The 225,402-nt window shown below is 52.4% G+C and overlaps 7 protein-coding genes across 25 annotated transcripts; 5 read left to right on the plus strand and 2 right to left on the minus strand.

The window, feature by feature from the left end:
* The first annotated feature begins 5,537 nt into the window (after window positions 1-5,537).
* Window positions 5,538-33,870, plus strand: CARD14 (caspase recruitment domain family member 14). 8 transcript variants are annotated; one of them, XM_053567855.1, is made up of 23 exons: window positions 5,538-5,636; window positions 11,136-11,254; window positions 12,017-12,243; window positions 13,243-13,380; window positions 14,203-14,528; window positions 16,328-16,495; window positions 17,291-17,410; window positions 17,870-17,995; window positions 18,416-18,568; window positions 19,710-19,826; window positions 20,149-20,259; window positions 21,450-21,586; window positions 21,769-21,863; window positions 23,195-23,258; window positions 23,439-23,640; window positions 25,338-25,464; window positions 25,701-25,941; window positions 27,341-27,404; window positions 28,014-28,128; window positions 28,944-29,114; window positions 31,111-31,232; window positions 32,066-32,181; window positions 32,688-33,870. In XM_053567855.1, exons 3-23 carry the CDS (start codon window positions 12,033-12,035, stop codon window positions 32,893-32,895), a joined length of 3,132 nt encoding a protein of 1,043 aa, XP_053423830.1. In that variant the 5' UTR covers window positions 5,538-5,636; window positions 11,136-11,254; window positions 12,017-12,032; the 3' UTR covers window positions 32,896-33,870. The 8 variants fall into 8 exon arrangements, with proteins under 8 accessions (XP_053423830.1, XP_053423831.1, XP_053423835.1 ...); XM_053567856.1 differs by having other exon boundaries at window positions 5,621-5,636; window positions 11,133-11,254; XM_053567860.1 differs by lacking the exon at window positions 5,538-5,636 and having other exon boundaries at window positions 10,825-11,254; window positions 23,442-23,640.
* SGSH (N-sulfoglucosamine sulfohydrolase) lies at window positions 33,827-41,719 on the minus strand. Of its 5 annotated transcripts, none has more exons than XM_053567866.1 (8): window positions 41,584-41,719; window positions 39,489-39,649; window positions 38,708-38,813; window positions 38,362-38,512; window positions 37,921-38,077; window positions 37,538-37,619; window positions 36,296-36,499; window positions 33,827-35,292 (listed from the first exon to the last, which is right to left on the minus strand). In XM_053567866.1, the coding sequence occupies exons 1-8, from the start codon at window positions 41,669-41,671 to the stop codon at window positions 34,733-34,735; spliced, it is 1,509 nt and encodes a 502-aa protein (XP_053423841.1). In that variant the 5' UTR covers window positions 41,672-41,719; the 3' UTR covers window positions 33,827-34,732. The 5 variants fall into 5 exon arrangements, with proteins under 5 accessions (XP_053423841.1, XP_053423843.1, XP_053423844.1 ...); XM_053567871.1 differs by having other exon boundaries at window positions 35,150-35,520; XM_053567870.1 differs by having other exon boundaries at window positions 35,150-35,613.
* A 29-nt stretch (window positions 41,720-41,748) lies between these two features.
* SLC26A11 (solute carrier family 26 member 11) lies at window positions 41,749-61,968 on the plus strand. 3 transcript variants are annotated; one of them, XM_053567863.1, is made up of 17 exons: window positions 41,749-41,972; window positions 42,839-43,085; window positions 43,835-44,027; window positions 44,376-44,461; window positions 47,182-47,261; window positions 48,269-48,411; window positions 49,986-50,161; window positions 50,592-50,664; window positions 53,198-53,248; window positions 54,312-54,372; window positions 55,140-55,195; window positions 55,430-55,570; window positions 56,739-56,866; window positions 57,129-57,228; window positions 57,575-57,708; window positions 60,115-60,187; window positions 61,115-61,968. In XM_053567863.1, the coding sequence occupies exons 1-17, from the start codon at window positions 41,749-41,751 to the stop codon at window positions 61,204-61,206; spliced, it is 2,058 nt and encodes a 685-aa protein (XP_053423838.1). In that variant the 3' UTR covers window positions 61,207-61,968. The 3 variants fall into 3 exon arrangements, with proteins under 3 accessions (XP_053423838.1, XP_053423839.1, XP_053423840.1); XM_053567864.1 differs by having other exon boundaries at window positions 41,749-41,849; XM_053567865.1 differs by having other exon boundaries at window positions 41,764-41,853.
* Window positions 61,969-65,737: 3,769 nt separating this feature from the next.
* On the plus strand, window positions 65,738-186,504 carry RNF213 (ring finger protein 213). Of its 6 annotated transcripts, none has more exons than XM_053570645.1 (69): window positions 65,738-65,868; window positions 67,988-68,094; window positions 83,233-83,390; window positions 90,051-90,194; window positions 95,020-95,565; window positions 95,821-95,940; window positions 96,497-96,672; window positions 97,134-97,292; window positions 97,591-97,802; window positions 99,317-99,600; window positions 100,180-100,439; window positions 101,534-101,731; window positions 106,386-106,608; window positions 107,086-107,141; window positions 108,162-108,315; window positions 110,992-111,153; window positions 112,966-113,055; window positions 113,676-113,798; window positions 117,168-117,348; window positions 121,196-121,369; window positions 122,037-122,186; window positions 125,483-126,069; window positions 126,836-127,001; window positions 128,440-128,657; window positions 129,933-130,073; window positions 130,177-130,341; window positions 132,699-133,854; window positions 134,835-135,028; window positions 135,492-135,656; window positions 137,114-140,722; window positions 142,027-142,163; window positions 142,521-142,616; window positions 143,483-143,601; window positions 144,328-144,447; window positions 144,905-145,050; window positions 145,385-145,532; window positions 145,788-145,926; window positions 148,037-148,228; window positions 149,251-149,396; window positions 150,432-150,586; window positions 152,275-152,487; window positions 152,800-152,981; window positions 153,523-153,643; window positions 157,280-157,380; window positions 157,491-157,673; window positions 158,398-158,567; window positions 158,660-158,759; window positions 162,514-162,625; window positions 163,701-163,914; window positions 164,141-164,331; window positions 166,991-167,113; window positions 168,142-168,252; window positions 168,674-168,913; window positions 169,249-169,330; window positions 170,085-170,119; window positions 171,346-171,440; window positions 172,849-173,008; window positions 173,701-173,881; window positions 175,678-175,769; window positions 176,320-176,571; window positions 177,563-177,695; window positions 178,199-178,282; window positions 178,638-178,818; window positions 179,252-179,453; window positions 180,535-180,612; window positions 181,134-181,328; window positions 181,805-181,894; window positions 181,995-182,173; window positions 183,799-186,504. In XM_053570645.1, exons 2-69 carry the CDS (start codon window positions 67,989-67,991, stop codon window positions 183,950-183,952), a joined length of 15,729 nt encoding a protein of 5,242 aa, XP_053426620.1. In that variant the 5' UTR covers window positions 65,738-65,868; window position 67,988; the 3' UTR covers window positions 183,953-186,504. The 6 variants fall into 6 exon arrangements, with proteins under 6 accessions (XP_053426620.1, XP_053426619.1, XP_053426621.1 ...); XM_053570644.1 differs by having other exon boundaries at window positions 65,738-65,857; window positions 67,949-68,094; XM_053570646.1 differs by having other exon boundaries at window positions 65,738-65,857; window positions 67,949-68,094; window positions 135,492-135,647.
* Window positions 75,038-75,390, minus strand: LOC128570980 (cysteine-rich PDZ-binding protein-like). Its single transcript, XM_053570654.1, has 2 exons — window positions 75,279-75,390; window positions 75,038-75,213 (listed from the first exon to the last, which is right to left on the minus strand). Exons 1-2 carry the CDS (start codon window positions 75,388-75,390, stop codon window positions 75,038-75,040), a joined length of 288 nt encoding a protein of 95 aa, XP_053426629.1.
* LOC128570979 (uncharacterized) lies at window positions 101,741-105,250 on the plus strand. Its single transcript, XM_053570653.1, has 2 exons — window positions 101,741-101,902; window positions 103,781-105,250. The coding sequence occupies exon 2, from the start codon at window positions 104,040-104,042 to the stop codon at window positions 104,850-104,852; it is 813 nt and encodes a 270-aa protein (XP_053426628.1). The 5' UTR covers window positions 101,741-101,902; window positions 103,781-104,039; the 3' UTR covers window positions 104,853-105,250.
* Window positions 186,505-188,932: 2,428 nt separating the features above from the next.
* On the plus strand, window positions 188,933-203,660 carry ENDOV (endonuclease V). Its single transcript, XM_053570651.1, is given in 10 exon segments — window positions 188,933-189,000; window positions 189,265-189,436; window positions 195,511-195,645; window positions 195,860-195,899; window positions 196,787-196,899; window positions 198,049-198,117; window positions 198,449-198,577; window positions 202,053-202,126; window positions 203,062-203,109; window positions 203,111-203,660. Coding segments are annotated over 10 exon segments (1,008 nt in total). The 5' UTR covers window positions 188,933-188,944; the 3' UTR covers window positions 203,283-203,660.
* The last annotated feature ends 21,742 nt before the right edge of the window (window positions 203,661-225,402 follow it).

A 225,402-nucleotide genomic window follows, 5' to 3' on the forward strand; every position in this document is an offset into this window, starting at 1 on the left:
AAGCGATCCTCCTGCCTCCGCCTCCTGTAGCTGGGGCTACAGGCACCCACCACAATACTTAGCTAATTTTTCTATTTTCCGTAGAGATGGATGGGCTCTTGCTCTTGCTCAGACTGGTTGAAGCGATCTGCTCGCCTTGGCCTCTGTAGTGCTAGTGTTACAGGCAAGACCCATGGGGTCTGCCTAAATCCTGTTTGAAAACTCAGAGCGGGAAGGCAGTGCAATAGGTGGTAGGAGACGCGAGTTTTTATTACGTAGGAGGGGCTTGCACAAGAGTAAGAACTCTCCACAGAAGGGTTTTCCCTGTTAAAGTGTAGCACCTGCCTTTACAAGGTCTGTAACACCAGGTGACTCACAGTGTCAAGGTGATTCCATTCTGTTTTGTTGAGGGTAGGCAGTTAGGGTCTGTTGCGTGTTGAGAACATGCCTTAGTTATGAACTCTGTTAAAATAATCGCCCTGTGTAGCTTTGTTGTGCTGCACATAGTATCTACTGAAAAAGCAAGAATTAGCAACCCACCTCAGCTGTCTGTACACACTGCTTAAACTTTCAGATTAATGTTTCAGTTCTTACCAGAAACCTCCGTTACCATTCCAGGTAAAGGGTGCAGGCATACATCTGGTCTTATCACTGTTACTGATGGAAAATTAAAGTCCAGTCTGGGAGGTTCAGGTCTGTACAGCAAGGGCAAGAAACAGGTCCAGCTCTGAGCTCCCTCAGCAGTGGCCCCACTGTCCAGAAAAAGGTTTCTTGGCTTGGTGCCTGTATCTCAGCAGCTAGGGTGCCAGCCACATACACGGGAGCTGGCGGGTTCGAATCCAGCCCGGGCCTGCCAGACAACGACAAGTACAACCAATAAATTGTCAGGCCTTGTGGCAGGTATCTGTAGTCCCAGCTATTTGGGAGGCTGAAGCAAGAGAATCACTTAAGCCCAAGAGTTTGAGGTTGCTGTGAGCTATGATGCCACTGCACTCTACCCAGGGCCACATGGTGAGACTTTTATCTCAAAAAAGAAAAAAAGAGAAGAGGCTTCTCAGTCTGGAAGGTGTTCAGGCGTGTCAAGCTCTCAGTGTGCTTGCTATCCCGGCTCCTCACTCCCCACACTTTTTATTTTAGGGAGGAGGTCTCCCTAACCCACGATAGGTGTCCTTGCTTGCTGTGTGGGTATCCAGGGCAACAGGGAAGGGACACAGGACATGGTCCCAGCCAGTCAGGAGCATTATGAGCTCTGGCAGCTGTTGTGGGATGGCCAGTGGCATAAGAACAGCGCGGAAGTTGCCACCTTACAGAACCTAACCTGTCCCTTTTACCCACATTGGCTCCTGGAAATGGAGAAAGTTGGCGTGGCTTGCCTTTTCCAGGAGTGGAGGAGGTTCGGGGGCAGTACTGCCCAGTTGCGCTGGGTTCACCTGAGTCATTTGCAGGAGTTGACCTGGAGAGAAGTAACCTGTATCTGATCAGAGGGGCTGAGACCTCCTGCCAGAGACCTCGGCCACCACCTGTTATTTACCCCGTTCCCTCTTAGGCACAGCCTCTCCAAACCCACTTAGCTAGGACAGGGCCCCTTACTAAACTGCCTGACCCATCTCACTGCAGTCCCATTCCAGGCCCCCACACTGGCCGGCATTCAGAGGAGGACAAGGACAAAATGTAAATATATAGGGTAATTGAAGGTTTTAATAATTGCTGTGATGAAAATATAATAAGGTAAAGTGGAAGAGTTAATGGGTTGCTGATTTACCTGGATGTCTGGAGGAAGGTGCAGCCTGAGCTAAGGTGAGAGGCATTGGCTACAGTGGTCCATAGGAGTGGAGTGTTCCAAGAGGGGACAGTGAGATGGGCATGAGGTCAGCACGATTGAGGGGTGGGGTGGGAGGAGAGGTGAGCCGGGGACAGATCACACAGGGTCTTGGAGGGTGAAATGGAGTTTACATGTACATTGGTTGCCATGGGAACCACTTGGGGTGGTCTATGGTGGGGACATGGCTTTTGATAATTGGTTAGAAACATGGGCTGGCTGCAGCCAGGGTGGAGGAGGGGCAGGGGTGGTAGAAACACTGGCAGGAGGGCTTAGGAGTGAGGCCAACAGGGCTGATGGAGAGAAGGAGGATCAACTCCTGGGTTTCTGGGATGCGCATTTGGTAGCACATTCACAACTGGGGAAGCCCTGGGACTTGAGTCAAAATCAGTACGCCTGTAGTCCTGGCTACTTGGAAGGTTGAGCCCAGGATCTGTGATTGGCCACTGCACTCCAGCCTGAGCCAGAGAGCAAGACGGTGTCTCTGGAAAAAAAATCAACAAGCCCAACCAGGAAACACTCGTGCACCCACGCTCACAGTAGCATTACCCACCAGAGCCCAGTGGCCATCAACAGACAAAGGAATAAACAAATGTGTCCACTCAGTGGGATAAACAGGAACAAGGCACCAACCCACAGTACAGCATGGAGGAACCTCGAAGGCATCCTGCTTAGTGAAAGAAGGTGGGCAAAAAGGCCACACACCATACAGCGCCATCCATGTGAAACGCAGGGGACGGCCGGGCTCACAGAGACGGACAGCAGGTGGGGGCCGCACAGCGCCATCCATGTGAAATGCACAGGACGGCTGGGTTCACAGACGGGACAGCAGGTGGGGGCCGCACACCCCACAGCGCCATCCATGTGAAACGCACGGGACGGGTGGGCTCACAGAGACTGGCAGCAGGTGGGGGCCACACAGCACCATCCATGTAAAACACACGGGACGGCCAGGTTCACAGAGAAGGGACAGCAGGTAGGGGCTGCACACCACACAGCACCATCCATGTGAAACGCACAGGACCGCCGGGTTTACAGAGAAGGGACAGCAGGTGGGGGCCGCACAGCACCATCCACGTGGAACGGCTGGGTTCACGGAGGTGGACAGCAGGTGGGGGCTGCCCGGAGATGGGTAGGGTAGAGGGACTGCTTAGTGGGAGTGTGGTTCCTTGCTGGGGTGATAACCAGGCATGCTGACTTGGCTCTGTGGTCCCAGCTACTTGGGAGGCAAAGGCAGGAGGTTCCCTTGAGCCCCAGAGGTCAAGGCTGCTGTGAGCTGTTAAGACTCCACTGCACTCTACCCGGGGTCACAGAGCAAGACCTTGTCTCTAAAAAGAGAAATAAGTTTGGAACGAGATAGAGATGGTAGAAGTCACATAACAAAGTAAAATTAATAAATGAGACTGACTCGATCGCTATTTTAAAAATCATTATTTTTAAATGTATGAAAATGTGTCAAACTGTTTATAAAACCAGTGTATTGTGCCCCATGATCGCATTAATGTACACAGCTGATTTAATATTAATTAAAAAATCATTATTTTTACATTGTGTGACTTTTACCTCAATTTTTAAAAAGAAAAAAAAATCAATAATTGTGACTTCACTGGGTTAAATTTGAGGTGTCTGGACAGCCGAGCAGAGCTGTCTGTAGGCAGCTGTGAAAAGTGACAGGAATGGCTGGTTTTACCTGTTTCTGTGGAAACGGCCGCTTCCCACCTTTCCTTCCCCGCCCCGCCTTGCACTGTGTTGCTGGCTCAGTCCAAGTCCAGGAGCACCACAGGCCTGCCCAGAGGCGGCTCAGAAGTTGAGAGTCTGTTGGGAACATATCAGCATATCAGCGACATCCTGGGAACTCCCAGCCTTTAGGTGTGGAGTGAAGGCACCTCCCAAGTGCCATGCCTGAGTCTGGCTGGCATCTGCTGGTGACAGGAGTCGAGCGGAGGGTCCCTTCTTCATCCTACGCTCTTGGGCTCCAGGTTCTCTCTGGGGTTTGGTTTTTGTTCTTATAGGGCCAGGATTAGGATTTCAAGGCAAAACCAGAAACCTCCTAATCCCTACGTTTCACGGACATACATGTATGAAGGACCTGGGAGTGTGGACTCAGCTCTACTCCTAAGTGACACAGAGCAGCTGTCAGTGGGGTCCATGGGGACAGAGATGGCTTTGCCTTCAGCATGGAATCACTGAAGGACAGGGGCTTTCTTCAGCTGTTTCTAGAGCTCTCGATTTCTGTTCTCAACAGCAGAGACCCAGGCAGCGCCCCTAGCTCAGTGAGTAGGGTGCTGGCCACATACACCCAGGGTAGTGGGTTCAAACCCGGCCTGGGCCAGCTAGATAATGACAACTGCAACAATAACAACAAAAAATAGCCAGGGTTGTGGCAGGCACCTGTAGTCCCAGCTACTTGGGAGGCTGAGGCAAGAGAATCGCTTAAGCCCAAGAGTTTGAGGTTGCTGTGAGCTGTGACACCTTGGCACTACTGAGGGCGACATAATAAGACTGTCTCAAAAAAAAAAAAAAAAGCAGAGACCCAATAAGGCCCCTTTCCACCTCCAGGCACTCTGGGGGCTCCCTTTTCTCTCGTTGACAGCACCTCTCTGTGTTTCTATAACTATCGAAAACTTTCTATGCGCCCAACATGGCGGCTCGTACTTTCCCAGCACAAGGCGGGTTCCAGGATTAGCCCCACTGAGACCTGAGAAAGCCGGGCAGTGGGCAGCTGGGACCCTACTCGGGACCTGTGTCTGCCACCAGCAGCTGGGTTCTTATTGTGTGGTGGCCACGCCCTCATATGTCTCCCTCACCAGGAGAGGTGGGTGGAATTGAAAATCAGCCACCAACTCCCGTGTGACCTTGTAAATGACCTTCATCTGTCTGTGATACTCCTTATGGCACGGGCGGTAGGGACAATGTCCCTTCTCTCCTGGTCTGTGTCTGCATCCAAGGGAAGTGGGCACCCAGCCAGTGTTTATTTACGCTCAGGCAGTATTTATGGACCGTCACCTCCCTGAGGTGGGGACCGCAGAGAACAGGAAGGACAAGAACTCTGGTCCTCAGGAGATTACAGGCTTAGTGGGGAGGCAGGCAAGAGCCCCACCTGGAAGGAACACGCACCATGTCGGGGTGGGACGTCCAGTGGGGACAGTGAGCCAGGGCAGGGGTCAGAGGCTCAGGTTGGAGCTCTGTGGATTCACACAGGATGATCTGAAGAGGCCTCTCTGGGAAGGTGGCCTTGAGAGGAGGCCCGAGCAGGGGAGGGAAGGAGTGCTCCCCGCGGCAGGATCAGCTGGAGCAAGGCCCTGAGCCTTCCCTCTGCCTGCCCCAGGTGCTCGGGGCCTGGGAGGAGGGTAGCAGGGCCCACTGCAGGAGTCCACGCAGATGGCAAGGAGTGGCCAGATTCCAGATCTGTCGCAACATGGGAGGACCAGGACTTCCATCAAAATTCAAATAATAATTACAAAATGTTGATTTTAGCTCCATGGTGTTACTCAGACACTTCCCGTAATCAGTCATGAGGACCAAGAAGGGCCCCAGAATTTATCGTTATACCTTTCCAAGGGTAGGAATGATGATGAACTGAGCTGACTGTCCACGGAGGAGCGAGGATCCTCCCCTACCTGAAAGCCTCCCCTCAGTCGCCACCCTCTGTGGGTTGGCCAGAGCATGGACACTCCTAAGGCTCTCACTGGCCTCAGGGACGACTGGTGCGTCACTGTGCGTGGAAGCCTCATATAAGCCACTGCTTCTGTGGGCCGTGCCCGTCAAACCTGCTCCTCCACTGCTGCTCAGCCCAAGACTGTGACACACAGATCCTCACTTCTCTGGGACCAGGAAGGTGAGTGTGTGTGTGGCTGCCCGAGGGAGCAGGTCAGCAGACGGGAGGGCAAGTAGGTCAGGAGGGGCTGAGAGCTATCCTGGGGGTGGGGGGTGTCCCCCATTAGGGGTGAGGGTGGCTGGTTTGTGGGCTGAAGAGCAGAAAGCTGAGTGCCCTATTGCTTGGTCAAGCTACTGGATCATTCTCCGGCTGCTGAGTACCACCTGAGAGCCGCCTGCCCGAGCAGTGGAAGGAACCTGCCCCCTCATTGTTGCCCTGGGCTGAGAGGGAGGGCACAGGGGGTTCTCAGTTCAGGTATTGAGTGAGCCGGACCCACACCTGCTCTTGTGCTGAGGGCGCAGCCAGGTGTCTATGGCACTATGGCCGGGATTGGAGCTGCACCCCCCTCCCCCACCAGGTGGCCACCTGCCTTGTCCCCTCATCTGTGGCCTCAATTTCCCTGCCCTTGCCCTGACTCGTGCCTTCCTGTGCTTGGCGTCTTGCCCTCAGAGCGGGTGCATGTGTACGTGTGTGTGTGTGTGTGTGTGTGTTCGTACATGTGGGTACATGTGTGTACAGGTGCATGTCCCCCCGTGTTTAATTGCCACTTGGGGATGTAGTGTAAGCTGCTTTGCTGCTGGCAGAATGGACTAAAGTGGCTTCTACTTGGCTACACCCCCTTATGTCCTAACCCAGGTGGCCCCAGGCCTCCCAGAAGCCTGTCGGTGGGGTCTAGTGGGCCCTGGAGTAGCTCTCTGTAGCTGCCCTGGAGAGGCAGCTTCTAGCCTAAGCTGGCCCGGCTCCCTGGGACACTTTGAGGGGGGCATGGAGCATAACAGAGGTGTTGCTATCATGGCCCCCACGGGAGTCCTGTGCTGCTGCGGAGGCTGTGCCCAGAGTTCCAGCTGCTGCCTGGCCCTGAGGCCTCTTGGAGCCTCAATAAGATGAAATACCAGACAGCGCACCAGCATGACTCTGCTGACAGCAGAGATCGAAACTCTGTGCCTTACTCTGTAGCATTGGGGTCTTTGGCTCTTTGGTGCCAACTTATTCACAGGGTCAAAGAAACGTCTCTGAGGCACAGTGTAGGGACACCCGTATTTCCCATCTGCCTTTGAAGCTCCAGGCCCAGGCCAGCACCTGTGTGGAGCAGAGGTTTCAGAGAGATTCAGGAGAACACAAGGGTTTCACAAAGGTGCTCCACTGTCTTTCAGTAGGTGGAAAGTTAAGAAATCCTGCCATGGCCAGGCCTGGTGGCTCACACCTGTAATCCTAGTGTTCTGGGAGGCCAAGGCAAGTGTATTATTTGAGCTCAGGAGTTTGAGACCAGCCTAAGCAAAAGCAAGACCCTCTCCCTACTAAAAATAGAAAAACTAGCTGAGCGTTGCAATGGACGTCTATACTCCCAGCTACTCAGGAGGCTAAGACAAGAGGATTGCTTGAGCCCAAGAGTTTGAAGTTGCTGTGAGCTGTGACACTACAGCACTCTACCCAGGGTGACAGAGTGAGACTCTGTCTCAAAAAAAAAAAAAAAAGAAAGAAAGAAAGAAAGAAAAGGAAAGGAAAGAAAAGAAATCCTGCCCCGAGAGTAGGGAACCATTATCTTCCCGACCAATGCAATAGTAGTCCACCCAAATCTCCCTCCCCACTTCCTGTGGCTACTCCAGAACACTCCCCACTTCAGCCAGCACCGTCACCCCTGGTTGGCCCTCCCCGACGCACCAGCCCTGGGAGGAGCTCAGGAGAGAGGCCTCTGTTGGCATCTCTGGGGCTGCAAGAGCCAGGTCTTTGGGTGCCTATGGCTTCCATCCCCGAGATGATTTATCCCTAAACCGAGTCAGTTTGTAGAGAGAAAGGGCGACTGAGGGCCATCACACAGGGATGAGAGGCACGAGCCAGAGCCATCCGCAGGCATCTCATCCATGGGGAACACTTCTAGGATGTGGCCCATTTCCTTCCGTTTGATCAACTGGATTAACTTTATTTTCTGAAGTAATGACTTTATAGGTTTTATTGAAACCATACAGTCTCATTCTATCAAGTCTAAGCAATGCCGAAAAAGAAGAAAGCAAGTTTTCTTAAAAACTACCACCACAGGGCAGCACCTGTGTCTCAGTCGGTAAGGCACCAGCCCCATATACCGAGGGTGACGGGTTCAAACCCGGCCCCGGCCAAACTGCAACCAGAAAATAGCCGGGCGTTGTGGCGGGCGCCTGTAGTCCCAGCTACTCGGGAGGCTGAGGCAAGAGAATCGCTTAAGCCCAGGAGTTGGAGGTTGCTGTGAGCTGTGTGAGGCCACGGCACTCTACCGAGGGCCATAAAGTGAGACTCTGTCTCTACAAAAAAAAAAAAAAACTACCACCACAGGGCAGTGCCTGTGGCTCAGTCAGTAAGGCACCGGCCCCATATACCGAGGGTGGTGGGTTCAAACCCGGCCCCGGCCAAACTGCAACAAAAAAATAGCCGGGCGTTGTGGCGGGCACCTGTAGTTCTAGCTACTCAAGAAGCTGAGGCAAGAGAATTGCCTAAGGCTAGGAGTTGGAGGTTGCTGTGAGCTGTGATGCCACAGCACTCTATCAAGGGCGACAAAATGAGACTCTGTCTCTAAAAAAAAAAAAAAAAAAAACTGGGGCGGCGCCTGTGGCTCAGTCGGTAAGGCGCCAGCCCCATATACCGAGGGCAACGGGTTCAAACCCGGCCTCGGCTGAACTGCAACTGAAAAATAGCCAGGCGTTGTGGCGGGCTCCTGTAGTCCCAGCTACTCGGGAGGCTGAGGCAAGAGAATCGCTTAAGCCCAGGAGTTGGAGGTTGCTGTGAGCTGTGTGATGCCACGGCACTCTACCGAGGGCCATAAAGTGAGACTCTGTCTCTACAAAAAAAAAAAAAAAAAAACTACCGCCACAGATAATCAGCATGTGAACGGCATTCCATTCCGGAGCCTCATTCTCTCCTGGCTCTCTCCTCTTTCACCTTCCTCTCTCTGGCTCGCACACGCACCCACCCACAGAATGACAGCTGGGTGGGACAGACAAATGGACAACTTGGATGGATGGATAGACATGCAGCTTGAGGGGCAACGTTTCATAAAGACAGGGTCATATTCTACATGACTTAATGTAAAATTTTAATCTGAGCTGTAAGAACTATCACTTCCATAATCAAACACCCAATGTTAAAAATGAAACGACTGTCAATCCCCATGAAGATTAAGATAAGAAACTATGAAACAGTGGGATGGTGCCCAGCATTCAGGGTGGGATGACACCTTTTCTCCCACCCCCACCCTCACCTGCCTCCCTGGTTTCCATTGCTCACGTTATTTCTTACTTAGTCAAGGTAGAGAATCTCCAAATTCCCACTAGGAATGGAGCATAACAGATGCATAAGGTCATCCTGCAGGGCCGAGGGCAGCAGGGCCTGGGCCTGTCCTGAAACAGAGCTCAGGGCTCCCCCTGGACAGGCCCCACTGTTGGAAGCTGTGGGGGGTCTGGGGTGTTTTCTTTGGCTTCCCCAGATCCTGCCCAGAGTGGTTTCTCTTCAGATGCCCAGACAGGAGGACCCTCCATCCGCCTTACCTCCGCTTGCCCCTTGGCCCCACTGTATGTGTGTCAGGCCTTGTCTGCCAATTTTCAGAGTTTGTGACAGAAAGTTGCTCTCCTCGTTTTGTGACTACAGCTTAATTGTTTTCATTTTGAAAAAGTAATTTGGGGTTCATTTTTCCAAGAAGTGGGGGAGAGGGATTGTGTGAGTCTGTGGCCTTGGCTCCTTTGCCATCTACACCGATATCACAGGCTGGAGTTGACCCAGAGCCTCTGTGCTTGCCATGATGGGGGTGGCTGCACTTGTGTGGTCATCTTTGAGGGTGCTATGGGATCCCCAGATGCCTCCGCACGAGTCAGAGGCATTCCTGGGGTGCCACAGAGGTCAGCTGAGATGAGCAGGGATTCTGGAACGAGGAGCTGCAGGGACACACCCGGACACACACTCCTGCATGGGGAGCCCAGCCTGGGGTGGGGGCGCTGGACAGTCAGGGGCCTGACTGAGGTGGAGACCCAGCCCACACTATAAGAGAAAGGCAAGGAAAAGGAGGCTGGTGCCCCATGCATTGTGCACAGCCACAGGGGAAGGCAGGTCACCATAGGGACCTCCTCACTCCCTCCTTCTCCCTCCTAGCACAGATGGGACGGAGGGGGAGGCAGCAGCTGTGAGAGCCTCTTTTACTGAACACCTTTGTGGAGATGTAATTCACCTGCATATCATTTTCCTCCTAAGGCAGCTTTGTGTATTCCCACATGTGCAAACATCACCAGTCAACTTTGGGACATTCCATCACCTCTGAAGGAACCATCCTGCACCCCTCAGCTACCACCCTCCAGCTGTGGGGGTCTGGGGACCCCTCGGCTATGCAGAGTCCAGCGGGGGTTGTGGGTGTACACCTGTGCCCAAGGCCCTGAGCTTGGTTTCTTGTTCTGCCCCTGCTGACTTGAAATTCCGAATACTTTTTCTGAAACAAATGCATGATATTTCCATTTTGCCCTGAGCTCCATAGATTCCATAGCTGATCCTGACACAGGGTAGAGGTTCCGGGAGCTCGGGAGCCTTCTGTTGATGTGTGCTGCCGACACACATCCCTGGAGCTGGGCGGGCACTCCAGGACTTGGGCCAGTTTCCACTCCCCTTGTACTAGTTTCCTGTGGCTGTCACAATAAGTTACCTCCAACTGGGTGCTCAATACAACAGAAGTTTATTGACTCACAGTTCTGGAGGTGTCAGCCACACACCCCACGGGAGGGGGGTCAGCTTCATGCCTCCCTCTGAGTTTCTGGTGTCGCCACCAGCGCTCAGCCTTCCTCGGCTTGTGGCCGTGTCACCCCCGTCTCTGCCTCTGTCATCTCATGTTCACCCTGCACATCTATGTCTCGCCTCTTCTGATAAAGACACCGGTCACTGGACTGGGGCCCACCCTGATGACCTCAACTTGGTGACATCACCACAAGCCCCAGCCCCAGATAAGGCCATCAGTCACCTGTTCCCCAGAAGAAACAGCAATGGGATGTGACACCACAGCAGAACTGCCACTCTGGGGCTGCTTTCCCCTCTCCCCATCCCCCCCCCACCAGCCCTTTGCCCAACCATGTCCCTTTCGAGAAGGTCGTTTCTCTGGGTGGAGGTTAGAGGAAGAGTATCAGTGGGGTCTGGCCCCGTGCTGAGCCCCACATGGGATTGTGGACATTCTGAGTGACTGTTCTGCCTGCCAACTCTCTTTGCTGTTCTGGTTCACACTAGTTCAGTTCTTCCTCCAAGTACTAAAGAAGTTTCTATAGTTTCCGAGAAAACAGCAGGGCTCAAAGGTCTGTGGAGTCATTTCCTGGATCAGAGTCTGTCTTCTTCTTTTCTACCTTGCATTTGTCTTTGGCAACCAAACTCTGCGTTTTGGAGCAAGTTGCATGGCTAGAAATAGCTGTCAGGTCATCTTGGCACCAGTGAGGCTTCAGTTTTGTCCACCCCCCGCCCCAGCAGCCTGCAGGAGGAGCTGGCACCACACCTGCCCCAGACTTTGGAGACTGTCCCAGCAGAGGAGCCAGCGGGTCCCACCCTGCCGCAGGGAGCTCCTACAAAAAACGAATCTGAGCCTCTCAGTGAGTACTCAGGGAGCCCAGGCCCCCTGGCTGGATGGTGGGGCCGGCCTTGAGGACGGACTTTCCAATCATTATTTTAGATAAGTGTTAATTTGCTCTCAACATTTCTAAGCATCTTTAGTGTATAGACCTTTTTTTTTTTTTTGTGGTTTTTGGCCGGGGCTGGGTTTGAACCGGCCACCTCTGGCATATGGGACCGGCGCCCTACTCCTTGAGCCACAGGGGCCGCCCGTGTATAGACCTTTTTAAGAGGACCCCAACTCCAGCCGGCCTAGCCTGCCATTCCAAGTAAAAGAATCAGATCACGGGATTTCGTAGGTCTGACAGAAACGCCCCCAGCTGTGCCCAAGAGATTCACGAGGTGGTGGCTTCAGCGCTATGCGATGGAGAAAGATTAGACATGAGCTGATGTTCTTCCACAGAGGCGCTGATACGCCCCTGTGCTTTACTCATGTAACCGAGTTTAGTACACGGTTGCAAAAGGAGCATGTGTGATCTTGCTGCATGTGTCAGTATGACAGACCTCTAAGACATGCAGAAGGCCACGCCCCACGCAGAGCCTTGCTGTTTGCTCTGATGGGGAGAATCCATCTGGCATTGATCCAAGAATGGGTGTTCCCCCGTCCTCCACCCCACTGGCCACAGGACACCAGGTCCAGGCAGGACGTGGAGAGAGGACAGTGCATGCGGGGGTGTGTGTGGAAAGTGCTCCCTGGCTCCAGCAGCTGTGTCATTGATCCCACCCCTTTGCCTCGCATGCAGGGTTCCCAGCAACGTCATGACAGAACTAGGCCGCAGGGACTCCACGCTGATGGCGCTGGACGAGGAGACACTGTGGGAGATGATGGAGGGCCACCGCTGCAAGATTGTGCGCAGCGTGTGCCCCAGCCGTCTCACGCCCTACCTGCGCCAGGCAAGGGTGCTGGGCCAGCTGGACGAGGAGGAGGTGCTGCACAGTGCCCAGCTCACCAACAGCGCCATGAGAGTCGGTGAGCGCGGCTGCCCGGGCCCCGGCTCCTGGCCTCCTGCGTGAGGGTAGGGAGCCCAGGGTGTCAGGGAGCAGCACCATGACCGAAACGTGTCCTCTCACAGTTCTGGGGTCTGAGAGTTTGCAATCCAGGTGTCTGCAGGGCCCTGCCCCCTCATGGCTCCAGCGAGAATCCTTCCACCTTGCAGCTTCTGGGGGCCCAGGGCTCGGGCAGCATTGCTCCCACCGCTGCCTGCCTTCACCTGGGTCTCTTCTGGTCTTCTGCCTCTTATACAAGCGCTTGTCACCTGGATATTTAGGATCATCTCTCTTTTCTCAAGATCTTTCACTTAACTACATCTGAAAGGATCCTTTCTCCAAAGGTGCCATTGACAGGTTCTGGGTGGACTTATCTTTTTAGAGAGGTGGGGCCATTCAAACCACCACAGATATCTTTGGAATCAGTTATGATGGTCTGACTAGCTGTGTTTATTCATTCAAAAATGGGGATGCTAATGGGTTTACCATATAAGGTTGTTAGGAGAATTAAATGAGTTACTTTTTATAAAACAATCACTGCAAGACCTGGGCCACAGAAAGCAGGTGACAGGTATCAGCTGTTAACACTGCGTCTGTGCACATCGGCCCTACAAACCTCAAATCTGGGACAGGTTTCATCCCAGCTGAGAGTGATGGGATCTGGGCCCTGGGATTGGAAGGGCTCTGGATGCGTCCCTGGGGCCCGGGACGCTGCTGTTTGTCCACACACAGGTCTGAGAGCATTGCAGCGGGGCGGTGCCTCTGCTCCCGTCCTGCACGCCCAGGCCTCGGCAGAGCACTGGGTCCTGGTCCCAGGCTTGCCCTTCTCATTCTGGCTGGGGCCACAAGACTTAAGGGAACCTACGTGAGCAGTGAGGGGTCATCCAACCCCGTAGATCCCAGATACTGCTTCACCTCCCTCCCTAGATGTGCCAGGGGGTGAGGACAGCTTGGCAACTAGAAGAGGATTCTCTGTCCCCAGGGCACTTGCTGGATCTGCTGAAGACCCGAGGGAAGAACGGGGCCATTGCCTTCCTGGAGAGCCTGAAGTTCCACAACCCCGACGTCTACACCCTCATCACCGGGCTCCAGCCTGGCGTGGACTCCAGCACCTTCAGTGGTAAGAGCTCTGCCTTCAACTAAGAGTCGGCCTTGGCTCCTGGTATCCCCCAGCAGGACGTGCTCCCTGCAGGCTGAGGTCCCTATCCCTGGGTCCCCCGTACTCTGTGAAGAGACCCCCACACATGTTGGGGGTGAGGTAAGGAGCCTCTCAGCCTTGGGCCCTGAAAGGTCTGTCCCTCTTACCCAGCTCCAAGTGGAGACTCCTGGGGTGCAGATTCCACATCTGGGACTTGCCAGGGCAACCCCGCGCCAGCTCTTGGGAGGGGACAGAGAGGCCCGCAGAGGGTGGAGGGACACAAAGCCTTCTGTGTGTTTGCTGTGTGTCTGAGTGAAGGCTTATTCACGCTTACTCCTGCTGGGTGGGAGACAAGGCCATTCCATTAACTGAGTGATTTGGGGCTTTGCTGAAGGAGCTGTTGAAAGTTTAGCTATTCAAAGGAGGAAGACTCACATAACTGAAAGCTGGATAATAAACAATTTTTTTCTGTTTGGCTGAACAGTACATATTTACATTGTTTAGAGTTCTGTTAGGCAAATTCTTATGTTTTTCTTGTGATGACATTAAAGTGAGTTAGCTGTGAGCACATCTTAGCTGACAAGGGTCGGTGTATCTCAACAGCAGGCTCTCAGGGGGAGGCCAGAGCTGCTGATTCTTGTGCCAGAATCTTGAGTCCTGCTGTCTATTTAACCAAAATGCCAAGTCTGGTTGAGGCCCAGAAGCCTTTAGGGAGATCACAGATTAGGGCTGGGGCCCTGCCTGGGAGTCGGAGTGAAGGATGTGAAGACCCCGCAGGCCTCAGCCCCCACACCCTTGCCACAGGCCTCATGGAGACATCCAAGCTGACTGAGTGCCTGGCTGGGGCCATCGGCAGCCTGCAGGAGGAGCTGAGCCAGGAGAAGGGGCAGAAGGAGGCGCTGCTTCAGCGGTGCCAGCTGTTGCAGGAGCGTCTGGACCAGGCGGAGGCCCGTGCCCAGGGCCTGCCCCAGCTGGAGGCTGACCACAGTCGCATGAAGCGGGAGGTCAGCGCGCACTTCCACGAGGTGCTGCGGCTGAAGGATGAGATGCTCACGCTCTCATTGCACTACAGCAACGCACTGCAGGAGAAGGAGCTGGCCACCACGCGCTGCCGCAGCCTGCAGGAGGAGGTAGGCCACACATCTGCCCTGGGGCCTTTGCACTAGCTGGTCCTGTTCGGTCCACTAGAGCTCCCTGCCCCTCTTCCTTGTCCAGCCCCAGAGCCCTGGCTGAGGCACCCCCGAAGCCCATCCTCTGCGTAGCAGGTGGGACTGGCCTGTAACCACCGTGGGCTGGCTGGCCTGCCTGTGAACTGCCTGCCTCCCCAACATCTGGGGCAGGTCTGGCTGTTCTAGGCTCTGTCTTATAGACCTGCCTGCGGCCCACGCCCAGCTCTGGCAGTGACGTGGGACAGTCCATCACTGCCATCTTCCTTTGTCCTGCTCTTCAGGACAGGTGGGGAGAACAGGAGGTTTATCAGGCTCCACCTCTGACACCCTAACAATGTCTTCTACTCATTCTTTGGTTGTAGATAATGACTTTTTATTGATTTGTAAGTGTTCTTTTATAAAGAAATTTTTTTTTTTTTTTTAGACAGAGTCTCACTTTATCACCCTTGATAGAGTACTATGACATCACAGCTCACAGCAACCTCCAACTCCTGGGTTTTAGGCGATTCTCTTGCCTCAGCCTCCCCAGTAGCTGGGACTATAGGCACCTGCCACAACGCCTGGCTATTTTTTTTGTTGCAGTTTGGCCGGGGCTGGGTTTGAACCCACCACTATCGGTATATGGGGCCGGCACCCTGCTCACTGAGCCACAGGCGCTGCCCTTAAATAAATATTTTTATTATTTTATGTTTTGTTATTGTTGTTGCAGTTTTTGGCTGGGGCTGGGTTTGAACCCACCACCTCCGGTATATGAGGCTGGCGCCCTACTCCTTGAGCCACAAGCACCACCCTGTAAATGTTCTTTTATTTTGAGACAGAGTCTCACTATGTTGCCCTCGAAAAAGTGCTGTGGCATCACAGCTCACAGCAACCTCATTCTTGGGCTCAAGCAATTCTCCTGCCTCAGCCTCCCAAGTAGCTGGGACTACAGGCGCCTGCCACAATGCCCAGCTACTTTTTAGAGATGGGGTCTTGCTCTTGATTGGGCTGGTCTTGAACCCATGATCTCAGGCAATCCACCCACCTCAGCCTCCCAGAGTGCTAGGATTACAGGCGTGAGCCACCGCGCCTGGCCTGAACAAAGTTTAAAATCTCAGGGCAGGGGGCTGTGCCTGTGGCTCAGTCGGTAAGGCGCCGGCCCCATATACCGAGGGTGGTGGGTTCAAACCCGGCCCCGGCCAAACTGCAACCAAAAAATAGCTGGGCGTTGTGGCGGGCGCCTGTAGTCCCAGCCACTCGGGAGGCTGAGGCAAGAGAATCGCTTAAGCCCAGGAGCTGGAGGTTGCTGTGAGCTGTGTGAGGCTACGGCACTCTACTGAGGGCCATAAAGTGAGACTCTGTCTCTACAAAAAAAAAAAAAAAAAAAAAATCTCAGGGCAGGAAGCCTGGACTCCGTGAGTCCAGAGAGCACGGCTGTTAAGAGGCAGGCTGAGGGCGGCGCCTGTGGCTCAGTGAGTAGGGCGCCGGCCCCATATGCCCAGGGTGGCGGGTTCAAACCCAGCCCCGGCCAAACTGCAACCAAAAAATAGCCGGGTGTTGTGGCGGGCGCCTGTAGTCCCAGCTGCTCGGAAGGCTGAGGCAAGAGAATCGCGTAAGCCCAAGAGTTAGAGGTTGCTGTGAGCCGTGTGACGCCACGGCACTCTACCCGAGGGCGGTACAGTGAGACTCTGTCTCTACCAAAAAAAAAAAAAAAAAGAGGCAGGCTGAGAACCCGGTGGCTTCCCATCTGGAACAGACGCATCCCTGCTTTCTCCTGTCAGCTGTATCTGATGAAGCAGGAGTTGCAGCGAGCAGACATGGTTTCTTCCTGTGAGCTGGAATTTGAAGAGAGGTCTCTGAAGATGGCGAGTGACCTGGTGCCTGGGGACGAGGAGCTAAGCCGGCTGAAGGAGGAAAATGAGAAGCTCCGCTCGCTGACCTTCAGCCTGGTGGGTCCCTTCCCCGGGCACTTGGCGGGCCTGTCCCCAGCATCAGCCGGTGGGTGGGGGGTGTGGCTGGTGGTCTGTGAAGGTGAGGCCGAGGACAGAGAAGTGACCCATTTCCACCATTTCCTGTCTGCTTCCTTCCCTATCCCCAGCCCCCAGCCTTGGTAGAATTAACAGCTGGGAGTGTGCATTAGAAGGTCCCCTTCCCCTCTGTTGATTTGCAAGGTCATTTTGCTTTGGAGTGGACTGGGATTAAGTCACAGGGCATTAGCTTTAAGGACCAGAGAAACCTTTCTGCCCTCCTGCCCTGGTGGCTGGAGGGTGGGGCGCTACTGGGAGCAGAGGAGTAGCCCCGTCCAAGCCCTGGGATGGTGCAAACCCTCTGCTTCCCCTCTTCAGCACCTTTACATAAATAAGCTCCCCTTACAGAGGCGTTCTGGCAGAAAACACCCACTGGGCACCAGCCCCTCGCGGCTGGGTAGGGATCAGGGGAGAGGTGACCCATGTGTTGGTTTTGCCCTCTCTGGGAGATCTGTTGAAGGGGGATGCTGAAATGGCTCGAGGAGGACTTGTTATCCTAAGGGGCTTTCGGCTTCCTTTACTTTCTGTCTCCTTGGCTGTAATGAGAACCAAAATGCATCTTTTCCCATTTACCACCACTGGTTTCTCCGGGCTGTTTTCCCTGCCTCCTGTGCCGTGCTGAGGCCACATCTGTCCACACGCCCAGCCTCCAGGTCTCCTGCTGCCCCAGCGTGGCGGGGGGAGGCATCATCCCTGAGCAGACCCCCTTTTCCCCAGGCGGAGAAGGACATCCTGGAGCAGCACCTGGACGAGGCCCTGGAGAGCAGGCAGGAGCTGGTGGACCGCATCCACTCCCTGCGGGTGCGGGCTGTGGCCGCGGAGAGGCAGCGCAAGCAGGTGGCTTGATGGCCCCTTCCTCCTCGAGAGCCCTCGCAGCTTGTCTTGGGAGCAGGGGCTACATTTGTGAGGAACACTATTCTCTAATCCACAATGAGCTTAAATAACTTTGTTGATTATTTGCTGATTTATGCCAGACCAGAGGTCATGGTCAGCAGACAGGTCACCCCAGTGAGAGCCAGGGATTCAGTCAAGGAGAAAAGGGGCAGAAAGGAGATGGTAGAAGGGAAGAGGGGGAGTACTGGTATACACAACCGTGTGTGCAGCACACGGACACACACTGACAGTTAATCCCAATGTCATCAGCATAGCCACTCTCTGCCTGTGCCTTGAAATCTCCCGCTCAAGAGACAGGCCTGATGGCACCCTCCTTCACCCCCGAGAACCGCCTCCTTCCATCCCCCTGCTCCCTCATGCCCCGGGGCCCAGACCCTCTGACAGAACTCTCCCTCTGTCCAGTACTGGGAAGAGAAGGAGCAGACCATGCTGCAGTTCCAGAAGACCCAGATGGACTGCCAGCTCTATAAGGACAAGACAAGTGCTCTGCAGAGCCAGGTGTCCGAGCTGCAAAAGGAGCGAGACCAGGTGACCGGGAGAGGACGGTGGCGGGAGGGAGCCTCAGGGAGAGGAGACGAGTCCATTGCAGAGTTATAGCCGGGAAGTCCTGCCACCCACTGTCTCACAGCAGCCTGTCCTCAGTGGCAGCTGGGGCCAGATTTCAGGGCCTCATTCCTGGGTCCACACGAGGCTTCTTAACTCCCTTACCCCAGTCGTCCACCGACACACTGTCATCTTCCCTGCTCTTGATCCTGGCAACAGTTCCTGAAACTGAGAAAGTTTGTGCCCCAAGACCAGGTCCTATTGAAACTGCCAATGTGGACATGGACTGGCACGTCTGGTCTCAGCGTGTTGGGTGAACTCAGACAGGAAACAGCCCGCCCCTTCTCTAGCTGAGCCCCTGCTGCACTGGCAGGGTCCTTAGCCCTGTCCTGGCCTGGCCTGCAGGCCTATTCTGCCAGGGACAGTGCCCAGAGGGAGATTTCCCAGAGCCTGAGCGAGAAAGACGCCCTGCGCAGGAAGGTGTTTGAGCTGACGGACCAGGTCTATGAGCTGCGCACACAGCTCCGCCAGCTGCAGGCGCAGCAGCCTCCAGACGGGGTGAGTGGTTCCTGCAGCTCCGAGGGGAGGCAGAGCGGTGGGAGTGAGGGGGAGGACCCGCATAGGGCCACTGAAGAGCCATTCAGACTTGCCTGGGCCTGACTGGGGCCCTCACACTGGCTCCCATGAGTGGACGGTGCCGGGAAGTCTTAAAGACTCACAACTGGACAAGCAGAGTCTGCTTCTGAGTCCTCGGTAACAATATTGCCTAGACCAGAGGTTCTCAACCTGTGGGTTGCAATCCCTTTGGGGGTCAAACGACCCTTTCACAGGGGTTGCCTAAGACTATCGGAAAACACATATTTCCCATGGTCTTAGGAACTGAGACACAGCTCCTCTATCCGAAAATAATGTTATGGTTGGGGGTCACCACAATGTGAGGAACTGTATTAAAGAGTTGCAGCGTTAGGAAGGTTGAGAACCACTGGCCTGGACGAAATCACCCGTGTCCTGGAAGGGGGAGCATAGGAGAAGGTTCTGAAACCTGTCAAGTGTGGCCATCAGTGGAGAAAGCTGTGAATGAAACTGTCCCTGGGCAGCCGTTTGCTGGTGTATGTGATGCATTCCTGAAACATTCAAAAGTCAGACGTCCTCGAGGTGGACAGTAGATGCACGTGTGAGAGGGGGAGTCACGTTCTCAAAGAGCCAAAATTATCAGGAAACTTCTACTAATGGGCTGGCAGCCCGCCCAGCCTGGGTGGGAGGTCCCGTCGGAACCTCCTGCCCTAGGCAGGGTCCACCCAGGCCTCCTGGCACAACCCGTTGCCCACTGCAGCTGAGGGAAGACACGTGTGCAGGGAGGGACAGGCGCAGGAAGGCAAGCTGTGCTCCCTCTGAGCATGGGTGCCGCACGACCTCTGTTTCCTTCTTCACGTGTTCTGTTCCCGTCTGATTGTCCATGCGGAGGGTGCGTGCATCTTATATGTTAGCTCCAGAGCTGGGGACCCACATGTGCTCTCGAGGGGGTGGTGCCCTGTGGTCTCCTGGGTCCTCACCCAGAGGACAAGGTCTTAATGGCTTTACCTGGAAGCTGAGGAGAGAAAATCTCCCTGGGGGAGGGGGGAGGGGTGGCCATGAGTTGGAAGAAACCCACAGGTATCCACTGGGAGCCTGAACTAACCCCGGCTGGCATCTCTGGCAGCCCAAGCAGGAAGCTGGGGCCAGGGAGCCCTGTCCGAGGGGGAAGCAGCGGCTGGTGCGCATGCGAGCCATCTGCCCACGGGATGACAGTGACAGCAGCCTCCTCAGCTCCACAGAGGTAAGACTGCCGCCCCCCACCACCCTCAACTCAGGGGTCAAACCAGGTCATCCCCTATCAGGCCCAAAGCCAGAGGTCGGAGGTTGCTTCAACTGTGAGACTTCAAAGCAGTGGGAATCGATTCTCATGTTTTGGAAACAGAAACCCAGTGTCAAGGTGCTCCTTCTGAAGGCTTTTGGGGCACCCCTTCTGCCTCTTCCAGCTCCTGTGGGCCCTGGGAATCCTTGGCGCTCCTGAGCTTGTGCAACCCCCCACCCACGTGCTTACCTCTGCCTTCACGCGGTGCTCTCTCATGTTCCTATCCAGATTTCCTTCCTCTTAGGACACCGGGCATGTGGGACATAGCGCCATCTTAACCCACTCCGACTTCATCTTAGCTCGTGATGTCTGCAAATCTCCTATTTCCAAACAAGGCCGTGTTCACAGGTTTCAGGTGGACGTGAATATTCAGGGGATGCGATTCAAGCTGGCGCAGGTGGTTTCCAAGGTGCAGGACTCACTGTTCCCAGGCAGGCCTGGGTCTTCCTTTCCCAATTCTCATATCCCAGCAGTGGGCCTCCCCATCCCCCCATCTCACAGAGTGGCAGGTTCCAGCTCACTGCCCACCATCCTCTCAGAGAATCAAGGGAAGCCAGGCGTCTCCCCCCAGGGCACTAAACACACACAAGCAGGGGACAGTGTCACTTTCAGTGCCAGGACTCCATGGGCCAGAGCCAGCCACACCCTAACCTGAACCGGGTCGTGCTTCTGCCCTGTTTGAAGCCCCTCAGAGCCCCACAGCCCCCCGGACAAGGCCAGCCCAGTCTCCCTGTGGCAGTGTCGTGGGAGGGCAGGAAAAGGATCCAGGGTGCTCAGAACTGGTCTTGCAGTTCTCCTTGGCAGCGTGGGCTCCCCATTAACACACCAAAAGCTCTCCTCCCCTGGCCTGTTCCCGGGGCTTGGTAACCTGGCCACCCCTGCTTCCCTGCTTTTTGCCTGCAGCTGCTCTCTGGCTCTGTCTGGGACGTGCCTCACCCCCACGCTTACCTCTGCCTGGCTCCTCAGTCTGTGCCGCTTCCTCCAGGAAGCCCACCTGGCCTCCCACACCCTGGTGGTGGTAAGGAGAGCTGACCTATGTTTCACCATCTACTTGCCATTGGTGCCCCAGCCCAAGGATGCTGCCTTGCTCAAGTGTATACCCCAATCTCAAAGGGCCTGGCACGTGGTAGGCACTCAAGGAATACTTACTAAGAGAAGGGAGGGGTCTGATTCAGACCTGCGCTCCACTGCTGGTGCCCCGTCCTGCATGTCACACTGGCCAGAATGTGCCCAGAGTGGAGCTTCCCCTGCCCAGAGGAGCAGGCTCCTCCCTCACCAGCCAGTTGCAGCCTCCGGGGCCTCAGTTGCTTTATGTGTAAAAGGGCAGTAATACGGCTCTCAGGTTTACTGTGAGAATTGGCCACAGAGACGTGGAAAGCAGCAAACAGAGGGCCTCATGCCTGGCAGGCGATGTGACCATGGCAGGTGCCCTTCTTCCCACCTGGGCTGTGGCTCACTCTCTTTGCACAGTGGACAGCAGGGAGGGCCTCAGGGCTGTCCCTGAGCATGCCCTGCCAACCTCCACCCACTCTCCTCTGGTCTCAGCTCTGGTCGGACCTGAGTGCTACATCCAGCCGCGAGCTGGTGGACAGCTTCCGCTCCAGTAGCCCGGTGCCCCCCAGCCAGCAGTCCCTATACAAGCGGGTGGCTGAAGACTTCCGGGAAGACCTCTGGTCTTTAAGGTAGGGCAGGCTCAGTGCTGGGGTCCTTCCTGAGAACTTACCAGGGACACCAACCTGGACCTTGGGCCATCTAGGCATTGGATGTGGCAATTCCAGTCTCCTAGGCCCCAGAGCCAGGCAGGTGCAGGGGCCCTTGGATGGGTAGGGTGCGGTCTGAGCTGCAGGCTGCTTGTACTTTGCAGCAGCTGCCCAGAAATCCTGGAGGTGGACCGGGGAGCCCCACCAGGAGCTAAGGTGGGCGATGCAGACCTGGATTATGAGATCCTGGACAGAGCCGGTGAGCACACCCCACCCAACCTTCACAGTGATCCACCTGCCCTGGGGCAGAGCAGGGTGCTGAGATGGCCCAGTCTCTCTCCAGAGGACCAGTGGATAAGACACAAACTTGACCCTGCCCTGGGCCTTGACCTTGGCCTCTGGGAAAATCCAGGCAGCTGAAGCCAAAGCCCAGCTTGCTGTGTTTACTGGTACCTTTTTGTTTGGAGCCGAGGGGGTCATATTTGCAGCCCCTCATGTGGGGGGTTAGACCTCCCAGAGGAACCAGAGGCAGCAGGCGGAGGTGCTGGGTGACGGCCCCTCGTGTTTGTGAAGGCATAGCCCTCGCTCCTGCCCAAGTCCACGGCCTCCTTACCTTTCCTTCCTTCATACACCTTGCTCCCTCCTGGGCCTGCACACGGGAAGTGCTCAGCTCCCTGTTTGGAAATCACCCTGCAACCAGTAGGCAGTGGGAGTCCCCATGCTGCCCTGCACGGCATTCCCTGGTGCTTATGCCATCTCGAGACCCTGGCACACTCAGACACATCTCACAAGCTAAGAGGTCCAGCCAGCATATCCAAATGGGATGTGAGCCCATGAACAGGAAGAGCTTCTTCCTCTGTTCTTTTTCTGTTAGGATTCTACGAAATGCCCCAGTTTCCTATGTTTTCATGGAATTAACCTCAAACATACCTGGAGAGTATCATTAATTTCATCTGGCTTTGGCCATCCTCACAATGTACTTTTGCCTGTGAGCCTGGCATGGGCTGCCAGCGGCAGGGACTGTCCATCTCCCTGGCTTTGGTTCTCGAGGGCAGTTCTTGGGTGAGAGGCACAGCCAGGGACCTTGGGAGCTGTTCCCTGGCTCAGGGGTCCACAGGCTGCATCTGAAAATGAGAATCAGGAGACCCCAGGGAGCCTCTGGTCCTAGGACCACCAGCTCAGAGGCCCGCCACTGCCATCTGGGCAGCAAGAGGCAGCTACTGGCGGGTGCTGGTAGTACTGCTATCCAGAAACGCAGGCCATGCTCACACCAGGGTTGATTTTCCAAGTGAAGCCAGAAATCCAGATTATAGGTGAAATCTCTCTATCTTTAAAAATGCCAGCAACTCATTCAGGTATCACATGATGATGGGCAGAGGTCAGTCTCTCCCCATTGCAGCCCCTCACCAGTCACTCTGATTTTAGGGAAGATGAGGGCAGAGTTCCAAACATGGCAGGGTGGGGGAGGAAGTTCAGCTTCAGCAAAGGGGGTAGAATCAGGCAGGAGGTGTCCCAGGCTGGGGGCAGCAGGGCCTGAGGTTCCAGAGGGTTGTCAGTCAGCGGTGGACGTCACTCTCTGCTTTCTCCCAGACTTTCCCCAGTTGGAAAGCAGCCTGCAGTCATTCTCCTCTGGAAGCCTAGATGTCTCCACAAGGTGAGGGGTAGTAGGGGAGCCTCCGAGGCTGATTGTGGGACCAGACCAGGAGGTGGCCGGGCAGAGTGACTGTGTTGGGAGGTGGCAGGCTTTCCAAGTGGAGGGTGCCATGGAGTGGGGAGGAGGTTTCAGAGGGCTGGGGCCAAATGAGCATGTAAGAGCTGCATCTCACTGCTGCAGCAGCAGCAGCAGCATCCCAGTGCGGCGGAGGCCAGCCCGCAGGATCCTGAGCCAGGTCACGGTGCTGGCCTTCCAGGGCAATGCGCTGCTGGAGCAGATAAGTGTCATTGGTGGGAACCACACCGGCATCTTCATCCACCGGGTCACCCCAGGGTCTGTGGCGGACGAAATGGCCTTGCGCCCAGGCACCCAGATCGTTATGGTGAGCGAGTGGGCCCCTGCTAGCTCCCCTGGGGCTCCTCGGGGGTCAGCAGCAGGGTGGGCAGGTGACTCAGGCAGCCTTCAGATCACACAGCTTGATGAAGAGCTGCTTTGGGCCTAGCCCAGGCTCTGACTCCTAATTTATAGAAGACTGTCACGTTAGGGGAACCCCAGCCACCTCCCCAAGCCCAGTGTTCTGGAGCTGCGGGAGCTTGGGAGCTGGTGGGATGGCAGAGCGGAGGACAAGCTAACCCCAGCAGGTCCCACACAAGGCGGCCTGACAGGGCTATGTCCTGTGGGGGCTTTTTATTTCTTTACCATGATAATCTTATTGTCAGTTTAAAGTAGGGTGATAAAATATACACATGATATAAAATTTATTATTGTAACCTGAGAGCATTTTCTAAAACTTTTTGTAGTAGTAGCCGGGCGTTGTGGCAGGCGCCTGTAGTCCCAGCTACTCGGGAGGCTGAGGCAAGAGAATTGCTTAAGCCCAGGAGTTGGAGGTTGCTGTGAGCTGTGTGAGGCCACGGCACTCTACCAAGGGCCATAAAGTGAGACTCTGTCTCTACAAAAAAAAAAAAAAAAACTTTTTGTAGTAAAAACACAAAATGTGGAGAAGATAAATGTACATTAATGTACATCCAACTATAAGTGAATATGTGGGCAGAATTACTAAACATCCAGCTTGTTAACAATACTGCTAGGCCAGGCAGCAGGCATCCTCCTCGGGAGGCTGAGGTGGGAGGAGCACTGAGCCCAGGAGTTCAAGGCTGCTGTGCTCTGTGCTCTGTGATGGCGCCTGTGAGGAGCCACTGCACTGCAGCCTGTGCCACAGAGCAAGACCTCATCTCTAAAAACAGAAAGAGGAAAGCGTGTTCATAATACAAAGAAAAATAACCCAAGAAATGTGCAAGACAGGCTTTACCATAGGGACTGGGGACAGGGTGTGGGGTGTTAGAGGGAGTGCAGAGATGGTGAGGGAGGGTGGGCTGAGCTCTTGGGCAGGAGAGTCTGGTGAGCCCAGCTGGCCTCGTCTTAGAAGAAGCTGTCTACTCGCTGGATTCTCCTAGGTCTCGAACGATGGGTGTGTTGAGTTCCCAATGTCGTCTCCTTTACTCTCCACTCCAGACCGTCCTCTCAGGCTTCCCATTACCTACCCACATGGCAGCCAGAGCAACTGTTCCGGAGACAGTACCAATACCCTCAGGGGGCCAATTTTATTCTAATGGCATTCAGATACATTTTAACTTTCTTTGTCATTGTCCTATATTCTACTAAATTAAGAATACTGGGAAGGAACATGTGGGCAGCAGGGGCTCTATAGGGTGGCCTTCACAGCTGCACTGGGGAGATGAAGACCAGGGATGCTGCTTGGCGCCCTCCCGGGCCCAGGACAGCTCCCAAACACAGAGCCATCTGGCCCCACATGGTAATGGTCCCAAGGCCGAGAAATACTGTGCTAGAATGCTCTAGAACGTTCTAGAATGGAACAGGGGAAGAGTTGGCAGTTGGCTCTCAGGCTGGGAATGTGGGTGGCATGCATCCTTGGAAGCTGGGAGTTGCTGTATTCCTTCCCCCCCCCCACACCCCCGCCACTGCTGCTGCCACAGCTCTGATGGTGGAAGGGACCACCCCAGGCATTCCTGCATTCAGAGTCCTGGCTGAAGAAGGCTGACCAGTGGGCTTTGCCCTCAGGTTGATTACGAGGCCAAGGAGCCCCTGTTCAAGGCCGTCCTGGAGGACACCACCCTGGAGCAGGCCATGGGAATTTTGCAGAGGGTGAACGGCTTCTGCTGCCTGTCTGTGAAGCTCAATGTGGAAGGTACGGACACAGAGCCTATCCCATGCTCTGTCCTTCGGGTTCCCCAGGGCTCACCCAGTACCTCAGCCAGGCTGCACCCAAGGCCCTGGGGCCTTCTGGGGCACCTGGGAACCTGCCACCCACTGATTCCAGTGGCCTCTGAGACTGGGGGAGAGTCTCCCATCTTTGTGTTCTAGAATCTTCCTTGGCTGTGCTCATAGCCCTGGCTCCTCTGTGCTCATGTCCCCTTTTATCAGGTTACAAGAAGCTGGTCCAGGACCTGGAAGCCAAAGTGGTTACCTCAGGGGACTCATTCTACGTCCGGGTGAACCTGGCCCTGGAGAGGAGGGCAGAGGGGGAGCTGCAGGCGCAGTGCAACGAAGTCCTGCATGTCACTGACACCATGTTCCAGGGCCGCAGCTGCTGGCACGCCCACCGCGTGAGCCCCTACAGCCTGAGGGACACCGCAGTGCACGGCACCATCCCCAACTACTCAGGGTGAGCAGAGGGCAAGGCCCGTGGGGTGACACCACCTGGCCTGGCTTGGCAGGGAGGACCCTCTCTGCCCACCAGGAAGCAGTGCCTTTCCCTGGGTTCCCTCCCTGGCAGCAGCGCCGCCTGCCCAGGAATAAGGGTGGGGTGATTAGACCCGAGGTGGGTTCCCCAAGACCACTGCTGAGGATGAGTTTCTCTCTGAGAGGCGCTCTGGCTCTTGAACATGTTGGACCTCAGGTTTCTGCAGAGCGTTCTAGATCAGGGCTTCTTGGGCTGAGCCCTACCAACAGATGGGGCCGGATCATCCTTTAGGGCGCAGGTATCCTGGGTGTCTCCCCAACAGAGGCCAGGAGCACTCTCAGCCCATCTCCACATATCACCAAGTGTCCCTTGGAGTTGGGTGGCCCATCGTGCTGGTTTGGTTCAGGCACACAAAGCCCCTATCGGGAACACCCCTTGGGCTAGACAAACTGGACTGGCTGGCCACACTCCCTGGGGAGCAGCAGCATCCCTCTTCCCCTTAGAAATCCATTACTCTAGGGCGGCACCTGTGGCTCAGTGAGTAGGGCGCCAGCCCCATATGCCGAGGGTGGCGAGTTCAAACCCAGCCCTGGCCAAACTGCAACAAAAAAATAGCCGGGCGTTGTGGTGGGCGTCTGTAGTCCCAGCTTCTCGGGAGGCTGAGGCAAGAGAATCGCGGAAGCCCAAGAGTTAGAGGTTGCTGTGAGCCGTGTGACGCCACGGCACTCTACCCGAGGGCGGTACAGTGAGACTCTGTCTCTACAAAAAAAAAAAGAAATCCATTACTCTAGACCAACCTGTGGGAGGTGAGTGCTGTAAAGCAGCCCCTCCCACTTTCAGTGTAAGTCCCAGCCCCGGGATCAGCTCTAACGGGTCCAAGGAGAGACCCTGTGGTCACTGTGAGTGGCAGTGTTTTTTTTTTTTTTTTTGTAGAGACAGAGTCTCACTGTACTGCCCTTGGGTAGAGTGCCGTGGCCTCACATGGCTCACAGCAACCTCTAACTCTTGGGCTTACGCGATTCTCTTGCCTCAGCCTCCCAAGCAGCTGGGACTACAGGTGCCCACCACAACGCCCGGCTATTTTTTTGTTGCAGTTTGGCCGGGGCTGGGTCCAAACCCGCCACCCTCGGCATATGGGGCCGGCACCCTACTTACTGAGCCACAGGTGCCGCCCATGAGTGGCAGTTTTGCAGCAGCTCTTACCCTGGCTGCTTGTTAGTACCCTGGGTCCTACCCCAGGACAAAGAAACCAGCATCCATGGGTGGGCTGAGGCTCTGGGGCCCTTTGGAGCCCTGGGGGGTGTCATGGCCTGGAGCAGGGTGTCTGCAGCATGTGTAGGGGCAGCTCCAACAACTGGTCGGGCCCCTCCTGCTTGTGCAGAGCCCAGCAGCGGCTCATCGCCCTCATCCAGGACATGACCCAGCAGTGCTCTGTTGCCCGCAAGGTAAGGTCCCCCACTGGGGTGGGCAGGAAAAGGGGCAGGTGCTGGGGGTGGGTATGGAGCATGTAGGCTGCTGATCTGAAGTGTGTGGCCCACCCATCTCCCCTGGAGGCTCCTCTAAGCCTTCCCCGGGGTCTGCACCCCTTCACCCAGCCTGTGGGCTCTTAGGTGTCCTGCTCCTGGAATCAGCTACCTCTTTGCACTTGCGCCCAGGTCACCTTTGCATCTTACCTCCCCAAATTCTCATTCCTCTGGCTGGGGCCCCTTTGTGCTCTCCAGACACAGAATACTCTGCAGGTTGCTGAGCATCCACTTGTCTCTGAGCAACCTGCCAGGACAATCCTCCCTGGATCACGGCACAGCGAGGCTCGGGGGACCCATCTCTTCCTTCTGCCTTTTGCAGCCTGGCCCCCACTGCAGAACCCTGCTTGGGAGCTGTCTGCCTGAGGACCTCTCCTGCCTCCCACCCTGGCATGGACCTGGGCCCAAGCCTGGGCCCCTGGCTGTTCCGAGAGCCCCATCTGATGGTTCAGGGACCACACTGGACATGGTTATGGGGTGGGGTGCCAGGCCCCAGACCCTTCAACTCCTCCTTGCCCCTCCTGTCCCTAGCAGTCTTCCGGGGGACCACAGAAGCTGGTCCGCATCGTCAGCATGGACAAAGCCAAGGCCAGCCCTCTGTGCTCATCCTTTGATGGAGGCCAGTCAGACCCCAGCAGGGTGGACGGTGAGGCTGGATGAGCGGGCACACAGCTGGCTGGCTCCACACAGCGAGGGCTTTGGGAGCAGCTGCTGGTTGGTCAGCTTAGTCAGGGGCTACAGCTCATTCTGGCCAGGATCTGTTTTTAAGAACCATGACTGGTGTCTGTGTGTCCTTCTGGAGAGCACATGGCACACATCTCTAATGTCCTGCCAACAGATGCTCAGATTCCTGTAATCTGCCCTGTAGAATAGTCCAGAAGCCACTGGATGGTTGTATCGACAGTGGTCTTTTGGGAATAGTAACATCTGGAGAACTATCCAAATGCCCAACGTTGTATAAATCAGTGGATCCCTGGTGTGGCTGCTAGGCCATGGTGGAGGGGCAGCAGCACATCCCCTGGCAGGTGACACTGCATGATGAGGGTGATTGGAGGTGAAGGCAAAGTGAGGCAAATAGTCCGCAGTTTTTCTGCTTCTTGAGTTCTCTAACTGTGCGAGATGGCTCTTAAAAATGACCCAGAATGGGGGGTACACTGTGCCCAGGGGGAACTGGCTGAGGAGGAGGCTGGAGGAGGAAGAAACTTGGTTTCTTTCATCCTCCCTGGATGGGGGACCCAACAAGAAGAGGGGCTAAATCCCAGCCTGCAAAGCTATTTCATCCGCAGGTGCAAAGGCACCACTCGGCCACCAGCAGCAGGACACACAGCCGTGTCCCGGCTGGGCATGTGCGGCATGGGCCCGCAGCAGCAAGCAGAGCATACGGGGCCCCTTCTGAGGGCAGGATGGACAACTGGGCAGCTGCGGCTGGGCCCAGCCACTCATGGCACCTGTCCTTCACAGACATTGCCACGTGCTTCTGGGCCGAGAGCTGCTTCACCCTGGTGCCCTACAGCCTCGTGCACCCCCACAGGCCCTCGCAGCCACGGCCCGTTCTCTTCGTGCCCAGGGTGCTTGGGAAGATCCTGAGTGAGAAGCTGTGCCTCCTCCAAGGGTTTAAGAAGTGCCCGGCAGGTATGCTGGCCTCTGGGAGCCCATCTGACTACCAGGCCTGGGGAGGCCACAGCAGAGCCCAGGAGAGTCGGGGAGGCTGCTATAGGGGTTTCCTAGGAATCCCTTAACCAAGCACCTCAAAGGGGGGGGTCAAAACAACAGAGTTGTCTGCTCCCAGTGCTGGAGGGCAGGAGCCTGAGCTCTCAGGGCTCTCAGGGCTCTCAGGGCAGGCTTCGGGGAGGGCCCTGCTCTCCTCCTCCCACTCCTGGTGGCTATTCAAGTCCCAGGTGATTCTCTGGGCTCAGCCTCCACTGTTGTGGCCTCTTCCCTTCTGTGTGTCCCTCTGTACCTTCCTACAAGGACACCAGCCATTGCATTTAGTGCCCACCCCAACACAGTATGACCTCCCTCAACTAATGACACCTACAAGGACTGTATTTCCAAACAAGGCCCCACTCTGAGGTTCAGGATGTGGATTGGGAGGGGGAAGGGACACTAAACTGGGGGACACTGTTCTACACACACAGTTCCTATTGGCAAACAGGCTCCAACCTAATGGGGTGCTATAGCTGAAAGGCTAATGGCCGCTCAGTGGAGATTCCTGGGGTCCCAGGGAGGCAGGCCGAGTGGCCCGCTCAGCAGACAAGGCAGCTCCCTGCTGGCTGAGTGGTTCTGGATTACAACTGGGGGTGACTAGGCCCGTCCTACCCTCTCAAAGTTCACAGAGGAGACAGGGAAGCAGGTGCAGTCCACGAGGTTCCTCTAGGAAGCACCTACTGCATACCGGGGTCTAGGTGGGAGCCAGAGGTGCCAAGTGGCCTCCAAGGGAGGCCTTGGTTAAGGGATTCCCCCCTTAACCAAGGGATTGGTTCCCCCCTTCTGCTGCTGTGGGGACAGACTTGTCCTGGCATAGGAGTGGGCACCAGCCCTGGGGGACCCTGCAAGGAAGGATGGATTCCTTGTTGTGGGGGAGGCTGTGAACAGAGTGAGGCGGGGGCTGAACAGCATGGGCTCATGCAGTGGGATGGGCCCAGGCCATGCCGGGCAGGACTGTCCAAGGCAGCAGCCAGACGTGCGATTTTACATAATGTGCAAGGCAGATCAATTAGGTTCTTACAGTGAAGAGCACACACATTGGGCTTGATGTTCGGACCCCCGTTGTGAAAGCAGAATGGAAGATGGATCAGAGGAGGACCCGGGCAGGGGGCGCTGGGAGGCTGCCGGTCACTGAGTCCGTCAGGCAGAGTAGCAATGGGAGGACAGCACAAACCTGCTGTGAGTGGGGAGGACGTATGGTCCTGCCTATGGGGCCTGCTGGTCAGGACCTGGAGAAGCTATTCAGGAAGAAAGATGGAATCTGAGGGGCTGTGACAGGCTTGTTTAGAGGATGCTCTCAGCTCCAGGACTGCCACGGGTCTGCTGTGGGGGTGTCTGGAGCATTAAGGGGTGTTGAGTGCTCCAAGGTGTGACAACTGACAATGGCTCCAGACAACAATGACAAACAACAATGCCAAACAACAATGACAACTCCAACCAAAAAAAAGAAAATAGTGGGGCGTTGTGGCGGGCGCCTATAGTCCCAGCTACTTGGGAGGCTGAGACAAGAGAATTGCTTAAGCCCAAAAAAGAGTTTGACGTTGCTGTGAGCTGTGACACTACAGCACTCTACTGAGGGCCACATAGTGAGACTCTGTCTCATAAAAAAAAAGTGATGACAGAATCATGAAGTTTCTAGTGTAAGATGCTGGTTGTGTAAGCTTGGGGAAGTGATGGAGAGGGGTTTGTTTCTGCACCCCCATCGTCTATGTACCTCACCCCTCCCTCCCCCATCCACACTGATGTTGACTGAGCGCCTGCCATGTCTGGGTAGGTCAGGATGGACATGCAGGATGCAGACCTCCAGGTGGGAAGAGCAGGGGCGGGTCTATAAAGAAGATGCCCCAGGAAGAGCCTCTCCCGTGGGTGGGGGCTCAGCCTGGAGCTCTCAGCACCCCCCCCCATCTGATGTCGCCTCCAGAGTATTTGAGCCAGGAGGAATATGATGCCTGGAGCCAGAGAGGGGACATCGTCCAGGAGGGGGAGGTATCCAGTGGCCGCTGCTGGGTGACCCGCCGAGCCATAGAGTCCCTCCTGGCAAAGGTGAAGGGTGGGGCCTGGGGACGGCCAGACCCCCGTGCAGAGGAGGGTGACGGGAGGGGTGGGAAAACTGACCTGAGACCTGAGGGACATGGCCCAACCTCCAGCCCGGAACCCCAGCCCCGTGCTAGTGGGGACAGTGGGGTCTTGGGCAAGTCTTCGAACTCCTTACGCCTAAGCTCCCTCAACTCATGAATGAGTGAGATGGAGATGGCACACTCCCTGTGTGTGTTTTGTTTTTGTTTTTGTTTTTTTTGAGACGGAGTCTCACTATGTGGCCCTTGGTAGAGTGCCATGGTGTCACAGCTCACAGCAGCCTCAAACTCTTGGGCTGGAGCGATTCTCTTGCCTCGGCCTTCCAAGTAGCTGGGACTACAGGCCCCCGCCACAACACCCAAGCTGTTTTTTGTTGCAGTTGTCAGGCTGGGTTCAAACCCACCAGCCTCGGTATATGTGGCCAGCGCCCTACCCGCTGAGCTGCGGGTGCCGCCACACTCCCTGTGTTTGAAGGCCCAAATAAAGGTGGCTCACTGTGCCTGGGGAATCCCTCGGCCCTGCCACCCCACCCCCCACCCTGAGTCCTTCCCCTCCCACCCTCACAGGTTGGGGAGCTACTCCCCATGCCAGCAGCCAGGGGTCTCTGTTCTCCAGAGAAATTTGATGGATAAGAGCTCCGCACCCCAATACAGAGGGCAGCAAACTGCCCTCCCCACCTCCTCTAGAATCGTCCTGCCTGGTCCTCCCCTCAGCTGCCCCCAGGACCCTTGAGACCCACATGGGGCTCCTCTCACTTTCTTTGAGGCTCCTGACCTGACTCATTTCTCCCTCTCCCCAAGAACACCCACGGCCTTCTGGACGTCCGGCTGGACAGTGTCTGTGCCCTGCAGAGGATGGAGATTTTCCCCATCGTTGTCCATGTCTCTGTCAATGAGAAGGCAGCAAAGAAACTGAAGTAGGTGTTGGCTGGGGCCGGTGGGGGAGCACAGACCTGGGCATCTCAAGCCCATGGTGCTGCCTCTGAGCCCCCTGCAGGCTTCCTGGAGCTGGGAATGCTGACAGGGCAGTTTCCAGGCAACTTCAGGACAAATCCAGCTGCCCTTGCCCTGGGGATCAGGCTGTAGACAGCCATGAGGGAGACCCTGCAGCCTGGCTCCGCTCTACGGAGGCCATGCACTCACTGGGGCTCATACAGCTGATGTGGTCCATCCATGTGGGTCAGGAGCAAAACTGTTGGAAGCCATCACTTGGTTTAGGGCTAGGTTTAGACCCCTTCGAGCTCTGAGAACTAAGGCTGTATTTTAGACGAGCTGGCCCCATCATATGGAATGTCTCTCAGGGCCCACCCAGGTTGTGTCTCTACAAGGTCCCCTCCAAGTGGGGCCACCTGTGTCCTGGAGCATTTAGGCAGGGGCAGTGTCATTGCTTCCCTGAGCCTGCCCCCTTCTCCTGCCCTGGCAGGAAGGGCCTGCAGCGGCTTGGCGTCACGGAAGAGCAGCTCCTGGAGGCAGCTAGACAGGAGGAGGCTGAGCTAGACAGAGTGCCCTGTCTGTATATCAGCCTGGCCCCTGACGGCTGGAGTGACCTGGACAGCCTGCTTGGCTGTGTCCGCCTGGCCATCGCAGATGAGCAGAAGAAGGTGGTGTGGACGGAGCAGATACCCCGCTGACACTCAGTGTCCCCTCCCGGGCCTGTGGGGTCCTTTGCATGGCTGTTAACGTGGTCCTGTTCTCTGAGCTCAGGGCCTGGTGGGCACAGCTGTGGGGTGCTCAGCACACAAGGCCAGCTCTTGCCTCTCTGGACAGGGTCTAGCCTCAAACGCTCACCACCTGCAGGCTATAAATGGTGAAGTCGTTCCTGGTGTGCTCACCTTTCGGCAGAAACTATCTCCCCCATTTCCCCAAGACTTGGCATAGTCTGAACCCAGAACTCTGAGATTCCTACAGGGAGTGGGGTTTTCCCACACTTCCCAGAATGGGAAGCCCCAGACCTTTCCAGAAAACCCCCTGTCTGCAGATTACCCAGTCTGAACACGGGGAGGCTGAGCCTTGACCTTGCATTTCACCATGTAAAGGCATCACCCCACACCTACCAAAGCAGCAGGTTGGAGCCCTGTTGCCTGCCAAGGCTGCTGCTGCCCTGCCCAGAGCAGAGCCTGAGGACCCTATGTGTCAGCCCCCCTGCCTGGCTTTTTTTAGCTTCCGAAGGCTGAAGGAAGCCTCAGTGACTCTAGTTTACAGAGACCAGCATGTTTACCTATTATTAAGCTTCTGGGTGATGGAAACAGTATTTTCAGTGGGTCAGTGCCAGGCGGGGTCGTGGGTGTGAAGGCCTAGGACTCTTCCTGAGCCTGGGAGCTGCCTCCCTGCAACCTGGCATCATGCCCAGTCTCTTCCCAGGCCAAGCATCTTCCCTCCATCTCCAGGGCTTGGGAGCCCTGCAGGCACAGCTTGGATGGGCACCCCTAGGTCCCCCTGCATCCTGGCCTTGCCTCCTACCCCTGGGACTGTCCCAGACTGAATGTCATTTTGACAACAGGGTCCTGGAATCAGGGCATTGTTCTAGAATTCAGGTTGGTATTACCATAAAGGATTCAGAAAATGAACTTCTACATATTTTACTAAAATAAAAACCTTTTGTAATACTCTGGCCTGCGGCTTTCTTCCCACCTCCAGCATTCAATGGAGGAGGAAGGAGTGAGGGGAGCCTCCCACTGAGGACCTGAGTCCCTTCCTGCCAAGCTTCTGCCCCCGTGGAGGGTGGAGGCCCGGTAGGTACAGCCCCTTGTCCATGCAACGCTGTTGTCATCCAAGGAGAATAACCCAAGCTAGAGGGATGGGGGCATCTGTGTACCTTCATCTCTGGACAATCTGAAAAGAATGAGCTTTGCCCAGAAAGACCACAGGAGCAGACTCAGCACTCAGGGAGCTCCCGCCATCAGAAGACTTCCTGGGGCTGGTAGCTGACTTTGGGGCAAACCAAAGGAGGCAGTAACAAGCCCCAGGGTTGCTCAGAGGCTTCCTCCAGCCCACAGCTTAGTAACAGACACATGCCACATTGTCACACTGAGCGTGCTTTGGACCCACTGCCACCCATGGCCTTGTGGCACAGAAGCCCCCACCTCTCCACAGGTGAAGGGCTCAGAAATACCTGTTGGTTCCATAGACTGAAGAGGGTCTCTAGTCCTTCCAGCTTCAGGTCCTCAAACCAACCTGGCAAACAGCCTCCCTCATCATGGGCTTAGGACCCTGCCCTGTCCCCAAAGCCCCCCTAGAATTGCTATGCTGGGGTACGGTTCAGACATGAGGACGGTGGTGTCCTCTACTATGGTGGCAGCACCGCTGGAGAGTAGAGCCTGGGACACACACCTGGCCTTCCTTCCAGGCAGAGGCATCTTGGAAGGGCTGGGAATCATTGCCCTGGGGTGGTCCCTTCCACCACCAGTCAAGAATGCTTGTGGGAATGTTTCTGGGATGGGAAAGGAGGAAAGGTGGCTCCAGAGACTGTCACAGCTCATTGTGGAGGGGCTGGCATTGGGGAGAGAGCTTCTCCTCCAGGACGCCATCAGGGGCACACACCCAAGGGTCGTGGGTCTCCCACTGCCACTTGGCCAGCTGGGCCTGCAGCATTTCAAGAACCTGAGAGAAGCGTGGGTCACTGGCCAGGTTCTGGGTCTCATGGGGGTCCCGGCTCTGGTCGTAGAGCTCCCAGCGTGCCCGGTAGTAGTAGTGGTGAAGGTCCTTGTACCAGCCCGTGGGCTGCCCAGCCGCGGTGCGGTTCAGGATGTCCTGGAAGGTCGGGGAGACGTAGAAGTCCTGGTCGATGGGGAAAGGCATCCGGAAGCTGAGGTTGTGCACAAGGCGGAAGCTGCGGTGCTGTATGGAGCGCATGGGGTAGGACATGGTGACCTCGTGGAGGCTCTGGCTGCCGAAGACTGTGGTCCAAGGCGGCTCTGTCTCCAGTGCTGGCAGGAGGGACCGGCCAGTGAGCCGGACGATCTCAGAGCCAAAGATGGTGTAGCTGGGGTAGGAGATGGAGAGCCAGTCCAGGATGGTGGGCGTGAGGTCTGCAGAGCAAGTGGCATCTCAGTGCAGCAGCCCCAGGCCCAGGAGCCGCCTTTAGAAGGGCCAAGACCCTGAGCCGCTCTGGGAAGCTGGTGGCTCCCTCGTGCACTCAGCACCCCAGTGGGGGTGCTCCCTCTGTACCTCTCTCTGTCACTGCATCTCCCTGGGACCTGGTGCCTTTAATGGTCTTGTAAGAGGCCCTTGGTGATATTTAGGACCCTTCTAAAACCCTGTGGAGAAGAAAGGAAGTCTCCCATGTAGGGAGGGCTCGGCTATTCCTGCTCTGTGGTGTGGCCACAGCACTCCTGTCTGCTGGTTGGGTCCTAAAAGAGAAATGTGAGCCCTGAGCTGTAGGGACCCGAGTGTGCTGCTGCCCTGAGCCCACCTGGAGGCTCTGCTGGGCAGTGGGCAGGCACGGTGTCGTCTGCCCTGGGCCGAGGGGCTCACCCCAGGCCCCTCACAGTTATCCTGCACCTACAGTTTTGTCTGCATGTCTATAATGTGGGACTGGACATCCCCAAGGCTTCATGGATGTGAGCAGGGTCCCGAGGGGCTCCAATTCCCAGGTGAGATAGGAACAGTAGTTCTGAGAGGCTCCCTGAGCCCATGGTATCCCTGCCACCTGGGAACTAGGCAGACATGTAAATTCTTGAGATCCCAGCCCAGGTCCAGCAACCCAGACACTCTGGTGTTGCCCGTGGGCACTAACAGGTATTCCTGGGGACTCTGCTGTCCACCTGTGGTCTACTGGGAAAGCCAATGGCTTAGACAGCAACCCCAAGACCCAGGCTGGAATTCCCCACTTGGTGCTGACAGCCGTGTGTGCAACCCCAGGCAGCTCATTTCACCTCACACTTTCTACCTGTAGCATGGGAGTGCCTGTCCCTTCCTCACTCAGGTGGCATGAGAACCACATTAGGTAATGGGTGCAGAGCAATGTCTGGTGCAGTGGCACCATCAAAGGTTCATTCCTCACCCTTCTCCTGCACGAGGCAGACAGCGTACCTAGGAGGCTCACGTAGGCCTCGCTGACCTGGCCCCAGCGTTTTGGGTGCTCCGGGGATGACACTAGCAAGGGTTCAGCGGTGCCTGGCCAGTACAGGTTGGTCCTGCCGCTGGGGAACGGGATCCCATTATCAGACGTGAAGATCACCAGGGTGTCATTCAGGACACCTGCTCCGCGCAGCTCCTGGAGCACCAGGCCAACCCCTGCGGGCAGGGTGGGGAGCAGGGCTCAGTGCAGAGATAGCGTGGGGACACGGGACATGAGCAGACTTGCCACTTCATCACGTGGCCACTGGACCTTAAAACACACCTGCAGGGGTGGCGCCTTTGGCTCAAGGAGTAGGGCGCCAGTCCCATATGCCGGAGGTGGCGGGTTCAAACCCAGCCCCGGCCAAAAACCACAAAAAAAAAAAAAAAAAAAAACACACCTGCGGCCCCTCCCACCAGTCAGGCCCCCTGCCCAGCACTCTGCCCAGCCCCCTGCCCTCAGCAGACTACTCATGGGCCTCCAGGGACTTTCCTTGGCACTTCTGGGTCACCTCCATGAGGTGCTACCTGCCCTATACTGGTTTCTGTGTTTTCTGGAATTTCATGTCTGCCCAGAGGAGCAAAGAGAAACAGACTCGGGCCAAAAGACAGGATTTCCTCAGGGACAGAGGAGACACAGACAAGAGAGGAGACATGTGAGAAGGAGGCTGCGTGCAGGTTCCGGCGGAGATGGGCATGGAGCTGGCCCGCCATAAGCCGAGGGACACATGTGTGGTCACAGCCCCCAGCAGACACTAGACATTCGGAGGAACAGCTCTCCCAACACCTGGATTTCAGACTTCTGGCCTCCAGAATGTCAGAATGTATAATTTTAAGTCACCCAGTTTATTATCTTTTGTCACAGCAGCCAAAAAAAACTAATCCCTTCACCCCAAGTTCTCTATCTGCATAATCTAGGAGACTCCAAAACCCCAAATCTGATCCAGATCCCACTGCTGAAAGAGCATTTGGAGTGTTTGCCCAACCTCGGGGGCATCCAAAGGACCCGGCCCAGGAACAGTTCCACATTAGGACGGGGCTGCCTGAGTCCAGCCCCCACCCAGCTCCTTCTCAGAACTTGGAGCCCTACACAGGACCTTGACATTGCGATCCTGATCACACTCTGCTGCTGGTGGGACTCCCCTGGACCGAGCTGTGGCCCATGATGGGGGATGGAAGCCTTGGTACACCCCACCACCCAGCCTGGGAGCTCACCTTGGTCCATCCGGCCAATGGTGGTATACTGAGCCACCAGGTCAGCTCGGGCTGCTGGGGTGTCAGGGACGAAGTAAGGCACCTGGGGGGCAGAGGCAAGCTTGGCACAGGTAGAAAGGGGAGGGGTGGAGGTGCCAGCCTGCCCTCCAAGGCCTGAACCTTCCTCCTGGGAGTGGTCAGCCCAGAGCTGCTCCCGTCACTGCATCAGTGCACACACCTAGGTGACTCAAACACTCAGTGACCCCGACCCAACTCAGCCTGAGGGTCTCTCCTTACACACTAATGTCCCATCCCCTGGGGTGAGAACTGCAAGCCCTCAGGAGGAGGGGTGCCTGGACTTAGGGCTTGGGGGGCACCTTCAAATGTGGCAAGGGCCCTCCTACCAGCACGTCCTGGGGGCTGTAGGTCTGGGGGGTCCAGTCTGGGATGCGTCCCATGCCGCTCTCCCCATTGCCAAACTTCTCACAGAAGACCCCATACTGGGGCTGGGAGTGCCCGCAGCGGTGGGGGTCGTGGAAGGCGACGTAGAGGAAGAAGGGCCTGCATGTGGGGAAGGGGCTTCGTGTCGCGGCCGGGACTTTGACTCTACACCTTGGGGAGCCCCAGCTCTAGGCAGGGACACCCCTTCTGGCTTTGCCCACTCCCTTATATCTGAAAATTTCCCTATGATTCTCACTACCCATCCCCCATAACCTTTCTCTCCGAGTATCTGGAACCTTCTCTTATCTCCCTGTCTGAGGACACCAAGAATTCCAACTGGATACTGGGACATGAGCCTCAGGCAAACCTCAGAGCAATCCGGCCAGCCGTGTGAGCTGACCCACCTGTCGTCCTGAGTTTGTAGGAACTTCCGGACCAGCAGCTTAATCCGAGTGATGTTCCGCCCCACCTGGAGGACGGGGCTGTTCTCCTCCGTGTAGGCGAAGTCAAATGGGTATACTGCCTGCGGGCCCACGTGCTTCTTTCCAATGATGCCTAGGGTGGGGAGATTCTGGTGCAGAGCCCCCGGCCTTCCATCCCCTCTGTTCCCTCTTCTGCTCCCCTAAGCATTCTGCGGGGGCAGTCCAAGCCTTGGCTCGCCAGGACCCACAGCCCACCCAGGAAGCCCAGGCCCTATCCTCAGACGAGCACCCTACACCCTGCACCCTGCCCGAGCTCACAGCACCTCACCTGTGCGCACGCCGGCCTGACTGAGCAGCTGCGGCAGGCTCTGCACCGCGTCGAAGGAGTTGAAGTGGTGTTGGCCTTGGTGCAGCCCATACATCCCATTCTGGTGCTGCGGGCACAGTGTGTGAGGCCTGATGACCAGGCTCTCCCACAGCCCGGCCCATGGGGTGCCAGCCCTCCTGGCCCCTAACTCAGCCTTCTCACAGCCAGCACCACAGAGACTTTCCCCACCTCCACTCCTTGTTCAAAGGCCCTCAGGTCCCCTGTGAAAAGAGGACGCTGGCAGGAAAGAAAAGTATCCAGGGTAATGAATGCCCACGCTCAGTCGGCTGTGACATTCCCCTTTCTGTGTGTCTGCACTTTGTACCTTTTCCATCATGATCATATATTAAAAAAAGAAAAGAATAGAAATAGACCTCTTTTTATCACCCAGTTACTTACTATCGATCATAATAGAAAATCACTGCATGTGTTAAAACCTAAGACTCCCTAGAAAGACCCAAAGTGAGAAGGCCCCTCTGCACAGCCCCGCAGTGGCTCGCAGTCCCTAGACGAAACCTCCAGAGGTGTCTGCTAATGTGCACACGTTCCCCACCCCTGTGCCTTCTCTCTTGGTGTGGGCCTCTGCAGTGGGGACTCACCGACAGCACGCTTGTGTACAGTAGGGTAAGGCTGTCAGCTAAGGAATCAACAGTAAGTGCCCTCATTCACCACGGTCACAGCAGTGTGGTTCACAGCAGCCATAAAGTGAAAGCCACCCCTCCTCCTTCCCCCTGCCACCTACCTGGGGCAGGCCTGTGAGTAGGCTGGCACGGCTGGGAGAGCAGCTGCTGACGGAGGTGAAGGCATTGCGGAAGATGAGGCTGTGACGGGCCAAGGCATCCAGGTGAGGGGTGGAGATGGCGCTGTTGTTGTATGCACCACTCTCAAAGCCTCCATCATCCGCTGGGGAGGGTGGGAGACAGAGAGGTCAGGAGGGACAGTAGGTGGGAGTGAAGGGACCTGGCACTGTGTGGCAAAGGCTTGGACCAGTGATGGCAAGAGGGCAAGATAGCAGGTGGGCACGGTACCCAGGAAGCATGGTTCCCGTACCCAGCAGGCCCGACAGTCAGGCACGACACCCCAACAGCGGACCTCCAGGAGGCCTGCTACCCAGGTGGGCGGGCTACCTGATTGAGCACGTCAGCATGCTGGGGCTGAGGGCAGAGACACAGTGCACTGCTGGGCAATCCTGGGCTCTCCAGAAACGGCCAAGGCAGAGGCCAGGAGAGGCAGACCCAGGGCACATCTGAGGATCTATGAGTGCACACCCCTCCACCACGGCTCACTGATGTTCAGTGCCTGTCCCCAAAGGCCCAGTGACCCTGAAGATTGCCCAGGTCAACCTTTGGACCCTACATGAAGCAACCAGAGAGGTAAAGTGCAGCACTGGGGGCCACACAGCTGGGCAGTGGGGAGCAGAGACAGACTCAAGCTCCCACATCCACAGCAAGCTTCTTCCTTCTGTGGAGCAGGGAACCCCAAAGGTACCCCAGAAGAAGCTGGTAGGAACCCCCAGGGCAACTCCTTTGCTAGCTCCCTCAGAGATAGTGTGGTCCTTGTGCAGAGTGGATGCCAACCTCCAGTTAAGGCACCATTCTCCACTGGGTGTGAGCCAATGGCCAGACAGGTGGAGGGTAGGGATTGCTGAGCCTGCAGGCCAGGCGGAAAGCTGCCCTTCTCCAAACCCATTCAGTGTCTGTGCATGTGGTTATGGACTGAACTGTGTTCTTCCAAAATTCTTATGTTGGAGTTCCAACCTCAATGCAACTGGACCTGTCCATAGAGTCTTTATTTAAGGTTTAATGAGGGCAGGGGGGCCCCTAATCTAATAGGACTGTGGCCTTACAGGAGAAATAAAAGGGCGCTCCTCCCCCATATGAGAAAGCAGTGGGCAGGTAGCTCCTGCAGGCAGGAAGAGGACCTCATCACAGCTGGACCATGCTGCCCGCAGCTTGACCTCACGCCTCAGCCTCTGGAATCGTGAGAAATAAACATCTGCTGTTTAAGCTGCGGGGTCTGTGGTATTAATACTTCGTTGCAACAGCCTGAGCTAAGATAAGACCTAACCTGGGGCTGGGGGAGCCCAAAGAATCCAGCATCAACCCTGGTCCTGCAGGACCTGGACCCAGGCACAAAGTGGCCCTGGGAGGTGAGAAGAGATAGGATTTTGTTACAATTAGCTGATCTGGGCCCAGAGACCACAAAGTTAATCAGAAAGAGAGGGCCTGGCAGGGAGCCAGACCTCAAAAGGGGAAAGAATCTGAGGCCTCGTGGTTTGGCCTTGTCACTTGTCATGGACAGGGCTCTGCCACCCAAACCGGAAGTCTTGTGAACAGCGTGATGCTGGAGGAACTTGGGGTTTCTGAGAGGGTGTCGGGGGGCCTTGGGGGGCTGTGATAAGAGGGATGAGAGGGCTGAACCACAGGCTCTGTGGTCCAGGAGACAAGGGTGTTGGTGGAGAGAGCCAGGAGGGCACCCTGGCTGTGTCTCTGGGGACTTGGGCAGCGGCTCCTCACCTGGTATCCCCTCTGGGGTCTGTGGCCCCCTAAGCTCTGCAAAGTTGCCCAGTATGCTGAGCTGGGGCTCACTCGGTTAGCTCTGGAGGCTCTGGATTCGGGTAGGGGTCAGGAATGAGGGTGCCGACCCCTCCAGACCTGCCGCACTCCCAGGAGACAGCCATGAAAAGTCTGAGGCAGTAGAGAGAGCACAGGCAGCGAATGGCGGTGGGGCTGCACAGGGCGGCGCAGGGCGCAATGCTGGAGAGAGGGCGCGCAGCTGCTTCCGGGGACGACAGTAGCTGGCCGCGGGACAGCGGTGCCCGGGGTGGCTGCACTCACCGAGGATCAGAAGCACATTCCGGGGCCGCGCCCGGCAGAGCCCCAGGACAAGCAGCAGCGCGCAGCAGGTGGGCCCGGGGTGGCGCATGGCGGCGACTGGGGAGACGGAGTCGGGTCCCCTCGGGCTCTGGCTCCTCTCTGCCTCCGGCCCCGACCCGCGGTCACATGTTCGCTAGGCCACGCCCCACGTCCTGCCCCGCCCCGCCCGGCAGATTCCTGTGGACTTGGCTGCCGCGACTTCGGGAGACCCCGAGCTGCGGCGCTCGGTGGGTGAGTCCGCGGTCCGCGGGGGCAGCGAGCCGGGCCCGGGAGCCGGGGGTTGCCGGGACATGCCAAGGCCTCCGAGATCGCCAGGGTCGGCCGACGCCGGGACAGCGTGGGACCCAAGGGTGCGGGCGCTTGGCGCGGGGACCCGGGCGGGGACGTGGCGGGAGTCCCAGCGGCTCTCCGCTTTGCTCGGAGCCGGCGGGCCGCTGACCGTCAGCCGGCGCGGGGTCGCCGCCGGGGACACCGGCGTCGGGGCGAGCGTGTGGGGGGTGGGGAGGTGGATTTTGTCGCGAGCAGCGCAGCGGGGGCAGGGGGGAGAAGGAGGCGTGGGCGGGCTGTGCGCGCAGGGTCGCTGGAACCCTAGAGGATGTTGCGCACCTTGGATTGGAGGCGCCTCTGACGGTCCCTTAGAACAGACTTGGGCTGAGAATGCCACAGGTGGGGACCGAGTAAGGAGTAAAGGCTTGGCCTCAGGAGGGGACTCTCCCAGCTGTGCAGTCCGCCGTAGTGGGTGGAGCCGGCCGTGCTGCGTACTTGGGAAGCCTGGAGCCCCCAAGGACCTCCCGTCCCCCCACCCCGCCGGCAGCCCTGCGGACCCTGCCTCTCTCTGCGCTGTGCCTTTTAAGTTCCCCGGGAGGAGACGGAAAAGGAAACAGATTCTCCAGGGACGAAAGTCTGAGTCGTCTTCAGATGTCTGACAGAGAAACCATTCATTAAACACTGCCGGCGGATTGATGGTGGGGAGAGAAGGGACCCAGGATTAGAGCAGGGGTCCAGGGACGTGAATGGTGAGGCCGGGGGTCCAGCCCCTCTGCACAGGTCGCTGGCTTTCTTTTCCAGACCATCATGGACACTTGGGGTCTAATCCATCCGACCCAGACCCCCTCGAGATGGGAGAAGATGGAGCCCCCATCCAAATGCCCCAGTGTTCCTGGGTCCTCTGCAGCCCAGACCCTGACGGCTCCTCTCTGTCCCTCTCACCTCCCAGCCCCAGCCTCGGAATGCCCTCCTTGGTGAAGGCTCTGGGTCAGCCCGGGTCCTCCAGCCCCAGCATGGCTCCCAACACCTACTGCTGCTCCCTTGCTGCCGTGCAGAGGAGGCTGCCCGTTCTGGCTTGGCTGCCCAACTACTCCCTGCAGTGGCTGAAGATGGACTTCATCGCTGGGCTCTCTGTTGGGCTCACAGTCATTCCCCAGGCACTGGCCTATGCTGAAGTGGCTGGACTCCTGCCCCAGGTGAGGTGTCTGACCCTGCTGCCAGCCACGCCTCCTCCCCCGATGCCTGACCCCATTCTTGGTTTTGCACAGAAACCAAGTGCAAATGCACCTTCAGCCTTCCAGGTTCCCAGCCCCAGACGGGCCGGGAGACCTTTGGTTTACAGACTGTAGTAACACGTGACTGTGGGCATACACACACTTCTCTGCCTGGATGTCACAAACAGGCACCAAGCCAGTTCTGGGTTGTCCATTTAGGACCAGTGAGATGACTCATGGTGGCATTAAGAACACTTCCTCACATTCACAGGCTCAGCATACAGGCCTCTGTGCTCCTGGCAGGCAGCGCCAGCCCCCCACGCCCTCTCTGGCCCTCAGCACCCCAGGGCCCCAGTTGGGTGCTGCTAAACCCTAATCACTGCAGGTCCTCCACTAGAATAACAGAGGGTGGTGTTACTCCCCTCCTGTGTGTGCCAGCGTGCCCAGGGCACGGTCGACACCCGTGGATCTCCATGCTTGAACGCACACAGGAGGGATGTGTGTGGACAGGGCTCAGGCATCCCTGGTGCTCACCACCGTCTCTCCCCGCTATCTCTCCCGGGTGCTCACCACCGTCTCTCCCCGCCGTCTCTCCCGGGTGCTCACCACCGTCTCTCCCCGCCGTCTCTCCTGGGTGCTCACCACCGTCTCCCCGCCGTCTCTCCCGGGTGCTCACCACCGTCTCTCCCCGCCGTCTCTCCCGGGTGCTCACCACCGTCTCTCTCCAACAGTATGGCCTGTACTCTGCCTTCATGGGATGCTTTGTGTATCTCTTCTTGGGCACCTCCCGGGATGTGACGCTGGGCCCCACAGCCATCATGTCCCTCCTGGTCTCCTTCTACACCTTCCACAAGCCTGCCTATGCTGTGCTGCTGGCCTTCCTGTCCGGCTGTATCCAGCTGGCCATGGGATTCCTGCATTTGGGTAAGACTCTGCCTTCCTGCCACAGGCAGAAGGGATTCCAGCTCTGCTCTTCCTGGGGTCTTGAGGCATCCACCTCCTGGGGATGCCCTTAGCCTCAGCATTTCCTTGCTCTGCACGTGTGGAGGAAGGTAAGGCCCTTGGCTTCCAGCCCTACCCTGTTCTTAGAGGCTGGGACACCTGCCCAGGGCCTTAGACCCTAGCCCCCTTTTTGTGGTCTCCAAAAATAGCCCAAACAGGTGTGCTACTTACCAGTCTTTAGCTGTCTGATACCACCCAGCCACATCTACCCTTGTCCTCTGGGACTGGGTAGAGCTGGAACGAGCTCACTATTCCCTCTTGGCTGGCCAGGGTTCCTGCTGGACTTCATCTCCTTCCCGGTCATTAAAGGCTTCACCTCTGCTGCTGCTGTCACCATTGGCTTTGGACAGATCAAGGTAGGCTCAGCATCCGCTCGGGGCAGGACCAAGGCCAGTCCCCATGCTCACAGCCAGTAGGTGTCTTGCTGTTTGAGGCTTCATATTCTCTGTGGGTCAGGAAGCATGCAGCATTCTCATGGGTCCCCCATCAATAAAATGACCCTCTTGGGGAGATGCTAAGTGACAGTCCCTGTTTACAGCAGTGACATGGGGAACTGGCCGCTGTGCGCACCACTCCTGCCTGGTGTTTGTGCCCATGTGCCTGGCTGGCTTTACGGGCTGTGTGCGCCCTTGCAGGCCTCACCTGTCACAGCGTGCTGCTCGAGTTTCAGCAGGCACGCTATTGCCCCACACTGATCTAGCCAGATCATTTTGTTTTTATATTTTTCTCCAACATCTGATTAATAAAATATTTTTGTCTATATTATTTATTTATTTACTTTGAGACAGAGTCTTACTTTATTGCCCTGGGTAGAGTGCTGTGATGTCATAGCTCACAGCAATCTCAAACTCTTGGGCTGCTCAAGTGATCCTCTTGCCTCAGCCTCCCGAGTAGCTGGGACTATAGGTGCCCATCACAACACCCAGCTAATTTTAGAGACTGGGTCTTACTCTGGCTCAGGCTGGTCTTGAACTCATGCTCAGGCAATCCACCTGCCTTGCCCTCCCAGAGAGCTAGGATTATAGGCGTGAGCCACCAAGCCCAGCCCAATATAATATTTTTTAAATGTCAGACTTTTTATGTTTCTATAAGAAACAAAGTACATCTGTAAGAAGTGCTAAAATCAACAGTCACTAGCTGAGGATATAATTTGTTCCCTTTTTTTTTTTTTTTTTGGTTTTTGGCCAGGGCTGGGTTTGAACCCGCCACCTCTGGCATATGGGACCGGCGCCCTACCACTTGAGCCACAGGCACCACCCAATTTGTTCCCTTTTTACTGGGCCGTAAGTCCCTGGAGGGCAGGGGCTGTTACGCTGCTGCCCATGCTGCCGGGTGCTGTGCGAGGTGCACCCTAGGTGAGTGCCCTGCAGGGTGGAACAGAGAGAAAAACTGCCCTCTTCCTGTGAGCAGGGCACTTGGTGAAACGCTCTCTGTGTTTAATTCTCACTGTACCGCTGGAAGGACGGTTTATCATTACCTTCATTTTAGAGAAGCAGTAACTTAGGTGTGGGTGAATGCGATTGTATATTATATACACATCTGCCAGGGTAAGCTTAGAAGATACTGTCTCAGGGGATAGTCCCTCCTTTATTCTGGAAACAGTCTTCCTTTTTACAGTCTAGAATGTTCTTTTTTGTGTGTGTTTTTTTTGGCCAGGGCTGGGTTTGAACCCGCCACCTCCGGCATATGGGACCGGTGCCCTACTCCTTGAGCCACAGGCGCCGCCCCAGTCTAGAATGTTCTTTTAGGCTGGGTATGGTTGCTCACACCTGTGATCTCAGCACTCTGGGAGGCTGAGGTGGGAAGGATGCCTTGAGTTTAGGAGTTCAAGACCAGCCTGAGCAAGAGCGAGACCCTGTCTCTACTAAAAATAGAAAAACTAGCCAGGCACGGTGGCTCATGCCTATAATTCTCCTCTCTGGGAGGCCACAGCGGGTGGATTGCCTGAGCTCACAGGTTGGAGACCAGCCTGAGCCAGAGCAAGACCTCATCTCTAAAAATAGCTGGGTGTTTTGGTGGGTGTCTATAGTCCCAGCTACTTGGGAGGCTAAGGCAAGAGAATCACATGAGCCCAAGAGTTTGAGATTGCTATGAGCTATGAAACCACGGGCACTCTAGTGAGGGTGACAATGTGAAACTCTGTCTCAAAAAGAAAAAAAAAAGAATATTAAAATAAAATAAAAATAGAAAAACCAGCTGGGTGTGGTGGTAGGCACCTATGGTCCCAGCTACTCAGGAGGCTGAGGCAAGAGGATCACTTGAGCCCAGGAGTTTGAGGTTGAGGTTGCTTTGAGCTAGACTGACACCATCACACTCTAGCTAAAGAAAAGAAGAATGTTCTTTCATAGGGTCCTAGTGAGAGTAGAGGGTACCTTCTTTAATCATTCATATTTGGCAATGTAGTTCTCCCCCAATTCCAACTAACCTCCCTGTAGCCCCTGTGTGTCACCCTGGGAATCTGGGTCTCCACTTCCCCTTGACGCTTCCTACCTGAGAGACAAAGACTAAAGCATGATTAAGAGCCCCCTTCCCACCCACTGGACCCCTGCTTGGCCCGGGATTCCTAGCCTGGTACCTGGAAGCCCTTGGGAACCTGACTGCTGAGAACCCAGGCAGGGGATGGGGTCAGGTGGGTGGTTGGTTGATGGACACAGCCTTGAGCCAATGGCAGCAAGAGTCTGTGTGGCGGGGGTGGGCCGCTGAGTGAGGGAGTCCCTGGAGGCAGGGCTGGGAGGGTGGTGGGTCCAGGTGCCTGGTCCCCAGACCCCAGGCCTCGCAGCTTAGAGCTGTAGAATGGGTCTCGCAGCTGTTTTTTGCAAGACATGAATGTAACTTGGAGAAATATGTCATTGACCCAGAGGTTGTGAAGAGCCTACTTGTTGGTCCACCACCCTGGGGGGCTTGGGAGTGGGCAGGTGGTACCCTGAGAGCCCGGAGCTGTGCCCCAGAAAGGACCTAGGGGTTGGGGATCTTGCCTCCACCCAGGCCCCCACAGGAGGCAGAGAGCGAGGGGAGTGGGTGGCACAGAGCCTTGGTTCAGGGGACCGTGATCTAATCCGCATCTCTGTTTGGACAGAACCTCCTGGGACTGCAGAACATTCCCAGGCAGTTTTTCCTGCAGGTATATCACACCTTCCTCAGCATTGGAGAGACCAGGTACTGGCAGCTTTCATTTCTCCCCCATCTAAGGAAGCTCTTCCTTCTAGACCCCTGTCCAAGCTCCCACCTGTTCCCACCCAGGTGGCATTTTATTCCTTCTGGGCCCTACTGCTCCCCAGGTTCCCCAGAGCAGCAGCCGCGCCTGGGAGCTGGTTAGAAGTGCAGACTCTCAGGCCAGCTCCTGACCGGCTGGGTCAGAGTCAGTTTTTTAACAAAAAACCCACAGCTGGAGCCTGGGGACCCTGAGCCCAGCAGCGCAGCTGTCTCCACAGAGCTTTCCTGGGCGGCAGGAAGGAGAGGAGAAAAATCAGCCTGGTCTCTCAGGGATTGTAATTTATTCAGGAAGAGAACACAGGGCACAGGAACAGTGATGCAGACAGAGCACAGGTGGAGCAGAGAAGAGAGAGGAGGAGATGGTTTGGGGGGCTGCCTGGTGCTGAGGGGGGCTGTCTGGGGGCGCTGCCTGGTGCTGAGGCCTGGAGGGAGTCATGGACCATCGTCTCCCTCCCTCTGATCAGCTGCTGAGGTTTTTGGTGGCAGAAGGCAGCCTCATGGGTCCAATGGAAGTGGAGTCTGACCAGTCAGAGCAACACTGACTGTCAGAGGTAAAAGGGACCTTAGCGATGACACAGCCCGGCGCCTTCCAGGACAGACAACTGCAGTGGGCCAACTGCTCGGGCTGGTCCCTGTTCCCTGCGGTCACTCACTGACTAGATCCTAGCCCACAGACGTGAGTCCCAGAGGGATAAGAGACTGCAAAAACAAAAGGTTGGCCCTGCCTCCACTATGACCAGGCCTCTCCACTCCCAGTCCTGCACAGGCCCATGTGCTTGCTGAATTCTGGGTGAAGTTTTGAGGTGGAACAGTAGATTGCTTAGGAGAAAGCAGAAAAGACAATTAAGAGAGAAAGCTTTCCAGCAGAAGCCACAGCGGAGGCCGGAAGGCTCCTGTCAGTGTGAGTGTGGGCAGGGCTGAGCTGTGACTGGCCATCTGTATCTCTGCAGGGTAGGCGATGCTGTGCTGGGGCTGGTCTGCATGGTGCTGCTGCTGGTGCTGAAGCTGATGCGGGACCATGTGCCTCCCGTCTACCTCGACATGCCCCCTGGTGTGCGGCTCAGCCACGGTCTGGTTTGGGTTGCGACGACAGGTGAGGGGCCCTGCAGACATCATGGGCACCCTGGGCTGCACCCTCCGTGTGGGCATCCAGGGAGCCCTGAGTCTCATGTCAGTGGTTTGGGCATGACTTGTACGTCGGCACGTTTAAAATGTGGTAGGCAGTTCTAATCCACAGCTACAGTGGAAATGTCTGGCTTTGAGTCCCAGCTTAGTCTGGTGTTTGGTGTTTTTTTTTTTCCAGCAAGAGGACAGTTTATTGGTGGAACGATTGATTGATAAAACAAAAGAGGGGAAATAGAACCTCCAGCAGCAGACGGGGGAATCCAAGTGGGAAGCCCCTCTGGCGTTTAGTCTTTACCAGAGTTCCTTGCTACAGTCCCTGTCACTGTAAAGTGGAAAATGTAAAGATGCTGTTCATTGCGACACTCGGAGGGTGGCTTGGGACTGACAGCCTGGGCACCCTCTAGGGTCCTGGTGCAAATACAGAATCTCAGGCTCCACCCTGACCTCCAGGCCAGAAACTGCATTTTAATTTAACATGGTCCTCAGGAGGATTGTGGCATGTGAAAGTCTGGGACATGCTGCCTTGAGATCCTGTCAGAGGAGACGGGAGAGGCTCAGGAGAGACCCCAAAGTTCATCATCCTCATGTGTCACAAAGACAGGAGACCTCACACCACCCAGGATCATCACCCAGGGTCACGTGGGAAAGACAGCCAGGTGGGCAGAAGTCAGAGCAGGGGGTAGAAGATTTAAGTTACAGCCTTTATTGGGTCCTTTGCCTTGGGAACGGCAGCATCTCTCCAGCCAGAAAAGCTTACGATTTCAAAACATCACCATCTTCCCACTTGGATTCCCCCCTCTGCTGCTGCAGGTTCTATTCCTGTAACCCTAGCACCAGGGGAGGCCAAGGTGAGTGGATTGTCTGAGCTCAGGAGTTCGAGACCAGACTGAGCAAGAGTGAGACCACAGCTCTAAAAATAGCGGGGTGTTGTGGGGGGTGCCTGTAGTCCCAGCTACTCTGGAGGCTGAGGCAAGAGGATTACTCAAACCCAAGAGTTTGAGGTTGCTGCGAGCTACGATGCCATGGCACTTCACTGAGGGTGACCAAGTAAGACTGTCCCCCCCAAAAAAAACCCCTCCAGAACTTCTCGAGGTCACATAGCCTGGAGGAGGGTGAAGGAAGCATCTCCCCTCAATGGTCTCCTGTGTCCATCACACCTCATGTCTGGCACCTTAAACTCTGTTGTTTGGTCACCTTGTCCATTTTTAGTAATTTTATGTAGGGGGGAGGGGATGGGGTGTTAATCTGGGTTAGTTCTCTGTCTGGCCTCAAAGTGGAAGCACCGGGGCATCTGATGCAGAGTGTCTCTGCTGCTGTGCAGTTGTCCACGCAGTCACCTGGAGGGCGTGCGGGAGGAGGCGTGCCCACCAGCCCATGTCTTGCCACTCTGCTGTCCCTCTGTCCTGCACGCTGCACAGAGCCGCCTGCCACACAGTCCCTTGTACTGTGCTGTTTCAGGGTGCAGGGTGAGGGATTGTGGCTGGGGTGGGGTGTGTCTGCCCCAGGGAGCAGGGTTTCACCGCATCCTCTTTCCTGTCCCAGCTCGCAACGCCCTGGTGGTCTTCTTCGCAGCTCTGGTCGCCTACTCCTTCGAGGTGACTGGATACCAGCCTTTTATGCTAACTGGGGAGACGGCAGAAGGGCTCCCTCCAGTCCGGGCCCCTCCATTCTCAGTGACCACCACCAACGGGACAGTCTCCTTCACCGAGATGGTGCAGGTAGGCAGAGACGGGAGCCAGGACAGCGCAGCTGGCGCTCAGTGGCCCCCAGGCCTGGTGACGCATCCGTGATGTGTCTGTGTAGCGTCGGAGGGTCTGCGCTCACTTAGGGCTGCCCAGAGCTCCACTAATGGGGCAATCCCAGATTGGACTCAGCCTCAAGTGACATCCCGTTTGTTTTTCTGCCTCAAGCCCAGGGGTGTTTCTTTTATTTTGGACACTGGCTGAGAATACGTCTGCCATGTTGCTCTTAGCACCTTGCTCCTTTTATGACAAGGAGGTGGCCCTTGGCTGTGAGCTCAGGACTGCAGGAGGTGCACTTGCTCTGGTAGACGTGGAGAAGGGGGGTCCCGCCCTGGCGGGTCACTGTCTGGTCAGACCTGTCCTCTCCCAGTTAGGTAGGCCGCTCACCGTCCCTTTCTCCTCTTAGGACATGGGGGCAGGGCTGGCTGTGGTGCCTCTGATGGGCCTGCTGGAGAGCATCGCGGTGGCCAAGGCCTTTGGTAAGATGCCCGCCACCCCGTACCTGGAGGTCTCATTCTGAGCCTCACCTGCCCGGCTCGGCTTTCCTGCTTTCTTGTTTGCTTCTATCTGCTCTAATTTTAGAAAGATGAATTTCTATCCAAGTAACACGTGCTCATACGTATGTACACACATGCACACACACATGAATCCATGCAGTGAAGATGGCTTTACAATGAAAGCTTCACACAGGGTGTGCTGGTGAGTGTTAGCGGCCTGCGCTCTGTGGAGGAAGCCCTGCTTCCACGGTGGCCAGTTAAAAGCTGAGTGTGAGTGTCGGGGCCTGGCGCTGGGAAGGGATAGGTATTAAGCTACTGCCATGTGGCTCCTCGTCTGTAGATGCATTGGGTGTGAATAACGTCACCAGCAATGGTCAAACGTTGTCACATAAATTAGGGAGGGATGAGATTTAAGTATTGTGTTTTTTTCCTAATTAATTTGTTTAAGTAAAAGTTTTAATTTAGGCCAGGTGTAGTGGCTCACACCAATGATCTTAGCCCTCTGGGAGGTCAAGGTGAGAGGATCCCTTGAGCTCAGGAGTTCAAGAACAGCTGGAGCAAGAGCGAGAGCTCTGTCTCTACTAAAAATAGAACAGTTAGCTGGGTGTAATGGTGGCTGCCTGGCTACTTGGGGGGCTGAGGCAGGAGGATCACTTGAACCCAGGAGTCTGAGGTTGCTGTGAGCTAGGCTGATGTTACTTCCGTCTACCCAGGGTGACAGAATGAGACTTGTCTCAGAAAAAAGAAAAGGGCAAGTTTTAATTTAATTGGTAATAATGGCTGGGCTTGGGCAGTGCCTGTGGCTCAGTGAGTGGGGTGCCGGCCCCATATACCGAGGGTGGCGGGTTCGGACCTGGCCCCGGCCAAACTGCAACCAAAAAATAGCCAGGCCTTGTGGCAGACGCCTTTGGTCCCAGCTGCTCAGGAGACTGAGGCAAGAGAATCGCTAAAGCCCACGAGTTTGAGGTTGCTGTGAGCTGTGACTCCTGTGAGTCACAGGTGCCTACCACAATGCCTGGCTATTTTTGTTGTTGTTGCAGTTGTCATTGTTTAGCAGGCCTGGGTCAGCCTGGGTGCATGTGGTCAGCGCCCTACCCACTGAGTATGGGCACCACCAAGAGGGTTTTCTTTTTCATAATTCTGGCAATTGCTCAAAATCATACCACAGTTTGTTCCATATATAGCTTGTGTCTTCTTTGCTCAGTTTTTGCTTTTCTGAGTATGTATTTCTGTTGCAAGAAGAAAATGTAGGTGTTTCTCTGTTTCCATATCTTACAGCTTTTACTCGTCTGTTACTTAGAAAACATTCTGTCCTTTTCTTTTCTGTTTTTCTTTTTAGAGACAGGGTCTTGATGTGTTGCCTAGGCTAGACTTGAACTCCTGGGGTCAAAGGATCCTCCTGCCCCAGCCTCCTCAGTAGTGGGAACAAAACATTCCATTTCTTCTGAAGTTGCCTGGCGTCCAGGTCTGATTTGTGAACCTGGTCATTCTCTTAAACCACGGCCTGCTGCTTGTTTTGTGTGGCCGTTGATCTCAGAACGACTCACGTTTTTCAATGGTTGGAAAAAGTCAAAAGAATAATAACAACTTGGGACACCTGAATGGCATGCGTAATTCAAACCTCAGTGTTCACAAAAGTTATTGGAACATGGCCAACTTTAGGAGCTCATTACCTGTGGCTGCTCTTGTGCTGCGTGTCCACAACAGCCACTGTGGGCCTGCAAAGCCTACAATATTGACAGTCTTCCAGGTTCATGCTCCTGTAGCTTCTCCCGAAATCTCTGTCTGCACCTTTCAGAGACGGACACGTCTGTCCTTTCTAGTCACTGCAGGTTGTAATCAGAGAGGTTTCTAGTTTTAAACATTTTTCTCTTATTGTAAAAGAAATAACTATAATTTGTTATAGAAGAAGTTGCAAGTGCAGAGATGAATAAAGAAGGGACAGGGCAGGCTGAGTGTGGTGGCTCATGCCTGTAATGCCAGGCTCTGGGAGGCGGAGGCGAGTGGATCCCTTGAGCTCAGAAGTTCAAGACCAGCCTGAGCAAGAGGGAGACCCCATCCCCACTAAAAATAGAAAAACTAGCTGGGCCCTGTGGCGGGCGCCTGTAGTCCCAGCTACTCAGGAGGCTGAGGCAGGAGGATCCTCGAGCCCAGGAGTTTGAGGTTGCTGTGAGCTGTGACAATGCCATAGCACTGCAGCCTGGTGACAGAGTGAGACCCTGTCTAAAAAAAGGGGGGGGGGCAGATCATCACAAGAAAAAGAAAAAAGAAGGGACAGATCACTGGTAATCTCTTTTACTTACCCAGTTCCCTGCTGTTAACAGGTTCATGTGCCTCTTTCCAGCTTTTGTGAGCCCCACACACACAGTGGTGTACACATGCGTGTGTGTGCGTCTTTGTACCTGTATCTGCAAACCTTCATGCTGTGTATGAAAGCACCTGTTTCTCCCTTCACGCACACTTCCCACGGATACTGATACTACTTAACAGTGTCTTTGCCATTTGTTCTCTTTAGCGTCTGAGAATAATTACCGCATCGACGCCAACCAGGAGCTGCTAGCCATTGGTAAGATGCCAGCCATGAGCCCCGGGGGTATAGGCGGAAAGCCTGTATGAAAAAACCTTTAAACAAGATTCATTCTGAGAGAGCAAGTTACCAGTCTTTTGTGAGTAGGAAAAAGAAAGACCTGGATAGAACTCCTTAAGTGAGTCAGGACTTGGTCACGTAGAAGTGATTAAAAGACCTGGTCATGGAGGCAGCCCTGCTAACCGGTTCCTGTATATATCAGTCATTTCTAGACCATCCTTAAGATGGATGACTGCCCCAGATGGTCTGTTAAAAGGCCAAGCATTCATCAGCTTCTTTCCCCCTGGAGTTTTGTTTTGTGGTTTAGTTTTAATTAAAAAATATAAGAATAATTTTAGACAAAAGTAGTAGAATGTTTTTCAGTTAATCAGTAGACATGTAGGCATCAGCCCATGTTAGGCCTGGTTATGAGGTGGGTAGGAGGATGAAGTCATATGATTATTGATTAATAGTGTGTATGTGCAGTGCTGCCTACGTAAGCAGTATTGGAATAAAGAAAAAATGCTGCATGCCAAGAGAGAACTGCAGTCTTTCCTTCTTTCAGTATTTCATTGCAAGTTTCATTCTTTGCGACGCTCCCAATGGTCAATTCACACAACACGGGGGTCTGGGCCTCTGTATCTTGCTGAGTTGTGCAGAGTGTGGCAATGATCATGGTAGACTGCCGGGGACAGAGGTCCCATTGGGGCCCTTTGGGAATGTGGGCGTGGACTCATTCCCAGAGTTCCATGTGGTTTGGTTTAATCTCTGGAAACAGGAAGCCGCCAGGGGGTGTCCATTCTGTCCATGACCGAGCAAGCGCTGTGTACCGGGCCCTGTACCAAGGAACACCTGGAAAGTTCCTTCTCAGGGTGGGGGCTTGTGGGGCTGGAGCTCATGGCCAGGCAAAGTCACAGCTTAGTTTCTTTTTTCCCTGAAAGAGTGAACCCCAAGTTTGGGCCCCCATGCAAGGCCTGCACCTCTGGGCCCGCCCCCCGTGTCCCTTTTCCTTCTATTCTGTGCTCCTTTTGCACCTGACAAACCCCGTCTGCTTCCTTTCCAGGCCTCACCAACGTGCTGGGCTCCCTGGTCTCATCCTACCCCGTCACAGGCAGCTTTGGACGGTGAGTGGCTGCGCCCTCATCTGTGCCTTGGGCAGGGCCACAACGCACCCACTTTCACCGAGCTGGGCTCTTTGCCCATGTTCAGTTCCTTTTTGCTCCTACCCTGGTTGGGGATCTTCCTGTCCTCCTGACAGCATCGTCCCTTTGTCCACTGTTGACTGGGGGGGCTGCTGTCCTCCCGAGGCTGCCAGCTTCTGTGGCCCCATAGCCAGCACTGCAGTCCAGGCATGACATGGCGTTCCCAGCTCTCAGTGCTGGTACCTACACAGGAAGAAGGGTCGCTGTGCGCTGAAGAGGGGTCCAGACCCAGGGCCCTCCTGAGTCAGGATGGCAGGGTGGGGGTGACCTATGTCTTAAAGGAGAAGAACAGGTGTTACCCCCCCACCCTGTCCAGATGGGGGACGAAGACAAAGCAAGTGGAAACCGCAAAGGGCTTGTACTTTCTGATTTGTGTTCTCCTTAGAGTCAATACAAAATGATATATATTGCCCCCAAACAAAACAGGATGGCCCCAATGGGACCTCTGCCCCTGGTGGTCTATCATGATCATCTCCACACCGCACAACTCAGCGAGATGCAGAGGCCCAGGCCCCTGGGGCCCATGGCTAGCATCTTACTGATGGCGCAGTTGTCTGTGACTGTGCCCTGAGTCACCTGGCCGCCCACCCCAGACTTCAGACTCCTGCTTCCCAGATCTTGGCCGCATTGATAGAGGCCTCCCTTTCCCCGCCCGGCCCCCAGTCATTCAGTCTCTCATTGTCTTTCAGGACGGCAGTGAATGCCCAGTCTGGGGTGTGCACCCCAGCAGGGGGGCTGGTGACAGGTGAGCTCCCACTTCTCCCCTGTCCCCACACTGTGAGAGGGGCCAACAGCTAGAGACTGCCATGCTTAGGGTGCTGCTGAGTCTGCTTTGGCTTGCAGGCCATGTCCCCTGGGGCTGCATCAGGACTGGGGGCTGTGCCGTTCATGCCCCCCAGCCTGCGATGCTCCTCTGAGCAGGAGGCTGCTTGCTGAGCAGGATCCGGCCTGCAGGTCACTTGGTGCCCTGTGCCCACAGGAGCACTGGTGCTGCTGTCACTGGCCTACCTGACCTCCCAGTTTCACTACATCCCCAAAGCCGCTCTGGCTGCGGTCATCATCATGGCGGTGGCCCCGCTGTTTGACACCAAGATCTTCAGGACGCTCTGGCGCGTTAAGAGTATGTACTGGCGGTGCCTGTGGCTCAAAGGAGTAGGGCGCCGGCCCCATATGCCGGAGGTGGCGGGTTCAAACCCAGCCCCGGCCAAAAACTGCAAAAAAAAAAAAAAAGTATGTATGTCCTGCCCTTGTGTGGAGCGGCTGTGAACTCAGGAGTGCCCTTGGTGCTCTAGCAGGGGCCGGAGCTGGGAAATTGGTATCCCTAGGGATGGCAGGTCAGGAGGTGGCCCCAGGGCTGGGGGTTTGGGGCTGCTGGGACCGGCTGGGCTCCTCCCTGAAGGGCTGCTGTGCTGCTCTGGCCTGCAGAGTCTGGCATACCAGCGACCTTGCTTCAGTGCGGGGTGTCCTCTCCTGCCCCCACCCCATCTGCCTCTGGCTAGCCCAGATGGGAGGGGCCTCCCAGAGGGCCTGCAGGGTCCAGCATGATTTTGCCCCACTGGTCACAGTGCCCCAGGGCTTCCCAAACCAGCAGTCCCTTTAATGTAACAAATTTGCAGTGTCTTACATTTATATGGAAAGGGCTTGTGTAGCTTACCAGGCGTTTTTTGGTCAGCCCCAGCCAGTTGCCAGGTGGGAAGACCTATCTTGCTGCCAGCCTCTTGCTTGCTGGTCCTCGGCACATTACCGCACCTGCTTTGTAGAACAGCTGTGGGACACTAAGGTGCCCTCATGGAGTTGGCACGTGCCACCCATGGAAACTGAGGTTCAGGGTATGTGGGGATGTCTGAGTCACCTGTGTCGGTTGGACTCCACCCAGGGCTGACCCCCAAGCTGACCACTTTGCCCCAAGACACCTCTCTTTGGGTCCCTAAGGTTCACATGACTACACTCCACTTCTCAGCCAGCTCTGTGCCCAGTCTCTCCTTCTCAGTCCCGTCAAGTCCCCTGCTGACCCCGGAGGGTGGTGCCTGGGATCCCGGCGCGGCAGGTATTAACTGTGGCTCAGCAAGGCAGGAAGAGGAATTTCTCCTCTGACTGGACATGAATTTGAGCTGCCGTCCCCTTCCCTGCTGCATGGCCTCAGTGCCAGCTGCAGTCCTTGAATCCCCAGAACCAATTCCCTAGGGGGCCGCTTCAGCTCCATCAGTGGGTCTCATCAGCGTGGGAGAGCTCGAGGGCTGGTTGGCAGGGCTGAGTGGGGGTCTTGCCTCAGACAGACCCTCCCCCAGGGCTTGACCTGCTGCCCCTGTGCGTGACATTCCTGCTGTGCTTCTGGGAGGTGCAGTACGGCATCCTGGCCGGGGTGCTGGTGTCCTTGTTCCTGCTTCTGCGCGCCGTGGCCAGGCCCGGGACCCAGGTACCAGCCCACCCGCCTGGGGCTGGGGGAGTGATTGTGGTCGTGGGTGCTGCTGGCAGGCAGGCACACCCTCTGGTACAAACCACAGAGCTCGCCACTGTGTCTCCAGGCCGGGGTGGGGGGGAGAGGGCTCCCACCAGCTCCTTACTCTCCATCCCCTCCAGTGCACTGGGTCTGGATCCGGGCTTCCTGCCTGGGATGGGTCATGTTTGGGAGAGGCTACCGTGTTGGACCTGCATCTGGCAGTTGCTTGTTCCCCTAGGTGTCTGAGGGGCCAGTTATTGTCCTGCAGCCAGCCAGCAGCCTTCACTTCCCTGCTGTTGAGTCTCTGCGGGAGGCCATCCTGAGCCAGGCCCTGGAAGGTACCTGGGGTTTGCCCAAGCTCCCTGCCCTGCCCTCTGCACCCGGCCAGGAGGACTCGAGCAACTGAGGGCATCTCCTGAGGTCACCTGGCCTGGCACCTGTTCTGTGCTCTGCTGCAGGCGGGCCAGCAGTTCCCTACACGTTGCTCCTTCATTGCCCCTGAGGTCTTGTTTTTATTCCTTCTGGGGTGCCAATGGGGAGCCCAGGGGCCTCTGGTCCTGGGAAGGAAGCAGCTGTTGACCCAAACAGCTGTTGTCTGGGCAGCACTTGCTGGCCTCGCTCTGCCCCTGGCCTATGCATTGGCTGCTTTTGCCCTGTGTGACTGGCTCGGGTCTGTCTCTGCAGTGTCCCCCCCACGCTGCGTGGTCCTGGAGTGCACCCATGTCTGCAGCATCGACTACACTGTGGTGCTGGGGCTCAGCGATCTCCTGCAGGATTTCCACAAGCAGGGTGCCAGCCTGGTCTTTGCCGGCCTACAGGTAAGCCAGCCTGGGGCTGCCTCTAGGGTCAGTGGTCACTGTGTGGCAGCCTTTGCAGCAGCCCACAGTCTGATGTTTCCCAAGCATGGACGGTCCAGCCCATTGGCTGACTCTGGCTCCGCCTCCAATCTGCTCAGGACCCGTCCCATTCCTCCTGCCTTCCTGCCCTGTCAAGTGGGGAGTGGCGGCCTCCCTGCCCCCGAGGGGTTAGATTGTGTGGCCTCATTTCCCTGGTGGTGGATGCCAATCCACACCCTCTGCCATGCCGTACTCCGTGCTGGGGACGAGTGATGATGAGAGTGGGTCTCTGTTTTTGTTTTTTTTTTCTGCAGTTTTTGGCTGGGGCTAGGTTTCAACCCACCACCTTTGGCATATGGGGCCAGCGCCCTACCCCTTTGAGCCACAGGCGCTGCCCTAGAGAGTGGGTCTCTGTTTAGGAAGCAAAAATACATGTGCGTGTAGGATTGTGTGCAGACACGTGTGGTCCAGGCTTCAGAGGCCAAGATAGGTGCTATACAGGCTGTCCAGTCCAGGGCAGCAGGTGACAGTATGAGATGGGGTGTGTAAATCAGTTCTTTAGCTCTCAACAGCCTGGGGCTTGTGCTGTTGGACTGTGACACTTTCCTCACATGTTACCGTGAGACACAGCTGAACCTCATCGCGGAGTGTCCTGGCAGTGCAGGGCTGATGTCGTGCAGGAGGGGCCAGGGTTAGCAGTGGAGGAGCTGCTACTTGTCATTGTGGTTGAGTGTTCTCCCTTCCACATCCTGCATGGTGGCCTGTGGGGGTGTTGCTGGAATCTGGGGTGCAGAGCAATGTCACAGAGGCTAAGGCCTGCTGAAGGAATTGTATGGAATAAGGGAGGCTGTAAGTCCTCTTAGGCATGTAGCAAAAAATCTTTATTTTAACACAGCTTACATAGCCAGTACCACACGTATACACTATTAATCAATAATCTTACGACATAGACATCATCCATCTAAAATCTGGAGACTTGATTCTCGTGATCATCATCTGACCACCTGTGACCAGGCCATCATCGGCCCAGCGTCCACCTGTCTATTGATCAACTAACAAAACGCTCCATTAACATTGTCTTTTACCATAATTACATCTGAGATTAAGTTTAAGCCACAAAGCAAACTCTGGGAGAATAAGCTGCTTGAATGCTGGACCTTTAAGAGACCATCTGGAGGGGTTATTCATTCTCTTGGAGTGGTGGAGATTCCTGAGATATACGGAAGACTTGCCTGCAAACCCTGCCCCCAGGACCAAGCCTTTGTTCACCAGTCTTACCTTCTGCATGATCACGCCTAAGGTCAAAACGGAGTTCTATCCCGGTCTCTCCTTCCCCAAAAGACTTCAAACCTGTTCTCACAGAATGAATCTGTTTAAAGGCACACACAGGCTTTTCTCCTATGTGGGGGACATAGGCATGTCCCCCAGGGTGGCAGAGGAGATGTTTGCAAACTAGCCATGTGTGAAACGGGACATCAGGCAAACCCACCAACGCCAGGGTCAGCACAGCCAGCCTTGTCAGGGTTTATTCACTCAAACCAGCCTGCGAGGTTGACACTGTCCTGGTCCCCCAGTCCAGAGTTAGTCAGTGAGGCCCATAGAGGCTGAGTTGACCTGCCGTGAGTCCCACAGGGAGGAGGCAGGCCAGGCCTCCGCCTCAGGGCGTCTGGCTCCAGGGCTCTGCCTCCAGCTATCCGCACAGTGCTTGGGTCTTCATGGTCTTTGGAGACAATTCATTTAAAAATGCTCCTCTGGGGCGGTGCCTGTGGCTCAGTCGGTAAGGCGCTGGCCCCATATACCAAGGGTGACAGGTTCAAACCTGGCCCCAGCCAAACTGCAACCAAAAAAAAAAAATAGCTGGGCGTTGTGGCGGGCGCCTGTAGTCCCAGCTACTCGGGAGGCTGAGGCAAGAGAATCCCTTAAGCCCAGGAGTTGGAGGTTGCTGTGAGCTGTGTGAGGCCACGGCACTCTATCAAGGGCCATAAAGTGAGACTCTGTCTCTACAAAAAAAAAAAAAAAATGCTCCTCTGGACTCAGCAGAGCACAGTGGTTACGGCACTGGCCACATGCATTGAGGGTGCCAGGTTCAAACCCGGCCCAGGCCTGCTAAACAACAATGACAACTGCAACAACAACAAAAAATAACCGGGCATCCCAGCTACTCGGGAGGCTAAGGCAAGAGAATTGCTTAAGCCCAAGAGTTGGAGGTTGCTGTGAGCCGTGATGCCACGGCACTCTACCCAAGGCGACAGCGTCCCCTGGGTGAGATGCTTCTCAGTTTTTACTGTGTGGGGAAGTGCTGCGGGGGCATGTCCACCCAGGTTGCCTGCCTGCCTCGGTGTCACAGAGGAATGTCCCTGCCCTGGGTTGATGTCTGTCTTTCCCCAGGTCCCTGTTCTTCGTGTCCTGCTGTCTGCTGACCTGCAGGGGTTCCAGTACTTCTCCACCGTGGAGGAAGCAGGTAGGTGCAGTTGGAGGGAGGCTGACCCACCCTTCAGGTCAGGCCAGAGCAGGGCTGGCAGAAGAGGCAAGGGGGACTCTCGGTCTTGGAGGTCCTTTCCTCCTTTGGGGACATGTTTTTTAGGGAGTGTGAAGTTTAAATACGTTAAGCAGAGAGGTTTGTAAATGTGCAGTTTTGAGTTCTGACAGCTGGATGCGCCTGTGTATCCACCAGTCTGGACCAATCAAGATAGAACACTTCTGAGCCAGGCACAGTGACTCACACCTGTAATCTCAGCCCTCTGGGAGGCCAAAGCAGGTGGACTGCTTGAGCTCAGGAGTTGTAGACCAGCCTGAGCTAGAGCGAGAATAGAAAAATAGCCCAGCATCATGGTGGCGCTTGTAGTCCCAGCTACTCAGGAAGCTGAGGCAAGAGGATCACTTGAGCCCAAGAGTTTGAGTTTGCTGTGAGCTAGGCTGACACCACTGTACTCTAGCCTGGGCAACAGAGTTAGACTCTGTCTCAAAAAAAAAAAAAAATTCCATCATTCTAGAAAATTCCCCATGCCCTTTCTCCACAGGGCGCCACCATTCTGATTTCTGTCACCATAGGAGGGTTAGTCATAAACATTCCTCTGCATCTGGCTTAGGCTGTGAGGTTCACGCACACTATTGCAAGAGGCAGCTCAGATGCCATGCTGGGTGGGTCTGGACAGGGGCTGGGGCCTCGGCCTTAGAATGGATGCCCCTGTCATTGACAAGGGACTAATGGTCACACAGGCAATAGTGACAGGCTTAGAGAGATGGACGGGAGACTTTTGCAGTTAGGGTTGCCGGCCTGAGTCTCAGTGTCTTCCTGTGTACCAGGGGGCTGGGATGTCAACCCCTCTCCCTGAACAGACCACCCTTGCCTTTCTAGTGCTGGAACAACTTGTTGTATTCTCTGCAGAGAAATACCTGAGGCAGGAGCCGGGGACACAGCCCTACAACATCAGCGAAGACTCTCTTCCGGAACACAAGGTCGCCCTGCTGAAGGCTTAAGGGAGCCACCCATAGGCGTCCAGTGTTTGAAGGATGTCCCGGAAGGTTCTCCCACTGTGATTTGCTGCCGGATGCCAGATGCTGCCTGACAGACACACTGGCCTGGTGGGGTTGACGAACACCTGAGCAAGTGACCCTGGGGGAGGGGAAGGAGGCCTGTGTGGAGATGCCCAGGTGGGCCTCATCGAATTCCCTCCTGCTGTTCCCTGGCAGGAACCCTTTGGGAAGAGTGGTTTGGAGAGAGCCTTTTAGAGTGACAGACCACATGAGAAAGGAAGGAGCAGGGGTTTCCAGCCTGGGCCAGGAGTGGGATCCTCCGGCCCGCAGCACCTGCCTGATCTTGGTCTTGAGTTCCACCTTCAAGCCAGGTTGGGGGGTTGAGGAGGTGCAGGCATTTGGGAGATGGGTCTGCTCTCAATGGCAGTATTTGTGCTATTTTTGGAGAGAAAGCCAAGGTGTGCCAAATGAAGTCTATTTAAAAATGATTTTGTGATTTTTAAATGAAAAAGTTAATAGCTTTGGTGATTTTGTAAATATCATAAATGAACTGTAAAAAACATAGGAAACCATTCCCTGCCAGTCCAGTCTGGCCATCTCTTCAGCGCCACGAGGGTGTGTATTTGTCAGTGTGTGGATATGTTTACAGCTTCACGTAAACGGGATTGTTTCATACATGGTGCTCTGTACCCCATTTTTCATGGTGTTGTTTTCTGTGAAGTATTTATTGTGATGATAAATAGTGTCCGGGTGCAGGACTCTTAATGTCTGCGTGGTACTTGTTCTGCATATGTCCGTCATCCGTGAGCCTCTGTTCCCTGTGTGCAAGGATTATGGACAGGCCTGCGCCCCCCTAGATGCTGAAGGTGAAGCCCCAGCTGCACTGTGACCCTGTCCAGAGGCACGGCCTTGACGAGGGAATGGGGTTAAATGAGGTCACAGGGTGGGGCCTTGAGCCCATTAGAGGCCATAGCAGAGAGCTCTGTCCCTCCAAGGCCAGGCCCTGAGAGGGCCTGGTGAGAGCAAGTCCATGGCTGGCCAGGAGAGGCCTCCCCAGATCCTACAGTGGCCAGCACTGTGGTCTTGGACTTCCGGCCCCCAGAACTGTAAGAAAATTAATTTCTGTTTTTTAAGCCCCCAGCCTGGATATTTTGTTACAGCAACCTGAAACTGTGTGTGGGTGTCTTTATTTTACTTGCTCACCCTTGGGGACAAATCCAAGGCCTGAGGCTGCCTGGGAGGTGTGCTGTCCCTGGACTTGCTTTGGGAAGAACTTGCCATGCAGAGCCGCAGACTGATGGCCCCGCCTCAGGGCCCCGGGCCTCCAGTGTTCCTCTTGGGCAGTCCTAGCCAATATCCGAGCACAGCCGGGGGACTGGGCCCATTAGTCCAGCTGGGCTGGGGCTCCGCCTAGCAGGTGTTGCCTGCTCTGGGCTCTTCATCTGGGCGCTTCCTTATCAGAGGACTCCAGGTCCCTATCTTCAGCCTTCTGACTGCTGTCATCCAGGGCCCTGGCCGACCAGCTGGACTGCTCACTCCTGCCCCTGAGCCATGTATTTTCTGGCTTCCAGCAGCTTCTCTTTCTACACAAAGTGAACCTGTCCCAAAGCTCTGCTGGTGGGGACCCCCTACCCAAGGCTACAAAGGGCAGTGGCTTCTTTTTAGCTTGTACATTCCAGGAGCGCCATTCCTGAGCCGAGAGATGGTCCATTCACAGAACCAGGTGGAGGAAATAGACATACTGTGGTGGGTACTCGGCACCATCCGTTCATTTAAGTCACATCCTCACTCAGCAGTTAGCGTTCTGGATCTGCTCAGGCCAACACACTCGAGGCAGCCCCCAGGGAAATGGATGCAAGGATGTTTGTGGCTGCCTTGTTAGTAAACTGCAAGTCTCTCAACTTGAGCGTGTCTCAGCTGCAGGATAGAAAGACACCGTGGAATGTCACACGGCAGTGAAAGGGACGAGGTCTCCAGCTCCTGAGCTCAGGTGATCCTCCTGCCTAGGCCTCCCAGAGTGCTGGGATTACAGGCGTGAGCCTCCCGGCCAGCCTCTCATCTGACTTTCTAAGGCTGGATTTAAACGTCTTTTTTTGTCCTCATTATTCCTATAAGGAGTGGACAAGGACAAAGAGAAGAGAATTGAAAGGACAATATCCACGAGGGGCATTACGATGGCCTTGCAAATCCAAAAGACACCTTCCTTTGTGGGGTCTGGTCTCACCCTGGGAGGATTCTGATTCTTAAAAGATGTGTTGTGTTTTGCAATTAAAGACGGCCCAGCAGGCAGTTGGTCAGGTCAGGAAGCGGACCTGGGCCTGTGACTCGCTGGGGGAGGTGCATCTGGTAGAGCCAGTGTCTCTACACCCTGCCAGGCAGTGGTGCCTGGTGGCCTAGCACACTCTGCTGGTCCCAGCCTGTGAGGTGTGACCTTGCTGGCCTTTCACAGTCCATCCTGTCACTTTGGGACAGGCTGGGGTTCTGATGCTCAGGCTGGTAGGGCACATGTCATGCCTCCCCTCCCAGACCACACAGCGCCCACACTGGGCTGCCACTGCCCCTCAGGACATACCTAGGAGTGGCCACGTGCTGCCGATCTGGAACGGCATTGCAGTCATGGCCAGCACTCTGCTGGTGTCCCCTGAGATCCCACAAGCAGCATGGGTGGGTGGCGTGGGGCAGAGCCATCTTCTCACTTCCCCTGATATTCTTGTAAGGGGTTTCCAGCATGGGCTGCTGGGGACCTGGTGGGTTGCAGGCTGGGGCGCTGTCTCTCTAGGTTCTGATGACACTCCCTCCCACCAGAATCAGGAGGGCAGCTTGTGGCCACCCTCTGACAAATTGGCTTTGTGCCTGTGTCCAGCCAGGCCGGCCTGCTGCCTCCTTCAAGAGAAACTGTCTCTTGTGGAGCCTCTGCTACATCACCACAAGGGGGAGGCCACAGTGGTGGCCCCGGGTGAACTGGACAGTGGGGACAGCTGGTTAAGGTGGGCTTTGTGGTGAAGGAGCTAAGTGCCCCAAGTGAAAACACATGTAGTGAGAATAAGATGGAGTCATTCAGGCTGGGGCTGAGCCCACACACTGGGTCCTCCCTGACCTTCACCTCATGTCTCCCATCCTTGCTGTTCTATAAATTCAGCTTTAACCTAAAAGTATGTCTCTTTAGTAGTTCAGGGGAATTGATTTAGGAGACCAACCTTAGAATTGGAATGTTGTTTTGGGTCCTGGGTTACGCTGATTATTGTTTATTAGGGACCATGGGTTATGCTGGTTATTGTTTAAGATAAAGATTAACATGATTTTTGCTCTGAACTTTCACGTATAAAACTGATTTGGGAAATGGAAGAACTGAATAGTCTTGGAGAGACTACTCTCTGTTCTCCAGGATCACCCACCTTCTGACAAAGTTTGGTGGACCGTGGATGTAATTTTCCTTGCTCAGTAACCTGGCCCTGACGGATAAGACTTCAGAGTAACCAGATGTCCCTGATGCAAGCCCAGGAACATCTGGGGCTTGGAGGCATGCCATCAAGTGACTCTTTTCTTAAGGAAAAGGTCAGGGAACGGTCAGGGAGAATTGTTTCCGGTTAACGTGTATTTGGGTTATGTGCGTTGGGGAAGCAGACTACCAGCCATGAGAAATGTTACTAGTTGACAAAGAATTGTAACACTTTCTAATAAAACCCTGCAGAAGCAGAGGAGAGCCTCTATCCTTGCAGCTTGTACTGATCACTGATCATCCGTGATCATTTCCTCAGAGAAACAGCAACAGCGGACCTATCCTTGTCTCTGCATATTGGCTGACAGTGACAGGCAGCTGGACCCTTTTGGTCGGTACACACGCACTGCCTGGAGCTCAGACAGCTGACCAGCCCTTTAAGGGGTGAGGGTGCTGCAGGAGGGGCACCCCAAGGAGGGCAGAGCTGGGGGTGCGTGGCCCAGAAGGAAGGACGGTGTAAGTGGAGCCGGTTAGAGAAAGCAGTGCGGGTCCCAGTGGTGTGCTGTTGTGACCTGGGAGGGCGGAGGAAGGCAGGGTCCGCTGGGATGGTGCATACTGCACCAAGGCATCGGCCCCATGGTAATAATTAACTCTCCGAGGGCCCTGGGAAGTGGCATTCTGAGATTCACAGATAAACTGAGGCTCAGAGGAGACCTGGTGCTCGCGGGCCACCACCTCTCCATGGTCAGGGTCTGGGCGCTTGGTTGGGGGTGGGGAGCGTGGGGCGTGGCGGTCAGTTGGCACAGGCTCCGCGCAATGGGCTGGTGATCTCCGCTGCACTACGAGTGGCCTGGAGCTCGGGTGACCCGCCTGAGTCCGCGGGTTCTCGTGGCCCTGGACACCGCCCAAGGTGCTGGGCGCCCGCGAGACCCAGTGCGACCCCCGCTGGCCAGAACTGTGGCCCTGGCCGCCACCTGCGGCGGGAGCAGGGCGAGGACGCGCCTCCCAGGGGCGGGCAGGGGCGGGGTCCGCTGGGGGGCGCCACCGGGCTGGGGTCCCACCACGCCTGCGCGAGTGCGGCGGCGCGGGCGGAGGCAGGCCGGGCCCTCGCGATCCCGGGGAATCTAAAGGCGCGAGCGCAGCTGCAGGTGCGGGAGAGAAGAGGACCGGATCCCGGGCGCGGCCCCGGGATTGCTGCCAGCAGGGTGTGGCCCGGTGGGTTCGGGGTGCCGGGGTGCAGTGGGAGCGCGGGGTCCCGCAGGGCAGGGGTGCAGGGCGGGGTGCCCGCTAGTGCATGCGTGTGGCCCCGCGGGCAGGTCGGCGGGGTGCCAGTCCTGGGGAGCAGATTCCCGCCGGCCGGGTGTCCGGCGCGCCGCCTGCGTCCAGATGAGTGGCCGCCGGCTCCCGCCCCTTCCCGCCACTTCCTGCAGACTCCAAGTTTCGGTTTCGCCAGCGGTGCCGGGTCCCGCCCCGAGGCTTTCCCGGGACCCTAGGGCCAGCCCCGGAGGGCTGGGCGCGCCCGACTCCCCTAGCTCGGGGCGGAGGAGCCCCCGGAGTGCGCGGCGAACCCGGCAAGTGTTGGGGGCGGGCGCAGACGGTGGATCCGCATCCTTCGCTTCAGTGATTGCAGCAGCTGAAAAGCGTAGTTACAAAAAGATACCATGAGTTCATTTGGTAGCTACTTTTACCAGGGAGGCACCGCCGCCCGGGTACAACACCAACCGGCCCCAGCCTGGCTCTGCCGGGGCGAGGGTCTCCAGGCCTGGGTGCACGCCCCTCCCCCTCCCGGAGGGCGGCTGGGAAGGTCAGGGCCGCAGGGGAACGTGCCAGTTCAGTGGCCTCCCCCGCCCCCACTTTGTTTTCTTTGGTGGGAGTTGGGGGATGGGCTCTGAATCTGTGCTGGGAGAAAAGAGCCGGAAATGGGAGAGCCGATGAAAGTGTTGGGTGCTCGCCCAGGCCGGGAGCTATTCGGTGCTTTAGGAAGGGGTTCCCGAGCCTGCTGTGGGTTTTCTCGTCTGTGGCGAAGCGTAGCACTGGAAACACTCTGGGTGGAAAGAGGCCCGGGCGCTGGGGAGTCATCGAAGGTGTTTTAGTGAGGGAGTGGCCAGCCTCAGTGGTGGTTGCTCCAGGGTTATGTGTAGGGGGCGGGGTGGCCAGGGCCTGGCTGTGGCAAATGGAGGGGAGTTTTAAACTTTCTTTCTACTCTGAAGGAGAGAAAAATCGACAGTAGACAGATTAACGGGCAAACAATTATATGCTTTTGGGAGCCTCACAAAATACCTGTGTGAGGAAGGGCCAGCTGGTGAAGTTGGAAGGGAGGTGCCTGAGTAATAGGGTGTTTTGTTATGCAGATGGGCCTCAGGTAATCTCTCCCTGCCTTTCCGGATCCTTGTAGCCCCAGGCAATCTCTGTGCCCATCTCCTGTCTCTGCTCGAGGAGTGATTAGCCCTTCCCCAGGTCCCTCTCTGGGCTAGCAAGGGGCTCAGAGAAAGCCTCTGCTTGCACCCACTGTTTACTAATGTTCCTTTACAGCCACAGTAGTCTGTCTCCTACATAGCTGAAGCCAGGGAACCCCACACATCTGATCCCTCATCACCACCCTCCCAGTCCCTGTCCTGTCTGGCCACTGCTTGAGCCCAGTTTCTGGTCTGAAGCCAGCAGAAAAGGGTGGTGGGTGGGTGAGGGTGCCCTTGGAACTCTTCCTACAGAGTCAGGTCAGGTGTCAGGTGGCCACCAGCTGTCCGCACCCCCAGCCTGGATGCAGTAAGTGCCCACCCTGAGTGCTGGCCCGGGTCTGGGTTAGCTGGGACCCTCATCTGGGTTTGATGCCACCCACCAAAGAGGCTGTCCTGAGGGCAGAGGGTCCGGTGAGCCCTGGCCCCCTGAGCCCTGAGTGTTTCTGTAGTGCTGCAAGGCTCTGATGAGGAGGCTGAGCACCTTGGCTCGGGCACGCAGTGGCTGCCCCTAGTCTTACCTGCTCTGAGCCTCCCCACCCCTACCGCCCCTTGAGTTCTCTGGGGCTGGGATGCCAGGACCCAAGGACATCTTAGACTCACTGAGGGATGGAGAAGACAGGTTGCAGGGGCTCAGAGCTCTGGGGGTGGGGGGGAGCGGGGCTGCAGGTGGGGGTGCAGGTGAGGAAGGCTGCAGTGACTGGGCATGCCTGCCCGGGAAGGCTGGGTTTCGATCCACTGGGACCTTCTGGGCTGCTATAATTTCCTTTCTCAGAAAATGAAACTAAAGCAGGGCCAGGTCATGTGACAGCCAGCAATGTACATAAGGGCTGCCTCTGACTCCCGCTTTCAGACCTGCAGGGTCAGACACCAGGAGCAGCCTCTGTGGGAGCATGGAATGCCCTTCATGCCAGCACGTCTCCAAGGAGGAAGACGCCAAGTTCTGCAGTCAGTGTGGATGGAGACTGCTTCCTCCTGCCACTCCTGCCCCCACAGCAGGTGAGGAGGTGCTGGGGACCAAGTGGGGCAGTGGGGACCCCCGGAGGTGGACAGCCAGCCCTGTCCCACCACCTTTTCAGGAAACAGGAATCTGTGGTCAGCCCGCAGTCCCCCTCAGAGCCCTCTGCTGCAGACCTCCATTGACAAGCACTTTCAGGGAAGAGTTGTTTACTGGTTCTGTTGGGGCCCTTGGCTGGAGGTGACTATCACTTTTTTAAACTTTCGGTTTCGTTTCCTAGAGAGAACTCAGGGTGCTGCTTCTCCTTGGGAACTGAAGTGTGGGCTGGGGTGTTTGGAGGGTTTCAGAGGATGCCACAGGGAAGTTGGAGGTGCTGTGGGAGGAGGGAGGACTCTGCCTGGACTTGTTTGTGAGGGACAGTGGGGAGTTCCCACAACCTGATCAGTCCCCTTCCTGGCCCTGGAAGGCTGAGGGAGCAGAAAGAGTGGATCGTGATGTCTGGTGCCTTCCCCGCTGACCTCACTGGGACCATCCTCAGCTTCATTGGCTTCAGACTGGTTTCCCTCCCTCTGGGCTGCTGACCCCACCCCCTTGCACATGTGCACTGGCAACTCCCATGTTAACCCTTTCATTCCAAGCCTCTGCCCTGAATGCTGGCCACTCTGGCCTGTCCACTGGGTGTCTGACAGCCTTTCAGCCTTCCCATGTCCAAGGCCTCCAGCCCCCAGCTCATCCTTCCAGCTGTCCCCGCCTGAGCCCCAACTCTGACCTCAGGCCCTCTCTTTCCTTCACATCCTACATCCTCTGTCCTCTCCAGGTGCCTGCCTGCCTCTGACAGCACAGCAGAGTCAATTCATGAGCCCCCTCCCAGCACCCTCCACCCTTACCAATTTAACTCAGAGTACAAGCCAGAGTCCTTACTGGGGCTCACGAGGTCCTCCGAGACCACTGCCCCCCTTCCTGCTGGCTGCAGAGCCCACACAGCTGCCTCTTCCCTCTCTCAGTCTTTGCCCCACCCTCACCTCCTCTGGTGGGGTCCGCTGTGACTGCCCCACTGAATACTTCCACCAGCCCCTCCCCCAGATGCCAAGCTGCACCTCACCTGGCTGTTCCCATGTCAGTGGGGAGACTTTGCTCTTTGTCCCTGTGCAGTGCCTGGCACACAGCAGCTGCTCCAGACTTATTTGCTGGATGCATCCAAGAAAGTTCCTGGGAAGACCATGTGTGTTTCCTAAATATTGGGCTGTGCCATGCGGACCTGTACGGCCTACATGCGTCAGTTCCAGAACCTCTGCTTGCCCATGCAGACGCCCAGCGTTGCCCTGTGTTAGGGGCTGGGCCTCGGCTGCCAGTCCTTCCACGATCTTGTCCTGTGCATCTGTACAAAGTGCTCGTCTTACAGATGCTGTCACTGAGCTAAGGAGGTGGGACCGGGCTGCTGCTTTCTATTGCTGATTTTTGTTTTTTGGGGTTTTTTTTTGTGGTTTTTTGGCTGGGGCTGGGTTTGAACCTGCCACCTCTGGCATATGGGACCGGCGCCTACTCCTTGAGCCACAGGCGCCGCCCTGTGTTTTTTTTTTTTTTTTTTGTAGAGACAGAGTCTCACTTTATGGCCCTCGGTAGAGTGCCGTGGCCTCACACAGCTCACAGCAACCTCCAACTCCTGGGCTTAAGCGATTCTCTTGCCTCAGCCTCCCGAGCAGCTGGGACTACAGGCGCCCGCCACAACGCCCAGCTATTTTTTTTTTTTTTTTGGTTGCAGTTTGGCCGGGGCCGGGTTTGAACCCACCACCCTCGGCATATGGGGCCGGCACCTTACCGACTGAGCCACAGGCGCTGCCCGCTGATTTGTGTTTTTTTTTTTTTTTTTTGAATTTTTGGCCGGGGCTGGGCTCGAACCCGCCACCTCCGGCATATGGGACCGGCGCCCTACCCGTTGAGCCACAGGCGCTGCCCCGCTGATTTGTGTTTTATGTATTTTCTTTTGTTGCTGACTCTTTGGGGAGGAACTTGGGCTGAATATCAAATTCCAGAGTCTCGTCTTTTCTTTTGGAATACCTGGGACTCAATGGGTGGCAGAGCTGTGGGCACACGCGTATCCAGGTGGCTTCTGCTGTTATCAATCCCTCACTGTTGAGTTACTGAGTCATAAGGTGGCTGAGCTTCTGGTGTCCAGCAGGGACTTCCCACCCCTGGTCACTGGAACACCTCTCTGGGCAGAGGGCCTTGGGATCTTTGGATTCGCAGATATTAAAATAACAAAACCAACCTGCTGTAGCCAGGTGTGGTGCCCACCTGGGGTCGTAACTACTCCAGAGGCTGAGGCAAAAGGATCCCTCGAGCTCAGGAGTTTGAGGTCACAGTGAGCTGTGATGGTGCCACTACACTCCAGCCTGGATGACAGAGTGAGACCCTGTCCCAAAAATGAATAAATACATAAATAAATAACAGAAACAAAGCCTACTCTGCTAACCTAAGATGTGGCCAGCACTGTACGAGGAGCTTGTTAGGGTAAGAAAGGTTTCTCTAACAACCTTCAGGATAGAAGCACAAATCCAGTTGTGCTTGTACCTGTAATGGGAGGCCAAGGCCTATGGATTGCTTGAGCTCACGAGTTTGAGACCGGGCTGAGCAAAAGTGAGAGCCCGTCTCTACTAAAAATAGAAAAAAACTGAGGCAAGAGTTGGAGGTTGCTGTGAACTATGATGCCACGGCACTCTACCCAGGGCGACAGCTTGAGACTGACTCTAAAAATAAAGAAAGAAGCACAAAGTTTATTTTATTCCTTCTCTGAAGAAAGGGAGTGCCCAGCATCAGAAATAAGAGAGGTGCTTGGGCGGCGCCTGTGGCTCAGTCAGTAAGGCGCCGGCCCCATATACCGAGGGTGGCGGATTCAAACCCGGCCCCGGCCAAACTGCAACCAAAAAATAGCCGGGCGTTGTGGCGGGCGCCTGTAGTCCCAGCTACTCGGGAGGCTGAGGCAAGAGAATCGCTTAAGCCCAGGAGTTGGAGGTTGCTGTGAGCCGTGTGAGGCCACGGCACTCTACCGAGGGCCATAAAGTGAGACTCTGTCTCTACAAAAAATAAAAAAAAAATAAGAGAGGTGCTTGCCCTGAGACCAAACTGCTCTGACGCCATTAGGGCAGGCAGGGGGTGAAGCGTGTGTTTCAGCCCAGTTATCAGGCTGATAATGGGAGTTGGGGTTTTCTTTGTTCTTAGCCATAGGGTAGGCAGAGACATCTGACATCTCTCCTTAAGGAAGCGGGGGAAGCTGCCCCCTTTGCTGCCTGCTCGGGCTGTTTAAATACACCCCGAAACCTTCATAGGCAGTGCTGGTCCAGTCTGTCAGATGTCCACCCGTTTGTCCCCTCCCTTCCCAAGACTGCTTTTCTCTTTGGAATGTGAATTGACCAGCTCTGGTGAAGGTTAATGAAGATTTACACCTTTTGTCTGCTCAGCTTCTTTTAATTGCTGTAGGAGAGAGACTCGTGTTACTATAGTTAGAGGCAGGGTTTATGCTACTCTATCTGGTTGCCAGTTAGAAATTTATTTTTCTTATTAGCCCCTTAGCAAGACCGTTCTTCCAGAGCTGCCATAAACTCCTATTTCACAGATGGCTTTTCATGAAGCACAGAGAGGTTATATAACTTGCCCACGGGCACACAGCAGGATAGGAACCCTCCAGAGCCCCTGGAAGGAGCCACAGCTGAGGTCTCATTGGCCTCAGCATGAAGGTGGGTGGGTGCTGGCGTGGGCTACTGCCCACCTGGGCTCAGCCTGGAGCAGCTCTAGTCCCCCCCTGCCCCAGGCTACTGTTGGGGAGAGGAAGGATGCCTGGGATCAGAGTTAACTACTGTTCTGCTGGACCTGACTGGCGGCCAATAAGGGCAGTGAGAGAGAGACAGGCCTGAGGCTTCATTTGGTATCTGGGAAACAGGCAACCTCATTTACCTCCTCTTGGAGGGTGTCCCTGGAAGGCCTCTTCCCTTTGCCCCCGCCCCCCTTTGATTTCGGTGACAGGGCCAGGAGGGCAACGGACATATTTGCCAACAGAAAGGGAAAAAGAGTTGATCTGTCTGAGGATGTGGGTGTGTGGCATTTTTACAGAATGCCATTAAATCTTCTCATACTTGAGCCAGAGCCAGGGCTGCCTTCCTGGGGGTGCCCATCTGGAGGGTCGGGACAGCAGCAGCTGTGGCCTTCCTCACGCCTGGCTGTGACACTGTACAGGAACCGGACCTGAAGCCAAGATGTCAGGGACCCTGCTAGGGTGGCTGAGGAGGCAGATGCTCCTCCTCTCAGCCACTTGCAGGTCCCCCCGCCCCCCCTGTGGCCCTGGGCTCAGGCACCCAGACTCTGGCTGTGGTGCTGCAGGAGAGGGTGCAGTCGGGATCTGAGCAGGGCTGCTGTGCTGTCTGCCCCGAGGCTCCTGGACGCCTCGGTTGGGGAGAGTCATCTCAGGTGTCAGTGGTCCTGGATTAAGGGATACCTGGAGAATTGGTAAAACTTGGAGCTTGGCTCCATCTGTGAGCGTGTTTCTGAGTGGACTGGGTGGGGAAGAGCCTGGGTCAGTGTGGGCAGGCACCATTCTGGAGAAAAGGAAGGAGGCAGGGAAAAGAGGATTAACCTGTCCTCCCCTGGAGCTGGGCACACTCTTCCTCTCCTGCCCCTAGCATCAGAACTCTAGGCCTCTAGCTTTCAGATTTCTAAGATGTGCACCAGAGGCTCCGGGGTTCTCAGGCCTTCAACCTCAAACTGAGAGTTGTGCAGTCAGCTTCCCTGGTTCTGAGGATGTCGGACCAGGAGTGAGCTGTGCTGCCAGCATCCCAGGGTCTCCAGCCTGCAGAGAGGTCTGACCTGGGACTTCTCAGCCACTACAGTTGTGTGGGCCAGTTCCCCTAATAAATCCCCTCCCACGTGTCTGTACACATACGTTGTTGGTTCTCTCTCTTAGTTTGCTTAACTCGTTTGGAGGTTTCTGGAATTGGTTCTGTAATCTGATTAGATGTAAAAATGCTAAGGACTCACTGCTAATAGTACAGAAAGCACTGAGAGTCCACGGTGTGAACTGTTTGCTTTTTAATGAGACAGGGTTTTGCTCTGTTGCTCAGGCTGCAGGACAGTGCCATCATCATAGCTCATGTAGCCTTGAACCTCAAACTCCTTGGCCCACGTGATCCTCCTTCCTCGGCCTCTGAGTAGCTGGGACTACAGGTGTGTACCACCACGCCTGCCTAATTTTTAATGTTTTTGTAGAGACAGGGTCTTGCTCTATTGCCCAGGCTCAAGCAATTCTTCCACCTTGCTCCCTAAATACTGGGATTACAGATGTGAACCAACATACCTGGTCAATTTTTTTTCCACATCAGTGGGAAACCTGATTGGTATTTTGAACCTGGAGATTGGTTGGGTGTATTGTCTATTTTTATGGTTTCTTGTCTTTCCATTTGTAGTATGCTCTTCCCTTTTTTTCTTTTTTTACTGCTCTCAGAGATATGATTTATATTTTACATATTCTTGTAAGTTTTCTGAATATGAACAAATAACAATGTACACTAGAGAAAACTATTTTTAAAACCTTATAAATAAGTTCAATAGTTAAAATTATAATTTTCAGAGTAAAGACGAATCAAAATGCCACATCTATACCATGCATACTATCACACTGTCCATTCTACATGGTTTATAGCGATAGGTATTTATACACACCACAACTGGAAATTCATTCTTTTGGTCTCCCATAGGCTGCAGGTTCTTTTTTTTTTTGTAGAGACAGAGTTTCATTTTATTGCCCTCAGTAGAATTCCGTGGCATCACACAGCTCACAGCAACCTCCAACTCATGGGCTTAGGCGATTCTCTTGACTCAGCCTCCTGAGTAGCTGGGACTACAGGCGCCCGCCACAATGCCTGGCTATTTTGTTTTGTTATTGCAGTTTTGGCCGGGGCTGGGTTTGAACCTGCCACCCTCGGCATATGGGGCCGGCGCCCTGCTCACTGAGCCACAGGCGCCGCCCTAGGCTGCAGGTTCTAAAAGTACAAATCCTAAACCTCTGAAGGCAGCATAAAAAAAATTCCCTTGGAATCCTGAAGTAGTCCTTTAGCAGTCTATATTATATACATATATAAAAAAAGAGTCAAGATATTTGTTTGTTCTATTTATTTCTTTTTGGAAGACAAGGGAGGAAGTAAAAAAAAGTTTGGTTTTGCTTCAAAGAGCTTTTCTTAAAGAGTGATGATTCATTTTCATTATACATCAATATGGACAGACATTGTTCTTTTGGTTTTCATGACAATTAAATTCAAGATAATATATGTACTATACATGCATGTTTTTCTGAAATTCAGTGTATTCATTTGTGCTCTTGTTCATATATGGGAAGAACTGGCACTTTGGCTTCAAGAACAAATTTTAAAAATCACAAATCCAACTTGTCTCTGATTTGGTTCTGGGCCAAATTAATGAGCCATTGAGGAATAATGGCTTCAAACCTTTAATCATCCTGTGAAACTGCAATTAATTAAGAGTCCACTGATTCTAAGAACTATGCCACCAATAACAAAAGGAAAGAAAAATTCCAAGTCTGCATGCCAAGTTTGGAGCAAAATATCTGTAATCTTCTCACTTTTGTATTATTTATAAATAGGGGAGAGGGGATAAGAATTACATGAATAATGTTAAATAAAAATGCATACAGAATTGGGAAATGTTTTTCATTAAATTTGTCACTTATTCTAGTTCAATAAAATGCTTGTAAAGAAAATAACCACTTAAGGCAGAAGACTAGTTACCCTGCTGCTGTTCTGAACTTCTTGAGAGCAAAAGAATGAATACCAATCATTCTGGTTTAAACTTAATTATTTGTCTAAAAACATGTTATTCTGAAAGTTGAACATCTATGTTATGCCTTGAAAGTTCAAAGCAGAAAGTAAAGTCACATAGAAAGCCAGAACCTTCCATCAGTATGTTTAGATAGATGTTTGCTTAGTTTTTAGTATCTAAAACCTTTTTTCCACACATGGAGCAGATACCCTTTTTGTAGGCAGAGCCCTGGCAGTAATGAGAACCTGGTTGGTGTACAGAACTTTTACAGATTCTGCAAGTGGAGAACTTATTCTTTCCATAAGGATCAAATCTTGCTTTTTTCGAAGTAAGGCTTTATTTTCATTCAGTTTTCTTTTTTTTTTTTCTCAGATGTATTTATAATTTTTTGAAAAACTCTAGCTCTGTTCATTCAGTTTTCTTCCACCACTTTCTGTGGTATTTCTAGCTCCATCCTTCCATGTATCTGGAGTGATAACAGTACCAAGTTTCTTTTCACATTTTTCGCACAGCATTCTTCCGCCGTCGCTCCTCTACCAGCCTCTTCCCTTTCTTTCAATAACGTGTTATAGTTTTATTTATTTATTTATTTATTTTTTATTTTTTTATTAAATCATAGCTGTGTACATTGATATGATCATGGAGCATCATTCACCGTTTACCAAGTTTACCAAGTTTCACATATACCCTTGTAAGATGCACCGCTGGTGTAATCCCACCAATCCCCTTTCCTCTACCCCCCTCGCCCCCGTGTTATAGTTTTCCTTGTAGAAGTCTTTCATCTTAAATTTATTCCCAAGAATTTTATTTTTTTAGCTATTGCCTTCTTGATTTTTTTTTTTAGTTAGTTCATTGTTTATGTATAGATACGCTACTGACTTTTGTATATCAATTTTATATCATGCAGCTTTACCGAATTTGTTTATCAGTTCTGAATCTTTAGGATTTCCTATGTATAAGGTCATGTTTTCTGCAAACAGGGAAAATTCAACTTGTAATTTGGATGCTTTTTATTTCCTTCTATTGCCTAATTACTCTGACTAGGGTATCTAATGCTATGTTGATTAAAAGTGGTGAGAGGGGGCATCCTTCTCTTGTTCCCATTTTTAGGGGAAACATTTTCAGCTTTTCCATGTTCAATAAGATGTTAGAGGCCGGGTGTGGTGGCTCACGCCTGTAATCCCAGCACTCTGGGAGGCCGAGGTGGGTGGATTGCCTGAGCTTACTGGTTTGAGACCAGCCTGAGCAAGAGCAAGACGCTGTCTCTAAAAGTAGCCAGGTGTTGTGGTGGACGCCTGCAGTCCCAGTTACTCAGGAGGCTGAGGCAAAAGGATCCCTTGAGCCCAAGAGTTTGAGGTTGCTGTGAGCTACGATGCCACAGCACTCTACTGAAGATGGCAAAGTGAGATTCTGTCTCAAATAAATAAATAAAGAGAGGGATGTTAGTTGTAGGTTTGTATAGAGCCTTTACTGTGTTGAAGTACTTCTGTAGCTAATAGGAGTTTTTTATCATGAAGGGATGTTGAATTTTATCAAAGGCTTTTTTGCATCTGTTGAGATTGTCATTTGTCCTTTGTCCTTCATTCTATTGATGAGATGTATGGTGTTCATTGATTTGTGGATGTTGAACCACCCTTGCATTCCTAGAATAAATCCCACTTGATCATGCCGTGTTATCATTTTGCCATGTTGGGTTTGGTTCCCTGGTATTTTGTTAAAGATTTTTGTATCTATATTCATCAGGGATATTGGCCTATAGTTTTTCTTTCTGTGTCCACAGCTAGTTTTGCTGGCCTTGTAGAATGAGTTAAGATGAATTCCTTCTACTTCAATTTTTTTTTAATTGTTCAAGGAGAATTTATCTTAATTCTTTAAAGGTCTGGCTAACTGGCTAACCCATCCACTCCTGGGTCTTTCTTTGTTGGAAGACTTTTCATTACTGATTCAATCTCATTACTAGTTATTGGTGTATAGAAGGCTTTCTTTCTTTTTTTCTTTTTTTTAAATTTTATTTATTTATGTATTTATTTATTTATTTATTTTTATTGAGACAGAGTCTCACATTGTGGCCCTGGGTAGAGTGCTGTGATGTCATAGCTCACAGCAACCTACAACTCTTGGCCTCAAGCAATTCTCTTACCTCAGCCTCCCAAGGAGCTGGGACCACAGGTGCCCACCAATCTACCTGCCTTGGCCTCCCAGAGTACTAGGATTGTAGGTATGAGCCACTGTGCCTGGCCTTTATTTAAAATTGTTTTTGAGACTTGTTTTGTGTGCTACCATTGCCGCGGACCACCCAGTCGGTGGGCTTCAGTCCGAGGGAGAGCAGGGAGAAGGAGCGAGGAAGGTTGAGAGGTCGGCGCAGGAATGACAGTCTGACACACCACGGGTTGGAGTATGCAGCTGTAACTTTACTGTGAAAGCATGCAAGTACTTATACAGTTTTTCTTACAGGCAGGGGGCGTCATACACAAGAGTTATTTTGAGTTAGTGGGAGAGTTACAATCATTTACTTAGATGTACAGATCTTTCCTTTATGTTTGCAGTTTTTCATGCTTAGGTAAGCTCTGATTGTTCGAGACATTTTCAACAACAATTCAATTGCTTTGCCTTTTGTTGATAACAGTCAAAAGCATGTCTAAACTAAACAGTACAAAGTTTAACTCACTATAAAAGAGCTGGTCTCAGCATGGTTGTGAAGTTGTTTGCTTCTTCCTCTTTCCAGAGATAACAAGGTTTGCGTTTTCTTGCTAACTGCTCAAGACAAAGGGAAGGCTGGCATAATTTCTTACTTTTCTGTTTATCCTGCTTTCCCTGCCTTTGCGTGATTGTTCTATTTTGATTTGTATATGATCATTGTCTATTCTAGTTATAAATGATTCTTCTTGTAATAAAACATCTATACATTGTCTAAAATCATTGGTATTTACTACTGTGAAGGTATTTATTACTTAAACGTCTTAGTGCCTGACTTATAGGCGGCACTGAGTCTAGCAGGCTCGTGCCTTATCTCATCCTGCAGTGCAATGGGTCCAGCCCTGAGAAAGCACATTGTGATTAGTATCAGAACACACAGACCTATGCTAAAGAAAAACAAAGTAATAAATTTTAAAGACTGCCAGGGTCGTTCAAGCTCCTGCGGGTGACTTGGCACGCAGAGCACCGTTTCTGATGCTGTTTGTGCAGGGGTCGCTGGGGGCGAAGCTCCGTGGAGCACAAGCCTCCTTACCGACGCTCTAAACGCGGTCAGCGCCGCCTCGCTTCGGCGGTAATGCCGAGGGCGCGGCATACCATATAGTCAGTCCTGGAGAAAATTTCATGTGCTGATTTTCAAAAAGAATGTGTATTCTATAGCTGTTGGGTGAAGTGTTCTAAAATGTCTGTTAGGTCCAGCTGGTCTATGGTAAAATTCAAATCTGATTTTTTTTTTAACCTAATGCTGAGAGTGGGGTGTTGAAGCCCCCAATTGTTATTATACTTAAGTCTCTCTCTCTTCCTCTAGATCTAATAATATTTGCTTTATATATCCAGGTGCTCCGGTGTTAGGTGTTATGTATTTATAATTGTGAAGTTATTTTGCTGAATTGATCTCTTTATTATTATGTAATGTCCTTATTTCTTTTTACAGTTTTTAACTTGACGTCTCTTTTGCTGATATGTGTCTGTGTGTGTGTGTGTGTGTGTGTGTGTGTGTGTGTAGAGAGAGAGAGAGAGAAAACACATAAGCGTGTGCTGCGTCCACTCACTTTTGGTTTCCATTTGCATGGAATATCTTTTTTTTTTTTTTTTAGAGACAGAGTCTCACTTTATCTCCCTTGGTATACTGCTGTGGCGTCACAGCTCACAGCAACCTCCAGCTCTCGGGCTTAGGCGATTCTCTTGCCTCAGCCTCCGGAGTAGCTGGGACCACAGCTAGTTTATGTCTTTTAAATGGGGGAGGTTCATACATTTATTATTAAACAGGTTATGGTTGATAGGTGAGGACTGTCATTTTATTGTTTTTCTTTGTTTTTGTGGAGTTTTGTATATTTTTGACTTCCCCTCTTTATTATTTATTTTTAAGGTTGGCTGGTTTTTTGTAGAGGTAAGGCTTGATCTCTTTCTCATTTTCCTTTGTGTATTGACTCTAATAGTGTGTCTTATAGATGTGCATGTTTTCATGATGGTGGTTATCATCTTTTTACTTCCAAATGTGGCTCCCTTGAGAATTTCTTGTAAGCCTGGTCTAATGGTGATACATTCCCCTCGTCGTTGGTGGTCTGTGAAAGACTTTGTCTCTCCTTCATCTGTGGAGGACAGCTTTGCAGGGTGTAATGTTCTCGGGGGCAGTTTTCTTTCTCCTTCATCTGTGGAGGACAGCTTTGCAGGGTGTAATGTTCTCGGGGGCAGTTTTCTTTCTCCTTCATCTGTGGAGGACAGCTTTGCAGGGTGTAATGTTCTCTGGTGGCAGTTTTCTTTCTTTCAGTACCTGTGCCATCCTGCTCTTTCCTGGCCTGTACGATTTCTGCCAAAAAATATGTTGTAAGTCTAATGGAGAGTCCTTTATGTGTAACTTGACATTTTTCTCTTGCTGCTTTTAAAATTCTTGCTTTGTCTTTAGCTTTGACAATTGGACTACAGTGTGCCTTGGACAGGACGTCTGGGCTGAATCATTTGGAGTAGCGTGACCTTAATAATTGTGTCTCCCAAGACTTGGGAAGCTTTCTACTAATATTTCATTAAATATGTTTTCCTTACCTTTTCCCTTTTGGGGAGGGTGGGGGATCACATTTTTTGGGAGGGCCTATTCCCTTTTCTCCTCCTTCTGGAACACCCATAATACAAATATTTTTCCTCTGAATGGTGTTCCATAAATTGTGTAAGATAAGGTGTTCAACCTTTTTGTTTTTAATCTGCCACACGCTGGAAAAATGAGAGTTGTCTTGGGCGACACATTAAATACAGGAGCCTTAAGGAAAGCTGATTAACAACAACAAAAAGATCTGCGCATATTGTGATATCGGGCAGCACAGGTAAGCAAAACATGTCCTCACAAAAGGATAGACACCTCTACTGTAGGGTTTATTCTTCTCTTCCTCACCCCTTCCCCTCCTCTTCTCCTCCTCTGACTATATTATTTCAAAAGATGGTCAAGTTTGGAAATTCCTCTGCTCCATCTAGTCTATTGCTTTCAACAATAGACTTGATTGTAATATTTACATTTTTTGTTTGGCTCATTGAATTATTTACTTCTAGGATTTGTTTCGTTCTTTCTTTCTTAATTTTTCTGTAGAAACAGTCTCACTGTATCGCCCTCGGGTAGAGTGCCGTGGCGTCACATGGCTCACAGCAACCTCTTACTCTTGGGCTTACGCGATTCTCTTGCCTCAGCCTCCCGAGCAGCTGGGACTACAGGCGCCCGCCACAACGCCCGGCTATTTTTTTGTTGCAGTTTGGCCGGGGCTGGGTTTGAACCCGCCACCCTCGGCATATGGGGCCGGCGCCCTACTCACTGAGCCACAGGCACTGCCCTGTTTGGTTCTTTTAAATGATATCTGTCTCTGTTAAATTTTTCATTCAAATCATGAATTGTTTTCCTGATCTAATGGAATGATCTACCTGTGTTCTTTTGTATCTCACTGAATTTCCTATTGTTTTGAATTCTTTCGAATTTCATAGATGTCCTTATAATAGGGGTCTGTTATTGGAGAGTTACTGTTTTCCTTTGGAGGTGACATGTTCCTTTTCGGGGCTAGTGTGTCCCTGCAATGATTAGCTGATTACATATCTGATGGAAAGTCACCTTTTCTAATTTTTTGGAGTAAGTTTTATAGGGAACGTCCACTCACATGAGTGAGTCTTAGGGTGCTCATTATGTTGCCCTTGGCCCCAGATGGAGACACTGTGTAGTTTCCTCAGCTGTAATTCATCCTCGTGGTGTTCTGAGTTTCTCACTGACCTAGGATGAGAGAGTTTGTGGCAGTGGTGGTGAGGCTTTGCTGGACGTGGGCTTGCTGGGCTATCTGTCAGGTCATGCACACATGCCAGTGGCCACAGACCTGCACATTACAGAAGGACATAGAGGACCATGAAGTCCCCTCACCCTGGCCAGAACAACACTGTGAGCTGGTGTATCCTCTAAGATGTTTCTTCCACGTGGTCCTGGACATGTGCACACGCATGTGCCTCTCTGGGCCCACAGGGTCTTTGCTGGCTGAGGTTTCTAGTTGAGCCTGGGCCTAAGCAGCACTGTTCTCTCTGCCCCATGGCAGGGTTTGACTTGGCAGCCGCCAGGCTGGGCACCTCGATTGTCCTACTATTTTGCCATTAGCACTGGCGAGCTGCACAGAGCTCCTGTCCTGGGGAGCCAGTCTGTCTGGAAGATAAACTCTGGGCAGCTGGCTGCAGGCCCCAGGTTGGCACGTTTACAATGGAAATCTTTCTCCAAATCTCTTGTACAAAGCTTTCCTGGCTGTTCTTGCTGACAGTGACTCCGAGGTTTTGTTTCTACACACATGCTCTTCAGGGTTGGGAGTTACTGATCTTGTTAATCGATGCCAGTTGCTGGGTGGAAGTGGCATCTCATGAGCTCCATTCTGAGTTCCTTGATTAGTAGGGAAGCCACGCATCTTTTTGGAAGTTAGGATGCTATTTGTATATCTTTTTCTTTGAAGCACCTGTTTTTCTTTAGGGAAGTTCATTTTGTGTGGTCTTGTTACTGATACTCATGGTTGTTGGGGCTGTTTATATTGGAATAACTTGTAACCCAGCCTCCTTGTGCTTGCCTAGCATGATGGGGGAGCACGCTGGGCCTTCTCAGCCCAATCCAGGCTGGCGGGGGTTCAGCTTACTCAGGGTCGTGCTCCGTTTCCTGGTGCTGACAGCCTTGTCCTTCTTCACTGCCAGCTTTTTCCCAGTCTAGAGGGAGAAGGGGACAGTAGTCGGTGAGGGGATATGTCAGGAATTCTGTAGGCTGGTCCTGGACCCATCTGTGCTTCTTGCCGATTGCCACATCCCTGAGCCTGTCACTGGGGCCAGGGGAAACATGGTTCTGACTGGATTAGGCTAATCAGGGCTGACCCCCAGCTAGGGTTGTGTTGGGAGGCTGCAAGCTCTGGATCCCTGTTGAAAAGAAATATCCAATGCCCAGAGGAGTGGCCCTGGGTTATGTGTTAAAGGTTTCCCAGCTTTTATATTTTGTTTGTAATGTTTGTTTGTGTGTATGTGTGTGTATCTAAGTAGAAATTTAGAGGATTGAAATTTATCAATTCTGAGTTCTGTGAATGAACTTCTTTAATTCCTGAGGGCTCATATGTCTAGGTGCTAGGGCCTCAAGGGGAACAAGGGTGTCATGGCCCCTTCCTTGTAGAACTTACAGAGGAGGAGAAGGATGGTGATCAAACTGGGCCCTGGAAGAGGGAACAGAGCAGGTGCCCAGGGCAGGGGGCAGCGGAATAGAGACCCTTTTCCTAGGGCCTTGGGAAAGGGTCTGTGCAGGTGAGCCAAGAGAAGGTTCTACATGGAAAGCCAGACTTGAGATGGCCCCGCCTGGACTGTGTTTCGGAGCGGTAGGTCACTGAGACCCAAGTCTGGAAACAGGGTGCCCTCGAAGGGCGTCTTCATCCACTTTGTGCTGCTGTAAGATGACACCTGACGCTGGCTGATGTGTGGAGAGGAGGTTGATGTGCTCCTGCTTCTGTGTCCCGAGCAGTTCGAAGGCCAGGCCCTGGCTTCTGTGCGGCATCAGGGCCAGAGGGGAAGTGGACACGTGTAAACCGGGGAACCTTGAGGGGCGTCCCAGCTTCTAACTCCCCTCTTAGGCCCTACCTCCCCAACACTGGGGATCAGATTTCAACGTGGATTTAGTGGGGCAGAGACACTCTCCAAACCATTGCAAGGCGGGGCGCGCAATCAGGTGCTCCGTGTGTTGGGTGATGGTCCTGAACAGGCGTGATTCTGGAGGCAGACCACTGGGCAGATGGTGTCTGGACAAGAGAAGTGTCAGGAGACTCCTGGGGTGCCGTTGAGAGAGGTGCCCACCCTAGAGGAAACAGGAAGAGCTCTTCTGGTAGGAGAGGAAAGCATGATAGCCTTCCTTGTAGAGCTGTGCAGTCTGAGGTGCCACTGACACCCCAGGGAAGTGTCCGGGCCGATATGCTGATGTGGGCGTCGGGCGGGAGGGACTGACATTCGGCCTGCCTGTCATTTCTGTCTGATCCTCCCCCTGTGTGGGAGGCTGGGCTGCCCAGCTCTGTCCTGCACACCTGAAGACACCGTGCCTTGGAGCGAGGCCGGCTCAGCCTGACGCGTGGGGACTGTTTCCTTCCTGATGCTTACTGGCTCCTCCTGAAATCTGATCCTTTTGTCTGCCTTTATAGATTCTGAGAACAATGCTTTGGTGGTGGCCCAAGAGGGAGGCCTGGAGTGTGGGGAAGAGCTGAAGGAGGAAGGGAGCTTGTGCTGTGCCCCAGAGTCAACTGATTGGCAAGACAACCCAGACGAGCCCTGTTCTGATGGCCCCTGGACCGTCCAGAAGGTGGGTATGCTGCTCTGCTTCGTGTCCCCTGCCCTCGCTCTGTGCAGAGAGCTTCCTGGTGCAGTTTCTTCAGGGGCTGAGCAAGACTGGCTCTGAGTCTCCCTCACTGGCCCCTGTGTACCCACAGTGTCCTCTCTGGGACAGCCTTGCTGCTCAGCTGTCCCCTGAATGTCACTATAGTGCAGCCTGCCTCCCAGAAGATGAGTCTGTGGGTCCCAGATCCTCTGGGGTCTCCACCTCCCTTTTCCTTGCACCGGACACAATACCTGTGTGTTTTCCAGAAGCTGGATATGGGTGGGGGCCCTGAGCGTTGGCCACTCATGTGTCCCACTGGTCTCTGTGTCTCTTAGCGACAAGGGTGCAAGCCTGAGGTGCCTTGAAGCTTTGGATGTAGGGCAGGCACTCGGAAAATGTGTTGGCCGCTGGGATGCCCTTCCTGGAAGGCTGAGGGGCACAGCCCTCTGTGTCTCCCCTGGCCTCTAGCAGCCCTGTGAACATGTTAGACACCCAGAGGATGCCTCCTTAGTGAGGAAGGAACTACTTGGAGCACTTAAGGAAGCTTTCGAGGGGAGTGTCCTTGTCCTGCTCTGGAGAAAGATGAGAAGACAAGGGCCCCTGTGCCCAGGCTTAGCCCTGTGGAGACCCAGGTGGCTATGTCCAGCTGCCGGGTTTCCTGCTGGGTACTGAAAAGTGGAAGTTTTCTTTCTTTTCTTTACTTTCTCTCTGGGTTGGGGTTGGCTTTCTATCTGTTGTTCCTTGTAGGTGGTGCCCCATGGTTGGGCTGGGGTAGGAGGTGATGTCGTGGGCAGTGCTCTGAGGTGTGTGACCTCCTTGTATGTCCATCTTCTAGCTAGTTTCCTTTCCCTTGTAAGAGGTGACAAAACTTGGAACCCTAGGCTGCGTGTGGAAGCTCAGACGTTGGCGTAAGGAAAAGCAGTTGTAGGTTCTCTGTCCAGGGCTTCTTGGACAGAGAGGGCTAACGAGTCTTGAGTTTTTACTTTTTCTTCTCTTTGTGTTTTTTAGAATGATCAGCAAGTGGTATCAAGTTTTTGTGTTTTTTTAGAGACAAAGTCTTGTTTTATCACCCTCGGTAGAGTGCTATGGCGTCACAGCTCACAGCAACCTCCAACTCCTGGGTTTAGGCAATTCTCTTGCCTCAGCCTCTCAAGTAGCTGGGACTACAGGCACCTGCCCCAAGGCCCAGCTATTTTCTTGTTGCAGTTTGGCCGAGGCTGGGTTTGAACCCACCACCGTTGTTATATGGGGCCAGCACCCTACTCACTGAGCCACAGGTGCCGCCTAGCATCAAGTTTTATGGTAAAATCATTTGCTATCCTTAAAAAAGAGATCTTATCGGGAGGCTGAGGCAAGAGAATCGCTTAAGCCCAGGAGTTGGAGGTTGCTGTGAGCTGTGTGAGGCCACGGCACTCTACCGAGGGCCATAGAGTGAGACTCTGTCTCGTAGGGCACCGGTCCCATGTGCTGGAGGTGGTGGGTTCAAACCCAGCCCTGGCCAAAACCCACAAAATAAATAAATAAATAAATAAATAAATAAACTCTAAAAAAAAAAAGAGAGATCTTATTAAAATCGTTAAGAAACAGTTTAAAAAGTAACAAAACAGACAACTACAATCCACAGTAAGCAACAACATCAAACCCTGATTAGAGAGAAGAATCTGGTTTCCATGGTTACCATATTATCATATTCAAAATGTCTAGTTTTAGACAAAAAAATTATGAAACTTGCAAAGACATAAAAAATTATAGTACATCCATAGTAAAAAAAGAAATTAATAGAAAGTGTTGCTGAGGAAGCACAGACATTGGGCTTAGCAGAGAGGGACTTAAAACAGCAATCTTAAATATGCCTAAAGAGCCAAAGGAGAGCAGGAAACTGATGTCTTAACAAATAGAGCGTACCCACAGCCCTTTATTTATTTAGACCTAGATTTTATGGAAAAGAACCCCAAACAGTAGAACAAATAGAAATTCTGGAACTGAAAAGTCTAATAATTGAAGTGAAAAGAGGACTCAGTGGCAGAATCAGGCAATAAAAAAGAAAGAATATGTGAACTTGAAGATAGAGCAATTGGATTATCCTGAGGAGCAGAGAGAAAAAATAATAAAGGATAAATGAAAAAGCCTAATAGGCCTGTGAGATGCCATCACAGCAGCATATGTACCAGCATATGCATAATATGCATAATGGTAGCCCCAGAAGTAGAGGAAAGAGGGAGGAAAACAGAATCTTTGAAGAAATAATGGGGCGGTGCCTGTGGCTCAAAGGAGTAGGGCGCTGGCTCCCATATACTGGAGGTGATGAGTTCAAACCTGGCCCCGGCCAAAAACTGCAAAAAGAAAAAAAAAAGGCCAAAAACTATACAAATTTGTGAAAAATATTGGCATTCAAGAAGCTCCACAATAACTACAACAACAACAAAAAAGCTCAACAAACTCCAAATTTGATAAACATAGATAAATTCCAAGATATACTGTAATCAAACTGTCAAAAGCCATAGACAGAGAATCTTGAAAGTAGAAGGAGAAACATTTCTGTTCATGTTCAAGGGATCCTTAATCAGAGTCACAACCAGTTTCTTGTTACAAACTACCAAGTGCAAAAGACGGTGGAGTGACCTGATCAAAGTGCTGAAAGGAAAAACAACTGTCAATAAGAATTTTATCTCTAGCAAAACTATCCTTAAAACATAAAGGAAAAATCTGGTTTGGCATGGTGGCTCACCTGTAGTCCTCACACTCTGGGAGGCTGAGTCAGGAGGATCACTTGAGCTCAGGAGTTTGAGACCAGCCTGAGCAAGAGCAAGACCCCATCTCTACAAAAAGTAGAAAAGTTAGCTGGACGTGGTGGCATGTGCTTATAGTCCCAGCGACTGGGGAGGCTGAGCCGGGAGGGTCACCTGAGCCCAGGAGTTTGGGGTTGTAGTGAGCTGTGATGACATCACTGCACTTTAGCCTAGGTGACAGAGCAAGACCCCATCTCAAAAGAAAAGGAAAAATTAAGATATTTCTAAATACACAACAATTAAACAATTTGTTACGAGTAGACCTATCCTACAAAAAGTGCTAAAAGTGTTCTTCAGGCTGAAATGAAAGGACATAGTGACTTGGAGCCGAAAGGAAATAAAGAACTCCAGTAATTCAAAATAGGTTGTTGTAAGTTTAAGATAGTAAGTGTATCCCTAGGGTAACCACTAAGAAAATGAAAATAGTATACTATAAAGTAATCAGCAAAAGGCAGTAGTTGAGGAATAGATCAAAAAAGATAGTACACATAGAAAGCAAATAGCAAAATGTCAGAAATAGGTCCTTCCTTTTAAGTACAGTTATCCCTCTGTATCCTAGAGGGATGTGTTCCAGGACCCCTCAAGGATAGCGAAATCCAAGGATGTTCAAGTCCCATATATAAAATGGCACAGTATTTATAGATAATCTAAATGTACCTTCCTGTATACTTTAAATTATCCCTGGATTATTTATACTACCTAATACTATGTAAATGCCATATTTATAATGGTTATACTGTATTTTTTATTTCTATTATTTTCTCATTTTTTATTGTGGGTTTTTTTTTCAAATATTTTCAATCTGTAGTTGGATGAGTCTGTGGATGAGGAACCTGTGGGTAGAGAGAGCTGACTGTAATTACTTTAAATGTAAATAGATTAAACTCTAAAGGCAGACAGTGGCAGAATGGATTTTAAAAAATAATGCAACTATATGCTGTCTACAAGAAACTTGGTTTTGATCCAAAGGCACAAATAGGTTAAAAGTGAAAGGATGGAAAAATATATTCCATGCAAAGAGGAACCATAAGAGAGCAGGGGTGTCTTTACTAATGTCAGACAAATATACTATAAGATAAAAATAGCCATAAGAGACAAAGAAGACCCAGATATTGATGAAAGGGCCAATTCTTTAAGAAGGTATATTAATTATAGATAGATACACGCCCAACAAATAAAGGGCCCCCAAATAAAGAAAGATTGACAGAATTGAAGGGGAGAAATAAGCCGTTCCATAATAATAGTTGGTGACTTCGATACCATGCTTTCCATAATAGTACAAGTACTTCTGCATAGAACAAGCAGACAGAAAATCAATAAGAAAAGAGAAGACCTGGTGGCGCCTGGGGCTCAAAGGAGTAGGGTGCCGGCCCCATATACTGGAGGTGGCAGGTTCAATCCCAGCCCCAGCTAAAAAAAAAGAGAAGACTTGACTAAGTGTCTACGCCCAGTAGACCTAAGAGACGCATATAGAATATCCCACCTAACAATAGCAAAATACCATGTACAGAGTCTTTTCAAGCACACATGGGATATTCTTCAGTATAGACGGTATAGTAGACCACAAAAGGAGACTCAATACACTTAAAAAGAGCAAAAGGTATCTTTTGTGGCCACAATGGAATGAAATTAGAAATTAATAAAGGAAATCATAAAATTCATAAATATATGGAAATTAATTCTCTTAGACAACCAGTGGTCAAAAATGAAATTACCAAGACAGTTTGAGTACTTTGATGCAAAGTACTCAGTGAAAGTGAAAACACAACATTGAAAGCTTATAGCTGGCTGGGCACAGTGACGCACACCAGCTACTCAGGAGGCTGAGGCAGGAGGATCTCTTGAGCCCAGGAGTTTGAAGCTGCAGTGAGCTATGATGAGTATACTGGGCAAAGGAGCAAGACCCTGCCTTTAAAAAAAGAAAAATAACTTACATATGAATGTCCATAGCAGCATTATTCATAATAGCCAAAAGGTAGAAACAACCCAGATGTCCAGGAGCTGGTATCCATCAGCTGTAAAAGGGAGTGTGGTGCTGACATGTGCCACAACCTAGAGGGACCTCACACATGACACTTAGGGAAAGAAGTCAGACTCACATGGCCCCTGTAGGATTCTGTTTATATAAAATATCCACAGACACATCCATGGAGAGAGAGCAGAGTAATGGTTTTCAGGGACTGGGAGGAGGGGAGTAGGGAGTCACCACTTGGTGGGGATGGGTTTCCTTTCAGGGTGATGAAAATGACAACTGGCGAGGTGGTGGCTGCAAATGCCGTGAATGTGCTGAGTGCTGCTGAGTTCACTGTGAGATTGTTTAGTGCGAAATGATTTTCACCTCCATATAAGATGACTTCGTATAGTACTATTGTTATAGAAGGGAATTTTGAAAAATGCCTAAATATGTACATATTCATGAGGAGGGAGGAGCAAGATGGTGGCCTAGTAACAGCTTCCTTGCAACTGGGCACGGTGAGACTGGGGAGAGAAGACTGCAGGCATCTCTGGCGGGTGGGATCTGCCCAGAAACATCCCTTTGGGGACACAGGGAGTCAGCGAGAGACTTCTGGACCCCATGAGGAGGACAGAAGCAGTGGAGAACTGGCCAGTGGTTGCGTGTGTTCGTTCCGTCTAATTCTGCCGGCAGCTCTAAGTACAGCAGCAGTGAATTGCAAACTGGAAAGGCCTTCCCTGTGAGCTGTTTTATTTTTTTGGACTTGGGGACTCAGTTGAACTACCTTGGGAGAACTTAGGCGAGAGTGCGGAGGACTTGAAGTGTTGTCTAGGGCCCCGGACTGAGCCACTGAGCCAGATGGAGCTAATTAGTGTTTGGCTATGCCACATGGAATCATTGTCAGAGAACTGCCCCGGCAAGCTCTACCCTCAGGGTCACAGAGCAAGGATCGTGCCGGAGACCTTGAGTGAGTAATCTAGTGACTGAGCAGCCTAAAGGCAGGGTCTGAGACGCCTGACAGCCCTGGCCCTCAGGGGCATAGCGTGATGCCCACTCTGTGGGCACACTGGGTAAGCGGTCAGCCACTTCAGGAGTGATCTCAGGGACAAGTGCTTTCCTGGGAAAGCTTCTGCTTAGCCAAGGTTAGCAGTTTAAAGTGCCTTTTAAGCAGGCTGAGGAGAGATTTAGGCTCTCCACCCTGCGGGGTTTGCAAAATCAGCAGAGGCCTCCAGTCTCCATCTCACACAGCCGTATCAGCATTGTGATTAACATTTCATACCCCAGAAGATCACCTCTTGCCCAGACAGTGTTGAACAAGATATATATACACACACATACTGCTTTGTTTTTGGTTTTCTCTTTTTGTTTTCTTTTTTTTTTAATTCCAACTTTTTCCCTCTAGATTGTCCTTTTTTTTCTTTCTTTTCTTTCTTCATTTTTCTAGTTTAAATATAATTTCCCATAGTTGCCTTCTTTAACAATTAGAACTTCATTTTTGCTAGTGTTTCTACCTCTATTATTTGGGTTTTCCTCCAATTTTATCCCGTGAAGTTTTCTGTTCGCTCGTTTTAGTTTGATTTATGGCATTTTTGTCTTTCCTCTCTACTTGGTGGAGGTGGGGTACTGTTGTCTAAACAGGCTAGCAAAGAGCCAGGGAACCACCCACCCCGGCACCCCCAGAGGTTGGAGGTTTTTAAGGTTGGGACAAAGTACCCTACTGTACACTTACATTGCTCCTGTCTCCCTCTTTCTGTGCCTCTCTTCTTTTTGTCAATATTCCCTTTTACTCACCCCCTCTCCTGTGGCTGCCCTGCCTGGGCCTCATTGCGAGGAGGCGGCCCTTCTCACTGGAGCCAGGTGCGGGGTAACCCTGCCCTGTCTGAGGGGGTTGTGTCTCAACAGGGAGTTGCATCAGAGGTTTTTGTAGATGCCATAGACCACTCGTCTGATGAGCTGGAAGCTGGTAATTACGTTCCCAGCAAAAGAAGAAAGGAGGATGCAGCCCCGTGTGAAGTCACTGAGGCACCTTCTACAGACTCTGAGCAGGTAGTTTGCACAAATAGCTGCACGGAATGCCTCCCCCAGGGTCTGCATGCCAGTCCAGCCCCTGCATGCGCCAGTCCCTGGTCCCGGCCAGTTGGAGGCTTCTGGGAACAAGCCATCCTCTGCCCCGCTAGATGCTCTGCTGATGTTATCTTTGAGCTTTATGGTGTGTGTCTGCCCTGACCATCCCTTCACCCATCACATCATTTCTTGTGAAACTCTCTCCATGGACATCTGGCTAAACTCTCCTGAGCAAAGCTCCACGGGTAACACAAGTTCTCTTCCTGGCAAAGTGTAAGAGGCTGGGGCTGTGGGCAGCAGGGCCAGCCCAGGCAGGTGGCCTCACACAGCGCTCAGCACGCCTGGGCTGTCATGGAAGACGTGCTCAGTTTGGCCTCTGGTTTCTGGTTCTGACTTTTTCTGTAGCATTTCCAAGAATCACAAGGTTCTTTGACCATATCAAGTGACACTCACTAGTACTTGCAGTGAAAGTGCTTTTGCCTGTGAGGGAAGCAAGGAAGCCTCTTACTGAAGAGAGATGTGTGAAGTCTATCCCCTTCCCCCTTCCAGAGGGTGCTCGCTTTTCTCCATTTGCTCACAGGCACCTGCCCCCTGAGGCTGATACTGGGAGGGGGTGGAGGAGGCTTGGGCTCATGACTGTCGCACTTGGTCAGACAGGAAACATGATGGGGCAGAGGGCTTGTTCACGATGGCCACGGGAATATAGGAACCCCTTGCCTGATCAAGGCCCGGGGCTGCAAGGACAGGCAGGAAGGCAGACCCAGCCGTGCAGAGGGACCTTTCCTGAGGGGAGGCAGGAGGTCTCTGCTACCAGGACGTCTGCTCCCAGTCAGCGGTAGAGTTAGCATAGCTCAAACGGGTTTTGGTTTTGGTTTTGGCTTTTTGGAAGCTGACCAAAAGACATGTTAAAGTCTACCTGAACTATAAATTATGAGAAAGAAGAAAAATGTCTGGGAGGGTCATAGCCAGGAGACATTCTGATGGGGTCACTGGCACTTCCTCAGGGAATAGCAGGGGACATCAGGCAGGAGTGAGCACAGGTGACAATGCTTGTGTGTGGGGACAGGAGTGCCCTAAAGCTCCTGCATGTGACAGTGATGGGTTGTGTGTGTGGTATCTGACCACAGGCTCACCGTGTGGGGAAAATCAGATCCCCCAAAGAGACTGACACTTGAAAACACAGGGGCCCTGGTTCCAGAGCCCCAGGATACCAGAGTCTGTGCACATACAGGTCCCTGGCGTGGGCTGGTGCTATCTGCACACACCCTACACACATCCTCCTGTGTGCTTTAAATCATCTCTAGGTTACTTATAATGCCTAATTCAATGTAAATGCTCTGTGAAAAGTTGTTATACTGTATTTTTAAAAAGTCTTATTTTTATTGCTTTTTACCCAAGTGTTTTCCATCTGTGGTTGGTTGGCTCTGTGGATATGGAGGGCTGAGGGCACGCCAGATTGGTTATGTATTTTAATGTGAAACAGCAGCCTAAAAGTTCTAGAAAATATACATGCATATTCATAAAATTATGTGAACATTCTAAATATCACCCCCCAAAAAGTTACAAATGTTACTATTGCCTTATAAATATTCAGAGATTCTGGGTCAAAGACTGTGAAGGTACAAGCTGGAAGGGGCAGTGGGGGGCACTTGTAGCACGTGGGGGTCGTGACTCTGCTGATTCCTACAGAAACAAGGAAATAAGGCTGCAGTGCCACAGACGGGCTCACCAGAGGGGACGTAGAAGGCAGTGTGCGGAAGAGACGGCAGCAGTGTGGGCATGCGATTCACTCAGCACCCGTCACATAAGTGCACCTGCCGACTGCCCAGGAGGCTCGGCTCTATCTCAGCCAGGTTTCGTGTGTGATTCTAAGAAGAGGTTGGGGCTGGGGCTGTTAGAACATTGGTTACCTTGACTTTCACCTTGTCTAAGAAGGAAACAACCTAGCTTGAGGCTTGATTATATTTGCCACTGGGAATCTGTGGGTTGCAAATGAGTGCAGACCCAGCTCAGACTAGTTGATACTGAAAAGGGAATAGTGTTCAGGTGCCTGGAACAGGTGGGCACAGAGAGGCTTGGTCCAGCTTCTGGACAGCATCTCTCCCTCTGACCTCGGCTGACTCCTTAGCTTCTCCAGCCACTCCCACATGTCCCGTGATGGCATCTTCAGCTGTCCCCTACCTCTGTGCTATTCAGGGAATGTCTCCTCTATGGTTTCTCAGAAGACAGAGGAAGCTTCCCCTCAAATCTTACTGGCTGCCATCCCATCCCCAGCCCAACACTGGCCATGGTGATGGAAGGCAGTGGTGACACAAGCCCACGGGCTGTCCCTGCAGCTGGAGTAGAGCCGACTCTTCTCACCACATAGCTGGGAACAGGAGATTTGGGGACCGCTTTCCAGGGTGGGCCCAAGACCTGCCGTGTGTGGTGACAGTGAGTGCTACATGTGCTGGTCGACTTTCTGAGGCTCTTGACATGCTTTGTTCCCTCTGGCCACCCTCATGATGGCCCTGTGATGTAGGGACACCTGTTATCTCTGTTATACGGGTGGCTCAGGATCCACCATTGCCACCCAGGTAGTGTGGTGTGTTGTGAGCTGGGCCAGGGACTTAGGTGCGTTCTCCCACCCCGGACCCCTGCCGCTGTGCTGCCGTCTCCTGGGGCAAGAGGCTGCTGGCAGGGCAGGGACCCTGCGAGAGCCTCTCCGAGGCTCAGCTGTCTTAGGGTCTTCTCAGCTGAGTGAGGCCGCCTGGTGCCCTCAGTGGAGGTTTGGTCTAACTCTGTCTGTTTACAGACAGTTTTGGGCTTCTCTCCTCTTAGCTGTCTTCGTCGTAGCTGACCAGCCTGTAATTCAGAGGCTGACGCTTGTCCCAACTACACTGTTTTCGGGTGGCGACCTCAGCCCAGACTCCTCCAGTTGCTTTCCCGAGGGAGTGGCTGGTACTGGTGAAGGCCCTGCCGGCTTGGGCTGCCTGAGGGCTCAGCCTCACACATGAGAGGCCTGGAGCTCCAAGGCCCCACATTTGCCAGGAGACCAGTCCAGACCAGGTGCTGGGGCGCCCGCATGCTAGAAGGAGTGCTGGTCAGGTGTGGGGGATGATGTTCCTGGTCTGCGCAGCCTTTGTTATCAGCACACGTCCCAGATCCGCCACTCCCTGGGGCACTGGGAGTTCCAGAGGACTGGGTGGTCAGCTCCCACACTGTGGCCCACTCACCCTTGCCCTTGGTGCCTGGTGTCACCCCACCAGCTCTGAGGACCCAGCCCTGTCTGTGTGGCTGGCCTGTCCCCAGTTCTGACTCCTGGACCGCCTTGGCTCAGCGATGTCCCCTCCCCTTCAGCACCACACACTGGGCCCAGTGCCACTTGTGTTGTCTGCTGACCTTGGCCTCCTGCCCGTCCGTTCCACTCTCTTAACTGCCCTGCCTGGACCCCTGCAGCAGCCGCATCCCACGCTAACCAGCCTTGAGTCCCAGCCTGAGCTCCCACACCCATCAATGGCCCTCAGCTTCGCCGCACCCATCCGGCCCTGGGTCAGGCCTGTCCCATTGGGTTCTGCTGCCACCAGATGCTGCAGGGACTGGGGCTGCTGCCTGTCTGGGGTCAGAGCCATCAGAGCCACCTGCCCCATCACATCCCTGACACTGAGCCCTGCCCGTGCGCCCCCGCCCCCTTCTGTCCCCTTGTTTGACTGCTGTCCTGGTGTCCTCAGCAGTGTTTTCAAACTTGAACTTCCCTCACTTTTAGCCCATTTTGGAATCTGCCCATGTTGGTGGATGAGTCTCCCTGTCTGCACCACAATACGCAAAACGTGCCAGCTGAGGGGTGATATCTACTCCCAGGGACAGGACAGGGGCTCTCAGAGGTGTGGTGGGTTGGTGGCCTTGGGTGTGGGGGCAGGGACGAAGGCCGTGGGTACATGGGGCTGGGGGAGTTACGGGGGCAGTGAGTGCATTTCCTCTGATAACAGAGACGTGGGATCCCTGGGCCTGGGCAGGAAAGGGCAGCGTGTTGCCCCAGCTCGTCTTGCCCTCGGGCCAGCTCAGCCCTGTGCAGCCCTGTGCCCTGCCTCCTCCGGTCCATGGGGTGCTGGCCATCAGCCCAGGGGCTCCTAGGGGGCAGTGACGGGCCCCTGAGTCGCATCTGTCCTCGTCCCCCCACCAGCTGCCGCAGAGGACGTATTGGTCTCTGGCTTCATGTCCACGTGGTTCCAGACAACTTAACCCCAGCGTAGGGTGGACACGGGTCACACCCCAGTGCCTGTCTCCCACAGCCAGGTTTCAGGGGCCTTATAAGTCACCTGTGCACGTAACCATAAGATCTGCATGTGCCCCAGAGCAGTGTCCCTGGGGGCGAGGCCGAGCACCAGTCCTCCTTGGGGCCTGGGGTCCCGCACACTCCTCTCACAAGTTCCACTCCTGATTCTTGAGGGGAGGAGGCTTGCTGCGTGCACCCAGGGCGGGGAGGAGCCCCTCGGCCCTTGTTTGCTGTGCAGCCTCCCCTCTGCCTGCTTCAGCTCGTATATGCTGTGTGCTCACCACACGGCAACATGTCCTTCTGTGCAGGTGCCGAGCTCTGCTCTGGTGGGGCCGTGTGCCCCGCAGAGTGTGGGCACTGGTCTCCCAGTTCTATCCTCTTCATTTCTTAATGTCATTCTTTCTCATGAAGAAATTGCAGATATGATACATGTGAGGTGACTTGGTGGAGCTAAGTTTGATGTACTTGAGAAACTGAGGAGAAAATTGGAGGAAGCCTTGGCTGGAGAGCAGTAATCCAAGAAGTGAAATGTGTGTCTTTCTTTCTGTGTAGAGCAAAAAGAAGAGGAGGAGGAACAGGAAAAAGAGAAACGCTGGGAGCGCTTCCCCAGAGCTGGACTCCCTGTCCCTCTCTCCTTCCATCCTCCAGAGTCTGAATTCGCTTTCAAATCCTGAGTCCCAGGACACAGTCCTACCCCAAAGCCAACTTCAGCAGGGTGGGACCGGCCAGCCCAGCCAGCCCCTGGGCACAGGCGAGGCTCCGCTGGAGGTTGATAGCCCCTTCTTGCCGGTGCACGGGGAAATTGGTAACAGCACCCTGCGGGATCAGTCTGCTGGAGGACCAGGAGCAGGGTCAGGAGGCTCGGCTCAGGGCGGCCCCCCAGCCCATGTCCAGGTGGAAGGCAAGGACCAGGACTCTGCCATCCCCTCTGGGGCACCCCAGGAAGGGGCTGGTCCCACCACTTCGGCTTGTGAAGGCCACCCTGGGGCTAAAGATGCTGCCCCCGAGCTTCTGTTCCCTGAGTCAGAAGGGGACAGCTCTGAGCCCAAGATGGAACCGCAGACCGCCAGGCAGCAGGCAGAGACCCCAGCCTCTGGGGTGAGTAGTCGGGGAGTGGTGGCACCTCACGCCCTCGACAGCTGTGCTGTTTTGTGCAGCTTCAATGTGGCTTCCCCATCTGGGGGGGTCCTCGGGGACTTGCTCCCAGGGTGGGGCTTTGGGGCCTGCACCAGGCACTGACCCGCCCTGTCCTTTGGCTTATGATACACGCAGACCCATCAGCTGTGAGTTTAAGTCTCTCTGGCCCATCTAGTCACCTTGGCTCTGATGCTTTGGGGTCTTCACTCCTTTTAGGCAATTAAAGCTACAGCTGGGCTGGATGATTTGGTTAAAGGGTCCAGGAAGGAAATGAAAGATAAGACTTCGAAATCAGAGCCGCTAACAGCCACTCCTGCCTCCAGAAGACACGGCCAGGTGAGCTGTCCTTCTTCCTCCCACTGCACCTGTAGTCCCTCCTGCCCAGCGAGTATGTGTCAGGTGTGAGGGGCGCAGCATGAAGCAGGTGAAGCCCCAGCTGCATGGGGCTCACAGTCTGGAGAAGAGAAAGACCAAAACCCCAGGCAGGCAGTGAGAGATGGTACGAGCGGAGGGGTGTGGGGCAGGGACGGGGTGGCACCGGAGATGGTCCTGGTAGCCAGCGAGGCTGGGCAAGGCCCCCCCAAGAAAGGCATGAGGGTTGAGCCACAGAGATGTCTGGGACATGTTCAAGGAAAGGCCCTGGGGTGGGCTATGGTGGCCTGTTCCAGGGCAGCAAGGAAGCTGCACCCCCACCACCACCAAAGGAGTGAGCAGTGGGGAGACTGTGGATGAGGCTGGAGACAGGCAGCCTCGGTGGCTGCGATCAGTGGCACTGGAAGGTCCTGAGCAGGGAAGGGATGTGGCCACTCTGCCGCTGTGAGAAGCATCAGCTGTTGGGTGGGGCCATTGTGGAAGCTGCCTTAAAAGGCCAGGGCTTGCTTATCTTCTCCAGGAAGTAGAAACCAAGGACAAGACTGTCGTTACTGGTGAGAAAGCTGGTGAGAAGGAGAGAGGGCAAGGGGATGACCCGAAGAAGTCAGATGGGAACAACAGAAGCTATGCGGCCGCTGTGAAAAAGGAGAAGGAGCAAAGGAACCGGACAGCTGGCGCCCAGGAAGAGAAGGCGAGGTGCAGTGTTGCCCAGCGGGGAGCTGGGAGGCTGAGGGCAGGTGCTGGCAAGCCCAGGCTGCCCGTTGGGGCCTTCAGCTGTGGGAGAGAGAGAACTGCCCGGGAGGGGGTGGGGGAGGAGGGTTACCTGTCCACCTCCTGTTTCCTCGGATTCCTCGGAGTCCCAGGAGTCCCAGTGCTGCAGGGAGCCCGGGAGAGGCTGTCGCCACCCAGACTCCTGCAGGTTCCCTTGTGCTGTCTCTAGCACTTCAGAAATGGGGTGGGATTGGCCACTTTCTTCTTCCTCCATTTTAGAGGGACAGAGAGAGGACCCACGGGGTAGGCAGTAGGAGATGTGGACCTGATTCCAGGGTGTGTTCACCCACCAAAACAAAACAAAACGAGGCTCCTCTGGGCGCCCACGTGTGCACTCGGATGGGCAGAGTTTGCTATAATCACACTTCCTTTCTGGCTGTCCCCAGCCTGCCAAGCCCTGGAGAGGACGTCATGGTGTACTTCCACGCCATCCTCTCCCCGCACTTCACCTTCAACCCCGACCGCCACAAGTTATTCATCAAGGGCGGGAAGGAGTTCGGGCAGCCGGAGTGGAACAGGGTCGTCTGTGAGCTGCACTGTACCAGGTGTGTCCCCAGGAAGTGTCCAGGCTGTGGCCTGTAGTGAAACAATGACTTTTGTCATGTACGTTGATGATATTCTTAGACTTTTGCAGGATGCCTGTTTCAGTCAAACCTCCCTGGCCACTCCTTTCTGTGCTGTATTTTGTCACAGCCCTGTTTTCCTGGCTTGTGTCTGGAAACCACGTCCTGTCCTAGAAGTGTCCTCTTGGCCGCGTGGATGTGCTTCTCTGGGTCTGCACTCGAGGCTGACATTCCCAGTGTAGGATTTTTGTATAACTGGCTGTACTCTGTTTATTCGCAGAGACTTAGGTGACTATGGCTGTCTTGTGGAAGGCAGTGCTGTCCTTTCCAAGCAGTACCTGGACAGACCCATCCCTTACAAGTACGTCTTCTATAATGCTGAGAAGGGCGACAAGGCCGCCTCACAGTACGAGTTCATCTACAAGCGTCCGCAGAAGGCCGACCACGTCAACCGCTGCCTGTGCATCAAGGCCTCGCTCCTGGGCTACGGAGGTGAGTGTGGTGGCTGGGTCTGCGGGGGACAGACTTCACCTCATCCTGCATGTTCTCTCTGCTCCCCAGTGTCCAGTGACACCTTGACTTTGGAGTCAGTTAAAGACAAGTTGGCCTCTCTATTCAGCTCCCCATGATTTATCCACTCACTTGCAGGAGGAAACTGGAAGGGAGAGGGGAAAAAATGAAGCCAGAGGGAGGGCTGGACTGGGGCACAACAGTAGGGGGCCGGCGAGCAAGGTCACCAGACATTTGGGGCAGACACCTCCTGGGGCCTGGTGCCCTGTGCACCTCTTGTTCAACCGCTCATCTGCTGACCCCTGTCGGCGGGGAGCCCTGAGCTATGGCCTCTGCCCTCCTCACACCTCTCTTGGGTGCTCCACCTGCAAACTCTGGATGTTTTGGTTGACCTGGACGCTAGCTTTGCCTCCAGCTTGGGATGTTGGGTGCTGCCCCAGGCCACCTGCACAGTGGCCTGGAGATAGAAGGAAGTAAGCTGTAGAGACCTATCCTCTCCCTCATTGCCCGGTGTCCAGTGCCCAGTGTCTTGAGAACGGCTGTTTTGTTTTGTCTATTTGTTTAGTTGTTTTAGGAAGACCCAGAGAAGTGTAGATTTAGTCCCTTTGATTCTGCCTTGGACAAAGACAGACGTCCTGATAACTTTTTATAGAACGTTGTTTTTTCTTTCTTTTGCAAATATAATTTTTAATAGCTAGATCTCATACTCTGAGAAATTAAGAGAATAGGCATTAATCCAATAATCCCGTAAATAAATATGGAATTTCTGCCGTGATAAATTCAGGAGAAGCTTGCCTGGCAGGGGTGACTGAGTCCAGAGCTAAACAGTCTCAGTCTTACAGGGTGGGGCGGGGCTGAGGGGTTGGGCCTGCCAGGAAAACAGCAGTGGGTGCAGGGTGGCGCAGGCCCCGGGAGGCTCTGTGGACACTTGACTTTCCAACTGACTTTCTCTTGTCTCTGTGTGACCATGTGGCGTCTGGTCACCTTGCTGACCTCTTTTGCTTATTAATGACTTTATAGAAAGTTGGCCTCACTGGGTATTGTAGGGACTATATGCATACTCTTCGCACCTAATCCTAAATTCAGCCGTGAATTCAGCCCTTGCCCTATGGGGGGTACTGTGTCCAGGACTGTCCTTTATGGGGTGTGTGTCCCTGTTTCTAGGACAGAGCAAAGCAGCTTGCATACCAGCTAAGGAGCTGGGACAGTGCCCGCTGCGAGCAGGTGGCGGTTTCATGTAGCATGTGTGAGCCCTGTTTGTGTTCAGGCCCTCCTTCACCACGTATGCGGCACCACAGAGCTGGGGTCTCCTGTCGGGGGTGGGGGTCAGCGGGGCCCTGTGCTCTGGCATCGGTCCCCAGTTCTTCGGTTTTCCTTCCCTTTCTTCCTCAGTGGTGCATCTGCTCCGTGTTTCTGCTGGTCACGGTCAGCCTTGTAGGCCCGCGTCGAGACCTTGATGACCATAGGTGTGATACTGTTCTTTCTGTCCCTGTCAGACTGGCATCAGTACGATGACATAATTTGTATGCGGCCTCCTGGGAGAATGCAGAAATTGATGGACTATATAACAGACGGGACTAAGAAGCAGCTGGTGCAGGGGAGGCAGATTGCAGCAGCCGTCATGCTGGACAGCATCTTCAGCATCCTGCAGGCCTGGGACGCCGTCAACCTGAGCAGCTTCTTCACCCAGCTGCAACAGTTCTTCTTTGTCGTGCAGAAGCCCATGATTTACGAAGGACACGCACAGCCCTGGAGCTCTCTGCCCTACGGGGAACAGGAGGTACCAGGCTTCCTGTGTGTTGCCAGCGGCCCCACCCTCTGCATAGGCCGTGCCCCTTGACTGCTGGTGTCTGGATGGGCCTGTGACCCCTGGGCCTGGGTGGGGCAGGCCACCCTGTCTGTCCCTTTCCTCCTGGCGCTGGCTGCCCCCCCACCCGTGTTCCTTCCTCCCGTGTTCCTCCCTCTCCTGACTGCACATCTGAGCCCTTAGCATCACTCCTGAGTCATCCCTGGCCTCAGGGCCTAGTGGACAGAGAGTGGAGCACTTTCACCTATGCTGTCGTGTGACCCAGGAGGTCTTGAGGCCCTGGAGCCCCTTTGGAGGTGACAGTTGAACCCTCTTCAGTATCACGTGTCCCCCTGGCAGTACCCCCTCGGCGGGGTCTCTACACTGCGAGGCTTACAGTGGTGCAGCAGGGAGGAAGGGGCGCCCAGCTGTCCACAGAGCCCACCCTGCCCCTCGGGGGTCCCCAGCCAGCTGCTGTGCCACAAATGGCCGGCGACACTGATGGGTGGCCCTAGACCCCTCCAGCAGACTCAGCCCCCAGCTTCATGCATCTTCCTTTTCTCCTGGGACCAGGCGAAGATCGACCTGTGGGCATACTTGAGAAAGCAAATGGAGCCATTTCTGTGCAAAAACAGTGGGGACTCTCTGCCTAGAGACCAGCCAGTGAGGAGCAAGCTCAGAATGGGCCTCATCGTGCTTTTCTCAGTGGAAAAGTTCAGCCTCCCCTTGTCAGAGAGTGATCAGACCCTGCTGTGTTACTTGCTTGTCCCGGAGGCCAGTTCACCAGGCGACCTTCACGCTGACCTAAGCCAGATCCTGGGGACGTCTCAGAGGTACTGTCAGTTCTTTTGTCAAAAGATTTAATGGCAATTTATAGTGATTTTATCTGATTACAAAAATAAGTGCTTGACCTAGAATGGCTGGTTACCAGGAAGAAATAAAAGCACCCGTATCTTCACCACTGTGTCCTCCAGCCTTCTTGGTGGCACATACAGCATTTTTTTTTTTTTTTGTAGAGACAAGGTGTCACTTTATGGCCCTCGGTAGAGTGCCGTGGCCTCACACAGCTCACAGCAACCTCCAACTCCTGGGCTTAAGCGATTCTCTTGCCTCAGCCTCCCGAGTAGCTGGGACCACAGGCGCCCGCCACAACGCCCGGCTATTTTTTGGTGCAGTTTGGCCAGGGCGGGGCTTGAACCCGTCACCCTCGGTATATGGGGCCGGCGCCTTACCAACTGAGCCACAGGTGCCGCCCACACATATAGCATTTTTAATTTTATTATAATCTACATTCTGTTGAGTACCCTGCTTTGTAAGAGCAGTGCGGGCACTCTCCCACAGCAGTGACCAGGCGATGGCCTTGGGCTTGCTAGGGAGACCTGCTTAGCCCCTTCTGAGCTCTGATGGTCACAGGGTCTGTCTGTGGCTGTGTTGATTTGAAATAGAGTGACATCAGGTAGATTATTACTAAGACATCTGACTCTTGGTTTCTAGACTACAGACATCCAGCTCAACGCCACTCATTTTGAAAGAGGAGGAGTGGTGGCAAGGTACTGCCCAGTGGCTGCAAGGCAGTGGGGAGTGTCTGTATTTTGTGGCTTTAGGAAATGCACACATGTTGTCTAGGGCTCACTCCGTGTGTTTAGAGAGTCACCCCACCTGGTGACCCCAGGAAGTTTGCCGTGTGTTTAAATTTGCCACTCCAGGTGGCCTGGATTCAGATGCCAGCTCTGCTGTGCAGGACGGTAGGGTCGTGACTCCCCCTGTAACTCGGCTCCTTGGCCTTCCGGCCTCCGTTGGGAGCTTGAGTGAGGGCCCACGGAGGGCCAGACGCACTGGGGGCGGGGCCAAGGGAAGCCACTTCTCCTTGGGGCCATCAGACCTGCCAGGCGGCCCCAGCTCACTGTGGGGCCCTCGTTCCCCTCAGGTGGCGTGAGTACCTGGTGAACCTGTGCCGCAGGCACATCGACAGTCAGGAGTACCACTGGCTGGGTGTCCTGCCTGTTCTGCACTACTGTGTGCAGCCGTCCCCAAAGGGAAAGGACTCCAGCACTCAGCCTGAGGACACCTGGGCAGCCCTTGAAGGAATCTCCTTCTCGCAGTTTCGGGAGAAGACAAAGGACAGGTAAGTTGCTGCACCGCACTTGCGCACACCAGTCTGGCAGTGGGGGCCGCGCCGTACTGCCAGAGCCGGTGGGCAGTCCTGCTTCTAATGACAGACGTGATGTAAGTGTCTGTTAGTATCGTAAAACCTGACAGCTACACAGAAGAAGGGAGATGACCTGCAACCCCGGAGGTGGTCATGGTGCTCACACTGTGGCCTGCAGGTATTCTGGACTCGTCCAAACCTGGACATGTGGGTGTTTTATATGCTGCAAGGAACAAGAACGAGTGATTGCTACCGATCCCATTTTACAACCTGCTTACTCCACCCAACAGTTTCTGTGAACTTTTATGCCACTAAACATGCCCCTGCCTGTTACGGGAACCCCTGCCTGGTGCTCCGTCCAGAGGACACTCCGGCTCTTATTACTGGGCATCTGGATTGTTTCTGTGACTCTGTTCTGAAAGCATCCTTATATTCTCCCTGTTCAATATTCCTTCAAGAATTTATCTTGAAGGAATATTGAACAGGGTATAACTTCAGGTATAACTTCTAGGTCAGAGGCTTTGAATAAATTCTTGAATTTATCTTGAAGGAATATTGAACAGGGTATAACTTCAGGTATAACTTCTAGGTCAGAGGCTTTGAAATAGTAAGCAATTCACACCTTTGCCTAATGCCAGTTTATGGGAGAACAGTGGCCACATACAGGATCCACATACAGGCCAAAGTGAGGACCTCACCCTTTATCATAAGGAAACGTTATTGGAAAAAGTCTTTGGGCTTGGCGCCTGTGGCTCAGGTGGCTAAGGCGCCAGCCACATACACCAGAGCTGGCGGATTCGAATCCAGCCTAGCCTGCCAAACAACAATGATGGGTACAACCAAAAAATAGCCCGGCATTGTGGCGGGCGCCTGTGGTCCCAGCTACTTGGGAGGCGGAGGCGAGAAAGCCCAGGAGTTGGCGGTTGCTGTGAGCTGTGATGCCACGGCACTCTACCCAGGGTGACAGCTTGAGGCTCTGTCTCAAAAAAAAAGAAGGAAAAGCTCTTTGGGGAAACTCAGTCTTTGTGGGGTGGAAGGCAGGTGTCAGATGTATATTTAAGCATATAATTTAGTTACTCTTTAAAAACTCAATATAAATCATTATAAAATTACATTATATTTAATAATATATTCATTCAGTTAATTTTTTCTTACTCTGGCATTTTACCAATTTCAAACTCCTTGCCAGTAGAGGTGTTTCCAAAGAATGATAGTTTATTCAGCAACATTGAAAATGAGCCCTTTTTTCAGGGCTGGAGCTTGAGGTTACTCCCTCTACTTGAGAGATGACTTGGGGAACAAGCCCTGAACTAGCTAGAGATACAATATAAATCGATCCTCTGGGAGCTGTGTGTCTCATTAAAAACCAGTGACATTCTTCATATGGTAGGAAAAAATATCCTAAAATTGGTATGGACCTACAAAAGATACTAACAAAGTCCTTAGCAAAAGTGACCAGGTGGGACTTACACTGTACGGCCGGTGGTATTGGCTCATGCCCACTGTGCTCTCCCTTGGGGTGGCAGCTGCAAGAGACGAGACCGTGTCTGCTGCTGTCCCCAGCAGGCTCACTCAGCTTCCACTCACACAAAAGCAAGCTGAGAGAACTTCATCAGTTCTTTTTTTTTTTTTTTTTGTAGAGACAGAGTCTCACTTTATGGCCCTCGGTAGAGTGCCGTGGCCTCACACAGCTCACAGCAACCTCCAACTCCTGGGCTTAGGCGATTCTCTTGCCTCAGCCTCCTGAGTAGCTGGGACTACAGGCGCCCGCCACAACGCCCGGCTATTTTTTTGGTTGCAGTTTGGCCGGGGCCGGATTTGAACCCACCATCCTCGGCATATGGGGCTGGCGCCTTACCGACTGAGCCACAGGCGCTGCCCAATCAGTTCTTTAAAAAAAAATTAATGTAAAAGGGAACCTGAACTGTGGTGACACAGCTGGGGCAGCCCTCCGCTTGGTAGCAGTGGCAGGGACAATCCTCCACATGGTGGCAGTGGCAGGCACAGCCCTCCGCATAGTGGCAGGGGCAGGGACAATCCTCCACGTGGTGGCAGGGGCAGGGACAATCCTCCACGTGATGGCAGGGGCAGGGACAGTCCTCCACGTGGTGGCAGGGGCAGGGACAGTCCTCCGCGTGGTGGCAGGGGCAGGGACAGTCCTCCGCGTGGTGGCAGGGGCAGGGACAGTCCTCCACGTGGTGGCAGGGGCAGGGACAATCCTCCGCGTGGTAGCAGTGCAGGGATAATCCTCCACGTGGTGGCAGGGGCAGGGACAATCCTCCACATGGTGGCAGTGGCAGGGACAATCCTCCATGTGGTGGCAGTGGCAGGCACAGCCCTCCACATAGTGGCAGGGGCAGGGACAATCCTCCACGTGGTGGCAGGGGCAGGGACAATCCTCCACGTGGTGGCAGTGACAGGGACAATCCTCCATGTGGTGGCAGTGGCAGGCACAGCCCTCTGCATAGTGGCAGGGGCAGGGACAATCCTCTACGTGGTGGCAGGGGCAGGGACAGTCCTCCACGTGGTGGCAGGGGCAGGGACAGTCCTCCACGTGGTGGCAGGGGCAGGGACCGTCCTCCACGTGGAGGCAGGGGCAGGGACAATCCTCCACATGGTGGCAGTGGCGGGAGCAGCCCTCCACGTGGTGGCAGGGGCAGGGACAATCCTCCACGTGGTGGCAGTGGCAGGGACAATCCTCCACGTGGTGGCAGTGACAGGGACAATCCTCTGTGTGGTGGCAGTGGCAGGGACAATCCTCCACGTGGTGGCAGTGGCAGGCACAGCCCTCCGCATGGTGGCAGGGGCAGGGACAATCCTCCGCGTGGTGGCAGGGGCAGGGACAGTCCTCCACGTGGTGGCAGGGGCAGGGACAGTCCTCCACGTGGTGGCAGGGGCAGGGACCGTCCTCCACGTGGAGGCAGGGGCAGGGACAATCCTCCACATGGTGGCAGTGGCGGGAGCAGCCCTCCACGTGGTGGCAGGGGCAGGGACAATCCTCCACGTGGTGGCAGGGGCAGGGACAATCCTCTGCGTGGTGGCAGGGGCAGGGAGGCTGACTCAGCTGACATTCTGTGTGCCTGGTCTACTGGCCTGAGGTTGTTCTGAAGGGACTGAGAGGAGATGTTGGAGGTTTGGTTCCCCACCAGCCACCCAGCACAAACCAGGGGTCTGAGGACCTTTGCACTGTCCCAAGATCTGAGTGGGACGGACTTTGGAAGGGCATGTAGCATTCAATCATATGTGTGACAGAAACTGGTAAGCAGGAAGCTGTGTACTCAGAGACATGTGTGCTTGTCATTTGAAGACACGTGGTGCCACCCAGCTGCCCAAGGCATAGCCCTGTGGAAGCTGCCAGCGTCTTAGTGGGTTTGATGCTCCTCCCATAAGAACTGCGTGAAGCCTTCTCACCAGTGGCAGCCCTACAAGGATCCCTAGGAAGACACAGAGTTTCTTTCTTTCTTCTCTTTTCTTTCTTTTTTTTTTTTGAGACAGAATCTCACTATGTCACCCTCGGTAGAATGCTGTGGTGTCACAGCTCACAGCAACCTCCAACTCTTGGGCTTAAGAGATCCTCTGGCCTCAACCTGTCAAGTAGCTGGGATTACAGGCGCCACAATGCCTGGCTATTTTTTTTGAGATGGAGTCTCGCTCTTGCTCAGGCTGGTCTTGAACCTGTGAGCTAAGGCAATCTGCCCACCTCTGCCTCCCAGAGTGCTAGGATTACGGTCGTGAGCCACCGTGCCCCGCCTTGTTCTTGTTTTTTGAGACAGAGTCTCACTTTGATGCTCTCAGTAGGGTGCCATGATGTCATAGCTCACAGCAACCTCAAATTCTTGGGCTCATGAGATCCTCCTGCCTCAGCCTCCCGAGTAGCTAGGACTACAGGTGCCCGCCACAATGCCCAGCTAGTTTTCTTCTTTTTAGTAGAGATGGGGTCTCACTTTTGCTCAGGCAGGTCTTAACTCCTGAGCTCAAGCTATCCACCTGCCTTGGCCTCCCAGAGTGTTGGAATCACAGACGTGACCCACCGCGTCCAGCCCACTAAACTCACTTATATCGTTTTATCCTGGAAACTCATCAATGATTCATCAAAAGGCCTAATTCTTTTTTCTTTTTTCTTAAGTTTTTTTTCTTCTTTCTCAATATTTATTTATTTATTTAATTAGTATTATTATTTTTTTTTTTTGCAGTTTTTGGCTGGGGCTGGGTTTGAACCTGCTACCTCCAGCATATGGGGCCAGCACCCTACTCCTTGAGCCACAGGTGCCACCATAAAAGGCCTAATTCTTGGTGAACTCAATTTTTATTGTGTAATATGTGCATGACATACGTTTTGCCACGTTGACCCCTTCTCAGTGTGCTGTGGTGGCGCTGGGTGCATCCCGTGTTGGGCAGCCATCACTGGCTTATTCCCTCACTGTGATGTCATGAGGCTCGTTTGTCCTGGTGAGTTCTCCGCGCTTGGCCTACTTCTCGTTTGGTTCACTACTCATTTTTGTTTCCCCTGAGGCATTTACATCGTTTTTGAAGTCTAGACTTTTTAGAGCGTTTGGCACTGTCTTCATTTGCCTTGACTCTGCTTCACTGATCTCATCAAGCCCCATCTCTGTCGGCGTCCCCCACACAGGCATATAGCGCTTCAGTACATGGAAGGGAAGAAGCACCTGCTGGGTGTGGACGAGCACCTCTTCCGGTCATGGTTCAGCCTGCTCCCCCTGAGAAACCTGGCTTCCTACATGGAGACCTTCACTGAATACCTGAGTCTCGTTCCAGCTCACATCCTGGACTGTTTTCTGGGGACTTCCTATAGGCTACGAGGGCTTCGGGAAATCTCGCAACAAAACCTGGAGGTGTGTCATCTGGAACAGACTTGGCAGAAGCAGATTGAAAATGAAACATCAAAGGCTGTGATTTTCCTTTTCTGAAAAGTAGTCAGGGTGAAGCATCAAGAAACAACAGAATTGGGGGAGATCCTTACTGGTCAGCAGTGAACGTTGATTTCCTTTAGTTGATGGTTCCAGTAAATGCAGAGCAAGAACTTGGCCTTGTGTTTTTATACTAATGAGGACGGGGTCAGAGGTGATTGTGAGTGTGATAAACTCACTGTCTTTCCTTTCACATTTTTTGGCTGGAGAAATGGTAGAATTTTAAATTTTGAGTTTTATTTGAGAAAAATACAAATTAGTATGTGAGCACTTTAAAATTTGGAGACAAAAAGAATTTGTATTTTATTTATGTTGGTTTTTGTCCCAGTTGCTTGACACCGGCAACGACAGTAGTGTTGTGATGAATCTTGTTTCCTATTTCTGTTTCCTTCCCCACCCTAGGACGTGGAGAACATCTTACAAGTGCTGCTGCACCTGCTGGACTGTTACCACTCCAGGTGAGTGCGGGAGCAGAGCACCCCCTTCCCTCAGGGGTCTGGGGCTTCCCCAGACTGGCTTTCAGAACAGGAAGGCAGTAAGTCGGTATACGGCCCACTTCTCTTTTTGAGTTATTAATGTAGTCATCTGATTTTTTTTTTTTAATGGGATATAATAGATATTAGCTGCTAAGATTTTGGTTTATTTGCTTCTCAATGAATGTCATCACACTGCATGCCCATGTTTGTGTGCTGTGTTTAACATTTAGTCTTCAGGGGTTTTTTTGCAGAATATGCAAAGCTTAAAGTAAAAATCACAGGTAGCTTTACATTATTATCGGAGCTCGTTTGCCTCTGCGAATGTGCGTGTCCTCTGACACCCGGAGGCGGAGTAGACAGATGCAGAACAACAGAGCGGATAGGTGCGTGATGGGTGTCTGGTCCTCAGGGCACGGCCAGCACCCCTCACCTGGATTCCCGGGCGTTCAGGAGGGAGGTGGGAGTGCCACATCTTCAGAGATGTCAGGCACCTGCGGCTCCAGGGCCCCTGACCCTGCATCCCAGACTCACCAGCAAGTGCTTTCTCAGGCTGGCCAACCCGCCTCTGATCCACCCGCCTCCCCCAGCTCCATCCCCGTCAGGTGGGAAGCAGGATGCCTAGTCCCCGGATCCCCAGAGTCGGGAGGAATGCCACACACACTGCCCGCTCTTCTGCCGTGTCTTTTTCTTTCTCCCCCCGTTTTCTCTCTGAATATTTTAAAATTTTTATGTAGGTTTTAATGTTTCGTAATATATATCCCTCGCTTATTTTCAAATAAGGGAATGAACTTAGAAATACCTTAGCTTGCTCATGTTAGAGGCAAAACAAAAAGACGTAGTTTCCGTTTCGTCTTAGTTGCAGGCTAACGACTGATGGAGGTTTTCCAGAGGTTAATCCTCCTGTGGCTGTTTTAAAGGGAAGGGACTGGTATCAGTGCTGGGCCCTGTCTTCTCATTTCTCCTAAATCTCTTCAGTGGCTTCTCTTAACTTTTCTCGGGTAGGATCCCCGAGGAGGCCTTGCTGCAGTCCTACCCGGCCGTGTGCCTCAGACTCCACGCAGCCGTCTGCAGCCTCGCAAAGGACCCGAAGCTCTACGCGCTGCCTGCCTTGTCGGCCAAGGTCGTCTGCAGAGTTCTGACACTTCAGCCTCTGATGGTAAGTGGGATTGGTACACATTGTATCGTACCCAGCACAGGTATGGAATTTCAAGCAGCCTCAATTTACAGAGAAGAGAGACTTAGTTGTAGGAAGGCTGGAAGGAAAGCCATTGGCTGGTTTAGCTGCCCCACGCGTCTCAGGTACATGCTTGATGCAGGCTGGGTTCCGTGTGCTGAGGGAACCTCGGATCTGCACTCCTGCCTCTTTGGGCACTCGTGAGAGGGAGAGAAGGAGGGAGTTAATGTGCAGCCCTCAGATGGCTGTGCAGAGGGGCGACCTGGGTTCAGGGAAGGGGCTGGGTTCAGGGAAGGCCTCGCTCACAATCCCCCTGTTCACAGTGAAGTGTGGGGGTCACATTCCTCCCAACACATATGTGCAGCGTGGCCTTGCCCTCTGAGGCCTCTTTACGCTATGACTTGGCTACCGTAGCTGGGTGTGCAAGGCATTGCTGTCCCCGGGCTGCAGGAGGGTCCAGCTGCTCTGTACCCCCCCGCCCCCAAGGACCCCTCTCTGATCTCCACTGCCAGAGGTCACGTTCTGTGCCTGCCGTGCCGCACACGAGTCCTGCCTCAAATCTGTCTCTGTATCAGTAGCTCCTCCTTTCTCGTCTGAGCAGCGTTGGTCCCCTCAGGTCGTAAGTGTCATTGTGAAAGTGATGTAGGATTTCAGATTTAGACTGACCATTTGTTTCTCCATCTCACTGCAAGTCAGAACTGTGACTTTAGTGACAGAAAACAAATCTATGTTTTGGCCATTCCTTTCAGTTTTTCTACTTAATTTTATTTTATTTTTTATAAGATAATCAAGGAAATTATTGTCAGAAGGAATAAAGGAATTATTATTTAATTAATAGACCATAAAAGTATTAATCAGAGGGTGCAATTACATAGAATGAATCTTTAAAGTTTTTCTGCTTTAAAATACCACCCTTTAATAATAAATATTACTAGGAAGACAATCAGTTTCTCCTGGAATAGGTTCTACTTAAACCATCACAGGCAGGTACCAACTTCCAAATACACTGTATCTGAGACACTTGTTAGTTATTTACAGCATAGTTTCTGCAGAAATATGTATCTTTTTTTTTTTTTTTAGAGACAGAGTCTCACTATGTCGCCCTCGGTAGAGTGCTGTGGCATCACAGCTCACAGCAACCTCAAACTCCTGGGCTCAAGTGATTCTCTTATCTCAGCTTCCCAAGTAGCTGGGACTACAGGCGCTTGCCACAACCCCCGGCTAGTTTTTCTATTTTTTGTAGAGATGGGGGTCTCATTCCTGCTCATGTTGGTCTTGAACTCCTGAGCTCAGGCGATCCACCTGCCTCGTCCTCCTAGGTGCTGGGATTACAGGCCTGAGCTCCTGCACAGTGTGGAGGAAGCACCTTCAGTGCAGTTCAGGATCTGAGATTAGTCTGCTCCACACTGCAGTCACCATGCTCCAACTGTACCATAAAAACAAAGAAAAACCTTTGCAATCCTAAAATTAAACAAAGCAAAAATAATATGACACGTGTTCAGACACTTTCTGAGGCTGCCGTCAGGGCCCTGGTGCTGCTGGTGCACTTGATGAAAACAGTGTGCACCCACAGCCTCTGGGCTCCTCGCCCTCACCGCTGTGGCCCTCCTGCCCCAGCCCTGTGCTGGGTGCAGTGGACACAGGATGGGAGGTAGGTGGGGCTGGGGCCGTGGTTTGACTTAGTTCTCTGCAAGGGTGAGGCCTGAGGGACAGGCACCATGCTGAGACTTTCGGATTGTTCTAGAAGGTGTGGTGCCATTTGAGGACTGTTCTGTCTTCAGTTGAGATCCATCCGTGTGTCCTGCATGCTTGTCCCTGTGCTCTGGGCAGTGGCCATGTGGGAGGGACACACACACACAGGCCTGGCCAGAAGCCCACCTCTCAAAAGCACTTTAAGCATCGCCCCTGCCCCACCCTTCCCTCTGCCCCTTGAGAATCCTCCTGTATTTTCCCGTCCTGCCTGCATTTGCTGTGGTCAGCGCTCACATGCGTCTCAGTGCCTGCCTAGAGACGGATCGTGTCTCCCACTCTCAGTCAGCTCCTTGTAGCTGGAGCCGCATCTCCTTGGCCTCCGCCAGAGCGTCCAGGGTCCACCGGCAGGTCCGGTTACTGGGTTCTATTTCCATAAGCAGCACACTAATAGCTTGCGGGCTCCTCCCAGGACTGGGGGCCTGGCGCCTGAGTTGTAGTTGTTTATGGTAAATGTGCTTCTGGTGTGGAAAGGGGGAGGGAGGAAGGAAATGAGGGTGGAGGGAGGCATCATTAGAGCCTGGGCCCCAGGGAAGAGGGCTGCCGCGTGGGGGGTGCAAAGCCAGGCAGCAACAGGAGGGGACTTCGGTTTGTGTCACTGAGCAGCCTGTGCTGAGGGTGTGACCCTCCCCACTCTGCCTCCTCAGGTTGAAGCCTGTTGCCGGGCAGAGTCTGCCTGGGCTCTCATTTTTCTCCTGTATCACCCACATTCAGGGTGAGCCCTCAAAGTACTGGGGAGATGAAAGTGCTTTTGAAAGGTGGCTCTGACGAGCCCTGCACGGCCCTGCCCCGTGGCGACACCCTGAGTGCCCACTGTGAATGCTGGAGGAGATGTGCAGGTGCGGGGCTCCGAGAAACCTCCGAGTGGCAACGCAGAGGCGACTCAGCTCCCTCTCTTGTGTTTGACAGGACACAGGACTGGGAAACGAAACTGGGAAGAATTCAGTCAAAATCGTCTTCCAGGAGACTCTTAATGCCACTAGAACTTGGCTTCAAGAAACTTTTAAAAAGAACATTTTCCAGAGTACATATTATTCATCTGTCTCATTCACTTATTCCGAGGAAATTGAGGTAAGTTTTGCTGAAGGCTTTGAGTAGGAATGTGATGTGACCGTGAGTGGTCATGACCTTGTTGTCATGAGAGTCTGGCTGCAGGCTGGCAGCCAGGGGCCTGCTGTCAGCCTTTCCTGTGCCTTGGTCCCTAGTGTGTAGAATGGGGACACTCCTGTGCACCTGGCAGGTGCTCCTTGGGTGGACGAGGGGTATCAGGTGCAGATGCCGCCACACTGCTGCCTGGTGCCCTGGGGGGAGGCAGGACGATGGCCTGTGCCAGGAGAGAGATACTAAGGCAGTTGTGTGCAGGGAGGGTGCATCTTTGTAGGGAGGTCATGGGTTAGGCTTATAACACCAGAAATGAAAGAGGAAGATAAAAGGATGAGCCATTTGAGGTGACATTGGGCAAAGCCATGTCTGAATATGAGGAAAGAAGAAAGCAAGGCTGTGCTGTGATGAGCGGCCCCTGTAGGTCACTGTGTGTGACCAGTGGCTCCTGCAGGTCACTGCGTGTGACCCCAGCTCTTGTAGATCACTGTGAGTGTGATAAGCGGCTCCATACTCTTGGCCTCTCACAGCACCCTCCTGGGGCCTTGACCAGCACCTGTGGCTCTCAGTTCACTCCCAGCCTTTCTCTGTCTCCCGGTGAGATCCAGGCCTTTCATCAGTGCTGATTGTCTCTCAAGATAGAAAGTTGGAAATTTTAACTCGGACTTTCTGTGAGATGAAGTCCTGCTCTGTCGTGGGCTGGATGTTGTGATCGTAGCTCACTGCAGCCTCGAACTCCTGCAGTTACAATGGTTAAAATGAAAAAAATTAAAACGTAATTAAACACCTACTGAGGTCGATGCTGTTGTTATCTCAAGTGTTGTACAGGGGGAGCCTGAGTTTGGGGAGATGCGGGCGCCCCGCTGTTGGAAGCCCAGGTTCTTTCTCCCTGACCGCACGACTGGGTCTCACGGCCTGCAAGGCTCCCTGAGGCACCAACATCCCCAGTTAATAGGAGCAGCAGCGTGGAGGTGCAGAGAACTGGCTGGCCTTGCACTATAAAATGTACATTTTCATAAGGTTCAAACTCATCCTGTTCCTGCCAAAAATATTTTAGCCTGAATCAAATCTTGGAAAAGTTATGAGACGCATCAGGTTGAGAGACAGAAATAGCTGGTCTGAACTTTTCAAAATTGTCAACATCATAAAAGAAGAAAGGCCAGGGGATTCTTCTGGAAAAGAGAGGTGATAACTAAGTGCAGCACGTGTCTGCCAGGTGGACCCAGTCGGGACACAGGAGGACCCTGGAGGAACGTGGTGGGGACACCTGGAGCATCCTCTCCCTGCCAGTCGTCCTCCCCAGGCTAACTGCCCTGAGTATGGTGCTTGTCCCACAGCAGGGGGCAGATGGCTGCAGTGAAGTGCTGTGGTGTCTGCAGCTGACCCTCGGTGGTTTGGCAGAGATCACGCTCGTTTATGAGAAGAACTGGGTGGTGGTGGGGAGCAGCTGTGTTCAACGTTAACTTGGGGCTGTAGTTGACAGGACATAGGTGTCATTGAGCTATTCTTGCAAACTTTTCATAAGTTTAAAGTTTTCAAAAATAAAACATCGGAAAGAAATGCTTTTCGGAGTAAAAAGCAGTTCTGCAGTGGGAAGGGCGGGTGTGGCAGGCCCAGCTGAGCTGCCAGGACTCGCCACCAGTGCAGCTCACCGGTGGCAAAGATGGGGCCCAGGTGTCCCTGTCGTCCTCCCTCTGTCGTCGGTGGTCTTTTTCTCCTTACAGGTTCACACTGTGGCATTCAGTTGTCACAGTGGTTGTGACTTGTGTATGGGTTTTCCAGGTCTGGAGGCAGCTGGTGGAGATAAACTTCCCTGTGGAGTATGGCTGGAAGGAGTCCTTGCTGGGAGACTTGGAAGGGCGGCTCAAACAGGTACCAAAAGTTGGGGGACACTGTTTTCAGGGAGTGAAGGAAAGGTGGATTCCACCACCCATTGTGGGCATCTGAGCCCTCCTGTGTGGGCTTCAGAACGAGCCCGCATTTCTGTTTGTGACCCCAGAGGACATTCCCAAGTTCTACTGTGATATCGCAGAGAAGAACAGGACTTTCCACCATGGGACCCCCGGGCACATGTGGGATCAAGCCCGGCCACATACAGTGGCTCTGAGGATTGTGGCTGACAGCAGCCTCCCAAAGACAGAGAAGTGGGTTGAGGCCTGAATGAAGACCTGCAACCCTAGGAAAATTAGTTTTTCATGAAAGTTTTGCCTATAACTGTTAAGTGGATTTTTTAGGAAAATAAAAGCCTGGAAAGTGGCTTCTTTCTCCAAGTGGACCTGTTTCTGTGAGCTGCTGTGCCAGGTCCTTTTTCTGCAGAGATGGAACAGAGGCTCTGAATTTTAGCCTTGCCAGTCCAGTGGTGTGGGTGGGGAGGACATGCGTAGTGCGGGGCACAGAGGTTAAAATCGTGGGAAAATGGTAAAATGGCAGGGCACTCACCTGCAGAGTCCCAGAGCCCGGCACCTGCAACTTTTCCCCTTCCACTTCTGCAGGAGCGGCCCTTCTCCCAGATCTCTGCCTATTGCAGCTCGCGCTGGGATGCCGGAGGCCTGGAGGACAGCGTGACCAAGTGCTTCGAGAAGTGTGTCATTGAAGCCGTGAGCTCAGCGTGTCAGGTGACCACCTTCTCCTACTTGGGAACCCTGTTGGGGTCCACAGCTATGCTCTGTCATTGGTCAGACTCTGAGAATGGAAGTGGGCATCCCCTCCCCCGAGTGGGGTAATTGTGTTGAAACCAGGGCTCTCTACTGGCTCCCCCAAATGCCAGCTTCCTGCTGCTGAGCCTGGTGCAGTCACAGCCAAGTCTGCGGCCTCCTCCAAGGCCCGTTGTGGTCACGGCTCCAGACGCTGACAAAACATTCACAGGAGGAAAATGGGTGGCGCTGAAAAGATTCTATCAATTTATTTAGTTTTTCTCTGCAGTGTGGGAAGAGATTCTTTCTACTGCCTGGAAGAAGCCGTCTCCTACCCAGTATTCCCTGTGGGTCTCGGCTTCCTTACTCGAGTCTCCTAACTGGACACCTGCAGCCCTAGCCAGGCACCAGCCTCAGTGCAGTGGGAGAGCTCATGGAGAGGTTATGGAGAGGTCATTCTCTTCCAGGGACCAAAGAGTTCTATTTTTTTTAAGTGACTAACAATTTTCCTTTTTTGTTAAGCACTTATTGAGATATTGTTCATAGACTATAAAGTTCACATATTGAAAGTTGTAATTCAACTAGTTCTGGTACATATTCACAGATATGTACAGCTATCCCACAGTCAATTGTAGAACATTTTTTTTTTTTTTTGTAGAGACAGAGTCTCACTTTATGGCCCTCGGTAGAGGGCCGTGGCCTCACACAGCTCACAGCAACCTCCAACCCCTGGGCTTAAGCGATTCTCCTGCCTCAGCCTCCCGAGCAGCTGGGACTACAGGCGCCCGCCACAACGCCCGGCTATTTTTTGGTTGCAGTTTGGCCGGGGCCGGGTTTGAACCCGCCACCCTCGGTATATGGGGCCGGCACCTTACCGACTGAGCCACAGGCGCCGCCCCAATTGTAGAACATTTTATCACTGCAGAAAGAAGCCCCGAACCCTTTAGCTATCATCCTGGACCCTCCCGCGCCAGCCCTGGGCAGCCACTAAGCTACTTTCTGTCTCTTTAGCTTTCTCTGTTTGGGACCATCGCAGCACGGAGTCACACAGTGTGTGCCTTTGTACGCGGCTCAGTTAACTGAGTGTGATGTCTTACGAATCCACCCACACTATGGCAGGTGGCAGGGCAGGTCCAGTGCTCCTTGGCTAAAATACTTGGGACCAGAAGACTTCGGGACTACAGATGTTTATTAATTTTGAAATGTTTGCATATTCACAATGAGATATTTTGGGGATGGGCAAATTTTACACATGAAACAAATTTCATGTTAAATGCTTATGTGTGGAACTTTCTACTTGCGGCATCATGTCAGTGCTCCAAAATTTGGGATTTTGGGGCATTTTGGAATTTGGATTTCCAGATTAGGGATACTTAACCTGTTCTTCCTTTCTGTTTGTGGCTCAGTGCTGTCCGGTTGTCTGGCTGTGTCACACTGTTTATCTGCTTGTCCACTGAGGGACAGCTGGGTCATTTCTTCTTTTGGCGAGCATAACTGTGCCACTGGAACATTAGTAGACCAGTTTATACGTGGACACGTTTCCATCTGTTGGGTGTATCCTGAGGAGTGGAATTGCTGTTCTGTGTTTTTTTGTTTTTTGGGTTTTTTTGAGGCCTCATCTACTAATAGAGATAGTTTTGCCCCTTCCATTCCCACCTTAATGCCTTTTTCATTCTCTGGCCTAACTGTCCTGGCTAGACCTCCAGTACAATGTTGAAAAGAAGTGGCAGAGGTGGGCATGCTTGTCTTGTTCATGACCCCTTAGGGGAAGCTTTCGCTCCTTCGCCACCGTATGTGGTGTTAGCTGTGGGTTTTTCATGGGTGCTTCTTATCAGGTTGAGGAAGTTCTTTTTTATTTCCAGTTTGTTGAGTGTATTTTATCATAAAGGGGAGTTGAATTTTGTCAGATACTTTTTCTGTGTCTATTGATCATAGATTTTATTCTATTGATATTAACTGATATTTGATGTTAAGTCAACTTCTCTGGAATAAATTCTTCTTGGTTATAATGTATCCTTTTTTATGTATTTCTGAATGAGATTTTATTTTATCTTTTTAAAATGTCAGGAAGTAACTATTATACATTAGCCCTGTGTTTCTGGCTAATCAATGAAATTTTTGGCAGAACTTTAGACCTAAAGAAGAAAAATTTTTCTTTCTTGGTAGAGAATCAGAAAGAGTTATAATGTATGTGTTGTTTGTGGGCAGTTCTTTAAAAGAGTTACAGTTTAAGAACATAAAATATATGATGTTTTATAGAGCCAAGCAGAGGGGCTCATGCCTGTAATCCCAGCACTCTGGGAGGCCGAGGTGGGTGGATCACCTGAGTTTAGGAGTTCGAGCAAGAGGGAGACCCCATCTCTACTAAAAATCAGCCGTCGAAAGTGGGGCCAAAGTCAGAACCCCACCTCCGATCTTCTTTGTTCTTTTGGGGGAGATATTTCATTGAGCTTCTGCAAAAGCCCAGCCACCTCCATTCATGAATTAAACATGTGTTTTTGTTTATATATTCTTTCATGACTATAAATTTATCCATAGCTGTAAAAAAATAAAAATAGAAAAACTGGTAGTTGTGTGAGCCTGTAATCTCAACTACTTGGGAGACTGAGACAGGAGGATCACTTGAGTCCAAGAGTTTGAGGTTGCTGTGAGCTGGGACACCACGGCACGCTACCGAGGGTGACAGAGAAAGACTGTGTCTCAACAAAAACCAACATATATGGCTCGGTGCCTGTAGCACAGTGGTTACGGCGTGGTGGGTTCAAAACCAGCCCGGGCCAGCTAAACAACAATGACAACTGCAACAAAAAGTAGCCGGGTGTTGTGGCAGGTACCTGTAGTCCCAGCTACTCGGGAGGCTGAGGCAAGAGAATTGCTTAAGCTCAAGAGTTTGAGGTTGCTGTGAGCTGTGATGCCACGGCACTCTACCGAGGGCGACATAGTGAGACTCTGTCTCAAAACAAAACAAAACAAAACAAAAACCCAATATATGTGTATATATAAGATGTAGTAAAGGTTTATTCATTTGTGGTGTTTTTTAATAACATGACAGTCCCAGAAAATTTAGAAACTGGCCAGAAGTGTTGACAGAGTGGAGAATGTGACTGTGTGACCGTGGACTCATTGGTGCTGGTTGTTCAGGGAGACAACACCAGGGGAAATGAGAATCTCTAAGAAACTTTAAGTATCTTACTGTTTTGCCTTTTTTTTTTTTTTTTTTTTTTTTGAGGCCTCATGAAACTAGTTACAGTAGTGTTCTGAAATGCTATTGGGTGGGTGACTTATTTTTGTTACTTAAAAACAAACCAATAAAAAACTTCTATTTTCCCTCTTTTATTAATTTCCTTATAGTCTCAGACCAGCATCCTCGAGCGAATCTCTCATCGTGATTTGCGGAAATTTGGCACCCTTGTGTCTGCGGTGATCAGTAAGTCCTGGCCGAGAAATGATGGGGAGGCTGTGGATGACTTGGACGACATTTTAAAGCACCTGCTCACTGGGCCAGATGTGAAGCATCTTTTCAAACTGTATGGTATGTGTGGTGGGGGTAAGGGGTGGGAGAACATAAGCTCAGAGAAATTGGTGTCCTCTTGACTTTGGGGAGCGGCAGTGGGGTGGAATATTTGAGAGGAAACTCAACTGGGCTGGATTGGTGTTTGATGAAGGAGGCAGATTGGACAGAGAGGTCCAGGGAGGCTCAGGTGTCTTGCATCGTAAATGCCCTGTAATAACTAGGACTAAAAGCCACTGCTCACTGAGTGCCTACTGTACATACCAACTGCCGTGCTGACACTGGGCCCTTGAAACAGTCTTTTCTTTTTTTTTTTTTTTGGCCGGGGCTGGGTTTGAACCCGCCACCTCTGGCATATGGGACCGGTGCCCCACTCCTTGAGCCACAGGCGCCACCCAAATGTATGTTTACTTTTTTTTTTTTCCGTAGAGACAGAGTCTTACTTTATGGCCCTCGGTAGAGTGCTGTGGCCTCACACAGCTCACAGCAACCTCCAACTCCTGGGCTTAAGCAATTCTCTTGCCTCAGCCTCCCGAGTAGCTGGGACTACAGGCGCCCACCACAACGCCCGGCTATTTTTTGGTTGCAGTTTGGCCAGGGCTGGGTTTCAACCTGCCACCCTCGGTATATGGGGCCGGTGCCTTACTGACTGAGCCACAGGCGCCACCCGAAACAGTCTTTTCTAAGTGGCCTTGTTAAGGCCTCCAGTTTCTAGAGGAGGAAACAGCTGTCGAATGCAATGTTGGTCCGCGAGGTCTCAAGGATTAAGTGTTAAGGACTTAAAATCCAGACCCAGGTGTGTTTTGCTCTCAAACCACTCCTTGTTGTGTGGAGATCAGTGAAGAATGTCCAGCCCCACACTGACCTAACAGACAGTGAAGGGCTGTGCTGCCTGATCCTCCCACCCGCCCCACGCCCCAAGTATTTTGTGATCAAAGAGAGAGAGAGACATACTGGTCTAAAAATGTTACATTCAGTTCTGTAAGACTGTAGACAGATCTTTTAGTGGGAAAGCATTGCATTTGGAACTAAAACTCCCAGGTTTAGATAACTGTGTGTCTCAGTTTCACCAGATAACTGGGACAGCCAAAAAAGAAAAAAATTGCTGAGCACCTTATGTGTCTGGGTAGTTGTGGGTAAAAGGAGTTCACTGATGGGGACTGTGGCCTGTGTTAAGTCAGCACTCCTCACCTGAAAAGATTATTTCTGTGGTTTTTAAATTAATAAACTTTCGTAGAGCAGTTTTAGGGTTAAAGAAAAATCAAACAAAGTACAGAGTTCTCCTACCCCAGCTCCCACAGGCAGTGCCCTGTTTTTAACAGGCTGCGTTGGCTTGGTGCACTTTTCAGCACTGACGCACCTCTGCTGACACGTTATGATTAACTTGAAGTCCGAGGTTCACATTAATGTTCACTCTTGGTGTTGTGCGTTCTGTGGGTTTGGACACACGTGCCCTGATGTGTCTGTCATTGCAGCACCACGCAGAGCCGTGTCCCTGCCCTGCAAATCCCCTGTGGCCTGCCACCCTACTCCCTCCCCTGGGCCCCCCCCACTCCCTCCCGCTTCACTCCTTCCCCTGTGGCCCCATGGCCCCACTCCCTACCCTGTGGCCCCACCCACCCACTCCCTCCCCTGTGCACCTGCCCCCTTGACTCCCTCCCCTGTGGCCCCGCCCCCAACTCCCTCCCCTGGGCCCCGCCCCTCCAACGCCCTCCCATGAGCCCCGCCCCCGACTCCCTCCCCTGTGGCCCCGCCCCCAACTCCCTCCCCTGAGCCCCGCCCCCAACTCGCTCCTGCTTTACTCCCTCCTCTGTGGCCCCACCTCTCCACTTCCTCCCCCGTGGCCCCGCCCCCTTGACGCCTTCCCCATGTAGCCCCGCCCCCCCCACTTCTGGGCCCCGCCCCTCAACTCCCTCCTGGCCCCCCCGCTGCCCACTGCCCAACTTTCTCCCCTGTAGTCTTTTACAGAATGCCCTGTAGTGGAATCTATGTAAGTGGCCTTTCCAGCTGCATTTAGGGGTCCTTCATGTCTTTGCATGGCTTGGTAGGTCTTTTTTTCGGGGGTGGGGTGGGGTGACAGAGCCTCACTCTATGCCCTGGCTGGAATACAGTGGTGAGATCATAACTCCTCATAACCTTGAACTCCTAGGCTCAAGCACTTTTCCTGCCTCAGCCTCCCTAGTAGCTGGGACTGCAGGTGCAAGCCAGCATGCCTGGCTAATTTTTAAAAGTGTATTTTGTAGAGATGGGGTCTTGCTATGTTGCAGTAAGTTTGAGAACAGGCTGGTCTTAAACTCCTGGCCTCAAGTGATCCTCCTGCCTCAGCCTCCTGAGAAGCTAGGATGATAAGCATGCGCCATCATGCTCGGCTATTTTTTAAATTTGTGGAGATGGGATTTCATCACTGGTCTCAAACTCCTGGCCCCAAGTGACCCTCTCTCCTTGGTCTCTGAAAGCACTGTGATCATAGGCGTGAGCCCCCCTGAGCAGTAACATCCCATTGTCTGGATGGGCAAGAGTTGGCTTATCCACTCGCCTACTGAAGGATGTCTTGGTTACTTCTAAATTTTTGCAATTGTTAATAAGAGTAAAGCTTTACTGTTATTAACAATTGCAAAAATTTAGAAGTAACCAAGACATCTTTGGTGTGTGTGTGTATATACATATATATGTGTGTGTGTATACACACATATTTTTTGTTTGTTTTCAAGACAGTCTCACTCTGTCACCCTGGGTAGAGTGCCATGGTGTCAAGGCTCACAGCAACTTCAAACTCTCAGGCCGAAATGACCCTCTTGCCTCAGCCTCCCGAGTAGCTGGGAGTATAGGTGCCTGCCACAACACTCAGCTAGTTTTTGTGTTATTTTTAGTAGCAAAGGGGTCTCATGTTTGCTCAGGCTGGTCTCAAACCCGTAAGCTCAAGCAGTCTACCTGCCTCGGCCTCCCAGAGTGCTGGAATGGCAGGCATGAGCCACCGTGCTTGGCCTATATTTGTTTTTACTGGTAGAGATGTGCTTAGTAACTTCTCCTAATACTGTATGACTCTAATTACAGAAATCTTCTAGTGTTTAAATGAAGCATGTTTAAAAATTCTGCCCTCTCAATTGATCCCCAAATTCACATCCCAAGTTCTGTGAGACAGCTAAGACACGCAGAGTGTGATGTTGCCACACTGGTGTCTGTGTGCTGTACAAGTGGCCCCGTGAGCCCGTCTTGTTGTTCATTCTCTGCTGAGAGTGACTGCACCCGTTCTGCTGCTGTGAATCTGCTCAAAACGGGGGATTTTAAAGATTATGTGCAGTTTAAGAAATATATTCAGGGGAGGCGCCTGTGGCTCAGTCAGTAAGGTGCCGGCCCCATATACCGAGGGTGGCGGGTTCAAACCCGGCCCCGGCTGAACTGCCACCAAAAAATAGCCGGGCGTTGTGGCAGGCACCTGTAGTCCCAGCTACTTGGGAGGATGAGGCAAGAGAATCGCTTAAGCCCAGGAGTCGGAGGTTGCTGTGAGCTGTATGATGCCATGGCACTCTACCGAGGGCCATAAAGTGAAACTCTGTCTCTACAAAAAAAAAAAAAAGAAATATATTCAGTATACTGAAGGGGGCAGTTTTAAAAACCTAAGAGAGGTGGTTCTTCTGGCTGGTTCTGACCACTGGGGGAGTCATTTTTATAAACAAGAAGTCATCCAGGAGATGAGTTTGGGTGGGCACAGAGCCAAGGTGGTGGTGGGCACATCTGGACGTGCTGACCGACTCTGGCTTGTTTTTATAGACATTGGGGCAAAACGAGGTTCATGGGAATTCCCACGTTAGCAACAGTGGGGCGAGAGGTGGGAAGTCCACTCTTGTAACTGTTCATAATCCACCAGGATCTGATGAGAAGATATTAGCGAACATGACAGAGGATGGCAAGAAGCTGATGGCCACTGCTGACTCTGTGTTCACAAAAGTTGCTGGCGACCTCGTCAGTGGGGCGGTTTTAGTTGGACAACTGGAGCTGATTATGAAGCACGAGAAACAGTTTCTGGACATCTGGCAACTAAGTAAGTGTCAGTTTGAGGTGCGCATTTGCGGCTGCTGAGGAATTGCAAAGACCAGAGTTGTTTGTGTCTATGTGTGCGCTTTTGTAAAGACGGGATCTTCTTAGCATTTGTAATGAGTGGCTCTTGCCAGTAAGCTGATAGGGATTGGTTTATAAATCTTAGGGAAATCATGAGAAAGTGATAAAATAATGGAAAACCAAGAGCTCCTGCTCTGCTTTTCTTCTGTGCCGCTGAACAGGTGACTTAGCATCCAGTGGTCATATGAGAACAGCCTACATCCTCACAGCAGTGAAGGTGGAGCATGTTCAAAGGCGGGAGAAGACACAGGCTGCCACGGAAAATGGCGTTTATTTGATCTGTTAGGTCACTTTCTTTTTTTTTTTTTTTTTTTGTAGAGACAGAGTCTCACTGTACCGCCCTCGGGTAGAGTGCCGTGGCGTCACACGGCTCACAGCAACCTCTAACTCTTGGGCTTACGCGATTCTCTTGCCTCAGCCTTCCAAGCAGCTGGGACTACAGGCGCCCGCCACAACGCCCGGCTGTTTTTTGGTTGCAGTTTGGCCGGGGCTGGGTTTGAACCCACCACCCTCGGCATATGGGACCAGCGCCCTACTCACTGAGCCACAGGTGCTGCCCTGTTGGGTCACTTTCTTGTGTTGTTTTCCAGAGGAAAAAAGTCTTTCACCCCAGGAGAAAAAATGCAACATGAAGAAAGTTCTGGATTGGAGAAAGAGCGAACTACTTTTCCTGCAGAGAGAGAGAGGATACGTTGATAGCCTCCTGAAGTTGTTTGAGAACGTGAAGCATCTGGTACAAGGTGGTATCAATGCTTAAGAACTGGCACAAACGGGGTGGCATCCGTAGCTCAGTGGGTAGGGTGCCGGCCACGTAACATCGAGGCTGGTGGGTTCGAGCCCAGCCCAGGCCAGCTAGACAGCAATGATAACTACAAAAAAAAAAAAAAAATTCTGGGCGTTGTGGAGGGTGCCTGTAGTCCCAGCTATTGGGAGACTGAGACAAGAGAATCACTTAAGCTCAAGAGTTTGAGGTTGCTGTGAGCTGTGACACCTCAGCACTCTACTGAGGGCGACATAGTGAGATTCTGTCTCAAAAAAAAGAAAAAAGAAAGAACTGGCATAAACAAAGCGGGCTACGGGTGAGAGGAAAACAGTAAAAATGGGCCATGGCAGCAGAGCTGTATTTTGCAGGGAAGGCTTTTTTTTGCTTTTGTGACAGAGTATTGATCTGTTGCCCTGGGTAGGGTGCCGTGGTGTCACAGCTTATAGCAACTTAAAACTCTTGGGCTCAAGAGATCCTCCTGCCTCAGTCTCCCCAGTAGCTAGAACTTCAGGTACCTGCTACAACACCCAGCTAGTTTTTTTATTTTTAGTAGAGATGGGGTCTGCTCTTGCTCAAGCTGGTTTATAACTCCTCAGCTCAAGGGATCCTCCTGCTTCAGCCTCCCAGAGAGCTAGGATCATAGGCATGAGCCACTGTACCCTGCGTGGACAGAAGGCTTCTTAAAAAAATTTTTAACAAAGCTGTATGTATAAGAGAGTAATTTTCACCTGTTTCAGAGTCATCTTTTTGGTGTTTTCTGCCATGTCTGTAAATAACGTGTAAATGTCTCCCAGATTTTCTGGTGTCAGCATTAATCATTGTCATGAAAGATGAGGGCTTAGATCTGTGCTCCGTACACAGAACCTTCCCGTCACCCATGACTCCCTGTTATGTTATAATTTGAGGTGGCTTGAGACTCAGGGTATAAATCATCCTGATTGCGTAAATACACTGTTCACGGGAGAGCCAGGAAATAGACCAGGGTCCCTTTGCATTTCTTACACAATCTGTTTTCTATAGAATTACATTTCTTGTCATTTGCTTTGTCTTCATTGTATTTATTTCTAATTCAACCCCACACTCTACCAACTGCCTGCATTTCCTCTCGAGACAATCGCTTAGGACTTCGAGAAACAGTTTCTCAAAACTGGACTTGATGCGGCCCCCAGGTCTTCTCCCGCCTGCTGGGGACTGCCTCTGCCTCTCCCGGGTCGGCATCCCGTCACATCTCCCTTGCTTGCTGCTTGTCCCTGCCGTGTTTTGTAGGGCATATCTTCTGCCACTTTCCTGCGCCCTTGCGTGCCTCCTCAGGTCTGCCCTCATGCTAGACCAGCCATTTGTGTGTGGAATGTCATCTTCCCTCTGGAAGCTCTGGGGATGTCTCTGTTCCCAGTCACCCAGACTTCCCGGTGCGCCCTGGCTTCATCTGTGGTGTTGGGAGTTAGTAGACAGGTCTTTCTAATCTAGACATCGAAGTCCTGGGAAATCTGAGCTCTGAGAAATTATCTGAAATTATTTAATTATTTTTTTCTCTTGGCCATGGGACCTCGTAGAAGGGTCGTCTGACTTTTATGAATTTTCTCTCCTATTTTCCATCTCTGTTTTTTGCTTTGCTAAGAGAATTCCTTAGAACTTGGTCTTCCAAACTGTTAAATTTTTAATTTCAGCCTTCATGTATACAGAGGGTGCCAAAAAATATAAACATATTTTACCAAAGGATAAAAACTGCATTAAAATGGTAATATTCAGGTGGCGCCTGTAGCTCAAGCGGCTAAGGAGCCAGCCATATACACTAGAGCTGGCGGTTTTGAATCCAGCCTGGGCCTGCCAAACAATGACAACTACAACCAAAAAAAGGCCAGGCGTTGTGGCAGGCGCTTGTAGTCCCAGCTACTTGGGAGGCTGAGGCAAGAGAATTGCTTAGGCCCAGGAGTTGGAGGTTGCTGTGAGCTGTGATGCCTTGGCACTCTACCCAGGGTGATACCTTGAGGCTCTGTCTCAAAAAAAAAAAAAAAGAAAAAATTGTAATATTCAATATATACAGACAACCAAAGATGCGTACAAGTCTCATTTGCTTACTTGTAATTGCATAAGTCAAACGTGACTTGAGCATTATAAATATAATACCGCATGTTTCCTTTCTTACGGTCGTATACATTTTTTTGTTCCCTTTGTACATTTATTTATATTTTTTATTTTTTTAGTTTTTTTGGCTGGGGCCGGGTTTGAACCCACCACCTCCGGTATGTGGCACCAGCGCCCTACTCCTTTGAGCCACAGGCACTGCCCCACCCTCTGTGTATTTAATTTAAAGGGACCCTTTTTCTCTGTGTGACCTTTCCGGCGTCACCAGCCCTGTCCATGGCTGCAGTGGCCCAGCTCTCTGACACGCTCATGCTTCTCCAGAGGCCGTGCATACTTCTGTTTCTTCCACGTGGCTTTCATCTGTTGCTTTGTTTGACTTTCTTCCTATGTCTGGAAATTCTTGTTAGTTTTAATTAACGGAGAGCCCTAATAAATGGGCTTAGAGCTCTGCGGGTCTGAGCTGGGTTCTGGGTGGGGAGCTGCCCTGTGAGCCTGTGTAGCTGGGTGTGTCTTGGGGCCTCCTCTCTTGGGCTGATCAGATGTCCATTCTCTGCCTGGAGCATAAAGGTCAGGTGCCAGGCTTCTGGGAGCCAAGAGGGAGAAGCACAGGCCCAAGCTCTGCATCCCGAGTGTTCAGTGGGGCCGCATGCCGGGATGGAGGAGGGGCCGCCTACCTACTGCGTCACGGCGGGGTGGACATGGCCAACCGTGCGCAGTCCTCCTAGTTTCCAATGACCTGTGCGACCAGCATCTGTGCCTGTGGGGAGCCTGCTGACTCTCAGCCTTCCCCACTGTGGTTTGAGCACTCTGTGTTCTCAGGACCAATGTCGCTTACTGTTGGTACAGCTCGTTTTCAAATTCCCACATTTTGTTGCTGGTCTCTCCTTTTCTGCTCCTCTTCTCATCCTTGTTGGCTTTTGACTTTTTAAAAACCATTGCTGTTCTGTCATTGGAGTGAGATGCAGCGACGCATGTTTCCAAACCGTCGTCTCTACCCAGAGGTAGGACGCTTTCTTTGTTAGGAAGATCGATGACCGAGCCTGAGGAAAGGGCAACCTTTGAATCCTCACTGAGCTGTGTTCACTGGGGCTTCCTTAGACAACTGAGCAGAGTAAATACTGGGAAAGTAAAATAAAAGGTTGTCATCACAGAGCTTTGACTTCTACTGTGTTCTTACTCTTTCTCAAGTGGATGTTGGAGAGATAGCACAGAGACACGCAGAGGACCTCAGCAGCAAGAGATTAAATGAAGCCCTGACAGTGACACCACCCACCACCTCACCCCTGCAAGGCACAACACATTACCATTTGAGCCCCCAAATCCAAGAAATGGCTAAAAACATAGACTTGCTGAAAGACAGCCACACCTTCCAGATCTTCTGGGAAGAAGCTGCAAAGCTGCTGAGTAAGCCTGAAGAAGAATCAGAAGGGCAACTGCTGCAGCTTGAAGAGACTTACGATTATCTGTATCATCCTTGTTACGAGAAGTTTACTCAGTTTTATCGGGATCTGAAATCAGGAGAGGTCACCTTTGCAGAAATTGATGTTATCTTCAAGGACTTCGTGAATAAATACAGCGCACTGCTTACAGAGCTCAAGACCATGTGTTTTGTGCACAGCCAGGTCCAAAGGGATTGGATCCTGGAGCGAGTCGAGCAGATCAAGGAATACCATAACCTGCACCAGGCTGTCCACTCAGCCAAGGTCATCTTGAAGGTCAAAGAGGTTCTGGGACTGACCGGTGACTTCAGTGTCCTTCACACTTTATTACACTTTGTGAGTTATTTGCTGGGGACTCTGGGGTGGGGGTGGGGGTGGGGGTGGGCCCCTCCCCCTCCCACAGCCTCCTGGAGAGGTGCCGGCTTCTGGCTCTAAATGCTGCAGGGGGTGACTAGCAGCTCCCTCCAGGGTTCCTGCTCGTGTTGTGCTTAAGGCCTAAAGGTGCTACAGGATTCACTTTCACCTTCACACTCACTCGCTCAGGTCAGTGTGAAGATCAAGAATTCAGGAAGGGGCAGCAATCCTTTTTTAGTACAGTCCTCTTTAGGTTACTCTGCTGGCTAGCCAGTCGTATCTCCTAGTGCTGCCGAGAAGCAGTGAATGACAAGTTGTTTCTGTCAGAGTTAAGCAGTGAGTCAGTCTTTTGCTTTCTGTTTTTAGGTGAGCGTTTATAAGGTATGTATGCCTCTGTGAGAGTACAGACCAGTATGACAGTGATTAAAGGTTAGCACGAAAGTTTGGAATCAGACACACACTCAAATCCCAGCAGTGTGTCTCTGAGCCAATGACCACCGTGGGCCTATTTCTTTGTTGATGAAGCAGAAAGGATAACAGGCAGCGGGTAGGGTACTGTGAGGAATGGGTCTTAACATTCGCGTTGAGTGTCAGCGGTGTCAGGTACAGAGAAACAGGTGAACCCCTGCGGCAGCCACAGGTCCAGGACCCCGGGGAGGGATGGGCTGTCGGATCAATGGTGCTGGTGCTCACAGACTCTGGGTTTGCACGCAACGACTCCAGTCCACACTAGAGCTTTGCCTTGCAGACTGAGAACTTCAATGACTTTCGCCATGAGAAACTGGTCCTGATCAGCCAGCAGTTTATCCAAGCCAAGAAGTGGCTGCAGGGCATCAGCCCGGAGCGGTGCCGATGTCTGGAGGCACTGACCTTGAGGAAGGAGTTCATCAGCTGGGTGCAGGAAGCGCTGGAAGGTAGACTCCAGGGGTCCTGCAGGGGGTTTCCAGGTGGTTCTCTGTGTGGTGTCCCTAGACTTTGGGAAGTGCACCCCCTTGGTCACATGTGTGTTCTTCAGGTAGAGAGTCACTGTGGCTTGCTGATGCTGGTCAAGTCATTTTCTTAAAAATCTGTGCCCTTCAGCTTTTCCTTTGGGTTGAACAAAGAGAGCTCTTGCCCATGGAGAGACTGTGTCCCATCATCTGCATTAATGCTGTATATTTACAGCAGCCTTCCTAGTTCTGTAGCTTAGGAGCCTTTGACAGTGTTCAGAGGAGGGAAGGAGAGGGAGGAAAGACGGGCAGGTGGACGCTGGTGTCAGGTTGGCGCGGGGGGGAGTCAGAGTCTGTTCTGGCTCTTTGTCATTTTCTTTGTATTGAGACAGGGTCTCAGTCTGTGGCCCAGGTTGGAGGAGAGTGGGCTACTCATAACTCATTGTAGCCTACAGTGCCTGGCTCATGCCACCTTCCTGCCTCAGCCTCCCCAGTGCTGGGATTAGAGGTGTGAGCCACCCACACCTGGCCTCTTTGGTCTGGTTTGATCAGTTTGATGCACCTCCTTTGATTAATAATTAGCTCAAGAATTATCTTTTTTTTTTTTCTGAGACAGAGTCTTACTATGTCTTCCTCAGTAGAGTGCTGTGGCATCATAGCTCACAGCAACCTTGATCTCCTGGGCTTAAGCAATTCTCTCGCCTCAGCTTCCCAAGGAGCTGGGACTATAGGTGCCTGCCACAACGCCCAGCTATTTTTTTGTGCAGTTGTCGTTGTTTAGCTGGCCCGGGTCAGGTTCAAACCCGCCAGCCTTGGTGCATGTGGCTGGCACCGTAACCACTGTGCTACGGGTGCCGAGTCTAGTTCAGTTTTTTTTTTTTTCTCTTAGTTTTTTATAGTTAATTGTCAACATATTATTTATCAGCTGAGCCTCAGTTTCTTTTGTTTAGATGGTAATGTGTGGATTGAAGGAGATGAGGTCCGCAGAAGCCCAGCGCAGGGCCTGGGACACCGCTCTTCAGGAAAGGTTGGGTAGTGGTCGCTGGTGTGTGGATATGCTGTGAAAGACTAAGTGCCCTAGATCCCTTTTATTTATTTATTTATTTATTTATTTATTTATTTATTTATGTTTTGAGCTAGGGTCCTGCTCTGTTACCTGGGCTGGAGTGCAATGGCATCATCATAGCTCATTACAGCCTTGAACTCCCCAGCCTCAAGCAACCCTCCCCCCAGCCTCCTGAGTAGCCAGGACTACAGGCCTGCCACCATACACCTAGATTCTTATTGAAAGCAGAAAGCAAATAAAACCTTAAAACTTCATTGAACATCTATTTATAGCATCACTAAAGATTCCTGTCCAGGACGGAGCCTTGTGCCCTCATGGAAAGGCCCCGTGCTGCCCTCTCCTCTCCTCTCCTCCCAGGCATCACGGAGCTGAAGGTGTTTGTGGACCTGGCCTCCATCTCGGCGGGCGAAAATGACATCGATGTGGACCGGGTGGCCTGCTTCCACGACGCCGTGCAGGGCTATGCCCCCCTGCTGTATAAGCTGGACTCGAAAGCAGGTTTCCTTGTGTTTATGGAACATCTGGAAGACCTGTGGAAGGCTCTGGACAGTGACCAGCACCTGCCTACTAAACTGGTAAGTCTTCTGGCTGCAAAGCAGGTAAATGAAGCGCTGCGTTAGCCGCAGTAGGAAAAGCAGGTGGGGCACACCAGTACAGCATAGACTTGTACACACCCCTGAAAGTAATGTGAGAAAAGTTTTTCAGGGCCAGGTGCCGTAGCTCGCGCCTGTAATCCCAGCATTGTGGAAGGCCAAGGCAGGCGGATCACTTGAGCTGACGCGGTCCAGACCAGCCTGAGCTAGAGCCAGAGAGATCCTGTCTCTAAAAATAGCTGGGCGTTGTGGAGGGCACCTATAGTTCCAGCTCCTCCAGAGGCTGAGCCCAGGGGTTGGAGGTTGCTGTGAGCTGTGATGCCACGGCACTCTACTGAGGGCAACAAAGTGAGACTCTGTCTCAAAATAAATAAATAAATAGAAAGTTTTTCTTTATAAATGGAAATTCGTTATCCATCCTATTGTCCGAAAATGGGATACAAAATTACATTATAGGCAAGAATAAACTATGGTACAAACAATGGAAAAATACTAAAAGAAAATATGCAAAAATGATGCCTATATTTTTCTCTGAATGGTAATAATTATCTCAAATTTTATTCTGTCACTTTTGAGTATTTTCCAGAATTAATACAGATTATTTTTTATGAGAAAAAAATGAACAGTTAAGTTTAAATAAAATTCCTGTACCAGGGTCAGAGTTGACTGTGTCCAGGTGCCCAGGGCGCTCAGGATAGCTGGCCCCTCCACTGGAGGGGGGAGGATGTGACAGAGGCACGAGGAGATGGAGCTGTCCTCGTCCTCCCGCCAGAAGCCCACACTGCCAAACGTCCCTGGTGCAATTTTTCCTTACTTATTCTGATTACACTCAGGGACCCCAAAAGCACTAACACTCAGTACTCCCCGGCCCTGTGACAGCCACTGTCCCTCCTGGCAGGGCTCCTAGAGTGGACAGCTAGGCTAGACCTGTGGCTGCTAACCCTCATCCATGTGTCCAGAAATGCAGGCCATGTGCTCTGTGCAGGCCAGTCAGGGTGCCAGGCACAGGTACAAAGGTGGCTGCAGCTTTGCACAGAAACAATAGCCTTGAGTGGCAGGGGTCCTGAGAAGCACAATCAGGAGCACACTGGGCAAGCTGACCCAGCCAGGGGGGCTGGTGGGCGGCTGCATTCTGCATCCTGGGGAGGGGTGAAAGGAGCCTGCTCTGTGGAGCAGAAGAGGGAGGAGGCCGGAGGAGGAAGAGGAAGAAAGGGGTCGGTGGGACCCTGGCCTGTACCTCTCCTTCTGTCCCGATAGCTCGATTCTGCCAGGAACTTGGAGTGGCTGAAAACAGTGAAGGAAAGTCACGGGTCTGTAGAACTCTCGTCGCTATCCTTGGCCACCGCCATCAACAGCAAAGGCATCTATGAGATCAAGGCCCCCAAAGGAGGCCAGAAGGTGAGCAACCCCAGTCCCAGGCACAGCTCTGGGTGACACAGGCTCTGTAAGTTCAGGGGTTTCTGCCACAGAGTGGCCACCTCTAACCTGTGGCCTTTCGCAGGTTTCCCCTGACACAGTTCTATGCCTGATCCTCCCAGAGGATCACGGTGGCCGTGAGGAGCTACGGAACTACTCTTCAGAAGAGCTGAAGGAGCTTTTAAACAAACTGATGTTGATGTCTGGCAAGAAGGATCATAGCAACGCTGAAGTGGAGAGGTTTTCCGAGGTGAGGACACATTTGCAGAGGCGCTGAGCTGCTGTGGCCATCTCATTGTTTGGGCTGGGCACTGTCATGGCTGGGTTCCTTAAGAACGCAGAAAGGGTATGAGCTGGGATCTGAGAGATGAGAATGGCTCTGCTTTTAGGCCCATGGAGAGTGGAGTTCATGAGTTGGCACAGTGTCCGTGATCCTAGTTCATTGCCCCAGGGACAAGTCTGAAGCAGGCAGGCCCTGGGGTTGGTTCCTCCTTAGTATCCACAGAATAAACTGTCCCAAGCTGGCAGGTGGCACCACACTGACGAGATCACCCAGTAGATAGTTCTTAGAAACTAATCAGCAAGAATGCAGACACACATGGTCTAGGTGGACAGCCTCCATCAGAACAGCAGACACTCAAGGTCAAGGTGGACAGCCTCTATCAGAACAGCAGACACTCAAGGTCTAGGTGGACAGCCTCCATCAGAGCAGCAGACACACATGGTCTAGGTGGACAGCCTCCATCAGAACAGCAGACACTCAAGGTCAAGGTGGACAGCCTCTATCAGAACAGCAGACACTCAAGGTCTAGGTGGACAGCCTCCATCAGAGCAGCAGACACGCATGGTCTAGGTGGACAGCCTCCATCAGAACAGCAGACACGCATGGTCTAGGTGGACAGCCTCCATCAGAACAGCAAACACTCAAGGCCTAGGTGGACAGCCTCCATCAGAACAGCAGACACGCATGGTCTAGGTGGACACCCTCCATCAGAACAGCAGACACGCATGGTCTAGGTGGACAGCCTCCATCAGAACAGCAAACACTCAAGGCCAAGGTGGACAGCCTCTATCAGAACAGCAAACACGCATGGTCTAGGTGGACACCCTCCATCAGAACAGCAGACACGCATGGTCTAGGTGGACAGCCTCCTTCAGAACAGCAAACACTCAAGGCCAAGGCGGACAGCCTCCATCAGAACAGCAGACACGCATGGTCTAGGTGGACAGCCTCCATCAGAACAACAGACACACATGGTCTGGTTGGACAGCCTCCATCAGAGCAGAAGACACTCAAGGCCTAGGTGGACAGCCTCCATCAGAGCAGAAGACACTCAAGGCCTAGGTGGACAGCCTCCATCAGAACAGCAGACACTCAAGGCCAAGGTGGACAGCCTCCATCAGAACAGCAGACACTCAAGGTCTAGGTGGACACCCTCCATCAGAACAGCAGACACTCAAGGTCTAGGTGGACAGCCTCCATCAGAACAGCAGATAGTCATGGTCTAGATGGACACCCTCCATCAGAACAGCAGACACTCAAGGTCTAGGTGGACACCCTCCATCAGAACAGCAGACACTCAAGGTCTAGGTGGACAGCCTCCATCAGAACAGCAGATAGTCATGGTCTAGGTGGACACCCTCCATCAGAACAGCAGACACTCAAGGTCTAGGTGGACAGCCTCCATCAGAACAGCAGACATGCATGGTCTAGGTGGACACCCTCCATCAGAACAGCAGACACTCAAGGTCTAGGTGGACAGCCTCCATCAGAACAGCAGATAGTCATGGTCTAGGTGGACACCCTCCATCAGAACAGCAGACACTCAAGGTCTGGGTGAACAGCCTCCATCAGAACAGCAGATAGTCATGGTCTAGGTGGACACCCTCCATCAGAACCGCAGACACTCAAGGTCTAGGTGGACAGCCTCCATCAGAACAGCAGACACTCTTGGTCTAGGGTGGACAACCTCCATCAGAACAGCAGACACGCATTGTCTAGGTGGACACCCTCCATCAGAACAGCAGACACTCAAGGTCAAGGTGGACAGCCTCCATCAGAACAGCAGACACGCATGGTCTAGGTGGACAGCCTCCATCAGAACAGCAGACATGCATGGTCTAGGTGGACAGCCTCCATCAGAACAGCAGACATGCATGGTCTAGGTGGACAGCCTCCATCAGAACAGCAGACACTCAAGGTCTGGGTGAACAGCCTCCATCAGAACAGCAGACACTCAAGGTCTAGGTGGACAGCCTCCGTCAGAGCAGAAGACACTCAAGGTCTAGGTGGACAGCCTCCATCAGAGCAGAAGACACTCAAGGTCTAGGTGGACAACCTCCATCAGAACAGCAGACACCAACAGGGGAACATGATGTGTGTAATAGTTTTATCTCAATTTTTTTTATGGGTTCGTTCTTAAAAGTTCATTTGTACTTTCCAAATGATAACCTTCAGCCTTACATTCTAAAGAGTGCCCCTCTGATTAGGCTGATGACACAGGTCAGGAAGGATGGCTATCCGTGTGCTTGGTCTCACAGTGAGCCAGCGTGTTACCCCTGTGCACAGAGCCTTGCACTGGGGGCCTCACGTTTCTGTTCCCCCAGGTGTTCTGCAGTGTGCAGAGACTGGTCCAGGCCTTCCTCAACCTCTACTCTGCGGGGAACATGCTGTTCAGGACCTGGACCGCCGAGGTCTACTGCTCTCCCAGGAACGGCATTTCCATCCGGATAGACTTTGACCTGGAGCTGGTGCTCCCCCTTTTGGGCAATGGGGATGTCGCTGAGCTGCTGGAAGGCATCTGCAGGGAGATGGAGTACTTTCTGGGCCATTGGCAGAGATTTGTGGCCCAGAAGCGTGAGGAGCACTTCTACCTCAATTTCTATACTGCGGAGCAGCTGGTTTACCTGAGCGCCGAGCTCAAGAAGCAGACCCCCAGCGAAGCTGCCCTGATGATGCTGTCCTTCATCAAAGGCCACTGCACCCCAGAGGATGTCATCAGGGCCTCTGTGCGGCGTGATGCTAAGGCCACTGGACAGCATGTAGTGAAAGTGCTCGCAGAGTTAGCGCAGAGCTTCTTGCCTAAGGCCAGCCTGGTGTCCGAGCTGAGGGTCATCATGGAACAGTCGACAGAGTGGCTGAGTGCCTTCCTACCCGACTGCCTGGACCTGGAGGCCCTGGGCCACTGTCTAGCTCGCCTGGCAAGCATGGGTGGGCCCCCCGTGGAGCGGTGCCTCCCACGAGGCTTACAGGCTGGCCGGCCCAACCTCGTTGTCTGCGGCCACTCGGAGGTGCTGCGGGCTGCCCTGGCCATCTACATGCAGGCCCCAGCCCAGCCCCTCCCCACCTATGAGGAGGTACTGCTCTGTGGCCCGGAGACCACCCTTGAGGAGGTGGAGCTGCTCCTGCGCCGCTGCCTCAGCCCAGACTCCCCGGGGCACAAGGTCTACAGCCTGCTGTTCGCAGACCAGCTGGGCTATGAAGCGGCCTGCCAGGTGGAGGTGCTCCTGCAGAGCCTGTGCACGCAGCGCCACCGGGAGGACTACCAGCTGGTAATGGTATGCGACTGTGAGCGTGAGCACTGCTACCTGCCCTCAGCCTTCAGCCAGCACAAGGTCCTCGTCACCCCCCAGGAACCCCTTGAAGCCATCCGGGCCTACCTGGCATGTCACTACCGGGTCCCAAAACAGTACCTGTCGGCAGCAACTGTGTTCAGGAACCACATGTGTGTTGGGATCGTGACCTCCAAGAGAGCTGGCGTTGGTAATGAGAGTGTGGGGGTCCCATCTCCCTGGGGCTGCCTGATGACCCTGCCCTCCCTGTCAGTGCACAACTCAGAGGAAGCCCCTCTGCAGGTGGGAAGCACCTCTCTGGGAGGGCCTGACTCCTCTGTACCAAAATGGGACACCCTTTCTCACCTGGTTTCTTGAACCGGGCAGGTCCTGATATCCCCTGCACTCTTCCTCCTCTAAGAAAACATCTCTGCTGTCTGCTTTTTTCCCCGTAGTCCCCACTGGCCTCCCTGGCCTTGATGCTGATGGTGAGAGCTGTGGAGGTGTGATGCTCTGCCTCGAGAGGGGCTGAGGCTCTAGGCTGCCCCCAGTGACCAGCATGCTCCCCTTGACAGGAAGCAGCGCACTAGTTCCTGTCCTGCTAACGCACTGTCGTACACATTCTGCTGGGACACAAGTGCTCTTCCCGCCTCCTCCATGAGGCTTGTCTTTGCTGTCCCTTCTTACAGTCGTGCCTAGCAATAGTCCTGTCAACAATGCACCCCTATGTGACGGTGGTCTGCTAAGGTTACAATGCCATATTTTTGCTGTACCTTTTCTGTATATAGATACACAGACACTTGCCACTGTGTTACAGGGGCCTTCGGCTTTCAGGACAATCCCAGGGGTGTGGCCAGGAGCGGCAGGCTGGACCTGCTTACACCGAGGCTTGTGTACGCACGTGCTGTGATGTTCACACAACTACTAACCCACCTGGTGACAGGTTCCTCAGGACATAGCCCCATCATTAAGTGATGTGGGACTGCTCAGAATACTGTCAGTAGCAGGGAAGTGGAAAGATGATGAGCAGTTAACCACTAGGAAATTTGATGATTCAAAAGTGTATTCTTTAATCTGATGTTGCCTCAGTTTTGAATTTTGCACAGGAGAGGTAACTTCTAATAAATCTTTCCGGATTCTCTGGCTCTGGCTATAGCCTTAGGATCTAATTTCTATCTTTGAATGTTGCAGGAAAGTCTCTCTATGTGAAGAGATTGCATAGCAGACTGAAGATAGCGTTAAATAGCACGAAAGTGCCTCTGAAAACTATACGACTGATCGACCCTCACGTGGATGACAGCCAAGTCCTGGGCTCCCTCTTGCCATTCCTGGCCACACGATATCAAAAGAAACCCATAATATTCCACGTGGATGTGACCTCTTCAGTAAGTGCCCTTGAGTTTTGGCTGCTTGGCTGCATCAGTGCAGACATAATTCCCGCACTCCAACGTCTCTCCTTTCTTCTTCCTCCACGTACAGTCCTGTATCTCTTATCAAAAGGGTATGTTCTGAGAAGTGTGTCCTTGGGCAGTTTCATGGCTGTGTGAACATCATGTGCCCAGAAGGTCCAGCCTACTGCACACTGGGCTGTGTGGCCCGGACTGGCTACAAACTGCACAGCGTGTGACTGTACTGACCACTGTGGGAAACGGTGTGTCTAATCACATTTAAATGCAGACAAGCCCAGTAGCAAGATAGTGTTGTGGTCTCTGGGGCCGTTTGGCCCGCTCACTGAAACACTGCAGCACATGCCTGTGTTAACGATCAGTATAAGAAACAGAAAAGGCTCCATAGGACTGGAAAGATTCATCACTGCGTATTTACAAACCTATGTGATTCTGTCCTCAGGTGCAGACTGGAATTTCGGAGTTTCTTTTCAAACTCCTCATTTTACAGTACTTAATGGATATAAATGGGAAAATATGGCTTCGGAATCCGTGCCATTTATATATCATTGAAATCCTGGAAGAGAACTCAGTACGGCCAAGGAGGTCTTCAGCACCGGTCTGTATGGTGGGCATCTGCCCTGGTTTGTGTGCTGGGGTATCTGCCCTGGTCTGTGTGCTGGGGTATCTGCCCTGGTCTGTGTGCTGGGGTATCTGCCCTGGTCTGTGTGCTGGGGTATCTGCCCTGGTCTGTGTGCTGGGGGTCTGTGTGCTGGGGCGTCTGCAGTGGTCTGTGCGCTGGGGTATCTGCCCTGGTCTGTGTGCTGGGGCGTCTGCACTGGTCTGTGTGCTGGGGTATCTGCCCTGGTCTGTGTGCTGGGGCGTCTGCACTGGTCGTTGTGCTGGGGTATCTGCCCTGGTCTGTGTGCTGGGGTATCTGCCCTGGTCTGTGTGCTGGGGTATCTGCCCTGGTCTGTGTGCTGGGGGTCTGTGTGCTGGGGCGTCTGCACTGGTCTGTGTGCTGGGGTATCTGCCCTGGTCTGTGTGCTGGGGCATCTGCCCTGGTCTGTGTGCTGGGGCGTCTGCCCTGGTCTGCATGTTGGGGTGTCTGCACTGGTCTGCATGTTGGGGCGTCTGCACTGATGTGAGAGGCTCTTCAGTTCCTTCACATCTCACTGGAGTGGAAAGATGTGCTTTAGCGATTCCATACTTCTTAGTGAAGTAGCTGGGTGCAATGTTAGTAAAGAATGTAATCTTTAAACTTATTTTTAGATAATGTTTGGAGTAAAAATACTTTTCTGGCTGAGCACAGTGGCTCATGCCTATAATCCTACCACTTTGGGAGGCCAAGGTGGGAAGATTCTTGAAACCAGGAGTTTATGACCAGTCTGAATAAGAGCAAGGCCCTGTCTCTACAAAAAATACAAAAGTAAGCCACGTGTGGTGGCACATGCCTGCAGTCCCAAGTACTCAGGAGGCTGAGCCAAGAGGATCACTTGAGCCCAGGAGTTTGAGGTTACAGTGAGCTATAATGATGCCACTACACTCTAGCCCAGGGGACAGAGCAGGACCCTGTCTCCAAAGAAAACTGATACCCTTCTATTAATTAGCAGTATCTTAAATTTGTCTGTTCAATCCAGGCTTAATACCAGATGTCCAGTTTAAATCCCAGCTGTGCTCTGAATTTATTAAACTCATTTGCTGAAAGAAGGCATTTTTCTTATTACCAGTCAAGAGGGGAATGAGACTTTTGTCATAAATTTCTTAGCAAAAGCGAGTTTTATGCTCATCTGCACATGTATGCATCTTTGTTTGATGGAGAGGTGTAGTTTCAGGACACTGGGTTAGAAAATGCCCTCATTAGAGTACAGCTCCCACCATGTGGCCTCCACAACACCTTCATGTGCAAAAAATAACCTGTGTTTAAAATTAAAAAAAGAAAAGGCGCCTGTGGAAAGCTACATATTTTTAGGTAATTTTTTTTATAAAGGCTCAGCCAGCAAATAGCACAGAGAGGACTAAAACACACAGAGCATTTGTTAGGAATTTAGTTATAACCATTTTATCCATGTCTCTCGTTTCCAGGGTACACGTGCCCCCCAGTTCAGTTTTCTTGACATCTTCCCAAAAGTCACCTGCAGGCCTCCCAAAGAAGTGATAGACATGGAGCTGACGCCGAAAAGGAGCTACACGGGGCCTGGGATGGACCACGCAGAATTCTACAGTGAAACCTTCCAAAGACCTTACCAGTATTTAAGACGATTCCATCAAAACCAAAACCTAGACATGTTTCAGTACCAGGAAGGCTCCATTGAAGGCACCCCGGAGGAATGCCTTCAACATTTCCTGATTTACTGCGGGGTGATAGACCCGTCCTGGTCAGAGCTTCGGAACTTTGCTCGGTTCTTGAATTATCAGCTCAGAGACTGTGAGGCCTCTCCCTTCTGCAATCCCAATGTTATTGGAGATACCCTGAGGGGCTTCAAGAACTTTGTGGTGACTTTCATGATCTTTATGGCAAGAGATTTTGCCACCCCAACACTTGACACCTGTGACCAGAGCCCAGGGAAGCACACAGTCACCATGGATGGGGTTAAGGAAGAAGATTTAGCCCCTTTCTCTCTCCGAAAGAGGTGGGAGTCAGAGCCCCACCCATACGTCTTCTTCAATGGTGACCACACATCCATGACATTCATAGGTTTCCACCTGCAGCCCAAGAGAAACGGCAGTGTTGATGCTGTCAGTCACCTGGATGGGAAGGTGATCAAGAGAAACATCATGACTGTGGACCTGTACAAGGGGCTCCTGCTTCAGAGGGTGCCCTTCAATGTCGACTTTGACAAACTGCCCAGGCATGAGAAGCTTGAAAGGCTGTGCCTGGCCTTAGGGATCCAGTGGCCCATGGACCCTGATGAAACATACGAGCTTACAACAGACAACATGCTTAAGATCCTCGCCATTGAAATGCGGTTCCGGTGTGGGATCCCAGTTATCATCATGGGGGAAACCGGCTGTGGGAAAACCAGGCTCATTAAATTCCTCAGTGACCTGCGTCGCGGGGGGAATCCTGCGGGAACTCTGAGGTTGGTCAAAGTCCACGGGGGAACCACTGCAGACATGATCTACTCCAAGGTCAGGGAGGCTGAGCACATCGCCTTCATCAATAAGTCCAAACACAGGCTGGACACCATTTTGTTCTTTGATGAAGCCAATACAACAGAAGCCATAAGCTGTATCAAAGAAGTCCTGTGTGATCGCATGGTGGACGGCCAGCCCCTGGCTAAGAACTCTGGCTTGCACGTCATAGCCGCCTGCAACCCCTACCGGAAGCACTCAGAGGAGGCGATCCGTCGTTTGGAGTCTGCTGGTCTGGGCTACCGGGTCCGGGCAGAGGAGACGGCAGACAGGCTGGGCTCTATCCCCCTGAGGCAGCTAGTGTATCGCGTCCACGCTCTGCCCCCGAGCCTGATTCCTCTGGTGTGGGACTTTGGACAGCTGAGTGACACTGCTGAGAAGCTCTACATCCAGCAGATCGTCCACAGACTGGTCGACTCTGTCCACCTAGACCCAGAAGAGACTTGTGTGATCACAGAAGTGCTTTCTGCCTCTCAGGGTTTCATGAGGAAAAGGAAAAATGAGTGTAGCTTTGTCAGCCTCAGGGACGTGGAGCGCTGTGTGAAAGTTTTCAAATGGTTTTACGACCACAGTGAGATGCTTTTATTAAAACTGAATCCCTTGGTCTGCGAGTCCAACGCCAGCACAAGTCACGTTGAGAGAGACCCAGTCCTCTGGTCCCTGGTGCTGGCCATTGGCGTGTGTTATCACGCCTCTTTAGAAAAGAAAGACTCGTATCGCAAAGCCATTTGCAGGTGCCTTCCAGAACCCTATAATGACAGTAAGATTATTCTGGATGAAATAACTCGAACACAGGATCTTTTTCTGAATGATGTACCTCTGAGGACAACCATCGCCAAGAACTTGGCTCTGAAGGAGAATGTCTTCATGATGGTTATCTGCATTGAGCTTAAGATTCCTCTCTTTCTGGTGGGGAAGCCTGGCAGTTCCAAATCTCTTGCCAAGACCATTGTGGCAGACGCCATGCAAGGCCAGGCTGCTCACTCTGATCTCTTCCGGAACCTGAAGCAGGTCCATCTGGTGTCGTTCCAGTGCAGCCCACATTCCACTCCCCAAGGCATCATCGGCACCTTCAAGCAGTGTGCCCGCTTTCAACAGGGGCGGGACCTGCAGCAGTACGTCTCTGTGGTGGTGCTAGATGAGGTTGGACTGGCGGAAGACTCACCTAAAATGCCCCTCAAGGCTCTGCACCCACTGCTGGAAGATGGGTGCATTGAAGACGATCCTGCCCCTCACAAAAAAGTTGGCTTTGTGGGCATTTCCAACTGGGCTCTTGACCCTGCCAAGATGAACCGGGGTATCTTTGTGTCACGCGGCAGTCCCAGCCAAAAGGAGCTCATAGAGAGCGCCAAGGGGATCTGCTCTTCAGACGGCCTTGTTCAAGACAGAATCCGAGGGTACTTTGCTTCCTTTGCCAGAGCCTATGAGACGGTGTGTAAGAGCCAAGACAGGGAGTTCTTTGGACTTCGTGACTACTACAGCCTCATCAAAATGGTCTTCACCACGGCAAAGGCTTCTAATAGAAAGCCTTCCCCACACGACATCGCACGGGCTGTTCTGTGCAACTTCAGTGGCAAAGACGACATCCCTGCTTTGGAGATTTTTACAGCCTGCCTGCCCGAGGCGAAGTGCTCAGAAGAAGTCAGCACCATGCAGTTGATCAAACAGAACATTTACGGGGCTCCGCAGAGGGTGCCAGGCAGAGAGCTGGAAGATGCTGAGTCCCGCTACTTACTCGTGCTGACCAAGAACTACGTGGCCCTGCAGATCCTGCAGCAGACGCTCTTCAGTGCGGACCAGCAGCCAGAGATTATTTTTGGTTCCAGTTTTCCCAAGGACCAAGAGTACACCCAGATCTGCAGAAATATCAACCGAGTGAAAATCTGCATGGAAACAGGCAAGATGGTGGTGCTGCTCAACCTGCAGAACCTCTACGAGAGCCTCTACGACGCGCTCAACCAGTACTACGTCTACCTCGGGGGCCAGAAGTACGTGGACCTCGGTCTGGGGACCCATCGTGTTAAATGTCGGGTTCACCCAGACTTCCGCTTGATAGTCATTGAAGAGAAAGACGTTGTGTACAGACACTTCCCCATCCCCCTCATCAACCGGCTGGAGAAGCACTATCTGGACCTCAACACAGTGCTGGAGAAGTGGCAGAAGAGCATCGTGGAAGAGCTCCAGAAGTGGGTGGAGAAGTTCATCCACGTGAATGAAGAGCCGTTCTTAGCCAGACACAAGTACAGCCCTTCTGACGTCTTCATCGGCTACCACTCTGACACCTGTGCCTCTGTGGTGCTGCAGGTCACGGATCGGCAGGGCCCCAGGGATCTGACTGAGGAGCTTTACCAGAAGGTGTCCGAGGAGGCCAAGTTGACCCTGCTGGACTGTGCCACTCCTGATGCCGTGGTCCGGCTAAGCACCTCTTCAATGGGCTTGTTCGCAGCACAGTCACTGTCACAGGAATACTACCATGCACAACAGCATGACTCCTTTGCAGATTTCCTCCAGGCTCACCTTGGCAAGATAGATCTGGAGCGCCATGCCACCTTCGCAGAGGTGACTGTTGTTCTATAATTTCACCCTATCCTATTTGACCCGAGGTCTGAATCCCTAGTGTCAGGATTCAAGATTCTTTTTATATCCCTGCATAGGGGTCATAAGTGGGTAGGATGAGACTTTCAGTTCTTGCCTACATTAAGTGCAAGGAGGACCGAGTATTTATGTGAGTTCAGTATGACCAAGTTCCGAGTGTCTTCTGTGCAGTGCCCGTGCTGATGGCAGCACCATAGACATGTGCAGCGCTCACGTCAGCAGAGGAAGCTGCTCTGAGCACTGAGTTCAGGCCCCAGTTCTTGTCCACCTGCTACGTGGGGACAGTGCCCCATCTGTGCAGGAGACCAAGTAGACCACTGGCAGAGTTTAGAGTTCAGGGCTAGAGTGCCAAGACACGCAGATGAGGTACAGTCTGACAGAACTCATGGAGAGCCTTGCTGGTGGCACCTCAGAATTTTGTCTTCACTGTGCAGAGGGGAGTGATGGAGGAGTGTGTGCTTAGTTATGTCCCTCCTGAGTGATGGAGAGAGTCTGATTAAAAAAAAAAGACTATTGTTGGAAGGACAGTCCAATAGGGAGGCTGCTGGAACAGCACAGAAGACAGGAGCAGATGGAACTGAGAAATAAGATGCAAATTGGCAGAGCTGACGACACCCCACAGAGGGGCATTGAGGGATGACTCCCTGGATCCCTCCTTAGATGGCTGGAGGTTGGCCTCACTGTGATAGAGTCCAGAAATGAGCAACAAATTTTGGGCAGCCAATGGCAAACTCTATGTGAGATAGGTTTTGATGTTTGTCATGCAGTTGGATGTGGGAATCTGAAGTTCAGTGGTAGGGCCAGGCTTGGTTATGGTGGTTGTGAGCTGAGACAGCAGCACCATTCTTAAGGAACCCTTGGGTGTGCACTGTGGGTTGTGAGCCGTGGTAGAGGAGAATTGCTAACAGCTGGGGAAGGAGGCACCAACTGCTAACTGCCTATGGAAGCAGGAAGCTAGATTTAAGAGCCTAAAAGATCATGAGAATCTCAAGAAGGGACCGAAACAGGAAGAGACACTGGCATCTAGGCAGGAGACTAATTCACCTTTGGGACAGAGCGAAACGTTCTCTCTGATCCTTTTTGATACCGTAGGCTCCACCTGCCTCAGCACTGCCTTGTTTCTGAAAACTGAGGGTCTAGGCTCTTTTCTCCAGCTGCCACTCTTGAGCCTGTTGAAGACAGTGGCTCAGTGGCTAGACACTCTTGAGTTTCTAGGATCTAAACCTGCCTGAATTCAGGCAAATAATTTGCGTTTCCTACCTCTGTAGGTCACCACTTTCTCTAGACTGCTGACAAGTCACGACTGTCAAACTTTAGAATCAGAGGTGGCAGGCAGGGCTCAGAAACCCACCATCCTGTGGCTGCAGCAGTTTGACACCGAGTACTCCTTCCTCAGAGAAGTCCGGTAAGGGGCCCCGCCTTCCCTCCCCGCAAGCCCCGGCCGAGTGTGTCATCTGTGGGGCTCTAACACCAGCTTCATTCTTGAGCCTTGGGGACATGTGGCTATGGAGAGGGTTGTTGTCAGATCCCCCTCATCACCTGTGCTCTGCTGCCAGCCCCTGTCATGATGTCCTCTCTGAAACTGGTCCTCATTGTATCTCAGCAGCTGTTGGGTTTTTAAAACTTTCTCTACTAACTTGTCTATTCACCTGATAGAAGGAAATCCCACCTGAATGGGATTATATTTCCTATTATTTTGGAGAATTCTGTTATCCACTTGTGAGGACAGAGAACTCACTTGAACAATTTCCTTTTCTTTCAGAAACTGCTTAACTAGTACAGCCAGATGTAAAATCCTCATTATTCAGGCAGATTTTGAAGATGGAGGCCACAGTGCTCAGCTCATTGCTTCGGCTAGGTACGGTTTTAGTATTTTTCTCAGAAAACTACACAGGAAACCCAAAGTTCATTCAGGAGCTCCTAAGGAATTTCTTCCCTGAAAACAGTATAGTATCATAATAAATATAGAAATAAAAATGAGAAAAATTCTTTCTCCTCCTCATTCCCTCATGTGGACTAGAGAAACTAAGGAGAGACAAAAAGAAAAAGGCTAAAAATACAAAAATAGGAAACGTGAAAAATGTGAGAAGTGTAAATAACAGAACATTAATAGGATTTAAGCGCACACTAGCAGCAATGCTATAGTAGTTGTTAATTTTGAACTATACATTTCTAAATTATTGCCAGTTCAAGGGAAGTAACAGCATGTAAATGCTTTCATTCATTGTCACTGGACATTTTTATAGTGTTCATAAGAGGAAATCTGATAGTTTTAGAATTGACTGTTTCTGGGCCCTGCTGAAGCATGGGCTGCATGCTTCATTTCACGGCTGTGTCCCAGTGAGAGACTGGCCTGGGCCCAGGGCCGTCTGAGGAGAGTCGAGTTATGCATAGAACTCTTGGAAACTTGTGGAAGCTTGGCTAGCCTCACCCAACGCTGCATCAGGCAAACCACTGGGGGCAGGCGGCACGGTTTCAGGATAAGAAAGCAGGCATTTCAAAGCAGAGGGACACAGCAACAGGGAAAAAAATGCTAAGAAAGGACTTTCCATCCTCCCAGAAGAGAAGAAATCACACCCGTGGGGGTGTGAGATTTATTTAAAGCCAGTCAAGTGGGAGGCTGTGAGACTGAACCCAGCCGCCCCGAGGACAGACACCCTCAGCAGGTGCACACCTCCACTTTATTTATTTGCTGTTCTGTTTTGATTTTTGTTTTTAAAACAGGTATTCTGCTGTAAATGAAATCAACAAAATAGAAGGAAATGGGGGCTGTGTCTTAGTCTATTTTATCACAAAACTGTCCCGGATGGGAAACGGAGCATCCTATGTGGGATTCCATGGAGGTAGGACCAGAATAGTAATGAATATATTTATGTAAATAATGTTAGAGTCCTTTCTCATTTGGTTCTGTGTTGGACACATCTGAAAGGAGAATATTAATGTGAATTTCAGTAGTAGTCTTTTCAGATGCAGTTGGGTTTCTCCCCACTATTACTGTACAAAACACTAATCTTGGGACTTGATGCTACAACACTCAGCATTTCCTTTAGTTACTTGTAGATAAACCCTTGATTAGTCCTGCCGCTATCCCCCTTATCATTTTATGGATAATGCAGTGGAGACATTCGGACTAACCCATCACGAATGCATCCGTACTCTATGCCTGTTTCAGGGGGTGGGAGATGGTACCTTCTTCTGAGAGGTGATTAACAACTATTTATTGTATAGAAAATTGGTATTCCTGAAGTAGGAAAATAAGCTTAGTCTAATAAACTCATAGATAATGAAAGGTAGGCCTCACCCCCATTGACTATTGTCAACCCCACATCTATGAATTCATTTGTGAAAGAATCACAGACCTTATCCATATATCCTTTCCATGTCTGTTACTTCAGATCTTAAAATTGATTTTATGCTAAAGCTGCTGAGATTTTACAAATGGGTCAGGTGATTTCTGTATAAATACGATCCCTTCAAGGGTCTGGGTCAGCATTAGTGTGATGCAGTCAGGATGTGCAGGGAGAGGCCAGAGAGGACATAGACAGTGCGAGCGGCTTTGCTCTTCACAGGCCTGTGGCAGTCTGTGCACATTGACGACCTCCGGAGATCCACTGTCATGGTTTCAGATGTGACCAAGCTGCAGAGTGTCACCATCAGCCAGCTGTTCAAGCCAGGGGACGAGCCTAAGCGTGAGTCACAAGGTGGCACAAGAGAGGGTCCTGCAGGTGCCATGATGCGGGCAGGCCGGGCCTCTGCTTCCCTCACCACAGCAGGAGCTCAGGGCACGACTATAGAATGGGCTGGGGCCCCTTCTTAGAGCACAGGGCCACGCAGACGGTAACGCTTTCACGTGCGGAAGTGGACCTGTGAGCAGGGCAGGCCTGAAAGTGAGCGCCTCCAGGAGGCGTCAGCTCCATCTGCCTTGGTTCCAGGCCGGAAGGGAGGGTTGCCAGTAGGGGACTGTGCTGAGTGGGTCGATTTGGTGCTGAACTTCATGACAAATATCCTCTCGTCTGGGGACCCACCACAGAGCAGAGGGCTGGGAAGCCTGGACAGTTGGAGCCCAGCGCAGACCCTAGCCAGTGCTGCCAGCGCTCCCCATCCCACCTTCCGAGTGGTGGCCTGACCGTGTTTGCTCGATTGCAGTGGTGATAGGATGCGGGGCAGGAGACGCCCCAGAGGAGGCGATGGAAACAGAGCCCAGCAAACTGGGGGAAGTGGCTGAGGTAGACATGGAGACAGAAAGTTCCCAGGAGATACAGGATGAAACCTCTGAGATGGGAGGCAGTGAGGTAAGTTCTAGTTTCTTGGGTCTTCATATGCTACAGGGCAACACTTTAGAGCTGCATCTTTACACTTCTCCACTAGAGTGGGAGGAGTTGGTGCCACTCTATGGGCTGGGCTAGCATCTCTCCTCCCCAACACAAGTGGCATCTGGGGGTTAGCAGGCCATCGGCACCAGCAGTGGGGAGGTCGGCAGCATAGTCCTTGTCCATGAAGACCATTCCGTGCTTCTTGTGTGCTGCATGGACACCCCTGTGGGTTTCGGGATGCTAGTTTGGGTAGCTTGGCTTTTACCGACCATGGAAGTGTAGGAATAGAAGACGTGGCTGTCTGCATGGACAGGTGCAGATCCTGGACACCACAAGCCTGCTGAGGAGCTGCGTGCAGAGTGCCGTGGGGATGCTCAGGGATCGCAGTGAGAGCTGCAGGCGCAACATGAGGAGAGTGGAGGTTCTTCTCAGCCTCCTAGATGAAGGCGACGCGCGCTGCGGTAGGATTCCTCCCACCCTTGTCCTGCTGTGCCCATGTGGGCTCTTCCCAAAGAACGTGAGTCACTCCACTGAACGTGGAGGGGGTGCCCAGGACACCCTTTCAGATTTCTGTGGCTCAACAGAAGCAGCCATGGACGCAGCAGAAATCTAAAAGCATCCTTTGAATTTCACTCCCGAATCGGCCTGGCTGGAGGCAGGGGTGCCCTCCATTCCTGCGGGCGTGCTGAATGTGTGTCTCCTCTGCCTTTTTACAGCATCTTTCCTGCAGGTATCCAAGATGCGCCTCCATGATCTTTTGAAGAAGCAGGAAGAGAACCACCCGCACAGTCTGATGGGCTGGGTCGTGAGGGAAGCTTCCAATCAGGATGCCCTGCAGGAGGCGGGCACTTTCAGGTACTGGGGTGAGCGAGAGCAGGAGCGGTTTGCACTCAGTGGCAGCAATGTCCTTGTAACCTCTGAGCAATCCAAAGCTGTGATTTTTTCCCCCCAAGGAGCATGAAATGAATCAGGGTGGCAGCTATGTGTGGGTTTTGTTGGACTCGCCTCTACTTTTAAAATTTTTCATAGTAAAAAAACTTGAAAAAAATAAGACATTGTTCTTACAGGAGGTAAACATATTGTAAACCATAGGAAGGGATGCTGCTTTAGGTTATTATATTTAAAAGGTGAAATGTAGGGAAGGAACAGGATTCTCTAAGTACTGCTGCTCCAAGTAATTACAAAAGTTGGACCCAAGAGTATCATTACTGCCTGTGGTCCTTGACCCTTTGCCCAGGACTAACCCTTGATGACCTCTGAGGCCAGTGTTGTCCAGGAAGGACCCCAGAGGGAGGGATCCTCTACCCTGAGGAGCCTGGCAGTGTTGTAGACTGGTGACTTTATCTGGTTCTTGTTTCCCCATCTCTAAAAGAACATTGAATTCATCCCTAAGTCCCTTCTGCCTTCCACACCTATAGCTTATATCACTGCAGGCCTGGTGGAGGGAAGAGTGGGAAGGAGCCAAGTTACCAGGACAGGGTGTCCTTCCTGTGCACGGCTGCAGGAGCTCCTGTCTCTCTCTCCAGTTACCCTTCCTTTCTTCCCTTCCTTCGGGCACTCCTCGTGGGTTCCATTCCTGCTTCCCAAGATTGGCACGTCTGGGCTCCCTGTGGGCCACCTCAGTGTGCCAGTGTGCAGCGATGCCAGGCTGCTTCTCCCTGCTATGCTGGTGACCACAGCACTGAGGACAGGCTCTGTTCCTTCCAGGGGGTTGGAACTGCACCTGCTCATTCACATCCCATCTCAGAGCTGCTTTTTGGGACCAGCCTGGCTCTCCATTGCTGTGTTCTCTGGACTTTAGTCTTTTGCCCCTTTGGGATTAAGCATTCCAAATCATCGGCCCCTATTCTCCATCCCCCAGTCCTGAACTTTCCAGCACAGCCGAATGAAGCTCGGCAGCCCCCATGGTGGCCTTTCACCTTTCACCTTTGCAGTCTCTGTGCTTAGCAAACATCTGAACACAGCAGTGTCTTTATTAAGGGGCCTCCTTGATCACTGGTATGCTTAGTTTTCTCACTAGACATTTAACAATTCTCTCCCGGTTCTTTTTATTCTTTTCAAAACAGAGCCTCCATTTTTCTTTCCAATATTATAATTACCTAGTAGTTCTTATTCTTTGCCGCAAGAATTTTGAAATGAAGTGTAGAGTTTTATTTTTTTCTTTGAGACAGGGTCTCATTCTGTGCCCTGGGTAAAGTGCCAATGCATCATAACTCATAACAACCTCAAACTCCTGGGTTCAAGGGATCCTCTTGCCTTAGCCTCCCAAGTAGCTGGGACTGCAGGTGCCCATCACCACACCTGGCTAGTTTTTCTATTTTTAGTAGAGACGGTGTCTCGCTCTTGCTCAGGCTGGTCTCGAACTCCTGAGATCAAGTAATCCACCCACCTCGGCCTCCCAGAGTGTTAGGATTATAGGTGTGAGCCACTGCACCCAGTCTAAAATGTGTAAACATATAACAACAATGGCTCAGCGCCTGTGGCTCAAGCAGCTAAGGGGCCAGCCACATACATCTGAGCTGGTGGGTTCGAATCCAGCCTGGGCCCGCCAAACAACAATGACGGCTGCAACCAGAAAAAAAATAGCCGGGCATTGTGGCAGGCGCCTGTAGTCCCAGCTACTTGGGAGGCGGAGGCAGGAGACTAGCTTGTGCCCAGGAGTTGGAGGTTGCTGTGAGCTGTGACACCACAGCACTCTACCCAGGGTGACAGCTTGAGGCTCTGTCTCAAAAAAAAAAAAAAAAAAAATATATATATATATATATAACAACAACAAAAAAATAATGTACTTAATTCAACTAATTATCTATCTATATAAAATACCCAGATCTAGCATGCAACAAAAACTAAATTCTAGGTAAACATACTTTGTTGTTTAACTTGATCTGGAACAAACTTTTTCAAAATGAGTTGGTCATTTTCTTCATCTGTACCAGGATGGGGTCCCCTCTCTCCTGTGCTGCAGGCAAACACTTTGGAAGCGAGTGCAGGGTGCTGTCACCCCTCTGCTGGCGAGTATGATATCCTTCATCGACAGAGATGGAAACCTCGAACTACTGGCCAGGCCGGATTCTCCGTCCTGGACAAGAGATCTTTGGATGTTTATTTTCAGAGACATTAAGTTTCTAAACATTCCTCTTGTGACTAATAACGCAAGGTGAATAGAAGATGTTCTTTTTATGGGAAAGGGGGAAAACTGTACTACAGCAACAGTTAATACACCCCAGTATTAGGCAAAATACTTCTATTGCCTTTAGAATAACGTTTACGTTGGCTCTTTTTTTTTTTTTATTTACCTATTTATTTATTTATGGACGTCCGAGTTATTTCTACCTTTTGGCTATTAAGAATAATGCTTCTATAAACATTGGTGTATAAGTATCTAAGTTCCTGCTTTCATTTCCCTTTGGTATTCATGTATAAGTAAAAGCAGAATTGTTGGGTCATATAGTTGTTGAATGTCCACCTTTTTGAGAAGCTGCCCAAGCGTTTTCCACAGCAGCAGCTATGCTGGCTCTTTTTGCAGCCTAGAGAATTGTGGCATTACAAAAGGAAGCTCACTAAAGTGCTGAGCAGGCCTTGTTTTGTCAGCACTGTCCTCACTGCCCTGCTGTCAGAGAACCCTGTGTAGGTGAAGTCGCCAGACACAACCCGTGTGTGACGGAGAAGCCGTGCGTAGGAGAGCCCTATGATCTGCTCCCCATTCTGTCCCTAGTTCTATAAGCACCTGCATAGCCTGTCCCTGAGCTCAGCTGCCTCCCAAAAGCTTCCTCTTTGGATTTCAGGGCCTTCAGTTCTGGGGTGTGCGTTAATAAAGAATATGTACGTACTTGGCATTCTGAACTCCCAGTGAGAGCTCTAGAAGGTGAGGTGCTGCTGATGCTCCTGACGGAGAGAACTGCTCTGACAAGTCGTGCCCTGTGTTAGGGCATCAGAACAGGCTTAGGCACCAGAAGACTCGGTTCTGCCAGAGATTTGGGGCAGCTAACTTGCTCCCTGCCAGCCTGGGTTTGTTTTTGTTTTGTCTGTAAAACACAGGATGCCATGAGGTAGCCCTGCACAGAAACCCTGAGCTGTGGGCAGGCCGGCTGGGGCTGTGGGCGCTGGTGTCCATGCTGGGTCCTGGCCTGTGTTCTCCTCGTGGCTCACACTGTGTTCTTGTCCTCACTCACCTTGCAGACCCCAGAGTGAGATGTCCTCCATTCTGGTGCAGAACTACATGAACCTTTCGGAGAATGCGTCCAACATCGTCCCATTCAGCTGGAGGATCAAGGACTATCTGGAAGAGCTGTGGGCACAGGCTCAGTACATCACCGACACCGAGGGTGAGGCCGCCGCACGGGGCAGGTGCCGCATGGGCCAGTCGCCTGCTCCTCACAGGAGTCTGCCTGGCGGTAGATGAGTAGGCAGACAGATGGCTGCCTGTTACAGGGTCCTTCTGGAGTCTTTGTAACACTAAGGATAGCACAGCATTTTTGGAAAAGTCTTCTTTCATACATGAATCGATCTTTTCAACATTTCCTTACAGTATGGGGCAGAACACTCCGATGTCCATATTTTCTGGAGAAACTTGAAGCAGTCTCTCTCCTGATGAGAGAGTATTTCCTTTGTCTGTGGCGATGCTCTGACTCTGCTTTTCTATAATAATATTCAACTGGGGGGCCAGCACCCCACCAAAGAAGCCAGGTCTTCCTGGTTGGAGTGGTCTGTGTCCTCAGTCCCACTCACTCCTGACTTACTCAGACCCTGGGGTACCTGCGCCTGTTAGGACATTTAGACTCTGCTCTCTGATACCAGGTAGTTTTGACCCTCTGGGACTAGCTTGGCTGTTTGTGAACAAAATTTACCATTGATTCTGCCCTCTCATCTTTTTTTTTTTTTTTTAAGAGAGAGAGTTTTACTTTATTACCCTCAGTAGAATGCTATGGCATCACACAGCTCACAACAATCCCCAACTACTGGGCTTAGGCGATTCTTTTGCCTCAGCCTCATGAATAGCTGGGACTATAGGCACCCGCCACAATGCCTGTTTATTTTTTTGTTGCAGTTTGGCCGGGGCCAGGTTTGAACCCACCATCCTCGGTATATGGGGCCAGTGCCCCACTCACTGAGCCACAGGTGCCGCCCTGCCTCTGATCTTTTATTCCACTGGAAAAATACCTTACGCGTCCAGATAGTGACCGTTCCATTTATCCCCCAGGACATTAGGCAGCTGGTGCCCTGTGGGAGCTCCCGGTCAGCACAGCCTAGCCCAGTTACTGTTCACTGTGTTACTGCCCTTCACAGGGAGGCCGCACTCTTCTGGACATGAAGGGGAGTCAGAGTCTCACTTGGAGCCACTCTTTGTTTTCCTCCCACAGGGCTGTCAGGAAAGTTACTGGACATCTTCCAGCGGACTCCGCTGGGCAGCTTTCTCGCCCAGCTCCGTGAGGAGCAACAGCAGGACCTTCTGCAGGGCTACTCCCAGGATTTTCTCCTCTTGACCATGAGTGTGTCTACTGGGGAGGAATTAAAGGTAGGCACTGACAAAGGGTCGAGGGTAAAGCTTGTGTGACATGGACTGGATGTGGACACAGGCACGCAGCCTCAGCTGCCGGGGCTGGTGCTGTTGTTTGGAAACAGCAGGTGGCCTTTGGGGCACCAGGTGGGGGTGCGCTTGGTGCGGACCTTCTGCTCACTGCCTGGGCTGCGTAACGCATGGAACTTTCTGTTAATATCAAAAGACCTCTAGTTTCCCTGTAATACTTTCTTTTTAAATGAGTTTCTCTGGAAGAAAATTAGGTAAATATTTAACCCTACCGGATAAGAATAATAGATGAAATTCAAAGGAAAGAATAATAACTTCTGACTAGCTAAAAATTACAAACTTCACTACATAAAAAAGGAAAGTTACAGATTTGAGGAGCATGTCCTTGCAAGTAATCTGACTAAAGATCATGGTATTCCTTAGGGATCAGTAAGAAAATACGCTAATTTTGAAAAATAATAAAAGGTATAAAACAACTATTAGCAGAATAATCATATCAACATCCAGAAAACACTTGACATTTCCCAGTCTTCATTATTTTATTTTATTTATTTTTTTTGAGACAGTGTCTCAAGCTGTCCTGGGAGGAGTGCCGTGGCATCACTGCTCACAGCAACCTCAAACTCCTGGGCTCAAGCGATTCTTTTGTCTCAGCCTCCCGAGTAGCTGGGATTACAGGCGCCCACCACAATGCCTGGCGGTTTCTGGTTATAGTTGTCATTGTTGTTTGGCAGGCCCGGGCTGGATTCTAATCCGCCAGCCCTGGTGTATGTGCCTGGCCCCTTATCTGCTTGAGCTACAGGCGCCGAGCCATCGATAATTTTTTGAAAGGAGAGCAGCCAGTGCTGTACAAAAGCGGCAGCAGTGTGGACAGCGAGTGTGTGGAAAGCTGCCTGGCAGGACATATTGGGAACCTCTCACAGTCTGAACTTTGGATTCTGGCCTAAGAAAATTATTGGAGATGTGTAGAAATCTTGCATTTATGGCAATGTTCTTTTCAACTTTATTTCTTTTCTTTTTTTTGAGACAGAGTCTCATTATGTCACCCTTGGTACAGTGCTGTGGTGTCACAGCTCACAGCAACCTCAAACTCTTGGGTTTAAGCAATTCTGTTGCCTCAGCCTCTCAAGTAGCTGGGACTACAGGCACCCGCCACAACTCCCGGCTATTTTTTGTTGTAGTTGTCGTTGTTTAGCTGGCCTCGGGCCGGGTTCGAACCCTCCAGTCTCGGTGTATGTGGCTGGCGCCTAACCACTGTGCTACGGGCGCCAAGCCTGAACTTTATTTCTAAAAGTGAAAAGTTAGAAATATTGTTCAAAAATAAAAGATGGGCAGATTAAAGTACAGCCATTCAGTGGGTGAGTAAGTGTCCATTACAGTGTTTTTCAAATATACAGTAACAGAGTAATCAAGAAAATGGAGCAGTGTTCATAATGCAAGGGGAGGTGGGAAAAACATCAGGAAGAAACCGCGACCCCAATTTGGGGGTGGCAGGGAGTAGAGGCAGCTACAAAGGTGACCAGAAGGAGCCACCCCCGGTAGCAAGCTAGGGACAGGGACCACAAACATGACCTCCAGCATTCTCCTGTAGTGTTTGGATAGCTCTCGTTTCCTCAGGGAAAAATGTGCCATTTTTATAATTTGAAAATATGTACTAAAAACTTTTTAAATCCCAGTTTCTGCAGATGGCTCTGTGGTCCTGCATCAGTGAACTAAAGGCGGCGTCAGGACGGTCAGAGGAAGGGACCTCCTTGCCATGGGTGCACCTTGCCTATCAGCACTTCAAGAGCCGGCTGCAGAACTTGTCCAGAATCCTGGCTATCCATCCGCACATTCTGCAGAGCCTGGCAGAAGCAACGCAGAGCCATGAGCTGGCTGGCTGTGAAATGGTATGCCCCCACCCACCTGGAGCAAGGGTTGGGGTGCTTCCAGCCCCACCTGGGAGCGGAAAGCTAGCGGGGTTATGTTCCATGTGGGAGATTCTTTCGTGGGCCATAACGTTGGTGTAACTCAGAGAAGTCAATAACACAGCTACCGAATTCTCTCAAGATGATAACAGATTAGGTTATAAGCGTGGCATACAAGAACATACCGGATCAACAGCCAGGGCCTCTGGCTAAGAACTTAGAGCAACCCCCCAAAAGGAAAAGGCGAGGAGGGAGGGCCGCAGCACAGTCACACCCCTTTCCCCCACCCCCCAGACCCTGGATGCATTTGCAGCAGTGGCCTGTGTTGAAATGCTGACAAGAGACGCCCTGAAGCCCAGCCCCCAGGCCTGGCTGCAGCTGGTGAAGAACCTCTCTATGCCGCTGCAGCTCATCTGTTCAGACACGCACATGCAGGGCAGTGGGAGGCGGGCCAAAGCCGCCATCGTGGGCGTCAGGTGAGACACAGGAGCTCGTCACTTGCACGTTTTGACCTGGAGCTTGCCAAGTCCCAGGCACATCCAGGAAAAGGACTAACACATATTGCTGCCATGGGAGGGGCTCTTTCTGGTTTTCACTTCACGTCTGTTGAGCCCTTGTTGAGCGCCAGACATCTCTTTAGATGAAGAAGCCTGTGTATCCAGGGTGTGCGGAACTATCATGATGCCATGTGGGCAGTGCTGTGCAGAAAGGAACTGTTAGAAGGGACAGCCAGGGTCGGCAGGTGTGCAGAGAGAGGACAAGCCATCAGGATCAGGGAGACATTTCCTGTGCTGGGCTCTAAGGTGAGGTGGGACTTACAAGTGCAGCGAGCGGGTTGCAGAGTCTCATCTGAGCCAGAGCACAGGTGGTGGGTCAGGGACTGTGTCACAGAGGGCTTGTGCCCTGGGCCCTCTCTTCTCTCCTCATCCTCTGCCTTCTCACACAGCTTTTTTAGCCCCCCCCACCTTTTGTCCGAGACTCCCTTGTTAAGAGCTGAGCGACACCCTCTTTTGACAGGACCCAGTGGAACCGGATTTTGTCTGTTGCGCTCTTTGTGGAGCATGTGCTCCTGGGGACTGAGAGCCAGATCCCAGAGTTAAGCAGCCTGGTGACCAAGTATGTCTTCTTACTAGACAAGGTGAGTATTGGCTCACCTTGGCAGAAGCACGACTCTACCTCTTTCCAAATGAAGACCAGCTGAAAGGTGACTTAGCATTGATCTGCATGTTAGTAACCTCTCTTTTAGCTCTGACAACTTTATCTAGAACTGTAAAGGAAAGTGATTTCATAACGAGGCCCTTAAGTTTTCAGGGTTTAGTTGCTTAGCAACCTATTCTCTCCTGATTGCTAAGTCAGTCCATATCATCTGGGGTCCTGCTGCATGATGAGAAGCTGCTGCAGGGATTGTTTCAGAAAGGGATCGATGCAGGGAACGTGTGTGAAAACCGTGGGAGGAACGACCTGGCCTCCCGGGTGACCCCTGTACAGATCACCAGCTTGGCCCTCTGGGGGAGCTGTTACCATCGCCATGGCTGGGTTGGCAAGGATGCAGGATAAGCTATTGGAATTGGAGACTTCAAAACTAGTGTTGTCCATGGGACCAAAGAACAAGAAGCTACCATGTCTCTGCCCGTCAGCATCCTTTATAAAGCTAGTGGTAGCACAGGATAGAGCCCCCATAGAAAAAGCTACCATCTCTGTGACGCCTCACTGAGGCGTCTCTCTGCCTCACTCTCCTGTATGAGCACATCCAGAGCTGTTGCTCTCATGGTGTCTGAGAAACGGCACTGAAGGGAGGTCAGCATGGGTGCAGGGTGCTGAGTCCTCTGACCTCGCCATGATACAGCTTCAGCTTTTTTCTCTCCCAGAGAGCAGGATGGGTGTGAGCAGCACCCATAAATGCCCCAACTCCGCATCTCATCCCATCGTTGTCCTTAACATGAATCCTGTGGTCTCAGAAGGCTATTCCTGGTGTCACAACCCAAAGAAAGAAGGGGAGGTGGCGGGCACACCCACTCTCTTTGCCAGCCCAGCCCAGAACATGCACACTTTGCTCCAGTGTGCTCCAGCTCACATCTCATTGTCCTAAACTTAGTCATGTGGCCTTGTCTAGTTGCAAAACATCTTCTGTGGAATGGTCATGTGCCCAGGTAGAACATGGAAGCACTTTCGATAAAGGAAAAAGTCAAGAAAGGATGTGAGGAAACACCTGCGCTCTACCTGCGCTCTACCACTCGAGCAGACGACGCCTGTGAGCACCTGTCCCCACACCCATGCCACAGGCAGCCTCTCCCCACATCTCCTGTCACAGTCCAGGATCCCCGGATGCCTGGGGGACGCACAGGCTTTCAGCCAGCTTCAGTATGCCTCCAGAAGGCCAGGTGGCCACACACTGAGAGATGATTAGCTGGCCCTGCCTGCCGCCTGTGTACCTTTATGGGTTTTTGGAGATTACACATGTTGGGAGCTGTTTTTGGTCATGGAATGACCTTAAAAACTTAATGAGCTTCTGGTTTATTTCTTCCCAGTCAGATCCATGTGCAAGTAGACAGCCAAAGTTCTCACCATGTCAGTTTTCATGCTTAAAGCCTCCGGTGCTGCCTGTCCCCTCCCAGTGAAGGGCAGCTCCCTGAGGCCATCGGAAACCAGAGGCCCTGGGGAGAGCACAGCCCTCAGTCTGGCCTCACCTCCACATCCTCACCCCCTGAGCTCAGCTGCCTTGTCAGTGCTGCCTCTTGTACTCAGCCTGAGGGGCTTTGCTAAAAACTGCAAAAAGGAGCCGAGACATGGATGAGTGTTGATGTTTCCTCAGTCAGTTTTATAGGAAGGCTGGCTAGGTGACGGAGGCAGAGCTGTGAGCAGAGCATGTGAGCTGCCTCCCAACATGTCACTGATGACGGTCATCCCAAAGCCTTGCTGAAGATCATAAAGGCACCATCAGCTTTCTAGTCTATAATATCCCAACCTTGCCATCTTCTGCCCAACATAAGGCCACTGTCATATTTTATTGTGGTACAGTAAACATAAAATCTACCATTCTGACCATCCCTGGTAGAGTGCAGTGGCATCATCATGCTCACAGCAACCTCAAACTCCTAGGCTCCAGCGATACTCCTGCCTCAGCCTCCCGACTAGCTGGGACTACAGGTGCTTACCACTATGCCCAGCTTATTTTTTCTATCTTTGGTGCAGACACAGTCCCACTCTTGCTCACTCTGGTCTTGAACTCCTGACCTCAACAATACCCTTGCCTTGGCCTGCTTCCCAGGGTGGTGGGGTTAGAGGCATGAGCCACTGCACCCGGCCCCGTTTCTAACTATAATACAGAAACTTCCCATTTGTACTCAAGCACACATATGCAAGAATATTGAGTACAGGAACATTGGGAATTGCAAAAAATTGCAAAAAATCTAAATGCCTATTAACTGGAAAAAAATAACCAGTATATTTATCAATGGACACCATATAGCACTTAGCAAGAATTATCTGGACCTAAGTGTGTTAATGAAGAATACGAGTGGCCAGTGTATAATCACCAAGATGTAGAATCAACCTAAGTGGCCATCAACCCATGAATGCATCAATAAACAGTGGTATGTGTATACCGTGGAATACTGTTCAGCCGTAAAAAGATGGAGACTTTATATCTTTTGTATTAACCTGGATAGGGTTGGAGAACTCTTTAGTAAAGTATCAAAAGAATAGAAGAAGAAGTATCCAATGTACTCAATACTACTATGAAGACAGTAGATGGACTAATACACACCCACACAAGAGAAAACCTCAATTTAATTCAAGTTGGGGGAATAGGGAAGGAGGGAGGGGATTGGCCGCAATGTAAGGGTATAAGGCACACCTGGGTGAGGGGCACAGCTACAACAGGGACTTTACCTAACAAATGCAAATGTTGTCACCTAATCATTTGTACCCTCATATCAGTCTCAAATGTTTTAAAAAAGCAAGCTCCAGAAGCCTACGTACAGTATGTCGTCCATATGAAGTTCTAAAACCCTCACAGCAGTAACACAGAGTGTGTGTGTGCAGACAGACATGCTCGATGAGAGTGCAGGAATGCGGCTGGCTCAGGACGGAGGAAGGGAGGGAAGTGTGAGCTGCAGCCCTATCTGTACTGTTCTGTTTGTTTAAAAAGTGATCTAAGGGCGGTGCTTGTGGCTCAGTCCGTAAGGCGCCAGCCCCATAAACCGAGGGTGGCGGGTTCAAACCTGGCCCCGGCTGAACTGCACCAAAAAATAGCCGGGCGTTGTGGCGGGCGCCTGTAGTCCCAGCTACTCGGGAGGCTGAGGCAAGAGAATCGCCTAAGCCCAGGAGTTGGAGGTTGCTGTGAGCTGTGTGAGGCCACGGCACTCTACCGAGGGCCATAAAGTGAGACTCTGTCTCTACAAAAAGAAAAAAAAAGTGATCTAAATCAAATATTTCAAAATCCTGAGTTTTTCTAAACCTTGGTGGGAGACACACAGAGGGTCATTACATTATTATTATTAGAGTTTTAAATACCTCATGATAGCAGGAGGGAGAGGAGAAGGGGAGATCAGAAGTTGGGAATTCAGTTCTCCTGCAAAGAAACAGAATCACATAAAAGGCGTCCAGACTCAAGGGGACTGTTGACAGAGCCCAGCAGGCCTCGCCCTGCACCCCAGCCAGCTGGCCCAGTGGGTGCTGTGTTGTCTGCTCTGTCACCTTGGGAAACCTGCCTGGCCCTGCTGACCCCCGCCCTCCCCACTGCTGACTTCTCATCATCACTGCCCTCCTTCAGTGTCTTCAGGAGAACTCTGACATCAAGACCCACAGGCCTTTTGTGGCTGTGATGAACACTCTTTGTAAATGTAAGGACACAGCCAGCAAGACCTTCGCCAGGTGAGGCCTTTGGTGTGGGATCCATGAATGAGAGAACTCTGAGTCCGGTGCTTCTGGCTTCTGCTGGCAGCTTCCCAGCCTCAGAACCCACCTTCCTGCTCGGTCTCTAGGTTTGGGATCCAGCCGTGCCCCATCTGCCTGGGAGATGCGCAGGACCCCGTCTGCCTGCCCTGCGACCACGTCTACTGCCTGCCTTGCATCCGAGCCTGGCTGGCCCCCGGGCAGATGATGTGCCCCTACTGTCTAACCGACCTTCCAGACACATTCTCCCTGACCACTTCCCAGGAGCACAGGTAAAACACCCTCTCTCTCAAGAAAGTTTTCCCCTCCCCCCTTTAAATATAACATTCAAAAATATAAGCTGTATTTAACCTTCATTTGGCAGAAAACTGAACTTCAGCAAACTATCCTAAGAGAGCCCACCACATATACACCTTCACAAGCATCTGGTGTCTCAAAATCACTCTCTCTCCAAGACATATACTTGTATAGATTTGAGAGACAGCAAATTTAGAGGAAATAAAACAAAAAGTCTTAAAGAAAGCCTTTGCTAGCGGCCCAAGGAGTTTAGAACTAGTGACTGGCATATCCTCTCAGTGATCATTCCCACCCACTGACCTGAGGATAACAACTCTTGTTCAGCCCGCAGAGGAAGCTGGAAGGAGCTAGCGCGCCTGGGCCCGGCAGGCTCAGCACTGCTCTGGAGGCGTTCGTTTTCCTTCCCTTCCCTCTCTTCCATAGCCTCCTAAATGTGGAGCCCCAGGCATGTCTGTGGATGGGCTCTTTGACATACTTTGGAACACCGGGGGTTTTTGCTAGCTGGCCAAAGAAGGAAAGTGTCCCTAGAAAGCAGGAAGTCTAAATACTGTTCACTGCAGTTTTGAAGACCAGCTTTAAGCAATGTAAAGGGTGCCTTGAACCTCTAAAAATGAAGTGCTGTCCCAATCAAGCCGTTCCACATGGAGGGATCTGGGAACATCCCACCGGCTGCTGATGCTGTTCTCCAACTGTTTCTAGGAAAGCCATCGAGAAGCATGCCCAGTTCCGGCAGATGTGCAACAGCTTCTTTGTAGACCTGGTTTCCACCATGTGCTTCAAAGATAACACCCCGCCGGAGAAGCCAGTGATCGACAGCCTGCTGTCACTACTCTTTGTGCAAAAGGAACTCCTCAGACACACTCCTCAGAGTGAGCTGCTTTTCCCTATAAGCCTAACGATGCAGTTCTTCTCACCCTGACCTGTCAGATGCAGTGAACTCGCTTTCTCTTTCTGGTTTAAGGACAACGTGAACACACAAAATCTCTCTCTCCATTTGATGATATCGTTGATAAGACGCCTGTCATCCGCTCGGTGGTACTGAAACTGCTTTTGAAGTACAGGTGAGAGCAACTGCCTTACCTGAGATGTGCTTCTGGACAGTCTTGTCTGCTCTTTTTCTTTATCATGGCTTTCTCTTTGCTACCAAATGTTCTTCTTATGATTAGTAGTTAGTTCTGATCTCGGGAAGGCTCTTCAGCGAGAGATGACCTGGCTCCTCTGTGTGGGCTGGTGAGCCCAGCACACCCACAAGTGCGTATTTGGCAGGACGAAAACAGAATGCTGGGAGGGGGCCGTGGGGTGAGGTGTGTGGGTCTCGTCATCAGCTAGTTCCACAGCTGCCCGGTTTTGTAACTTTTTAGGGTGATAACAGGGTCTCCCTCACGTCGAGGTCTAGATGTCCTCCGAGTTCATGTCGCCTGCACATGGGCTCAGTCGGTGTGTTTCCTTGGTTAGAGAGGATGTTGACCTCTGCAAAGGAAAGTGTCACCTCTGGCACTGGTGTTACCTGGGAGTGCAGTTCTGAAAGTGCTGCCGTAGGTTGGGTCGCTAAGTCAAAACTCTTTAAATATAAATTTAAATACTACAATTTACAATATAAATTTGATACTAAGGGAAATGTTGATATCTGCAGTGATGTCACACAGCCGCAGCAGGTAGAGCTGGCGGCGTCTCCGTGTGAAGAGGACGTGATAGCAGTTCATTGCTGGCATCTTCTTGGCCACCTTGCACATGTAGTTGTTAAAAAATGCCAGTTTCAGTCTCACCTGTATCTGTGACCACTTTGGGCTCCATCTGAACATTGAACACACCCCTCTTTTCCTCAGTCTTTTCTTTGATAACAGCCACAGCTTGATTGAGGAAGAAAGGCCTGCTGCTCTCTCCAGCGCTGTGGTAGTCATCACACCCTGAGGAGGAGCTATCAGATTATCTTGCTGGGCATGCTTTCCGCAGACCAACTCAAACCTGCTCCAGCCTTCCTTTATAGCATGACGAAGTAGGTGCGATGATGATGCAGAAGAAATGGGAGCCAAAGCAGAAGAGCAGCCTTGTGGGAAACGGAGTCCGGCCCTTCCTGGCTGGAAACCCTAGACTGGAAAGTTTTCCAGTATTGAAAACTTCAAAGCTAAATATTTTTTATTTCCAAGTATTTAAATGCTCTAACAGACCAGAATATGAAATGCCCTCTGAAACATCAGCTGTTTTCCCACAGTAGCTCCAACACACTGAGCAATTGTAAAGAGAGTGGCCTGATTTCGCTAGAGGCAAATCTTTTAAGAGTAGTCCTAAGATTGGGCTTGTGATTTCCATTTCTGGTGTCTCCAGACTGGCAACCCTTTGTAGTTCATTGCCTCTATGAGATTCATCAGGGGCACCCAAAGCAAACAGTCCCAGTCTTTCTTATATAAACTGTATTCAAGCAAAGATCAAATAAGTTTCTGGGATACTTTTTAAAAATGCCAGTTTCACTTATTAATTTCACTAACTCTCAGCCCTTGAGGATAGGACTTTGTAAATACTCCATGGGAATGGGAAGTGCGTACAATACACCTTGCTGTGTGCCGCAGCACTGTGACCTTCTCGAGGACGGCCACTCACAGCTGTCCTGCATAAGCTGGCTGCTTTTTCCAGGAATGCCATTTGCACTTGTAAGAATAAGAATGACCAGAAACTGGTGGTGCCTGTGGCTCAGTCGATGGGGCGCCGGCCCCATATGCCGAGGGTGATGGGTTCAGACCCAGCCCCGGCCAAACTGCAACCAAAAAATAGCCGGGCGTTGTGGCGGGCGCCTGTAGTCCCAGCTACTCGGGAGGCTGAGGCAGGAGAATCGCTTAAGCCCAGGAGTTGGAGGTTGCTGTGAGCCGTGTGACGCCACAGCACTCTACCGAGGGCGGTACAGTGACACTCTGTCTCTACAAAAAAAAAAAAAAAGAATGACCAGAAACTGCAGACAATCAGGTTTGGGCATCTGGCAGGAACTTTCTTAAAAACAAAGTGGGCCTGCCACATCAAAACTACTGATGGTTTGTGTTGTTAATGATAAAATTCGAGCTTTTAAGCAAAAATTAAAATTTTGGAAAACTTGTATTCTCCATGATGAGCTTGTTGACATTTTGGGGCAATATGCGGTGACACTAATGAAGGTGGGTGGGTTTTTAAAATATACTATAAAATAAATGTCAACATTTGTAAGATCTGTATAGTTCAGTGAACTTGTATTTTCCAAATGACCAATGCCTAAAGTCACAAAACCATATGTGAGTGAAAAATGCATTGAAAGTGTGAGGAGTACATTTGATTTTACTGTACTGGACTATGACAAGTGTATTGATGAGGTTTCAGGTTCCACATTACAACTAACCTTTAGAAATGATAATTTGTCGGGCGGTGCCTGTGGCTCAGTGAGTAGGGCGCCGGCCCCATATGCCGAGGGTGGCGGGTTCAAACCCCGCCGCGGGCAAACTGCAACAACAAAGTAGCTGGGCGTTGTGGCGGGCACCTGTAGTCCCAGCTGCTCGGGAGGCTGAGGCAGGAGAATCGCGAAAGCCCAAGAGTTGGAGGTTGCTGTGAGCCGTGTGACGTCATGGCACTCTACCCGAGAGCAGTAAAGTGAGACTCTGTCTCTACAAAAAAAAAAAAAAAAAAGGGAAAAGAAATGATAATTTGTCGATAATTTGTCAAGTTTTGGTACAGTATAACATAGGAATATCCACCATTATCTGCAAAAAATATCTCTCCCTTTTCTAACTGCATAACGTATGAGGCTACATTTTCTTTAAGTACTCACTATGGCACATCTGATTAGAAACAGAAGCAGCTGGATGTCAGCCAGGCATTAAAGAGATTTGCAGGGATATAAAACAAAGCCACTCTTTCACTAATTGAAATTTTTAATTTCGCAAAATTTAATTTTTAACTTTTGGAAATAGTTTATTATTTTAAATATTACTTGACATGTGATGGATTTATTATTGCTATTTTAAATGAACTGATATTTTTGAAATGTTTTTAATTTCTAATAATTTCTAATATTATAAATATTAATAGTTACAACTCACATAAGGAAAAGTTCTTTGGGGTCCTCAGTAACTTTTAAGACTTTAAAAGGGTCCTAAAACCAAAAAGTTTGAAAACAGCTGGTCTAAACTATAGAATTTTAATGTTCTTCCAATCTATGTGTTTTGTTTTTTTGTTTTTTTCCTTTTTTTGTAGAGACAGAGTCTCACTTTATGGCCCTCGGTAGAGTGCCGTGGCCTCACACAGCTCACAGCAACCTTCAACTCCTGGGCTTAAGCGATTCTCTTGCCTCAGCCTCCCGAGTAGCTGGGACTACAGGCGCCTGCCACAACACCCGGCTATTTTTTTGTTGCGTTTGTCATTGTTGTTTAGCAGGTGCGGGTCAGGTTTGAATCCGCCACCCTCAGTGTGTGTGGCTGGTGCCGAGCCATCGGCTTTTTTTTGTTGCAGTTGTCGTTGTTTAGCAGGCCTGGGCTGGGCTCAAATGTGCCAGCCTTGGTGTATGTGGCTGGGACCCTACTCACTGAGCTATGGGCACCAAGCCTTGAATCTATATTAAAATGTTTTTAACAAAATCACATTACAAACTATATATGCATACAAGGGTTGTCTGTAAAATCTCCAGCCACTTTTTGTTTTAGTGTTATATTAATGATGGCTGTTTACTTTCTAGATGATGGTTTATACACATATTCAAAGGGAAGGAGATGGAGAAATGATAGATGTTTTTCTTTGTTTTTTTCTGATAAGATGGGTCTCTAGACATGAGATAACCATGAATAATATTTGTTTCCACAGCTTCAAGGAAGTAAAAGATTATATTCAGGATTACTTGTTCCTGTTAAAAAATAAAGCATTCATAATTGAAGATAAAACTGAGCTGTACATGCTCTTTATCAGCTGTCTGGAGGTAAGCTGCCACTTCCCTGCATTTCTTTTTTCTTTCTTTCTTTTTTTTTTAGTCTCACTATGTCACCCTCAGTAGAGTGCCATAGCGTCACAGCTTATAAGCTCAAACTCTTGGGCTTAAGCGATTCTCTTGCCTCAGCCTCCCAAGTAGCTGGGACTACAGGCGCCTGCCACAACGCCCAGCTATTTTTTTGGTGGTAGTTATCATTGTTTGGCAGGCCCGGGCAGGGTTCAAACCTGCCAGCTCTGGTGTATGTGGCTGGCACCCTAGCCACTGAGCTATAGGCACAGAGCCTTCCCTGTGTTTCTTTTTCAACTATCTGAACAACATGGTTTAATGCAATGAAAAAGTGTTTTTAAAAGTCTACAAAATATAATTTCAGTAAGTAGAATTAATAGATGTTGTGTTCCATGCAGAAAAGAAAGGTTCCAAAGACACTGTTTCTGCCCTCGGCCATTGTATACGTTGGTGTTTGTGTGCCAAAAGAACTGTCTTCCAAAGCTGATGGTGCTCACTGTGAGGTGGTGGCCTAGGAATACTTTTCATTATCCTCTTATTTTTATATCTAAAATTTTTAGGGTGGCGCCTGTATCTCAGTGGGTAGAGCGCCAGCCACACGCACCGAGGCTGGCTGGTTCAAGCCCGGCCTAGGCCAGCTAAAATAATGACAACTGCAACACAAAAATAGCCGGGCGTTGTGGCGGGCACCTGTGGTCCCAGCTGCTTGGGAGGCTGAGGCAAGAGAATCACTTGAGCCCAGGAGTTGGAGGTTGCTATGAGCTGTGGCGCCATGGTACCCTACTGAGGGAGACATAGTGAGACTCTGTCTCAAAAAAAAATTTTTTTTTTTTTTTTTTACAATGTGTATGAATCAAATTAGATTATATAAAATTATTTTCTTATAGGTTTGCTTTTCCTTTCCTTCTTGCCCCTAAAATAAAAAGAAATGTTAGTTTTCCGTGATTCAAAAAATTTACACTGAAACACACAGAGTCATACTGTGGCTATTCTAGAAGGCTGGGGATCTGCATATTCAAAAGAGCAATGTTCTTTCCTTTTGCTCTTCAATTCTTAGGATTCACTACATGAGAAAACCAGTGCTTGCTCCAGAAGTGATGAGCTGAAGTACCTGAGAGAGCAGAGGTGCTTCCTGGAGATGTCCTCTGCAGAGAGGCGCGGCCAGGAGCCAGCCCGTGAGGCCTCGGTGGAGTACCTGCAGGAGATCGCCAGCATCCGCCTCTGCCTGGACAGGGCGTGTGACTTCCTCTCAGAGCCTCAGGGGGGGCCAGGCAAGTCTTCCTTATTCTGAGTTTAGAGACCCCATTATTTAGAAGTTCCGGAAGTGTCAGAAACCAGTTCTCTGAGCAATAGTGGGCCTTACGACCTCCTCTCTCCCCTGAATGGTTTCTATTGTGATTCCTGAAGAGGAGGCCCCATGCCCTATGACCATCTTTGTCTCTATAATAAATACTTTGAGTCATCAGTTACTCACCCACCTTCTCCCTGGACTCTCAGAGATGGCCAAGGAGAGGAGGCGCTATCTGCAGCAAGTTGAGCGCTTCTGTGCCCGCATTGGGAATGACTGGTACCGCGTTTACCTGGTGAGGAAGCTGGCGAGCCAGCGAGGAATGGAGTTCGTGCAGGGCCTCTCCAGACCGGGCCACCCATGCCAGTGGGTGTTTCCCAGGGAAGTCATCGCCCAGCAGGTGAGAGCCAGTGTGTTGTCAGAGCCCTGGCCCCAGCATAACCACTCCCGCTCCTGCCGCCCTGCCCTCTGCCCCACCCTTCCCTTCCCCAGAGCCGGTAAGGGACACACATCAGCCTTGTCCTGTGTCTCTGTGCTCCAACTAATTTGAGCCAGCTGGCTCGGCCCCTGTGGCTCAAGTGGCTAAAGCGCCAGCCACACACACCTGCACTGGCAGGTTCAAATCCAGCACGGTCTGCCAAAAAACAATGACGGCTATAACCAAAAAATAGCTGGGCGTTGTGGCGGGTGCCTGTAGTCCCAGCTACTTGGGAGGCGGAGGCAGGAGAATTGGTTGAGCCCAGGAGTTGGAGGTTGCTGTAAGCTGTGATGCCATGGCACTCTACCCAGGGTGACAGCTTGAGGCTTTGTCTCAAAAAGAAAAATAATAATAATTTGAGCCAGCTTATGATGTCATGTAGACAACCTGCCCAGTGAGAGGCAAGTGTGCACGCATGCTCGGGTCTCTGCCCCGTGTGCCCAGTGAGAGCTGTGTGCACCCATGCCTGTGTCTCTGTCCCAACCGTCCTCTGCCCAGCGAGAGGCGTGCGCACCCATGCCTGTGTCTCTGTCCCAACCGTCCTCTGCCCAGTGAGAGGCGAGTGCACCCATGCCAGTGTCTCTGTCCCAACCGTCCTCTGCCCAGTGAGAGGCGTGTGCACCCATGCCTGTGTCTCTGTCCCAACCGTCCTCTGCCCAGTGAGAGCTGTGTGCACCCATGCCTGTGTCTCTGTCCCAACCGTCCTCTGCCCAGTGAGAGCTGTGTGCACCCATGCCAGTGTCTCTGTCCCAACCGTCCTCTGCCCAGCGAGAGGCGTGTGCACGCATGCCTGTGTCTCTGTCCCAACTGTCCCCTGCCCAGTGAGAGGCGTGTGCACCCATGCCTGTGTCTCTGTCCCAACCGTCCTCTGCCCAGCGAGAGGCGTGTGCACGCATGCCTGTGTCTCTGTCCCAACTGTCCTCTGCCCAGTGAGAGGCGTGTGCACCCATGCCAGTGTCTCTGTCCCAACCGTCCTCTGCCCAGCGAGAGGCGTGTGCACGCATGCCTGTGTCTCTGTCCCAACTGTCCCCTGCCCAGTGAGAGGCGTGTGCACCCATGCCTGTGTCTCTGTCCCAACCGTCCTCTGCCCAGCGAGAGGCGTGTGCACGCATGCCTGTGTCTCTGTCCCAACCGTCCTCTGCCCAGTGAGAGGCGTGTGCACCCATGCCAGTGTCTCTGTCCCAACCGTCCTCTGCCCAGCGAGAGGCGTGTGCACGCATGCCTGTGTCTCTGTCCCAACCGTCCTCTGCCCAGTGAGAGGCGTGTGCACCCATGCCAGTGTCTCTGTCCCAACCGTCCTCTGCCCAGTGAGAGGCGTGTGCACGCATGCCTGTGTCTCTGTCCCAACTGTCCCCTGCCCAGTGAGAGGCGTGTGCACCCATGCCTGTGTCTCTGTCCCAACCGTCCTCTGCCCAGCGAGAGGCGTGTGCACGCATGCCTGTGTCTCTGTCCCAACCGTCCTCTGCCCAGTGAGAGGCGTGTGCACCCATGCCTGTGTCTCTGTCCCAACCGTCCTCTGCCCAGCGAGAGGCGTGTGCACCCATGCCTGTGTCTCTGTCCCAACCGTCCTCTGCCCAGCGAGAGGCGTGTGCACGCATGCCTGTGTCTCTGTCCCAACTGTCCTCTGCCCAGCGAGAGGCGTGTGCACCCATGCCTGTGTCTCTGTCCCAACCGTCCTCTGCCCAGTGAGAGGCGTGTGCACCCATGCCTGTGTCTCTGTCCCAACCGTCCTCTGCCCAGCGAGAGGCGTGTGCACGCATGCCTGTGTCTCTGTCCCAACTGTCCTCTGCCCAGTGAGAGGCGTGTGCACGCATGCCAGTGTCTCTGTCCCAACTGTCCTCTGCCCAGTGAGAGGCGTGTGCACGCATGCCTGTGTCTCTGTCCCAACTGTCCCCTGCCCAGTGAGAGGCATGTGCACGCATGCCTGTGTCTCTGTCCCAACCGTCCTCTGCCCAGTGAGAGGCGAGTGTGCGCAAGTGTGCATGTTTCTGCCCTATCTACCCACAAGGCTCGTTAAGGCGTCACACCTAGTTGACACACAGACAGTAAAAGAATGCATCTGTGGCCTTTGCCTTCAGCAAATGAAAAGGGATTGAGCTGGAAGGATGTGTCCTTTTTGCCTCTGGCATACGGGAATGGTTAGGGATGAGAAGTAGGGATAGAAGAACTATTAGCTTCAGGGCCTCTCAGTGCTCCTTTCTAGGTGCTCACAAATTAATAAATTCCTATTGTCCTGGGGTTACAAAAATGGTACTAAAAACCCTGGAATTTTTTTTTACTACCAACTGGGATGGTTGACGTAACTGAAGTCCACCTGGCTTTCGTTCGGTGTGGCTCTTTTGAATGGAGAAAGCGAGTGGTGCCCAGCTCAGCACTGCACCCTGGCAGGCCCCAAGTGCACTTGCACACCCCTTCCCCCGCCTACCAGGAGGCAGGGCTTTGCATAGACAGCTGGACTGTCACATCTCGACTACCTCTTCACCTCTGATTCCCTACCCCCTTTACCTTCTGAGTTAGTCTCTGCAAAACATCCCTCCAATGGTCCACACTGGGATTAACACCTATATTCCTGGGGTTGCAGAAGGACCACCCAGGCCAGATAGATCGATACCTGGTGTACGGAGAGGAATACAAGGCTCTTCGTGATGCCACAGCCAAAGCCATCCTCGAATCAAACCCCCTGTGCATCGTGACTGCCCTGAAGGTAAGCTGGCCCACGGCTTCTCCCTGGACCTGAACTGCATCCTCTTCCCTGGTTCATGTCGAGCAATGCAGGGTGGTGGACCCTAAAGCAGCCCAATCAAGGGACACACTGCATCAGAAGTCATGTACCCATGACCTCTCTGGTGCACCTGGCCATGCACACACCAGGGGCTGAAACAGACAGCAACAGTGGCTGAGCAGGGCTGACAGACTTGCTGTAACCTGCTGATCACCACGGCCATCTGCAGCTCCTGTCCGACTTATGTCCCTCACTTCCAGATCCTATTGAAAAGCCATGTCTCCAGGATTCCTCTGACAGGAAAGATGCAAACACAGCCAGCAGAATTCATCCCTCTATGTTCACACATATGCATATGTGTGTATCTTAATAAAAACACAGGGTTTAGAGCAGGCGTCCTCAAACTGCGGCCCGCGGGCCACATGAAGCGGTGTGAATTTATTTGTTCCCGTTTTGTTTTTTACTTCAAAATAAGATAAGTGCAGTGTGCATAGGAATTTGTTCATAGTTTTTTTTTTTTAAACTATAGTCCGGCCCTCCAACGGTCTGAGGGACAGTGAATTGGCCCCCTGTTTAAAAAGTTTGAGGACGCCTGGTTTAGCATCTAACCTCATCTAGTCTTGCTTCCTCTTTGGGTCCTTGTTTACCCTGGCTTGTGCCAGGAAGAAGAACTAGAAAATCCTATTTCTGTACAGGAAAAGTTCTAAGAAAGTGAAGTAATCAGAAGGAGAAAAGATGGTGATTTCTGTCACTTCTGCCATAAACTGTTTGATAAGTATATATTGAGTTTAATCTGAGACTGCTGTATGGACCTTGTAGCCGCAGAGCTGTGGACCAGAAGGTGGCCCAGGGGGAGCAGGTCCCGGGCATCTGGGTGGGAAGGGCTCCCTCAGCCTGTGGTGGGTTGAAGGCTGAGGCACATTCCATCTTCACTTACAAACTCCTCAGCCCCTGGCCCTTAGACCGATGGGTACAACTCTGAAATTCTCTCTGATGTCCTTGCTCGGCAGGCCTGCAGGGGACCTAGAACTCACCAGGCAGTGCACTTTCTGCTAGCACTTTTCAAAGAGGTGGCTATTCTGTACAGATCCCCCAATGCAAACCTCCATCCGAAGCCAGAGGTGAGTGACACTTAGAGCAGCGTGCACAGTCCCATTATTTGGACTTTTTTGAGCAGAATAAAAGTCCTAAACACAAATTATGCCCACAATTTTTTATCTAGGGTGGAGGTTTTCAACCTTGTTATGTAGAGGAACTATTTTCTGTTTAACCCAAAGTTTTTAAAATTATAATTAAAAATAAAGATACATAAGAACATACAATAATGTTTATCATTATCAAAATTAATGCTTAGGTATGTGGTTGCTGTATTTGTATATGCAAATTCTCTTTCATGAAGATTTTCCTGCCAAATAGTGATAATTTCATCCATATTCCCCCTGATATTTGATCTGTGTTTGGTGTCTAATGTACACCTCACTCAGAGCAAACCTTTGAATTCACAGATTCTCTGATAATATCTTTAAAACTTTTTGCTGGCAGCAACGTAAGGCAGTGAACACATTCATTGAGGAGTGCAAGATCTTCTCTCCCGACATCAGACACTTTGCAGCATCCCTTGTGGACAACACTCTGCCACTGCTGAGCATGGGCCCCAGTGATAGCAGCCTCGAAGGAGCAGTGACAGAAATAGCCATTCACACTGCAGCGATCCTTCTGTGCACACAGAACCAAGTCACAGGGCCCCTGAAGAACCTGGCTTTCTCCCCAGCCAACATGGTGGTAAGAGCAGGCTCGGACTGCACCACCCTTCCCGATAACACCCCAGCAGTGTGTCACGGGCCTGCCTGCATCTCTGGAACTCCTGAGCCCCTTTTCCTTCTGAGTTCTGTGTCTGCCTCTTTGCCTCACTGGATCCTTCAGCCCATAACAATACTGAAAAACTTTCCTTGCCCTTTGCAGTTTCACAGAGAACAGTTATATTTTCTTCATTGATAGCTGTTACGGTCAAGAAGAAAGAAATCAGAAAGTTGGCTTTCTTCCTCCAGGCGTCTGGCTGGGCACCAGCTGCCAGTGTGCGTACTCACTCGAGCTGTCTCCACTGCTTTGTCTTTCAGAAAGCTTTTCTCCCAACAATGCCCGAAGACTTGCTGGCTCAAGCTAGGAACTGGAAGGGTCTGGAAGGAGTCTACTGGTACAGTAAGTGTTGGTGTCTGGGGTGGAGTCGCCCTTCTCTGAGTGGTGAAGCATATCCGACTGCCCTAGCAGGCACTGGACTAGAGTTGGGGTACACACAGCTTATGTCTGAAGGTCCAAAACTGTGGCCTCTTCCACCTGTGGGCCCGCTACAGAGTATGAATGGCTCTGCTGGCCAGAGAGTCCAGGTCATTTCATTCTTTAGTCAGATGGAATGGAGGCTTTGAGAAGCACAGCCCCTCTCCGGAATGTGCTGCTTTCAGAGAAGGTGGGACTGGGAACTGCGTCAGGGCTCACTCAAAAGCCAGTGGCTATACAGCAATGTTTTCAACCGAAAAATAAAATGGAAATGAAAGACAAAATACCATAACCCTGACTATATGTAAACTTTGCTGTGGACTTGGGTAAATAATCTTTTTAAACTAGGTTTTAAAGTTATTATATTCTGATGGCACACACACACAAAAAAAAAAATCAGTGAGAACAGGAAGGTATGAAAGTAAACTCTGGTGTAAGCCTGTAATCTAACTTCTCTTTGCCTTGGAAAATTAAACTCAGACACTTTTCACTAACAATATTTAGTGAGCTCTGGGCACGTGTCAGGTAACTAGCAAAGCAGGTCAGGGCTTCTGGTAGGGCAGTCTGGGTATCCACCGAACACCATGATTTTGTCATCAGGGCCAGAGAGAAGGACGTTAGTGATACAGGTCATGTGGTAGAACTTCATTACCTGATGTGTGTCCTCTTCTTTCAATAGCTTGTCCTAACGGCCATCCTTGCTCTGTTGGAGAGGTGAGTCTTGATATTTACAGAGGGCTGGTGGGGTGGGGAGTGGGGGCCAAGAGGTCAAAACACAAATTCCTCTAGGTCTGAGGGTCAAAACAGAGATGGCTGTTCCCACTCCACACGCTAGTGCTGACCCAGCCCAGGGCTTCCCAGACGCAGCACTGTGGACCCCTCGGCTGGGGGCCTCTCAGGCATGGTAGGATGTGTAGCAGCTTCCCTGAGTTCAGCTCAGTGGGTGCCGGGACCACTTCCTCTCCCCCAGCGTGACAACCAAAACTACCTGCAGATATTGCCAAAGGGCCCCTGGGCTCCTGCCATTCTGCAGAGACAGTGACACCTGTCTCTGCAGAATGGAGCCCAGGGAGGGGGCACAGTCTGGATTCCCAAGGCTGAGAAAAAGCCTCAGAGATTGCCAACCATGGGCAAAGACCTGTTTATGTCCCTCTGAGTTCCCCAGCACCTCATACGGTGCCTGTATTTGCTGAGCAAGAGGCTGGTTGGCTGAGCTGGCATGTCCCATAATTACCATGAGACATAGTGGGGAACAAAACTAGCAACTACATCCCATCCTTCTGTGCCTCACTCACCTCCTTGTCCACAAAATGAGAATCAGACAGACTCGTTTCGTGACTGCTCCCACCTGAGTTTGCTACGGCTGGTTTGCTGTGGCAGCCGTGACTCTCACAGACAGGAGCATACTGTCTGTTTTTTCTTTAAGGGGCCTTTGGAAGTAGTAAATCCTACGGTTGCCTTTTTGACAATAAAGGAGTCCAGATGGACATCTGGAGATCAGGGTGAAAGCTATTACAGCCTTCCTGGCGTTAGATAAGAGCACTAGAGGCAAGTGGTGTGAGTCTGTGGTAGGTGCAGGGATAGAAAAAGCAATGAGTAGGAGAGAAAGGAGGCTGAACTTTATAGATTGGTCCATTTGTCACTCCACTGGGGAATTAACTTGAGTTGTTTCACCTACATTTTTTTTAAAAAGTCCAATTTTGTCCCTTTTCACTACTGCACTTGACTAGTCTAAAAAAAAAAACGTCCAAATTTGCTTGTGTACAATATAATTTCCTTCAAGCATCCGCCCTCCTCCCCGGAGTGAGCGCAGACTGGGACAGCAGTCCCGGGGCGCTGGCCTCATCCTGTAGTAAGGACGTGTTCATGTGCACGATAGCTTTGTGCATAAAATGATAACAGCTCCAAAACTGACTTCAGTTACATCTGTCTTATCCCAGTGCGGCAGGCCAATGGAACAGAGCGTCTGTGTTGACTGTGGTGCTCCAATCGGGGGTATTAATCACAGACCTGACCGTGGCTTTCGTGCTATCACGTAAGTAAGGTTGCATTTCCTTTCTAAGCAGAGCTTTGGGGGCTATTTTTACTATCGCTGCTGAAGTGACATAGAATGTTAGAATGTTAATTACTATAGCGCCCTTGGACTGTGTCGTGCTGGATATCAAGGTCAAGTCCCAACAGTGATATAGTGGTGGTATTTGCTCTGTCCTTGGCTCACTGGGCAGACTACCCATTAACTCTTATTAACATTGATGTGTATAGGGTGGGCATGGTGGCTCACACCTGTAATCCTAGCACTCTGGGAGGCCAAGGCAGGTGGATCACATGAGCCCCAGAACTCAAGACCAGCCTGAGCAACAGTGAGACCTGTCTCTAAAAATAGCCGGGCATGTGGTGGGCACCTACAGTCCCAGCCATTTGGGAAGCTGAGCTACGAGAATCACTTAAGCCCAAGAGTTTGAGGTTTCTGTGATCTAAGACACCATAGCACTCTACCAAGGGCAACAAAGTGAGACTCTGTCTCAAAAAAAAAAATAAATAAAAATTAATACTCATTAGTGTTGACGTCTTCCACGTAGGCCTTAGGCACATCCCGTATAGGAAAATGCTCAAGGTAAGCAGGTGCCCCAATTCAGGGGACATCTAACTCCACAAGGCCAAACACCAGGCCTTGGTCTGTCTCAGCCAATGCCATCCCACTTGTAGACTATTTTAGCTGTCTCCTTTTTTTTTTTTCCTTTGAGAAACATGAAGGAGACATAGTAATCTTATCAAATACCAGATTTTAGAATCCAGGTAAAAATCTGCTCTCACAGTCCCATGCTGATATGAGCGTGGTTATAAAGACTTTCAGAAAGTTGGTGAGAGCAGTCTGTGGTCATCAGACACTGACTGTTCTGGTACTGTCACAGTCTGAAATATTCTTTCTTCTTATCTCCAAAAACTATTAGAATGCCCACGGATCTCAGATGTTTCTGCACCTTAATGTACCTGCCATACTGTATCTCCTGTCACGGTGTGGCACAAAACCCTCTGCCAGACCTTGGATCCCAGTGTTCTATTTGGGAAACATGTGGCCTGTCCCATGTTGATGGCTGCCATCCCAAACATCCCAAACACTGTTGTTCTCGGCACCTGCTCCTTGCCCACAGGGATGTCAGTGGAAGAAACAGACCCAGGCTTCTGTCCTAACTTCCTGCCCAGGGACTAACACCCACAGCCACAGGTGCAGCCACTGTACACGGAGAACCTTGTAGGGTTTGGTCAGCGAGGAAGGTGAATGTGTAATGAAAAAGACTGCTAGGAAGGCAGTCTGGGCTTAGCAGAAAAGAAGTACTTTTAACATTGTTTTCTTTAAATCCGAGTCTCCAAGTCCAGAACATGAAGTTTGCCCTGAGAGCTGAGACGAAATGACCCACCTTGTCTTTTCTTATTCTTTCTAGAAACATCACAGACACTACTCAGACTGGTCACGTGCTGGGTGACGCACAACACAGAGGGGTGGCGGTGGTGCCTGACCGAGAGCTGTCTCCGGTGGTCTTCACTCTCATCCGGTTACTCACTCATTTGGCTATGCTTCTGGGAGCTGCCCGAGACCAACAGGTATAGCACACTGCTGCCATGAGATGGGTTTAGTTACTATAGGAAGAACCTGCTGTGGTTTTTTTTACGAGTCATATTGTCTAAAAAGTCCTAGCCACCACCTGTGTATTTTGAATATATCATTGATAACTAATCTACAAAGTCATGTGAAATTCATACACTTCAATTTTTCCCACTGTGGCAGGTGACAGTATGGGAGAACTACTCATCAGATCATACCAAACCCTTTAAATCAGCGAGTCTCAACCTGTGGATTGCGATCCACAGGAACTGTATTAAAGGGTTGTGGCATTAGGAAGATTTAGAACCACTGCTTTAAATGAACGACTCTGTTTTCCGTCCACAACTGGCTGGGAAGAGGCTGATCTAGTCACTTTGCCAGTGTCTTCCTTGGAACTCCAGGGAAGGAACAGCGCAGCGTACTGCGCTTCGTCGGTCAGGGTGAACCACGGTGGCAGAAGTGCAGGGCTTAAACATGCCTCCTTCACGCTGCTAACGTAAAAGCCAGCAGAGGTCTGACCACCTGCCTGCCTCTCTCGCATCTGCCGTTTGATGGTGCCTGGCCCACTGTGCGAACTTCATCTCAGGATTCTCACTCAGTGCTGGATTCTCACTCCTGATGGTTTCTGCTGGGCTTGTCATCTCCTCGCCACACAATACCCCATCTGCTGTCTTGTTTCATCACCCCACAGGCTCTGAAAAACATTATTAAGCCTCAAGTGAGGGACCCAAAGGGATTTCTGCAGCAGCACATCCAGAGAGACTTGGAGCAGCTGACCAGGATGCTGGGCAGGAGCACCGACGAGACCATCACCGTGGCCCACCTCACCCTGCGCAGCCTCCTCCTGGAGCAGCCCCACCTCTCTGGCCAGAGTAAGGACCGGGCGAGGTTGGGCCAGGCAGGGGTCATGCAGGCTGCCTCCCATGGCTCCAGAGTGAGGAACGATGGCACATGGAAGGTGGGGCTGGGAGCGGGGAAGAGGAGGGAAAGAGCTGCCCTGTTGTCTCAGTTGCCCCTGCCTGGCTGAGACCCGCAGCACTCAGGGCCGTGCACACAGGTGTTAAAAGTGCATGTATGTGTGGAGGTGTTTCAGTTCCAAAGTTTGCCTATAAGTAATTCACCTGCCATACTGGAGACACACAGTGTCTACACGTGACGTATGTCCAAGAAACAATCACCAGCACAGCTTTTGCCTTCCAAAAACATAGTCGTGGGTGGCGCCTGTGGCTCAGTGAGTAGGGCACCGGCCCCATATACCAAGGGTGGCGGGTTCAAACCCAGCCCCGGCCAAACTGAAAAAAAAATAGCTGGGCATTGCGGCAGATGCCTGTGGTCCCAGCTACATGGGAGGCTGAGGCAAGAGAATTGCCTAAGCCTACAAACTTGGTTGCTGTGAGCTGTGACACCACGGTACTCTACTAAGGGCGACAAAGTGAGACTCTGTCTCTAAAAAAAAAAAAAAAAATAGTCGTGGTATGCTGACCTAATGTTTATGTATGCACAATTTGTTACATAAAAAAGTAGGCACCAAATATTATACTCAATGAGCTAATTTTCTATTTTAAATTTTTTTTTTTTTTTTTTTTTTTTTTTTTGTGGTTTTTTTGGCCGGGGCTGGGTTTGAACCCGCCACCTCCAGCATATGGGACCGGCGCCCTACTCCTTGAGCCACAGGCACCGCCCTCTATTTTAAAATTTTAAATCCATACCCCAAAAAAGGTCTGTAAGATGAAATAAAGTTATTGCTGAGTAGTATAATTAAGAGTGGTTTTATTTTCTTTTTACTCATTTGCAGAAATCACAATTATGGGCAGTCTCCTGATAATGAATGAGATAGGTTCTACAGGTTTGGTCTTCAGTTGGTGCATAAGCTGGAATTGGCACATTTACCTGTTGCTTGTGATAGCCCTTTTCGCAAGTATGGGTCATACGTCAGTCAGATGTTTGTAACTTGAGGACTGCCTGTATCATTGTGAGGATAATATTATTTAAAATAATAATAGCAATAAAAGTCCTTCCCATGGCAAGAAAATCTATCCCACTGCAGGTACTTTTCTGCCAGAAGCCAGCATCAGTCTTTATTTCTCATTTAGCAAAATCTGATATTATTTTAAGCCTCCTTTCTGGTGTGAGTTCACCCAGGTAAGCTCTCCCAGAATCACAGCTGGCAAGAGGGTGGGGGCTGCTCCCAGAGCACTCTGCATCCTCTACACAGGCTCTGGTGTGCTGGCTGAGACAGCTGATGGTAGCCTGGCCCCACTACTGAGCCCCTGGACTGTGGAGCTTAAGTTCTGTCCTTTCAGTAATTTTGTTCAGAATACCTTTAAGATTACAAATGATTATGTGGGTTAGAAGAAGTTTTAGAGATTGAAATATCTTCAAAAGATTGGTGAAAGGAGCAGGAACTATTTAAAAAGACTTAGGTTAGGGCGGCACCTATGGCTCAAGGAGTAGGGCGCCGGCCCCATATACTGGAGGTGGTGGATTCAAACCTGGCCTCAGCCAAAAACTATAAAAAAAATAAATAAAAAAGACATAGGTTAATTTAGGAAGATACTACCACAAAAGGTGCATTATTTCTGTTTAATGTTTATTTAGTATTTGCTATATGGAGACTGCCATGTTTTTTATTCCTTGAGTAATCTATACATTATTGATTTCTTTATAGGGCTTTTATATTTTGATGCAAAACTATCAACCAAAGAAATGAGAAACAGCTGGGAAAAACAAATTGCAGCTATTATTTTACCTGAACTGCAGGTGAGTGCTAAGTGCTGCCAGCCCCAGAGCTGTTCCGTCTGGGAAAGGGAGGGGCTCCCAGGCATCAGGTGCGGATTTGGAAGGCTCCACCTAAAATCCCCAGGGGCCCTTCCTCCTGTGCTGTCTACCGTTCACAAAGGGCAGACAGTAGCTTTCTCCCACTGCTTTTTTACAGCAGAATGCAGAACGAGAGGTAGAGAGATAGCCTATCCTGTAGATGCCACTAAAGATGTACTGACGGTCATAAGTAGTGATCCTCTGGTAGATACGAACATCAGTGAGAGTAGCTAAGTCCATCAGAAAATAAGTCAGCAAATAAAAGAATCAGAATAAAATACACATCACTGAGTCTCATTCTGTTTGGGGAAGATATTAATCTACAAACAAGGAACACTTCAACAATAAACAGTAAAAGCAAGTGTCTGGTTACGTGCTCAGATGAAGAGGGCAGACTCTCTGAGATGCACAAGTCCCCTGGTGAAGTCACTAGGTGTCCTAACCTGGGGTGATCACCTTACTTCCAGAATTCTGTATCATTTTCTTCATCTAGCATCTAGATAAAACCCTTCTGACTGTGAACACTCTAATCAGCCAAGATGAGCGCATCAGCTCTGACCCTGTGGCCAAGATCATATATGGTGACCCAGCGACCTTCCTGCCCCACCTGCCTCGGACAAGTGAAGTCCATTGCTCTAAGATTTGGAACTGCAGAAAAAGGATCACAGTTGAGTACCTCCAGCACATTGTGGAGCAGAAAAATGGCAAAGAAACAGTGCCTGTCCTCTGGCAGTTCCTACAGAAGGTACGTCTGACTCACTGTGAAGGCCCCAGACTATTAGTTAGTATGATCATTCCTAAAAATAGAACATCTTAACAGACTACTTCAGTGCTTCGCTTCTGAATAGAATGTCTGTGGCAGAAGACCGGAGGATAGAGATCTTTATACACATCAAACTATAGTAGCTGAAGCATAAAGTCATAGATGAAATATACATACGAGCTGAGATTAGTCATCTGTGGAGGACATGGAGGCCAGGAGAGGGCCTCTGATCATTCGGCAAGAAAGAATATAAATCCTTCCTAGTGTGTTTGTTCATCTTTGTTCCCCAGTACAAACAGAGTAGTTGGTCATTAAGGAGTGTATGTTTTTTGGGGGGGTTTTGAGACAGAGTCTCTCTTTGTCACCTGGGGTAGAATGCTGTGGCATCATTATAGCTCACAGCAACATTAAACTCCTGGGCTCAAGTGATCCTTCTGCCTCAGCCTCGAGTACCTGGGACTACAGGTGCCTGCCACAACATCTGGCTAGTTTTTCTATTTTTAGTAGAGATGGGGTTTTGCTCCTACTCAGGCTGATCTCCAACTCCTGAGCTCAAGCAGTACACTGCCTGGTCCTCCCAAGGGAGCGGATGTTGAATTAAAAAACTTCTGTCAAGAATACATAGCTAAAATCAGGCTGAGTACAGTGGCTCACGCCTAATCCTAGTGCTTTGGGAGTCACAGGACCAAGACGTAGATCCCCTTCATTCACTCTGGCACACCCAGTCCTGTGCAGCTCTGTAAGTGGGCTCTGTCTCCATCCTCCGTTGCTGATGCGCTGCACCATCCGTAGGTTCTTGCTGAAAGAATGGGATGGCCCTTTCCCTGTATTCACACTCCATGGTGTAGCCTATAAAGTGGCACACACTAAAATTAAACAAGTCCTCCAACCAGCCTACCCCAAAGTCTATGTCCCCAGTCACTCCCTTTTCTAGGTAAATAAAAAGGTATTACGAGGGGTCTTCCTTCTACAGGAAGCAGAACTGGGACTGGTGAAGTTCTTGCCTGAGATTTTGGCTTTGCAAAGGGATCTAGTGAAACAATTCCAGAACGTCTCCCAAGTGGAGTACAGCTCCATCAGAAGCTTTATCAGCAGCCACAACTCAGGTACGACTCGCTCCAGTAAGATCAGGACTGTCTTTTTTCAAAAGGATCACCCCAGTGAGGGCACTGGGTGGGCTGCAGGGGCATTCAGGTTAATGGATGCTCTGTATCCTAAGCTTTTAGCATGAAGTGAATGCGAAACCCCCAAACAGGCTTTTGCTGCAGCTGAAAAGCGTCTCCCTCTAGCTCCTCAAACTCAGCGTGGTGCTTGCCACAGCATTTCAGCTGTGCTGGGGAAGCACTATGGTCCTCACCCAGAGCACGTGACTGTGCTCTGGCCTCGCAGGGTGTTTGCTGGGGCTCTTACACCCGACCCAGACCATGTGACTGTGCTCTGGCCTCGTGGGCTGCTTGCTGGGGCTCTTACATCCCACCCAGACCATCTGACCTTGCTCTGGCCTCGTGGGCTGCTTGCTGGGGCTCTTATATCCCACCCAGACCATCTGACCTTGCTCTGGCCTCGTGGGCTGCTTGCTGGGGCTCTTACAAAGTCCTTTGTTCAGCAGATGGGTTGAGACAGTTATTTCGAAACAGAATCACTATCTTTCTGTCCACGTGGAACAAGCTGAGGAGATCACTAGAGACCAAAGGTGAGTGTCCCAATCCCTCCAGTGCAGCGGCAGCGGCCTGTTCTGAGAGCTCTTCTGGCACCATATTAAAGTTGAATCTATAGATCTTTTGACGGTGGTGCCCAGGATGAGAGAAATAGCTTATCAGGAAAAATAAACTCTCAGTCCTTTGAGTCCGTAAGTGTGGAGTCATAAAGGAGTTGAGAGCACTTGAAACTGTTCAGCGTCTAAGAGAGCTCAAAGGCAGAACTCAGACCTGGCTCCCGGCTGTGTGCAGCTGAGGTGACCCTGCCTTCCTCCTCCCCACACTGTGATGCTATGAGAAGCACATGGAGCCGAAAACCTCTCTGCCTAAGAAAATTCCTGTCGTTAACAGGTGAAATCAAGCTACCTAGAGACTACTGCAGTACTGACTTGGATCTGGACACTGATTTCGAGGTTGTCCTGCCACGGCACCGAGGCCTGGGCCTCTGCTCTACTGCCTTAGTTAGGTACCTGATTAACCTACACAATGAAATTGTCTACACAGTGGAAAAGTTCTCCCAGGAAAGCAGCAGGTATGTGCACGAGCCAACAGGAAGTGGTACCCGCTCAGCCCAGGTCCCAAAGCCCACTGAGGCAGAAGTGAGCACAGCTTCCGCTCCTTCCCTGACAGACACGCCTCAGCCACCCCCACAGGTGTCCCAGACTTGTGTATGGTTTACAAGGTCAGACAATTAAGTTTGCGAACTCTTCTAGTATAACTGCTGCATGCCTCACTGCTGGGTATTGCTGCGGTTACCAAAGGCCGAGAGGAATACTCCGGAGGCAACTGTAGTGATACTCAGCACTGAAGTACAAAGTGCCTTTTCTAGGAAGGTTCTCAAACCTAACTGTCCGACCTCGAATGTGCTCAGAGAGAGCATCACACAGGAACTGGGCCCCTGCACTCTAGAGTCCTGTTTCCATTCGCTCGGCCTGGACACTGACTGTGATCTTGGCATCCCTCAGCTATTCTGTGGACGCCTCTGAGGTCACCGACCTGCATGTCATCAGTTACGATGTGGAGCAGGACCTGACCCCGCTGATTCTGTCCAACTGCCAGTATCAGGTGGAGCAAGGTGGAGAGACCGTGCAGGAGGTCGACCTGCATAAGATCCAGCGGCAGGTCACCAGCCGCTTCCTCCAGGGCAAGCCCAGGCTCACCCTCAAGGTAAGGCTGCCAGCTGCTGCCATCACCTGGTGGTGTCTGCTATGGATAGGCAGCCCTCAGCATTTCAGGAGAGACCAGAGTGAGTGTGTCACCAGCAGTCTGTCCTGTGACCACCCCCTCCATCTCTGGCTGGGTGGCTGTCCTGAGCTCTCCTCTGTAGTATCTGTGCCTCAGTCCTCCAGGGAGGGTTCTGTTCAAGTCCCAGTGGACTCACCGTCTACGTTTTTCTCCCATAGTTACTGGCACCACGAACCACCCAAGAAACATCTTAGTCATCGTTCCCCTCTTCCTTCAGCCTCCATGCATTCTGCCAACGGACACCATCAAGCTCCCCTTCTCTGTGTCCTCCTGACTCCCATAACCCGCTCTGGGTCAGGCGTCCATCCCTAAGTCAGACCTCATGACTGGACCCTGCCTGCAGGCTCTTCAGTGCATGCTCCTAAAGCCCACAGCTGGACTCACTCACTGGGGAACAGCCTCACCTGTGCCCCCTTCACAAAGCTAAGGCTCTGGAGTGGAAGGCCCTGGAGCTTAACCCCATCTCAGCCTCCCAGCTGTGTCCTGGGACCCTGTGTGCTGCATTAACAAAGTGGGCACTTTCCCATCTCTGTTCCTTCACCTGGATGGCACTGGCTCCCTTCAGCTCCAGTCAGACACGTGGTACTTAGGTGCATTTATCCCCCTCAGTGCAACTGGGTGGGCCTTGTTTGAAACCAAGGCTGTCTTTAATCATTCTGATGTCCCTGCTGTCTAGCAGAGCTCCTGCCTAGTCCACGGTCTGTGGCCAGCAGGTATAGAAGGAATACATACCTTCACATCACTGTGTTCCCTGGCACCTCTTGTGGCAAACGTGCTGCATTACTCTCCACGACATCTGCTTGGCCATCCTGGCCTGGCTAGATTCCTCATGGAGTAATTGTCTCCATACACTATGGGTTACACACAGACATCCTGAACCAGAGGCATGCTCTGCCCGGTGACACACCGAACAGCCTGATGCTACAGTTGAGTTACTGCTGAAGAATGTATTTGTCATCTGAGGAAAACCTACAATGGATTTAATTTTTCTTTCTCGATTTAGGGAATACCCACTCTGGTATACAGACATGACTGGAACTACGAACATCTCTTTGTGGACATCAAGCACAAAATGGCACAGGTGGTCACAGTTAATGCTGTCATTTGTGTGTGTGGTGTGTTTTGCCTTATCAGAGGGCTTCCTTCCACATTAGGACTGCTCCAGCAGCCACACCCCTGGTGTTCTCCGTGAGCAGCAGGGTGTCAGCGGCCTCCCTAAGAGCCCAGTGCTCTCTGCAGAGGGCAAGCAAGTCAGGAGGCTTTCTTGTTGAGTATAAACAGACTGACGTCTTGTGGGGTTAGGGTGTTAGTAATGACCCATAGAACTCGTTGATTCCTGCTCTCTAGTCATGACAGGAGAGGCACACCTCTGTGTGTCTCCACAGCCTCGCACGGCGGTTTTTCACCGAGCTTGTATCCATTTCTATAGAACGTCTAGATGCTGCCTGGCACTTACAGAACACCAAGTGCCAACTGTGACTGTTAAAGAGTTTGTCCCACCTTGGGCTTGGGCAGTGAGGAAGCCAAGTTCGCATAGGTATCAGGTAGCGAGAAAGAGGAAGCCCAGCCCGTAGACCCATTCTTCTGCTTCTGACTTCGCAGAGCTCTCTCACCAAATCTGCCATCAGCACCATCAGCGGACAGCTGCAGTCCTACAGTGACACCTGTGAAGCTCTGTCTATCGTAGAAGTCACTCTGGGATTTCTGAGCACAGGGGGTGGGGAGGCCGACATGCACTTGAAGGTGTTCGTCCAAGACATCTTGCGAATGGGTGATCAGACGGCTCTTGTGCTAAAGGTGCGTCTCACATGAAGGCTTTTTTCTAAGGAACTCAGCATTGCCCCTTACCTTAGTCTCCCTGCTTCCTACCAAGAATACCACCATTCAGTGTAGGCACCCTCGAAAAGGAGGGAAAGGCAGGGGAGCAAAAACAAGCCCTCATCCAGTCAGCCCACATTTAAACAGAACACAGCATGGATGGTAGAGGCAGACATGCGTACCACAAACACGACCAGGCCGCCAAGCGGCCGCCAAGTGCACGCTAATGGACTCTGAGACCTGCGGGAGGGAGAGGCCCTTGAGAGACTTTCACGATGAGGCAGGTGTACTAGCGGGTGGACGGGAGATGGGCTCCCTCATGAGGGAGATCAGACCAGTACAGAGCAGAAATGACAAGAAAAATGCCTGCGTGGATAGCGCCAGGTTTGCTGACGCATGGCAGGAGTCAGGTGTGAGACCGTTCCTGCCTAAGAGGGATTCTGCTTCTCTCTCAGGCCTTAAATAGGTGTCAGTTAAAACACACCATCGCCCTCTGGCAGCTCCTGTCTGCTCATAAGTCGGAACAGCTGCTGCGACTGAGAAAAGTAAGTCCGGCCCTGGCCTCGGCCTCCTCCTCCCTGGACAGAGGGAGCTATGTTCCCCTTCCTTGGCAGGCTTTGATGTTTCACTTGTCCTTCATTTCAGGAGCCATTTAGGGAAATCAGTTCAAGGTACAAAATGGATCTCAGCCCAGAAAATGCTAAGCTGCTCAGCACTTTCCTGAATCAGATCAGCCTAGACGCCTTTCTGCTTGAACTCCATGAAATGATGGTCTTGAAACTGAAGAACCCCCAAACCGAGGGGAGTTTCAACCCCGAGTGGAGGTATGGACATGCAGGTCTGCAGGGCAGGGCAGGGCAGGGCAGAGGGCGTGCTCTGCTTGTCTCTGGGTCTTCCACAGACACAGAATAGGTCTTTCTTTGCCTCAAGATCCCACTTCCTGCTGTTTTACCACTAACAGAGCATCTGAGGACTTGTGTTGTTTTAATTTCTACTGGGTTTTAAAAAATAACGGTAGTAGTCATATATTTTCATTTTAATGGGTAGAATTATATCAAAGAGAGATGCTTTTTTTTTTCTTGAGATACAGTCTCACTTTGTCACCCTCGGGAAAGGTGGCGTCACAACTCACGGCAACCTCCAACTCCTGGGCTTAAGCTATTCTCTTGCCTCCGCCTCCCAAGTAGCTGGGACTACAGGCGCTGGCCACGACGCCCATCTATTTTTTGGTTGTAGTTGTCATTGTTGTTTGGCAGGCCCGGGCTGGGCTCGAACCCTCCAGCTCCGGTGTATGTGGCTGGCACCCTAGCCACTGAGCTACAGGCGCTAAGCCCTCAGTCTTGAATTTTATGAAATCACATCCGATAGAATTCTCATATAAAGTCTCCATTGGAAAATATACCTATAAGGGTTTCCTTATCCCAAGGTTATAAAATACCCTTTTTCTTCTTGTGCTTTTATAGTTCTATATTACACACTTAGGTTGTTAACCAATGTTATGTGTGGTGTAAAGTAAGGATTTAACACTATTGGATATTTCTATTTTCTTCCACTATGCTATATGGCATATACCTATATATGTTTATATTCTTTGAACTTATTCCGTAAGTTCATTTACTATTCTGGACTTTTAGTGTAGAAGAAAAAATACCTCTCCTAGAGAATTTATGATCTTTATTAATATAAAACATGAAATGGAATACAAGTTTTTGAATGGCAAGCCCTGCAAATAAGCTTCCTAAAGTGACCAAAATCATCTGATGGGCCATCACCAACGCACACTCTGCAGGCCTCTGGTGTTTGCACATTGCGTGTGGGAAGTGGTAGTTATGTGCACAAGTCTTGCACCCAAGATTCTAGTCCCAGCTTAGTAACTCAGTGGTTGACTGACCTTAAACTGACCATTAGTTATTTCTGGTCTTAAGAAGCACTCTGATTAGGGTGGTGCCTGTGGCTCAGTGAGTAGGGCACCGGCCCCATATGCAGAGGGTGGCAGGTTCGGACCCAGCCCCGGCCAAACTGCAACCAAAAAATAGCCGGGCGTTGTGGCGCGCGCCTGTAGTCCCAGCTGCTCGGGAGGCTGAGGCAAGAGAATCGCGTGAGCCCAAGAGTTAGAGGTTGCTGTGAGCTGTATGACGCTATGGCACTCTACCCGAGGGCGGTACAGTGAGACTCTGTCTCTACAAAAAAAAAAAAAAAAGAAGCAGCAGCACTCTGATTAGGGTGGTGCCTGTGGCTCAAGGAGTAGGGCGTCGGCCCCACATACTGAGGGTGGTGGGTTCAAGCCTGGCCCCGGCCAAAACTACAAAAAAAAAAAGAAAGAAAGAAAGAAAAGAAAAAGCAGCACTCTGATCCTACTGAGGACTGGAAAAAGTAACAACAGATTGATCCCCTTATGTTATTTGGGAGGCTTGTTTTAAATGCTAGCTCTTATTCCTTGGTTTTTCAGCCTGAGAGAAACTCTGGTAAGTTACATGGAAACTAAAGACAGTGAAATTCTTCCTGAAATGGAAACCGAGTTCCCGGAAGAGATACCGCTCTCTAATTGCGTCTCTGTGTGGAAAATGGCTGCTGACCTGAAACAGGAGCGACACGCTAGGTAGAATTACTTCCTCAGCGCTGTCTTTGGAGCCTCATGAGAAGTCCCTTTTCTGCTCACCCTTGGCCCAGACTCCATCACTGCCCACTGCCTTTGTAAGAGGAGCTTCTGGCATGGCACCAAATTCAAGACCAAGATGTGCCATGGGAGCTGACAGCTTTTTGAAAGCTGACCTCCTTTTGAACTGTGTGTCTATTCAAAACTTTGTCATCATACTTTGAAAACAGTTCATTAGGAGATGTCAACGAACTACATGAAATTGGAAATAAACCACCATCATTTATATTCCAGGAGGGACAAAGTAGCAGTCCGCCTCAGGGACAGGATGGCCTATGTGTGGTGCTCCCCCAGCCACAGATCCCTCCTCAGACGGCTGCAAAGCTGGGGCGTGAGGAATACAGGATCATTAATTAAATTTTGCTGTCATCTTTTTTCTACAGCATTCTGTACTTATAGAAAATAATCTGGTTTTCTTCTTTCTTCCATAAATTCTGAGTATTTTTGGGTTTCCAAGATAGGAAAAAGTAATAGACTCTTTTTTGTCTTTTCACACAAATACAAGAAGAATCAGGGCATTCTGTGAGTGCCTTAAGACCAAACTAACCAACTCTGACCAGACCTGCATGAGTCACTGCCAAATCTCAGAGGGCAAGAACCAAAAAGCTTGCACTGTGAAGAGCACTGCACTGGGAGTCAGAGACATATGGGGTCTTAGTTTCCTAGGCACAAAATGAAGAGTGTGGATAGATGGCCAAAGGTCTGTGTCAAGTTCATTATGTAAACATGAATCAAAGGCATACTTTTAGCAATTATGTGGAGTTTTTTTATTGTATTTAACATGGCCTAAGACAACTCTTCTTCCAGTGTGTGACAGGAAAAAGAAAGGTTGGACATCTTGAACTAGGCCTTTATTTGGGTCTCAGCAGCCAAAGTACAAAACCAGTTAAATTTCTTAAAGAGGAAAAAAGAAAACAGTCAACTAGCCCTGATCGTGTACTGATTTTCTCATTCTTTTTCTTTTTTTCCAAAGATCTACTTTAGTACTTACGACTCTAGACTAATTCATTTTCCTAGGTGGGTCATTAGCCACTTGAATTGAGGTCAGAACAGCAACTGTTTGCAAAACAGAAGCAATGTTCTTAATACACATTTTAAACGATCCTCAATCATCTTGAAATTGAGCCCAGGGAGAGCCACAAAAATTCAAAATGTTTGTCCAGAACATAGCTGTGCACACCTGAGCACCACAGGCGGGAGATGCAGAAGGACTGAAGCCATTTCCATCTCGTTGACACTCTCTGCAGTGTTTGAGTGGCAGAGACTCACTTCATACAGAAGCCACTTGCACTTAGTCGACTGTGATTGTTTCACCACTCCAAACTATGCAGAGCCACTCCCCGCAGACGGCTGCATCCTGGCCGGCTACAGGATACATGTGAAGAGTTAGGGGGTGGCTTGTTTTTAAACTCTTCAACCTATACTTGGAACTCCTTTGATACCTCAGAGCTGGGTTGCAGCTCACACCCACAGTTTCTCACTGTGCCAGGTTTCCCCCTTTGGCCTGGGGGTTTTCTCTCACTTTTCTTAAAAGTGTTTAATTTTAATTAAGATGTTTCATTTTGTATGTTACGCTTCAAAGCCTTAACTGTCATATCTAGCATTATGTTCTCTAGAAAAATACACTCGCCTAGCACATGCAAAAGTAAATTTTATTATACTTGTCATATCTGTTTTAATAAACTTGAGTTTTACTGAGAAACCCTTCTCTTTGGAGGCAGAGTTCCTACTCATGGCACATGAACATCAACTAGGCTTTTGGATAGTTTCAGTCTTTGGTGGAAATTTATTGCCGAAGTATCTACGATGTGGTATGTTCTGGTTTAGAATGTGAAGTGGTGGTGCTCGCTTCAGCAGCACATATACTAAAATTAGAATGTGAAGTGGTAAAATTTTCCTCTGGACAAAAGGACAGGAGAGTCTGTGAGTCCACGGTGGAGTTTAGCATCACTCCTCATGGCCATTGTCAGCCTTAAAAGCCAACGAGTGCATCCTTCCAGGCTGACAGCTGACTGTCAGTGCGTTGGGCTGTGGGTGGCAGACTCCTTGTCACAGAAAACAAAGGTAGTGAGAGTAGTGGGCTGCTGGAGGCTTACTACTTGTGTCTGGGTGGTAAAAATGCCACCATAAACTGCATTGGAAAACTGCATTGTCTCTTCCAAAAAGGAAAGCTTTTCTAGGAGAGAAACCTGTGGCCTAGAAGTGCAGCAGGGAGATGAGCCCTGTCTGCCCTGCCACCAAATGCCTCCTCACCCCATGGTTTCTGTTCCAAACCCCAGCCAGTAATTTGTTGCATACTATCCACGTGCATTTAGTCAACTTTGCCTGATCTGCAACCCTCCCAGCTCCCGCTCACACCCACTGTCTGGACATTTCCCTCTGGTGCTTTTTCCTTTCAGTGCTATGCTAATGGTGACTTACCTCAAAGTCTTCACAACTGATCATTGTCCCCTTGAAGACTCTGTTGTATGTACAAATTATATACCTTTCTTTAATGGTTATGAGATTTTTGTCTTTTGTTAACTAACACAACCATGAGCTATTTCAGTTATTACCATGTGTTCAGGCAATTCCAACTTAAAAACAAACTTCTGGTGATAAACAGTCAAGGGCAGCTACGCAAAGATACCCAGGTGTATCCGGCCAGTGTGTCAGAGGAGAAGGTCCTGATTCAGTGGCTCACCACTAAGTGAAGGCTGCTTACCAACCAGGGAGGTGGATGGAGAAAGCCTGAGGCCATGAGCAGAATAACAATTCATGGTTAGCATTTATATGCATTCTGCACTTTCTAACCTACTCACACTTATTAATTAAGCATATGCTCCAGCACTGTGAATCCCATTTCCAACTGGGAAAAAAACAAGCACCAGGGAAGTGTAGAGTGAAACTGGAGGCCAGGAGAGCCCTTAGCGGGGCACCTCCAGGGACTGCTCCTGCCCAGGTGCTCCATGGCCCGTAAAAACTCACCTGCGACCCTGCTGCCTTTCCCTGCTCACCTACACTTGCTAGGAGTGTTCTTCCCTAGGATTCCTTCCTGATCACCACTGTGTGTCCCCTGAAGTGCAACAGAACCTCAACCAGAAGAAAGCTACGTCCTCAGAACCTGTGGGGAAGGAATACTCATGACCCTGACAAGAGTACAGGAGAACAGGTAGTTAAAAAAAAACAGGCCAGAAACCAAACTGCCTGATTACAGCAGAACCTCCCGCAGGCCAGTGTTCCTGGGAAACAACAGAACAGTAGTAACTTTCCATCTCAGCTGGCAGCAAGTCAAGGGAATGACTCCAATATTAGCCTCTTTTCTTGCTGAAAAGAATGAGTCCCCTAGCAACCCCCTCCCAGTTCTAACCATACTGATAAGGTTAATAAAAGCCTCTTGGAGCTAGGTGACAAGGAGCTAGCTCTTGGTCCAATTCCGCTCTTCTGTTTTCTCCCTAATAAAACTGGCCTCCTCTCTTTACCGATGTAACATTGAACCGCTTGAACCCCTCAGAACCTACTACTTTTGCCCTACCCACAGTCAAGCCTGTGACTGACTCCCAAGTACCAAATCCAGGGATGCCTTTGTCCTGACTGCTCTAGGTCCTGACTGCAAAGCTGACACAGCCCAGCCTGGAGGCGTCTGAGTTTGAGTGTCAGCTCTCTCATTTACCAACTCTGTGACCTTGGGCAAGCTGCTGAGCTAGTTCTCCTCACCTGTAAAACTTCTCGCAGTGCTGTGGTGAGAAAAGAGGGATGGTGTAAATAACTGAGCACAGGCCTGCTCCAGAAATGGTGCTTGTTCTCTCCCCCAGTTGAAAACTCAGCTTTCATGGCCTTGCTGATGCCTTTCCTGAACCTCAAACTCTAACCAGAGTCTGGTTTAATCTAGTCTTCTGTATTTCCTCTTGAAACCTACATTAAGGCTACATGACTTACATGTACACTTTTCTGATTCTCCTAGAATATAAACCACGGGTTCAACTGCTACACTTCAGCCTCATTGCCTTTCCTATGGCGCCTCAAATACACCGACGTCCTTCCTTCCTACCCTGGGGCCTTCACAGAGGCGGCTCTGTGCGTGGCAGCTTGCTCTCTCCTACTCCCTGCAGGTCTGCTCTTAAGTATCACCTTCTCGGGTCTTTCCTAGCCACCCGCTCCCCAATTATGTATTGACTGCACCCACAGCACCCGTCCCAGTTCCAGTACGCGTCCACACGTCTTCCTGTCCCTGATGAGACAGAAAGCACGGCGAGGAAGCTGTGACCCCAGCCACTAGCACGGCACCGGGCACCACGCACTGAGTAAATACTCGCTAAATCGAGGCTCATGCAAGAAGTAAAAATAACGTCCCAAAGGGTGTCTGCGTTCCGTTTGGTGGGTAAGGCTTTCTGCCCAGCAAGATCCGGCCCAGGTGAAATCCAAACTTCCCAGCACCCCTGGGAGCCGCGAGAGTTGCCCTCACGCCCTCTACCAGCCGAATGCGGCGGGCGCTCAGCACGCGCTCGCGAGGCGACCGCCGGGCAAGCGTGGACCTGGGGAAGGAGGCTCGACCGTGCCCGGGGAGTGGGGACGGGACCGAGCTGGGGCACCCTACCCCAAAAGCCGGGGCTGCCGCGCCGCACCGCTCTCAGCAGGGCGAGTGGCCGTCGGGCCCGCGCAGACCGCGGCGCTGCGCGCTGGGACCGGACACCAGTGGACGCGGTGGGCCCGGCGGCCGAAGGCTTCTCGCGCCGGTCACTCACCTGGGCTCCAGCTGTCCTGGGGCCCCAGGCGAGGACACTAGCAGGGTCAACTTGAGACTGGACGCGTGCGCGTGTGGCCACCAAGAGCCTCCCGGGAGGCGGCAACGCGCCCACAGCGCCTCCATGGCAACGGGGGCGGGCGACGCCTGTGCGAGGCGCCTACGGAAGTGACGTTGCCGGAAGTGACCTTACGGACGCGACCGCGCGGCGGAGCCATGGCCCAGAAGGTGGAGGGGCGGCCTCTGAAGGAAACCCTTTCGCTCTGGACACGGTAATGGGCTCGGGCGACGCGCGGGCGGGGTGCTGAGCCCTGCGGCCCTGCCTACCCCCGGCCGAGCAACCCGCCGGCGGCGGAGTCGGACCGCGCGGGAGCGCCGAAAGCTGTAGCCCGCCTGTGTCTTGCCCTCTCCTGAGTGAGAGGGATGAGACCCGCGGGGACTGGCTCTGTCAGGACCGGAGGACACTGCGGCCGAAGGGGTGGGGCGGAGGAGCCCTCGGTGGGGCCGGGGGGCCGGTTTGATGTCTGTCCTTCTAGGGAGCAAGCCCGGCTGAAGGCCCGCGTCGTAGTCCGGAACACCGAGGCGTGGCAGCGGGACCCCGCCTTCTCGGGCTTACACAGGGTCGGGGGCGTTGATGTGTCCTTCGTGAAAGGGGACAGTGACAGCGCCTGTGCCTCCCTGGTGGTGCTCAGCTACCCTGAGCTCGAGGTAACCGGGAGGGGCTCTGAGCTAGGTGCCGGCCCCTCGGTGGGCCTGGGGCCGGGTTAGCCTACGGGCTCCAGGACAAGGAGCATTGCCAGGGTAGAACCCAGCTTCTCGTTTTGTAGAATTTCATTAATAGGCCAGGAGGTCTTGGAGCGGGGAGAAGAGGCAAAACTAAGGGAGTTCTGTGATTGTTAAGAGTCAACTCACGACATTTATTTCCGAGCCTGGTTGTCATCTTGAGTTCCTTATCTCGCTGGAGCAAGACACCCCCAGTTCCCCAAGGCAGAAATCTCTGTGTGTTCTTGGGCCCCTCACGTCCAGTAGCACACCAATTCCCTTTTTTCTTCAGTGTTTCTGAAATCTGTCCCCTTGGTTGCATCCACTCAGCCCCCTTCCCTAGCTGTGCTGCACTACCCACTCCGGTAGGTTCCTGAGCAGTATCTTCCCCCTGGACACGATAGTGTGCCCAGCCTGAAGTGTTGCTCTTTGATGGCCCCCTCTCTTAGCACTGTCGGCAGAGCAATTTTCCTAAGATACGTGTGATTGTGGCACCATTCTTCAGTTCCCTAACCTCATGATAAGTAAAGGTGACTCTTATTGCTGTGCCTTAAAAGCCCTTCATGATCTGTCCGCTGTTTAATGTGGCACTGTAGGCTCAGCTGTCACCAATACCCTCAATCTTTCTCACACTCCACAACCCACTTGGAATCACTTGAATCTGCCATGCTGTATTTGGCTGCCTGGCCTTTGCAGTAATGTTTCCTGTCCTGGAATATTCTTCATCTGGGTAACTCCTCTTCATCTCTTGGATGCAGTTTTGACAGTACTCTCTCCAGTAAGGCCCCTCTCATCCCATCAGACCAGCAAACGCCCCTTAGCACCCTGGTCTTCATGTGTTCAGGCTGCTATAGCAAAGTGTCTTACGCTGGGTAGCTTACCACAACACAAGTCTGCTTCTCAAGGTTGGAGGCTGGAGTCTGACGTCAGGGTGCCGGCATGGTTGGGTTCTGGTGAGCTCATTCTGCAAGCTTGCACACTACCACCTGCTTACTATGTCCTTACACGGTGATCTAATCGCCTCCAAGAAGGCTTTACCTCTTAATACCATATGGGATATAATTTCAACATATGAATTTGGGGGGACACAAACATTTTAAACCCTCTAACAACAACCCTCTACTACTGTCACGCTGGAATGGAATTGGCCGTCTCCCCTACCACAATGTAAACACCACAATGGTAGAAACCATGTCATTTGCCCATCGGTGGGAGCCTCCTCATGTAGCCCAATGCCTGGCATGTAGAAGACACTTGAATCTTTCTTAAATAGATACATGATTCCCTTAGTTGACAGCTCAGGAAGCCTTGGCTAAAGAAGCATTTCAACAAGGAAAACTTTCCTCAGCTTTGGTCTTTTTCCCTTGTCATTGGTCCTCTGTCTACTCCCAAAGATGGCAGACATCTTCCTGCCTCTGTGGCTCTGTTTTTCACTTGGAAGGGCTTTTTCAGTTTGAATTCAGCACAAATATGTTGAGTGCCCACTGTGTGTTAAGATCTGGATATTTGGTGGTCCCTGTCCTTGGAGGTCCCCTGGATAGTTTGTAGGCTAGTGTTGGTGTTGGACCATAGTCTCAGGAGCCAGTTTGCTCACACTGCTTCCCACTTCACCACTCTTGGCCTCTGTTCCTCCTTCTCTAATGTGAGAAAGACAATGGGTGGGCAGGGTAAGGTGAGGAATACTTAAGTGCATGTGTGGGAAACAGAACATAATTCCTTTCTCCCTCCCTGGCTTTCAGCTGGCTGCAGAATTAATCACACACAGAGAGAGACCTGTGTCCTAGGCCTCTTTTTAGTGCATGTGCTGCTATAGCACTCCTCACCTTGTGTTAGAATTGGCTCTTGGCAATTCTGTCTTTCCTACTGACTGTAGGTTTTCAAGGGGAGGGTTCTACCCCCTGCTACTTTTGTCCATGGCTGTGAAAGCTTAGACAAGGAAAGGGTCTTAGAAGTACCTGGTTCTCAAATGCCTGACCGTGGACCTGAAGACTTGGAATTGCTTGGTAGTATTTAGAAATACAGTATTCCATAGGCAAATCCAGGGAGACAGAAAGTATATTGGTGGCTGCTTAGGGTTGGGAGTGGGATGGATGGGGAGTGACTGCTAATGGAAAAAAGGCTTATTTGGGGGATGAGGACAATGTTCCAAAGTTGAATTATGATGATGATTGCATAGCTCTGTAAATATCAAAAACCATTAAATTATATACTTCATACAAGTGAATTTTTTGGTCTATAAATCTCACAAAAACTGTTAAAAAATAAATTACAAATTCCAGAGCCCTACTCCACTTACTAGGGAAAAAAAAAAAAAAATCTTCAGAGTCTGTGATTGTGAAGCAAGGCCAGGGTGGGGCATCACCCATCCAACTTCCACGTGGTCACAAACCCTTTTCTCAGCATCACGATATGGCTGTTCCCCAGCTGGATTCTGAAGCATGAAGTGGAAGGGGGCATCTGTTCTCCCCAGGAGGTAAACTTTATATGAGTCCTGCCATTCTGCCTTCAGGCAGCAAAACACAGGACTAATCTGTCCCTCTGCCACCTGTGGGTGGGTCTTCCTGTTGTGGAAACAGCTCTGCATGCCCCTCATCTGCTCTGTCCCAAAGGCTGCAGCATTTCCAGTCTTGCACTTGTGGGTGGTCCTCTGGTGATGCCTCCCCGCAGGGGCTGGAATTGAACACAGTACCTCAGATTATTTCACCCAACCCAGTAGTCCTGACATCCCCACACCATCTCTGTCAGTGTGACTGAAAACCCGTCGCTTTCAGGGGGTGCTGTGTGTTTGCTGAGATCAGATCTCAGAGGCCACACCTTCCAGACCAGCCCACACACGAACTGCACAACTGAATTTTCTTTTCCCAGATTTTTTATTTGAAAATGTACAAACACAAAAAATTGAAAACCTGTATACCTCTACTTAGATTTAACTGTTGCTGACTGTGTCGTATTTTGTATATGTGTGTATTTACTGAACAATTTGAGCCTTTATGCCAGCAGTCATGACAGCACCCTTCTGAATTCATCAGCAGGTCTATCCCCAGAATGACATTCTCCTGCATAACTGCAGTGTCATTATCACACGAAAAATCCCACAACACCTGAACCCTATTACATGTTCCCGTGTCCTTGTGCTTCATCCTGCAAGTCTACAGCTGAAATTGCCCCAAAAGCAGTGGTAGGAGCTCCCCTGAGGGAGCACCCCAGGCTGTCCTGAGATGGGCCAATTGGGATTCCAAAGAAAGAAGCCCTAAAAACCAGCTCCATCCAAAGCATTTGTCAGGGGAACTTTTTTTGTTGTTGTTGCGGTTGTCATTGTTGTTAGGTAGGCCCCCGGGTCGGATTCGAACCCGCCAGCTCTGGTGTATGTGGCTGGCGCCCTAGCCGCTGAGCTATAGGCGCCAAGCCAGGAACTTTTTCTGTTTTTTTTGGGGGACAGACTCTCACTTTCTCACCTTGAATAGAGTGCTATGGCATCATAGCTCACAGCAACCTCAAACTCTTGGGCTTGAGCAGTCTTTTTGCCTCATCCTCCTAAGACTGGGACTACAGGTGCCTGCCATAATATCCAGTTAGTTTTTTTCCTACTTTTCATAGAAACGATGTCTCGCTTTTGCTCAGGCTGCTCTCAACTCCTGTGCTAGAGTGGGCTGCAGTGCATCCTCGTGGTAGATGGGAGAGAAAGGGACATTCCACACAGGTAGCGTATCCCCAGCCAGGGCCTTGGGGACTTTATATGAGGGTTTAAGGAATTGACTGAGGGCCAGGGCCAGTGTCTTTCAGTGCTTTGGGGCAGCAAGCTAGATGCTTGCATCAGGCCTGGGGCTCCCCAGTCCATGGGGAGAAAGCCACAGGAGCCAGGCCACACCCTCTTGTCCCCATTGTGTGAAGCTGCTTTTATTTTGTTTTCTGGTCTGCAGAGTTTTAACATTTTTGTTTATGTTCACTCTTGTGATATAAGTATGGCCAGTGTTGGGTTTTTTGTATGTTACCTGTTCAGGCTTTTTCTCCCCACTGAGATGCATCTGGAGCTGATGGGCTTCTCCAGCAGTGCAGTGGCTCTCGTCTGGCCGTGCTGCTTCTGTCCTGAGCTCAGCTGCACAGTTCTGTTCCTCCCCTGTAGGAACTCAGGTCATGTGCTACTGGGCTTCCTTTGCCTGCTCCCCCCACTGCTGACCTTTCTTTACATTCCCTTTTCTCTCCTGGTGAGCTTTATACTTTCCATCTGAATCTCCCCTCTTTGTTCACTTTGGCTTTTTTTTTAAGACAGAGTCTCACTCCATCTCCCTCTGTAGAGTGCTATGGTGTCACAGCTCACAGCAACCTCCAGCTCTTGGATTTAGGTGATTCTCTTACCTCAGCCTCCTGAGTAGCTGGGACTATAGGCGCCCGCCACAACGCCCGGCTATTTTTTGTTGCAGTTTGGCCAGAGCCGGGTTTGAACCTGCCACCCTCAGTATATGGGGCCGGTGCCCTGCTCACTGAGCCACAGGCGCTGCCCTCTTTGCTCACTTTGTACCATGCTGTTCATTTCTGAGATGTTCTTGATCAGGACCCGCCACACACTGCCCTCCTTGCCTCTGTCTGTGCTACCCAGCGTGGTATCTGAGCAGCTCTCTGCTGGGCTGTGTCTCCCCACAGGTAGCGGCTGTGCTACCGTATCTCCTCCTTACACCGTGGGAAAAGGTTATGGGGGGTTCTCTCCTTGTTGAGCTTTGGTTTTTGGAACTTGTGCAAAGAGATTCGGACATAGCAGCCACCATCATCCTTTGGAAACTTAGGCCACACTTGAATTCCATGCATGTCCCTATGAAAAGTCACTTTACGGTCCTGCCTCTGGCTCCGTTGTAAACCCAAATTCTCTTTTCCATCCTGGGTCATCGATAAGTTTTCTGTTGAGTTGTTGATGAAAATGTTTAAAGGAAGGAGAGCTCCAGCCCTCATGCTGATGCAGAGTGATTAGTTCTCTGAGGTCTGTGAAACTATTAGCCTGGCCTCTGGGGATGAGTAGAAGTGATGATTTGAAAACCATAACCAAGAGATTGTGGGGGCTTGGACACAACAATGCTGAAAGGTAGGAAGCTGCTGTGTGGGAGGTGTGCCGAGGAGGAAAGCGGCTCCTTAACCAGGCCAGTCTGACACCACTGAAAACACAGGTTGGGAGAGGGGGCCCCTGCCTTGTTCTCTGAGCAGACCCCTTTTAATGTCCTAATCAGTATTAACAGGGCCACCCTCTTCTATGCTGTGTCAGCGTCATTTTAGTTTGAAAAACAATCTCTTTACCAGAGAAGCCCTAAGAAAGAGAGCTGCACTTTGTAAAGCTCCCTGGGCTGTCCCCAGCAATTCTGGAAGCCCTCTACCATCTAGGCCCCTGACCCTACCCTCCCTCCCCCAAGACCCCTCATCTCTCCCTGGAGCTCTCAGCCCTCCACACCTCCAGCTTGCACAGCCCTTTGGGAGTCCCACTTAACAGGGAATATATTCCACCTCAGAATTTTTGTTTTTAGATTCTTCTATCTGTGGGGACCACTGTTTTCTTTCAGATCACACGGGTCCTGAGTTATTTGAAACCTCTTTATATGGCCAGGGCCTTGCTCTGGCAACCTCTTTGAAGATACAGCCTTTTCCCCCCAAGGTCCTGCAATGTACATACAGTAATGTAACACTGCACTTTACAAGTGCTTTCTTGCTTGGAAGTGGGGTAGGGTAGGTGTCAGGTTTAATTTACAAAGTGGGAACCAAAGTGGCAACAAAGGGCATGGAGCAGGCCACCAACCTTAGCTGAGTGCCCTATAGAGACAGGAAAGGACCCCGGGGCTCCTCCTGCAGACCAGGTCCTAAGGGGGCTCCTTTGAAATGATTCTAGTCCTTTCTCTCAAACCCATCCTCTTGTGCTTTCCACCCAATGAAGGGCAGTGGTAAAGGGTGGGTTGCTGGCAGGGAAGGAAGTGGTGGGGTGCGGGGTGGAGAGAGGCTGGTGGAGAGTCTGCCCACCTGCTGACCAGTGTGCCCTGTGGCAGGTGCTGTACGAGGACAGCGGCATGGTCAGCCTGATGGCCCCCTACGTGTCAGGCTTCCTGGCCTTCCGAGAGGCACCCTTCCTGGTGGATGCAGTACAGCGGCTACAGGCAAAGGAGCCCGGCCTCATGCCCCAGGCAGGTGCCTGAGTCCTAGGACAGGAGAAAGGTCTTTCTGCTTCCCTGGGGGAGGGAAGGCCCCCTGCAGGCTGCTGCCATCACCCACAGCAGGGAGAGATACAGGAGCTTTCTGGAGGGGAGGAATGACGCTGGAAGTAGCAGTCCTTACTTCCTGCCCCAGGGACCCAGGGGCAGCTCAGCTGACCCTGTGACTCCCCCTGTGTCTCTGTAGGTCATTCTTGTGGATGGAAACGGGGTGCTCCACCACCAAGGTAATCCTGTTCCCAAGGGAGAGGGTCAGGGAGGGCACCATGGGGGAAGAGTCAGGGACAGAGGGTGCCTTTGACGTCCCCTGCACAAAATGCTGTGGGCCCGTGGCCTCGGCTGTCTACTGGCACCAGCAGCTCCTTTCTGGACTCACTTTTACTGTTGGGACACGCAATCTCCCACCCAGGAAAGGACCCCTACCCGCTACACCTCGGCTTGTTCCTATTCGCCCTCTGCCTCCCCCACAGCTCCCTATATTGGTGCAGGTCCCACCATTCAGTGCAGATCTGACCACTGCAAAATGCACAGAGTTTGCGCTCAGAATAGCCTTCCCTGCAGCTACCCTGAAACCAGACAGGAGCACCCGTTCCCCGCTGATACCAGGGACTTGTAGCCCATGGAGCAAGGCTGGGGGGAGTTGGGGCCCTTCTGCCCTCAGATACCACCTGAGGGGGCCCCCAGCTGCTCCTCAGAGTCAAAGGATGGCCACATGCCTACCTAGATGCCAGTGCCGGGACTCTGGTGACTACAGCCTAACAGGAGGCCTGGACACAGGCCAGAGAGCAGCAGGTGGAAAACAGAAGGTGGGAGGCCAGAAAATGTCAGGAAAGACGGGGGGGGGGGGCGTCTCGAGCAAGCACCAATGAGGTAGCTGGTGTGACAAACCGGGGGAGGCGGGGGGATCCCGCCTAGCCTCACCCAGGAAACCAGGGCAGAAAGGCCCTTGTTTCAAGGTAGCTGGGCTTCCAGGCCTGCTCTCTCCAGCCCTCTGCGCATCCTCAGCTCTGTTCCCTTGGGGAGGTTCTCAGTGAGATTCTGCTTGGTCCCAATCTCTGTAGCCATCCCCAAGCTGCGGGGCTCACTTTGCCCAACCACACCTATTCCCTGGCAGGCTTCGGGGTGGCCTGCCACCTTGGTGTCCTCACAGATCTGCCCTGCGTTGGGGTGGCCAAGAAACTTCTGCAGGTGGATGGGCTGGAGAACAACGCCCTGCACAGGGAGAAGGTAACAGAGCCCAAGGCTCATGATGGGGGCCTGGGCTGGCCTGGGCACTGGACACCTCAGGTCCCCCTGGCCTGGAGTAGGGAAGACCTGCTTTCTTCTGGAGCCTCCCTGCCTTCCTTGCCACACCCCATGGGCAGTGCTGGGCTCCATGAGCCCCTCTCCTGCCTCCCGGGTATGCTTGCCTCTCATCCCCTCACCTCTGCCACCATGGCACCCCACGTCAGGTCAAGTTTTCCAGTTAGTGGCGTCAGGACAGGCTTCCACGCTGTCCCAGGCAGTGCTTGGTGCTTTTCCCATCCCTGCCCCAACCCAGCCACCTGTCCCCTCCCCTGAGCACTCAGATGCTCGTGGTCTCCGGGCCTTACCTCTGTGCCACCCACTACAGCCTGCCCATGGCTGCCACCAGCACCCTTCCTCCCCACGTTGGCCCACATCTCCATCCTCCAGACCCTCAGGTTGGCACTGGGAAAGTGACACCCCTCTGGTGGGAGCCAGTGATGTCACATACCCAGCTTTCCTTCTGGGCAACCTGTTCTCTGGGCTCTTGAGTGCCAAGGAACATTTGCTCAGTGAGAGTCTGCTGAGGCTGGGCTCCCTGGCACACACCTATAATCCTAGCACTCCGGGAGACCGAGTTAGGATTCCTTGAGCTCAGAAGTTGGAGACCAGCCTGAGCAGAGCAAGACCCCATCTCTACTCAAAAAAAAAAAAAAAAAAAAAATCTTTTGAGTTGACAGGGGACCCCAAACCTGCTTAGTGGGTTTTTTTGAGTTAAATCAAAAATGCCCACAGCAGTGAAGAGAGCAGGAAATAAGTTGCCTCAGTGCTGATTACAGCCAGCTGAGCAAATGGTGACTCTTGTGAAGCTACTGGCTGCACCCTGCTGTGGCCCTGGGCATTGCCTAAGCCCCTGTTGCCAGGTTGGACAGGCTTGGTGGGCAGTGCGCTGGACACAGGGCCAACTGCGCCACTGTCCACGTGCTCGGTGTGGTCTCAGGCTGCGCAGCTTTGTGGGGCTGAGGCTTGCATTTGAGATCACATCCTTCCTCTTCCTGGTCTAGGGGCTGCTGTTCTAGTAACTAACAAGCTTACCTTCAGCCCTTCAACAAGGAAAGATCTGTTTTTCCAAGTTCTTCTCCCATTTTCCAGATACAGCTCTTACAGGCTGGAGGAGACCACTTCCCGCTGATGGGAAGCTCTGGGACTGTCCTGGGAGTGGTAAGTGGCCTGGGCAGGGGCCCTTTGCACACTCATGCACTGGCAGGCACACACAGTGCAGACGCACCCACCCCAGATAGTGTTTGTCTCCCCATCTTCCTGACACCCTGGCCCTGGCATGTGATGTGTGCGTTTGTTCCTCCCCACCCAGCAGCGGTGCAGGGTGGCCCTGCCCTACAACAGGCTGCAGGAGGCTTGCTGAGAGCACCCCATTCCCTCCAGGCTCCCTCCTGCTGCCTGGGACACTTTTTCCGAGCCCAACCCCTGAGGCTGGTCCTGACTCTGTCCCAGTGGCTGGTCCATAGGACTGCTCTCACCTTCCTTGTCACAGGCCCTGAAGAGCCACGACCACAGCACCAAGCCCCTCTACATCTCCGTGGGCCACAAGATCAGCCTGGAGTCTGCTGTATGCCTGACCCACCACTGCTGCAGGTTCCGGATTCCTGAGCCTGTGCGCCAGGTGGGTGGGACCCAGAGGGGTGGGCAGCATTTGTGATGGTGAGTCACATGTTCCTCTGCTCCCCACCACCTGCACTTTAAGAGCTCCCATCACTCTGGGAGGCCAAGGCAGGTAGATTGCGTGAGCTCAGGAGTTAGAGACGAGGCTGAGCAAGAGCAAGACCCAGTCTCTAAATATAGCCAGGCGTGTGGTGGGCACCTGTACTCCTAGCTACTCAGGAGGCTGAGATAAGAGGAGAACTTGAGCCCAAGGGTTTGAGGTTGCTGTGAGCTATGACACCATAGCACTCTACTGAGGGTGACAAAGTGAGACTGTCTCAAAATAAATAAATCATGTGTAGGTGGGTATATATGTACCTATGTATGCTTAGATGTTCGATTGTGCATACATGTGTATACATACGTTCTGAAGTCTTTCATTGATCACACTTTCATAATTTATGCAACCATACATATCCATTAATTGAAATTATAGGCCAGGTGTGGTGGCTCATATCTGTAATCCCAGCATTTTGGAGAGCCAAGGCAGGAAAATCACTCGAGGCCAGGAATTTGAGACCAGACTAATCAATATAGCAAGACCCTGACTCTACAAAAATAATTTTTAAATTAGCCAGGTGTAGTGGTGCACCTGTAGCCCCTGCTACTCAGGAGGCTGAAGTGGGAAGATTGCTGGAGTCCAGGCATTGGAGGTTGCAGTAAGCAAAGATGATGGCACTGCATTCTAGCTCAGAGAACAGAAAAAGACAATTTCTTTAAAAAAGAAAAAGAAACCAAGAAATTGTACAATTAAAATTTTGTTCTTACACCATAAGCCTCTAAATATTGAAAGCTTTCTTTTGGATTAAGTCGTTATTACCCAACGAACCAAACAACAAAATACATGATCTATTTTTATAAATAATTATTAAACTCTCAAAGTAACTTTTTCTTTGGAAATTCATCTCTTAATGAGAGGGGATGAATGGGATCATTTTTTAAAAATTGATTAATCAGGTGGTGCCTGTGGCTCAAAGGCAGGGCGCCAGCCCCATATGCCAGAGGTGGCGGGTTCAAACCCAACCCTGGCCAAAAACCGCAAAAATAAATAAATAAATAAATAAATAAAAATAATAAAAATTGATTAATGAATAAATTGGATATTTCTTATTGCTAAACAGAAAAATAAATAAATAAATAAACCAAAACTCTCCATCAGCTCAGCTGGGGTCAGAGTGCAGCAACATGAGGTCCTGGACAAGGACAGGTCCACTGGCACCTTTCTAGGGAGCCTGATGGGTCCTGCTACACCCTGGAGGCAGGAGAGAGGACAAGAGGGTACAACACTCCTGGGAAGTCACTGCTGGTCCCCACACTCACCCTCTCTGCCTCTCCCACCCACGCCCCATGCCAGGGTTGCTTGGAGAGTCAGTTGGTGTCCACTCAGGTGGCACAGTGTCCTCCAAGTCCCCAGCCAGCCCCTAAGGAGGTCCTTGCAGGAACACTGTGGTGGCGCTTGAGACCCAGTCAGGGGACTTGTGTGTGTGGCCACACTAGGTGCCCAGCACCTCCACTGGGTGGAGGCTAGGGGGCTAGGAGAATCAGAGCTCTGATGAGTCAGTCAACTTGACTGAGAGAGGACTCGGCCTTCGGGATGAGAGACACAGCTGGACACAAGGTGCTCACTGCTGCCCTAGGCATGCTCAGCCTTGACCAGCCCTTCCCTTCTCCCCACCCCCATCCCCACCACAGGTGGGTACATGTCCCAGAGAAGCTCATAGAGTTGAGACCTGCTGGAGAAGTGGGAGGGCAACCCAGGCCCAGAAGCAGCTTTTGGAAGACCCTGGGGGGCAGCAGGCCTCAGGCTCCACCAGGGACATCAGATATGCCTTTTAGGGGGAGGAGCTGCTCTGGACAGCCCTGGAGCCCACCGGGCCTGCTGCTTCCAGGTCTTCTCATTCCTTGACCTGTAGAATGTGCCTGGGCAGCCACCTAGCAGAGGGATAGGGAGGGGCTGCAGATCCTTGGGCCTCCCGGCCGCAGCGTACAGTGCGGCCACCAGGGGGCAGCAGCAGCCCACACAGTTCCAGGGCACCGGCTCCTGTGGAGGCTGTGCCTGGGGGTGACATCTAAGGTGTAGCTCCAGGCATTGAGGGGTTGTAGGTTCGTGTGCTCCCAACCTCCAAGTTGTGTCCCTAGCCCCCAAGAGGCCTTTCCTCTTCTTAACTCCCCCAAACCTTCAGCCCTGGGAACCCGAAGCTGCACAGCTGCAGACCTAGTGGGTGTGGCACCCAGATCTTTGTCCCTGTCAGCCTGGATTCACCCCACAGGGGAGAAGTGTCCCCTTGTCCTTGAAGGAGAGGAGGCAGCTGGCTTGTTCCTTACCTTGAACACCTGGAAACCCATTTCCAGAAGCATAGGGCAGGATTGTTCTGGGTCTACACACAGAGAAAGAAAAGCCAGCGGTGGTAGAATATGCTGCCAACCCTCACCCAGGAGCCCACAGCCTCCCCTCTGCAGGCCGTGGGGTAAGGGTCCTGTCCCTCAGGGCGGTCCTGTTTCTTGGACCATTTTCTTCCTGGGCCCACTCGCCTCCCAATGGTTTTCCCTCCGGAAGAGGGAAAGAGCTACTTCCAAAAGCTCTCGGAGAGTGTGTGGGGTGGGCTAGTGTCTGCCCACTCCTGTTGTCATGTCTGGGCCCTTCCTCCTCTGCTCTGGCTCAGCCCCAGGCCATCAAGGAGTCCCCTTGGTCACAGCACTGCTGCATTTCTGGGGCCAGGCCAGGTGCACTGCTGCGGAGGAAGGCAGGAAGGGCCTCTTCCAGGGTGCCTTCCACCCCACCCTCCCCTCGACTGAAGCAGGGGCAGTCTGACGGGACTGGCTGTTGCTCTCTGTTAGTCAGGTGGCCCTGAAGATAATCTAAGCCCCTTTGGGTCAGGAGCTCCTCAAGGCCAGGCTCCCCACCACCCCTGGGGCTTCCCACTGAGACCTGAGCCTGTTCCATGACCCCCCTCAGTGGGATCAGCCTCCGTCCCTGCCTGTGGCCCACAGACCCTCTTTTGATGACCCAAGAGAGGGGACAGAGCCACCACTGGTATTAGTCTGGGAAATGGGACACAACAGCTGAGCTGAGAGTCCTTGGAGAAGAGGCTTCAGGTAAACCTGGCTAAAGCAGAACCCTCAGGGAAGCACCCGCCGTAAACCAGCGAAGGACACGCAGCTCCCTCTGGCACTCACGCAGCAGGCCGGGACCCTCTGCAGCCCATCCACTCAGCTACTCAGGCCCCTCAGGGACTGTCAGGCTGGCTTTGAAAACTGCTGTCACAGGGCCTTGATGGCTCTGGGCAGCCATCATGCCTGCTCTCCATCTCTGGAAAGCTGTGCCTATGCGGCCCAAACACCTAGGTGGGCTTCTTGTGGAGGGAGTGAAGGGCTGTCCCTCCTGCGCTGGGCTGTCCAAAGGCCAGGCAGGACCTAGTACCCTCCATCCCTTCCAGGCTGACATCCGCTCCCGAGAGTATATCCGTAGGATCCTGGAACTGCCTGGGCCACCAGCACTCAGGCAGAAGAGGTGAGTACCTGGGAGGCGGGGCAGCTGTGTTAAGGAGGTGTTTGGCAGACATGCACAAGGGGCTGTTTGTGGTGGCTCAGGATGGACTGTGCAGGGCCAGGCCAGGTAGGGGGCCCAGAAGAGGCCCTCAAAGGGAGGGGAGAGTGGCGTGGACTCTGGGTCAATAGAGAACTCTCCAGAAACACCATCCCCTCTCCCTGGAGCCATCAGACCATGGCCATGAGACCTGAGTCCTACCTCCCAACAGAGCTGGTCCCACTTAGCCTGTAAGGTGCCAAGGCGTGGCCTCTGCATGACAGGCATGGCCTCTGGGGTCAGGCAGGCCCAGCCCTGCACAGCAAGTGGTATTGTTTATACTCTTCCAAGCCTCCATTTCCTCACCTCCAAGGTAGGCTTGGTAATTCCCCTGCTACCAGCTGGGGTGAGACCATGCCGGGCATAGCATCTCAGCCAGCAATGCCAGGCTGTGTCCTAAATGTGCTGCACAGACGGTCCAATCCTTTTTACAGCCTTGCTATGAGTTGGGTACTGTGATCCCATTTTAGATGAGGGGACTGAGGCACCAGCCACCGTTAAGCAGCAAAGCAGGTTCTAGCCACCAGCGTGGGTTTCAGGCCTTGTGTCTGAGCCTCCTGTTGAGCAGCCACTCCCTGTCCCTGAGTGAAGGTTGCTAGAGGCGCCCAGGTCTGTCACGGGCTGCATCTCCTCTGTGTTCATTTTCCCTCCAAGCCAGGCTGTCCCTAGGCCTTCTAAGCTGTTTCCAGAACTGAGGGAGCAGGTGCCTGGGACCCCTGGGCTCTCCCAGAGTTGAGGCCTGACCCACTTAACCATCACATTCTTCATGGCCCTGAGGCTCCAGGGACCACCTGGGGAGCAAGGAGGTTTCAGGCTGGTGCTGGCATTTGACGCTGCCCCTTTCTCAATGTCATGACCAGGAGCCAGAAGGCGCAGAAGCCAAAGGCATGCCCCAAAGAAGGCTCAGGGGAGCCCACAGATGAGGCCTGCGAAGGACCACAGCCAAGGCCCCAGGACAGACCTGAGAGCCCCAAAGCCGAGCTCCCAGGGGCGGTAGGACAAGGGCTGGCAGTGGAGTGGAACTGGGCACCGTGAAGATGCAAAGGCCACCAACCACCCCACTCTGGCCTCGGGACAGTGACCATCCTTAGGGGGCTGGTCTCTGGGGTCTTGGAGGGACCTTACCCCACAGCTGCAGGTAGAATGCCACTCCCTAAAAATGTGCTGACCACATTACCTTCAGGGGCACAATGGGCACAGCTGTGCTTGGGTGGGTTGGAAGTGACCACTTCACCCTGCTCTGACATCAGCTGGTGGACCATGGTCAGGGTGCCCAGCAGAGGACAGACTGCACGGGGCCAAGTGCCAGACCTGAGGACACATGAGACTGCCTTCCCAGAGCCCAGGAAAGGGATTCAGAGCTCAAGTGCCAGGCGGGCCTGTGGCTGCCAACCTAAACAGGCATCCAAGCTGCAGGCTCGCCCAGCCCCCCAGAATGTACTGGCCTCTGCTTGCTCTCTTCTTTTGTTTTTTGGGTTCATTTGTAAACCAGGCCGCCAGTACCAGCCGTGCTAAGCCACCTCTGCCCTGACCTGGGAGGGGTCCAAGCTGGGGTGGCCAGGCTTCAGTGTCCACCTGGCCCTTGATGCCTGTGTGGCCCCAGGGGAGGGGGAGGAAAGCCTCGTCTCAGCCAAGGGAGGGGTGTGGGTTGGGGGCACACAGGCAGTCTGGACTTTGAGGCAGGGGTGCCAGGCAGAGGGCCAGCACCAGTACCCAGAGGAGCAGGTGCCAGGCTCTGCTGCCCTGCACAGAGGCAGGTCAAGGAGGGTAGCCCACTAGGTTCGAAGGCCAGTTGCTGTCCTCTACTCTTGTCAGCCTCCTCACCCTGGAGGTACAGCCTTGAAACCCATCTCTGCTGTGGGAAAACGGCTATCGTCTTGACCCCAACTCCAGTCCCTATCTTGGCCACTTCCTTCTCTTGGTGTGGGCTGAGAGCACTCCGCCTGCAACCTGGTCTCAACTCCTAGGCACCTCCCAAGCAGCCCCCTCCCATGCTGGGCACACTGGCTTTCCCCAAGACCACTAGGTTCTCTGAGGACTCAAGTCCTTCCAAGAAACATGCAGAAACCCATGAAATCCTTTCTTGCCATTCTTCCAACATCTCTGAGAAGGGGCCTGGCTGTCATGATGTGACAGCTTGGAGTGAGAACCCAGGAAGGCCCAGGGTCTCTGGACATCCCCTACACCCACTTGGGTTTCTCTTTCCTTTTGTTCACAGTGAGAAGTGAGACCCTGGACCCCTGGGTGTGGCATGGGAACAAGTTAGGTGGCTGCTGGTGGGGCCGACATATGCCATGTCCCCTCTGTAGGCCTGGTCTGCAGGGCGGCAGCTCGGGAGGAGAGGCCTGGTGGGGCCAGCAGGTGCCATGGCCCCTCTGCAGACCTGATCTGCAGAGGCAGCAGCGTGGGAGGAGAGGCCCAGCTTATATAGCCACCCTCACTTGATGGGGCAGCCTGTATTCTAGAATGACTGTAGCAAGTGGGCCCTAAGCAAGACAAGTGGGGCTGTGGTACAGTGCCCAGGGCCTGCTGAGGGGCTGCGTCCTTGGCAAAGCAGGTTAAAGAGAGAGACTGCTGGGGCCAGCTGGGTAAGCAGATGCCACCAGGTGCTGAGCACTCCCTGGGGTGGTTCACGGAGGGTCCGTTGTGTTCCACAGGTGCTTCCTCCAGGGGAGTCAGGGGCAGGAGGGCTGGTCCAGGTCTCAGCTCTTGTCTGTGACGTGCTTTGTCCTCCCGGGCACCACTTCACCTTTCCCACTCAGGCTTCCACTCTTTCCCCGTCCTGTGTCTGAGAAACCTCACTGTGCTCATCACAGCTGGGGAGGGCGCCCCTTCCCCAGCAGGACCCAGGCCTGTGACATCCTGGGCTCCCAAGCACTGGGCCGTGACCTCAGTGCCTGGGATTCTACGCTCACCTTTGACTATGAGACCCCAGCTCTACCTGCTCAGGACTGAAATAGAAAGGAGACAGAAGGTCCCTGGGCTGTGGCCACCCCACCCTCTGGGCCTCAGGAGAGCTCAGCAAGAGCCCTTAGAGGTGTGCCCAAAATCGCCTCAGTGAAAAACCAGCAGCTGGGGGAGGGGGACAGCCCCCAGCCCTGCTTTCCCGCTCATCTGACAGGAAGGACCTTGCAACTCAAGTCCCCAATGGGCCAGTGTAAGGGTGTCCACAGAGAAACCCCAGGTAGGGGAAGCATGAGTGGACGGTAGGTGGAGCCCGCTGTGCATGCCACGTCCATCCCACTTCCGGGTCAGGTTAGGAGGAGGTCTCAGTGACAGAAGCAGAGACCCCAGCCACATGCTGGGGTGGGGTGGGACCCTGGCTGGGTCCAATGATGGCCATGTGTGGGGTCAAGAGCGGTTTGGATGTGGCCATTTGGAGCAGGTGGCTAAAGGCCATCTTTCAGGGAAGCCCAGTGCCGTGTCCGATGAAGCTGAGCGCTGTGGCTGTTTTCCCTCTGAAACCTGTTTTTCCTGGATACAAACACCTACTTCGGCAGGTGTGGGGGATTGAGTGTGAACACGCAGCAGACACCCTGTCTGTCCCCAGTAGATCAGCCTGGGAGCGGCATGAGGCATCCAGCACTGGCCTAGGCCCAGGAGGGAGACAAGGTGGTCAGAGGGGAACACATCTTGTGGAGTTGCCTCCTAGCTGGGCTCCTCACAATCCCATCTGGAGTGTGAGGGAGAACAGGGCCCCAGAGCTGTGTTCCTGATACCCCTGAATGGTGCTGGTATGGTAGGTCTGGGCAGAGCTCTTCCAGGAGCTGATGTCTGCTGAGCACAGCCATGGCCCTGGAGTGCACTACCCGGACAGAGGGGTTAGGCATACCTCCAACCCCTGTCCCCATACTGATCCTCAGATCCGCTGAGGCACAGGGTGGGTGCCTGGGTCCTTGGGTTCCTGGCAGGGAGAAGGAGCTGATGTTGAGTGCTGGCAATTGTGTGGCCTTGCTCCCTGAGCAGGCATGGGGGTGGCAGTTGGGCTCCATGGGGATCTGAGTGGGAGGTGCTGCCTGCAGATGGCCCTAGCAGTGGCCAGACTTCTGTCGGCCTCCCCTAGGGCACTCCTGGGAGAGGGAAATGTGGGCCCCAACTGAGTACCTCAGGCAGCTGCTGCTGCATCCCCTGACCTGCTGAGTCAGAGGGTTCTGCTGCCCCAGACACACCCAGGACACCATGCTGACAAGGCTTAGCCCCAGCCTACTGCCCATGCAGACAAGCTCCTCACCCGATACACAGACACAGTCCCTGGCATTCCCACTGAACCCAGGCTGGAGGCCTCACAGCTGGCTCCACCATCTGCCTTCCTAACCTCCAGATCTTTCCCTATGCCAGCGGTTCTCAACCTGTGGGTCGGGACCCCTTTGGACTGTATTAAAGGTTTGTGGTATTAGGAAGGTTGAGAACCACTCTCCTACACAGAATTCCATCAGGATGTGGGGTGGGCCATTTGGAAGCCCAGCCTCAAAACTGGGCAGAGTTTGCTTGGATCCAACCACCCCTGACCAAGTGGCCTTGGGCAGAGCTCAGAACCACGTGTGTGGGCAAAGGTGATGTAAGGGGCTCAGCGCAGAGCCTACACCTGGATGATGAGTGTCGTTTGGAGAAATGGGGCCTGCTGAGGTTTTGGGTCTGCAGCACTGTGCTAACACTAGTGGATATAGGGGTGAAACCAGAAGGTCAAGGAGGTCTCCCACAGATCTTCTGCCTGGGTTGGCAGCTCCCTATGCCACCCCAAGCAACCAGCTTGAAGGTCCTCAAGGGCAGGCTCCTGGCTACCTCCTTGGCTCTGACCGAGAAGACCCTGGCCTCCTGTGGGGGTGGGGTTCGGCCTCTCTGGCTGAGGGTATGAGAGCCTGCAGGGGTCCTCCCTTCCCTGTCCCTCAGAGTGAGGAACAGGCCAGAGCCTAGAGTAAGATTGCAGACAATTTTTATGAATGTTTTGGGATGAAATTTGCCATTTCAGCCGTTTTAGCATAAAACTCACTGGCTTTTACCACATTCCCAATCTTGTGCAACCATCATTACTGTCTAGCTCCAGAACATTTGTATACCCCAGTGGAAAACCCCAGGCCTGCTCCCCACCCCGCAGCCCCACTGCCCCAGCTTTGTGTCTGGTTGCAACCACCTGTTCAGGTGCCCCGTTGAGAGGGGTCATGCAGCATGCGGCCTTTCCCTCCCTTGTGGGGTCTGGTGCCATTGCCCCAGCACATACAGGTGCGGTCGTATGCCACAATCCTCGGCCCTGACTTATGGCCATACCAAGGGCCTTCAGCGTGAGAGACAAGCAGGGTTTCACCAGCCCTGATGCTGCGAGCACATACAGCTCTCCAGAGAGATGCTTTGAAACAAAACAGGACCAGGCATGCGGCCCCCACGTCTCCTGCCTGAGTCACTGTGTTCCTTAGAAGATAAATCACTCCAGCCCTTGCCTTTTCCTATACACAAGATAATGTGTGATGGGTTAGCGACTGTGTCTCTGTAATCTGTAACCAGAGGTGCTCTTACCCCCACACCTCCATGAGGTTCTGCTTTACTGCAATTTAGTTTTCTTTCTTTCTTTTTTTTTTTTTTTTTTGAGGCACATATCACTTTGTTGCCCTGGGTAGAGTGCCATGCCATCATAGCTCACAGCAACCTCAAGCTCAGGCTCACATAATCCCCTTGCCTCAGCCTCCCAGGTAGCTGGGACTGTAAGTGCCTGCCACAATGCCCAGCTATTTTTTAGAGATAGAGTCTCACTGTTGCTCAGGCTGGTCTTGAACTCCTGAGCTCAAGCAATCCGCCCACCTTTGCCTCCCAGAGTGCAAGGATTACAGGCATGAGCCACCGTGCCTGGCCTTTACTGCAAATTCTGAGTCTGATGTAGCTTTGCATGTACTGAGGTAGTAAGGCCGCCACTTGGGTTAACGGGCCTCTCTGAAGCACTGCTCGACTGGGGACCTCAGTCTGCAGTCCCCAGTGAGACTTACGAATAAGCTGAACTTCAACTCCTTACCAGCTCTACTGTTTTCTTTAGTTGATAAGCAGCTTGCTGAGACCCTGGCCCACCCCCAGGTATGTTCAGGGGCAGCCCAAAGCTGGCCTGATCTTTACCTCAAGGCTGTCCTGAAGGGTCCCAGCTTAGGGAACTGGGGATGTGGGTGGGGGTGAGGACCAGCTGGGGTTGGGGGGCAGAGCAGTAGCACCTGGAGGAGGCTACTATGGGACCCCTGCTCTGGGCAGGCACCACAGCCTGTTCCAGGAGCTATGAGGGTCTTTGGGGTTGGCATACCTCCCCCGTCCCCTCTCCACTCCCTGGTGGCAGGCAGAAGGGCATGCTGGGGCACCCTAAGTGCAGGAGCATCTTGGCTCCTTATGCAGAACCTTAAAAATAGGGCCTTGGTGAAGCTGGTCTCCACAGATGAAGCCCTGCCCAGGGCTAAGAATATTCTTGAACCACTTAATAATTCAAGTTGGATCCAAATAGATTTTCCCTTCACCTGTTGTCCTCTGGGTCGCCACCCTGCCAGGAGCTGATGGGGAGAGCCTCTGAGGAGGTGGGTTGGCCTGGCCTTTCGGTCACACCTTGGCACCCTCAAGGTCCCCCGTCTCCCCTCTCTCGAGGCACTGGGGAGTGGAGGAAACAGGCTGGTGTGCCCCACTTCAGCCACAGAGCAGGGAGCCCATCTGCTGGTCCTAGCACTCCAAGATCCCACCCCTTCCTCTGCTTACAGGCAGTGACCTGTTTAAACCCAGGGCTGGGCTGGGTCCCTTGGCCCTATCCACACATCTCACTTGAGCCACCCACCTCCTCCTGGGTCCCAGCCCCATTTACACCAGGATGTGTGCTGCTGCCACCTCAGAAGAGCCCTGGAGGGCTTTGCCTGGGGCTGCACATGCTGTGGAGGACAGCTGTGCTCAGGACCAGGACCTCTGTACTGCAGGCCACGTCTTCAGTTAAGCCACTGCACCCCTCAGCCTCTTTCACCATCAGTGGGATGCAAAGATGGTGTCTAGAATGATCCGTGGTGTTTGGGGCAGGAGAGGGTGTCTGACTCGTGCCCCAAGGCCTCTGAGGGTAGTACCCAAGCGGCAGGCACCCCTATCCCCACCTGGGCTCTGGTCTTCCAGGCAGGAACTAGGGAATGGGGGAAGTGCTACCAGGGAATACTCAGGGAGCCAGCACCTGCCTGGCCCCCCCAGCAGCACCCAGCCCCAGCCCCAGCCAGGCCCTGCATGAAGTTTTACCCTGTTATTAATTAAAAGCAAAGTCACCCGCTGACATCCAAATGACTAGCACCCGGGGTAATTAGGCACAGTGTCATGGACGTGATGGAGCAGGGCCTGCTGTCCCCAGTTCACCTCCTGGGAGGCAGGAGCAACTTGTCTCAGTTCCCAACACCACTGGCAGCATCGTGGGGGCCAGGGTGGGGACAGCTGATGACCTGAGGAAGGAGACAGGCTCAGAGGAGGGGAGGGGACGTGGCTTCCTGGGTTCTCCTCCGGGGTTGCCTGACCACAAGCTTGGAGTTAGGGTAGCATGGAAGTTTTAGGTTTTGTGTTTTATTAATAGTTATTTAAATTTCCATGTAATTTTTAACGTAAAAGCCATAAATATACATGGTTTGAATAGTCAAGTAGTTCTGTAAGATCAGCCTTCTTTCCTAATTCCTCCTTCTCAGAGGCAAAATTCTCCATTACTTTAGCTGATTCCTTTGGTATTTACTTCTAAACAGCTACTGCTGTTGCAGCTGCTTTTTTGTCCTCAGACTTAGAAATCACCCACTGTCTTCCTGCTACAGCAACTGAGGGTTTGCGCACCACCCGTCTTCTCATCTCCCATCAATTCGGAAGTCAGTGCGTACGTTGTTAATTCTTTCCATAGACTGTTGTGACTGAGTAGGGTATTGTAATTGCATTTCTTTCCTTGTATACCTCTTTTTTTTCCTGGAGTTAATAACTGCCTCCCTTGCAGGGCTTGGTTCGTTTTCTGTGTAGCCTTTATTTTCCCCCAAATTCTGAAGTGGAAGTAAAATCTCCTTTAGGTATGTTAAGAACAGCAGGCTGTCAATATGTTTTTTTCTGTGGGAGCCAGCCTCTGAGAGGGCCATGTGATCCACGCCTCTTGGGACTGGTGCAGCTCCCGGCCACGTAGAGCCAGAATCGGTCTGTCTGACCAACGGAATCCAGCAGAAGTGATGGTGTGTCGCTTCTGATACAGATCACAAAACACATTGTGACTTTGGTCTGGGTGGCAATCCCTCTCTCATGCACTGAGGGAAGTCAGCTGCTGTGTCATCAGCCACTCCAGGGGGGTCCCACCATGAGCCATGTGAGGAGCCATTTGGAAGTGACTGTTCCTGCTCCAGTGGAGCCTTCAGCTGCCTGCACCCCAGCTACCAGCTTGACTGCAACTTCCTGAGGGACGCGGCCAGAACCACCCAGCCAATCCGCTTCCAGATTCCTACCCCTCAGAAGTGGTGTGAGATAGTGAATCTCTCATCCAGGATAATTTGTGAGGCCTCAAAGGGTGACGGACAGCGCCATCCCTCCCGTGTCCACGCGTCTCGGGTGCCCATCACCAAGGTGCGCCCATGTTGACCTCTCCTTCCCAGACCCCTAGTGGCCCTCTATCCTGGGCCACCCCCTCATTTTCATGCTGTGCATCACCTAGTGGCCTCCAGAGGAGAGATTGCATGACAGCCACAAGCCCACCCTCGCACACCCCACAAACCAGAGCCCCTGTGGTCTTCCGCAGGCAGTCCTGGGAAAGGAGCTAGGTTTTTAAAATACCCGCCAGAGTCCTGTGTTGGTACTTACTGCGTTTTGCTTCTAAGGCACGTGGATGCCATGATTCCAGCGGCTTCCACCTGAAGGGTGCTGTCACATTTCCTAATGGAAGAATGCTGGTTTCCGTGGGCTCCTCCTCCGGGCCCACCGCTGTCCTTGGTGCTGAAATTGAGGCCCAGGCTGTACTCCTGCCCACTCCTCTGCTGTTCCAGCCCTTCATCCCCTCCTCCTCTGCCTTTGGCAGGGGCCAGAAGACCCCCACACACTGAGGAGCAGATGCCTGGCCATCCTCAGCCCCAGGCCCAGGCCTTGCTTTTCTGTACCAGGCTATCTCCTTCCCAGGAGACCCGTCCCACAGCCTCTGCAAATGCCTTGAATCTGCTGAGATTCCTTGTATAGAATCAGAACTTCCCAGGTTTATGGGACAGAAACCAGGACCTTGTTAGTTCCCTCTGGGGACAGAATGGGCTCTCCAGGGCATCAAGCCTATTTCTATCCTCGCCCCTCGTAGGGTCTAGAAAGTAGCGGCAGCCCAGCCTGACTTCTTCCTGGGTAATAATCCCAGGCAGAGTGAGCCCTTTACCCCAACAGCTCCAGCGAAAGCCCACAGGTGACATGCATTGGCTGGCCTGGGTCGAGTCACGTGCTTCACCCTGGACCCATTGCTGTGGCTGGGCATGGGCTAGAATCTGCCTCAGCCCACCTCGTGGAGAGAAAGATTTCTCAGTGGAAAATCAAAGCATTGTGTACCAGAAGAAAGTAAAACTCAGGTCAAGGGACCTCCAGGAGGGGCGGTGTCTTCAGGCTCTCTCAGAAAGCTTCGTCCCCACTCTTAAGAAAGCACCAGCTCTTACCACCAGCGTCCCATCTTGGCTCTGGGTAATTCTCTTCCAGTGCCAGCAGGGAATAGCGTGATTAAGCTCCATTATTAACTTGCCAATCTTGTTTCTGGGGCACAGACGCTAACTGCTTAGGGGACCCAGTTGGCATATAATGAGGTCTCCATGACAAATTACTGGGGTATCAATTAACTATCTGGGGAAATGTCAGGCAGGATCCGTCATGCTGGCAGGGAGGGCTGGCCAATTAACCTAGAGTTTTTGAGCCCATCCATGATTTGGCGTCCAGCAGGGTGTGGCATGAAGGAAAAGGGTCTCGACTGTGTCCCCAGGGACAGCGCCACCCCAGGCCACTGTGGCACACAGTTCTGCACCTGCCTGTCCACAGTCACCTGCACATCAGCCCTGAATGGCCTCCAGAGGAGAGATGCATGACAGGTCACAGGTGAGAGGTGACTGATGGCTATGCAGAAATGTGCAGACAGGGACCCCTTCCCGGAACAGTTTATCCTAAGGCCAGGGCAGAGCTGGGGTGGGGGAGGTGTGGTCAGGACCCAGGGAGAAAGGCTGGGGCAGAGGAGGCAGTGGAGCAGAGAGCTCTGGCAGCATGAAGACACCACACTGGGCACCGTTGGCAGTGTACCAGCCGACCTGAGGAGGATCCGAGCTATGCCACTGGTGAGCTGTAAGACTCTGAGATAGTTTCTTAAATCCTTTCTTAGCCTCCATTTTCTTACCTGTAAAATGCGGAGAATGAGCCCCAGTTCCCAGCAGTACCTGGCCCAAGGCAGGTGCTAGCTGAATGCATTCACTGTTCTTCCAACAGGTGATGCTTTGGCTTCCGACTCACTGGTGAGGCTCAGATGGTGCACAAGCTGGGGCAAAGTTGCAGGGTGAAGGGTGCCTTCAAGCAGGCGGCTTGGGCTGGTTGGCCAGGGCACAGGCAGCCACAAGGCTGAGGGGCCGGGCTTGGGGGCTCTGGTCACTCTATGAGGTCAATATCCAGGCCTTTGGGGTTTTTTCTTTGTGTCAACAAAGGAATTTGCTGGTGGGATGGGTCCCACCCCGGTAAAGGCCAGGGACTGTCCTGACCCACCCTGTCCCATGACTTTGCCCATGCAGGCACCACTTGCCCCTCTGCTAGTCCCTACCCCTTATCTACTTGGGTGATTGGCAGCTGCCACTTCCCAGCCCCCCCCCCAAGCCATGGAGCCTGTGCCTGCTCATGACACTGACATATGGCACCTCCGTGGGGGGGACTGGAGGAAACTGCCAATTGCGAGAGAGCAGCGTGTCCCCATTCCAGCCTGCCGGAGCAAAACACACACAAGGCGCAGGGAGCAGAGGCGGCTGGGGGCGTGAGCGTGTGTGCGTGTGCGCCTGTGTGTCTGCACGCTGCACCGTGGGGGCGCTGGGAGGAGGAAAACAGCAAGCTGGGGGTGGGCTGCAGGGCTCGGAATATGTTTTGGTTTTCAGATGCTCTGAGAGGTCTCAGGTAATGGGGTCTCATGGACTTGAGTTGTCCCTGTGCCCTGGACCTGCTTGACTTCTGCTGGCATGAAGACCTCTGTCCCCTCTCTCCCCTTTCTCTCTCACCCAGGACCAACTAGAGGCCTATAAGCTGATCCCTGCAATGCTCTAATTCTTTCTGGAATCAGGACGTTCTACCGAGTGTCAAGCCAGAGGCCCCTGGGGCTCCCAGCTTGGCTGATGTCTCCTGGTTTTATTGGGCTAGAGCTGCCCCCACATCACCTGGGTGGGGCCCTGCAGAGCACACCCCCCGCAAGCCCTGCCAAGCTGGGCTCACCCTCCAGTGCTCAGCTGGGGACCACTGACAACAGCCCTGCTCCTGGGGCCAGGGTAGGGGCAGAACCAAAGGCCAGGCTGTCAGGATCTTCAGCAGGTCACACCCCACAAACCAGGCCCCTTCACCAATTGCCACATGAATCCTGGAAGCGGCTGGTGGTCCAGGGGCTGTGGCTATGACCTCCCCAGAGGTGCAGGCCTCGGGCCCTGTCCTCTTTCATGGGAAGCAGAAGTCAGGAGAGCAGGTTACAGAGCCTGGGTTGGGGAGAGCCCAGGTCGGGAGAGCCAGGGTCGGGGAAAGCCTGGGTGGGCACCTGGAGCCAGAGCTTGAGGCAGGGGGACTCAGGCATCCTAAGAGAGAAGGGCCAGCCCATGAGCCAGCTGGAGCTGACCATCTTCCCAAACCTCAGCTCACACTTTGGACAGTAGCAGCCCCTGTGTGTGTGTCCATGGAGTCTGTCACACTCCTTTTATGGGGGACTTTGGCTGGGGCTTGGGGTCAGGACCCCATGCTTTGGGCCTCCCCCAGTCAAACAGGGAGCTGCAGAGTCCTGTCCCCTAAGGGTGTAGCCTACCAGAGGGTGGCCTGCCCAACAACTCCCCCAGGCAGCCTGAGCCCAGGGCTGGGGCCAGCAAGAAAAGCTCTAATTCCAGTCCCACCGGCACCCTTGTCCTCAGCCCTGGTGGGCATCTGGATGTCCTGACCCATCTGGCATTGCCTTGGATGGGGCACCCTTACCACAGCTGGGAGTTTGGGGAGCCCAGGCCCCCCACCCTGGCTGGCAGGACTCCACCCACCGCAGGCACTGGGCCGACTGCGTTGCAGGCACCGCTGTGCATCGAGGCATCTGCTGCTACCGGCGGGGCAGATGGGCTGCCAGTGAGCTCAGTGTGTGCGGGGGAGGGGGTGCCATAGGAACCCCTCCCTGCCAGGATTGTGGGCGCAGGAGAGGCAGGCGCCATCAGAGGGGGAGGTGCAGGGATGGGCTCCAGGCTTGGGGAGTGGCCCGTGGAGCTGGGTCCTGGGGAGGGGTCTCAGGGAGCCTCAGGGCCTCAGGAGACGCAGGGCCCTGGAGATCCTGATGAGGGCTCCTGACCAGGTGGCTTTGGGCCTCAGGGCCTGGAGGAGTGTGTGTGGATCAGAAGTCCTGAGCTTCAGCAGGACAGGTCTGTCCTCAGCACATGCAGGTACCTTCTGCTGGGGAAACCTCTGGCTCCAAGGCCATGGCTCCCAGAGAAGCCAAGGCCACACTGTGTGCTAAGTGAGGCCATGCTGAGGCAGGGTGGGACTCCTGGCCAGTCTTCCCCAGGCCCTGCAAGCTGCAGCAGACGTGCATGGTGAGGGTCCTAACAGGTTGCTGGAACCAGGTTGCCAGGCAGGAGGCTGTCCGAGGTAGCAGAACTTGCCCTACCCCAGCTACCCCTAAAGGCCAGCCCACTGATCTGGGACCCCTCAGGGATGCCGGCAGCCTTGGAAGCCCACTTGTTGGCAGTCGGGAGGGCTCGTGAGCAAACCCCCAGAATTCCCACTCCGGGATGGGCTCTGAGGGCTCCTCCTTCACTACACAGCTGTCTGTGCTCAGCCCTGGTGTGTGCAGGAGGCTCCCACCTCCCAGATCCCATAACCATGAGAGCCGCCATCGTCCACAGGAGATGTTTGGCCCTCATCTCCAGACAGGAGAGGAGACTAAGGCTGGGCCAGGCTTTGTGGCTGCCTGGCCTAGAGCTGGGTAATGCCTAAGCTGGAACCTAAGCCCAAGGTCTGGTCAGCTCCAGGTCAGCCTGTGTGCCGGCCCACCCAGCTGTCCAGAACACCTGGCTGGGACAGTGCATGTCCTCTGCTGACTCCTGGTGTGCAGGGAAGTGTGGCAGCTGCTGGTGGCCCCTGTCCCCCTCCCCTCTGCTCCAGTCCTAAGGTGGCTCTGCCCCGCTCCCTGCTGCAGCCCTCGGATTTGGCAATTGCCTCTGCCTGGCTGTGACTCAGCCTCCCATTTTGTTGGTGGTTGCCTTTTTTTTCTTTTTCTTTTCCAAAGTGTGACATCACCATGGCTCTTCAGAAGGGTGACTCCTGGGGCACTGGCAAGCCTAACCCAAGAGTATCCATGGGTGGCCCCAGCTGGGATGGCTGATGACCTGACATGGAGGGAGGCCCCCCAGAGGGTCTTGCCCTTGGACTCTGTCCCTGGGCAGAGACTGTCACCTCTTGAGCAGGCACAATCCATGCCTTAGTTATACCTGACTCAGGCACAGTGCCAGAGACACCTGTCTAAAGTCACTCCTGTCAGCTGCCTCACCACCCAAAGAACAATGTATCCTCGGGGTTGTTGACTGAGCCAGAACCACTGAGGCAGGGAGGACAGAGTCCTACTTTCCAAGGAGGGGGAAAGAAAGGGAAAATGTGTCCTGGAGACTTGGCAAGCAGTGCCACCGCTGAGGCCAGAGGCTGCATCACGGGAAAAAAGAAGCTCTTTCCCTCAGTGCAGGAAGTCCCCAGCATTCAGGACTGTAGGCAGAGCCTGAGGTTTTGTTAGGTGCTGAGCTCTCTATCCCTAGGGGCATTCAAGCAGGGCAGGACAGCTCTGATGTGGATGATATTCCTCAAGGGACTGAGCCCAGCTTGGGGCAGTCGGACATTTCAGTCCAAGTCCCAGATCTGTCTGTATGAAATCTCAGGCAGGGCACTTGGTCTCCCACCTTGTCCCTGAGATGGTATTTGTGATTTATGGCTTCTTTGAAGGCAGCTCTGAGGTTTCCAGGGGACTGTGTGGGAACCGCCATGAGTGTAGGACCCCAGCTCTGACTTGTGTGTCTCCACGGTTCTCCATTTCTGAGCCTTGACTGCCAGAGAGGGGTGGACCTGGTCAGAAGAAATGTCTCAAGCTGCACAGGGGGACTCAGGGAGGTGGGAGGGGAAAAGAAGAGCTCTGAGTGACAGGGACCTGGGACATGAGGGGGGGTGTGGACTCAGTCTCCCATGTGTGACCCAACAGAGGCTGGCCTGGGTGGGAGGGACAAATGGCCTGGCCTTTCCTGTCTCCGGGACACAGGGAGATCCCAGGGCTCCAAGTACAGGAAGGGATGGGAGCCCTGGAAGGGACAGGGTGCCTTGGACACCTGGAATTGGGGTACCCCTGACCACGGCAGGGAGGCCAAAAGTGGTGGAAAAGCCCAGCTGGGCATCTGCAAGCAAATTTGGGGCTTAAACAACTAAGAGGAGATGACAGGCCCCCTGCAACTGGCTTCTACACACACATCCCTTCCTCGCCTGCCACCTGGTAGTGGCAGGCTCATTTCTTTCACACCCTTGCTAGTGGCTGAACTGTGGCCCCCAAACAAGGTGTCTACCCAGAACCTCAGAATATGATCTTTTTTTTTTTTTTTTTTGTAGAGACAGAGTCTCACTTTATGGCCCTCGGTAGAGTGCCGTAGCCTCACACAGCTCACAGCAACCTCCAACTCCTGGGCTTAAGCGATTCTCTTGCCTCAGCCTCCCGAGTAGCTGGGACTACAGGCGACCGCCACAACGCCCGGCTATTTTTTTGTTGCAGTTTGGCCAGGGCTGGGTTTGAACCCGCCACCCTCAGCATATGGGGCCGGCGCCCTACTCACTGAGCCACAGGTGCCGCCCCAGAATATGATCTTATTTGGGATAAGTCTTTGCAGATGTAATGAAGTTAAAGATTTTCAGATGAAATCATCCTGCACTTACAGTGGGACCTCAGTCCAGCTGGAGGAGAAAGGCAGAGGGAGACAGGGGACACAGACAGACACAGGCGAGGCAGGGAGCGTGAGGTGCTACAGGCCAAGGCACCCCCAGGAGCCGGGAGAGAGGCCTGGAACAGACCCTCCCTTGAGGCTCCAGGGGGGATTTCGGGTATCTCGTCTCCAAAACTGTGAGAGAATAAGTTTCTGTTGGTTTAAGCATCATGTTGGTGCTAATCTCTCACTGTAACTCCAAGAAACCAAAAGCCTCCTTCCCCTTCCTCCAGCCCAGGCCCTAGTGACTCTGCTGGTCAGAACTCGGGGCAGTAAGGGCAGATGGCCATGGTTTGGAGGAGCCACAAGCTCTCCTGGCTCTCACTTCAGACCAGCTGAGTGTTTGTCCCCACCTGAGTCCCAGCGAGCATGCTCTTTCTGCCCTCTTGACCCCCAGAGGCTATCAACAGCCACTTGTACCCCAACCCAGCCTGGCACAATCCTTGGGTCGGAAATGTCTTCTGCGGGCTAATCAGGGGTCCTGGAGGTTTCTGTGACCTTGTGAGCCTCCTTCCTGTGCCCAGGGGGACTCCTGCCTTACAGAGTCCCACCTTCTTCAGGTAGAAGCCAGTGTTCCCATGCCCTGCCTCTCTTGCAGCTAGAGTGCAGGCACAGGCCTGGTTGCATGCTCAGAAGTGACAAGTGACCCCAGAGCCCCCTTCCTAGTGAGGGTGGTGGCAGAGGGCACAGATGTGGACTACTGGGTCCATGCCTAGTGGGGCAGTTTTGCGACTTAGGCCACCAAGGCCATCTTGGGCCACCTAATATCTTGCACTGGGTTCTGTTACACTAGCCAGGCTCTGCTGGCTCCAAGTGGTGTGTGGGATGAGGAGGTGTCAGGGGGACACCCTTGGTTCTGTCCATGGAGTGGAGGGTGAGGAGAGCACACACCAGACAAGCTCTGGAAGCCCCTTCCCTCCTAACCCTGTTGGACAAGAGCCAACTCTGCCCCATGGCCTCCTGGGAGTACAGCTGGCTGCAGGTTCTCAGGGCTGGAGGACCAAGAAATGCCCAGCTGGAAATGCTGGGGTCAGGACAGATGGGCCCATGTCCCTGGCTGAAGCCTCCCCTGGGGTGGTTCTTCTCCCACCACCCACTTGGCTCTCCCCAGGGCCTGAGTCCTCCCTCCCTCCCTCTCCTCTCTTCTCCTCTCCCTCTGCACTACCCCCTTCTTAGAAATGAAGTCATCTAGAAAAATAATCAAAAAATAGAAAGGGAAAAAAAAAAACTAAGAAAATGAGAATTTTTCCCCCTTCAAGCATTTGGTGAAACACCTCCCACATAGAGGAGAGTGTCCACTGGGGCCTGTGCTGGTCTGGGGGAGACTTGGGTCTGTACCTCTGTCTCCAAGAAGCATGTGGGCCTCCAGCCCACAATGGAGTCCACACTGGGCCTCCCCCCTGCAGCCCAGAGGCCACAGGGAGGGGCTCTAGGGCAAGAGCCTCAGGGAGGGGCTGCAGAGGCTGGTGCTGCAGGAAGGGGCTGCGGGGTGGGTGGTGCTGCAAGGCAGGGGCCACAGGGCAGGGGTTGCAGGGGCTGGGACAGCAGAGGCAGGGGCCACAGGGCAGGGGCACAGAGACAGGGGCTGCAGAGGTTGGAGCTGCATGAAGGGGCTGCCAGCAGGGCAGAGGCAGGCCAGGGAGCACCTTAGCTCCTACTCAAGGCCTCTGCCTCCAGTCTTGCCCCTCTTCCCACCGGCCTCCGCCCTGCTGCAGGGTTCTCGTTTGTTTATTTATAATTTATACTTAGCCTGCTTCCAAGAAAGCTCCAAGGCACTTGCTGGAAAGCTGCTTCCTGAAGCTCGGTTGTGCTCCCGGCAGTCTTGGGCTCAACGCCCATCCACACTTCCCCTTCCCTCACTAGCTCAGGGCCCTCTGGATCTGGGCCAAGCGCAGCCCTCCTTGCCACCTGACGTGTCCTGGCTCCTCGTAGGACCCTCCCCTGCAATGCAGTCTGCTCAGGGTGACCCCATAGCCCAGACACCTTCTCGCCATCAGGGGATCAGACCCTTCCTCTGTGACATCATCTCGGATCCCCTGATGGGAAGGAACCTTGGTGCCTCTCTTCTGCCCTTTGGCTGGCTATTCTGTCACAGTCTCCTTGGACCACTCCTCCTTCCTGGCCCTTTGGAAGGATGTATCCAAATCACCATTTCCACATGTGTTTCTTCAAGACCTGGACAATAAAGTGTGACTCCACAGACCAGGAAGGGCACCCAAGATAGTGAGAACCAAGTGGACACAGCTGCCCTTGGCAGCTCCAGAGTCGCAGTTCAAATCAGGCTTGGGCAGCTGCCCCGAGCAAGGATGCCCAGCCACCCTGGGGACTGTTGAGATAAGCAATGTTGCTTTTTAGGCCCTCACATTTTGGGGTAAGGTGTCATATGGTCAGAGCTAGCTGACACACCTAGGGATGGCAGATGGTGTGGCAGGAGCCCCACCTGACCAGCTCTAGCCTCAGGGAATACAGAAAAAGGGTCTCTCAGAAAGCCCCTGGCCTCAACAAGGCTATCTCAGTTGCTACTGTCTAGAGGGCAGGGCAGGGAGGGAGCACAGAAGGGAACAGCTAGGCTGGGTTAGCCGCTTCAGGCACCCCAGGAGGAGTGTTCCCATGTTGGTCCTGGGGGCTGGCCAGTGGGTTCCTTGAGTCAAATCCTCAGCCCATCTGGGACAACTCCCTGCTCCTGGGAAGAAGGTCACTGCCACTCCTGATACCCCCCCACCACAGCCTGGCTTCTTCAGCTTCCTGCTGTGGGGCAGTGAGCAAGTACCAGCCCAGATCAGGGCTTGGCGAGGACTCCCACTCAGAACTGGGAAGCCAGGGCCAGATAACTGGCTTCACCAAGAGAACTTGGCAACATCACTTCTTTCCTCCTTTGTAAAGGGAGCTAAGGATGCCTATTGTATTCCATCTAAGCCGAGGAGTAAACCAGATAAAAGACCCCAGGTGGGATGTGTTGGCTTACATTTGTAATCCTAACAATCTGGGAGGCCAAGGCAGAAGGATCACTTGAGCTCAGGAGTTTAAGACCAGCCTGATCAAGAGGGAGACCCCATCTCTATTAAAAATAGAAAAATTAGCTGGGCGTTGTAGAGGTTGCCTGTAGTGCCAGCTACTTGGGAGGCTGAGGCAGGAGGATTGCTTGAGACCAAGAGTTTGCGGTTGCTATGAGCTATGACGCCACAGTACACTAGCCTGGGCAACAGAGCATGACTCTGTCTCAAAAATACAATAAAATGAAATAAAGTCCACAGAACACCCTCACGTCTGCCCTCTCTTGGCCTCAGCTCCCCCACTCTGAAATGAAGCAGTCCCTTCGCTTCTCCCTCTGCCAAATGTCTTCAGCTCCAACTCTGCAGAGCAGGAGAGATGCTTCTGCCTGCTGGCACATCATGGGGGCGAGGGGACTTGTCCCCTGTCCTCCACCATCTGTGGGCTCAAGGGCCCCCTGGTCTGGCACTGTCAGTTGTGACCAATGCCCAGTTCCTCCCCCACCCAGCATAAGCAAAATCTGCCGGACAGAGGGAGAACCCCAGCATGGCAGGGTCCTTGGGGTTGCCCTCAGGAAGCCTCTGTGGCAAGGGCAGATGCCAGCTGGGTCACATCAGGGCTACTCTGCCACTTGGTGGGCACACTGCAGTGTGGCCTTTCCCTGGTGCCGACTCTCCTTGTCACCAAGTTCCATGGAGCCACAGATGTCCTGACTGTGGGGGTCAAAGAAGACCAGATGTCCATTCCTGGTCACAATGCTCCATGCCAGAAGGACAGTGCCAGTGTGATCCCTTGCTGACACAGCCCTGAAGCCCCTGACTTTGGAACTGAGGGGAGGCGGGAGAGGAGCCAGGTCACTCTGTCCCCTGAAGGAAATGCCTCTGAGAGCCACACAGCATCCCAGGAGCATCTGGCTGCTAGGGTGGCTGAGGCCCTGCTTCTGCAAGGCTGGCTGGCAGATGACTGCCCTGGCCTGCCCAAGCCATATGTCCTGCAAAAAGCTCCTCTCTCACCCCGTGCGCCCACAGTGGGGCCGGCTGTCCGGACGTTGGCATGCGATTCCGGGCAGCCGGGATGCTCATCTGGCTTCTTACCAGGGAGGTGGCATCATGCCCTGGGAGGACCTCCAAAGCCCTGCCCTCCTCCTCCTTGGGCCATCCACGCACCTGGCCTTGACACTCTCCTCTAGACAGCCACTCTTCCCCTCATTCCCTCCCACCACACTGAGGGGCCCTTGAGGGCACAGCAGGCCAACTCTGCACCCGAGAGTGCTGGGCACATGAGAACAGCTGCCTGCAAGAATCAGTGACATCTTTAGGTCTGAGAATTATAAGCCCAAAAGATAATGTTTGTGTGACAGTGATTGTGACTGACAGGTAGAACTCCCTGAGGTGCCTCAGTCCTGGCTAGGAGGCCATAAAAGATGGCTTAGCCAAGAGTGGTGTCAGAGTTGGGAAAAGCGGTCAGACACGGGCCATTTCGAAGGCACCGCCAACAGGATGTCTGCCTGAGAACGGAGGGGCGGAGGCTCCGTTTGAGGACCAGGAGCACGGCCGCAGGGAGCGCTGGGGGCCGTCGCAGCGCAAGGGCGTCTAAACTTGTCCCTGCCGTCGCCACCCGAGGCGGGAGCGGGAAGTGGGCACTGCGAGGTATGCGGCACCCTGAGTCCTTCGCACACGGTCCCGCCCGTGCTCGCACCAGTCTCCTCCCTGAGCTCAGCGCCAATGCCGCTCGCCCCTCGCTTCTGGAGGCCGTCTGGGGCCAACACCAGAGCTGCCTCCGCAGTCAGCCTCGTGGCGGGTGGACAGCAGCACACGCGCGAGCGCGGGAGCCGTGAGGCCCACGCAGCCAGCGACCACTACGCCCAGGCCAGAAGCCCCGCCCAGCCAATAGCCTCCTAGAACGAGCTCTCGCGAGACGCCTCCCGAGCCCCGCCCCTCAGCAACTCCTCCAATCGCCGCGCGCCTGACCGCGTTGCTGCGGCAGCTCCGCCTTGCGTCCGCGTTCCCGTAGTCGGCTCGGCGGCTCCGGGTGCTCGAGCCTGGGGCTCTCCAGCTCGCGCCTCGGCGTTGCAGCGTCTTGCTCCCCGCGATCCGGCTGCTGGGGCGCTCGGGAGCGGGCGGGGGCCGCGGAGAGGTCTGTCAGAGTTTTGGTACAGCCCCCCTCGGTCCTCCGCTTGGGGTTCGGGAAGCCACAACCGCCTCCCGGAGCTCATCCCCGCGGCACGCGCGCGGCCCCGGGCCACCGTTCCCCGCCCTTTGCGGAGGGCCCGGGGACACCTGGGCCCGGGTCAGCAGCGAGGAGGGGCGGGGCCGGCGTGGGAGGGAGGCGGAAGGCCGCCCGGGGCTGCGAGCTCCGGGGCTCGGGGGTTCCCCGGAACTGGCAGAGCCGGCCCAGCGCACCGAGGGAGAGACTGAGAATAAAAGTGCGAGCCTGGGAGGGCGTCGCGCTCCGGCGCTTCAGCAGAGATGTGACCGAGAGGAAAGTTACTGCAACTGGGGAGCAGCACAGTTGGCTGGAGAATTCGGTTTACAAATAAATAAGTTTTAAATTATGTAACTAACACGTGTTCAGTGTAGAAAATTTGAAAATCACATCAAAGTACAGTGTAAAAATCCTTGATCCCACCATCGTATACTCGGCCGTCGTTAACCTTTCAGAATATCGTTGTCTGTTTTCTTAACGCGTCTGTGTGGCGTATGTTTTTTTACTAACCAGATTGTGGATGTGGCCCAGACCCCTAAGTACAAATGCAGTGGAGGCGCAGTCTGCCAGGCTGGCTTCCTCTGTGGCTGAGCAGGTTCCTCCTTAGGTCCTTCCAGGTAGCCGGGGCCCCAGCCCAGAGCCTTCGCCTCGGGGACCCCCCCCCCCACTTTGTCCAACCTGCCATACCCTTCACTATGGCTCCCCCGCCACCTTCCTTTTACTCACTGGAACTCTGTATCCCTCTGGCCTCTGCCCACCCCATTACCGAATTCCGCCATCCTGGGCTTGATCCTCTCAAGCCAGACGTTCATGGGTGTCGCAATCCTACTCTAACCTGTTTTCTCTGCTCCCAGACTTAGATGAAGCTGTCTGCAGGTGGGTGCAGAATGCACATGAGGCATTGAGCAGCCAGCCTCTCAGCCTTCCTTCTCCACTGCCTGGTGAGCCAGACACCTGGAGAGCTCAGATGCTGCCCTCTGCCCTGCCTGGAGTGAGCTGGATTCTTTCTCCATCAAGAATCAGCCCCTCTGCTTCTTTCAGCGGGAAATGCCATCTTCCAATAACTCACCAAAATGAGAAACACAAAGGGAAAAAGGAGAGGCACCAATACATGTTCTCTAGGCCTTTTAGGAAACATGGAGATGTTCCTTTGGCCACATATATGCAAATCTACAAGAAAGGTGATGTTGTAGACATCAAGGGAATGGGTACTGTTCAAAAAGGCATGCCACACAAATGTTACCATGGAAAACTGGAAGAGTCTACAATGTTACCCAGCATGCTGTTGGCATTGTTGTAAACAAGTTAAGGGCAAGATCCTTGCAAAGAGGATTAATGTTCGTATTGAGCATATTAAGCACTCTAAGAGCTGAGATAGCTTCCTGAAACGTGTGAAGGAAAACTTTCAGAAAAAGAAGGAAGCCAAAGAGAAAGGTACCTGGGTTCAACTGAAGTGCCAGCCTGCGCCACCCAGAGAAGCCCACTTTGTGAGAACTAACGGAAAGGAGCCTGAGCTCCTGGAACCCATTCCCTATGAATTCATGGCATAATAAGTATATAACATAGCACACAGGCGTACCAGTGGACCCATGTTTTTAGGCGCAAGAACCTATTCCCCATGAGCTCATGGCATAATATGTGTACAGCATAGCACACGGGATAACCAATAGTCCCCAGGTAACAGTGATACAAGGTGCTGGAACCTGTTTCCCATGAATTCAAAAGTCAATCAACACTTTGTCACAGTCAATGGCAAGGTGCCTCCCTGAGCTACTGGAACCTCTTCCCATATGAATTCATGGCATGGTAGATACAAATAATAGCATAAAAATGTTTCTTGTTCATTCACTACAAGTGTGTTTTTTTCCCCCCAAAGAAGTATTAAAGCAAATTTTAATGTGTCCTAAAAAAAAGAAAAAGAATCAGCCCCTCTCTGGAGACAGGGATCCTGTGGTCAGCCACCTGGTTCTCCCCAGCCCTCCAGCCTGAAGGCTCTCCCTCTTTTTTTTTTTTTGGTTTTTGGCCAGGGCTAGGTTTGAACCAGCATATGGGACCGGCGCCCTACTCCTTGAGCCACAGGTGCCGCCCCCTTTCTTTTCTTTTTTTTTTTTTTAATGAGATTGAAATAGGAGGCCCCTAGCCAGGCATGGTGGCTCACGCCTATAATCCCAGCACTCTGGGAGAACAAGTGGGAGGTTCCCTTGAGCTCAGGAGTTCAAGATCAGCCTGAGCAAGAGCAAGACCCCAACTCTACAAAAAATAGAAAATACAGCTATTCTGGAGGCTGAGGCAGGAGGATCACTTGAACCCAGGAGTTTGAGGTTACTGTGTGCTAGGCTGCCATGGCACTCTAACCTGGGCAACAGAGTGAGACTCTGTCCCAAAACCAAAAGAATGAGTGAATAAATAAATGAATGAATAAATAAATAAATAGAAAAACAAGCCAGGTGTGATGGTGGGCGCCTGTATTCCCAGCTACTCAGGAAGCTGAGGCAGGAGGATCACCTGAGCCCAAGAGTTTGAGGTTGCTGTGAGCTAGGCTGATGCCACGGCACTCTAAACTGAACAACAGAGTTGAGAGTCTGTCTACAATAAATAAATAAAATAAAAGGACCCTATGCCTTATTAATGTCCAGAGCTGCCATCATAAAATATCATACACTGGTGGCTCAGAATCACAGAAACTCATTCACAGTTCTGGAAGCCAGGAAGTCCAAAATAGAGGTGTCAGCAGGGTTGCACCTCCTGGAGGCTCCGGGAAGATTCATTTCATGCCTCTCTTTTAGCTTCTGGTGGCTGCTGGCAATCCTTGGCATCCGTTGGTTCACA

Source organism: Nycticebus coucang, chromosome 18, assembly GCF_027406575.1.
Source record: "Nycticebus coucang isolate mNycCou1 chromosome 18, mNycCou1.pri, whole genome shotgun sequence".
Taxonomy (NCBI): Eukaryota; Metazoa; Chordata; class Mammalia; order Primates; family Lorisidae; genus Nycticebus; species Nycticebus coucang.

Bases quoted from the DNA above. Each gene is read 5' to 3' on its own strand.
- CARD14 (XM_053567855.1), top strand. From the start codon at position 12,033: ATGACAGAACTAGGCCGCAGGGACTCCACGCTGATGGCGCTGGACGAG. The intron at 17,411-17,869 runs GTGGCTTGATGG...CCCTCTGTCCAG, and splicing joins CGGAGAGGCAGCGCAAGCAG to TACTGGGAAGAGAAGGAGCA. The intron at 17,996-18,415 runs GTGACCGGGAGA...CCTGGCCTGCAG, and splicing joins TGCAAAAGGAGCGAGACCAG to GCCTATTCTGCCAGGGACAG.
- SGSH (XM_053567866.1), bottom strand. From the start codon at position 41,671: ATGCGCCACCCCGGGCCCACCTGCTGCGCGCTGCTGCTTGTCCTGGGG. The intron at 38,814-39,488 runs GTAGGTGGCAGG...CTGTGCCCGCAG, and splicing joins TACTCACAGGCCTGCCCCAG to CACCAGAATGGGATGTATGG. The intron at 38,078-38,361 runs GTGGGTCAGCTC...CCCCACATGCAG, and splicing joins CTACAAACTCAGGACGACAG to GCCCTTCTTCCTCTACGTCG.
- SLC26A11 (XM_053567863.1), top strand. From the start codon at position 41,749: ATGTTCGCTAGGCCACGCCCCACGTCCTGCCCCGCCCCGCCCGGCAGA. The intron at 41,973-42,838 runs GTGCGGGCGCTT...CTCACCTCCCAG, and splicing joins GGACAGCGTGGGACCCAAGG to CCCCAGCCTCGGAATGCCCT. The intron at 48,412-49,985 runs GTGAGGGGCCCT...TTCCTGTCCCAG, and splicing joins GGTTTGGGTTGCGACGACAG to CTCGCAACGCCCTGGTGGTC.
- LOC128570980 (XM_053570654.1), bottom strand. From the start codon at position 75,390: ATGCTGTGCGAAAAATGTGAAAAGAAACTTGGTACTGTTATCACTCCA. The intron at 75,214-75,278 runs GCTAGAGTTTTT...CTGAATGAAAAT, and splicing joins AAGAAAACTGAATGAACAGA to AAAGCCTTACTTCGAAAAAA.
- RNF213 (XM_053570645.1), top strand. From the start codon at position 67,989: ATGGAATGCCCTTCATGCCAGCACGTCTCCAAGGAGGAAGACGCCAAG. The intron at 126,070-126,835 runs GTGAGTTATTTG...TTTGCCTTGCAG, and splicing joins TTCACACTTTATTACACTTT to ACTGAGAACTTCAATGACTT. The intron at 127,002-128,439 runs GTAGACTCCAGG...CTCTCCTCCCAG, and splicing joins GGTGCAGGAAGCGCTGGAAG to GCATCACGGAGCTGAAGGTG.
- LOC128570979 (XM_053570653.1), top strand. From the start codon at position 104,040: ATGGTGGCAGTGGCAGGGACAATCCTCCATGTGGTGGCAGTGGCAGGC.